Here is a 288,358-nt window from a genome sequence, read left to right on the forward strand (position 1 = left end):
ATGCTCATTTCTATGCTGTTCGATCACGAGGCGTGAAGCTAATTTCTGGATTTCAACATGAAATCCATCAGATCCCTACATCAATTTTTGCTTCAGGTGATCGAACAGCATCGAAATGAGCATCCCATCAAATCATAGTGCGTATTAAACTGAAATATAATCAATGCAATCCTCCGACATATCAACTCGACATCAGTTGATTCAGTCTGTAACGTAACTTCTATTGATAAAAGTCAAGGCAAAGAGATACAGTATGTTTTATTTCATCGTTACTATTATGCGTAGGACAATGTGTAAATATTTTGAAATAATTCATCGGAACATTCCAACTCGACAACATTTCAGTTCGAATTTCTACATATTAAAGTCCCCCCTCACCCCTCACTACGCCCTATTGCTCAACTACCTCATGAAATTGGGCTAAGGCTTTTGAATAATTCATCCAAACATACCAATGTGGTAAATCAAAAATATATAATGTTATTTTGGAATTCTTTATGAAATTCCATTGGTACACCCGCAGTGTTGGCAATAAAAATGATTTTTGGCATTTAATTCGATGTATTAAACTTTGAACAGCTATAACTTGGCTTAGAGACATTCTAACACTATACATCCTTCGGCAAAGTTGTTCAGCATATCCTGGACTACACTATTTATCTATTTGTTGGCATACTACTGGAAGAATTGTAGTCTGTAGAATTAAAAATGCAAAAATGTAGGTTTTCCCATACCACAGATAACAGACGTTTGGGCTAGAACAAAATTTCTTCAAAAACCTGTGTAAACTTTCAAATTGATAAACGTTGGAAATCCGTGTTTCACTATTGCCATCTGCGCAACTGTTTGCTACACGTGTTTGACAGCTGCACTCTAACTGCATTGTATCGATCACTGCGCCATCTGCAAACGTTTGCCAAACGTGTTTCAGACGTCTAATTTATTCGGAATTTCAGTAGCGGGTATTTACACACGATTCAAATCGAGCCTAAACATCTGTTATCTGTGCCCATTTTGCACAGTTGTTTGGGACCCCAAAAGGTACCAAAAAAGTACTGTGCTCGGTTGATGTGGCTATGATTACGTTTTTCCATATAACAATGCCCCACCCTACTAACTATACTGCACATAAAGGGAACGCGACCAATAGTGTAAAATTTTGCGTGTGAATTATCTTACATTGGTCACAGATCGTGCTATAAGTAACTTACGTATGTGTTGTTGACCATACCGACATAAGAAAAAAAATTCCTGTCAAATAATACCAAGACTTGAACTGACAATCATTGACTCACCAAAGACACCCTCTTACTGACTGAGCTAAAGCGACACACACCAAGGTGACTGCAAAGTTGCATATATAAGTTTCGCTTGAGCGTGAACGATCCAACCGCATTGAGCTGCGGCTCGTGCATGTATGTGTATAACGCAGTTATTTTTTCTCTCTGCTCAACGCCGTTTCATATAAAATCGTGTAAAAATTGGATATTCTGGTTGAAAGTTGAATGAATAGCGCGCAAGTCTCGAGCAGAATTTTCCATGGGAACATACAGATTTGCATGATTTTCAGGATTCATTTTATGTGCATGATATAGAGCGTAAATTTATACGTGAAACATAATTACACGCAGGCATGGGAAAATTCACTCATTCGTTTGATTGCATCTGATAGCCATTCATCCTTGGTTCAGCCGCACACAATCGTCATAGTGAGCATGGAGCAACGAACCATGAGAGAATGCGATGAATCCTCTCTCAACCACCATGTTTGTGCACTCCGAACGGTCAGCGAACGCACTATGTAAGTGAGTGGTTAAAAAAATACTTGAAACGAACCGAACGTCAGCAAACAGGCAGGACTTCAATTCTGGATGAATCAAAATTCGCTCACTCATCGAATGCATTTGTTGACTCATTGAGAGGGTTCCTTGTATGTAATTCCAATAATAAGTATGAGGCGCTGTATATATCGTTTACGCAGAGCTGTAGGAATCAGATTTTTCTTAAAACTTCTTGTTCGGCTCGGAAGCCTTTTGGTGATTATAAGCCGGGAAATTACATGAAAATATAGCACAGTTTGAATACTGTGTCTGTGACATATGACGTCTATAATAATCATTGCTTCATAGGCAAGGACTGGACGTCGCTTTTGGGAATGATTTGAGATAGTATCGTCGCATTCGGAAAGCGATAGAAATTGTTAAATTTAAAATTAATTCTTTTAAAAGGCTAACGCGATGTTTATATAAACAAATTCATTATACCGCTACGGAGCTTAATTTCCTCACCCTTCGTAGTAGCAATAGCACAGCTGTTTATTATAGTAAATTAAGAGTAAAAACGAAATTAAAGTTGGTTTTGCTATTGTTAAGATTATATTGATTTGTAGACAGAGCTGCGCTAAATAAATTTAAGTGTTGGATACGTTGTACATAAAAACGTATTGACTCCAAAAATACGTCTGTTGAACTTTTTTTTCATAACTAGTTCGTCGGGATAATGACGGATATCAATATTTTTGTAATTATCTTTGTTTTTGGAACGAGTTTGACGAGTGGGTTTTGAAATACCGTCATCGGTGATTACTTTACGCCAAAAATAGAACGTTTTGTACATTACACTCAAGAACTACGATCACGCAACTTCAAATTTGAAACTGTTCGATGTTTTACATATGGCACAAGTACCTCCAAAGTCATTGAAAAGAACTTTTGGAAAATCAAGATTGAACGTGAAATCTAAAGAGCTAAAATTGGCGTAAAGTCACCCCCACAAGGGGGCTACTTTACGTCAAATTTTTTTTCGCAAAATCATGGTAACTCCTTGATTTATTGTTATTGATTATGCTCGTTATTTATGTGTGAAAGCAAATGAATGTAGTGCTCGTAAAAATAAAAGGGTGTGTTCAAAAACTGCGTACCACGCATCCAATAACCTTGTTTTGGAGAGTCGATAAGTCCTACAATGAAAAAAGCAAGCCGAGAAAAAAGCTCTACATGATATACTTGATATTGATGATATTTAGCCTTAAGAATTAGACCACCTTGTTTTAGTATTTTTCTAAAAGTAGTTTTAATTGTGTTACGGAGTGCAAAGGCTTTTCCAACAGAAACGTTTTAATGGTCAGGTCAGTTCATCCATCTTTTATGACATATCCATTTATAATATGACGAATTTCGCACCAACTCGAACAAATGTTGGCAGCACCCTCTCAGATTTTAATGAAACTTTCTGTACATGAGAAATTTGTCACAAAAAGCCACTTTGCATACTTTTTTTCCAAAAATAATCTAGACAAGCTTTTGAGAGGGTCAAACTTTTTTAACCAATTTTTTTCAAATGGCTATTGTCTAAAAATGATAAATCCTACAAAAAAATGTTGTAGGAGTTATTTTCGCAAAATTAGTCATTAATTGGGCATTTAGTAGTCATTAGTTGGGCATTAGTATTTGAAACAAACTTTTCCTTGTCCAACCTGATTTTTTTAGTGTATTTTTGTCGAAAACTAAAGCAATGAAAGTCATAATCATCTCAGAATCTAATAAAACTCAGTTTGTCAATAGATATTGTCCAATTTAGCAATTAGGCGTGTTTATACGCGATTAAAGAGTTTTTAAACTATATGGGGTTACCTCGATCGGTAGTTACCGAAGAAGCTGGTTTCATTCCAGTAAAGCACATTCAGGATTTAAGCTGGCTTGAGGTTTCTGTCAGAATTTCGAATCAAATAAAACAACCGATCGCGGCTCATCGCTTCATTTAAAACTGATTGTGGCTGGTTTGACTAGGATTTAATAGTATTTACAGGTATGTTCCGTTGGGATCATTTTAGATGTTTTGATGCATTTTTTTTTTCAAATTTACCCTTTGGTCGTTATAACACCTCGTACACTATTTTTGAACTTTATAACCTTGAATGTCATGTACGTCATGATATCCAAAGCCATTGTTTAATATTGTGGTTGTAGTTGAAAACTGGAAAATCCAACCAGACACAATCGTATTTTCTTTTGTTTTTAGCAATAGAACACACTACTCCCGACGTCGTGAATTAGCATTGAACAAAAGAGAAAAAAATTGTCGCTGATAGGATTTTCCAGTTTTCAACTGTAACGATAATATTTTAACTGCACAAAAGATAGACAGCTTAATGAATAGGGGAATTGGGGGCAAGTCCGATACCGTGGGTAAGCCCGACACCCCATAACTTTTCCCAGATATCAAATTTTAAATCATACAATAATAACAGGATATCATTAGTACGATTATTTTGAGTATTTCGAGACACATATATGCCATATAGATTCATCCAACGTCACAAAATAAACAAAATATGCGAAAGCAAAGTTGATGCGCACTTGGATGTTATTTTTAGTTGAAACATTTCAAGGTTTTAACAGCACAAAAGTTTTGAGAATTACCAGTATTTTGCCGCACATTCTAATCTATTCTGCCGGATTGTTGATCAACAGAGTTCCGAAAAATCATAACACGAACCGGATAGCTCACTACAAAAGGGTATGTTACTTCTAAGTGAATGAATCTTAGTAACAGGGGATATATTCTTCTTGCAGAACGGATCTTACTTCTTAGAATGGCTTCACAAGCGGTAATAAAGCTAGAAAAGATTAATGGAGAAAACCAAGTGTTGAACATTATTTATTCACACCACACATTCGTATGCTTTTCCTCTTGCTACGCGATGATATTCCAGAAAGCATGCATTTGCATCACACATACTCATATACACATAATTACACTTTATCACACATACACAACACATTTTTAATGAAAAATTGGACAAAAAGAAAGCTAACAAGGGTGTCGCTCTTGCCACTTCGGGGTGTCGGTCTTACCCGCAGCGTTTTTAAAATGTTATTTTTCTCCCTTTGGCAACCAATAATTTTTAATGAATCCAATTTTTTGAAACACTGAAAAAAATATATCTTGTTAAGAACCATCTAAACAAGCATTATGCACAGAATATACAATTTTTGGAGAATCGTGGTATTTTAGAAAAATGATTGCACTTAGGGTGTCGAACTTGCCCCCGGTTCCCCTACTGAAATAGTAAAAAGTACTTCAACATGATACAGACGAAATAAAGTCAGTAACTTGTAGGTCACGCTAGCCGTTAAACGATAAGCTTGCGTATGTAAAAATTAAAAATCCTGCATCTTGAGCTATTTTACCTTTGCACTTCTACCCATATATTACCTCTACAAAGGATAGAAAACCGATTGAACGATTCAATGATTGGATATGATGATTGAATCAAGATTAGGCTCATCGAGTGGCTCGCAAACCAAAACAATAATATTCCAATCTGATTGATTCACTCACGTCCAAACATCATTCTTAGAAAATATTGAGAGAATGAGAGGCTCTCCGACTTAGAACGAACGGGAGTCAATTGAGTGCCGCACAGCTGCTATCGTTAATGAGCTTTGCAACAAGCTCAGTGTATACTTCCTGGCGTTTACTTCGTGAGACAAACACAACGGTTGGTAGCATGAGATGTATCAGAAGATGAATACAGATGAATGAATTTCGAATGTATTTTTCCCATACCTGATTACACGAATAGTTTTTCTCCGATATTATGAAATATACTTAAGTTAATTTTCATATTTTTTTGCTGTGTGTAGAAATTTGATACATAGCACATATTACATCATTTTTCTGTTTACTTCTCGTTTATTTTGCTGTATATTTTATGCATTGGACGTTTTCGGTCTTGAATGCCTAAAAATCACAGATGAATAAACAAGACTGTAATGAAAAGAATGCAAACTTTACATTTTACTAATCTAGTGTTCTGTATCTATTTTTGCAGGCATGTTCGACGTTTTTGACAATGAAATGTCTCCTGTCTGTCGAGCTTATTTGTAAAGGGTATTTTTCGGCTTATCAGTTGTTAAGAAGACAGCGAAAACAACAATTCTTACTTCCAACGTTTCGATGGATTTATTCCACCAGTATCAAGGATTCTAAAAAGAGTTACTGGAGTGTACATATAAACAATTTGTAAGAAAGTATTGATTTCAAACTCACAAAAATATTGTAGCTTTCTTGTTATGTTAAAATTTGTTGAAAAAGTGGAAGTCATATGTTGAAGTTGTTACAATTATTTAAACTATTGCACAATGTTTCTCACTGTCGTCGTTCGCATATTTTTGCACTACACTGTATTAGTCGACATAAAAATGACATTTACTGTGAGCCGTGTTTACCAATACTGCCATTAAGCTGTGAAGCAATGTTTGTAAACACGGCTTACAGTAAAAGTCAATTTATGTCGACTTGCTGGACAAAGGTTAATCTGATGAAATTTTTCTGCGTTGAAATTACCTCTCGTTTTTGTGTAAATACTTGGGAAAAAGCGCTAACCCAGTCAAAAAAATGCGGACGAACATGGTCAGGCGATTTGAACAGTTTGACGTTTGACTCAACTCGCCTGTGCTAATTGCCCCCAGGAACAAATGCGATTTGCGAATGCGATTTAAAGGCAATTTCAACACTTAGGCTGTGAATCATTTGGTAAAATTTTTAACTTTTAGTTAAAATCTAACACTTCGTAAGTTATTTGCAAAATAACCCTACTCTGGAGCATGGTTAAAATTGACAGAGCGATAGTTAAATTTGACAGCTCGATGGTTAAAATTTTGCCCATGATACAAGAAAAAAAGGGGGAAATATTGGGCTCTATTCTGCGCGGCGTGTGACGTGAGACGACTAATCTCACCTCACTTTACGTGACTTTTCTCACCCGATTCTGAGAGTCGACTCGGGTGAGGTGAGATTCTCCATTGCGGTTAAATGGGCGTCTCACGTCACCCGAAGTGACTCTTCAGAATTGGGTGAGAAAAGTCACTTAGAGTGAGGTGAGATTAGTCGTCTCACGTCACACGCCGCGCAGAATAGGGCCGATTTTCTGTGCCTAATTGAGGTTGTCAATATTTTTCAATACAAAATTAAGGGATAAAGATGGAAACGATAACGTGTTGTGTTAAGATTTGTTTGGGTTATTTCATGATGTGGGTGTTTACTTTTCGAGGCTATGATTGTCATACTTAATGTAATAAGAAAAAAACTAATTTTAAAATATCGACAAATGTTCACACCTCTACCAACTTGTGGCCATCGCAGCTGTCAATTCTAAATAACTATCCATATGTCAACTTTTGAAATGGTTCGCTCTCTCGGTTAAATTTTTCGATTCAAGAGAAAATAACTTTCGAGCTGACAAATTTTAACTAAAGGTTTAAAAAATCGCCAAATGGTTCACAGTCTTAGACAAATTTTCTAGCGGCTGAAATGGACTTTGTTATTTTTGCGTTTTCAAGCATGGCGGTTCATGTTTGGCCTAAGCTTAAAATTGTTTTTTTTTAAACAATTCGCGTGTTCTCGCTTGTATTTTGTTTGTCTAGTGCACTTCATTTAGCCAACGAATGTGGTAAATTGTGGAACCGTGTGTAAGTATAGTGGAACAAGATCTCTGACCTAATGTCTTAATAAAAGATTGTGGTAAGTTTTGGTGTGCAATACCAATTTCACCATTGATTTTTCCTACAATTTGGTGGTGATTACCTAGTGTACTGATAAGTTTACGTGAGTAGATAATGAATCCGAAAATAAGTATTATTTGTAATTTTCATATTAGGCAATTAACGGCGATTAATTGGCGCGTTCCCTGGGCAATTTAGGGGCGGGTAGAGCGGCAAAAAAATGACGGCGGCGAATCGCCCAAATGTTGCATTTGAAGTTGCCCCCTAATTGCCAGCAATTTGCTGGCAAATTGAAGGGCAATTAGCGCATCCGAGTTGGCAAATAGCCCCCGTTAGCCAGCAATTTGCTCTTTTTGACTGGGAAGGCTTGTCTGTTAACTCTGCTGTTCAATGTTTGCTATAATTGTGTGTGGTGGTGGTGTTTGTGGTGTCAGTTTTATAGTTGCTGATTTTAATGTATGAAAAATTCCTGCGTATATAGAGCTAAACCCTTCGACGTCTGTGCGTTTGTTAATAGTTTTTTGCTGATTCTTTATGTGACACATTTAGAATATGGGAAGAGCTGTTCAGTTGTAGTGATACTATATTTTTTTAGAAATGTTCAATTGATTCTGAAAAATATTGCCATTATCTAATATGAAAATTATCAGATAACTAAGCAAAACAATTTTTTTCTTTTTGAGAGCACGCTAATGCATATAATTTTTCGACGTCAGAATATAACGATTGAAACACGAAAGGCGGCTGATCTCGGGAGATATTTCTAGCTTGACATGATGTACTGGTTATTTAGCCCTTGATTTGTGAAAAAACAGAAATTTTAATGAGTTGCTAATAATTTGGTAACATTTTTCAAATTTTGCATCATTTTGGGTGTACTCAATATTAGGTAAATTCAACTTAAATTTGAGTATAAAAACCTATCAATAAGTTGTAATTTTTGCCATGGTTAAATGGAAACTAGCTTCAACACGGTTTATCTAATTTTACCTTCTCCCACGATGCCCCGAGATTGAGTCAAAAGAACTCCATTTTAGGTAGTTTTTCGTTTGCGTGTAATGTTCCCACCTTGTACTATTGCACCGTGGGTAACTACTGATGAAGATCTGTCATTTGCACATCACAAAATTTGTAGTGTACTAGTGATCTTTTGTGTCACCGCGGCGCTAGTGTGATACCTATTGTGAAACAGAGGAGTGGACTATATTGTTAATTTAAAATATTTGGTATGACGGACACAGCAGGGTTAGGGATAGATGGACATATTTTCTACACAAATACAAAGCGGAATGTCGTTAAATTCCATACCCTTGGGCTACATTGTGCTTTACCGATAGAAAACAAAATTTATTGGTCAAAATCGTATCACTCTGCCTTTGTCCTATGTTCATCTTTACCAATACTGCATGTTAATTTTACCCATGCCAGATGTCCGTCTTTCCCATCCCAGTTTTTAAATGACGATTTCGTGTCTTTTTGCACAACCATTTTAAACATCTTTCGGTTTGAAATTTTATTACTACTATAATGATGGAATATGGAAATCGCGGTTTGCGTTCAATTTACGAGCCATCCATCAATAGACGAATCGAATTTGTCTTAAGGTGTCCATCTTAGGCACAGTTCCCCTACGAACAGAACCGAGATTGACACATACATGTACAGCTACCGAAGCACCGTTTAGTATCTTTGCGGTAATATGGGTTTAATACCGCAATACGCAATTGCATGGTCTATTACCAAAATGATAATAGAATCTTACCCAAAAGCAATAGAAATCCTTCGGTCGGATTTTGGGTGTAACGTTGTTAAGAAATTGACTTCGAAAAGAATATCAAAAATGAATAAAATTAATTAGCATTACAATTTATTGTTCTAAAAAAAATAACAGATTAGAAACCAATTTACAACACTTATTTTTTAAATTTTCTGCCGCCTTGGTACATGCCAAATTCTCTCATAACAAATACCACTGCCGTTTGATACAATCGTCGTGAGATATATCTGAAATCAGACAAAAAACGACCGAACCGGATGGCTTCCATCGGTCGGAATTTCATAAATAGCCCCTGTGATTGTCATCCTCAGACACAGGGTCGAATAACTATCGGAATCCTTAGGACAAGAATAGGAGCTATTTTGCTCTTTTTCTACCGAATGCTTTCGAGTCCGCATTGCCACTTCCCGTATCCCGTCCTGATTGGGGCATTCTCCTTAAGTGCCTTCTACAGAGCGAACAGTTGTGGCCTCAGTGATGAGTGTCTGACGAAAGTGGATCTGGATAGCCCCAACCGTCGTCCCCTGTTGAAACGGTTCGCTCTGGTCCGGGGTCCGGTTGGTTGGCTTCCTTTCCGTTGGCTTCAAGCGAGTTCGATTGATTTGAAAGAGCAGCTCCTCACAGTGCTATAAGTAACATTTCAGTCTGGTGGCAGATCGACTTGAAGAAGCGGCATGCGGTGGTTTTTTTAATGTTGCGATAGATTCGAGAACGAATATAAATGCTGGACGATAGTGATATTGCTGTTTTGGGATGCGAAATGGCTAACTGGCAACCTGGTGATGCGGAAAAAATGGTCGTGCTTTTTTTGAGAATGGTATAATATTAAATCGTATTTCCGGTTGCTTCGGACTAAGAAATGGTAATGTCAAAAGTGTTCAATGCATGTCTTTCAACAAACGTTTATAATAGGGCTCGCGTTAGACAATTTCAAAAACGTTTTATTGGGCTTCTCAGTGAGAAGGCACATGGATTTTTGGCTCAAATATTTACCCACCTTTCTGAACAAAACCTCAGACCGGTATATCGCGGTAATGTCATTTATGTCGTTTTTGCTTGAGGCAGAAACTAACTCAGTTTCGGACCTAACTGCTGTCAAACCATTTGTTTGAAGCAGGCCCCTGCTAGGTAGCCATTTTGTCCAAGCCAACATCTGCTTTTGTTAAAATCAAAACAACCCAATGCTTTTGCACGGGCGACATGGGCCTAGAAGCGGCTAGGCCCACATATGTTGGCTACTGTCAGTCTGTATATCTCCATAGCGGATGACAGGAGTGATACTCCCCTGGTTTGAAGCCAGTTTCGAGCCTAGGTTATGCGCCACTGAACTAAAAACGGAGTTGGGTTCCAACCTGAAATATATTTCGGGTTCGCTCACACCAGCACTGTTTTGCGAGAACCAAACTCAGTTTCATTAAAAACGTTTGCTTGTTGTTGTTGTTGGAGTTTATGTGGTTTTGGCTTGAGGGGCTTTATGCCTCATATTCGCCAGCGACAAACGTTTGCTTGAAGCAACTAACCTAGGTTAGTGTCTAGGTTCTCAATCGAAAACGACATAAGAGTCGTCAATCGCAATATTATTAAGGAAGTATTGTTATCCAATCAATTAAAGTTACTAAATATTTTAAAGATGAAATTTAGAGAGTCAAACCAAATTCGTTAAAATATCATCGTTGTAAGAAAAGCGAAGGAGAAAATGGGATGGTTTGATGTGAGAAGGTCGAAATTCAGAATGAGGTTATATGCAAACATTTAAAATAAACTGCATTATTAGTCTAACTCATCAAAACAAAGCAACTGATCGGCCGATTAATACCAGCAAACCAGAAAGACAGGAACATGTATACAAAACTTCAACAATGTCTTTTTTGGGGTTTCATTAGCAATCGAAAACATTGCAATGTGGTCTTGCTGCTGCAAAATTTTTCCAAACAATTCATTCATTTTATGTTTCGACTGAGAGAGAAACTCAGTAGACCAAAAGTCGCTGCGGACTTTTTTTCGGCAAAAAGTAAAAGGAAAAACAGCAAACAAGCTACGTGAGGCTCGAATATTTGCAGTGTTGCTCGTAACCTGTCGCTTGGTTGCTAGTTGAATTGTTTTCACTGAATTAAGATGGCGTCTCATTGTTATTCTAGTCTTCTTTCATTGAGCAAATTCCGTTAATCCGGAAACACACAGATCGCAACCAATAAAAGTAAACAACTTTGATTTTCTACCCGCTTCCTGCCTTTTTATCCGAGAATAATTATTTTTATCACAAACATCCTGTCGCAGAATCAAACTGCACAAAAAAAACAAATTCGCTCAGAACAGAAAATCGCCCTCGTTGATACCTTCCTGGAAATTGACTGATTTGTGATTTTCCGGTCCGAGTAAACAAAAAAAAAAGAACCGGCTGAACGTTCCGGCGCCAGCATCCATCGCTTTTATCCGTAGAAGCGATACGTATCAAAGGACAATTTGCTGATTCCGTGAACCGAATCAACGAACAAAACCCATTATTTCCGCCTTTTTGCTAAAATTTCATTACAGTCTAGCCCCATTCGGACAAGGAGCCACTTTTCCGATCCACGTTGGAAGCATGAATCATTTATTGTTTTCCGTTAACTTTCCATGGAAACATCTAATTCCTTTTGTCTGTCATGCATGATTGACCCACAGCAGAAATGTACATGTATATTTATCCTTCGTGCGCAAACAAACTCCTTTCACTTTTGTACCGGAAATTATCCAGGGCAACACGCTAGACCGAAACCGGTGCTAATGGATCACTGGTTGCCATTTAAAATTAATTTTAACGGGGCGTTACATTTTTTCCCGCTTTCGCTGCATCGCGTGGTAACCAGATTCTTCTGAATATTAAGTTACCGTCTCTCCGCGACCATCCTGTACACAAGACACAACTTTTTTTTACGCCTTGCCCATTTTCAACATAATCCCGACATTTCTTGCATAATTTAATATCTTTATAACTTAATTCTTTTTCATCCTCTCGGATCTTTTTTTTCTCCCGGTTGTATATTTTGGCTGGCCCGAGCACTTTGTGCAGAACTTCGTTGCGTGGTGAGCTATGGGGGCAGCGGATGCGGAACTTGTCTCCCTGATGCAGCAGAATCTTTTGTCCCATTAGCCATACTAGACGGCCACAATAGAGATAACGACGCGCCAGCCACCGGCCAGCCAGGAGTCTGGGAGCGAAGGGATGAACGGACGACGGTCTCTAAGCCCCAATTAAGTATAGACCACTCGGTCCCCAACCACCGCCGGGTTCGCGGCGCGGGGTTGGGGCAGGGGTGCTTTACCGGTAGCAACAGTTTAGTCGTTGCTCGGTTGCGGTGTTCTATCTTCCATTGCTTCTTGAGGGAAGCGAATTAATGGTGAGTGAGGTTTCTTTGTGACGTGACATCCGCTGGAGACGGGTAGTAAGTAGCAAGTTCGGGTTCCAGTCATGCAGGAAAAGAGAATAGTTTTTCATTCATGCGGGATCGTTTTCTTGGGAAAGACTTCCATTAGCAATGATGATGTCGGGATATTTACTTCTGAGAGATTTGGTGTTATTTATTTTAGAACTACTTGAAAAGTTAAAGATCATGTGTTGTTTATAACATACCAAGAGGACAACAACTTAAAAACTTGTTTTAATCGATCTAACGGTGCAATTTTGCTTTTCCTTTTTCCAAACTATGATTCCATGGCTGGCATTGTGGTAATCTATCAGAAACACACAATAAAAAATTTCAAAACTATATCTTACGTTGTTACTTGTTATAATTTTCTGTTTTTCAACTACTAACGAGATCAAATTTATAACATAATCTGTTACAAAAATTGTATTCTGTTATAAAGGGTGCCCAAATCAAATTGCATCACGGAAAAAAACGCTGTAGAAAATAACTTATTGGGTTTTTCTATTGAAATTTGCATTTTGGAGTGTATTGTTTACATTGCATTTTTATCTCTGTCAGTTTTTCGAAAATTGGAAAAAATGACGTCAACCGAAAAGCAACGTCGCGAAGTTATTTTCCGCAAGCACCTGGAAAATCCTCAACTCTCTCATCGAAACAGGGGAAAACAACTCGGAATGGTCGTGTGATTAAATGTCACTACCAAACTCTGAGCATCGAACGGAAGGTGGAATGCGGTCAGAACGGATGTTTTATTAGTGATCAGGATCACAAGCGTGTAGTGAAAGCGTTTAAGCGAAATCACAACGCACGTATCATGGATGTGGCCAACAAGTTGAATCTATCCAAGTCTTTCGTTCAGAGAGCCAAGGACCGGGAGGGACTGCATACGTACAAAGTGCAGAAGGCTTCATATCGTGACGAACGGCAAAATACGGTGGGAAAGTCACGGGCCCAGAAACTGTACACCCAGAAGCCGACAAAGCCTCAATGTATCATCATGGATGATGAGACTTACGTTACGGCAGACTTCCGACCGCTTCCGAGGTTTTTTATTCTTCACCGCCCAGCACCAGTTAGATGTTCCGGAGGAAGTAAGGAAGCAGAAACTTTCAAAGTTTGGTAAGAATTACACGATTGGCAAGTGATCCGCTCATGTGGCAAACTGAGTGCACCGTTCGTGACTACCGGGACTGTAAACGGGGTTATATTTTATTGACGAAAAGCGGTCCGTAATTGGGACCCAATAAAATGGAGCAAAGAAAGAAACTAACATATATGGAGCAGGCACAGCGTATCCGTACGGCAGAGGTGGTTTGGTGAAGTCACCACCACCAGTAGCAGCTGAAGTCATTCAGCTAGAGCAGGAGGAGGGGCAGCAGCAGCAGCAGCAGGAACAACAGCCAGAGTAGAGTGGGAGGAGTTACGCCCCACAGACGCTAAAGATTGTGGCAGCAAAGTGCTTGGTGGAGGAGCTCCACAAGTTTGTGCGTGTCCATAAGGACAATTAGGAAAAGGTCATCGCTTCTGTCTGCCGTGAAGGAGGCTGATGCAGCTGAGCGAGCATTGGTGTCGGCTAAGGCTACTATCTTCTTCGGCCCTCCTAAACAGGGTAAGGAGAAGCAGATTCTAGTGGAGAACATGCCAGTTCCCATGACTCCAAAGAGGGTAAGATCCTCGCCAGGACACGAAGGATCAGGCGAGCCAAAGAGGCAGACGCTCGAGGACGCTGTTGTTGCCGAATAAAAAGGACACCATCCAAAAGGGAGAAAGTTTGAGAACCGGTGTAAGTCGGAAGAATAAATACGGGAAAGGAGGAGTGTGAAGCGACAAGACGAGGAAAGGAAAACTCTTGGCATGTCAGATGGCGCCAAAGGGAGAAACCGTGCTCGTCAAACCCAATGACGCGACAACGTATGCAGTGCTGCTCAAGAAGGTCAGGAGGACCCGAAGTTGAAGGATTTGGGGGGAAACGTGGTAAGAGTCATGCGTACCCAGTATCCTGGCACTGAAGAAGAATTTCACGACTAGCAGCTCGAACTTACAGGAGACTATCACTAAATCAATTAGTGGAAGCACAAGTTAAAGCCTTAAACCCCGAGATGGTGATGGTGTGCAAAGACCTTGATGAAATCACGACGGAAGGCGAGCTGAGAGATGCATTGCAACAGCAGTGTAACCTGGGCGAGGTGCACATGACGATCCGGTTAAAAAAGGGATACGGAGGAACTCAGACAGCGACAGTTGGATGGTCGAGATGCCCATTGAGAGCCTCCCCAATAGTAAATAAACAGGCGGAGATATGCTTCAAGTGTTTGGGCTTTGGACATTTAGCAGAGACGCGGCTGAATCTGGGATGTACTGAAAATGCGGGAAAACGGGCAATCTTGCAAGAGACTGCACTCAAAGGCCGAAGTGCTTGCTTTGCACTTCAACGAACGGAAACGGCCATCAAATGGGTGGCTTAAAATACCCTGCCTACAAGAAGCCAACTGCAGGCCACCGGTTGTTAAGATAACACAGATAAATCTGAATCATTGTGAAACCGCACAGCAACTGTTCAGGAAGTCTACGACAGAAACTATGTGCGATGTTGGTTTGATCGCAGAGCCGTATCAAGTCCCCCTGATAACGGTAACTGGGTGAAGGATAGATCGGGAACGACTGCGATACAAGTTATAAGCAGATTCCGCATTCAAGAAGTGGTAGAAACCTCATACGAAGGCTTCGTGATCGCCAAAATCAACGGTTACTTCGTGTGCAACTGGTACGCCCCTTTAAGGTGGACAGTAGAACAGTTCAGCCTATTGCTGGAACAGTTAGTCAAAAGTCGGTAGTCATTGGAGGTAACTTCAACGTCTGGGCTGTGGAATAAGGCAGTAGAGTAACCAACATAAGAGGGTTATCCTGCAGGAAGCTCTAACGAAGTTAGACGTACGATTGTGCAATGAAGGTTCCGTTAGCACATTTAGGAGAAACGGGAGGGAGTCTATCATAGACGTCGCCTGCTGGAGTCCTTCACTGACGGCGAACATGGACTGGAGAATATGCGAAACGTATACGTATAGCGACCACTAGGCGATACGCTACCGTATCGGTCAACGGAACCCAGCTGCAGTACGGAGAAGGATGACTGGTGAGCGAAAGTGGAAGACGAACGTCTTCAACAAAGACCTCTTCGTTGAGGCACTTCGACCGAGCGGCGGGACCGAGAACGTGGATGCGGCTGACCTATCAAGAAGGATTGCGGCGGCTTGTGACGCTACAATGCCGCGAAAACTGGAACCACGCAGCAAACGGCGTCCAGCTTATTGGTGGAAGGAGTCGCTTAGTACGCTACGCGCTGCCTGTCTCGGAGCCAGAATGCAGGCTCAGAGAGAAATATCGGAGCCAGATAGAGAAGAACGCAAGGCAGCGTTTCGGGAAACTAGGGTTGCTTTAAAACGGGAAATCAGATTTAGCAAGTCGGATTGCCACAACGAACTGTACCGAGAAGTAGAAGCCAATCCCTGGGGTGACGCCGTGATAAAAATGAAGGATTCGACGTTGCTAGCCGAAATGCTCCCGGGTAAGCTGAATAAAATCGTCGAAGGGTCTTTTCCCGAAGCGCAATCCAACTGTCTGTCACACGACACCGTACGGCGAAGATGAAGTGACTAACGACGAGCTCACAGAAGCATCCAAGCGCCTGAAATCAAAGAAAGCCCCCGGTCCTGATGTAATACCAAACGTGGTGCTGAAAGCTGCAATCCTGGCATAACTGGACGTGTTCAGGATGGTGCTACAGAAGTGTCTAAATGAAGGCAACTTCCTCAAAATGTGAAAGGCCCAGAAGCTGGTGTTGCTACCAAAGCCAGAAAAAGCACCAGGCGATCAGGCCTCGCCAGCAGGCCAATATTTCTGCTGGATACTCCTGGAAAGATATTCTTAACAAGCTGATGAAATGAACGGAGAGCGAGCGCGGATTGACTAAAATTCAGTTCCCATTTCGCGAAGGAGCATCGACAGTGCATGCAATTCGGACAGTGCTCGTGAGTGCTGAGAAGGCATCTAAACAGAAGCGAAGAGAAGATCGTCACTGCGCTGTAGTCACGATAGATGTGAAGAATGCATTTAACAGTGCCAGCTGGAAAGCAATCGCTGCAGCGCTGCACAGAATAAGGGGTCCCGACTATCTATGCCAGATCCTGAAGAGCTACTTCCAGAGCAGAGTGCTGCTGGACAAGACGAGCGACGGGCAGAAGTGAATGTGAGTCACAGTAGGCGTTTCTCAGGGCTCCATTTGCGGTCCAACTCGTTGGGATGGGATGTACGATGGGGTCTTAACACTGCGGCTACCCAGGAAAGTGAAAATCGTGGATTTCGCGTAGAACGTATCACTAACGGTTATGGGTGAGACACTTAAAGAAGTGGAGGGGTGCTGGCGACGGAGACAATAGACGCGATCGAGAGCTAGATGAAAGGGGTAAAGTTGCAAATAGCAGAACACAAGACAGAGGCGTTGTTGATCAGCAACTGCAAAGCGGTTCAGCGGATGCAGATCGACGTCGGAGGGCACGTGATTGCATCGAAGCGTGCACTGAAGCAATTGGGAGTGATAATTGACGACCGGTTATGCTTCAGCAACCACGTCGACAACGCCAGCGAAAATTCGGCGACGGCAACAAACGCAATAGCGAGAATCATGCAAAACGTCGGCGGCCCAAGAAGCCGAACGAGACACTTGACATCTACTGTTTCATCATCACTACTCCGATATGGGGTTCCTGCCTGGGGTGCTGCGCTAAAAACCAAGCGGAACCGTGAAAAGCTGAGCAGGACATTCCAGCGGATGGCCGTGCGAGTCGCGAGAGCTTACAGAACAATATCGTCAGAGGCAGTATGCGTTATCGCCGGGATGATTCCCATCTGCATCACTCTGGCTGAGGACGTTGAATGCTACCAGCGGAGAAATGCACGTAGTGCAAGGAGACTGGTCCGAGCGAACTAGTTGGCTAAATGGCATCAGGAGTTGAACAACGCTAAAAAAGGAAGGGAGACCCACCGACTCATCCCAAATGTGTCGGCATGGAGAAGTGAATTTCTATTTAACGCAGTTTTTGTCCGGGCACGGTTGCTTCCGGAAGTATCGGTCTGGACACGCTTCGTCACCCCCTTGCCCGGAGTGTGCGAACATGCAAGAGACGCCGGAACACGTGGTCTTCGAATGCCCTAGATTCGAAGAAGTTCGTAGTGGTATGCCTAGTGTGACAGTTGACAATATCATCGAAGAGATGTGCCACGACGAGCATGCCTTGAACGCTGTCGACTGAGTGGTCACGAGTATACCCTCCGAGCTGCAGAGGAAGTTGTGAAGAAACCAACAAAGTAGCGCCATTGGGTAGAAAGTCGCTGAGAAGCCACAAATCGGGTTTCGAGAGAAACCGCCAGGGACCAGTTGAGTAATACACGACATAGCACCGAGTTTAGGTTGCCGGGGCACCGGTGAACCAGGTGTCAAGCTTCACTGGAATCGTCGGACTGACCTCGACACCCTTCCGGGTAACTCGTGAGTAGGCTAGATCCACCGCCGGGGATTAGGCCAAGTAGGCCGCACCGAACAGCTAGCAGTGGGTCGTTGGGGCGCCAGTGAACCGGAAGCTACGCTCCACCAGGAATCGCTGGATGGACCTCAGCACCTACTGGCTGGCTTGTTGAGTAGGCCAGGTCCACCGCCGAGGACTAGATCGAGTAGATCAGGACGAAGCGGGTAGCTGAATGGCATACGGAAACGAACATCGGTATAGGGAGAAATCTACCGCTCGGTTCCAGAAGAACTTCTATCGTCGGAAAATTTTCCGTCGGAGTAGGCTAGGTCCATCGTTGGGACTAGACCGAGTAGTTTGCGAACAAGTAAGGGCGGGAGCTGAATGGCTTACCGTGGAAGTGGAGCGAAATGGAACGAGAGGGATAACCAAAGGGCTGAAGGTAGTTACGGTGCTAAATGGCATCGGCTAGGGAGCCAAAGGGCTCAAGAAGTTGTAGTGCTAAAACTAAAGAAGAATCGAAATCGAGAGACCTTTCTTCGCCGGGGAATGCTCCGTAGGCGTAAGTTAGATTCACCGCGTCCGACTGCCATGGTCTGTATAGATTGTGTTATGTCAAGGAATGCTGCTGTAACCCTACTGAAGAAACTAACTACTAAGTAGTTGAAATAGAGTGGGTGCTATGCACATATAAAACTCTTCCCCGAAGTAATGCCGTAAGGTAGTGCCGGTAAATTTTGTCCAAGAGCAGTGGTTTTAGCGGGTCGGGTGATGGCAAGCCTAAACTCGTTCTCTGAGACGTTAGGGGTGTTGTGCATGTTTTCCTGTCCCAGGGCTTTTTTGAACGTTTTTTAAAGCCTCAGCCTTCTGGGCCTTGGTTAAAAAATCGAGTCTTGGGATGATTTCATAGCCTTTCTATAGAAGAAAGGCAAAAAAATTTAATACATAGAATCTTACAGTCGTGACCCAAAAGTCTATAGACTTGACCAATACTTTAAATATAATTCAAATTCCTCGGACTATAGAAAAAGCACTTTCCACCATGTGGAAATGGAATTTCAAATAATTAGCCACATTTTGCATTCTATTAGAAATGTTTGCGATAATCATGGTCTGAATATTTTTTTCCGTTTATTCGCAGATATTTTCCCCATAAAACAAAGAGCGCTATGATTACATAACAGGCACATTGTATCAAAATGTAGCCGGTAAATCTAAAACCCTTCTCATTCAACCGGTTATCGACGCCAAATCAAGTGGAAAATTTCTCGAAAGCACCGCTACATCATTATCATCGTTCGACTGAATAATTTTAGACGAACGGCTAATTAAAAACTTCCACTGATGAGCGTAAACTTAAAGCACGAACATTGGCTTCAGCGAATGAGCGAGGGGAAGGTGTAACATCCGAAAAGGCGATTTTTCCACTCGAACGGTGCAGTCACCCTCGTCGAAATCGGAACGAGACCGTTCGTTGCTACTACTACTAATAGCTGCTCTGGTGCTGCTGCTGCTGCCGGGTGCTCGTTTTCGCGAGTTTGGGCACGATAATTGAAAAACGTGAAATGAATGGATATTTACTTAGAACGGTGCGCATCGAAAATCATCAACTCAGCTGGGGGGCCCTTGAAGCCTTTGTTGCCGGACTATACTGCATCGCACTGGTGATGAAATGGTCAGGCACAGAAAGACGATTAATTTTGAGCAACAGTTCCGTTGAGTAGAGCTGAAGAGATCCTCTCGGGTTTCCGACTCGGGCTCGGAGGCGACTGGCGGATATTCCGGTATGAATGGCGGTACGGGCGAAGTATGGCTGTGGCATACCAGAACACATTATTCTTTCACCACGTGCTCCAATAACAAGTGTACCTACTGGTTCTCTTGGTAGCCAGCGGGAACCGACCATTAAACCGTACCGACCGAGCCGGGCAAGCATGCAACAAGGGAATGAAAGACATAGGGAAAAGCTCATTTTTCTTTGCCTGGTGCGACATGTTGTTGGCCTGGAGAGTGGTATTCCGAAGGGCTCCTGGTATGGCGAACGGTGTATCAATATTGAATGAGGTTGTGATTTAGTTAAAATTCAAGTTATTTTTTTAATTGGTAAAAAACACAGGAAATTTGATCTGTTGTATTGACTCAGATTGAGTTTGAAGCGGGATTAAAATGATTGGTAAACTTCAGTATCATTTAATCCAATTGCTTATGTCATTTTCAAGTCTGCGTTATGATTGACAATGCTCGGAAATATTCAAAAATAATAAATTAAAGTAAATGGAATATGTATGGAACATTGCATGAAAATGCTTAACCTCACTTTATTGACGATTCAAAGAGCTTGTTTACATGGGCTAATAAATTCTTTGGTTCATCCACAGTACAAGAAACTGGATTTGAGTCGCTTTTAAATTTTAACACTTTGTAAACAAGCTCGCCGAACTGTCATTTTAACCTTTGATTGCATCATCATGCAATATTCTATATGACAAGGAATTGTTCTATGTCAAAATAGCAGATTATTCTTCTGTTTTCGCTGTATTTCTCTCTGGCCTACCAGTAGGGAGCCATGGCCAGCCCGACGAGTGCGGGTGGAGCGCAACGTCCGGTTTTCTGGCGTCCCCACGACCTGGTGCTCTGTAGCGGTGTACTCGACTAATCCCCAGTGATAGATCTAACCTACCCCGGCGAATCGTTTCCCGACGGTGATTGGTCTCCTGAAACCGTTGCTTGTTGTTCATCACGCCATTTCCGCTGTAAGTCGTGATCTGCGTCACCACTCTGTTGACCGCGTTCCAAGTAATTACTTCGCTTATCGTCGCTTTTTATCCGGTTTGATATCCGGCCCTCCCGTTTCAAGCATATCCCTGCGAATCGCTTCGAACCTCGGACATTCAAAGACCACGTGTTTCGGTGTCTCCTCGATGTTCTCACACGTTGCGTGCCCGAACCGATGAAGATACTTTCGGATGCAACCGTGGCTCGACAGAAACTGTGTTAGGAGGGAGTTCACCACTAGGTGCTGTCTATTGAACCACGTCAACAGGTTTAGATCTTTTTCCATGTTATCCCATTCCAGCTGCCACTTCGTCATTCAATCGACTCTCACTAGCTTTCTCACGTTTCTGGTGTTTCTCCGAATGTAGCACACAATATGCTCCGCCAGGGAGATGCAGATGGGGATCACACCGGCGATGGCGCATACTGCCTCCGACGATATTGTTCTGAACACGCTCGCGACTCTTACGATCGTCAGCCGACCTTTCGCAGGTGTAGTCAATGTGGTTGTTGAAGCTCAACCGGTCGTCGATTAGTTTTCCGAGTTTTCTGAGTATATCTAGCAGACATATAGGCCTATACGAGACAGGATCTCCGGTGACTTTCCTAGCTTTAGCAGCATTGACAGCTTCTGTATTTTCCACATTTCGGAGAAGTTACCATCATCTAAACATTTCTGATCATGTCCGGATACACCCTCTGTGATCTATCACACTATACGGAGATCCACTTACCGTAGATGTGGACCATTCCCTGCTTCTTGCAAATGGCACGGCGGGAGAGATCTTGTTTCTTAGGTACTTGCGAAAAATTGGTTTATGTTTATGGTGAAAATCCCCGTCGAAAAGTGCCGACCCGCGGTTCGGGTACTCACGTGTGTGGTGTCGGTTCGCCGAAGTGGGACAGCTAACCGTGAAGGAGCGTTCTCGCGTCCTCCCCGACTAAAACCCAAGAAACCGAACACCGACCTTTCTCACTGTGGAGGATCAGTCAAACAAGCTGACCTCTCCTCCACAGTTAATTGACAAAGAGAACGAAGCAAGACGGACAAAGGTTCCCCCTGGTGACTTCCGGGATCGCTTGCGATAAGTGGTGATACATCTCACTGTCGCCAGGAAGGTCCCAACAAAGGAGCATTGCTCGCCGCCCTAACTAAAAGCCAAACACCGCCGCCGGAGAGGCGTTGTCTTCGATGAACTAGAACTTTTTGCACGTAGTCTTTTTTTACAATGGAGAAAACATTTACGTACTAGCCCAGTACACGTGCTATTAGTAGATGCCAAGCTACTACACGGTATGTACTGGGTGCGTGTCGGGCTCGAATGGTGACGCTGCCATTAATACCGACTAAACTCCATTGGGCTCCACCATCGTTTTCTCAGGGACTACCTCTCGGTATTACTTCTGGGGGGATGGCTGTACTCGATGTACTCATTAACTCTCACTCACGCGTTCATACGTCCTGTATGAGGCTTACTTGGGTGCTCTCTCTATCGCACCTTGATTCACTCTCTAACACTCCACATGAGGCTGACTTTTGTGCTCACCTTTTTCGTTCCTTGCGAGGCTGACTTGTGTGCTCATCTTTTTCATTCCTTGCTAGGCTTACTTTTGTGCTAGCCTCTAACATACCGTGTGAGCCTGACTTGGATGCTCACCCTTTCACACCTCTGCCACGCCACGAGGCATCGATAGCTAAGTCCCAACATACTACGCTACGACCCTCCCATCTTGGCATGAGGCAGTCCACATATACGCCTATACATTCGCTCTTCTGCCTTGCTTCGGGGTGGCTGGGTTTACCCCTTACGCGGTTGCCAGTCGCTGCGCCAAAACTGCCTCAGCATGAACAGACCATTCACTCACTTTTCTGCGCTCGGGCTTTTTCGCTCCAACTAACCAATCACTAGTTAGTCGTGCCGGTCGTCTGTTGCTCGGTGCGCCAAATTACCTGCAACCTACAGGCAATCTGGGTGGTTGCAGTCGAGACTGTGTTCCACTTATCCACCGCTTGACACATCCGCTGAATAAGGGTATCACGGGTTGTGTCCCAGCCACATACGTCAAGCATTGCTCTTCTTTCGACGTCGAAACGGGGACATACGAACAGTATGTGCTCGGCAGTTTCGTCTACACCTGGACAGTCAGGGCAGGCTGGGACCTCCGCGTGCCCGAACCTGTGCAGGTACTGTCGGAAACAGCCATGGCCTGACAGGAATTGTGTCAGATGGAAGTGAACTTCCCCATGGGGTCTTCCCACCCAGCTTGAAATGTTAGATATCAGCCGGTGGGTCCACCTACATTTCGAGGAGTCATCCCACTCACGCTGCCATCTGGCGACTGAGGTCACCCTGGTGCGCTCGCGGGCTCCTCTATTTCCACGTAGCTCGAAGCACTCTTCATCTTCCCGAATGACCAGCCCGACTGGCATCATGCTCGCTATCACGCAGGATGCGTCGTGTGATACCGTGCGGTAGGCAGATATCACTCTGAGGCACATTACGCGGTAGGTGCTCTCCAGTTTCTGTAGGTAACTGGTTACCCTCAGTGCTCTTGACCATGACGGGCCGCCGTACCTCAGGATAGATACGGCAACGCCTGCCAGTAACTTACGTCTACTGGCGCACACCTTTGAGCTGTTGGACATCATCCTCGATAGTGCCGCAACAGCAGTCGACGCTCTCTTGCATGTATAGTAGACGTGGCTGCCGAAGGTCAGCTTGTCGTCTATAATGACTCCGAGGAACTTCAGACACCGCTGTGAGGTGATCACGACTTCTCCCACACGGATAACTGCATGTTGTGCCGACTTTCGGTTGTTGACGATAACTACCTCCGTCTTATGCTGAGCGAGCTCCAGGCCTCTCGCGCTCATCCATTCCTCCACCGTGTTGATCGCGTGTTCTGCAGTTAGTTCTACTTCAGAGATTGACTCCCGTAGACCTCCAAAGATTACGACGATCTTGACCCCAGGAGGGAACTTCAGTCTCAGAACCCCGTCATACATGAGGTTCCATAGCACCGGGCCTAGGATCAAGCCCTGCGGGACTCCGGCGGTAATCGGTAACCTTTTCTGACCGGCATCGGTCTCGTATAGCAGTACGCGGTTCTGGAAGTAGCATTCCAGGATCCGGTACAGACCCCGGGCCTCGGCAACAACACCAATTTCTGCCTTTTCCATCTATCGGGAAAATGGCACTCGTCAAGGCATCTCTGCATAGCTAGCCTGAACGTGTTCGGGTTCGCTATGATCGATGCCTTGAGAGCGCTGTTTGGAACTCCATCCGGCCCTGGAGCTTTGTTCATTGCTAGGGAATTAGCCACTGCGAGTAGTTCTTCATTCGTCACCGGAGCCACCATTTCGGCCGTGCCCGCACTGTCTCGTAGTGCAGGTGGCCAGGGGCTTGTGGCTCGAGACGGGAAGAGTACTTCGATTATCGTCGCCAACCGGTCCGGAGACCGTTCTGGGGGTTAAGAGCCCCCTTTGGTCTTGGCCATCACGATTCTGTACGTGTCACCCCACGGATTCGCGTTGGCACTCACACACGGGTTGTCGAAACACGCTCTCTTGCTGCTTTTAATGGCCTTGTTTAGGGCCAATTTCGCAGCTCGAAACACTTCACGGCGATTCTCTCTTGCATCCTCGGTGCGGGCTCTTTGCATCCTACGTCTAGCTCTGAGGCAGGCTGATCGTAGAGCTGCAATTTCGGCACTCCACCAGTATACCGGGCATCTGCCGTTTCTTGGCAGAGTTTTTCTCGGCATAGTGGCGTCGCACGCGCGTGATAGAACAGCTACCAGCGCATCCCCGCTTAGACTGTCGGTGTTGGCCTCCAGTCCCAGGGCCGCGGTGAAAGATTCGCTGTCGAAGTGATTGGACTTCCACCCGCGTACCTGACAGGGATCCCCCCCCCTCACCATAGTTGATCCTAAAGCAAATTGCTAAATGATCGCTATGGGTGTAGCCTTCGTCTACCCTCCATTCCATGCCTGGAACCAGACTCGGGCTGGCAAATGTTACGTCAATCCTGCCTCCACCCCGTTTCTACGGAATGTGCTAGCGAAGCTATTATTAGCTAGCACAGTATCGAGTTTCGCAAGCGCCTCCATCAGCGCTTGGCCCCTGCTATTTGTACAGCGGCTGCCCCACTCCACTGCCCAAGCGTTAAAGTCTCCCGCTATAACTACCGGTTTCCGGCCCACTAACACGTAGTCTAGCAGAGCGTGTATGGTATGCTCGGTTCCGCAGTCGTCGACAACGATGACTAGAACAATAGCAAGTAGAGTCGCCTTCCATAATTAAATATCAAAGCGAAGTTGACTGATCCGACACGGTGCTTGGCATTGATCCAAATGGGTGTTCGCTGATAAAAGGGATGTAGACTTCTTATCTGCGTAGTCGGTCGTCTTCAAATCTGATCTAGCTTGTGATTGAACACACAGCATACAAATCAGAAAGATGTCCTAAATGTCTGAAATTGTCTGCATCCATATTCGGAACACCGCAGCCTATGGAACGAGCCTCGACGAAAAGTTCCTAGTCGAAGTCTTTCGCGTTCCACTTCCTCTCACCAGATGAAGTCCGCCATGTTGCCGTATTCCTCACTAACTTTGTAGCTCATGTTTCTCGCTAGCGACAAATCGCAGAACGTTACGTCGACAATTGATTCCCGGCCGTATGTGCGGATTGTGTGAACGATACCTTATTTCCAGCGTTTCCAGAGCTTCCAGCAGACTGAAACCTTTTGCGTTGATTAATTTGCCCCCCGCCCCTCACCATCCATATATTGCAATTTCATCCGATGAAAAAACTGACCCTCGTTCAATCAGCTTTTCGATTAGTACCGCCTGCATCAAGTTGTTCTAGTTCAGTGTTGATGTTGTAGAGCCTGCATTTCTTGGCTTATGCGAAGGAGCTGTATTATGCCGTTTTGAGTTCGCTCCATGCCATTGCTTGTACTTGGTACAGCGACAAAGGTGGTGTAAGGAAATAATTACTTACATTACCACACAGAGTCACTAGTGACCAGAGTTTTAAATATGAACCCAAGTAATGACGCCCGTTATATAGTACTGCGGAAGGCCCCGAGCGTTCCGACGCAGTCGTGCTACCAGCCAGCGACCAGCCCAGTCGTCCCGGTTGTGCGTTCGGTACTTCTTCCGAACTCCCTTCTCAGGCGAGTGTTTTGCTTTACAAGATAATACGCTCCCTGAAAACCTCATGGTTCATACCATACCGTCGCGTACACCTGATTTCTCGTCCGTCTATTACCGGAACGTTCGTGGAAGGAGAACAAAAACTCAGGCCATACTGCTTGCCGTCACTTGCTGCGACTACGACATTATCGGTTTCACCGAAACCTGGCTACATGATGATGTATTAAACGCCGAGCTAACGACGATCTACGCAGTCATCTAGATGCTATCGCAACTCATCTTCCAGTCATCTACAGCGCGGAACTGGTGTTCTTATAGCGATAATGAAACATCTAACTGGGACTGAACTAAAACGCGTGAATGTGAATGTTTGGAGCGAATTGTCGTACGAGTTTCACTGCCAAGCAGATCGCTATATATTTGTTGTTTTTATCTGAGGCCGAACAGCGATCCTGACTTGTGCAACGCTCACTCCTCTGCTGTCCAAAGTATTCTGAAGAAAGCTTAAAGGCGCGACAATGTGTTTGTTGCAAGTGATTACAATCTTCCTCATCTCTGAAGGATTTTCGATGATGATTATAAGTGCTACCTTCCTGAAAATGCAATATCGGATCGCAGCAACGTTGGTCGGTGGTGGCTTGTATCAAATCTGCTCGCTTAGTAACGTGAATGGACGGACCCTCGATCTAGCTTTCGGTAACTCAACAATCAGTATTTGTGGAAAAATTATTTGAAAACGAAATCGACTCCCCGACGATGCTGTCTCTGCTTGACTTTCGGGCATCGCGACTTCAGCTTTGATTTCACCGAAAGACATTTAGGCTCAACGAACCGATGAGATCCATGAACCATCGCATAAGTTTGCGCAGAAAGTTTCATAGTCCTCAATTTTATAATTCGACCATTATACATTAAGACATTCGATACGAATATTTTTTGTCAGATGTATTATCTAACTAAATAAAAATGAAAAAATAAAGTAAAACGAGAAGTTGCTATATATTTCCAATAGAACACACTTTGCATGTAATCTTACAACCACTCAGTTTTGTTCCAATTAATTCTACCATTGAGCCTACGACCCGCCTGAACCGAGCGCCCATTCCACCGCGTATATCAAGTTGCACTTCTCTGCGGGTGAATAGTTTGCCATTCAAAGTTGTTGTTGCTGCTGCTTCTATGTAGGTACTCTTCCGCAAAGGCAGGAACGCGCAAATAAAATAGCGGCGGCGGCGTTACTCGCGTCGTCGCCGGTCGGTCGGGCGGCGAGCCCGAAGAACAATTGAGTGGAAAATAGCTGTAATGGAAAAATTGCTCACACACATCACGCTTTCCGCCGTGTTAAGGCTCTTGCAAACCCCTTCCTCTAATCGGACCTGTTACCATAGAGAAAATATCTCATGGCAATGTGGCCAAGTTCCCGCTCTGGTCCCGGTGGCTATCCCCATAATGGAGTGAGGATGATGGAGGGGAGGTGGGGGACACAATTTGCCTCCGGGATGTCCCATCACGTTGATGTTCCTTGGCCAATGAACAATGTTCTCGCTCTGTTCGTGGTTCATTTGTGAAATGTGAGATTTGCTGCCAGGGGGCCAATAGCGGCAATGATGGGCCTTATAAATCAGCTGGGTATCAATTTTCCGGCCAATGAACCATATTTAGATCCGATTTGCTACAATCTGGGAATTTATTGGTTGGTTGGTTGGGTTGGAGAGCGAAGCCAATAGAGATGACGGAATGAGGTAGGCCGCTTACATTTGCTCAAGCTTTTTGGGTTGTTTTTAAATTGAAAGATGAACTTGAATTAAATTTTGTTTGACTATCTGTTTGGAATTGACAAAATAATAAACATATAAAATTACTTTTGTCTTATTCATTTTATATTTTCTATAAAAAAAACTGTATAAATTTTGCTCAAACTTTTACGATTTTTCTTCCGAGGCCCATACAATGTTTGTGTGTGCTTTTTCTTTTTACTTTTTTATAGAAAACTTTAAAAATTTTCAAAAGCCTGGCCTGCAGTGTATTGGCACTCTGTGGGACTCACGACTCACGTTCGTGCCTAACCACTAAAAGCACTCCTTAACCTTTTTGCCTTTCTCATATAAAGAAAGGCTATGCAATCACTGTAAAAATCGACTTTTTAACCGAGGCCCGGAGGGCCGAGTGTCATACACCATTCGATTCAGTTCGTCGAGATCGGCAAATGTCTGTGTGTGTGTATGTATGTGTGTGTGTATGTGTGTGTGTATGTGTGTGTGTCATTTAAACTCACACAACTTTCTCAGAGATGGCTGAACCGATTTTCGCAAACTTAGTTTCATCTGAAAGGTATAACGCTCCCATAAGCTGCTATTGAATTTTTAGTTGATCCGACTTCCGGTTCCGGAGTTACGGGTTGAAGAGTGCGGTCACACAGCAAATTCCCATATAAACTGGTACCACCATGATGTTCAAATGATGTAAAACATATTAAAATTGATGTAACATTACTCTAGTTTGCGGGTCTGCATCACTAATGATCAATCAAAGCAGCTTTGACCACATTGGCCACCTATGACGGTTTATGATGCCCCCGGGGAACCCGCCAAGTTCCTAAACTAATATCACACCCATTCCACAACGAATTCTCTACCGATTTTTACAAACTTGATTTCAAATGAAAGATACAGTAATGCCATTGACTGCTGCAGAATTTATTTCGGTTCTGACTCTTGCTTCCGGAGTTACAGGGGTGTTAGTAAGGATACACTGGAATTTCCCATATAAATCGGTACAATCGTAATACCTCAGAGGCTAAAAACTATTGAAATGGTCACCAAATTACTTCTAATCGCAGATCTAGATCACTGATTGCCAATCAAACATTCTTTGAATATATTGTCCACTATCGACGATTCCGGAAGTCCGGAATTCCGGGCATATTCTACAATTAAAGTCACATCGGTTCTTCGGTGATGACTGATCCGATTTTCTCAAACCAAGTCTCAAATGGGAGGCAAAATATGCAGTTGAGTATTGCGTCGCCGCCCCTCCCCCCCGCCTTGCCCGGGCACCTCCCTCCTTCATCACTCCCCTCCCCTTAGACCACCCTCACGCCCGCATTTCTTTCATCCACCCCGTATACCGAAATAAGATGAAGGATTTCTGACGCATCCTCCACTCCCACTCTACTAACCCCCCATTCCCTACATGTTCAAACCCATTCCACCAATCTTTCCAAATTATAATCCCATGAAGATAACATTGAACTCATGCTTATTAAGCCAATTAAATATTATTCTTTTGCCTTTCTTATATAGAAAGGTTATGCAATTGCTCCAAAAACCGACTTTCTAACCGAGGCCCGGAGGGCCGAGTCTCATATAACATTCGACTCAATTCGCCGAGATCGCAAAATATCTGTGTGTATGTATGTATGTATGTATGTATGTATGTATGTATGTATGTATGTATGTATGTATGTATGTATGTATGTGTGTGTATGTGCGGATTTGTTAACAAAATGTACATATCGGTTTCTCGGAGATGACTGAACCGATTTTTACAAACTTAATTTTAAATGAAAGGTCCATCAGCTGCTGTTGAATTTTGTGTGGATCCGAGTTCTGGTTCCTGAATTACAGGGTGATACGTACGATCACGCAGCAAATCCCGATTCTAACGAATTCTGCGATGAATATAAAAAGGTGAAATTTTTTCCAAAATGTACACAACTGTTGAATTTGTAGATCTAGGTCCCCAACAGTCATTCAAAGGCTCTTTGGTCACACTGGCCACCATCGACGGATCCTGAAGTATCCAAATTCAAAATAACGGTTATATTGGTTTCTCGAAAATGGCTAGACCGATTTGATCAACTTAGTCTCAAATGAAAGGTGTTGCGTCCCCGGAAACTGATATTAAATTCCATCTCCATCCGACTTCCGGCTCCGGAGTTACGGGTTGTGGAGTGCGATCACATAGAAAACTCCGATCCAAACCGATACCGCGATGAATGCGAAAAGGTGCTCCTATATATACTTACCAAGTGTAATAAGAATGAAAGACATTTCCATAATGTTATATTGTACGAACCAGCTATTATATCATAGTTTGGAGAAATGAGAAAGGCACAATTGCACCTCTAGGTGGATTAAAACAGGTTTTTTGCCTTTCATCCGCACGGAACTATATCAAGGTATTACTTCTTGGGGGGTTCGTTGTGCTTTCGTCGCACCTCTTACTTCTGCTCTATCTTGGAGCCTTACTCGGTTCATGAAATAGCTCGACCTTTGGGCTTTGATTTAACTCTCGACTCTTCTTTTGCTTTTTGTCCCATCTGTTCCCTCGCCATTTAGCTATCGTCCTCGTGATCCGTTTCGATGCTGATTCCATGAGCCATTTAGCTCTTGTTTCCGTGAGTCATTCAGCTCCCGGCCTTATCACGATCCATTCGGATAGTCCTCGACGGTGAACTCACCCTACCTTATCGAGATCGAATCGGACATCATCCTACTCCGACTGAGAATTCCCCGGTAACGGAATTTCTCTCGGTACCGCTGTTTGTTTCGTGAGCCAATTAGCTCTCATTTTCGTTCACGATTCTTTCGGATAGTTAACGGCGGCGAATGTGCCCTACCGTTAATCCCCCGGCGGTAGATTCCTTCCGATACCAATGTTCGTTTCCGTGAGCCATTTAGCTCCCCGCTTCGTCCCGATCACCTCGATTTAGTCCCCAGCGGTGGACCTAGCCTACTAAACGGGTCAGCCAGTAGTTGGTGAGGTTCATCCCGCGATTCCGGGTGGAGCGTAGCTTCCGGTTCATAGGCGCCCCAACGACCACTGCTAGCTATTCAACACGGTCTACCCGATTTGTGGTTCCACGGCAGCGTTCCAGCCAATGCACAGTGGTCCAGATCGCTAATTTAGGAGGAATTTTTACTTTCTGACAAACCTGTATAATTTAGCCGTATCATGTCTTAGGATGAATTTGTGTACTTTAGAAGATGCTTCTTTTTATTGGAATAGTTATTAGGGTGGTTCTAATTTATCTAAAATACGAAAATAAACTTTTTACTGATGAAAGATAGAGCTCCACAGTCTTCCACAAAGTTGTAAAGTAACTTATTTTGAATAAATTTGTTGAACATATTAAAGCTCTATCTCTTTTAGTTTTTGTTATACAAGGAATTTAAAAAAAAAAGATTAGGGTGTTCCTGAAAAAAACGTTTTTTTAGTATAACTTTCGTATCTTTTACTTTTTGTTAACACAACCTTTGAACAGCTTATTGAAAACTTCAAGCCGAGTATTTTTCCCAAGAATTTTCCTAAAAGCGAATTTTTTTTTTGAATCGATTTGAAGTTTATATTTTACTCAAATTTCCAACGCGACTGAGAACTAAGAAATCAACGCTTTTTCTTGAAAAGGGCGATACTACCAGTGATACCATTCAAAGAAAATCAACAGTGAATATTTCCAGACTTGGTTTTATTTCCTATTTAAGAACTATTGTGTTTTTTATATCCTAGATTGCATGATTCAGTGATCGAAACCCAAAACTTCATAAAGTATTTGAAATTATTAAATTAAAATTTGTTTTTGCTATTGAAATTGACAAAATGATAGTATCGCCCCTTTGGCGATTGTTTACTTTTTCGGTCCCATCTATCAGCATTGAAGTATCGCCCTTACGTTTTTTTACAATAACTACCGTTTTACACCACCGATTTCGTCCGGGTTTTTTCAATAGAGATCATTGTTACTATTTACAGCTGGTATCTGTCTGATAATCCTAAAAAATACGAAAATAACAGTTTCGCCTCTAAACTGCTAGCAAAAAAAGTATCGCCCTGTTTGTTTGCATGGAGCGTGGAGGGCGAAACTTTAAATAAACAAACAAAAATACAGTTTCGCCCGTTGTATTTTTTGCTGTAGTTTAAGAAAGCAATATCGTAGAATCAAAATTTTTAGGTTAATTTGTTGCGTTTCAAAGCCCTCATTCGCATGTAAGAAAAAAGCCCTATGTTTACATTTGTAAGTATCGCCCTTTTCACAAAAAAAAAGCGTTGAAATGAAATCGCAGCTCCTGATATCACGCTATCTCTGAAGTACACGCGTGCATAGTTTCAAATTTTACTTCTACATCGACTTTTTCTAAAGGTGATTTCCCAGTAGTATTCTTGATTTGAATTATTATCGCTAATCCTAATGCCAAAGAATAAATAAAAACCTCACGAAAACGAACCGTTTGGGAAAATCATCATCATTACTGGAACTTTCATTTTCACGAAACTTTTCGATAACCTTCCGTCACTTGCGTTAATGCACTGGGTGCACAGTGCTCTAAAACTCTAGCGAAATCGTCTTAGGGCACCAGCGGGTCTGTAAAGAATACTAAAAATTAATTTCTATTCCATAATTTTCAGTTCAGCAGTTCGAGAGTTCGTGCTCACCGCAAACCATGAAAAATAGACTACGTTGTGAAGCGATGATCACTATTTATCAAAAAATCACGGTTAAATAAAAAATAAAACTATAAAAAAATTTCAAATAGTTTATAATTTTCACAAACCTATTAGGAAAAATTGTGTAATAAGCTTTCGTAATATTGTGTAGGAAAAAAAGCTGAAAATTTGAAAAGAAATCTGAGGATTATGATTGATTACAGAACTCTGGAATTTTCTATTGGCATGTTTTCAGGCATGAATTTGATATTGATGCTATTTAATAATAGTCTTGATTTCACAGTTGTCTAATTTAGACAACTGTGAAATCAAGACCAATAGATCAGTTACATATCAGGACCCCATTCCGACAATTTATCAAAAGTCCTCATGATGTTTACAACAACAGGTTATCAATCTACGGATCAGATAATGTTATTGTAATATTGAATTAAATCAGTTTGCATCAATAAATTTTCAACTCCAATCCAATTTTTTTTTGTGTGGTGGGGGGGGGGGGGGGGCTGTATGGTGTTAAAACCTTCTCTTGGCTATGCCGTTGCTTGGAGTTATTTATTTCGCTTTTCATTTTCCAAAAGGTTTCAGATCAATCCGATGGTCGTAAGTTAGAAAAATTGCAGTCAGAAGGTTCGCACAAATGAACATTTTTGCACTGATAAGTTATCAAGTTCCTTCCAGACAACTTGGAAGTGTTCGGTGATTATTTCTAGCGGTTGTAGATAGAACAATGAAATACAAAATTCGATTTATCGAAATAATGTTTGGCTTATTTCAATGGATTATTACTATATTGAACAATAAATAGGCGACGAAGAGTAATCCACAAACAACAAGCCATAACTTTTAAAGTATTCAAAATAGATATTTGAAGTCTTCAGTAAAGTTATTCGCAAAAGTAAGAGCTACAAATTTGCTGAAGGCATCATTTCGTTATAATCACTTCCAAGAAAATTTGTGAAAATATCTCACTCATAGGGGGATTAATCAGCAAAAGCTCAATACCAAAAGAAAGAGCATATTACCTCTATTAAATTCTCCGAAGATACTATTGACCTAAAATAAGCCGTTTTGACGTTAATAATAGATTACATATTTTTGGTCATATTTCTGGCAATGGGAAATGATAGAAATCTTTCGTCCGCATTTAATATTAAATATCTCTTTTGATAATAGTCCGATTTCAACAATCTATAGCTTGTTCGAAAGGTATTCGTTTAAGCTGTCTAAAAACATATAAATTGTTATTCTATATTGTCAATTCCGGTAGATAATTTAAAAAAACTGCCAAAAACGCCATTTTACGCATTCAAACATTCATATCTTAAAAACTAAACATCAGAATCAAAAACAAATTAATAGCGTTCATACTGTTTTTTAGTTCTTTCATTTAAAATTGGTTTGGATAAGATCGGTTCAGCCATTGCTGAGAAACACGAATGAGAATTTGTCCGTTACATACACACACACACAGACACACACACACACAGACATTGTCCCAAATCGTCGAGCTGAGTCGATTGGTATATAAGACTCGACCCTCCGGGCCTCGGAAAAAATCTTGAAAGTTTGAGCGAATTCTATACATTTCTTTTATAAGAAATGTAAAAAGCCACTTTCAAATATCATTCTCTCATCGCAGCAAGCTTTGCATAAGTGAAACGACTGTCAAAAAAGGTTTCTGATTTTATTCGTTTTAAATAAAACTAGTAAATATGGATATTAGTCGAAGAGAGTTGGCGAATTTGCTTATTGCTGGTAAAAAGACAGATGAACTGCTTAAGTTCATTACAAGTAGTAATCCAAATGTAAAATTGAGACTTGTTAGTGCTCGGAAGAAAATAAAAATCTTCATTTTGGAATTTAGAAGGTTGTGGATTCGGAGTAAGCGCACGCAAATTCGGTTTGAGCTGGAAAATTTTGTGTGGCTTGAAGGAAAGCTAAGATTCGAAGTCGAAGGTAAAGGTAAAGGCCGAAAGAGGGAACCATTTTCCGAAATATGTCGCAGAGCCAAAATAAAAAGATTAGGAAAGTTGCGCGATAAGTATTCCACGGAAGAACTTGGTTTAGCGTCAGCCGTCAACGCTAATTCTACTGGTTTCCGTTTAGTTGGCAGACAAATCGAACGATTGTCGAAAAGTCCCGTCAGATCTACCGTAGAGAATTTAGGATCTATGGCTGTCCCGATTGCAGAAGCGTTTACTGCGGAGGAGGCACTTAGATTTATTTGTGAAAATGATTTTTCTAAGGCGCAGTACCAAAACATACGCAGCTCAGTTATGCAGAAGGGTTTGGACATTTATCCCGCGTATAATAAAATAGTAGAAGAAAAGAAACTATGCTATCCGATCGGTATGTACTATTCTCAAAGATTCGTCCCTGAATCAACAATTTTTTTCAGGAATTTCTGTTCAGCCTTCTTGTGCGTATGTTCCCCTTCAAGCTCTTGTTAACCATACCGTGGAACGACTCATCTCGTTTCTGAATATTGGAGTTCTACCACTGCATCCTGAGGATAATACGTTTGTTATCTTTAAGTGGGGCTGCGATGGAAGCAGTAACCATTCCCGGTAGGCAACATTATTTTTCTTCTAAACTTTGACTGACAGTCTCTTTTCCACTTGAACATAGATACAAGCAAATGTGCGTTGACGAAGATGAAAATGGAGAACTATTCGAGTATAACGATTCGCATATATTTGCTCTATCTATAGTACCTTTACGTGTAGTTAGTCGCCGGAAAGATGAGTCAAGAGATTGCATTCTTTGGAATAATGATTTTCCATCTTCAGTATCCCTGTGCCGACCAGTAAAATTAATTTTCAAGAAGGAAAATCCTGAACTAACAAAGGATGAAGTTGCCGCGATGAACAAGCAAATCGATGAATTAGTCCCGACTATAGTAAATGTTAATATGCGCAAGATTCCGATTAGTTCAAGCTTCATATTTTCCATGGTTGATACGAAGGTAGTGAATGACGTAACAGGCACACCGTCTCAAGCGTGTTATATATGCAAACGCTCCGGAAAGCGATTGAATGATCCTTTACTGGAAGCCAGCGATCCACCGGATAGTTTATATGTTTTTTCACCTTTACATGCATTAATACGAGCAATGGAGTTACTATTTAATATTGCTTACCGTTTAGCTCTAGCAAAACCGCGTTGGCGCGTAGGCAAAAATACCAGCGAGCTTAAGGAACGACAAATAAAAATTCGACAAGCGTTACGTGACCGTTTAGGTCTATGGTTGGTACGCTCTCTCACCAACCGTGCATAAACTCCTGGTCCATGGAGGAAGCATTATTCAACATAACATGCTGCCAGTAGGTATGTGCAGTGAAGAAGTTCAAGAAACCAGGAATAAAAGTATTCGCAGATTCCGAGAATTCCACGCACGCAAATTCGATCGACTCGTCAATCTTGATGACGTTTTCAAGAGACTTCTTGTTTCATCAGATCCTATAATTTCTCTTAAATGTAAACGTCGAATTCAACGAGCACCGCTGGATATATCTGAAAATGCAATGCATCTACTTTTGAATTAATTGGCATTGAATAAATTCTCCTTATATAAATCATAAATTGTTGTCATAGCCAAATTATTTTTAATGAACACATTCTGTATTGTTGATATGTAAGCAAAACAGAAAAGGAAATACAAAGGCTTTAGGCAATTTCTTTTATGTCGCTATGCGATAAAATTTAAAACTTTGGTTAGTAAATTTAAAATTACATGCTTAAAAAAAATAATATTTTCCAATTTTTGCTCAAATATACTTAAAAGTATGTTCTTTTCTATGGTTCAATCCGAACTTACTTTTATTTGCCCCAATCAGAGATAATGACATTTGAAAAAGGGCTATTTATGAGCGAAAAGTTTCCATAACTTTTGAAAGTATAAAGTTACTCTTTCAGAGTTATGAAAAAACGTGGATAGAAGTTTTCTAAAAGCTGTTCAAAGGTTGTTTTAACAAAATATAAAATTTCTTTCGAACATTAACAAGTCTCAATTTTACATTTGGATTACTACTTGTAATGAACTTAAGCAGTTCATCTGTCTTTTTACCAGCAATAAGCAAATTCGCCAACTCTCTTCGACTAATATCCATATTTACTAGTTTTATTTAAAACGAATAAAATCAGAAACCTTTTTTGACAGTCGTTTCACTTATGCAAAGCTTGCTGCGATGAGAGAATGATATTTGAAAGTGGCTTTTTTCATAATACAACGATATGTGTGTAAATGCTTTAATGCGTTGAACCTGCAAAACTACAAACTTTAAATCTAAATTGCAAATTTTAAAAAAATATCGTATTCGCCAATTTTTGCTCAAATATACTAATAAGTATGGTCTTTCATGTGGTGGAAACAGAATTCAATTTTAGGTGCCCGCATCAGCGATATTGAGCCTTGAAATTGGCTATATTTTTTAACGAAAAGTGTCCATAACTTTTTAAAGAAAAAAGTTAGACCTTCGGTGTCTTGGAGAAAAATACTCGGCTTGAAGTTTTCAATAAGCTGTTCAAAGGTTGTGTTAACAAAAAGTAAAAGATACGAAAGTTATACTAAAAAACCGTTTTTTTCAGGAACACCCTAATCTTTTTTTTTAAATTTCTTGTATAACAAAAACTAAAAGAGATAGAGCTTTAATATGTTCAACAAATTTATTCAAAATAAGTTACTTTACAACTTTGTGGAAGACTGTGGAGCTCTATCTTTCATCAGTAAAAAGTTTATTTTCGTATTTTAGATAAATTAGAACCACCCTAATAACTATTCCAATAAAAAGAAGCATCTTCTAAAGTACACAAATTCATCCTAAGACATGATACGGCTAAATTATACAGGTTTGTCAGAAAGTAAAAATTCCTCCTAAATTAGCGATCTGGACCACTGTGCAATGGCGCTACTTTGTTGGTTTCTTCTCCACTTCCTCCGTAGCTCCGAGAGTACATTCATAGCCACTCTGTTGACAGTGTCCCAGATATACTCGTCATGGCACATCTCTCGACGATAATGTCCACTATCACACCAGACATACCTATTCGGACTTCTTCGAACGTAGGGCGTTCGAAAACCACGTCTTCCGATGTCTCTTGCACACACATACACACATACACACACCGGGCAAAGCAAAGTGTGCCCAAACCGATGCATGTACTTCTGGAAGCACCCGTCCCGGACAAAAACTGGAAATAAAAGTTCACCTCTGCACCCAAGCCGACACATTTGGGATTAGTCGGTGGGTCCATGTTCTTTTCTCCGCATTGTCCCACTCTTGCTGCCACATAGCTACCAAGTCCGCTCGGACCAGTCTCCTTCCATCGATCTCGATTCTCCTGGGCAGTTGCAGTGTTAACACTCCATTGTACATTATATTCCAGAGCTTTGGGTCGAGCATGGAGCCTTCAAGTACCCCCGTCGTGCCCGTAATCGACCACTGTCCCATGTTCATATCGTAGACCAGTACTCGGTTCTGAAAGTGACTTTTCAGAACCTCACACAAATTGTCCGGGTTACGCATTCTGTGCAGCGCAATCGCTGTAGCCACTCAGCTAGCGCTGTTGAACGCGTTCTTCACGTCAATCGTAACCACGATGTAGTACCGATTACCCCTTCTCCTTTGCTTTGATGCTTTTCCACGACTCTCGAGATCCCTTTCCGGAATCCGAACTACCTCTGCGATAGTCGGTTCTCACTTTCAGCGTAGTCCATCATTCTGTTGAGGATGACCCTTTTCAGAAGTTTTCCAAGAGTATCCATCAGGCACATAGACCGAAACGATGCTGGATCTCTTGGTGGCATCCCTGGTTTTAGCAGTAACAGCAGCTTCTGGATCTTCCATCTGTCCAGGAAGTAGCCTTCGTTCAGGCATTTCTGTTGAACTATCCTGAACATGTTCGGAAGTGCCAGGATCGCGGCCTTCAGTGCCACGTTGGGGATACCGTCCGCACCGGAAGTTTTCTTCGATTTCAACCCTTTCGCCACTATAAGGAGTTCATCACTGGAGACTCGATTGTCATTGTTTGTAGGGTCTTGCTTCTGGAAAATACCCTCTACAATAATATTCAATTTGCCAGCACACATTTCAGTTGGCGTCGTTGCCCCAAGGGTTAGCGTCTACTTCTCTGCACAGCATCTTGTGGCAGGTGGACTTACTAAGCACTATCTAGCATTTAAAAGCGGCCCCAGCTGCTCGGAATGTCAGCTTGCATTATTCTCTGGCCGTCTCCGGTCTTGCACACTGAACGTATCTTCTAGACTTTAGGCATGCATCATGGAGGATGCTGAACGTTTCGTTCCACCAATACGCCGGACGCGGGTTGTTCCTCGACTCCAGTTTCCTCGACATTGTTGCATCACACGCCCTCGCTAATGTTTCCGACAGCTCATCAGCATTCGAAATTGGAGCGAAGCTATCAGCATGAAGTTCATCAACTAAAAAGATACTTGTCGAAATCCTTTATTTCCCACTTCCGCTTACCAGTCCTCACTCTCCGCCTTACAGTGTAATTCCGCCGACCAATGGCTTGGTGGATAGCCTGGTGGGCGCTATGTGTGTACTGCTCACTAACTCGCCAATTCATGTTATCCATCAGCGACACACTGCAGAATGTTATGTGGGAGATGAATTCCCGCCCGTCTTTACGAAATGTGCTAATGGAAACTTCATTACGAAACCTTACATCTACAGCTTCGCTAGGGCTTCCAACCTCTTGCGTTCGTTAGCATGCTACTTAGTCCGTGGAGTACTAAAACCTCCTCCTATAACAACCGGCGTTCGTTCGACTGACGAGTCAGTTATTGCGCCAAGTATCCGATTGTATTGCTCTGGTGTCCACCGTGGGGGAGCACAACAGCTACATACGAATATACCGTTGATCCTGGCGATCACGAAACCTTGCTCTAACTACGTTCTCTCCCAGCTCCTTCACCTAGGAATCGTCTCTCACCCTTTTGAGGATGGCAGTATACGTCACGCCGCAGTTTGCTGTAACGACTAAAGCGTCTCCCGTATACCTCTCCTGACGCATTCTTTCTTCCATTCATCCTTTTCATTCTGTCTTTGCTCCATTTGTCGACTTTTTCGCTAGGTCTTTTTTGATTCTTCCTCTTCTCCTGATGTTTCCCTTACTCGTTTCACGGAACGGGAATACCGGTCACCCTTCGACATATCATAGGATTCTGATTTCGTTACTTCCGTGGTCTTTTCAGCGTTTTCAGATCAGTCCAGTAATGCCATCTATTCGCATTAGGTTGCTGCTACGGCGAAATTGATGCTAATCACCAGATCCCTGATCTGGCCATGCACATTGCCCTTGCCATTCACGAATTCGCAGAGCTCTTCTGTTTTTTACCTTATCTTCGTCACTTTAGGCAACCCATACAGCTGGTCTTCTTGGGTAATGCTTAATTTTGGTGTCCGCACCTGAAACTCTAGCTTTTCTTGGTGCCACATTGGTTTGTCGCCGCCCCTACTCTGTATGGACTCTCTGGGCTGCTCTCGCTGCTCCAGATGCTGCGGCTGCTGTTGCTGTTGCACTTGGTCGTTTTGCTGAGTCGGCAATCTCGCTAACTCACCACACTTGCTCCGTTTTTTGGGTTCCAACTCCAACCCGCTATCTGCATCCGCAATAAGTACTCACTTCTATATGATCCCATGGTTACTATTGTCAGCAGTGAGGTTGCATGCAAGGGTTGATGCGATCTTTCATGGGGCACCGCGTTCTGAGCTGGATCGGCGCTAGTCAAAAACGTTGAACTGATCCAACTTCCACCGGCTAAGGTGCTGGGTTTCGAACGTACTTGGAGACCTACCAAAGTTTTATTGCGAATGGGAGGCCACCAGTGCCGTTAGTTCACTCGCCGCTCCAGGGAAGCGTCACCCATCCTTACCGGGGTAGTGGAATGGCATGGCTGTCTGCGGTCGGTCCATGGTTCAATTACGATGACAGTCTTAATCGCATCCGTGGCAAGAATCTCCAACTCGCAGCGAGTTCAGTGGGAAGGGTCCTCAAGCTTCTAAACTCTTGTCCTGAACTTCTGTCCCTACTGTCACCCGAGTCTCCTATACCATTCGACTCAGCTGAGTGAGGCCGGCCTGTTTGTATGTGTGTATGTGGCAAATAATGTCACCTCTGCTTATCAGAGGATGACTGGATCGATTTCCAGGGATTTGTTGCATTCAAACGTGCACCTTCCTTGAAAGTGTGATCGAAGTGCACGTTTACGTCGGATAGCCTATTTATTGTAAACCTAGGAATGAAAGCACCGATAACTTCCAAGCGATCCGACACACACCCACTTGTGTGATAGTGCAATTTACTGTGAAATGCGCAATATTATGAAAGCTCTTGATTGAAAAGGCTCGAAAGGACAGACAAACAGAATCCCACTGCGATGGTTAGCATCATTCAAGATGTAATACCAAGAATAAAAAAAAGTAGAATACGAGTTTTATGTTCATTTTTCAATATTTTTGGTTTTGGAAAAATATGGACATCACCACAAAACAAACGTTAGGGGGCAAGATAGGTTAGTTAATTGTGGACACTATAGGTCACTACTATAATGTAAATTTGTATTATTTTGTAAATAAAATGGTGCGTATTTTTTTGCGAAAAACACCAAGAGGACATATACAACGCAATCGCAGTTGTTCAAGATGGCGCCAGTATTCGATCAACCTCTAAACAATTCAAGGTTCCATTCGAAACATTACGTTCTCGTGTGAAATGAAAGTGCTCGTCATTAATAAAAGCGCGCCAGATATTTCGCGTGAGTTAACAATACAATAATTTAAGATGTTGTTAAAGTATATAAGCGAACAAAACGTGATCGAAAAGGAGAAGAAAAAGGAATAAAAAGAATTCTCCGAAGCACAAACGTGGTCGTTCACAACTAAGCAACTATGTGAGCCGGAATGCACAACTTCCATTCCACACTCTGGCGACGACGAGGGTAACTAAAAAATCATTTACAAGTACAAAACCAGACGCAGCTGCTGTAACAACACGTTTTATAGCATTTTCTTCAGCGGCTTCATTATTTTTGACATCATTCGCCACTTCCACACTGTCTTACCTAAATGGCGTCAATAGATTCGATTTATTATTTAAGTAGAACTGCTGATTTTGTAGGCGTGTACATTGTTTTATTTAACTTTGAATATAATGGCCCATCATACCCCCTGTTGGACGAGGATCGGAAAGGTGGGGTTTTCTAATGGCATATAAACAGCGGACGGTAACTTCTAGAACAGACTCTGGAACTTCTGTATCAAAATAACAGTCAGATTATCATAAAATTAAATTCACATAGCATGGACTACTGGAGGATGGAGGACAATCTTCTGCGGCACAGCTTCAAACTGCTTTCACGGAATTAATTAAGCTTATATGCACGTCAGGACTCAGTTATATTTTACAATCGAAAGTCTACGGTCTACAAGTCTACAAGGACTGTCAGCAAATATATCACACGATTATGTGGACACCTTGCGTACTACATCTTGCATACAATTAACTGCTCGAATAGCCTTTTTGCGGTAAAGATTTATCATCAACTGAGATTTATACCAAACACGAGGTGCGTTTCCAAAACTGTTCTACGCCACCGGCATTTGACACAACTGGAATGTGAACCCGAACACCCCCAAATTTTAAAAGCATCGAAAAATTATCTTCGCTTTATTGGATTAAGCTTTAAAAATATTTAGCCAGACATAAAAACGTTATGGCCAAAATGTTTTTCCTTTATTTTCCATATACAAAAAAAAACACGGTTCTAGTTGAATGAGAAGGGCACTATTGTACCATTAAATGGCTCAAAACAGGTTTCACTCATGCAATCCAAATTAAATAGTCTGAACACAAAATATAAAGCCATTTTAACCATGTACCATCGACCTGTTTTATAATTTATTGAATTGCAAAATCAGCACCACTACGAACGCAGATCCCGTAAGCTTTGAATTGAAATTCAATGAACTAATTTCTCCTAACCCAATCGACTATTCATCGAATCAGCAGCCAACTTTAATCGAATTTCAGTTTTAAAAACCAAACTGTGTATAAACCCGATCCCACCATCAGCAACCCTTCCGGCTGGCCATTCGAACGGCGATGACCGCTTCAACTAACAAAACACAATCGAACAGCAGCAGGTTCAATGTGGAGGGCGGTTTACTTCTGGTTAGGAAAAATTAATAGCATCGCAAAATATTGCACTTTTGCCTGCTACCTACCTACTACACCTTCCCCCTATTCGGAGCTAACCTAATCGAATCGTCACGGCAATGGGAATGCGGTTTTGTTAGCTGGTTCGATCCAGGTTTCCGCCCCAGAGTGTGGTTCGTTTTATGGCAGCCAAACCTGTTTATTTGTATTTTTTCTCCAATTTCTGATTTTTTTTTCGCCCTGTAAATTCGAACAGTAGTTGTGTGCATGTGTGGCAATATCGATAACATGTTTTTGTTCCTTTGCGGTTTTTAAAATGGAAACTATATTTTCGGTGTGGTGTTGATCGTATAGGTATTAGGTACAACATTTTCTAACATAAATAAATGCACATATGTTTTTCTAGAGACCCCAGCGAAAAGTATTCGCACGTTCACGCTCTGAAACGATACGATTGTCGCATATATCTCTCATACCGGAAAATGTATTGCTGCTGTACGACATTGTTAAATAAAACACTCTTTCCAATAAGCATTTCACTGGAGGGCAGAACAGCATGGGACACCCTTTCGGCAGTTCACCGTTTCAGGAGTAGGTCTCTGCCATTTCTATTTAGTAGATTGACAAACAGTGTTGGGTTTCTTGAATAGGTTTTTCCCGAGTGTATTGTTGTACTCCACTCTGTCCTATTTTTTCACCGAGAAAATCCGCTAGAAGTCATGCATATTACAGTGTTCGTAAATGTACTTCTCCCGCACGCCTCCGACCCGAAAACAAACCAAAGAAAGGAAAAGAAAACCACTGAAAGCTTCGTCTGTTTCTGTTGGCGCGACACAGAGCTGTCGAGAAAAGAAAACAAAAACAATCGAGCGGAAAATAACCATACCGGCTGGAGCCGGTTCGAGGAAATTGAAAAAGCGGCAAATGTTCGGTTCGCAAGCATATTTCTAAGGATGTGATGTGTTCTCAATTGTAAGAAGCCGCCGAGCTGTGGAGCAGCCGCCGACATTGCTTTGAATATGTACACAGTTTGTTGTTGTGTTTGTATTATTTGGCCTTCCGCAAACAAAACCGCATCCGTAGCTTATTTTGATTATGTGACAGTGCTATATTTCGGAATGGGACCCAATCATCAATCGACCTAACTTTAGAAATAGGTTACTTACTCTCCAAGATCGTGAAAAAATAACTCACTTATAATAAATCTCGCAATCAACCTCGTTCTTCCAATCGAATCAGTAGTCGAGGACTACTTTGATATCGATTCCTACCCACCCATCGATTACGAAAGCTCAGTGCGTACCGGCAGCCATTCCTGGCAACACATAATTGAAACTCTTGGGAGTAATCCTTTTGCGGCATCGAAAAAACCACTCCAATATGCTTTTCGACCTGCCTCCCAGCATCTACATGCCACCTTCGAATGGTGTAGTAGACCGGGGTGCAACGGAGAACACACCCTATGTGAACAGCGATGTAAGTAATGAGTTTCCCAAGAAGATACAAATTATTCCCTGTGGCAAACCAGACACGGGTTGGTGGGCCGGCGAGCGCCTAGGAAAGGAACGTTGAGCATTCACAGCCTTCGGAAGGTTTCCGGTAAGTACCGAGGGAACCAAACAGCACCGTCTCCATCCATCAGTGTCAATGGGGGTACACGCTAATCTGCCGGCATTCATCCTGGGAGTAAATATTTACCTATGAGTGAACCAGTTACTGTATTATTCACATGTGAATAAATCATCTGAGAGCTGATTCTTCATTCAATAAACTGGGTTTTTAAAAGAATATGTGAGTAGAATGAAATAAGCGAGTCAAAACTGTTTTTTACACCGAATTGATGCTTTCAGTAGGTACAAAAGAACGAATACTCTTCGTTAGGTTTCAACTTTGGTTGACTTTTAATTGTCTGGGTTATCTGGTATTAGCTGCGGAACAGAAAAATGGTATTGGTTCGATACGATCCAAAATTCTTATTTATTGCTTATGAAGGAAGAAGTTAAGATCTGTGACATTCTCACTTCACCGCCTCTATGTAGCTGAATGAAGAATTTATTTTTAGCATACAATAAAATGCTATGAATTCTGGATCAATCATGTTTTTACCTTACGAAAACAGGACCATGAACAAAAATCATGCGATTTATAATTATGTTTAATTTTTCTTCAGTAACGGCAGCATAACGCTTTCGTTGGAGGAGATTAGATAGACCAAATAGATTTTTTTGTAAATGAACTATTTCACTACTTGAGCATTATTCATAAACCAAAGGTAAACTTGCTATTTAATTCATATATTGGTTTACATTTATTAATTCGCGAAATCGAATTAGTCCGGGTACATGATGTCTACTCAATCTATAGATAAAAAATACCCAAAGTTTTCTAGGTTTTTCATCCAAAATTTTTTTTTGTTCATTTTTCAGGATTTCTGCATATATATGCCTGCTCACTAAGTTGAGATTAACGGCGTCGTTACCGTGCTTCCTCCCTGAGCGAAAATCGAAAATCGGGCGACCTTTGATTAGACTTCTTTGCACTTAATTACGTTTTCTACAAAAAAAATTGTCCTGCTGTTCAGCTGCCTTGTACCACGCGTCAAACGACTCGATAAATGTCAACGCGCATTTCGTTCTAGACAAGGTGCAAGATAATGAAGAAATCATATGAGCCAAGGTATCAAATTAAAAAATTAATTGGTGCCAAACTCCCGCACGGCAAGCGTACTACAATGCTTCAAGTTGGATCGGCTATGCTCACTTCGAAGTTAACATACATCAATGACCTAGTGAGCAGAGGAGGCCAAACATCGTTGCAGGTACTAGCGCCATCTTACAACAAAATGGTTCGCTTCGCCTCTGGCGCCTTCGATAGCAACCCAGTTCAATCAATCATGGTCGAAAGCGGGTACCGTAACAACCATGAGCTCCCACTGATTCAGCGAGTGTCGGAGTGTTCGCAAAAACTTACCGGAGCAGAGCTTCCTCCCAATAAAAGTTACCAGTAAAGATTTGTAAAGAAATTGTTTGGTATATAAACAAAACTGTAAGAGTTGGGAGCCATCCAAGAAAGTTCGACTAATTGTCGGCAGGGATGTTATGCACCTCAGAGCAAATAAAGAGAAGAATAACAAACGCTCTTTGCACTTTTCATGCGAACCGCCGCTCTTCTCTTTTGCATTAAACCTCTTCACTCCGATGCGTGTTGCTCCCACACGTGTATTCTACTCCATGGCTGCACACCACAAAGAGTAGAAATAAATAGGCTCTTTAGTGTGTGTCTTGGTCCCACGCGCACGTAAGTAGAGTAAAACATTTTTAAAACGTTCTTCCGATCAAACTATCTGAATTGTAGTTTGATTCGCTTTCCTACCTGCTTTCCAGTTAGGGGAGGCACAAAAAAGTGGCTCTTCAAGGTGACTCTTTGAACGAAATTGTGCAGCTCTTAGTGCACAGATCTTACTCTTTTTCATTTTCATGTTTCTCTTTGTGCGGTCGTTCTGCACATCGCAGTGTTTTTGTGCTGCTCTATTTTTAATCGGTGTGTTTCGCTCTTTGTGGCTCATTGTGTGAGCAAATAACAAGCCTGATTGTCGGAGAACTAGTGTCGCGACGATTCCGACAATACACGATATTTCACATTAATGGACCCATATGCAATTCAGTCGACTCCATGACAGTGATCTACTGAGAACAGATTTTGATGGAAACACTTCGTGCTGTCGAAAACATTAGTGAGGGCGTGCGACATAACAATAGCGAGGACCTACCGGCATCCAGCGTATTGGTAGAATGAAAAGCTCAGCATATTCCGTGCTGCTTGTCTAAAATCCAGAAGACACGTTCGGAGAGCAATATGTGAGGCAGTCAGAGAAGAGAGTAAGGTGACATTCCGGGTGGCTAGGGTCTCCTTTAAAAGCGAGATAGTGTTTAGTAAGTTAGCCTGCCATAAGGAGCTGTGCAGAGAAGTAGGCACTAACCAAGATCAAGGGTCCAACGACGCCAGCTGAAACTTGCGCTGACAAACTGAAGATTATCGTGAAGGGTCTTTTCCCGAAGCACGGCCCAACCGTCTGGCCGCCTATACCGTACGTTGATGCAGACGGCAGACACGCTGGCGACAATCATACTGGTGACGATCGAGTCTCCAATGGTGAGCTTCTTATAGTGGCAAAAAAGGCTGAAAGCGAAGAAGAATCCCGTTCCGGACGGTATTCCCAATGTGGCACTGAAGACCGCGATCCTGGTGTTTCCGGACATGTTCAGGATAGTTTTACAGAAATGCTTGGACGAAGGCTACAGCTCGGATGGATGGAAGATCCTGAAGCTGTTGTTACTGCCAAAACCAGGGAAGCCACCAGGAGTTCCAGCATTGTATCGATCTATACGCTTGCTGGATACTGGAAAAAGTCATCCTCAACAGGCTGACGAACTACGCTGAAAGTGAGAACGACTATCGCACTCTTATCGCTAGCACGGAGAAAGCATTAAAGTAAAGGAGAAGGGGTAATCGCTACTGCACCGTCGTAACGATCGAGCTTAAGAACGCCTTCAACAGCGCCATCTGCGTGGGTATTGCCTTAGCGCACTGGAAGTTCCCAAGAGAGTCGAGATCGTCAGCTTTGCACATAACGTTATCCTGACTATAACCGACCAGGCCCTTGAGGAGGTGGAGATGTTGACGACAGAGACAATATGCATCGTGGAAACCTGGATGGCTGATATCAAGCTGCTGCTTGCTCACAACAAGACGAAGGTAGTGCTGGTCATGATCAGCGTAGGCGGATACGCAATTCCATCGATGCGTGCGCTGAAACACCTGGGTGTGATAGATGACGATCGGTTAAATTACAACAGCCATGTCGACTATGTATGCGAGAAGGCAGCGAAGAGAACTAACGTGTTGAAAAGGATCATACCGATCACAGTAGGAGCAGAATGCAGTACCGGCCTGGGCTGCTGCATTGAACTCAAAGCGGAACCGGACGAAGTTGACAAGCACATTTCGCCTATTGACTGATCATGTAGCGAGCGCGTGTAGAACGATATCGTCAGAGGTGGTGTGCGTCATTGCCAGGATGATTCCCATCTGCATCGTTCTGGCTGAGGAGTGGAATTCTGTCAGTGGAAGAATACACGAAATTCAAGGAGACTCGTCAGAGTGGACTCGTTGGCCATGTGACAGCAAGAGTGGGACAATGCAGAGAAAAGAAGGGGGACCCATCGACTCATCCCAAGTGTGTCGATGCGGGTGCATAGGAAGCATACCGAGGTGAACTTCCATTTGACGCGGTTTTTATCGGGGTCGGATGCTTCTGAAAGTACCTGCATCTGCTTGGACATGCTTTGTCACCCCTCTGCCCATGTGTGTGAACGTGCAAAAGACACCAGAGCACGTGGTCTTGGAATGCCTTTGATTCGAAGAACTTCGAAGGGGTTGCCCGGAGTGACAGTCGATAATATTATCGAAGAGATGTGCCCCGACATATCAGGGATGTTGTCAATAAAGTGGTTACGAGAATACTCTTCGAACTGCACAGAAAGTGGCGAGAGGACCAACAGCAGCACCGCCGACTAGAAGGCTACCGTGAAACAACTAATCGGGTTCGGAAAAAAATCCGCCACCGGGGAACTCTCCGCTAGAGTAGACTAATTCCGGGGACCAGTTAAGTACGCGATGCAGCAGTGGGTTCGGGTGATCGGAGCACCAGTGAACCTACGCCAGGTTTCACCAAAATCGCCGGACTGACCTCGGTAGCCTACCAGGTAGCTTGTGAGTAGGTTAGATCCACCGTCGGGGACTAGATCGAGTAGACTGCGTCGAACAGCAAGAAATGAGTCGTTGGGGAAAGCTACCCTCCACCCAGAGTCATTGGACAAACCTCGGTATCTAGTACCTGGCCCTTTCGAGTCGGCTAGGTCCAACACTGGGGACTAGATCGAGTAGATCGGGATGAAGCAGGGAGCAAAATGGCTCACAAAAACAAGTATCGGGATCGGGATAAATCTACCACCGAGAAAGACACAATCGGGTGAATTCTAATTTGGCTGAAGGCTAATTGGCCCAAGAAACAGAAATCGGTAGCGAGAGAAATTCCTCCGTCGGGGAACTCTCAGCGGAGTAGGGTGAATTCACCGCCAGGGACTATCGGAGTAGATCAGAATAGATAGAGTCGAAAAGTAAGAGAAGACCTAAACGGCTCGAGTTATTTCATGGATCAAGTGAGGCTCCGAGTTAGAAGCGGAAAACTTGCGAGCAAAAGAAAAAGGTTCGATGAAAGCACAAGGAGACTCCCACTCCCATGAAGTAATACTTTGATGTAGTTCCACGGGGAAGAAGGGCAAAAAAGAGTAAGAAGTGTTTTTAGTGCCCAAGTAACCAATAAGCATTATAACGTAGCCTAATATCTGCTTTAGATCCACATATAAAACTGTCCTAAAAAGCCGTGAAGCCCTAAATACTTATTTAATGCTGATATTATGCCAGAAAAGGCGAAATATAGTGCTATTACTGTGCGGAGATTGGCAGCTCGTTTCTGCAGTACTAATGCTTCAGTTGGTTGTCATTGTCCGCCATGGTTTTAAAACCATTTCTTATGTTTCCTTTCGGTATGATGAGCAAAAAGTAAAAATTTTAAAATAAAATATTCTGTTTAAAACCGTAATTGACTCTGTTCTAATGCATTGTAATGAATATCCTTAATGGGTTTTCGTTCTCACATGATATGAATGTTTACGAAAATTACCTTTAGTAAGTCTCGAACTGAGGTAACTTGCCTCGTCCTTCACGGTAAGTGCGCTGCGTTTGCTTCCTGGACTATATTGCATATGTTCGATTGAAATGAAATATGCCGAATATAATCTTCAAGAAGAGTTGCATAACAAATAAACCCACAGCATTACAATAGCATTATATCAGCTTTTTATATGCTCTATAATGGCATTAAATGCACTTGTAAAGCTTACATGCTTTAAAGATCCTTGAAGCATGTACGCGTTATATCAGCTTTATATACGCATATAGAGCAAGCTATAATGCTATATGTCGGCTGCGCAGTTATGCATTATTGATGCTAATAAAGAGCTTTATTGCGTTGTTAATGCTGTAATGGAGTTTCAATGCAACATTAGTGCAAATGTATAGCCAATATAGTGCAATGGCTTAATGCTTATGGTTACTTGGGTGGTTAGGCACGAAAGTTATTCGTGAATCCCACACTCCGTGCCATTAAAGTGACTTTATTGATTCCGAACAAAAGACTGAACTGGCTATACTAACGATCTCAACACGTTATCTGCTGGGCGTAGAAGAAAGCCAATCGAAACATCCATAAATCCAATAGATAGAATCAGTAGCACAGCGCAGGATTGCGATTGGTTTGGATTCCAGAACATAGCGGCATAACAGGATACAACAAGGCAGATCGACATGCGAACAAGGCCAGAACACAGCCGGTCATATATATGCCAACCGTAGTAGAAGTTTTTTTAATTGTTGAAATCGCAATCAACTATCAGCTCGTTTACGTCAGCCATGGCGAAAGGAGTGAAGTAACTGCGTTCGACGGTTTGTAATTACCGCCACTACACCCCGGAACGAAGAAGTACGTCAACGTGCCGAATTTCATGTCAACTGGATACAGCCGAGCACCCATCTATAAGATCCTGACGCTGCTGGAGAAAGGTGAGAGCATCGAGCGTAACCGGAAAATGTAGCAAGCGCTGTAGCGGAAGACATAAAGCGAGGTGGCGAAATCTTTCCGCGGCAGCATTATCGGTCTAACTTTTTGGAACGGGATGTACGATGGGGTCTTGATACTGCGGCTGCCCAGGAAATCGTTAGTTTCGCGAACGACGTGTCACTACCAATGATGGGTGAGGCATTAGATGAAGTGAAGGAGTCGGTGACGGAGACAATAGACGCGATCGAGAACTGGATAAACAGGGTCAAGCTGCAGATTGCTCACCAAAAAACGGAGGTGTTGTTGGTCAGCAACTGCAAAGCGGTTCAGAGTATGACAATCGACGTCGGAAGGCACGTGATTGCATCGAAGTGTGCACTGAAGCAATTGAGAGTGAAAGTCGGCGATGGCAACGAAAGCAATAGCGAGGATCATGCCAGACGTCAGCGCCCCAAGAAGCAGCACGAGACGTCTACTATCTACTGTTTTGTCATCGATACTGCGATATGGGGTTCCTGCCTGAGGTGCAGTGCTGAAATCCAAGCGGTACCGCAAAAAACTGAGCAGGACATTCCAGCTGACGGCCATACAAATCGCGAGCGCATACAGAACAATATCGTCGTAGGCTGTATACGTTATCGCCTGGATGATCGCCATTTACATCACCCGTCCGAGAATATCGAGTGCTACAATCGAAAGAACACCAGAAACGTAAGTGAGATGGTGAGAATCGATTCGATGACGACGTGGCGGCAGGAATGTGACAACACAGAGAAAGGAAGGCAGACCTACCGGTTACTTCCAAACCTGTTGACGTGGGTCAATAGAAAGCACGGAGAGGTGAACTTCCACCTGACACCTCTCCTGATGAGCCACGGCTGCTTCTGGAAGTATCTTCATCAGTTCGACTACGCAACGTCATTGTGCCAGGAGTGTGAGATTGTCTAGGAGACACCGGAGCATGTGATCTTCAAATGTCCGAGGTTCAAAGCAGCGTGCAGGGAGTTGTTCGAAACGGGAGGACCGTACATCAACCGGGTTAATGTCGCGTACAGACTGACAAGCGATGTAAATACATAGAACGCGATCAACAGAGTGGTGATGCTGATCATGATCGCCTTGCACCGGCGTGATGAACAGCTAGCAACGGTTTCGGGAGAGCAATCACTGTCGGGAAACTTCGCAGGATTAGTATAGATTCACCGCCGAGGATTAGTTGAGTAGGCTGCGACAGACCACTGAGTATGGGTCGTCGGAACGCTACGCTCCATCCGAAATCGCCGCTCGGCACCTGTGTTTGGTGAACTTATCTAGCCGTGGAAGTCTCCATCCAAGTAGGCCAGGTCCATCGTTGGAGACTAGACTGCCCAAACCCGTTTTCTGAGTTGGTTTTGTAATTTTTTTGTCCTGCTCGGGATGCTTTCGAACATTTTTTCCGCTCTTAAAAAAAACATATGTATTTAAACATATACCAAAAATAAACCCCCCCCCCCCCTTCAAAAAATTTTCTTGCTACGCCCCTGCTATTCAGTAATCTCTAGTTAATTGAATGAGGTTAAAACGTAAATCAGAAAATGTGAAAAATATTAGTCGAAATAAAAAATTTAAAATGGGTAATAAAAACAGGTGATAAAAGACGCGGACGAAAAAAGCTGACCACCGCACGAATCCAAGAATTTCCTGAACTAGACAGGTAGTGGCAAATCTATAGTAAAACTTTATTGAATAAATTGCCTACAATGCTTAGTCGACGATCTGACAAGGTCTGTTGGAACAAATGAGTGTTTCTGAAATAATAAGGCATATTCAAAGTAAGCTGACGATTGGTCACTTTTGGCAACCGCTTCCAATTCGTATTACTCACATATAAAGTGCAAATATTATGTACGAAGGTCATTCCTAACAATTTCTTGTGAAAAAAGGGTAATTCTAACGTTATTTTGAAAATATTCAGGTAAAACGTAAAATGGCCAAATGTTGGATTTATTCCAGGTTCCTAGCTCCAAATATTATTAATAACAATATAGTACACTCTTGCAAATCTCATACGAATCATAGAAGACACAAAACGTACGCCCTCTCGTGACGGAAAAGCATTCTTATCAATCATTTTTAGCTTTCCTGCGTTTAGCGTGTACTGTGAAATTAACTGTCAAAATGAAATCGATTGCAGGGATGCCAGGTGCACAGATTTTGTTTTCCACAGATTTTTAATGTGCTGCACAAGTTTTTAAAACTGCACAGAATTCCACAGTTTTCTGTTATTATAGCGCACTTCCCACCAACCTGGACTCTGCACTTCCAAAGTGCGACAAGTCAAACTGCTTCTGAAAACTGCGAGCTGTCAAAAACCATAGACTTATCCAGCTGCGTGCCGTTTTGACGTTTGAATTGGGAGGAAAACAAATCGTTTACACGGCAAATGGGAAGAAAACAAGAGTGATTTTCTCAATATCTCCGCAATAATCGTGGTCATGCTTGACGGTTCTATTTGAATTGACGGTTGCAGCATATTTCTTTCAAATACATGGAACCAAATGATCTGTCGGACTTTCATTTACTTCTATCTCATATGCAACGTTAAATTCGTCTTCGAAACAGATGCTATTCTCATCTTTCATAAGATGAACATCATTGGTTGCACATTCGGGTGCAGAAAGTGTTTCTGACTGGGAAAAAGAGATGAGTGAATATGGAGATATAACCCAAGATTCAAATTTTTTATGCAAATTCGTGAAATCAATATGAATTAACGCTTATGATTTATTTTGTGGATTAAGAAAATCTGAATCCCGGAAATGTAGGGAGCCAGGCTTTGCAATTCTCACTCACTCACGCGAGAAGAAGCTTATCTGATGTCAAACCTTTCCGAGATAAGATGAATCGCAAAATTCTTCGTGTCCGCAAATAGCGTTAGAATAATTTTCCGGATAAAATTTATTTGATTTTTTCCTTCTCACCGGAGAAGGTGATAATATTTTAATTTCGTGAAAATCAAAAAAGCATCAAAATATACCACTTAATTTCCAAGAAAAGCGGTAAAGAAGTACGATTGGCGATTCTACGTTGAAACCGCTCGCAGATAGCGCTGGAAGGAAAGTGTTGCTGATTTTATTTTGTTCTGTCATAGTGCATATATTTTCTGTAAACATTGGTAAAAAATGACTTTTAAACACCAAACTACCGATCAATTTGTTGATAATTGTTTATGAAAATGGAGGAAAATCATCATTTTATCAGATGATGAGTAAACATCTTGCGAAAAGAGTGTAAAACATAGTGGTTTCTAATATTATTCGCAGAGCTATATGCGCGCTGTTTCGAAATGTAATTTGTTGAGCACCGTAGCCGCCGCAACAGCATTTCCCGTTCGTCCTAAGTTAAGCTAAACCTTCATGAGATGGTGTAAATTCATGAAACTCTCCAGATCACGCGAGGAAAGAATATATCCGGCTAATAGGAAAGTGTCAGCTTTGTATCATGCACAGCCGATCCTTCTCTCCGATAGTCTTCACTGAATCTCCTACGTAGTTCAAAATATAAAGGAGTTTGACATTGGTGCTGATTGGGTCTCGGTTTCGAGTTGGAACTTTATTTATGGAACGATCGTTTATCGAACGATTTTTTATAACCACAATAATACCCCGATTACATTTCGAAGAAATGTATGAGTCAAATAGTTGCAAATGGCTGTACTTTCAGAATAATTGCAAATAAAACTAAATTTCTTACTCGTTTCATTCATATTTTGGCAGTGGTTAGCTTTTTCCGAGAAGATCATGAAGATTTTGTTGTAAGCTACGACTCACTTACGGGTGAAAAAAAAGCAAATTGTATCACTTTGCCAGTTCATGAGCTGAATCATAGGTGTCGCATGACTAATTTTGGTTTTGCCGCAAATCGCCAATAGACTTATATTTTCGTGTTTTGTAATAGCGACAGCAAGATAGTGAGCGCAAAAAGGATACCGAGATAAACTCATTCGCTCATTCTCCGGCGGTTTTATTTATCCGGAGAAATAACGTGTTGTATTTATCCGGAGAAGTTGTGTGAGTGCCAATAACTTTTCGTGTGAAAATGTGAGTTTTTATTTGTCGCAGTAGCAAATTATCCAGGCGCATTTACTTATACGAGTGATAAATGCAATGTTAATTCAGTTGGATTCTCTATGATAAATGGTTTTCTACTTTAAATTACCTATATACAGCATTTATTCGAAAGAATGACAAAGATGACGGGGCATTTCTGGAGCTGGAACAACTAGATACCGCACATTTCGGTCTATCCATCACTTTTCTTAAACTTCGTACAAAAATGAATTTAACCAACTTTCAATATTTTGCATTTATGACACGTTATACAAAAAATTGCGGATGTAGCACCAGTAATCATACCAACCAGTAAAGACAATTTGAACGACTACACTAAAATTCAGACCTTACTACAAATCGTGTACACTTTGCGTAATCTTTTGAAAGAGCTTGTTTCAATATTGTAGAGAAGAGTTATTTTTAACGTTGTCGATACAATGACCGGTTTGGCAGCACTTCTTGACAGTTGGTTTGGCTTGTACGAAAAGTCTCTGGGTGAAATGTGTGTATTTTGCATTAATAGGTTTGTTACAGTACACGGAAGTCACTCCGGAGTAAACAGGAGCAAAAAATACTTGCTCCTTTTTACACCGGTTTGCTACCAGAAGAAAAAAGAAAAAAGAGAGTATAGGAACGATTTTCTTCGAAGTACTTCCAGTTTCTCCTGGTACTGGAACAAAGCTATTATTTTCTTTATTTCCTAAGAGAAGAGAAGACAATTGAAGAATCAAAGCAAAACTAAAACGTGTTGTGAGACACCTGTCTGTCAGGCCTGCAATTACAAAAAGGATGATGGGTTAATTTTTATAAAGGAAGTGAATTTCTAAACGATATTCTTATAGGTAAATAAAAATTATTTTGATATGGAATATAAAAGTGATGGTAAGAAATTACCATTATTTTATTGCGCAATTTGGTAAAGGTATAGTTCATTAAGTTTTGAAGTATTGCAAAACCTACTCTGAATTATAAAAGGTTATGTTATTTTTGTCATATTGCGACCATGAACGTCCTGCATTACGTCAGAGAATCCATCCGTCCAATAAAGGAAGGATATGCGGTTTTCGCATCTCTTTTCTTACTTGCAATAATATCCGCCGAAGTAAAATGAGCTAAACATATAATTTCGGCGCTTACTGGAGAAGTGCAAGAGCTGCTTTCATTTATGAAACACTGGATAAGGAATTTTCAAAAAGATGGTAAAATTTCCGGATGCACCAAAATAGCTCAGGCACGCGTGAACAACACATTTTTTCTTTTCTGAAAAATAACCAATGTCAGCGGTTATTAAAACAAAAAATCTTTAAGTAACGTCAGATTTTTTGATAGATTTCTATAACTTACCTAACGTTTTTCTTGCCGTTTTGGATTCCGTGTTGAAGATATTAGAGGTTTCGTAAATACCAAAAAAATTCACCGTAGTTTGACGGATGTCAAATTTCCCATCATCATTTTTACATACTTGCCATCTGTGAGTCAATCACGCTTTGATTCGCCGATCGCGTAGCCAATTTGATCTAGTCCTAACCTCAATTTTGAACCAGCTTCTGATTGGTCGTTTTGACAATCATGAGCGTTTATTATATTTACCAACGGGATGGAAAACAGTGGTGCTGAATCTATTCTGGATACTTTTCATACACATCAACATTTCATGCAAATTGAATAAAAGTCCTGAATGACGATATGGTTACGTCTACTCTTAAGAGAGACACGAATAAAAATTAAATTAATTTTTTAAAGGCAGCTTATGCATTGTAAATTGTTGGTTGAGGTGCGATTTTCGAGGTACAATTATTTTCAGCAATTGCGAAAAGCATACAAAAGGAATATGGCAATGATGAACGCTTGTTGTCTTTAGATTTACTGCCGGGCCTAGTTGGGAAAATTAAGAAGAGCAAGAAGCCTGTTGTCGTCTCTTCTCTTATGGCGATTTCGCTTGAACCTGAAACTGAGTCAGGTTCTAACCCCAACTGCTGTCAGTTCATACATTTTGACAGCAGTTGGGGCTAGGAACTGACTCAGTTTCGCTTCAAACGAAAACCACATTAGTTTATTTCTACAAAACAATCTGGAGAATGACGTCATGTGTTTTTTCCTAAGACTTTTCTACACGGTAAAATAAAACAACCTCCAGAATAAGTTATGTTAACTTACTTTTGAGTTGTGCGTCGCATTCGCACTTATTAGTGTTGTCAAAAATAAGACGAGAGATTCGACTCAGTCGAGGTCTTCCGTGGAGGAAGGTACTTTTGAGTTGTTTGGGGTATACTCTAAACTTTTTTTTGCGTGTATTGTTAATTTAAAATATTTGCTAGCTCCGAATGCTATAATATCCGGTTTGAAAATTCCTATGATATCCGGTTCTTTTACAATAAACTGCATTAACATCTGGCAGAAAGAAAAAAGTTATGGTCAATTGATCGTCGATTTTGGTGAATCGGAGAGGGCTTGGTAGTTTGAAGGTTGATCAATAATCTGTCATTGTCAAAAGTAGGGACTTCTCAGTTCCAGGAACATTCGCGACGACAGCTTTGCAGCTCTTGCCAAATATGTAATATCCGCCAGAAATTACTTTTGATCAAATATTCCCAGCTGGGAACCACTATGTGCCAGCCGTTTAAATTATTTACAGCTAATGAATCTTCGAAGAATTCCACTCAAACATAAAAGTAGTCCGCGTAAGATATTTTATGTTTTATTTCGCAATAGACTTTCTTTAATATACAACACTTGTATCTCTGTTTCATTCAGTAGCATAATTCACATCACATTCGCCTTAGATATTTTATTTTTAATTATTCATTACAATTATCTGTATGCCTGTATATTCAGCTTAACCGGATTTTAGAGAAACATTGTAACTAATTTATTGGATAACATGTTTCTGTTCTGCTCTCTGTACAACCGTCCTGCTCAGTCCAATTTCGTTATAAATATTAGTTGTTTCAATACTTTTGTTGTTAGATGGTATGCCTTTCGCTAGCCGAGTGGTATTGTTCTAAATTTCTTCTAACTGCTAGTTGTTTTAATTTTTTGAATTTTTATAGCTACTATTAGACAGGGAAGCAAGTTTTTTCAGTACAAAAAATAGCTAACTTTCGATTCAATGTTCGCCTATTTTACCCCGTCTAAGCTGATTCTCATTTGTACAAAATTATATGTTTATTTTGGTTAAAAAATGCGCGTCTCCATAAATTTCATGGCAGTACACACCCCTATATTCATTTCCCATTTTCATTTTCGATCACGTATCGTCCATTCTTTTTCCCCATTTGGGCCATCGATTGGCATATTTTCGTCTATGAACACCACTATCACGACCATAAACACACAAACGCTGCTCGTATTTCTTCCATCAGTGTGCATATTTCTTTCCATATCTATTAGGGATAGCGAGGAGTAGGATTGCGGGGGGAGAAGCATTGAAAGCACTTGAACTGAACCTGAAACTGTACAACATTGATCCCCCGTAGCCTCCAAACCCTCAGATTTCGTCGTTCTGTGTTTTTCTTCAGCCGTTGAATCCCCTAGAATCATATAACACTACCTCTACCGAGGACTTGAGTCCAGGATTCCCACACCGTGTCACCAAGCAGCAGCAGCCGAGTTCGAAACCAACTCGCAGCATCAGTTGGTTCCGGGTGTTTCAAATTGTGAAGATGGTTGCAGTGATAAGGGAAACTAGCACGACTACGACGACGACGACCACCAAATTGGGGCCGCCTTGGCCGGTGTCTAGAAGTTTGCTGGACGTGCCAGTAAGCCACCAGCAGCTCGCCAGTTGTAGCATCCATTTCGCTACCGGGATCCGTGGCCAGAGCGAGTAGTGGCGGTGGGACGATGCGGCGGATGATACTGAGGGAGAAAAAAAAATCAGAAAAAAAGGAAAATTGGTTACCTTTAATACGTTTCGTTGCACTGCTGCTGAAGCTAGAATTTATTTTGATAGGAAAAAAGCGGATTATTGGATGCTGGAAACGGCGCTCCAGTGGCAATGTGAGAAATAGTTCTGGAACAGAATTTTCGCTCATGCTGGACACCCTGTAGGACACGTGTACAGATGTAATACATAGAATTGATGATCAACACAGCAGGGTCGAGTGGTTCCTAAGCAATTCTGACTCGGTATTGGAAGTGGTGCAACATAATGGCTAGTGAGGATTCGTTCTAAAATCGTTTTTCAATTTCCCATTAGGGACATTTTTAAATTGGGCGGTACAATTGCTTTACTCTAACCAATGCTGAGATCTGAAATATAATGGTTTCAAATCGCGCCGTAAGCGTATGAATAGGAATTATGTTCAGAACAAAGTTTTGAAAATACATCCATCACATATAGCTTCAAGAAAGCTCCAATCGGCGTAACGTTACTAGCTACCTTGAGGGTAAATCATATATCTGGATCCATCATAAGTTGAAATAGCTGTTTTTAAACCATTAAAACAAGTCTTGGAGAAACACTTTTCTAGGACCGCCCACCCCATACACACACACTAAGGTTGGCGAAAGGAAAATGTATCATAGCCACTAATCATCAGAGCTTACGACATCATTAATTTTAATGACTATCGTAAAACAATTTTGTTTACGAATTTTATTACTTCCGCAAAACCATCATCATGGGCATTAGCGAAGCTAGGCGGCAGAGTATTGAAAGTCATTTGTAATCTTTTATGTTTTTTTTTGCATGAATTAAACTGAGAGATGTGTCAAAAAAGGTGTAGTAAAGTTGTTATTATAAGCATTCGCGTTTGATTGGTCAAGATAAATGAGGGTAGATTCGTTTTCGAGCTCTCCATCGAGACAGAGGTTGTTTTTTCTAGTCCGTAGTGCTGTGTGAGGCGATAAAGAATAGAGTTAATCCGCATTCAAGGTTATTTTGCCAGTTCGGTTCGGTCCTCAGTCTTTTGTTCGCGTGTGAGGATTAAACAATAGCCAGCTGTATAAGCTGGATCGGTTCGTCGTTGGACACCAGTTTAAAGCTAAGTGGTTTTTGTCTTTTGTAACACATTTATTGCTTTCTTCCGTCTGCGCGGACGTTGACCCCGTGCGTTGACGTTTTCTATGGTTCCCTCTCCGGATGGTCAAATGGAAGTTGAATCGGGTTCAACTTCTAAGGCTCCCCCCCCGGCCCAAATGCTATCCAGAACTCTCAACTGGTCCATTTGTGGTCTTCTTTCGGCCCAAGACTAAATCACTGAATCTTCTTCAGATTTCTAGAGACCTGACGGAACGGTTCTCGGCTGTGACAGAAATTTCAAAGGTCCGCTCGGACAAGATAAGGGTGTTGCTAGCCAACTGAAAGCAGGAAAACGATATTGCTTGCTGTGAGCACTTTACGCGGGATTATAACGTGTATATTCCAGCTGTAAAAGTACAATCCGAAGGCGTCGTAACCGATGAGAGTTTGACGTGCGAGGATCTGCTGAAGTACGGGGTTGGCCGTTTCAGAGACCGCTTACTTCAGCCAGTGAAAATACTTGAGTGCAAACGTTTTCACTCAGTAGTAGTTGCGGGGGATGGTTCAAAAACGTACCCCCAATCAAACTCTTATCGGGTGACCTACGCTGGTACCGCTTTGCCAAATTTCGTCCTCTTGCACAAGGTTCGTCTGCATGTGCGTCTGTTTGTGCCGCGGGTCATGAATTGCACAAAGTGTAAACAACTGGGTCACACAGCCACCCATTGTAGCAATAAGGGCCGCTGTGGAAAATGCGGGGAGAATCATATAGATGATTCGTGCAGTAAGCAAGCCGAAAAGTGTCCTTACTGTGCGGAGAGTCTGCATGATATCTCGGCATGTCCCGCGTACAAACTACGCGGGGATAAACTGAAACGTTCTCTTGCGGGACGATCCAAACATTCTTTCGCAGAAATGTTAAAGAATGCTACGCCACCATCCTCAGCAAATATCTATACTCACTTGCCTCCTGACGAGGGCGAGGCTGGTAACCCACAAGAGGGAACATCTACTAGGGTGCCTAGAATTTATAGGAAGAGGAGGAACATTTCCTCTCGTAAAGTTCCTTGTAAAGGCCAGAAGGTGTCCCTTGACGGGGCTCCGAAAGTGACATCTATTGGAAGTGTTGCAACCAAACCGAAGCAATTAGCTCCTGGTCTCGGAGGATTAAGCTCAGAGAAGGAGCTCCCAGCACTTCCAGGAACATCAAAAATCCCAAGTGTTGCTTTGTTTCAGTTCGAGAGTAATCACAGCACTGGAATTATAAAACTCTCGGACATAGTGGACTGGATAATAAAAACTTTCAATATTACTGATCCTATTAAAAGTCTTATGTTAGCTTTTCTCCTTACAGTGAGAACAATTTTGAAGCAGTTGACTACTAAATGGTCCCTCCTCTCAGCGATTGTATCCTTCGATGGCTAACTCATCCAACGAGGTCACGGATTTGATCACTGTTCTACAGTGGAATTGCAGAAGTATCATCCCGAAAATCGATTCCCTCAAAATTTTAATAAATAATTTGAGTTGCGATGCATTTGCATTATGTGAAACTTGGTTACTTTCGACATAGATCTCAACTTCCACGACTTTAATATTATTCGCCTGGATCGAGACACCCCCTATGGAGGAGTGCTTTTGGGGATCAAAAAGTGCTATTCCTTCTACAGAATTAACCTTCCCTCGATAACAGGTATTGAAGTTGTCGCTTGTCAAGTAACAATCAAAGGCAAAAGCCTTTGCGTAGCTTCCATATATATTCCCCCCAACACTGCGGTTGGGCACCGACGACTACAAGACATCTTAGAATCCCTGCCAGCACCGCGACTAGTTTTACTCTCACGGTACAGCATAGGGTTGCCTCTATGATGATAACCGGTCTTCCTTAATTCAGGATCTTTGCAATAACTTCAATTTGACAATTTTAAACACGGGTGAAATGACAAAGATTCCTGCTCCTCCAGCGCGCCTTAGACTTGTCCCTTTGCTCAACATCGCTGCGGTTAAATTGCACGTGGAAGGTAATTTCTGATCCCCACGGCAGCGACCATCTGCCGATTGTAGTCTCAATCAATAACGGTTCAAAGCCATTGAAATCAATCAATATTTCGTATGACCTCACACGAAATATCGATTGGAAGAGCTATGCTGCCGCGATATCCGACAACATCGAATCTACCCAAAAACTTCCTCCGGAGGAAGAGTACAGCTTTTTGGTTGGCTTGATTCTCGACAGCGCGAATCAAGCTCAGACTAAGCCAGTACCCGGCGCGACCATACAAAAACGCTCTCCTAATCCGTGGTGGGAGAAAGAGTGCTCAGACGTGTACGCGGAGAAGGCCGCCGCGTATAAGACCTTCCGGGACGACGGGTTACTCGCTAGCTATCGACAACATGCGACGTTAGAAGCGCGAATGAAGAGTTTGATGAAAGCCAAGAAACGTAGTTACTAGCGCCGGTTCGTTGACGGACTAACGAGAGAAACATCGAAGAGCACTCTTTGGGGCACGGCCCGGCGTTTGCGAAACCGAAACAGTACTAACGAGAGTGCAGAATATTCAAACCGTTGGATATTCGATTTCGCCAAGAAGGTTTGTCCGGATTCCGCCCCGGCACAGAAGATTTACCGCGCCGCGTCTCCTCACGATAGCGCGAACGAAACACCTTTTTCGATGGTGGAGTTCTCACTTGCTCTCTTGTCGTGTAACAATAAAGCTCCGGGGCCAAACAGAATCAAATTCAACTTGTTGAAGAATCTGCCTGACTCTGCTAAGAGACGCTTGTTGAACTTATTTAATAAGTTTCTCGAGGCTAACATTGTCTCACTCGATTGGAGACAAGTGAAGGTCATCGCCATCCAAAAGCCAGGAAAACCAGCCTCCGACCACAATTCGTACCGTCCGATCGCAATGCTATCCTGTATCTGGAAGTTGTTCGAGAAAATGATCCTATCCCGCCTCGACAATTGGGTCGAAGCAAATGGCTTACTGTCAGATACACAATTTGGCTTTCGCAAAGGCAAAGGGACGAACGATTGTCTTGCGTTGCTCTCAACTGAAATTCAAATGGCCTATGCTAGCAAAGAGCAGATGGCATCAGTGTTCCTAGATATTAAGGGGGCTTTTGATTCAGTTTCGATCAACATTCTGCACCAGCATGGTCTTTCAGCGACTTTAAACAACTTTTTACTAAACTTGTTGTCGGAAAAGCACATGCATTTTTCGCATGGTGACTTATCGACATCACGATTTAGCTACATGGGCCTTCCCCGGGGCTCATGTCTAAGCCCCCTGTTATACAATTTCTACGTCAACGACATTGATGAATGTCTTGACAATTCCTGCACGTCAAGGCAACTTGCAGACGATGGCGTGGTGTCTGTTACGGGACCCAAAGCTGTCGATCTACAAGGACCATTACAGAATACCTTGGAAAATTTGTCTGCTTGGGCTATTAAGCTGGGTATCGAATTCTCCACGGAGAAAACTGAGATAGTTGTATTTTCAAGGAAGCGTGAACCAGCACAACTACAGCTTATATTAATGGGTCAAACCATCGCTCAGGTCTTCACAGTAAAATATCTAGGGGTCTGGTTCGACTCGAAAGGTACTTGGGGATGCCATATTCGGTATCTGAAACAGAAATGCCAGCAAAGGATCAACTTTCTTCGTACAATAACCGGAACATGGTAGGGTGCCCACCCAGGAGACCTAATTAGGTTGTATCAAACAACGATACTGTCGGTAATGGAATACGGATGCTTCTGCTTTCGCTCCGCCGCGAACATACATTTCATCAAACTCGAAAGAATTCAGTATCGTTGTTTGCGTATCGCCTTAGGGTGCATGCAGTCGACCCATACGATGAGTCTCGAAGTGCTGTCGGGCGTTCTCCTGTTGAAAAATCGATTTTGGGAACTCTCATATCGATTGCTCGTTCGATGCGATATCTTGAACCCGGTCGTGATTGAAAATTTCGAAAGGCTTGTTGAGCTCAATTCTCAGACCCGTTTCATGTCCCTGTACTTTGACTACATGGCGCAGAATATTAACCCTTCTTCTTACAATCCCAACCGTGTGCATTTCATAAATACTTCTGAATCTACTGTTTTCTTCGACACATCCATGAAAGACGAGATTAGTGGAATTCCAGACCGCATACGCCCACAAGTGGTTCAAAACATTTTTATAATAAATTCCGAGAAGTCGACTGTTCTAACATGTTTTATACTGACGGAAGGGTCCACTGGCTTCGGTATTTTCAATCAAAAGTTCACCGCCTCCTACAAACTCAGTGACCCCGCTTCAGTTTACGCCGCAGAACTAGCTGCCATTCAGTATACCCTTGGAGTCATTGAAACATTACCCGCAGGCCATTACTTCATCGTTTCGGATAGCCTCAGTTCCATTGACGCTATTCGCTCGATGCAACATGGAAAGCATTCCACGTATTTTTTGGGGAAAATACGGGAGCTACTGAGTGCTTTATCTGACAATTCTTTCCAGATTACCTTGGTATGGGTCCCTTCTCATTGCTCCATTCCGGGCAATGAGAAGGCAGACTCCTTAACTAAGGTGGGTTCCTTAGAAGGAGACGTTTACGAAAGACAAATTTGCTTCAGCGAATTTTTCAGTATTACTCATCAGAGAACCCTCGAAAGTTGGCAAACTTCGTGGAGCAGTGGGGAGCTGGGAAGGTGGCTACATTCGATAATCCCTAAGGTATCGACGAAACCTTGGTTCAAGGGGATGGATGTGGGTCGTGACTTCATTTGTGTGATGTCCCGACTCATGGCAAACCATTACACGCTGGATGCACATCTCCGCCGTATTGGGCTCGTGGATAGTGGTATCTGCGCTTGTGACGACGGCTATGACGACATCGAGCACATTGTCTGGGCGTGCACCGAGTACAGTTCCGCCAGGTCTCGGCTAATGGATACCCTGCGGGCCCGAGGAAGACCAACTAACGTTCCGGTTCGAGATGTGCTGGCAAGCCGCGATATCCTCTATATGTCCCTTATATATATATATATATATATATATATATATATATATATATATATATATATATATATATATATATATATATATATATATATATATATATATATATATATATATATATATATATATATATATATATATATATATATATATATATATATATATATATATATATATATATATATATATATATATATATATATACACACTCAAGTTTTTTTTTACGCGGTTTTTTTTTTGCGCGGTATTTTTTTACGCGGTTTTTTTTACGCGGATTTTGAAATTTACGCGGTTTTCATTTACGCGGATTTTGAAATTTACGCGGTTTTCATTTACGCGGATTTTGAAATTTACGCGGTTTTCATTTACGCGGTTTTTGAAATTTACGCGGTTTTCATTTACGCGGATTTTGAAATTTACGCGGTATCTATCAATGAGGTTCCCTTTATCGCGGATTCTTAAATTTAAGTGGTCTTCATTTACGCGGATTTTGAAATTTACGCGGTTTTCATTTACGCGAATTTTGAAATTTACGCGGTTTTCATTTACGCGGATTTTGAAATTTACGCGGTTTTCATTTACGCGGATTTTGAAATTTACGCGGTTTTCATTTACGCGGATTTTGAAATTTACGCGGTTTTCATTTACGCGGTTTTCATTTACGCGGCTCGTATCCCCCGCGTAAAAAAAACCTGAGTGTATATATATATATATATATATATATATATATATATATATATATATATATATATATATATATATATATATATATATATATATATATATATATATATATATATATATATATATATATATATATATATATATATATATATATATATATATATATATATATATATATATATATATATATATATATATATATATATATATATATATATATATATATATATATATATATATATATATATTATACACCTTTGTGAAAACCATCAATATACAAGTCTAACTGCCCCTTTTTATTTTCCTTATCATTCTCAGAACCCTCTTCCACCTGTATCAAAGCATCTGTATCGAATGAGCCAACAAACACGGGACCTACGACACGAACATAACACGCTTGTAGCCGATCCACATCTGAGCCGTACTACGAAATCGTCTGGAAAAACCCCTGCCATCTTGAGGAGGACCACCCGGCGTCCCAGTATATGATTCCCCTGATGAAGGCCACCCGAGTTTGTAATCCATCCGTTGATCTCACGATGCCTGAAACTGAAATAATTTTCGCTCCCTGCCATCTTTGTCTACCCTCCCTTCCCTCACTCTTATACCCAGAAGTAACACCCCTACCCCCCCCCCCCCCAATATCTTCACGAAGCATTTAGCTCTTCTTGTCTCTTCTAGTTTTAACTATTATATTATATAATCTCGTTGAAAATGCCCAACTCTACTACCCACAAAAATAACTATAATTACGAATCTTTACAAAATTCAATCATGCCCTCTAGTTATTCCTACTTTTAAGATAGTCGTAAAAAATTGTCCCCCTTAGTTAAACATTATTTGCTCCAATAATCTCACTGATAAAAATGTCAAACCATATTGCCACAAAAACTAAATGACCCCCCTAATCTTACGAAAATAATATTATCCCCTTGTGTAGATATATAATATTGCTATAAAATCGCATTAGTATTATTTTAAAAAAATCAATATGTAATCCTCTAGTTTTAAGCAATTTAAAATGTAAAACAAAACAAAATTGGCACCTTTAAGCTAACGCAACGTGCCTTATCAAATAAACGATTTGAATAAAAAAAATTCATTAGAGTTTGAACGTCCGATTTTCTCGCTATAGTTGAGTTTCCAGCACTTCTTGAGTCAACGGCTACGGACGGTTCTGATTTTAGGAAAACTTCCTTCTAGGACGATAGCATCCTTGTAGGCATATGTTCGGTTATTGAAGGTTCCACAACCTTTGACTGCGACGTAGCGCTAGTTGAATTTGAGGTATCCATCAGTCTGTTCATGTTGCTTTCACATACATTCGTAGGACTTAATTTAACATCGATTACAGATTTTCGAATTGCAGTGGGAGTCAGAGAAGCTGTTAATCGTGAATCCGCGGACATTTTTGACATTGTATAGTCAGTTGTTTGTTGTTGTGTTGCCTCCTGGTTCAACACGAGTACAGAACTCTGCAGGGTGTTTGATTTTTCTACAAGATGTTTGCGTGTAGCTGTAGGAGTAGAAAGCTGTTTAGTCTAAGGAGTAGTTAACAGTGACTCCGTAGATAATTTCGATACTGCAGTCGAAGGTTTTCCTTGCTGTATTGTTTCCTGGTTCAACACGAGCACAGAACTTTTCAGAATGTCTTATTTTTGCACAATATTTTCTCGTGTAGCTGTAGGAGTAGAAGATTGTTCCTGTTTAGTCTGAGGAGTAGTTAACTGTAAATTCGTAGATAAATTTGACGCTGTAACCAAAGGTTTTCGTTGTTGTATTGACTCCTGATTCAACACGAGTGTAGAACTCAGCAGGGCGGTTGTCTCTTATTCAATATCTTTACGTATAGCTGTACGAGTTTAAGACTGTTCCTGTTTATTAGCGTTAAGATCTTTTGAAAATTCGATCGAAGATGTATGTACACGGAAAAATAAAACAACCCGCAGAATAAGTTCTTTTAACTTAAATTTAGGTAGTTTTGAGTCTTGCGTCGCTTTCGCACTTATTAGTGTTGTCAAAAACAAAGAGAGAGATTCGACTTAGTCGAGGCCTTCCATGGAATAAGGTACTTTTGAGTTGTTTGAGGTATGCTCAAAATTAGGTAGATTCAACTTAAATTTAGGAATATTTAACTCGAGGTTGAGTATAAAAAATATGTCAATGAGTTGTGATTTTTGCCGTGGTTACAGGGAAACTAACTTTAACACGGTTTACCTAATTTTACCTTATTCCACGATACCCCGAGATTGAGTCAAAAGATCTCAACTTTTGGTAGTTTTTCATATCCGTGCATGTTTTTATATGGAGTTTTCCACGTGGTATCATTCGGTTTAACTACATCAACACATCGTCGCTGTTGTGCTATCTTATGACAAACGCCATTTTGGGGTAAACTGAGTTAGATATGCCACATTACTTGTTTGAAAAATCTCTACAAAGTTGCGTTTTCAGAATTTAGAAATTCTACTTGGTTACTTAGATATAGCTAGAAACATGATGAAAAATTGGGAGTTTTTTGCTTCAAATCACTATATCTAGGGATTGGCTCAAGTTATATTGAAGTTTCAGACGGTTTTATGTGTGAAAATGTCTGAGGAACACAATGGCATAAACATTTTCGAAGGAAAATTATACGAGTTGTGAGAAAAACACAGTTTTAGTTTTGAACTGGAAATAAAAGATATTTGGCAACACTGTAATCAAGAATAACCATTTTTTCTAGATTCCCTGACTCATTTCCTTTAAAATGCATTTCACCGAATGTTTATAGACCATATGAACCCAAAGATATGAATAAAAGTTAAAAAGTGATGATTTTTTTCTATGGAAAATTTTCCATGCACGATTATGACACGTCATACAAATTTTGTCATCAATACACGCCTATGACACGTGTGAGTGCGATTTTTGTTTACATTCATAGTAAAAACTCTCAACATAGTCAACCGATCTTCGTAATATTTGAGAGATTAATGCAGAATAGATAGAAGCATCAATTGTCTTCTTTGGATTGTTTATACCATTTACAAGTTTCAAGATATTCAATCTCAAACTTTAAAAATCGTTTTTCTCGAAATGTGCTAAATGGCGCTTGTCATAAGATAGCACAACAGCGACGACATGTCGCCTCAGAAGACACTCTCAAACCTGAAGCAATATCACAAGTAGTTGTACTATTTCCACCGATCAGACCCACTTTCGTTACTAGTGATGATACATTTTTAGGGTGGTAGTACATCAACACAGTTGCGGAATTAGGCTACCTTTTTCAGAAAATAGAAATACTCCTAAGCTTTTCCCTAAAATTCAAATGGCAGTGTACACTAGACTGCCCAGAAAAATAATGAATTTTTGAAAACTTAATCGGCCCACCCCTGAGTCGATTACTAGTCCCACCAGGAGTACTTGCACCAAATTTGAAGCAAATCGGACAAGTCTAGCTACCTGACCAACGTGCCTGAAGTTTGTATGGGATTTTTCGACGTTCTACATGGAGAAACCTCACTAAATCGCATTTTTGCCGCTAGATGGCACTGTATGCATCGTATTACCACTGTGAGTGAAAATAAGAAAGATAATTTAATTATCTACAACTTTGTTGAAGACTGCTAGTCAATCCGGCTTTGTTAAAAGAAGTTATTAAACTTTTAACGTAGTGATGTCTTAGTCAGTTTTCTATGGGGCCTAGCAGTGCATGGTTGTGTATCAGTACTCGATTTCCACGAACTAAACATTTTTGTGAAATAACCGTTAGATTTAGCTCAATAGTATGTTCAGAAGAGTTGTAGTAAATAATACGAGTCATGTTTTGGTTAGATAGTTTTAGTTCCACATTGTACCGCGTGAAGGGCGCCAGTACTAACTTTTCATAGAAGAGAGATAGAATATCGAAATGTTCGGAAGAATTATTGAAAAATGCCTGCTCTACAACTTCGTAGAAGACACCTAATATCTATCTCTTTCCGTTGAAAAGTTAGTGTTGGCGCCCTCTATGTGGTACAATGATGAACTAAAATTTTCTAAATTTAATTTTAATAACTTCTTTTAACAAAGCCGGATTGACTAGTAGTCTTCGACAAAGTTGTAGACAATTAAATTATCTTTCTTATTTTCACTTACAGTGATAATACGATACATACAGCGCCACCTAGCGGCAAAAAGGCGAGTTAGTAGGGTTTCTCCAAGTAAATTGTCGAAAAATATCATACAAACTTCAGACACGTTGGTCCGGTAGCTGGACTTGTCTGATTCGCTTCAAATTTGGAACAAGTACCCCTTGTGGGACTAGGAATCGACACAGGGGTGGGCCGATAGGGGTCATTTTATTCTGCCACTCTAGTGTACACTCTCCAACCAACTAAAATTTTAGCGAAAATCGACTTTTTAACTTCAAAGTGCAGCGAAAAATTTAAATGAATTATGTGGACGCATACAGTGAAAAATTGCAAAACGATTGGTCTAGTATATTTTGTATTATGATATACAACGCATAACAAGTTTTTTTTCAGGGGCCTCCAGAGATGCAATTTCAATCGCCCCATTTTGCAGTATTTTGCAATGTAGAAAATTTTGGTCAATTGTTGCGTGATTCTATGAAAATCAGCCAGGTTTTCGCTGAAGATCTGCGTACAGCAATACATACAAAAAATGCAAACTCAATAATTCTCGAACCAACCGTTTTTTCTATGCGAGCAACCATTCATAGTGATCGAGTGGACAGTATTAACAACGCAAGCATATGCTCACTCGCCTGGTGAAAGGTACGGACTAATCATGGCGCAGATAATTACTACTTTAACAAAGTCAATTTTGCTCGTTAAAATAATTGTGCATTCTAGGAATTTTGCTACGGAATTGCAGTGGTAATTTCCAAAAGGAATGCGTGAAAATCTAACTATTGCATTCAGTACAACAACAGCAATTCAAGTTTAAAAGGTTTCACCTGTTACTGATATCAAAAAAATATCGATAGATTACATAATGAAATTTGAGAGTAATTTCATGCATATGTATCCTAGTGGACCAGGTAGGGATTTATCGATTTGCTTTTAAGCCATTTTTATTAACAATCCAATAAGAAATTGGAATATGGAAAAAAACTTCTTCATCGCAATTTGAAAAAAAAATTGACATTCTTAGACGTGCTTCCGCTGTGTATCTTGCATTTACAATTTAAAAAAATGGCCTGACGTCTTTTATCAAAACAGATATATTTATTAATTGTATCACACTTGTTTCAGAACTTGAAAAGAATATTTGACAGGTTTCACCATACTCTCGAAAAAAAGTCCTAAAATTGTTCTTTTTTATAACTCGCATGGCGGATGGCTACATTGGCTTCAAATAAAACGTAAAGAATGTGTTATAGAATACCACGATGAAATTTCGTCAGCTGGGGACTATTTGAACAGATGAACCCACTTACCTTCATCTTTGTCACTCATGAAGGAAAAGTGCACTCCGTTATCACTATTGGATAACACCCGCACCTGCGGGTAGTTTTCATCAGCCACCTGCTGGGCGCTTCGTTCGTACAGATCGAATATCCTGGCAGTGCATTTTACCTGCAATGGAAGAGAAAATCAGAACAGAACATCAGTGAAATTGAATTGCGACATTATCGCCATCATCATCAGCATCATCATCGCCGTCATTATACTCATGAAGGTAAGCTTTGATCGGTGCACAAAAGGACCCAGTTGGTGCCTTAATGGATATCAGAAGAGATATAGAGGCTCTCAACAGAGTGCTACATTGATCTCAACATCATCATCGTGGCCGGTTACATTGATCTCTCTACCAGGTTAATCCTGCATAATGAAGTATATTCATTAGTGGAAACCGACGCCCTGTTAAAAGTTAATGGGTGACCGTAAGTACAGGTCGGTTCATTCAAAGCCAGCCCGTCCGTAGTATCCTTGTGCATCATATCGCCGGATGGATCGCTGTATAGCTTGGTATATCCTCCTACAACATCGCCTCACAAGATCAAGCGAAAGCCACAAAAGCTGGTACTCTTTGCCGTGGTAGTCACAACCATTACCTACCATTGCGGAATCGGACCTATCCTTTTCGATAAATAGAAATACTCCTAAGCTCTTGCATAAAATTCAAATTGCAGTATACACATTCCAATCAACCGAAATGAGCTTCGTTCATCCGCAAAACAGATTATCACGGATATAACAGAGGATTTTTTCCACCCACAGAACACGCGCATTCATTGGAAAAAAGAGTTTCGAACAGGAAAAAAAATGCCGCACGCAAAAATTGCACAACCTTCAGTTTCATGATGTGCATTGGTGCGAGTGGGGTTTTGTAGTACTCATACCGACCGGTTCCCCAATGTGCCTTTGAAAGGTATAAACATACTAGAGCGTATACGCGAGGATATGGGTTAAACGCAAAACTGAAGGGTCCGTATTGGGCGAAAACGATCGAGTTTTTTTATTTAATTAAAAATACGTGCAAACGTGGGCAGCGCCAAATTTCTACTGTACTAGAAAATACGAACAGTGTTTTGAACGTAATGGCAGTGATCCGAATCTTACGTACAGGCAGCGGTATCAGAGCAACAATGCGAAGGAGGCTCGAATTGATAGCAGAATAGAGAAAACGCTGCAAAACGAGATTATTTCCTCGAAAACCCATTTTTGAAGCTTTTGGAATGATTGAAGGTATTTAAACAATTCCAGCTGCACTTTGAACATGGGTCAAAAACGAATAAGCCAAAATTTAAATAAAGCGAGGACCACATATCAAGAATCCTGGCAACTATGTTCAGAATCTGGAGACAGCAACAACAACACCATTTTCGGGTAAAGATTGTATTTGCTATAGAATTGAGCATTGCAAGATAACGTCATATGAATAACAATGCTTGAAAAAATGACAGTTCAGCGAGCTTGCTTACATGGTGTCAGAATTCGAACCAAGTTTCTTGTATTGGGTGGAATCAAAAATTTTCTATGTCCACGTAAACAAGTTCTCTGAACTGTCAGAAAAGTGAGGTTATATATTTTCATGCAATGTTTTATATTACATGAAAATGTATAACCTCACTTTGGTGACAGTTCAGAGAGCTTGTTTACATGGACACCATGTAAACAAGCTCGCTGAACTGTCATTTTTTCGAGCATTTTACTCATATAACGTTATCTTGCAATGTCCCACAGTAATATACACAAACATGTAGGTTTACATTGAGCTTCCTACCATTTTCCAATGGAGGCACTGAAATCTCTGTCGCATCCCATTTGTACGAGTAAAGGAAAGAGATACCAGTCTTCTTCATATGTAGTCTTCGAATAAAACCATATTTTTCATTTCTTATATTTATATTCTTTTTTAGTTTATCTATGACAAAAATTTAATAGATATGAAATAACTTGTTTCAAACAAGAATAAGTAACGCTGACTGCACTGTAAAAAGCAACAACCCTGTCAAAAAAATGCGGACGAACATGGTCAGGCGATTTAAAAAGTTTGACGTTTTACTCAACTCGCCTGTGCTAATTGCCCCTAGGAACAAATGCAATTTGCGAATGCGATTTAAAGGTAATTTCAATACATAGACAAATTTTCTAGCGGCTGAAATGGACTTGGTTGTTTTTTGCGTTTTTCAAACATGGCGGTTCATGTTTGGCTTAAGTTTAAAATTGTTTTTTTTTTAAACAATTGGCACTTTCCCGCTTGTATTTTGTTTGTTAAGTGCACTTAATTTAGCCAAAGAATGTGGAATCGTGTGTAAGTATAGTGGAACAAGATCTCTGAGTCTAAATGAAAGTCAGATTGTGGTAAGTTTTGGTGTGCAATACGAATTTCACCATCGATTCTTCTTATAGTCTGGTGGTGATTACCTAGTGTACCGATAAATTTATGTGAGTAGATAGTGAATCCGAAAATAATTATTATTTTTAATTTTCATATCAGGCAATTAAGGGCGATTAAATGGCGCGTTCCCTGGGCGATTTAGGGGTGATTCAAGGGCGGGTAGAGCGGCAAAAAAATGACGGCGGCAAATCGCCCAAATGTTGCATATAAAATAGCCCCCTAATTGCCAGCAAATTGCTGACAAATTATAGAGCAATTAGCGCATCCGAGTTGGCAAATAGCCCCCCGCTAGCCAGCAACTTGCCCTTTTTGACTGGGAAAGAGCACCATGTTTCGACTTTAAAGGTGGCCTTAACACGTTTGACATGTCCTTCAACCATGAATAGTTACTGGCATCACTGAAGTTCCCAAAAGCTTTGTATGGGCTTCCCTCTTTACTTCTCATCACAATTGACTTATCCAGTTACGTTGGTATTGTGCCGTTTTGACGTTTGAATTGGGAGGAAAACAAATCGTTTACACGTCGGATTGAGTGAAAAAAAAAGATTCTGGGGTTAAGGAAAGGGCGGTAGTATAAAAATGCCGGATCTTAGTGTGTGTGTGTGTATATTAAACCTCAGATATCTCAATACTCTTATGCTTGGCTACAGTTGTTGACAGTCCGCCTGGCTACATTTTTTGACACTTCGCTAGTCCGTTTATAAAGTGTCTATACCGTGAGTATATTGCTACAAGTTACTACCAGTTACTTTTTACCCCAATGCACCCCGACTTTCATTCGAAATTTATTTGAAATTCAATCCAAATGAAACCATGTCGGCTTCCATTCGTGTTCCTGTTTCCTGGCATCATTCAGCAAGCGCGGGTACGTGGCTCGGGTGGTAAGTGAGAATTGCTGAACTCCAATTCCTCCAACCCGTCATCAAACTCCCGCAAAGTACCGGTTCCGCGCCAATACGATGAAGTTTCGAGAGCGGCACTGGAAAAACCGATTCCCAGCATTGTATAAAATAATAACAGCGAACACAAAAAGAAACAAAAGTTCAATACATATCAAAGTAAATTTTCACCAAATTGCAATATTTGCAGCAGAGCTCCGTACCACATATTGAAGTGGGATAGGGATAAACGAGAGACCCTTATTCACGATAACAAAACAAACAAGCTAGATATGTTGCAGTCGTTAGAGAGCTGGAAAATAAATTTCATTCGATTGGATGCCGATCCACAAGAGCATGATTGAGTAGGAGGGAGGCGAGCGTTTTCGCGGAAAGAGGAGTTTTTTTACGAGTGCTACGAATATTGCGCGAATAATATAACTGCCATCACTGGATGTGTGTTTCGTGAAATGGGGGAAGGGTAACATGGATGGCGGTGTGTGCTGTACCGCAAACAAAAAAGATCTTTAGTTTTATGAGCTTCGAATTGTGTTCGCAAATTGCTGACGTGTTTGTGTTAAATTTCGATTGACCGTGGGGGAAGAGAGGGGGATTGTACAAATAAACCGCTCTCATCGTACACAGGTGTTCGCTGAAAGTAGGAACAAATTTGCATGTATAGTATTTTTTTGTGTTTGAATAGTGAATTGGGCAGCAGATTTCGATATAGCTCTATTATCATGGTTTTGAAGTGAACAGTCCCAAAAATAATTAATTTTGAACAGAAATTCTGCTCAATTATACCTAGCTTCAGCCCAGCCCTAGCCCTACAGGTCTATAGCTATTTTTTGTTCAGACTGTTAAAAGAGACTAACGCCGACTTGGACCTTCGTAGTGTTGAATTCATATTTTTCTTTCCACAGTAGTGTCTATCCCGAGATAAACTATCATTTCGTTGATTTGTTCCTATACGTCAAACACACAGGAGAGCGAACGAAACAAAAATGAACGCCAAACCGTTTTTTTCGCTTGCACTAATGCAAAGTGAACATGCGCGAAATTCGGCGCACGGCAGGAATGTCACGATGTGGATTTAGAAAAGATTCGCAATACACCAAGCAACTAAACCTTAATTACTTATATCTCCATATTCTCATCCTCCAGCGAACATTGTTTTGGTATTACTTCGTGAGGAATTGTGCTCTTGTACCTCTTCTTTCTTTGAGTAAATTGTTTTTTGGCGTTCGTTGAACCATTCTGCTCCTAGCTCGGTCCGTTTCTTCGACCCATTTAGCTCTTGTTTTGTCCTTATCTACTCAAGTATTCCTCGGTAGTGAATTTACCCTACTTCGATGGAGAGGACCCCGGTTGTAGACTTTCTCCAGACACAGAATTCGAGATTTCCCTCCGATGGCGTCTTGATTCTCATCCTCTACTGTTGATAGCACGCTGTTTGACCCGTGCAACTTCTGGCTGTCACTAATGTTGGAAGCTGTCGTTAGCCGATCAGGAGATGCCGACCAAAAACTTTCGCAAGGTTTTTTCACCGACTCACTCGTTCCTATGCTTCTGCTAGGTGGCGTTACTGACTTTCGGTTCATTTCGTCACTTTCACTGATGTTCCGACAGCTCTTCTGACGGTCTTCCAGGTGCCAGACAAGGTTTACATTCTGCGGTGTTTTCTCGTTATTTATTCACTCCGGATAAAAAAGTAATACCGCGTGTCCGAACCGATAAAGGTTTATTAGACACACGTGATCAAACGGGAACTGCGTCGTGTATAAGATCCTTTCTTCGTGTTTCTTATTTACCCAGATCTAAAGAATTGATATGAGTCGGGTAGTCCACCTTGCTTATTCCGCTGTATCTCAATCTCTCTGCCATTTGGCTATTCAGGCCATTCGCTATCCTCCAAACATGACTACCGTACATCAGTATCGATGACGTTACGATGACTAGAAAATGCCCGGGGTGTGCTGTTGAAGCTATCGCCGACTTCTTGCAGTCATAATCAACATGGATGTTAAAGTCTAGCCGGTCATTAGCTGTTTCAGTGTCCGCTTTGAGTCTATGATGTGTTCCCCGACAGTGATTTCTGCGCGCTTCGCAGTTGCGGTCTAGTTCATCCCTTGCATCCAATTTTCGATTAGGTCAATTCCCTCCATCGCCAACATTTTCATCTCCTCCGGCGTCTGTCGTAGTACCGTTATTAAGATGATGAGTTATTTGAAAACGGCTGTCTAAGTCTTTTAGAGCAAAACAATGGTTGTTTACTGCCCGACGTTTCGGCCTTGTGGTGTTGGCCTTTTTCAAGGGAAATATAGGTCTATCGATTTTTGTTAGAATGTCGGAAAAAACGATGGACCTATATTTCCCTTGAAAAAGGCCAACACCACAAGGCCGAAACGTTCGGCAGTAAACAGCCATCGTTTTGCTCTAAAAGACTGAGAGCCCTGGTTATTTCGTAGATAGGAACTCGGTTCTGGAAGTAGCTCCAGAGAATTCTGCACAGTTAGTTAGGGACCCTGATTATGTGCAGTGATTCAGCGCTGGCTTCCCACCTCACGCTACTGGACGCGTTGTTGACGTCTATCATTGTCGCGGAACACAATCGATTTCTTCTTATTTTCTGTTGGAGCGCCGTATCAGTTTTCTTAAATAGGGTAAGACTAGCGTCTACCGTAGATTTGTCTTTTGGAATTCCGGACTGGTTCTTCGACAATCCGTGGTTGCTCTCCATAAATGTTGCCGGCCTGTTCAGGATAGTCCCCTCTAAGAATTACCCGATTTGGTCTATACGATGGATCCTCGGGAGGTTTGCGGGTATGCCTGAATCGTTGCTCTCAATGCGACGTTAAGGATACCATATGATCTGGGCGCTTTCTTCATATTTAGAGTATTTGGCAGTTACGAGTTCCTCGTTGAAGCCTTACATCATTTCGACATTGTCCCATTCTGCTTCGTCATGCGCCATCCTACGCTGACCTTCGGTTTGCCAAGCAAAGAGACTAACCCTAGCCCTAGCCTTATAGTCCTAGCCCTATAGCCCTAGCCCTAGCCCTATAGCCCTAGCCCTAGCCCTATAGCCCTAGCCCTATAGCCCTAGCCCTATAGCCCTAGCCCTATAGCCCTAGCCCTATAGCCCTAGCCCTATAGCCCTAGCCCTATAGCCCTAGCCCTATAGCCCTAGCCCTATAGCCCTAGCCCTATAGCCCTAGCCCTATAGCCCTAGCCCTATAGCCCTAGCCCTATAGCCCTAGCCCTATAGCCCTAGCCCTATAGCCCTAGCCCTATAGCCCTAGCCCTATAGCCCTAGCCCTATAGCCCTAGCCCTATAGCCCTAGCCCTATAGCCCTAGCCCTATAGCCCTAGCCCTATAGCCCTAGCCCTATAGCCCTAGCCCTATAGCCCTAGCCCTATAGCCCTAGCCCTATAGCCCTAGCCCTATAGCCCTAGCCCTATAGCCCTAGCCCTATAGCCCTAGCCCTATAGCCCTAGCCCTATAGCCCTAGCCCTATAGCCCTAGCCCTATAGCCCTAGCCCTATAGCCCTAGCCCTATAGCCCTAGCCCTATAGCCCTAGCCCTATAGCCCTAGCCCTATAGCCCTAGCCCTATAGCCCTAGCCCTATAGCCCTAGCCCTATAGCCCTAGCCCTATAGCCCTAGCCTGAAAGTTACGGTGAAGAACACCGCACGGCTAGCTCACCTTTAGGATGTCCCAGGGTCGGCAACCGCTCTCGGGAGGACTCATAATACCTTAGCCAATCGACGTTAATTTAATACAAAGTGGAGCGAAACAATAAAAGACCATCCAATGGAAATAGACTCTCTATGAAAAACCTGTTTTAATCCACCTAGAGGTGCAATTGTGCCTTTCTCATTTCTACAAACTATGATTTAATAGCTGGTTCGTACAATATAACATTATGGAAATGTCTTTCATTCTTATTTCACTTGGTAAGTATATATAAGAGCACCTTTTTGCATTCATCGCGGTATCGGTTTGAATCGGAGTTTTCTATGTGATCGCACTCCACAACCCGTAACTCCGGAGCCGGAAGTCGGATGGAGATGGAATTTAATATCAGTTTCCGGGGATGCAACACTTTTCATTTGAGACTAAGTTGATCAAATCGGTTCTGCCATTTTCGAGAAACCAATATAACCGTTATTCTGAATTTGGATGCTTCCGGATCCGTCGATGGTGTGTGGCCAGTGGCCAGTGTGGCCAAAGAGACTTTGAATGACTGTTGGTGACCTAGATCTACAAATTCAACACTTGTGTTTACATTTTGGAAAAAATTTCACCTTTTTACATTCATCGCAGAATCAGGATTTGCTGCGTGATCGTACGTATCACCCTGTAATTCAGGAACCAGAACTCGGATCCACACAAAATTCAACAGCAGCTGATGGACCTTTCATTTAAAATCAAGTTTGTCAAAATCGGTTCAGAAAATTCCGAGAAACTGATGTGGACAAATCAACAAATTTTGTTTTGTAACCATACTCTTCAACTCGTAATCCGGAACAAGATGTCGGTTGAAAATGAAATTCAGTAGCAACCTATGGGAATATTATACCTTTCATTTGAATCTTAGTTTGTCAAAATCGGTTCAGCCATCTCCGAGAAACCGATGTGGACATTTTGTTAACAAATCCGCACATACATACACACATACATACACACAGATATTTTGCGATCTCGACGAACTGAGTCGAATGTTATATGAGACTCGGCCCTCCGGGCCTCGGTTAGACAGTCGGTTTTTGGAGCAATTACATAACCTTTCTATATGAGAATGACAAAAGAATAATATTTAATTAGCTTAATCAGCATGAGTTCAATGTTATCTTCATGTGATTACATTTTGAAATGTTGGTGGAATGGGTTTGAAAGTGGAGGGAATGGGGGGTTAGTAGAATGGGAGTGGAGGATGCGTCAGAAATCGTTCATCGTATTTCGGTATACGGGGTGGATGAAGGAAATGCGGGCGTGAGGGTGGTCCAAGGGGAGGGGAGTGATGAAGGAGGGAGGTGTAAGGGCAAGGCGGGGGGAGGGGTGGCGACGCAATACTCAACTGCATATTTTGCCTTCCATTTGAGATTTGGTTTGAGAAAATCGGTTCAGTCATCACCGAAGAACCGATGTGACTTTAATTGTGGAATATGCCCGGAATTCCGGACTTCCGGAATCGTCGATAGTGGACAATATATTCAAAGAATGTTTGATTGGCAATCAGTGATCTAGATCTGCGATTAGAAGTAATTTGGTGACCATTTCAATAGTTTTTAGCCTCTGAGGTATTGCGATTGTACCGATTTATATGGGAAATTTCAGTGTATCCTTACTAACACCCCTGTAACTCCGGAAGCAAGGGTCAGAACCGAATGAAATTCAGCAGCAGTCAACGGTATTACTGTATCTTTCATTTAAAATCAAGTTTGTAAAAATCGGTAGAGAATTCGTTGGGGAATGAATGTGATATTAGCTTAGGAACTTGGCGGGTTCCCCGGGGGCGTCATGAACAGTCATAGGTGGCCAATGTGGTCAAAGCTGCTTTAATTGATCATTAGTGATCCAGACCCGCAAACTAGAGTAATGTTACATCAATTTTAATATGTTTTACATCATTTTAACATCATGGTGGTACCAGTTTATATGGGAATTTGCTGTGTGACCGCACTCTTCAACCCGTAACTCCGGAACCGGAAGTCGGATCAACTAAAAATTCAATAGCAGCTTATGGGAGCGTTATACCTTTCAGATGAAACTAAGTTTACGAAAATCAATTCAGCCATCTCTGAGAAAATTGTGTGAGTTTAAATGACACACACACATACACACACATACACACACACATACATACATACACACACAGACATTTGCCGATCTCGACGAACTGAATCGAATGGTGTATGACACTCGGCCCTCCGGGCCTCGGTTAAAAAGTCGATTTTTACAGTGATTGCATAGCCTTTCTTTATATGAGAAAGGCAAAAACGACTACATACGAATTTTACATTTATTGAATGGCCATACATGCGGTTCGTTTCGGCGCCGATCGACGTTCGTTGGGGCCCTGGACGATCTCCGACGATGGATGGAGAGAGAGAGAGAAAAAAAGGTTGGAGTTGACGTACCTTGGCACTCTTCACGGACGACAGCGGCGAAAGCCTTTTAGCTCTGCTATATTCCGGGCGGCTGGCGGCGGTTAATACGATGACGCAGGCGAGTTCGTGGTCGAAAAGATGTGGACCGCCTTCTAAGCGGCGTCGGTAGGCACCAAGTGGATATTACCGTTGTTGGTCGCAATTTTGGACGGTTTTTCTCGACGATTCTGGGGGCCGTCTATTTCTTGGCATCCGTCCCGGTACAGGTAGCGGTGTTTATTTAGGACCGTTAACGGGTGCGGTGCGAGATCACCGAAATTGATCACGAAGCACTGCTCGACGGTTTTTTGACTACTGGCACACGCTGAGGGTAATACTCTTTTTCTTCGCCTTGCTGATAGCTTGATCGCCTAAACCAGACTGATCCCGATCGTTATCAGTGCTTTCCCAGGGACTTCTTTCGCTCTCTATCTCTCTCTCTGCTGATCTTCCTCTCTCTCTCTCTCTCTCTCTCTCTCTCTCTCTCTCTCTCTCTCTCTCTCTCTCTCTCTCTCTCTCTCTCTCTCTTCCGGATACAGTGGTTCTGCTGGTAATTTTTTATCCTCCTTACCCAGCTCAAATAGAAACGAGAAATTAACAAAATGTGGTACTAGAATTAAGATTAGTTATTCTTTTATCGGTTACGTATATTAGGGTGGCTCCCTATGGCCTTTGCATTAATTTTCTATAGTTATGTACAGATTGCCAATGTTCAGGGAATACGGTTGCTTGGCGGGTGTATTTTACTGATCCTGAAAGGAGCATGTACTAAGCCCCAACGTCTGGTCTGCACGTTCCGGGGTGGGCGCAAAAGACCTCTTTTTCCCGTCCTTCAATCTGCATACTCCGCATCTCCATGAACAGTGACAAGTTGGACATATTTTTAAGCTCTTAGTGTAAGTTAGGGTATATATTTTTAGGTTAATTAGGGTTAGTGTACACTTATTCTAGGTTAAACAAAAAGTACATAGGAAGTTTCCAAAAATTTATAAACTAACGACAATGCAAAGAGAGTCTAATAGCCGTAAGCACAAAGCCGTACTAACTGTTTTTAAACCGGACTAACTTTTAAACCGGCCTAAAATATTTGGTAAGCTTTAATCAAACGATGCTGTCATTTATATGACTGCGTTCTGATCTGCGTTACACGTCAATGTTAAAAAACAACAAATTCAAGTTAAAGAAAATGAGTAAATTCATTCCGATATTTTCTTGCAGTAAAATAGCTTTTCTTCGTCAATTATCTCGTTTCATAGGGTGTGAGAACAATTTTGTCAACTTGTTGCCGATATGTTTCTGAACATAGAACTTTAACGTGCTGGATAGTTGAAAGTTGGCCGATGTGCAGTACTTTGTAGTGACATAATATGCACAAAAGAAAATAAATTGATATACATATGCATGTTTTTATTCAGTTTGAATAGGCGCTCGTCGAGTTAGAGGTGGCTAAACCATCGGTTGTAATTGGTGCCATGATAGTTATTTCTCGACAAAAATACGATTACTGGTTAAAACCTAACTGTCAAAATTCTCTTTGAAAGGAAATTCCGGACAAACCGTCGCTGGATAAACACAGTTCATAGCAGTTAATGGAAGAGAAAATTTTTCTTTTTTGTTTAGTGCCAGCATCTGTGATTGGCGAGTAACGGTTTGTCCGGAATTCCCTTTCAAAGAGAATTTTGACAGTTGGCTTTAAGTCGGAATTATATGTTGGTCGAGATTTCATACTTTGATTAAAAAATTGGTTGGTTAATATTTCAATTTGAATTTAAAATGAACTGTGAGTGTCATTCTAATTGAACATGATACCTATCGACGTGGGGGAGAACATTTATTTTCGTTTCAAGTGAATTTTCACAAGTTTGGAATAAAGATCAATTATCAATGAAGGTCTGCGAATTAAAATTATACACGTTTTTCAACGAGGTTTAAATAAAAAGTAAACACAGATCAAACAGAAAATTAAACTTTGACAGAATGATCATATATATTCACGAGCGTTATATTTAATTTTTTTTTTTTGCACTGTGGCAGGCAGAATATAGAGATATTTCTATAATGCATCAATGCAAATTGGAACGATTTATGCCAAAAATCGAAATAAATATATTGAACACCGTTGTGTTCACAATAAATTTCAAAACATTTTGCATTCAGAAGTTTTATGTGATTTTATTCTTATTGGAACATTGCGCATATTTAAAATCAATTATTTACTCTTAGCTTAGGGTATTTGTGGAGCTAATTTTTAAGCTGTTAAAATTCTGATTCAATTTGCTAACGACCGGTGTAAGTAAATTCATAAAATATTACATTTTACGATCTATATCCAATTCTCATTTGTTTGGATCTATCCCCTAAAAACAATAATTTTCTACCGTTATTTATTTTCTTTGATGTGTGATACAATAGATATATGGGCAGTCATTCGTGAAAATATCTTATCGATTTATATTAACGAATTAAATGGTCCCGCTTATTCTCTTAGCGATAAACAAAAAGAAAAGAATCAAAACAATTCTTATTGTAGTTCTGTTTCTAATTCACAAAAACAACTTTGATTTGAATTGATTGAATAGATCTCAATTTATCCAAACGTGCTCTACTGTAACCCTTTGATGTGCAATTCGAATTAAGCGTGTAGAGAGAAGGAAAGAACGAGGAAATAAAAAAATGCGGGTAGATAAACACGGTAAAAAAAAACTTAACCCATTTTATGAGCTGTCAAAAAATGGGTATTTTATTGCTTATAACAATTGGTGCTTTTTATTCATTTCACAACTACTCGATGAGATAATGTCAATGGATATACTGATCTTAATAATGAGTGAAAAGTCATTAAGAATAATTTTAAGCGAGTTAACCTGCAAACTAAGGTTCGTAGCGGAAGCTGCAAATTACCGGCCTGCATCTGAGTACGTGGCGGAAACGGAACATTTCGGCAATGCTCATAAAGAACGGCTGTTTAAACTACTGAGGATGTTGCAAATATGCGTTCGGCATTTTTAGAGCAGCCAAAAGATCCAGCCATTAAAAATATATCCAGTTGGCGGTTTTATTTTGTTAAGTAGTTAAGGAGACAATAATGTGAAATGAATGTTATTTTATGTTTTTTTAATTCAGAAATAATTCTATTGACAGTATTTTTCAATCTGGCGCGATTTTCATGAATGGATATTTTTCACGCGTTTTGTTGTAACAGTTCTACGAAAAAAAGGATAAAACATACCCAGGTTGACGTATAAGAGCTGTATTCATTTATGGATACGAACTCTTTACCCACTTAATGGGTTATTCCACTTTTATTGGAAATGCGTAGTTTTCTATGCATTAATTGTTATTTTATTTTATTAGTGTAGTTCGACAGTGCTTTTCTTTCCTACCTGATAAACTGGCTTATTTATTGCCATCTTTATTTATTTATTTTTGTCTTCTTCCGGTAATGTGATGCTGCCATTTGCATTGCTGCGTTCTGATCAACAATACACGGCTATGTTAAAAACTGTACAATAAAGTTAATTTAAAATTCACTGTTTATGCCATTTAATAGTCTGATTATTTCGAGAAATTTTTTTGTTGCTCAATAAAATGGTGAATCGACATCTTGTTGAATGGGATTTATAACATAAGTATTGTATCAAATAAAATAATTTTTTCGAGCAATTTCACCACAAGATCGCGGCTCTGCAGCATTTTCACCTCATGCGCGTTTTTTTGGAAGGGGTCCACGGTCGGAAATTTATCTCCCGTGATTTTTGACCTAGCGCCAAAAACTAAAGTTTTTCTGATTCCTTATGTCAATAGCGATGTCGTAGGATTTTTTCGATATTTTGATTTTAAGCGAAATGGCGCAGTTTTGAGTGAAAAAACGTAGAGAATATCATAAAAATCTTCACAAAATCATTAATCAATAAAAAGGTAACCAATAAAAAATTTAATCCTGCGTACGTGACTAGAAAAATCAATTTTGAATATACTGTGAAAATTTCAGTGACCAAAAATCATTTGCTCGAGTTACATTTCCGGCCAGTGCACAGTGGTAGGAAACGCCAAAAACGTGAACTTAATTCACTAGAGGCCAAACCATCGAATATATTCACAGGGTGTCTTTGGAGGAATTGTTTATATGAATATTCCCCACAATCTGATAATGCATGGCTTACTTTGATCGAACTAAAAAAAATAACTTTTTATACTGACGAGATAGAAAGTTGGTGTCTTCGACAAAATTTTTTTTGTTGATTTTTGTATGGAAAATGTCAAAAAACATGATAAGCCTACCCTATTCATAGGGTTCAAGAGTGCCACGCGCCAAACTTTCTTAGATTTATTGTGCATACTTTAGACAGTGAAAAAAGTGCCTGTTCGTGCATTTTGGTTTGCACCTTTCTTTCTTATACGTAGTTGAAGTTGGTGTAAAAAAAATGTGAAAATCTTCAATAACTTTGAAACAAATGAGTATTTTTACATACAGTCTTCGACAATATTATGTACTTTTGATACCTACATATTTGTCTTGAATATAGTTTTCACGAAAAGTCACAATGATAAAAGTTATATTAAAAAAAACTAGATTCAAGGGGGTTGTCATAGAAAATGCCTTATAAATCGAGAACCTTTAGTCCTACAAGCTCAAGTTCTTCAACAAAATTCTTCACTATGAGCACTCTTAAAACTTTGTCGAAGACACCAACTTTCTATCTCATCAGTATAAAAAGTTATTTTTTTTGGTTCGATCATAGTAAGCCATGCTTAATTTCAATTGTTATCAGATTGTGGGGAATATTCAAATGCACAATTCCTCCAAAGACACCCTGTGAATATATTCGATGATTTGGCCTCTAGTGAATTAAGTTCACGTTTTTGGCGTTTCCGACCACTGTGCAGTGGTTTCGAGAAAAACGCGGTTAAAGTTTGAAGTACACATGGGTTATATACATAAGAAGCGTTGCGGCAAAATTGAAAATTATATTTTTGAATTGTTTTTGTTCTCCATGTTTTGGGATATCATTTTTTACATCCTAAAGCACATTTTAGATTAATAAATAAAAGATCGATTGCTTTAAAATTCTACAGTGAAGTAACCGCTTAAACAATTTATTATTTAAGATCCATAATTGACTATTTTGCTAATAATGGTGCATACTATCGAGAACGTTATAGAGTTGTATTGTTAGGCGCCAGCCACTCCAAGGGTTTCAAGAGCTTCTCTAACATTACACTTAGTAGTTTGTCAGTTCAGCCAAATCTGACTGTTCCAAATTAAATCAAATGCTTATAGAAAAAGAGTGGAAGCTTACATCTTTTGAAAAGTTTGTATCAGTTACTGTTTTGCAACACATGAAAAATGCCATAAAAATTATTTATTTGCTTCAGATAATTATGTCCTCCATGGAATGGAAATCTCAAATTTTAGCCTGGTGGGGCTTATTATACCATCCTACCCAACTAGTCTACTAACCATGCATATAGAATTTGGCAGACCTACTTTGCTGAAAATGAAGTAATTCAAATTATCAGCACTTCCTATAGTCTGCCATCTGTCTGATAATAAATTGACAATTATAAATTTACAGATTGAACCTGATACTGGATGCAGACAAAATTTCTTGGACCAATCGTTCTGAATTTTGCACAATTCTTCTTTTTCACATCATTGCCCAGGCAACTACAAGAGCTTTTTGCAAACTGCTAAATATTATTATTTTACAATAACATGTTAATCGTTGTTTTAGCAATAATCGGACGTTGGTTTCAAAGTACTACGAAAAAATCGAAAATCGACCAAAAAATATAAGCTCCCTTAATTACTTGTGAAATGCTGTGAAAAACAACTGTGCAAATGTCTCAACGTTTGTCCAGTAGAGTTTGAGTTATGGTGTATACCGCAAAACAAGATTTCGATGTGGCGCCTGACTGAAAAGACGAAGAATCTTTGCATCGAAAAAAAAATTAAAGTATCCAATTTGCCGATAATACCTTACACAACCCCACTTAAGTTCCGACACGATTTAAGCGATTTTTCCGTATTCAACTTTTTGCGTCATTTTGCCAAGTCATCTGTCTAGTCTCAGCTTTCACAGCTCTTTCATACCCTGTGCATATCTGTTCTATCATAAATAATTAAACGAAAATTTGTACTACAGCGGAAATGCAAATGGTTCAAGATATGCTAGAAAATTATAAATTACGAAACAATACAAGCAAGCTCCGATAACATTTAAATAACGATCAAAATGAGAATATTTGTAACAGTTTGTTTGCCGTCATATGTAAAAGTGTTACTTAGGCTATATGGCATGGCTTCATTTACAATTTTTTATTCAATCTTAGTTTTGAACTCTTTCAAAAGCAGTAAAAATATAAATAAACTTCCACTTGCTTATGGTGTTCTTTGTGAGAAGATACAACTAGAAAAGGGAATAAATTGTGATTATATATTCTTTTCCTCATGTAAAAATAACTAAAAAATTGTGAGCAAATTAAACTTCACTCATTTTGATAGCCATAGGTAAACTAACGAACGAAAACAATTTTCATCTCTGAATCCAATTATAAAATTTCGTTCGACAGTTTGTTTCAATATGATTCGACTTCTGCTAACCTGCAATATAACTCTTCGATGTAGCGTTTTGAAATTAGCGTGTAGCACCTTCTAGATATAGGACGATAAAGAATATTTAAAAAATGCATTTAAAATTCGATTACACCTGTTTTTCGTACGGGATAAAACTTGCTTACTTGCCCTCATATGGTTTGTGTGTTGCATGGGCCATAATGTTGCACATAAAGTTCGAAAAGTTGATTCAAATTATTGAGATGTATGCAAGAGGAACATGGCGGCCTTTTACACTGTTTTCATTTGGCTTCAGGATGCAGCCATTTCTGCAATGACAGGTACTAACGTCTTAGGCCGGACTAAACTCAGGCCTAAAATCAAAGATAGTACCGTGTGGCGGTACCAACTAGATTCAAGCTTACCGCTATAACAGTAGCAAAACAAAATTATCGTATGGACTAGAAACACTTAGGTACTAGTATACTAAATTGGATGGACAAATATTGTTACGAAAAAAGTTGTTCGGTAACAAGCCCTATAGCCCTAGCCCTATAGCCCTAGCCCTAGCCCTATAGCCCTAGCCCTATAGCCCTAGCCCGACATTGGTTAGAACGCCTCAGTGGAACCACAAATAGGGTTTCGGGAGGAATTCCGCCGACGGGAAACTCACCGACGGTGTAGACTGGATCCACCGGCGGGGACCAATTGAGTAGTATGCGATGTAGCATCGGGCTCGGGTCGTCGGGGCGCCAATGAACCGGACGTCAGGCTTCACCGGAATCGCCGGACCGACCTCGACACTCTACCGGGTAGCTCGTGAGTAAGCTAGATCCACCGTCGGGGATTAGACCGAGTAGACCGCGTCGAATAGCCAGAAGTGGGTCGTTGGGCGCCAGTGAACCGGAAGTTACGCTCCACCCGGAATCGCTGGATGGACCTCAGCACCTGCTGGCTGGCCGTTGTGTAGGCTAGCTCCACCGCCGGGGATTAGACCGAGTAGACGAAACGGGGAGCTTAATGGCTCACAGAAACGTTCATCGGTATCGGGAGTGGTCTACCGCCGGGGAATTTACGATAGGGTAGATTCGGCGCCGGGACCTACCCGACAGAACCGTGATGAAAAGGGGAGCTAATTGGCTCACGAAACAAACACCGGTAACGAAAGAAATTTCGTTGTCGGGGAACTATCAATCGGAGTAGGATAAGCGGTAAAGCTGGGAGCTGAATGGGTCAAGAAAGCGGATATTGGTGTCGGGGGAAATTCCTCCGTCGGGGAACTATCGGTCGGAATAGGGTGAGTTTACCGTTGAGCACTACCCAAGCGGATCGTGATAAGGCCGGGAGCTGAATGACTCACGGAAACATGAGCTGAATGGCTCAGGGAATCAGCACCTAAACGGCTCACCACAGGGACGAGAACTTAACGGCGACGTAATGGATGGAGGCAAGAAGCAGGAGAGGAATCGAGAGTTAAATCAAAGCTCATAGGTCGTGCCACTCCATGAACCAAGCGAGGCTCCCAGATAGAGCAGCAGAAAGAGGTGCGACGAAAGCGCAACGAACGAACCACACATTTTGGAAAAAAGTTCACCCTTTTACATTCATCGCAGAATTCGTTAGAATCGGGATTTGCTGCGTAATCGTACGTATCACCCTGTAATTCAGGTACCAGAACTCGGATCCACACAAAATTCAACAGCAGCTGATGAACCTTTCATTTAAAATCAAGTTTGTCAAAATCGGTTCAGAAAATTCCGAGAAACCGATGTGGACAAATCAACAAATTTTGTTTTGTAACTATACTCTTCAACTCGTAATCCGGAACTAGATGTCGGTTGAAAATGAAATTCAATAGCAACCTATGGGAATATTATACCTTTCATTTGAATCTTAGTTTATAAAAATCGGTTCAGCCATCTCCGAGAAACCGATGTGGACATTTTGTTAACAAATCCGCACATACACACACATACATACATACATACATACATACACACATACATACACACATACATACACACAGATATTTTGCGATCTCGACGAACTGAGTTATATGAGACTCGGCCCTCCGGGCCTCGGTTAGAAAGTCGGTTTTTGGAGCAATTGCATAACCTTTCTATATGAGAAAGGCAAAAGAATAATATTTAATTAGCTTAATCAGCATGAGTTCAATGTTATCTTGATGTGATTATGTTTTGAAATGTTGGTGAAAGGGGTTTGAAAGTGGAGGAAATGGGGGGTTAGTAGAGTGGGAGTGGAGGATGCGTCAGAAATCCTTCATCGTATTTCGGTATACGATGTGGATGAAGGAAATGCGGGCGTGAGGGTGGTCCAAGGGGAGGGGAGTGATGAAGGAGGGAGGTGTAAGGGCAAGGCGGGAGGAGGGACGGCGACGCAATACTCAACTGCATATTTTGTCTTCCATTTGAGACTTGGTTTGAGAAAATCGGTTCAGTCATCACCGAAGAACCGATGTGACTTTAATTGTGGAATATGCCCGGAATTCCGGACTTCCGGAATCGTTGATAGTGGACAATATATTCAATAAATGTTTGATTGGCAATCAGTGATCTAGATCTGCGATTAGAAGTAATTTGGTGACCATTTCAATAGTTTTTAGCCTCTGAGGTATTACGATTGTACCGATTTATATAGGAAATTCCAGTGTATCCTTACTAATACCCATGCAACTCCGGAAGCAAGAGTCAGAACCGAGTGCTTCTGCCCGAACCACGGAAAACCACCAAGAGCGGCATGCACTCTCGTGAAGTTCTCAGAAAAAGTAATTATCAACTGGGTAAGAAAAGGCACGGTGCGTGAAAAGAACCTGTCGGCAGTTCGGACCAAAATGCGGTCCGTGGAAAATTAGAAGCAATCGGTACTATTTGTTGTTTATATTATAGGATTATATAATGAATATTGACAAACAATCTATCTTGACTTTGGGTGTACTTTTATTTGTCCAACATATCAATGTACCGGCAAGTGGGAAAGCTGTCAATTCCGTAGTCTTCCAATGAATCAATATAAATATTTATTGCGAGGTAATAATTGACAATTCGAAAAAACTTACGTGGGCGTTTGACGAATATGTGCGAAATTTATAGCTTCGAAATAATGATTCAACTAATCCAACGTTCAATCAAAATAAAGCGATTCGATACATTGAAACATGTAGATGCGAATGTCATACAAAGCTTCACTTTTATCGATCGGAATATTGCACGAATGAAATGAATAAACATGGCAATGCTTTTACTGTCAACAAATGACAGCTTAACGGCCCCCACACTGCTGAATATAGACCTGTACTCGATAGCACAGTGGAAAAACACCAAACCGCCTAGCTCTACCACTAAGCAGTTAAACGTGGCCTATCACATATTGAAATAAAACACGAATAATATTTTCTTTCCATTTGACGGCCCTGTTCCGGATCATGCACGAATTGTGATAACTCCTCTTCGAAAGCTCACCTCCAACAATTGTTGGTCTAATTCAAATTGGGAACCAAGCGTAGAGAATTACATAAAAATAACATTTTATTTGCTTTACTAAACATATGCGTCAATAAAATTACTTGATTGTGCGATTAAAGTTTAATGGAAAATTTTGTGACCTATCTTTTCATGATCAAAGCGAAAAAGGAATCGAAACTTTACCCAACCATACACACAATCCACATTATAGCACATAATATAATGCGGATAAATAAAATTTATGATTCAAACAGAATAATGTGAAAACGTTCCGCGTGTGTATGTGTATGTGTGCAGCGCGCTCACTCAAATATCTTGAGCTCCTTGATTGAAAAATTGTTTTCGGTTTTTTTGCTGTTGTCTGCCGAAGGCACTTTCTTTACCCACACGAGTAAAGAAAACCTCTTTCCGGTGAAGATTGAACAGCAACCCAAACGATGAAAGTTGAAAATCATAATGCTAGTGCACGGAGAGAGAAATTGTCAAATTTTCAACGACATTTACATTACCTACTTAGGACAATTTTCACCAATCAATATGAACCTGTTTTGATTGGTGAAAATTTTGATAAAATGAGTTTGTTGAAAATAAACAGATGACACTGCCGGTCCTATCTACATTTAAAAATACCCACCCAGGTACTATTAAAAATAGTGTGCACCCAGGTGAGCTGCACGCACAACCACGCTAAAATCGCTCCCTGAATGCTTGTTCATTTTCTCTGTCCATACCAATCTCTTCATGCTGCCAGTGTTGCGATACGAATGGCCTCTAAGGTTAGAAGATCTAAAATCGGAAAAAAATGATTGAGAAAACAAAAACTAATATTGACATTTTTCCATCGAACGGCTTTCCGTGCAATAAAGTGATTTCTAAGGCGTTGGTGTGCCATCTACGCTCGAGGACTTGTTGCAAAAATTTAGCGAACGATAAATTTATTTACTTGGTAACCTTTTCCTGTTTTGTGCCCCTTTGTTTCGAATGGTAGCAATGTCTTGCCGATACATGAGCGAACTTGAACTACCATTTACCATATATTAAATATCAAACAACTATTGAAACATGCAAAAATTTCCATGCGAGATTTTTTTTTATTGGACCTAATTTTGCCCATTAGGACACAATATCTGACATTAAAATACTAAAAACTTCTACTCAGGTAGGGCTTGTGTTCTGGCATCACTGCATCGATCCTACCTATACTGAGAACCTTGGGCCGAATAACAGCAGCGTGACACTGGGACAAGAAGCGGGAGCTGACCAGGTGACACAGCAAGTCGATAGAAGCAACGTGTAACAGAAAATTGCGGTTAACATCATTTGTGAGCAGATTAAATTTGTAATATTTCATTATTATAGTTAAATATTTCTTTAAACACCTTTAATTTATAGGTGTCGATTTATAGATATTGGTTATTTACATTATTTGAAGGTAATTGAACTAAGGAGAAGACTAAATGTAAGCAAATTTACGCTATTCTGAAATTAACCTAACCTAACTATAAAATTGAATTATAGCTTTGAGCTACCGAGAAACTAATCGTCACTACGAAGAACTCTTCATCCCTTCGAACAATCTCAAAGATTTACTCCAATATGGAAGATTTGGAAGCGTGTATGCGGCCGACCAAATACAGCCGATGTTGGAATGGTAGCATGCGATACCTGCAGCACACGGTATCATTACTCATGCGCCGGTGTAACACCTGGAATGGAGAAACGTCCCTGGATGTGCTCAAAATGCCCTCCAAAATCTCCACCACAGCCTCCGACCACGGGAGCAACGAAAAATAGGACGACGAAGAAGTCTTCAAAACTGGAAGACAATGTTGACAGTCGGAGTATTCGGAGTGGCTTACAGCTAGCAATACCCGGAGGAGTGGCTGGAGCGGTCTCGGAAGGAGCGACTTCTATAGCGAGTAAATTCACACCGAAGAAGAATCCTGATACAGCAAGATTATCTAACATCGACATAAAATCGTTCGCATCTAGTACACGTATTCGAGCGCAGCAAGCGCTGCAGCGATTAGAAGAAGGAATGGGATGGGTCGATAATCAGCGCGAGAAAATCGAGCGTCACATTAATAAAACCGTCGTGTCGGATAATGATTCGTATGATTCCGAGGAAGAGGAGAGATCCACTTACTCGCGAACTCCAAACAAACAATGCTTTGTGTGCAGCGGGACCGAACAGAAATCAAATAGCTGCGAGGCAAATTTGGCCTAAAGGTTTACCCACGTTCTCAGGAGAAGCGGAGGAGTGGCCGATATTTTTAAGCGGCTATGAAACTGCCAACGAAGTATGTGGTTTCACAAATGTAGAAAATTTGATTCGATTGCGTGAGTGCCTCCGTGGTCCTGCCCGTGAAGCAGTAGTCTCTAAATTGATGTTTTCTCGCTCTGTACCATCTATTATTAACACCCTACAACGGCTATACGGGCGACCAGAATTGCTCGTGAAAACATTACTGGCTAAAGTACGGCGAGTAGAAGCCCCAAAACCTGAGCGTCTCGAGACATTGAGTAGTTTTGGGATGACAGTACAACAACTGTGTGATAACCTTGAAGCGACGAAGTTGCAGGAACATCTATCAAATCCGACAGTACTCGAGGAACTGGTGGACAAGCTTCCGGCTGGATTGGGAACGTTTCAAACGCGCAGTCAGAAAGCCCTCATTAAAGGACTTCGGTGAATTTATGGATATGCTAGTTACAGACGCAAGCGAAGTGACTACGCTGATACAGCCAAAATGCGATTTTCCGAAGCCAGATAAAATGAAAGATAAAGGTCACTTTCATATGCGCAACAACGTCGACGAAGCAACGAACAGCGAGACGGAGAGGTACCCCTGTCCAATATGCGGGCAAAAGGATCACCGGGTTAGAAACTGCGAACAGTTTAGGCAATTGAACTTGGCAGAACGGCTGAGAACAGCTGAACAGTTCAAATTATGTGAAGTTTGTTTTTACAACCACGGTACGTGGCCGTGTAAGTCAAGATACCGATGCAACGTCGGTGACTGCCGTGCACGTCATCACCCGTTGCTCCACCGAGCAGAATATGCTAAACAAGCGAACACACGCAGTACCTTGTCTGAGTGCCACACTCATGGGCAAAACGATAAAGCAGTATTGTTTCGAGTGGTGCCAATAACATTATATAGTGGCAATCGTAGTTTTGGACACATTCGGATTCCTTGAGGCTCGTCTTTGATTATGGCAGAATCGAGTATATTCCAAAGTCTTGGCATTCCTGGGAAACCTGATCCTCTACAGTTAGTGTGGACATCAAACGTTGTTCAAAATGAAAAGTCATCGAAGCGAGCTGACGTAGTAATTGCTGGTACTGGCACGAGCTCAATCTACCTACGCAAAGTCTACCCATCCAATATTAAACTCAACGTTTTTCCCATCTCAGGAATATCGCCGTGGCTGGGTACACTGATGCAGTACCAAGAGTGCTTATCGGTTTGGACAATTTGGAACTGTTCGCTCCACTCGAAAGCCGTACTGGTAAATCGGGAGACTCAGTTGCTGTACGATCGCTGTTAGGTTGGACCGTGTATGGACCAAACGGGACACGGCACTCAAAGCAACAATATGCTAACATGCACGTTTGCAAATGCGAATCCGACGAAAACTTAAATGAAATGATTCTACGGCGGTTTGTTTTGGAGGATATTGGGGTATCTCTGGTCCCATTGCTAGAACCAGCGGAAGCAAAGAGAGCGCGAGACATATTAATGAGGACAACGATTAGACTAAATGGAACATTCGAAACCGGGCTCCTTTGGAAAACCGATGATAACCGGTTTCCTGATAGTAGACCTATGGCAATGCGAAGATTAAGAGGCTTGGAGGTTAAACTGTCGAAAGACCCCGAATTGTGCGATAACGTACACAGACAGATACGGGAATATGTTCAAAAATGCTACGCACACCCGGCAACTACCGATGACCTTGCTAACGCAGATCCGGACCGAATATGGTATTTACCACTCAACGTGGTTGTTCACCCAAAAAATCCAGACAAAAAACGGTTGGTCTGGGAACTCCCAACTCTTAAAGGATCTACTCACATCATTGCCAGAGGTAATCTGCAAGTTCCGCGAAAAGCGCATCGAATTTGTGGGTGATATAAGGGAAATGTTTCACCAAATCCAGATTAAACTCGAAGATAGACACTCCTAACGATTTCTCTTCCGATTCGACCCTAGTCATCCCCCTGATGTATATTTAATGGACGTTGCGACCTTTGGTGCTGCATGTTCTCCTTGTTCCGTTCAATATGTGATGCACCAAAATGCTGACGAATATGCACACATGTTTCCTGATGCCGCGGCTGCTATTTAATCTAAAATTTACCTGGATGACTATTATGATAGTGCTGACACCCAAACAGAAGCAGCTGAACGAGCGATCCAAATCAGAACTATCCACGCACGAGCTGGGGTGGCATTGCGCATCTCGAAACGAAAGGTTTTATGTATGCAAGCTTGTATGAAAAAGTCGATTCGAAATGGTTCCATAATGTTGCCCCTGGTTTCAAGATGCGGTACTGGGTCATCAATAGCAGTGAAGTGTTAATGAAACTCGGAGAAGTTGATGAACAAAAACCACTTCCATTAAGCAGTGAACCTGAAGAAGGTTGGGAACGAGTCCTAGGGATAATGTGGGACCCAATAGACCTTTCTCGTCAGACCTAACCCCTATTTTTTATATTTTGTATCGAAAGATTTCATATTTTTAAGACTACTCACGAGAAAATTAGAGCTTTATAACCTTTCCTGATTTTTTAATATTTTTTTTTGAAAATTGCAAAGTGCAAGAATGTTGAGTAATATTTTCACCAAATCAAGAATGGTGGGGCTCTAAATATCCATTTCGGCAGCACTGTTTTGCTAATTTTTCATTGCGTAGTCGACAACACTGCAAATGAAGTGGTTAATATCGATACAATGTTCATTATTATGTACTCAAAATTAAATGAACTCTCACCCTGTCCAATTCGACAAATCTAAAGAAAATAGAAAAACCCAAACAACAGGAACCACGAAAAATTGGCCAATGGTAATATTGGCCAGCTCGTTCGCCGCGCAGAGGACAAAGTATGACGAAATGCATAAACCAGCTCAAAAGATACGACAATGAACAACAAAGAACAATGCTAACAAACGAATACTGTGCGGAAAATTGGCTGTTTCTGACAGGCGATAGGCGATCGAAATTTTCGGTAGACAAGCGTCTTTCTTACAATCACCAACAGCTACGTCTTGAAGCAACAAAATGCTTGGTCTGCAGAGACAACGCCGATATCTACCAATGCCATATCATTGACGAAAGCCTCGACGGTCACTTCGCAGTCTGAGTTCAAAGATAGCAAAAATCGAATATAAACTCGCTGGATGACGACTTAGGGCCGATTTCTTCACCCTCGCTTAGCGCTTAACCCATGTTTAAATGTGCTGGTGAACCTGGTTTAAAGTTAAGCGAGGGTGAAGAAATCAGCCCTCAGTGACCTACGACAAGCTGTACCATGACTGTTCGCCTCTGTTGGTCTGTTGAAGCAACTGCAATGTGGAATATGAAAATCCCTTTCAGCAGCAAATAGAATTGAAGATAATCGGGAAGAAATTCCGAGGAACGTAACATGTCTACCTCCCTGAGCACATCTAGCTGAAACGTTTGAAGCACCGTACCTATTTGAAACAGCCATCAGCACACAAATCAAAAGTAAAATGCCAGTAGGTCGACACAAAAACTGTAATCGACAAAGCTCTACGCGGTCTGATCAATGCAAAATCTTTTCAACTCCACCTCCTACGAAACGATCAACACCTCCAGCAAGAATCCATACTGAACGACGGAAAGAGAATTTTCCCTGATGGAGCTCCCTGATCGAATTCCACCACCAGCCATAGTATTACGGATAGAGATATGAAACAGTACACGCTGCGTTACATAGCGGTACATTCCGAGCTCATGCTCGGCCGGAATGACATTTGCTATGCTCTTTGTTTCCTTGGCTGATCAGCTGGTCACAGATTTTCTGAAGAACAGCTGATTATCCAAGCAAATAAAGAGCGCACCAAACGTCATTCCGGTTAAGCTGGGCCTCGGAAAGTACCACATTTGAAAAGAAACACTCCAACAAGGATAATACGAACTCTGGCGAAAATATAGCCATCATTAAAAACACCCCACGCTATAGCCACTGGTAATATTAAGTACCTACACATAAAGAAGGCCTGCGGACGAAACATACTCTCAGTTTCAGCAAGCTGAGCATGCCGACAAGACAATCCTCTAAAATAAAATAAAATAGCAATAAGTTGCGACAAAGTCGAAAAATAGCATCATCTCAATAAAAAACTAAAAAATCTTCCATTACGGCGGAACTCATGTTTCACAATATTCCAATGGTTCAAATTACATTTGATTAGTTCTGCTCTCAATTCAATTTAGCTGGTCATTATTTTCCACACATGCAATATCATGACTAATTTATTAAAAATTAGAAAGGATATTGTTTATTTTACCGCAAAGATTTGACGTGAAGGTGTATATTTATCTTACTGATAAAAAGTGTGCAAACTTTTTAAAGACAAATTGTTTTTTTTCGGACGATTGTGGTTTGCATACTTCAAAAAGTATTTTTTTTCGATTTGGTATGATTTTAAATAAAAACATAATTTTCAATTCCAATTACAAATAAAAGTGCTTTTTGGAGTCACATAGTAGATTACATTTTCAAGACTACTTTTTTGTGTGTTGATTTATCTATCATCCCCTTACTATGTCATCTTTAATCACTTTGCTACCAGTGCTCGTAGCCCTCCGCCGAAAATAATGGCCAGCACAATCGATTTGATATAGATCATTAAGATTTCAACGTTGATGCAGTTTTAAGTCTGTAATTAACTTGGTGATTACGAGTAGCTTTTGTCAAAATACTACATGTTTTAAATTTGTTGGATAATTATATTGGGATAAATTCAAAAAAAAAAAAAACAACGAGAATGGCAAAATTCGCAGTGAATCTAAATTTTTGAATTCCCAAAATATAAGTGCATTTGACTAGCTACGTTGTGCAGTGGAAATAAACTAAAATAGTGAACTGGGAATAAATCTGCTGTAGATGTTCAAATCAGTGGACAAAGTGAAGCAGAAAGCAGATGAGTATTTTTCCTAAGATACTTCTGTATTATTTTTTGTGTAATTCAGGGCAATTTCATCTTCTCAGTAACCGACTGGCAGACAGTCAAATTTTGCCAGTTATTTTCGCGTATGTTCCGCTTCATAAATGACTGCCTTGTGATAAATGGAAGAAGACGCTCTAGTTTTTTTAGTTCAACCCCCCATATAATTAGGTTTTGTTGTAAGATTTAACCTATTCTCTGGGTGTTATGGCTTCACCAGATAAGACTCGGGCAATTGTACCGTAATAGCATATTTGAACATATTTGAACTGGTTCTTGTATTTAAAAAAACGAGGCATAGATTAAGCTGTTTTTCAATGCATGAAACATCACAAGTCGTTCTTTAGTATCGGTTTGGCCTATTGTGAAATATACGGTACAGTTATTTGTCAACGCTCAACGAACGCGGAAAGTTTCTGTTTTCATGATCCTGTACTGCCTATTAGGACATAGAAGTCCTGTATGGGTTTTTGTCGATGGTGTGTTGTCTGTTGGTTTGTATTTTTATGTTATGTGTTTTTTTTTGTTTATATTACTACTAATTAACCGATTTCGCCAATTTTCTCTATTGTTTCAGAGAGCGAGTAAGGGCGCTATAACCCTGGCTCATTAGCCAGGGCAGGATTAAATACTTCTGTCCCATCCCATCCCATTCCAGGAACCTAGGACCAAAGGAGTGACATTAACCCTCTTAGCAAAGTCACTCCCAACGATTTGTCAAACCCCCATCAAATTGAAACGGTTGTGTACGGTTGTTCACGTTTCTTCCTTATTCAAGGTTCAAAATGATCCGTTGATTAAATTATTCATTGAATGAATAATTTGATTGCCGTATAATTTTGAATCATCTTTATTTTGTACGCTGCACAGTTGGCCTGGCCGCTTTAATGCTTGAGTCATATTCAATATGTGCCACAAACATTAATAATGACAAGAAAAATTGTGGACGAACGTCTGCAATTTTCCAGGATCCCTACATGTATTGGCTGTGTATGTGTAGACTAGACTAGACTAGAATACTACATGTTTTAAATTTATTGAAATCTAGTTGCGGATGATCCTCTAAACTTTCCGTCGCTTATTATGCAATTTCTCTGATCGTAGAAATATGAGTGTTGTGACAGTTTATCCTGCTTATGATTTTCATTGGTTGTCCGCCCAATCCATTATCGTTTTCAACTGCAGCACCGGTGACGACCGAAGCAGATTCAACATCACATTAATCTTTCTTCCTGATTTTTTTTTTTGAAGAACCGCTCCTCATAAAGGAAACGTTTTGATTGCACTTTGACGGGAGAATACATAACTCGTATTACTGCAAGCGGATCAACTGTTCGAGCGAATATGTATCCTACAGAAAATAATCGAAGTAATGCTGTAGTCTGAGAAAATTAATTGACAGATGTTGCTTACCCAGGAATTCCGTTAGACGTAAATAACCATTGTAATAAAGCTAAACGTCTGATTATTTGTTAAAATCTGCGGAAAAATCTGTGGTAGAATTTTCAAAACATATCTGAACCTGTCTGTATAACCGGAAAAAAACAAATAGTTCTGGAGAAAGTTTCGAATAGGACGTAAGTAATATTTAGATTCTCTTTGTGGTCTTTCTCTTCTGTTCATTATTCGGTCGTTTCGCCATCTAGTACGCAACTCTTTGCATAATATTCTAGTACAAACCACCGATATTCGATATGATATTGAAAATTAGAGCAAAGTGTTATAGTGACGTTGCAATAATCGAAAGATAAAGCACATATCGATATTAAATTGGCAAAAGGGCGAATAAGATTTGTAAACAAACTTTTATTTTGATGGTTTCTCTTAATTTACTATATTTTTAAAGCAGAAAACAATTGAAATTACTTCTACGAAGGGTAAAAATTTACATTAACGCATATTTTTCATGAAATTCCACTATGCAGCAGACTAATAAGCGAAACAAGTTTGTTTACAAAAAACACTTTCGCCCTTTTGACGAATTAATATTGATATAACAAACGTCTAGGCTCGATTCGAAACATGTGTAACTACCCGCTACTGAAATTCCGAGTAAATCAGACGTCTGAAACACGTTTGGCAAACGTTTGTAGGTGGCGCAGTGATCTGCTGGATAAAGTAAACAAAAAGAGGATTTCAATGTTACTTACGTCCTATTATAAATTTTCTACAGGGTTCATCCTATTCAAAAAAAACCAGAGCTGCCAGATCGATTTGTACAAGAGCTTGCGGCAGAAATGCAAAAAGTCTGTTAATATCTCAAATGTCTGCAGCATGTTTGTTGCTGAAATATAGTGCAATGATATGTTAAATAATCGAAAATATACGAAATTGGTAGAAATTTGATTTGACGGATGCTTTGTTTTGCGAAATATCTGCATTCTGCAAAAATCTGCAAATAAAATTAATAATCTGCAGATTTACTGATATATCTGCCGAACTGACATCCTTGTTGCATTTCCCCACGCAAAATTCATCCAAATGGTTAAAAAACATGGGAAACGAGGTAAGATAGGTCCTGAGAAGGTGGAGTTAAACGAACAGCTCACACTATTTTTAATTTTTTCAATAGTTAGAGGCACCAAATCGTCACGGTATTATGCAGTAACGACTCAGATATAAGCAAAGAAGCGTTATAGCACAAAAAAATTGACAAGAAAGGGGTATTGGTGATAGGTTCAGAGCCACGAAGTTTCAAAATCAGTTACCTATTTCTGCTTGCATTTACCGAAACCGACATTCAGATTCAACGCCTCCCTCATTCATTCACTTTCCAACTGACTGAAATTTAATGCAAACTCGAATGCTTGAGTGCAGAGGAAATATAAAATCATTCACCAACCAAAGCATTCATTTGTTATTATGTCGACAGTTTGAAGGCAAAAGTTGGCATCTTTTACATTTTCGAGCATAAGTGAACTGCATAATCTATATCTGATGCACTTTTGCTCAATAATCCCTCTCAGAGCCAGCATAAAAACAAAATTCACTTTGCTTCTGAAACCGAACACGTCCGAACCTGAATGCGCTGCGTCGGGAGAGCGAATGATGAGGGAAACGATCCAAACATTTCATTCATCGCAGCGGGCATGAATTGAATTTCGTTTTCTTTCAAGTTCACGCAGAAATGTCAATTTTTTAGGCTCTGGATAGGTTCACGTTTTCCACTAACTTTCATCTCGACATGATTCCGTATATTGAAGGAAATCGCAGACCTTCTAAACGGATGGCGCTCAAGTGCATAATGAGTTTATTCGACCCATTGGGATTGTTGGCACCATTCCTAATTCACGGGAGAATGTTAATTCAGGATCTGTGGAGATCCGGGATACAATGGGACGAGGAAGAGCGGGATCCAGAATATGAGAAGTGGATGCGTTGGACGAAACTCCTCCCTGAGATTAGCAAACTATAAGTGCCTCGATACTATTTTGGAAGCGCTCATGTCAACCAATGTAAATCCTACATATACTCACCGACGCCAGTGAAACTGGGTACGGATGCATACTTTAGAATTGTAAATGGTGATGAGGTGGTGTGTAGTCTGGTAATGACAAAAGGTAAAGTTGCACCGCTTAAGCATCAGTCTATTCCCCGACTCGAATTACAAGCTGCTGTGTTGGGCGCTAGGATAAAAAAATATATATGCGATAATCGCGCACTAGAAATCCGCGAAACCTATCTTTGGACTGACTCGACCATGGTACTTTCGTGGATTAGGTCAGATCATCAGAAGTACAAGCAGTATGTCGCTCATCGTATTGGAGAAATCCTTTCGCTAAAAAAAAACCAAAGATTGGCGGTGGGTACCCTTAAGGATAATGTGGCTACAGCCTAACTAAATGGGGACGAGATACTGAGCCAAATTCAGAAAGAAGGTGGTTTAAAGGTGTGTCATTCCTGCACCTTACGAATGAGAACTGGTCTCGGCGAACCGTCGTCACTGAAGACACGACTGAAGAACTACGCGCAACTTTTCTGTTTCATCATATTGCTCTGCCAATGTGCCTAATAGACGTAATCAGACTATCAAAATGGAACGTTCTGGTGCGTACGATGGCATTGGTTAGAAGGTTTATCACTAACTGTCGACGACGAATGACAGAACTACCAATAGAAGCTGTGAAAGCCTCGAATCTACAAGGTCAAAATTTGCAACATCTAAAGCAATCAGTGAGGGTCGACATACGTCAATACGAATATATTAAAGCGGAACAGTATTTATGGAGGATTGTACAAGGAGACTATTATCTGGATGAAGTTAAGGTATTGATAAATAACCGGGACCACCCAATTGAAAATTGGAGCAAACTGGACTCCTCTAGTGAGCTTAACAAATTAACTTCGCTTGCTGACGAGTATGGTGTCCTAAGAATGGAACGTAGAACTGCGAACGCGGCCTACGCAATATTGCATAAAGACCACGCAATCACTCATAGACTCCTTGAACATAATCATCATCAGCTCGGCCATCTAAGTAAGGAAACGGTAGTAAACGAGGTACGCCAGCGGTTCGAAATTAATCATTTGAGATCGGCCGTAGAAAAGGTGTTCAGAAACTGCCAGAGGTGTAAGGTGAAAAGTGCAAACCTAGTTTTTCGAGGATGGCCCCACTTCCAGAACAGCGATTAACACCCTACGTTAAACCATTTAGTTACGTCGGAATAGACTACCTGGGGCAACTGGAGGTGACGACTGGAAGGCGAAAAGAGAAGAGATATATTACTGTATTTACTTGTTTGGTCGTTAGAGCTATCCACCTCGAAATTGCATATGACCTATCTACAGAGTCATGTACACAAGCTATTCGACGATTTGTTTGTACCTATAGAAATCTTCTCCGCTAATGGCATTAATTTTGTTGGGGAAAGTAGACAACTAAAGGAGGAGATTAACAAAATCAACATTGAATGTTCCGCGACTTTCACCGATGCGAGAACGAAATGGTCCTTCAACCCTCACTCAGCACCTCACATGGGCGGTGTATGGGAGCGCATGGTGAGAAGTGTTAAAACAGCTATGAGAGCATTAGATGATGGGCGAAAACTAAGTGATGAAATATTACTCACAACTCTAGCAGAGTCAGAAAGTTTCATAAACTCGCGTCCACAAGGTCCAGGTGTCGGAGAGGCACTCACACCCAACCATTTTATCCTTGGAAGTTCTGCTGGAATCCATGATCCTCTAAGGGTGCCGGTACTACTAGCCGAAGCACTAAGAAGTAGTTATCATAGATCGCAATACCTCGCAGATGCGATATGGAGTCGCTGGCTGAAAGAATATTTTCCCACCATGAACAAACGGTCCAAGTGGTTCAACGATATTCGGCCGGTGCAAGTTGGTGATCTCGTCTACATAGTGGAAGGTCAAAGGAGATCATGGCTTCCAGGAAGGGTCGAAGAAGTCATCAGAGGAATGGACGGCAGAGTGCGACAGGCTGTTGTGGAGACCGTAGTTGGAAAACTGAAAAGGCCGATTGTAAAACTTGCAGTGATGGAAGTAGGTGAATCCAGCGATCACCCACAGGAGGTTCCCATGAATTCACGGGGCGGGGGGTGTTCTGGCATCACTGCACCGATCCTACCGTATACTGAGAACCTTGGGCCGAATGACAGCAGTGTGACACTGGGAAAAGAGGCGGGAGCTGACCAGGTGACACAGCAAGTCGATAAAAGCAACGTGTAACAGAAAATTGCGGTTAACATCATTTGTGAGCAGATTAAATTTGTAACCACATTTTCACCACAAAAAATACAATTGGAAGTACCTATAAAATTGTTTCTCAATATATATTTTTTTAGAATTCCTACATGTTTTTGCCTTTCTCATATAAAGAAAGGCTATACAATCATTGAAAAATCGACTTTTTAACCGAGGTTCAGAGGGCCGAGTTTCATATACCATTCTATTCAGTTCGTCGAGATCGGAAAATGTCTGTGTGTGTATGTATGTGTGTGTCATTTAAACTCAGGTTAAATGACACAGGTTAAGTTAACGTTATCGAGAATATTGCTCAACTAACGAATTTTAATAAGAATGTGAAGCAAACTTTTTTTTACCAACTAAATTCTAAATTATGAACACTTCTTTATGAACTAGTTCAATTTACGAACCCCCGGTTTGGTTCGTCAGTGTATCAGGACAGTATGCTTAATATAATAGGACTGGAAATAGACCGTATCTCCATTTCCACATTCTTGTGATGTTCCACCACATCGCGAAAACTTGAACCTCTCGTTACAATGTGATTGTAGACAATTGTAACAGTTGTATATTCGTAATTGTAAATATCAAATTTTAATTGTAAATCTCAATCGATTGTTTGCCATTTATCTGTCAGTTGCAACCCGTCGAGGTAACAATTTAGCACTGGGTGGAAATATACCTAATTTTGTGCATACACTCCGTAGAGTGTATTTGTTTAAGCAACATTATGCTCACCGCTGTTCTCTACCTTTCACATTTAGTTGTAAATGTTGGTTAATTTTCGCTTCGAACGATCTTGTTTGTGCAGATATGTATGATAAATTTTGTTTTATGTTTGTGAATAAGTAGCAAAGTGTTAGATAGCCCCCAATTCCTCCCTGCTTTCGAAAAGTACGCTGAATTCGCGGAACAGTGAATGACAACGACGGCACTGGTGGAAGACAGGCCGTTTTTGTACTTGGAGTGCGAGAGGCGGTTATAGAAAAAAAGAATATTTTCGAACCACGATGAAGTGACGACGTCGTGTTTATTGTTTGGACGTCTTGCTGGACCAATGTATCCCGCGTGAGAGTGCCAAGCAGCATTCCAGCCCAAGTACTAGCCCGTGGTTTGGGAACAAATATTTAGGGTCGCCGGAACAGGGAGCATCCACCTACTTTCCCGGCTGAATATAAAGGACCCAGAGGACGCCCTCGCTTTGAAGGATTAAACGAAGGAGCCTGGCTCTCCTCCAAATGTCAAGAAGAGCGAAGCAGGGCGGTCAAAGGTGCCCCTTGGTAAGTACATTGCGGTGACTTCTGGGATCTCTCACAAGAAGTGATTAAATCCGGCGATAATTCGCCATCGTCGCTAGAGAGGTTCCCACAAAGAAGCAAAGCTTAGCTAATAGTCAAAGACCGCTGCTGAAGCAGTTCCAAAACTGCCCAAGAGAACGCGGCCATTTTCTCCAGCATCAGCAGATCAATAGCAGGAGGAAATAAAACCAGTTAAAATTTATATTTATTTGTTTTTCTATTTTCGTTGTTTGTGTACGGGAATCCGAAGGTCTGGTAGAAGCACCTAGGCCGTCCTGACAAATTGGGTTTGTCCGGAAAACTAGAACTCCTACTTATCAAGTGTCATATTAATCGAGCACAAGACCTATAAAAAGGTTTCAAAAGTAGAAAAATCTCTTCGAATCCAATTGATCCCATTTTTATTTTTTTCATATAATTTTTAAATAAAATAAAAATTTTGATTGCAAAAATCGTAATTTTGGGGTCAAATCGAATTGTAAGATCTGTGAATAATGTATAAATCCGAATACATAGTTTTGAAAATCATGTCAAAATGAAGTCCTTGGAAAAAACGTATGTAAGTTGGTTCCCCTGCCTACTAGGGCTTAACAAATAGAGCACACTATGACCAATAGAAACAAAAGTTAAGCTAACCACCTAACCTAACAAAATAACTAATAAGACTACCTTTTAAGATGTACTACAAGCACAGACACTAGTAGAAAGTGAAGACAGATATTTGCGGTAAATCAGTGCTGTTTGGCTGGATTTTCCAACTTCCAATGACTTTTTTCATGATTTGTTCGAGAAAAAATACATTTTTATTTAATTTACACTGTCAGATACTTTATGTAAGTGAATATTTCTTTTTTCTTTACATTTGTTTGTGAGAGTTAATGATAGGGATCAAGAGTAGCCAGTGTTACAGGGATCAACACTACCTGTTGTATGGAAAAGTTGTATAATATAATACAACTTTTCCAAAACATATGTAATACGTTTGATTTGTTTTTTAAACGTCATAAATGACCAAATATGTAATTTTCTTTTTATATTGTGATAACTTTTTGTGTTTAGATTATGCGATATAGCAGGGGAATCACATATCCCCAAGGATCAAGTGTCCTCACTCTCCCCTATAGCAAATGAGATGGTAGAGATGCCGCGTATTTATTCCATAGATACCAGCGTCTTTAGGTGTACTTATTTAAACGAAGAGCACAGTAAGTGTCTTTCCGGCCCCCGTTCGCTCGGAAAAGTAACATTTTTTGTTCATAGGTTGATACATCAATCACTTTCACTTCAACTGTACATTTGAAGGAGGTTCTCTTTGAAGTTATTAAGCTAGTTTAGTTATTATAGTTTTATTCCGCGTGAGCTTTGATGAACTAGTCCTCCAAATCATAGGACACCGGAAGAGAATGACCCTTAGGGTTAAATCCTCCATAATACACAACAACTAACATCTAATATCGTAGGACATTATCAAATCAGTAAAAGCTATTGACCGCTTACCTACACGCATCACATACAAATCCATGTGTAAAAGGCGTCAACCTGTAGCTCAATTTTCGTCCAGTTGGCTGAAAAATAATACTGCAAAATTCGATTCATCTTGGCACATGTCAGATTGAAACTGATGCTTAAAAATAGGACAATGCCGTAAACCAAACACCGATATCGGGCGGGGCTAACTTTCAGTCATTTCCGCTATCACTTTTTCACGTTCATTTCGCCGCCCCAGATTTCGATTTTTTCGGCCATACCTTCCTTCCCTTTTCAAATGTAAAAGCACACAATGGCTACCCGCACCCGACAGGTTCAACAGTCAGCAAGCGCGAATTCAAATTTCCACTGCCATCCCGTCTGTTGCACTGAACCTGGCGGTGACAGGCGACATTTCCATACAAAGCGCATTGATAAAACAGTGCGCATCCGTGGTTTCCCGTGGGAAATTGAAATTTTAGATTTACAAAACCCTTGTCCGCGTCCAACGTAAATCGAAGAAACGTAGTGAAATCGAATGGGGAATCCATCACGTTGAAATCTAGCACCGTTGCGATGTTGCGTCTGTTTGCAAACAGTTGGCAAACACGACGAAAACCTGTTAAGGACTTTACCGGGCATTGCCAGAAACGAGCAGAGTGTCTCCGCCGGAAAAATAATGAATTGGAAACAAATTTATGCCGCTTTTCAAAACACACAAAGGATGAATGGCTTTGGGTAAGAGTTTCCAAAGTTGACGCGGATGACAGATTCCGGAGCTATCGATTTTCATACAATGTTCAATGAATTGATGAGCGAGACTCTGATAAGATCAATATCGCTCGTTATGATGAATCTTCACGGATCACAGCTGTATATTCTAGTTTCATAATAAGGCGTGATGATAGCTGTCTCTGAACCTATGCAAACATGAATTTACTACTCACCCGTATTTTTCCTTCTACAAAATGCTCATGTCCCAGCAGTAGCTTGAGCCGGGAGACGGACCGTTCATATCGGCTGTTTGCCGTTCCTTTTCGGCCACTCTTCGAATTCGTTGTCGTGTAGCCAGTCGCGGGTGGTCCCACCGTAGCTAGATCTGCGGATTGCACCGATGGTCCGGTCGTTGCTAACGACAGAGCAGATGAGATGATAGCTGCCGCCACCGGAGCTACCAGTGTGTGGTGCGGGAGCGAATTTCCATTCCGCACCAACCGGTCATCGTCTTCGGTAGCGGTGGCCGATTTTTGATGTAGGGAAGACTTGGTTGGTTTTCTACCGCTAGGACTGGTGCCGTTGACGTCTGGATTACTACTGTCATCGGCTACATGGCCGCTTCGAGTCACCGGCACGGTGAGTACCTCCAGCCTGGACGGTGGCTGTATCTTACCCAGCGGCCGATCGTTGATAAACCATTCAAGCCGGGCAGCTGGCAGTGACTCATTTGATATGCAAACAACCTCGAGAAACTCGTCGGCACCGTAGTATGGCTTCATGTCCGCTATCACCGGGTCGCTTTTGGGTAAATCTGCGAATAGGAAAAAAAATATTCGGTGAACACGGTATTCATTTAAACCGTGAAAAGCGACCCGTCATAACCTACCTACTACATTTAAATCTCTAGTGACTATCTGCGTATGGAAAGATGGTGCCGCTTCCGTTATCTCGCAGCTGTACTTCCCGCTCGTGTGCGGTTCCACGTTTGCCAGAATCACGTGGCTCGCATTGGAATGATTAACCTGGCAGGAGAACAAACAGCAGTAAGAAATTAAGAGGACTTCCAGAAATTAAAATATACACAACTTACATCAACACTTATTCCAGCCTTTGGAAAAATCTTAATCGACGGAATTTCCTTCGATGTGTAGCGAAAAAATTCGTGCTTCCCTTTGTACCACTTGACCGAGTAGAGATCCTCGTCCGGCAGGTCACACTCGCAAATGAGTACGGCCGAGCCACCTAGTGTCACCGCTGGTGGAACTCGGATGTGAACACTTTCCAATCCATGGACGTGGTAGGATACTGAAAATTAACGAGGAAAAATAAACTTAGAAACTTCATTATGATAATTGTTTGCAACAAAGGCGATTATAATCTAATAAGCTTATAATCTTCTTTTCGTGGAACGAATTTCGTAGCAACAATATGGTTTCCGCTGATAAACACGAAAAGGTAGACTAATCTCTATTTGAATACACCTTCCATTCCGTGCACACGATAACAAAAGATAAATTGATGCCACTACACTATATAAGAAAAGCCCCCATCAGGTATCCTCCAGATGGTTTTTCTTTTCTCCGGTTGTTTCGGGAGTGAATGACGAGAATTTAGGAAATATAATGATACCGCAAAAAGTGGCTGCTTTACGTCCGGACGAGGCAAGAGCTTAAGTGGATTCCAACGAAGTGTAAGTCTTCATCGAAGGTCCATAGCAGAGGGTGAATCATCGCTTGTAATGTTAGGGGGAAGAGATGAAAACCATTTGAGTGGATCTAATCTTTCCATCAAAATAACATAAAACAGCAACGGATTGGTACTACCACAGGCAACCAGACGCAACGCTAATAGTAAAACCTCAATTTTCTATCAGCACAGCTCGACGCGGAGAATTTTGCTTCGGAGAGGATCAACAATTTATTGCAAAATTTAATTAGTTCTTATGGCTTGAGCTGACTGATTATAAATTATGTTGTTTTCTGTCAAATCATTGCATGAATTCAAGTATCATATTATCATGTAAGCATAAGGTAAATACTCTTGTTCCGCCCTTTTTCTCCACGGAACTACATCGAAGCATAACTTCGTGAGAGGGGCTCTTTTTGTTCTCGTCGCATCATTTTGTTTAGCTTACGAGTTTTCCACAGCTATCTGGGAGCCTCACTTGATCCATGAAATGGCTCGACTTTTGAGTCTTTTGTCTCTCGACTCTTCTTTTTCTCTTCGTCATTCTCTTCATCTATTCTGCCGTTTACATCCTCTGTGTACATGAGCCATTTGGCCTTGAGCTCCACCCGGATATTCACCAGCAGTAAATACACCCAAAACAAAAATCTCTTGCAATAGTTGCAAGCGACAATCACTTGCAAATAATGTTAGCATCGATTGCAATTTTGCAGTGAAAGCCGCTTGCAATCGCTGCAAGCGTATAAAATCATTTCATCTCTCGCTATACGTACATACGTTTCTTCAACACACTGTCAAAGGATTACCACCACATTCACGTGCCTATGCTGGTTGTTATAGCAACGCACGGGGAGTTTTTATTTTCCGTCTACTTTTTATTCATTCCTCTCCAACATCATCAAACGCAATATTGTGGCTTATTTATTACACACGAGCCATCATCACATTGCAGATGTGCTTATACTACGAGTTTTAACGCTCTCTCAAAATGTGGAAAGATAGAACGGTGTCTATAGTCAGTGCTACGATGCGCAAGGACGTGAGCTCAAGTCTGGGTGCATCTTTTACTTTTTTTCATTAATCGTGAAGTGTGGTGTTTATATACGACTTTTATCCAATCATAATTATCTAATAGCATGGTTGGATGAATTAAGTGTTGATTAGTGACCTCCCCGTGCGGGGCTCATTTTCCAGTGCCAGTTTTTTTCTAACGCATGCGTCACCAATACATATACATCGCTAATACATAAACAAAATTCGTTTTATTCTGTTTCTTGCATTACATGCAAGGAAGCTTCTTGCAATTTTTGTACATTACCAGAATGCTTGCAATTTTCGCTCGTATTTATTGCATTAATGTAAGCGATTCTTATACACAGAAAAAAATATTTTGTAATTTTAAGTTTATTTTCATGCACATATTTGGAGCATGAATATAAATGTAAAATTAAGTCTCACCACAAATACACACGACTTGTCGTGCTTTCTTCAACGAATTTCATTATAATTTTACACGTGGATTGAAAATTACAGTTTCATTAAACGGAAAACCAATGCACTTCAATGTATTTTTATTGGATTATTGCTGTAAAATGAATGCCATGTAATATTACACGAATTGAAATGTAAAATTGTATGCTTTTTGACGCTTCAATTGAGTGCATTGATTTTAATGTAATTTTCAATCAATTGTTTGATTGAAGCTTTGTATGTTTACATTCGTATTGATTTACATGTCGTTTAAATTTCATCATTTTTTGGTGTGTAGGGTCTGTTTTGGGTGTAATCACAAACCGTTTTGCTCCAGTTTCCGATATCCATTTGTAAGCAATATATCTCCAGATTTTGTGAGCCATTTAGTTCACAGCTATATCAAGATCTACTCGGATAGTCCCCGGCAGTGCGGTAAAATATCAATTTCAAACGAAAATATTCGTTTCAAGTGAAACTGCGAGTCTTTCACTGTAAGCATTCACCACTATATCAATTGAGTTCTGCTGCCGTCTTCGTTTGAGTCACTCAGAGTTCACTGTCAATTGAATAACAGGCTCTGGTCATTTGACGTTTTTGTCTGTTTAGATTCTATTGAAAGCCAACCTCACATTAGCACGGTCTCAGCTAATGGAAGTGAACCATTCCAATGAACCACTCACAAATGAATATGAATGAACACTCAGGGGGAGTGGGCGTAGCGTATTGGTAAATCGATTGCCTTGTACGCAGCGCACCTGGGTTCGAGTCCCGACCCCGCACATAGGGTTAGAAATTTTTCCTAAGAGATTTTTCTAACCCGAAGAGGCGAATGACCTTAGGGTTAAAACCTCTATAATTGAAAGAAAAATGAACACTCACTGACATGAAAATAACTCCGACCAAGATAACAAATACATATAAGGTAAAGGCTATGATAAGGCGAGGCAACTCAAGACGGATACAGGTAGGAACATTTTTTCTCTGTATGAGTGAGGTTGTAATTGTTTTCGATGGAGCTAATAAATCAGGAGGATATGAAAAAGAAAAGAATAAACAGTGTAGTAGTGGGTTTTCTGTGAATATATGTTTTGTTTTGATTTAGTAATAATTATTTTTTATTAGCAGTTGCAAGATAAAAAGTGTCCCTAAGTAATCGAATCGGAAGATCCGAGGTGAAACCCGGTCTTTTACCTATTTTATTCGTGCGCCAAAGAATCGGGATGCTCGTCCGGATGTTTATGTTTACTACCAGAGGCCCGGCGGCCATGCTTAATTTTACAAGTATAAAACAAATACATTTAATAATGACAAATGTTCCGAACCTTTTTTTCTCTTCATCTTGGAGCAGTTGTCTCTGTATTTTTAGTTTTCTTAAATTAAAGATATCGTTCAGTACAACGGGAGTCAGTAATATTTAACTCCCAGAATTATTACGATAATGGCCCCACCTCATTTCCACACAAAGGCGTAAGCTGAACGACTCATTTAGAAGGTAATATTCATATAGGTAATTAAAAGCCACCTAGGGATGGGCGTAGCGTAGTTGGTAAATCGATTGTCTTGTACGCAGCGCACTTCGGTTCGAGTCTCGACCCCGCACATAGGGTTAGAAATTTTTCATAAGAGATTTTTCTAACCCGAAGAGGCGAATGACCTTAAGGTTAAAACCTCTATAATTGAAAAAAAGCCTCCTTGCAGACCGATGTTCGGAAACTGGTCCCACTATAGAGTCTACATATTTTTGATAAAAAATGGTATGGTACCGAAAATACCGGTACTGGCTTTTTCAGTATCGGTATTACGGTACCAATCCTAAATATATGTCTATATCGCTTTTGCAAGGCTGGTCAGTAGATGAAAGAAACTGATGATTGAGGACATTTTGCAATTAATCCAATATGGTGACTATTGATTAGGGATCATCCATAAATGACGTAGCATTTTTTAGTGATTTTTAACACCCCCCTCCCCCATCGTAGCATTTCGTCACAAACCCCTAAATACCCCCTGGCAATTACGTTGCTTGACGGTAAACCTCCCCCCCTCCTTGACCCCGTAAAAAATTTAAAAGAATAAAAAACGATGTTAGTTAGATGAAACGGGTAAAGCTACGTAGCATGACATAACCCCCTACTCCCTGTCGTCACACATTATCACAAAATACAAAACTCCCCCATCCCCCATATAATGCTACGTCATTTATGGATGATCCCTTACCTTAAATCAATAAACCCACCTTCGATATAACCAGTTTATAGCATTTTTATCGAGCAAAATCTTTTCGAATTCTTACTGAAAGAGAACATCGATAATTCTCGTGTCTGTAGACTGTGCTCGTAATGTGTTCCTATAGAACCAGTGTGGAAGTGTTTTACCCCTTTACCATGTCATAGGAATTGTGTACAGGAAAATATTGGTATAGGTGCAAAGAAAATGGCTAAATTACATATTTGATTTGGTCGACAATGACTGGGCAGTGCGTAAGCCTCTTGTACCTGAAGGCATAAAATAGACCCCACTTGCGGTCCTTAGCTTCCTGCCCAGTAACTCCTAGCCCTGGCCTCCTCGTGGCGTCGACTGGGATACGAGTAACCTTAGTGAAGATCGGGTAACCAACCCCGGTGGGAACTTTGGTCGTATGCTGGCAGGGAAGGGGGGGGTTACCCTTCTTCGGAAGGTGTAAATCTGTTCTGGTGTCCAGGTGGGACCTTAAGCAGTCCTGGCACGACGGCCCACCGGCGAGACAGGTGGTTGGCGTAGGCCCTATAAGCCGACCCAGAACAATCGGCAACGACCCAGGCGACGAATAAAGGATAACGATTGGAAACTCGGAACATGGAACTGCAGATCGCTCGGCTTCGCAGGATGTGACAGGATAATCTACGACGAGCTACACCCCCGCAACTTCGATATCGTGGCGCTGCAAGAACTTTGCTGGACGGGACAGAAGGTGTGGAAAAGCGGGCATCGAGCGGCTACCTTCTACCAGAGCTGTGGTACAACCAACGAGCTGGGAACCGGCTTCATAGTGCTGGGCAAGATGCGCCAACGTGTGATCGGGTGGCAGCCGATCAACGCAAGGATGTGCAAGTTGAGGATCAAAGGCCGTTTCTTCAACTACAGCATCATCAACGTGCACTGCCCACACGAAGGGGGACCCGACGACGAGAAAGAAGCGTTCTACATGCAGCTGGAGCAGACATACGACGGTTGCCCTCTGCGAGACGTGAAAATTGTCATCGGCGACATGAACGCACAGGTAGGAAGGGAGGCAATGTACAGACCGGTGATCGGGCCTAACAGCCTGCATCCCGTATCAAATGACAACGGCCAACGATGTGTGAACTTCGCAGCCTCCCGCGGAATGGTAATCCGAAGCACCTTCTTCCCTCGCAAAGATATCCACAAAGTCACCTGGAGATCACCGGACCAAGTAACAAAAAATCAAATCGACCACGTTCTAATCGACGGTAGATTCTTCTCGGACATCACAAACGTCCGCACTTATCGCAGTGCGAATATAGATTCGGACCACCACCTGGTTGCGGTATGCTTACGCTCAAAACTTTCGACAGTGCATAGCTCTCGTCGAAGCCGAACGCCGCGGCTAAACATTGAGCGGCTACAAGATGGCAGAGTGGCTCAAGAATGCGCGCAGCAGCTGGAAGTGGCACTACCAACGGAAGAGCAGCTAGGCGCAGTTGCCCTTGAAGATGGCTGGAGAGATATCCGATCCGCTATAGGTAGCACCGCAGCCACTGCACTAGGTACGGTGGGCCCGGACCGAAGAAGCGACTGGTACGACGGCGAATGCAAGCAGTTAGTCGAAGAGAAGAATGCAGCATGGGCGAGAATGCTGCAACACCGCACGAGGGCGAACGAGGCGCGATATAAACAGGCACGGAACAGGCAGAACTCGGTTTTCCGGACCAAAAAGCGCCAGCAGGAAGACCGAGATCGCGAAGCGATGGAGCAGCTGTTCCGCGCTAAAGACACACGGAAATGTTACGAGAAGTTGAACCGCTCGCGCAGGGGCCACGTACCACAGGCCGACATGTGCAGAGATACAAACGGGAATCTTCTCACGGACCAGGTGAGGTGTGAGGTGATCCAGAAGTGGCGGCAGCACTACGAAGAACACCTGAACGGCGATGCAGCAGACGACGAGGATGGCACGGTAACGCACCTGGGAGCACGCGCGGAAGACATTACACTACCGGCTCCGGATCTCCAAGAAATCCAGGAGGAGATCAGCCGGCTCAAAAATAATAAAGCCGCTGGGGTTGACCAAATACCAAGCGAGCTACTAAAACACGGTGGCGAGCCACTGGCTAAAGCGCTGCACTGGGTGATTACCAAGATTTGGGAGGAGGAGATTTTACCGGAGGAGTGGATGGAAGGTGCCGTGTGTCCAATCTACAAAAAGGGCGACAAGCTGGATTGCTGTAATTACCGAGCAATCACCCTGCTGAACGCCGCCTACAAGGTACTCTCCCAAATACTATGCCGTCGACTATCACAAATTGCAAGAGAGTTCGTGGGGCAGTACCAGGCGGGTTTCATGAGCGAACGACCTACCACGGACCAGGTGTTCGCTCTTCGTCAAGTACTGCAGAAATGCCGCGAGTACAATGTACCCACACATCATTTGTTCATCGACTTCAAAGCCGCATACGACACTATCGATCGAGATCAGCTATGGCAGATTATGCACGAGTACGGATTCCCGGACAAACTGACGCGATTAGTGAAGGCGACGATGGATCGGGTGATGTGCGTAGTACGTGTCTGAGGGACGCTCTCGAGTCCCTTCGAATCACGCAGAGGGTTACGGCAAGGTGATGGTCTCTCGTGTCTGTTATTCAACATCGCGCTGGAAGGTGTAATAAGAAGAGCAGGGATCGACACGAGTGGTACGATTTTCACAAAGTCCGTTCAGCTACTTGGCTTCGCCGATGACGTTGATATTATTGCACGAAACTTTGAGAAGATGGAGGAAGCCTACATCAGCTGTTGGGGGAGCCGCCCATCTGTCATACCGCGAAAATCGGACGACTACGGTGGGCCGGGCACGTAGCCAGAATGTCGGACAATAGCCCGGTGAAAACGGTTCTCAATTGCAATCCGACCGGTACAAGAAGTGGAAGACGATTTGCGGACCCTTCGCAGACTGCGTGGCTGGCGACGCGCGGCCATGGACCGAGTGGAATGGAGGAATCTTTTGTATACGGCACAGGCCACTTCGGCCTTAATCTGTTAATAAATAAACAAAAAAAATATTTGATTTTAACAATGAATTTGACAGCTTCGTACAATTATGATAGCATACTGCAGCTATCATATTTCTTTTACAAAATTTCTTAAATTCGCAGATTTCAGACGAAAAATAATGAATCTAGCAATAATAGCTTATTGGAACTGGTTGCAATGAAAAACGTTATTTGGTAGTACGTTCATCTCTATTATATTTTTGTTGCAAATTTGATTCTGATGAATAGGCTGTTATGCTGGCCAAATTTGCTAGAAACATGTAGTATGTGATAAAAATGGTGGATTGATAAGTACCAGATAAATGTTGGCGAAATGTGTGTTAATATTATGTGCATTATAGCAACATATCTAAATATGACAAAGAAATTGGCTGCGCTGCCAACCTCCCTAGCTGCATACAGTCATTTGTCATCTGGCACAAGAAACGCTAGATAACCAAAAATATGAAGCTAGTCATCTCTTCTTGTCTTAGGTTTAATACCCTAATAGAAGAGAAGACAATCGCGTAGCTAATTTGATCCAGTCCTAACCTCAATATTGAACCAGCTTCTGATTGGTCGCTTAGCCAGTCAAGAGCGTTCATAATATTTATAAACGGGATAAAAAACAGTGCTGCTGAATCTATTCTGGCTAGTTTTCATAAACATCAACATTCAAATATATTGAATAAAAGTCCAGACTGACGATATAGCTACGTGTATCGTTAATTTAATTTTCAAATGCTGTTAATATTATGAATTCTTGGTACAGGTGCGATCTTTGAGGTACAGTTATTTTCAGCAATGGTGCAAAGCATGCAAAAAAAATCTGACAACGATGAACGCTTATTGTCTTTAGATTTTCGGCAGGGCTTAGTACAGAAAATTAAGAAGCGCAAGAAGCCTGTTGTCGTCTCTTCTCTTAGGGTTTACCCGGATCTAATTTGACTGGTGCTTACTGGGTAAATTGAAAGCAGATCTATTCATTTGAGAGGATCAAACGAAGGAGGTTGAATATGAATTGCGACCTAGGAGCAGATCACTTGTGAGGCATTTTGAAAAATCAGCGAAATTAAATTTCTTTCCATCAAAATAGAAATTCAAAATGTATTTTGCGTTGCGTGCAATGTATTTTGCGTTGCGTGTAAGACGTCAAAACCCTACAAAAAACTAGCTCTATATTCAACACAACGTCGAATAAAGTGGATCAGCGTAGGACGATTGTTAAACTTTTGTGCGAGGGAGTGCAAAGTTGATAAAAAAATGGAAATTAAATGCATTTTTCTAATTTGATGCAAATTTGTTATACATTCTTAGAGTGATCTGCCCCTAAATTGCGACTCATTTGAAAGCAACGGTGAGTGAAGTGCCATGAACCGAGCTTCAGATCAACAGCAACTGATGCGTTAAATGAATATGAATGCTACCGTAAACGACTGATTGACTGCGTTCATTCAGTTTCGATTGAATGAAATGAAATTTTACTGCCTTGGTCCCCGGCAATTAACTCACTCTACTCCGACTGAGAGTGCCCCGGTGGAGGAATTTCTCCCGAAACTGATACCCGTTTCCTTGAGCCATTTAGTCCCCAGCTTTTTCGGATGCTTCCCGGCAGTGAAAATACTCTACTTTGAACGGGGTTCCCCGGCGACGGAATTTCATTGGGCAACTATGTCCGTTCCGTGAGCCACCTAACTCTCAGCTTTGTCGCGAAATACTCTGATAATCCCCGCACAGTTGGACAAAATGCTACTTTCGACGTTCAAAACCTTTAGCATCCTGGTTATATATCCAGGAGGATATAGTAAAGTGCCTACAGTAAAGAATCTTGGATGAAAATGAGCATTATTTTTAAAACTTTGGTTTTGATCTAAAATGGTAGGAATTGCTCTAGATCATTTATATCTTTTGACAGAGGCGACCTATCAAAAAAATTTCTTCGGTGAAGTTGTTTGTTTTGATATTTTTAACATACGTACCAAAGGCAATTCTACTATATAATCTATGTAGCTGGCGCAATATGACATTTAAACACAATACTCGAGATAATGTATATTAACATTTTAAATGAAAAAATCCCTGGAATTTCTTTTTTATTTCTAAATCTTCAAAAATATATACTATGTCGGCATGAAGTACTAAGTCACTTTACGCTTGTTCGGACATGCCGCAGACTCAGGTAATTCGCATTTCAAATGTCAAAGTATCCTGACTTCTACGGTAGAAGACAAAGGGTTAAGTTACCGAGAAACTCTAAGCTTACTCATATAACCCTATTCAACGCTTCTCTAAACTTCCTTCCTTCAACTTCTTGCTCTTCCTTGAGTACTATAGTTCTTCATATTAAACAATATACTTCACACTCTCTTGTCCCTTGCTAATTAAATTCCGGTACAACAGTTAGAAATTGACGACTATCCACGCTTATAAAAAAGGGAAAAAAATCATTTTCTCGAGTTTGTTTTTAATGGCTACATGACACTACATAGGTCATAGAGTATATGAGTCTTTTGTACACGTGTAAAAAATATCAAACAAATTGCTTTACTGAAGAAAGTTTTTCGACAGAACATCTCTGTCAAAAGATATAACTGATCTAGATCAGTTCCTATTTATCTGGATCAAAACCAAAAAATAAAAAATAATGCTCATTTCCATTCAAAAATAAAAAATAATGCTCATTTCTATTCAAAATAATGCTCATTTCCATTCTGCTGAAGACACTAATTCTCCGAGATACATACATAGTATGTTTGAGGTTTTGAGCATCAAAAGTAGCATTCTGACCCACTGTGATCAGGCGGTGAATCTGTCCGACCGGAAATTCCCCGGCGGTGGATTCCTCCCAATACCGATGCTCGTTTTCGGAAGCCATTTAGCTCCTCGCTTCATCGTGGGCCAGCCGGTAGGTGCCGAGATCTGCCCAGCGATTCCCGGTGGAACGTGGCTTCCGGCTCCGTGGTGTCCCTACCACCCGCCGCTGACTGTTCGACGTGATCTACTCGCTCTGGTCCCAGGCGATGGATCTAGCTCACTTCACGGCGACACGTAAGGTGCACTTATTCAAACAGTTAGCTCTGGTCATTAGTTCGTTGATTTTTTGTCTTATTTCTCTGCAATACCACTAGGATCAGCGCAACTACTCCACTGACGGTATTCCACATCCTTTGTTCTTTACACATCTCTTGCACGAAGCTCACTGCGCTTAGAGACGGTATATCTCTGCGCCGCTTTGGACCGGCAACTTTATTTGTCGGGACCTTGTTGCTACTCCAACGTATACGTCTTTGCACTACGTTGTCAGTTGTTGTCCTGGTTATTCCACGGGCAAACCGGTACAATGCCGAGGCTGGTCAGGTGGTTCCAGGTCGAGCATAGTGTCCGGTACGCTGGGGTGCCAACAATCCCAAACCACTACACACGCCACTCACCTATTCCTCGGCGATGGACGTAGTTTACACCGACGGAGAGTTCCCCGGCGGTGGAAGTTCTCCCCAAAATTGCTTCTTCTGCGGCTTTCACGGGCCAACCAGTAGAGTGCCGACGTCGGCCCGGCGAGTCCGGTCGCAAATTTGCTCCGAGGACCCGATGCAACTTTACATCAACCATCCAGGTTTCATGCCTTTCATCTCTTCCGTTCACATCTCCACTTTATTCAGAGTTTCGCTGGTCATCAGTAAAGCCGACGATCTGAACTTCCCTGAGCAGTTCCAGTGTTAACACTTAATTATACATCATATTCCACGGCTTTGGGTCGGGTATGGAGGGACTCCCACTGTAATTCCAATCAATATCTGCTTCAAAAGTTGGTATAGTTTGCTCTGAGCTCAAACGAAGAAAATTTAACATACTTAAGATTGCGACATTCTCAAGCCACCTGGATATTACGCATTTTGGTGGACATGCTGCTTAGTGATGTGACAATTGCCTTGACAAATCAAGGGAATCAGGAAGCAGGAGCAGCGATGACAACACAACAAGCACCCGGTTTAGCTCAGTAGTTCCAGCACACAGGTGGAACTGAAGCGACTCCAAAGGTGGACAATCGTTCTGGAAGGAAAGACAACCTCAGCCTAGGGACGACTATTCCAGTAGGTAGTTCACCGTTAAGGCAAGGTCGGGATAGAAGGATGTCGTAACTAGACATAACAGGCACACGTTCGCATCGTTTTAGTGCTGCACAAAATGCGGTTTCCGGACTATCTGTGCAAGGTTCGGAAAAGTTACTTCCAGAACCGAGTACTGGTCTAACAAACGAAGGTGGGGTAGAGGTCGATTAGAGTCACGAAGGTAGTATAACAGGGCTCCGAACCCAACGCTCTCGAATGTAATGTGCAACGGAGTATTGGAGAGTGCCCAGGGGAGTTGAGCTCGCCGGCTTTGCAAATAATTTTGTCCTGATGATAACCGGCTCACCACAAGACCAAAGTAATGCTGGTCAGCAACCGTAAAAAAATTCAGCGTGTCGTGATCAGCGTCGGGGTGCAATCTATCCCATCGATGCATGCGCTGAAGCGCCTGGTTGTGATGGTCGACGATTGGTTAAATTACAACACCCATGTCGACTATGTATGTGAGAAGGCTGTAAGGGCAACTAACGTATTGGCAAGGATCATGCCAAGTAAGGGAGGAGCAAGAGGCAGCACGAGACGTCTTCTGGCATGTGATTCATCCTCAATACTAAGTATGACCGACCTGGGCCGCTGCGCTGAACTCGAAGCGGAACCGGACGAAGTTGACAAGCACGTTTCGTCTAATGGCTGTTCGTGTCGCGAATGCGTACAGAACGATATCGTCGGAGGCGTTATGCGTAATTTCCGGAATGATTCCCATCTGCATCACTCTGGCTGAGGGCGTGGAATGCTACCAGCGGAGAAATGCACGTAATGCAAGGAGATTGGTCCGAGCGGAATCGTTGGCTAAGTCGCAGCAAAAGTGGGACAACGCTGAGAAAGGAAGGTGAGCCCACCGACTCATCCCAAATGTGTCTTGGCTTGGGTAGATAGGAAGCATAGCTTGGGTACAAAGGAAGCATGGAGAGGTGAACTTCCATTTGACACAGTTTTCGTCCAGGCACGGATGCTTCCGGAAGTAGCTGCATCGGTTTGGTCACGCTTCGTCACCTCTTTACCCGGAGTTTGTGAACGTGCAAGAGACACCGGAACATGTGGTTCGAAGAAGTCCGAAGGGGCGTGACAGTGGACAATATCGTCGAAGAGTTGTTCCACGACGAGCATATCTTGGACGCTGTCAACAGAGTGGTTACGAGCATAACTCTCCAAGCTGCAGATAAGGTGGCGAATGGATCAACAAAGTAAAGCCATTGGCTAGAACGCCGCCATGGAACCACAAATCGGGTTTCGGGAGAAATTCTGCCACCGGGGAACTCTTCGATGGTGTAGACTGGGTCCACCGCCGGAGACCCACTTGAGTAGTACGCGACGTAGCACCGGGTTCGGGTCGTCGGGGCGCCAACGAAAGAAATTCCGTTGCCGGGAAACTCACAGTCGGAACAGGATAATATCTGAGTTGATCTCGATAAAGCTGGGAGTTAAATGGCTCAAAGAAGCGGTTATCGGTGCCGAGAGAAATTCTACCGTCGGGGAACTATCGGTTGGAATAGGGTAAGTTCACCGTCGAGGACTATCCAAGTAGATCGTGATAAGGCTGCGAACTGAATGACTCACGGAAACATGAGCTAAATGGCTCAAGGAATCCGCACCTAAACGGCTAACGGGGACGAGTGCTAAACGGTGACGTAATCGATGGAGATAAGAATCAAGAAAAGAGTCGAGAGTTAAACCAAAGTTTAAAGGTCGCGCCATTCCATGAACCAATGAGACTCCGAGATAGAGCAGAAGAAAGAGGTGCGACGAAGCCCCCCACGATGAAATACCTTGACTTAGTTCCGTGGGGAAGAAAGGCGTGAAAGAGTAAGGAGTGTTTTTAGTGGCTAGCTACGAACGTGAGTCGTGAGTCCCGTACAATGCCAATACACTACAGGCCAGGAGGCTTTTGAAGATTTTTAACCCTTACTATAAAAAGGGACACGAGAACAACTCGCGTCGATCGGGGTATACTTCATCGCCCTTCGTCATTCCGCATAAACAGAACAGGAACTTCGGCGATAAGTCGATACTCTCCGATTGGGATGAATCAGGCTCACATCACTGGACAAAATTTGAGAGATTGCGAGGTCATTAACGCAATCCAACTCATCAGTTCAGTGAACAGCCGCGAGTTCGATGTCCAGACGTTCGTGAGGAATACAATCCACTGCGAGACGCTTTGCTGCAGTATTTACTACTTCGGGATTCAAGACCATCACAGGACCGGCTGATGGTAGAAGAATGTTGAAAGCGGTACAGAACTGGCCATTCAAGTTCCGGGGGGGAAACGATACCTTCTTGTTTGTCACGCCACCAATGAGTAAGGAGAAGTTATTTATCGTTAAGAAGAACATGAACGCCGACTACTCATCGATCGTCACAGCAGCAAGACAGCATACCATACAGGAAATGGTAGAAATCTTTACCAGCTACGATGAAACAGGCAGGCAGCGTAGGATTCCCATTTCGCATAGTGCGTTGTTAGAGCCGAATTTTGCTACACCCACAACACCAAGACCGGCACTGTCAACAGAGCTTCAACCACGATTCGGTATGGTGCAAGCAGTAGAGATGGAAAAGGCAGGCATACGGGTTGCCGCACAAGACGGATGGACACGAAGAACGCCACGGCTGGGAATCTACAGTAAAGAGTGGTGAGTCCCTAGGGTGGAGCTAGGACTTCTAAATACTTTAATTATTAACCATGGACAGGATAATCGCCCACATGCCATCATCAGTAGGTGATGATCAAGAGGAAACAGATATTCTAGACAGCGGGGCAAACTGCTACTAGGGGGCAGAAACGTAGATATCGTCGAACAGTTAAGCCTGCGAGAAGAGACAGTAGAAGGAGGAATCAAAACGGCGGATGAAACCCAGCACAGAATCACCCATTTCGCGCGAGTACCGATAGTATTCAATGGCCGAAACGAGACCATCCAACTGCTACTAATTCCAACAATTCCAAACTGTGTGATTTGGGATATGAATATCTGGAATAAGTTTGGCGTCAAAACGACTTGCTGTACCTTGAAAAAGGAGCTAGATGTGACCGAGCTGAAGGAAGACGAGCCAATGAAGATCCTGAGCGAAGAGCAACAGCTTCGGAAGACAATCGCAAAATTTCCGGCGGCTTAAGGAAGGCATGGCAGAACAACATTGTACGAGCACAGAGTAGACGTGGTAGATGCGCTGCCCCGCAAACAGCGACACTATCCGATGTCTCCATATGTACTGGAAGAAGTAAACCGCGAGATGATCCGGATGCTGGCTCTGGACGTCATTGCAGAAGCTTGATTCTCTCCGTGGAACAATCCACTGGTGGCAGGTAAAAACAAAACGGGGAAGTACATACAATCAACACACAGGCTTCAACATTTTCAGTAACACCACAAATTACACCTCGAATGTTTCTAACTCAACATCCAGCACAACCAACGAAAAAGCACATAGGCCGAGCGAAAAATCACTCGACCATAAGTATCAATTAGGTTTTACACCAACCAACATAACCCTACAAAATGAGCCGGATGAACTTCGTTTGACAACTCTCGGTGGTTTGTTTACATGAATGTTACGTGAGTTCGAATGTAACAGATGAGCATCCGTTGCACTCGCACTCACGCAAGTGACAAAGTAAACAAACCACCGAGAATTGTCAAACATGAACTTCATTCATCATGAGTTCATTCGTGTCGTCATCTTGTAGAACTCAATATACCAGCAGTGATGGAAGCATGACCTGGCTATTCAGAGGGTAAGACGCTGGTCTCACAAGTCATCATGTATTGCTGACAGTTAACAAAATTTAATGATGACAATAAATATGGTATGGTGGTCTTCTCGAATTCCTAAAAAGTAAGCCATGAAACGGTTGCTATGGAAGACCTTTTCCCACTAAAATCAGTTCTGAAGTGAGCAAGCTAATACTGATTTCGGTTTTAGATCAGAGTCGCCCTAGGTTCGCTCTAATATTTACAAAATCCATACAAAAGTGACAGCTCAGAGCGAACCTAGAGCGAACCTAGAGCGACTCGGCTCAAAAAACGAAATCAGCATAAGAGTGTGAACCCTTCACAGTCTAGCTGTATCAAAACTCAAAACCAGGATTCCATGTACAAAATTTTGTCCCTTTCAAAGCTACTTAGAAACTTGTCGCAAGCGTTTAAGGAAAGCTTTTTTTATGAAGCTGACGGGATGCAAAAATGCAAGTTTGGCGATCTTACACGCCTCCCTCTAGAGACCAGCGTTGTCTTTTTCCCATCAAATTTATCTCCAAGCCTGAAGTTTTGTGCTTTTACATCTACGCGAGCCACTGCTTAAAAACAAAGTTGCGTCACGAAGAAAAGAGCTGAGGTGGAAACTATGCTGGAAAAGTTTTCCCGTTAATCTTAGCTAAAATCGCCAAACTTTTCGTTTCTGCTAACACATTCTGCCCATTTCGTGATTGAGTGAGTTGAAAGTCTAGTACATTCACTATATAGTGTTGCACGCGGAAGCGCAACGAGGAATTGAAGTCCACTTCGGCTTTGTTAGAAGAGCTGCAGCAAAAGGATAGGAAATTTCACTCGAGTGAACTAGTTTTATCCATGGGAAATCCAATCACAGTGGGTGTCATGTAAAACATCGCACTATCACCTTTTTCTCTTGATCGCTTCCCGCTCAAGGATAATCCATTCGTTACCATCCAACTTGTAGCTAGCAAATGTGCCTCCGATAACTAAAGCAATAAAAAAGATGTTTCGTCCTTCGGCAGAGGCGGCGCCAACCGTAGTTGACCACAGAACTGGACCATGCTGCGGGTTTTTTTCGCTTGGTTGTCCTCCTGTTACTGTTATTAAGCCAGGCAGTAGCTAGCACTACGAAGAATGAAAAAATGAAAGCTTTTCAATGACGTTCCTTAACGCGCCACCCGGTGCACTCGATGGAGACGACTACATCCGTCCTTTTGATGAGGGGAGGGAAGCTGAGTTGATACTAATTGGAGTACACGCCTTTCCATGAGAGTTAAATTGTGTAATAGTTAGAGAAAATCACCACACTTACTCGAACGATGGCTGGCCAGAGAGAACACAAGTTGGATTTTTTTTATTCAGAAACGGCTGTGTGAACATTCAAATGAAAATATGATACAAATCAAAGTCGCACTCAAGCTCAAGCGAATGAATAAATAAAGTGAATAAAGTGATACTCCGCTTCGACAGTTTTCATACATCCTATTGTAGATCCTCTATATCGTCCATTAGTACCGTCTGTTGAGTTAAAACTGGTGGCTATTTCTGTATGGTTTTAGTAAAGATTCGCTCCTGTGACTTTTTACATTTCAAGTCACCCGATCGAATGCGCCTCTTTGCGCAAAAGTTCCCCTAGTGCCCCCCTCAACACTGTGTTTCCAATTTTTCTTATTGAAATCTTTAATTGTATTCAAGCTTGCACGCAGGATCCGTACGGTGATTGCTGGATGTATGCTAAAGGCCATTATAAAAAAGAATCTCTTTATAACTTGACAGTCCGTAATCTAGATCAACCATCATCTATTTCATGTCAAAAATTTGACTTTGAACGGATTTACTATGCTACTATGCTAGTCTAAAGTTTAATCCACAGAGCATTTGCACCGTCTACCCCGGATTTCCACCGCAAAACTAAACTCAAATGCGACTCCGAACATTTTAAACTCATTACCCCCACTCGCATCTACTCCCGCTGGAACTTCTCACGTGTCTGATAACGTTCTATTTGCATTCGACTTTCCGACAGCGCCAAACGCGAGCAAACTTTTCCCTCTGGCAGGAAGTTAACATAATGAAAATTCTTGCGCGGAAAAACAGTCGTAATTATCGGAAGAAAGTGACTGCCGCTCGCCGGCTTGCCTGCGCCCTTTCCCTCCTCCAGTACCTTATAAATTGTCATTCCAGAATTCTAATTTGTAATTTAAATTAGTAACAATTATAGAAATTTGCCGCTCGTCATTCCATTTGGACTGTCGAAGAAAAGTTCGTCTACGCGACGGAAAGGCAATTGGCTGGCAAGTCGCCTCCACAACCCGTTTTTCAGGCGAAAATAACTGGTTCGCGCTCCAATCATACGTGCCGGTCGGTACGAGTGTAAGTGGTATAATTTTCATCCGGCAGTAAATTACGATACGGTTTCGGCATTCTTTACCGATTGCGGTATGTGAGAACTGTCGTTAAGAAAATGAGCCGGAATTGATGCTGCCAGGAAGCTTGGTACGCGAACTCGACACGAGTTGCTACTCGATTCTCCGTACTTGTTCAAGATCATAAGGTACACATAATTGAGTGTGCCGGAACCGGATAGGGAATGTCTTGGCGGTTCCTGCAGCCGACTAATTGGAATCTGTCGGATTGTATCTGGGGAAGTTATTTGGTAGGTACAATTATGTACATGTGATAAATGGTGTCATACCCAGGCTGCTCTCTACTTTTGTTACTAGCGATTACAGTGAACGATAACTAACAGTCGCACGATCTAGTGTGCATTATCGTGAGAACTAAACTGCCGTTCCACGCATAATTGTCCCATGTATATAGGAATATATACTTATAACGGCAGAAAAGACTGTGCCGAAAAAAGGATATCCAAATATGTTCCATTCCAATCTAATAAAAATGAAATTTGATTCTAATTATTTTTCTCAATTTTTTTATCGAACACATTTCATCATCTTCCGGACAAATAAATCATGACTTTGTTTTGGACGCTTTGGCCTAAAATTTCTTTGAGCTTCTGCATCATCCAAACGGCTTTTCCAGTCTTTCTGAAGACCCTTTTCACGATCGCCCTTACGTAACGTTGTGTGGATCGCAGCTGAGAGCAATTTGGTCCGATTGGTGTCTTTCTCAACGATGTCTACATCCGTTTCCGTGAGTCAAATGAGAGTTGTTTTGGTGTAGTGCATCGACGCTAAATCTGGCGAAACCAGCGGAGGGGTACTATTCTTATCATATAAGGGGCTTCTACAGACACTCGGATCGATAAATTGCCGCATTTATAGTTTCGGTAAAGTAAAAATTGGTAGTCTTCAAACCGCAGAAACATATTGCTTGCCATATCACCAATTATCGAAAAAAAATTCTCCACTTGAGTCGCCCTGTCCCCATCGCTTGAATCCTCCCCTATAACAGCAGTATAATATTGTGGACCTGTAAAAGTTTCTGAGTTCTCTTTCACATAAGTCTTGTCGTTTTTATTTTCGATTTTAAGCGGTTTTCGTTTGTATTGTCATTAGATGCTGATATTTCATGCTATTTTTAGGCATATTCCGACAACAAATTTAGATAGATTCCTCTTTCGATGTAATAAGCATTTTATGTAAGACTTTATGCACAAATTTAAGATAACCATTTTTATCGTTATCGTCCCTATTGAACACCCCTAGTTCTCCATACAAACTTTGGTTTTAAATTGCGAAGAACTGTTCCATTTTTTTCAAAAATTTCTTCACCCCCTAATGGGACCCCAAACTTTCGGCATTTGTTTTTTAGTTCTACTCCCCGATCTTGTATTGAACAGTGTTATCGACTCACCCATTACTGAGACTTAATAACTTTACCCTATATGTTAAGTAAAGTTGTCGTACTTTTCAGTGCCCAGCTTTTGGTATAAAGAGTAGCAAGGATGGCTCCAATTTTAGCAATGTCTCACACTTTTTAACGGCTCTACATAGAGCTTGACTACCTTCAACGAAGTTGTAGAACAATACATTTTAGATAAATTTGCTGAAGCCGTGAAAACATTATCATTCATACATTCAATTCCATAAGAAATTCAAAAGTAAGCTTTAGTGTTCTTAAAAAAGGATTTATTCCCATAACTTTTGTACCTTTTGCATTGCACTAAAGTTACATTTTGAAAACATCAAGATTGTAGGGCGCATAATTTGGTCCAAGACACTAACTACTAAACTATTTTCATGAAAATATAACTTTCTCAAATATCAATCATTTCGATTAGGGTGCTTAACATAAAATAGCTTTGCCACCATATGAAATACTATACTTTTAGTATGCATCGTCAAAAAATAACAATTTATTAAAAAAGAGTATTTTTGTAAAAAGCTGTAGCTTTGTAACGAAAGAAGCTAGAGTTTCGGTAGTTCGAGACAAATTGTTTTCCTTCAAAATATCTGCAAATATTTCCAAAGCCATCTTAACTAAAAATGCAAACTGCAAAAGTTATGCAAATAAAACCATTTTAAGTGCCAATTTTGGGCAATATATTTTAACAAGGAAAGTGTTTTCATTAAAACCTTTTTCAAATATGACTTTCTTCAATTTTTTTAATTACTACGAAACTCTGTCTCGAACCATTCAAAAGTAAAATTTTAGATTTAAAATCACCCTGGCTACTGTTTAAATAATTGGAAAGGTCTTGTATAGTGCAAACTTGTTTCGTGAAAACAACACATCTTTCATTTTGTCCTTGAAACGATCCATCATAAAAGTTACCTAAACATATTACTAAGGGACAATTTATGAAAATCCAAATATTCAATATAATGTGCTTTTCGAGAGTTGTCCTACTGGAGCTGTAAAGCCCGGTTCTCGGAAGGGCTCCCCGTCAGGATCACACACTACAATTGTAGAAGAGACGGGAAATGTCACTCACTAAAACACTGCTTAACCACTTCATGCCCATGTTGTTTGTGGACAACATCGTTTTTAAACAGCTATAACTTTTGATTGAGGCAAGATTTGCTCTCAAAAACAAGTAAGGCTAATAAATGTGACTATTACCATTAATTTAAGTATTAAAGGGTACAAGGATCAGCTCTAGAACTGAAGTTATTGCAATTAGTCCGATTGGATTCTTATGGAGCAGTGCTGCCAGGGACAGTTTACCTTGACGACGGAAAATGAATCTTTCAATATCTTCGTTGTGTTGCAATATTATTGAAAATTGATAAAACCTCTCAATTTAGACTGTCTTTGGCTACGTTTTCCAAGCAATTAGACAATTGTAAATATTCTAGAAGAATTGTATTGAGCATTGGAAGGTAAAAATTGAGCAACTTCTAGCACTGCGAGGGAAGCACCTATCTTTATGAAAAAAGGCTTTTCGTGTTTCTTAACCTCACCGTTTTCAAGGAAAAATAGTTTTGAAACCTTACATGCACTAGAAAAAAGTTGGACATGAAAGGGTTAAGGCCAATTGCAGCGAACCGTGACTCTGTACGTGATATTCATGTACGGTTCAGATATATGTGGGCATAAAGACTTAACGATCGCATATATCATCGTGAAGGGCCCGAGTGTTTGTACGTTATCGTGTATAAATTATATTTTATAACCGTGTGCCTTTCGCATTTTCGCGTGTGATTGCGAACGGACCGTTAATCTGATACTCAATTTTCGATGTACAGTTCAGATGATAGAAGAGAGTAAGATCTTCATGAAAGGTGTTGTCCAGTGGATATGAGCTATATTTTTAACTGGTCCAACTGAATGTATGTGCCTAGCTTGCTAGGACGGAGGGTAATGATTTCCGGGCGTGACCGATTCATGATCGCGCGAACACAGACGACATCGTAAGTAATAAAACATTCGCCTTATTACCGGAGTGTTTGGTGCGTGGTTGATCACTACAAATGTGCGTGGTTGATCACGAAAGGCTTAAGCGTTCGTATGTTAACGTATTTGTCGCGTGGATGTGACTTCGCGACTATAAATTCGAATTTGTAACCGTGTGGCCACTCACGCGCGTACGTTCTTGGATGGTCATTCTGATACTTATACTTCGGTGTACGGTTCACATTCTGACAGGGAATGAGTTACCCCATAACACTCTAGTGTTCCCGGTCATGTCGTCATGGAACATGTTGTCTAGTGAATATGAGCATCATTTTTTGATTAGTCCAATTGAAAGCATCAGTCTAGGCTGCTAAGAACGAGACTAGAGACTTCCGGGCGTGACGGGTTCATGATCGCGCAAGCGGTGGGTTAATGCTTGAGACCGCGTTTGTAAGTTTACAGGTGCTGCTTCGCGTTTGTGACCAGGTTTATGTTATTACGAAGGCCACGACGGTTTGTGCGTATATGAGCGAATATGGAATTAATTGTGTTAGTGAGCGTTAGTACGAATCTAATTTTGGGATATAGTAATAAAAGTAATTGTAGCATGTGTAAGTACTGATTAACGCACTCGACCCAACTAGCTCAATGAATATTCTCTCAGGGTCGGCAACCGCCTGGGGAGCACTCGATCAACCCGAACTTATCCTGTTTCGAAGCGAATTTAGCGAGAGATGTCTTCGAATGGAGTACTGACTCTGTATGAAAAGAGAAAGAATTCACTTGATTACAAATTTATTTGTATCGGAGAGGAGAATAGCATGCTTGGGAACTCACGAGAAGCGATGAATTACCGGCCGGCAGGCGGCGTTGGTCGGCTAGTTCGCCGATAGTTGTATCCCACGTTCCGAAGGTCTACTTTTCCCAGAACGAACGATGTGCGTCGATCTCGGCGGTTGGCGACGAAGGGTTTTGCGCTGAATTATGTGGAAGGTGGCGGCGGGGAAATCGGGGTTCTTGGAGCCGCTTCCATGTGCCAGACTGTTCCACCAAAACGTACCCGTTCCGGGAGATTTCGTCCAGCTGATGGCGTCGTCCTACTTAGGATAATATCAGGGTCGTCTTCTGGTTTGGCACACACTTCACCCTACGAATACTACACCGAAGGATTTTTCTTCGTTCCCGTAGGAATTTTGCACACCTTTACTAGACGGGTTTTGGTTGCTTATTTTTTGGCTAATCAAAGTAGCAAACTGTCTATTGGGGTAACAAACTGGCTAAATCGTGTTGTTCCTTCTCTGGTCTGCCATCGACTGACTTTTCCTTATCCTCCTTCTTATCCATCTCCTCTCCCTTTCCTGTCCTCACCTCTCTAATTCTCTCTCCCTCTCCTGGTCTCGACCATCGCAGGATGCAGTAGTGGTGAGCAGTAAAAATAACCCATGAAGGTGGTAAAATTTTAGCTGTTCAAACTTTTGGGTTTTTTAAGGGGTTTAGTTATTAATGCGGTCTTTTTCCGTCTTTTGTTTCGTTGCGGTTTTTCCGTTACAAAATTAGTTTAATTAATTAATTAATTTATTTATTTATTTATTTATTTATTTATTTATTTATTTATTTATCTATTTATTTATTTATTTATTTATTTATTTATTTATTTATTTATTTATTTATTTATTTATTTATTTATTTATTTATTTATTTATTTATTTATTTATTTATTTATTTATTTATTTATTTGTTTATTTATTTATTTATTTATTTATTTTACCGTTTAAGAAGCATGGCTGCCTTGGACCCAGATAATTCATTCCGGTTCCATAAGAGAACCTACGCTAAGCCCCAACACCTGGTATGGATGTTCCGGGGTGGACGCAGAAAGTCTCTTTTGGATTTCGGTAACGTTCACATGAATATATGTTTTCCGAAAGTGTACGTTGTCTAATTAAATGGTAGTAGTTTTATTGAAGTTAGTATACTTAGGCTAGGCTAAACAAAAAATACAAAAATTATATCACAAAAGTAAACTAAACTGATGACAATTAACGAAAAAGAGCCAGAAAAACAAAAAATAAACTAATAATTCAATTTTTTTGGTCTTTTGGCTTAAGTGCCAATACCTTATTTAGGACTGGTGGTATCCAACGGGGAAAAACGATCGGAAATGGTGAGTGAAGCTAAGCAATCATGTGAAAAAAATTCACCACCCAGAGGCGAGACTCGAACCCGCAACCTTTGAGACTCCGGCCCAATGCACTAACCCTTATGCTATCCCTGGGTATGGTGACATCCCAGAAAGAACATATGATTATACCACTGGCGACGGTGATCGATTCCTCGCTTTGCAGGCAGGGTACGATCACCGTCGCCAGTGGGATAATCATATGTTCTTTCTGGGATGTCACCATACCCAGGGATAGCATAAGGGTTAGTGCATTGGGCCGGAGTCTCAAAGGTTGCGGGTTCGAGTCTCGCCTCTGGGTGGTGATTTTTTTTCACATGATTGCTTAGCTTCACTCACCATTTCCGATCGTTTTTCCCCGTTGGATACCACCAGTCCTAAATAAGGTATTGGCACTTAAGCCAAAAGACCAAAAAAATTGAATTATTAGTTTAATTCGAACGGGCGGGTTCGCTCCCGTCATACCTCTGTTCACTGGGCAAGGGACCAGAAATCGACAGTCTTCATTAGCTCTGTCACCCACCGAAGTACGATGGGTAATGAACTAAAAATTAGACATCAGACGATTATAAAAACCCGGGCCTTGGTATCCAGCGGGGAAATTAAATAGATCAAATGTGTTGGGGTGATCAGCTGCCGTTATGTGTGATTCCTCGCTTTGCAGGCAGGGTACGATCACCGTCGCCAGTGGAATAATCATATGTTCTTTCTGGGATGTCACCATACCCAGGGATAGCATAAGGGTTAGTGCATTGGGCCGGAGTCTCAAAGGTTGCGGGTTCGAGTCTCGCCTCTGGGTGGTGAATTTTTTTCACATGATTGCTTAGCTTCACTCACCATTTCCGATCGTTTTTCCCCGTTGGATACCACCAGTCACAAAAAATAAAACTTTCAGTTAATGCACTTACACGCTAAATCTTAAGTACTAAACACAAACTCATACATAGACGTCTCTCAATCGTTTCCGAACCAAAGCGACGGTAACACATGCCGAATAAAGGAAAAAAACCTGTTTTAATCCACCTAGTGGTGCAATTGTGCCTTTCTCATTTGTCCAAACTACGACTCCATGGCTGGTTATGTTCAATACAACGGTGGAAATGTATATTACATATTCAGTACGATTTGCACATACATACAATGGACCGACAGCCACGATCTTGAGATGTTATGTGTCTACACTGAAACATCGCTTAAAACCAGCGGCGGATCAAGGAAGAGGATCCAGGGGGACCGGACCCTGCCGAAAATTTTTAACTTGTTAAGAAATTTTAAACTAGTTTAAATTTTAAAGTAGCATCCCCTCACTGGATACTCCTACCAACGCCTGAAAAAGTCAAAAAAAATCGCGCCGGCCGGGATTAGGTTGACGAGTGATTGCATAACCTTTCTATATGAGAAAGGCAAAAAGGTGCCAAAGTCCAAAAAAGTCAATTTTCGCCAAAAAATAGACTTAATATATTTTTGGAAGTTTTTTGCACAGATTTCGCAAAAATATAAGCCCTTTGAATGTAGATAAGTTCTTTTGATTACAAAAGACTTAGACTTCTTCCTGAAAAATGTCCTGTTAAATGCAAAGAACTTAGAAGAATTTTATTAGTTTTTTTTTGCGGTTTTTACAAAAAATATGAATGCAAAAGGCGCAGATTTTTGGAAAGATGAAAGAGACTGGTCTGGAAGACTCCTTGTGGCCCGAACCTCAACAATATGAGTAGTTTCGGAATGGACATGACGAGTAGGTGCCAGAAATTGATTTTGACGCCATTTTGAAATCCAAAATGACGACTTCCGATTTAGCGAAATTCTCTATAACCCAATCAATGTGGGTTGTTGAGGCTGGATCGTGATTTTCGGCGGTTCAAACTGTTAGGACTCGCACACGGGTGACTCGTGGAGGCACAATAAAAAGCGGGATGCGGATGGATTAGGGCTCACAAGGAATAACTACGCACTACTAGCAATGAGAACTGACATACAAGTTAAGTTTTCAACTTGTGTAAGAAATAAAACTGTCGCTTTGAAATGACAACAGCAAGTAGTAACTTGCCGCTGGCCGGCGCTACGATAGGCTAGCAATAGCTATACGGGACTTGTGTGCAAATTTGGATACAATGGTGAATCACGCATGCGAACCTGTATGCGATGGTGGTTTTTATCGCATTTTCATTTAAATGTTTACACAGGTTTTTCGGGAAAGTTTGATCTAGCTTATATGTGTGTTCTCTATGCTACTAGCACAGATAAAAACTTTTATTCACGGTCTGTTCCTCTGGACAGTTGAATTGAGAAAGAGAGTTTTTATCGCTACTTTGTTTCAATTCAATTTCTTACACCCTAGTTTTGTGGCAGGTCAACTGACAGCACTGACTGCATTCGGTGTAACTATTTCTATCGACAGTGTTGAGAACTGACAGGGGAAATTTTTGGAAGTTTAAGTTGTAGTACAAATAGTTTTAATTAAATGAGAAACCCATCCTACTCGGTCGCAAGTAATCATATTCAACTCTCTTTCCGAGTAAGTTGTCACACTGAGATAGCAACATATACTGTCAGTCATACTGTGTGAGTGCCTTTGCTGAAAAATGCTCTGTCTTTTTGCTTTTTTTCTCACTTGGTTTCGGATCAGCTTGACTGAAGCCTCTCGATGACAGTTAGTTTCAACTTTTCAGACTTATTGTCATTAAATCTGGCAAGGGAAGTTTTAATTTCGGCACGATACAAGTCTTGTATTCAATACTACAGTTCAAACACATTACCAATCAAAAAAATTGTTTTGGTTGCTAACCGAAGATTATTTGAGAAAAATTGTTTTTGAACTTCCGTCCCCGTGACAAGAGTTGTAATAGAATTACGCACATTCATGAAATCATTCGATGTATGATAATGGAACATGCTCAAGCCACGTAAAATACTCATGTAATAGAATATTTAATAATATAATATACGAGTTGTAGTCTATGGGAGTCCCTAAAACAATAAAACTGACTTTTGTTTATTCGCAACCTAACCAATTCCCAATCGTAGTAGACAGAGTTGAAATTCAAGGAAATCAAAACAAATAAGTTTTTAAGTTTTCAGTCATGTTCGGTTAGTTACAAAATGTACTCTATCTGTTGATAAATATTTTTATAGCAAACCACGTCAAAAAGCATAGAAGTACCTTTCAAGTTTAAATATCAGTATATTATTGAGTTCGATTAAATTTAAGGCAAGTGCGAAAAGTTAATAAATACTGGCTAGTGATTGAATCATATGGTGATAATTCAGTAAATAAAAACCACGCTTGTTGAATTTGCGAGGTTAACAAAACAGCGCTGAGTAAACAAGTTGCATTGTGGTTTCACTTGATTGCTGTCTGCGCTGGGTGCCGTCATGTTGTTTTCTCACTCTCCCCTTGCGCCACTGCTGTTGGCACTCACTCTACTCAGTTTTGGTTGCTCAATTCCTCTGCTTGAAAAAGACGATCATTTTGATTTGTGACCGAAGTTTTATGTACATTTTAATGAAAAAGTGATAGTCATGATTTCGTGCAACTATGATTGTCTGTTCCTCGAAGTTTCCATTCATTATCCGAAAACATCATATGCAAAACAACTTATGTTCGACTCTCCCCAGAAAGTCAAGGGAATGACGTCAAACTAATTGTTTACAGATCTTATCAAGACACGTACACACAAAGTTAGCACACAGACAAACAGACGTAACACGAGAAGAATTTTCATCGCCCACAGAAAAAACGGTCGATTTAAATTATGTAAAATGCGCCATCTCACCGAGCGTGGCGCTTGTGAAGCGATTTTGACACATGGCCTAATGTATCACTTCGTTACCACAAGCACCCGAAAACTAAGATGAAGGGAAAGAAAGGTGGGAACATTCGTGACTTTTGAGTGTATTAGTTTTATAGTCAAATTGAACAAGGCTTCCACGACCCATAAAACAAGTAAACATAAAGATCGGAACGAGCATCCTGATTCTTTGGCGCACGATGAAAGGAGAGAAAAGGCTGAACTTCACCATGAATCTTCCGATTCGAACACTTAGGGACACTATTTAATCTCGAAACTAGCGATAAAAATAACTATGACTGAACCGAATCAAAACCTTTGCCCACTACGTTATTTGTTTATGTTTTTCTTCTTCATATCCGTTTGTTTTATCGGTTTTATCGAAGAAATATGGCGACAGTACGTATAGTTGGAACAATGTGACATCCTGTACCATCTTGCCCGAAAACATAACCGCCATTTTCATTTTATGCAAACCAAAACAAACAAAATGGTCCAGAAATGTGAAATGCGTTCCTGTCGAAGTGTTCAAAGTAAGAATTGTTCAAAATTATTTCGTAGTTTCCTGCACGATGCTGATCGGTGAGCAGATACATTTTAGGATCTTGCCAATTTAACTGGTTCGGTGTAACAAATCTAACCGGATGTATGCAATGGATTCGAATTTGTTGGTCCCCGGAGACTGACGGAGAAATTCAACTTTGGCGGGATGCAGGACTTACGAAAATTGAAGATACGCTTAGACCATATTCAATCTAGATATATTTATTTAATTTATTTAATTTAATGATCCGTCGCAACCCAACAGAAGGTAAACTATCAAGTCGTTGGATTATTATGATTGACAATCACTACATATTTAGATTGCGTCAGGATACAGTTCCGTAGAAGACCAACACATCGAACATACTTTGCACTCAAGACAGAAGCAAAGATTTCGTTGAAAGGGAAAGTAGTGCCATGTACTCGTATGCAGAATCATCGTGGCGAACCATCCGTTTAGAATTTTATAAAATTAAATTCTCCCATAGCCTACATGATGAGTTTTCCCTTACGGAAAACGTTAAAAATGAAATCGTTGATGCGAATTGATCCTGATATTGACAAGGAAATTTTAGGGGTTGTGTCTCCGTGATCTTGATCCGATGATGACCTCTATAGAGCCGACTCTTTAAAAATAGACTAAATAAAATTAAGAGTACCTAATGTCTCCGGGATTCCAAAAGAGCGACGACAAAGAAGAGTAAATAGAGACAAAAATTAATCATACGACCAATCGACGACACAAATTGATTTCTTCACACGAAAAGAAAAACAACAGGGTTGTTAATGCGATACATTTTTCACGATAATTTATCGGCGTTACTCGTTAACGATAATGTATCGTCATCGGAAACTCCGTTAACGATAATGTATCGTCGCCTTCATCGTCATCGTCGATAATTGTATCGTCGCTTTCATCGTCATCGTCGGTTCATCGGTTATCGCGATACATGTTGCGTTACTTTCCCGTTTATTGGAGTTGAAGTTAATGCGGTTAACTTCCAATTGTTTAGAAATAAATACATATTGAAGGACATGTTGTTGGCAGTTGAAAATCAATAGTTTTGGACATTTTCTATGCACAGCGGGGTCTGACGATGCGTCAAAATGAAATTATTTCAACTTTTCGGGAAAATGTATTATGTTGAAGGGAAAGTTGTTGGCAATTGAAAATTAATAATTTTGGACATTTCAATACGCAGAAGGGTCCGACGATGTGTTAAAATTGATTTTTTTCAACTTTTCGAGTAAGTTGGTGCACAGAAGAGTCCCAGGTGCACAGTGTTTCCAAGCGGCAAAAAGGTGATCAATATTGTTTTGACCATGAAGAAAACAAATTTTGAGCTATTGTGCAATTAGTAATTTTTAGCACGCAAAAACATATATTGAAAAAACTACTAAACCACTATTATTAGGCCATTCACAAATTATACCACACATTCAAGTCGTGTGGTGATTAACAGATTTTATTATAATTTTAATTTAATCCAGAAGATTTCGGATTTTGAAAAGGAGAATATACATACATATTTCCAATGTTTGATTTCCTTTTCTAGTTAGGAAGCTTTTAGCCCCCTCCTCCGTTTCTTCTCTCCACTATATAACAAGGTGCTTCATGCTTCTTTCTTTTACCCTTAAATATGTAGTGTAATTTATGTACGGCCTCATAATAGTTTTAAACGTTTTTTGAATACAGTGAAGACCCGTTTTTGTCAGCCCCTTGGCGAATTATAGGCTGATAAAACGATGACATTGACAAAATCGGCACATGTTTTTTCTGGTTCTGAAGAGACGAAGTCGAAACGCAAACATCTGGACTAACATATATTTTTTCTTTCTTTATAATAAACCGGAGCGGTTAAAATATTCTTCTTTAGTTCCTCGACAAAGCCTCATAACCCGTTCTGATCATTTAGTAAAAAATTCATACAGTACAGTATTATTATTTTTGTATATTTTGCATCTCTAAGATAAGAAAAATATGCTAAAGAAGGAATTTACTCGAATTTGACTTGAACGTAAGCTAGAGCCCACCAAACGATTTTGATAGTGTTTGTTTTACAGATTCGTATTGGTATTCGTCTGCGGAAATTGGCGGCTTCCGTACCAAAATATCGCTTTTTGGGCACTAAAACATTCGATAACTTCTAAGTTGTAAGAGATACAAATAAACTTACATTACAAAAATTCTGTATTTTCTTATGCTGAACAACATCTTGGAACATTTAGAAATTCTACAAAATCACCAGGAAAAGTATTTTGAAAAAGCAATTTTCAGGGGTATATCAAAAAAAATGTCCACAAATGTAAATTAAAATCGACAAATAGACACATAGTCTCTTCAGCGAAGTTAATACTTAAGATATTCTCAACAACTTTGCCAAAGAATTTTTTTTTATTTTCATAAACATAAGCAAAAACTTTCTTCTCAGCTTTAGAGGGATTAATCACCCAACTAATACTTTCTAAATGCAAAAAATATAATTAAACTTTGCTGAAGACACTATAACTAAAAATGTTTTTCGTGGTTCAAAGAATTTCTTTCGCCTTTTTGCCAATTTGGATCCTTGAGTGAATTGAAAATGTCCAAAACTATCGATTTTCAACTGCCAACAACCTGCCCTTCAATATAAAAAGTTCGCGAAAAATTGAAAAAAATTCTATTTTGATGCACCGACGGTACATTGAAGATGCCCAAAACTATTGATTTTCACTTACCAATAACTTCTTCAATATAACAAACTTTCCTCAAAAGTTGAAAAAACTCCATTTTGACACATCGTCGAACCCCTGTGTATTGAAAATGTCCAAAACTATTGATTGTCAACTGCCAATAACTTTCTCTTCAATATAAAACTCTCCCGAAAAGTTGCCAAAAAATTCCATTTTGACACATCGTCGGACCCCCCCCCCCCCCCCGCACAGAAAATGTCCAAAACTATTGATTTTCAACTGCCAACAACATGTCCTTCAATAGTTATTTATTTCTAAACAATTGAAAGTTAACCGCACCAACTTCAACCCCAATAAACGGGAAAGTAACGCAAAATGTATCGCGATAACCGATGAACCGACGATGACGATGAAAACGACGATACAATTATCGACGATGACGCTGAAGGCGACGATACATTATCGTTAACGGAGTTTCCGATGACGTTGACGGGTAGTTAACGTTATCGGCGATGACGATTAATTATCGATTAACAACCCTGAAAAACAATGTTGGCGTTGCTTAATTTCCCGTAACAAAAAATGGTTCTGTTGGGTTTTAAAAATGCAGTCGTAGCTCTGCAGTCTGCATTCTTTAAATTTGTCAATTGCAATAATTATGCCATGGAAAATTGAAGTACGTAACAGGCGATTTTTTTATTTCGCTCTTCAAATTTAGCAACTGCAGCAATGCCCCTACCTTTCATCTACTATCTTGCAGTTGACAAGCGGTGTGGACATTGTTGCCAGTACTTCGGTTGAAAAAAAATGTCCCCTGGTTGCCAGAATCATATCATCATTTTTTTTAAATTTTCTTCGAGCTGTTACGTCTGTTTGTCTGTGCTTAGCAGTTTGGAATGTTCTTGCATTCGACATGTGAAAACCATGATGTTATGAATTACAGTGCGATGTCGATAATGTCGCTCATTAGTTCTTATAGGTTAAGGTCATATTGTTTACAGCTGAAACCCAAAAAACTACTCGTACTCAAAGCGCGAAATGTTACGAAACATCTGCAATGCCCTGGAAACTGTGCCAGAGGAAGTAAAAGTTCCTCCACCCCTGGAAATAAACTGCACCGTTAGCTCTCTGTAGGAAAATATCAAAACTAGGTAACGCAAGATTCGATTGCTTTGGACTTCAATCAGGGATACCAGGTATATTTGAATTTTGGACATCAATCAGGGATACCAGAACATTTGAAGAGTCTTCACACTTCATAAAAAATATCTTCATTTGTCATCAACGGCCAGGATTCTGAATCGGTTATTGATTTTGAGCCAGAATTCGGCCAGAAATCAGTCAGGCATCCGAAAAAACTTGCCTTCAAAATGAAACACTTCTTCACAACATTTCAAATGTCTTCAAAATGAAGATAAATCGTCAGTCTCCCGTCAAAATTATTTTCATGCAGTGTTTTGGTAAAAAGTTAAAATTCCTGCTAAATTTGTATTGTGGACCAAACTTCAGTGTGTGATGGCACATTTTGATCATATTTGAAACCAATATTTATTTTTATTTATTTTTTCGTCAAGCATATGTAGACTACATGGAATGGCATTACAATATTTGCTTATATACTATACATTATTTCTACGATTAAGTTCAAGAAAGAGAGAGAGAGAGAGAGAGAGAGAGAGAGAGAGAGAGAGAGATGAGAGAGGGATGAGAAATAATGTCGTTGATAAAGCAAATCATGGCAAATTCGCGGCGTTTTTTGAGTGTTTGTATGTTAATGAGCATACAACGTGCTTTATACGATGGAAGAGGAAATGTCGTTCAGTTTAGTTTACGAAGTGCGTATAAAAGAAATTGTTTTTGGACTGATTCGATGCGTTCTTCGTACATGACAGTGTATGTGTTCCATACTACGCTGCAATATTCCAAAATTGGCCTGACATATGTATTGTATAATGATTTAATTGTGTAGGGGTCTTCAAAATTATAGCTGAAGCGTATAATAAAGCCCAGCATACTATTTGCTTTATTTATTATTGTATTGTAATGTTCCACAAATGTAGCTTGGAGTCTAAGATTACGTCTAAGTCACGAACAATTTTGCATTTTTCTACTACTTTGTTTCCTAAATGTATTTGGAATTGGAATATTTGAAGTTTTTCTGCTGAATGTTATTGTGTGTCTACACCATGTGTGGAATAGTTTCAATGCACTTCATTTTTGGAAGCGGTTACAAAATTATGCCTTGATAAAAACCTTTTAAATAAAAAGTGCGCAGGAAAACATAATTTCATTGGCTTTACAGTGTTTCAAATAAAGTTAACCCTTAAGGTGTCTGTCTTACCCCCAATTCCCCCAATCATAATCAGCCCTGTCAATTTTCGATTACTGTCCTTCTACCCAATTAGCATTGTATAATATGCTCTGCTCCCACAATTCATCTCATTAGTTGCTCCGCGCAATATCACCGCAGATTGAACAGATCCAATTATCATAACAAAACATTCTATAGGCCAGGTCGCTTCGCTCGCTCGGGAAGGCAAATTCTCGGTCTCACATCCGCCTTAGGTGGTATAATGCCAGAAATTAATTTTCGATATCTGCTTCTGGCAGTAGCAGTAGCCAACAACAAGCGTTCCCTGTTTGTTCACAGCAATTGCTAGATTAAACCATATTGAATTGAGGACAAAGTGCTGCCACTGGCGAACAGAGTTGGGCGGCTTGAAATTGTTAATAGCACCCGCTGTATACTGACAGAGGCAGCTCTGCTGAATATAGCTGAATTAAAACCGGACAAGACCTTATTGGATTCGATTTTGGTGTTTTCAATATTTTACTCTTCCCCAGCATGGTACTGTGCGGAATCCTACTCTGATGACGATCCTGCAGCGACACAACACTATGGGGCTTCAATTTGTTACCAAACATAATTGCATTTATTATGCAACAGGATAATCGAATCATTTTATAGTTTGTACCGGCGCCGCTTCTGTCATTGAAAACCAATTGATGTTTTTCTTTCGAAAAGATTAATGCAAGATAGCATAGCCTGGAACGTTGGCGTATACTCAGCACTCACGACGGACTGTCTGCTTTCCGGCAGATAGTCCTCAGCACCACAAACAAGCGATAAATGAGATCCGCGACCTCGAAAGCATCTCGAAAACAAGTCCATTTATCACATTAATGGCTGCGCTAAAGTGAGAAAGAGCACGACTCCTCGAATGTTGATTGTTGTTACTGGAATTTCCCAACATTAGCAGCCATTTACATTCCGCAAAATCGTGGTCGTTTTCGAAATATGCCGTAGAGCGTGTGTGACAAAGTGCACGTCATGAATCCCACGTGATTAACACCTGCGAGCACAAAGGTCATTTCACGCGTACGTGTCAGTTCCGGTGTTATTGATCCTGCTAGTGCCCACCATTCCGATTTACGCGATAGTAGAATAAGAGCATTCCAAACCAGAAACACGCAAAGGAACATTGTGTTCACCCGCAGCATCGGTGGCATCTATCACTTCTAATTTCTCCCGAAAGTTATTACAAGAGATTGCGGTACACATCGCAGGTAGAGCGTGGCCGCGGGGGAGGAAGTTGAATTATGTTGCGATTATGAGCCAAACGAAAGCCATTTATTGAGTGGGGCTCGAAACAGGGGGAGTAGAAATTGCGTTCCGGATCAGCGCGCCGTGGCAACTGCTGCACATCAATTTTACGGGTCCTTGCTATTAATAACTCTGTGTAAGGTGGAATTTACGACGTGGGCTAGAACCAATATAGGAGTGACCGTTTGATTAATACGACAGATGAGGATGAGGGTGAAGAATTCTTGGAATTTGGGAAAAAAAATCGAGGGCGTGTTCGTTCGCAAACGTATTATGTATCTATTCTGTATAGATTTGTTTCTATGTGAGATATGACATTAGACGTATTGATTGAACCGGTAGGCCACCTGACAGGACAGCGCTACCGGATAGTGCAGCATAAGCTGAAGGGGAAGACCGACAGCAAGATGGCCCCATCGTTCTGCGCCGTGAGCTGGGACGTTGGAGCAACCAGTCAAATGGTGAAGAAGTGCCTGAACACAATGGACATTGGTATGCGGAAGTGCCAATCGAGGCCGACCGTGTCTGAGTAGCAGGCAATCAGGCAGAAGGAGCGAGTGGCTGAAGGTGATGGTGTAAAACTTCTTTTCGGCGAAGCCCGTCGTCGTGGTTATAATGGTCAAAACGGAGGAGCAGCTGATCACCAAGGACACGAAAGAGCTGAAGAACATGCCGACATCCATATTTTCATCAACCATGGTATGGCCGCCCGGCAGCGTGTTGAAGCATATTTATAAAAGGCTTAATAAAGGTAGGATTTAAGGAAAATTTGCTCCACTAAATCATTTTTTTTTTCAAATTAGTTTCGGAACTTTTGTTTCGATTGCATCTCATCAGAATCCGATACTAACTTGGATCCAGAACTAAGCTAGCACAGGATTGACGCTACCTCCAAAAACTGAGTCGGACGATAAGTCCGATGCCCGAGTGACAAAAAAAACCGCCCACGATTTTGAAATTGGTTCAGGGCGCACTAGAATGTGATCCGGCAGAGGTAGTTTCGACCGGTTAATCCACCAAAGGAAAACGACCAGGACCCCGAGATACTACGTTTGAAGATTCACCTGACGCCAACACAAAATTGCCAAACAATAACAACATGAGGTAACAAATGGAACGAGCAGAACTAACCAACGCACTGGAGCAAAGGCAGAAGAGGAAAAAGCACCAACCCCAGTACAAGAATCGTGACTCAGCGAGATCCCAGACTACGTGACGAACGCAAGCAGCAAAAAAACTGAAGCCAAGCAAACGATGGGGAAAAAATGGAATCCCGTTAAAAAACACCACAAATCCAACTCCACCAAAACACAAAGAATAACCCGAGCTCCCTCAACAAGAGCCGTTAATTAGTCGGAACATGGAACATTACGGACACCGAAGCACTACAAAACCCCGTACACCAAGTGTCCCTCGAGATTTCGAAATAATTGAACCAACAACAGGATGTTAATTGGGATGACAGCATACAACATAAAATTTGACTGTAATATCAAATGAAGCCGGGAAGTTCCGGACACGTCCGATGCACCCCAGCGACCATCGACGCAGGACCATTGAAAATTCCACAGGGAAGTATCAATAATACCCCAACTAGCATTCTGCTTAACGATATTCACAAATACCCACCATAGACCAATCAGACCGGAAACCAGAAAATCCACCAACCCAGTGACCCCAAACGACGGGAGTTACGACCACTTTCAGCACCTCTCTTGGCACTCGGTATTATTTAAACCATTCAACAAGGGTACCAAACCAACCAAACCAGATCTCAGTACATCTGTCACCATTACCGACCATGACGCCTACTTCACCGTGCCGACCCTGGCCGGGGACGTTCTGCCATGTAGCGCTGCACCCCCAACGGCTGCTGGTGCGGGAGGCTCGGGCACCACCCGGGTAATACACTTAACCCCAATCGAAATCCATCTGTCCGCAAACTTTCGCTCACAGGTACAGTCAGCGGAACGGTTTATGGCGTGGAAGCACCCAGCAAACATACCACCACCACAGCAGCAGAAAACTAATCATTACCAAGACGAGAATAACGGTTCCCCATCGAAAACCATACCAGCTCGAATAACAATCTGACCGGTGACAACAGCTTCCCCGTGCCGGCCCTGACTGGAGACGTTTCACCTTGTAGCGATGACCCCCCGACATCTACTGGTGCAGGAGACCCCCCGAATAAGCTCATCCGGATTCATCTGCTACTCGTATAACTTCCACAGACATTAACAACAATGCCGTCGGAGGCTATGGGTACCTACACTCCACTGCTTCGACAATAGAACCAACAACATTGGCCATCTAGTGGAACATAAAAGGGCCTGCGAGGATGCCTGGGTGATCTGCAAAAGATCATTGCTCAGACACAGCGCATCAGCTTGACCGTAGCGCTGCAAGAGATGCACATCCGGGATCAAACTAACCCAGCATCATGGTTCGGACATCGGTATTCGTAGGCCGCCGCCACTGGGGATAACATCTACCAGACGGTGGGTCCAGGTCAATGTACCATCCCGACCAATATCTTTGGATACCGAACAAATAGCCGTCGCCCACCTTTATATCCCTTTATATTCCCAGCATTACTTGGAATGTTGGCAACAAACTTCAGCAGCTCATTGAGCAAGTTGAGACGCCATTCATCATCATAGGATATGTGAACGGGTACCACACCATATGGGGCTCGCTTACATGCAATAAGAGAGGAAACGACATCGCCGAAGTAGTCGCAAACAATGACGCCGTGATTCTCACCGTTCGACTTTTCTCCGCGGACAGACGGAGGCCGCCATCGACATCTTTATCTGCTCGGGGGCGCAAGCAGGATCTTGGGAGTAGACTGTCATTGCCGAACCATGCAACAGTTACTACTGCCCAATCAAGAGGTTGTGTACAATCAGCCACGTCCTTCGACAACCAGCCAAAGACGGTGGTTTCATGATCGAACAGACTGAACCCACTACGAGGAGACCGTCGACGATCTAATAGATCGGGGCGAGTCATAGACCCCGGACGAGCTAACGGAATCTTGAATCGGACTGGGGATTCCTGCATTCCTAGAACAAGTGGGAACCCTCTACGACAGGCGGTACACTGGATGTGCCGAGATAGCCATTAAGGCTCGTCGAACTGCGTTACGGGCACTAAGGAAGACTTTTAGGAAGATTCTTGTAAGGTATATCCCCAAACTCCTCGACATCAAAGCTTTGACGGAGAGTTAATGCCCTGAGCGGAAAGCGGCGAAACAGTGGCTACGCCATTACCGTTAACGGGTGCACGACGATCGATCCCACGATTATCGGTAACGAGCTATGCAGGAACTTCGCTTCTCTGTCTGCGAACGCCGCGCTCTCACCTGCGTTCCTGCGAACCTAGCAAAGGGTTGAGAGTAATCCCGTTTTCTTCGAATTCGATTAAGAGCAAGTGTACAACAGGTCTTTCACCGGATGTGAACTTCGTGCGGCATTGGAATCGGTACACGACAAGTCTGCCAGACTGGACGACGTTGGCTATCCCCTACTGTAACATTCCCCGCCGGTATCCAAGCGGATATTGGACAGCATTAATCGCATTTGGAGTGGTGAACCGATGCCCGTCTCATAGCAGGAAGCTCTGGTAATTTTTCCCCAAAACAATGCTAGAAGAACAGAACGCCGTATGATTTCAATCCAATCAGCCTGCTCCCCTGCTTCGCTAAGACGATGAAGTAAAGGGTCAACAGGCGGCTGATGGACCTTCTGGAGGAGCGATGGACTGCCTACACGCCGAATCGCTATACTCGACATGGTGAATGCTTATAATACCGTGTGGTGTCACGGAGTACTGCAACAACTGGCCAACTGGAGTATCGTCGTAAACACGGGCCGTTTCTCGAGCGACTACCTGTCTAACCGGACCTTTCGGGAGGGAATCGGCGGTTGCCCAATCCCACGCCTTTTTGAAGGACAACGGAGTCCCCCAGGGATCAGTCCTCGCCGTTACACTGCTCCTGGTGTCCATGAACTTTTTATTTGCCAGTCTGCCGGCGGGAATCTACGCCTTTGTGTACGTCAATGATATTATGCTGGTCGCGACGGGAAGGACTACCGAATAAAACCCTCGTAAACCTCAAGCCGCCGCAAGTGCGGTGAGCCGATGGGTGGCATCAGTCGGCTTTAACATATCAACTACTAAAAGTGTGAAACCAAATTGCAACAAGGAGGCAGATCCTGCTTGACGGGGTGATTTTTCCCTACCACAAAAAAAACCGAAGATTCAGGAGACAACCTTAAACCGTCATGTTACCTTCCTGCCACATTTTCGATGGATCAAAGCCGAGTGCCGGATCCGGTTGCACCTAATTATAGCAACCAGTTCCCGTCACAAGCGCTGCAATCGTCGCACCGCACTGAATATTAGCAAGGCGCTTATCCACAGCCAGATATTTTACGGGCTGGTGCTGACGTCCTTTTGATATGGAAGGTTTATCTATATTTTAAGACCCCCATATCACGGGTCAATCCGCGTTGGATCTGGCCTGCTTCCCAGTAAACCTGCTGAAGCGACTTGCGTAGAGGCCGTAATCCTACCCTTTCGTTGGACGGTTGCACTCACCATCGCCAAAAGAGTACTGGGATTTTTAGAGCGAACAGCTGGAAAGGACTGCTTCCTTTACGGACGCGGCCACAATCTGGACACAACCTTGTCTATAGAGCTGAGGGCCGGGGTCAAATATAACCGACTGATAGCTACCAAGTACAAGAATCACGTGCGGATATTAACTTATTACTCCAAGATCGATGATGAGGTCGGAATAGGAGCGAGCGGAATAGGAGAAGGACTCTCCTTCAGCCTACCGGCGCCATGCTCGGAAAGGCTAATCGCTCAGCGACCAGGGGTAGACACGCTAGCCGAGTCTCACCCGACTTGTCTCGACCGCAGATATTTTGGGACAGCTGAAGTCAGGGATTACCGAAGCCTACGTACGTCACTGGCACGGCAGCACCAGGGAACAACGAATACTGTCGCAGCTCAGATTTGGGCACAAAGAGGTCTCTCATGCTCACGCCATGCGTTACATGTGTAACCCTAACCACTGTGGAGCATTTCCTAGTGAACTGTCCAGAGTTCGGTGACCTCCGGCAGCACCATAAAATACCGCTCTCCTAATGGAGAGAGATCCTCGCCAATGACCCCGTCCGAGCAGAAGTTTTATTGGCCTTTTCTGAAGGATGCGGGATTAGTCGACAAGCTGTAATAGATTCGACTACACCGTTTCTGCAGGAATAGTTATACCTGCACAACAAAACATTAATAACATTACATTGCGATGTAAATTACTGGAATTTGAAAGGGAAAGGACCAGATAGGTTAAGGGGGCGTCTTAGTTATTTTGTTTTACGATTTTGAAGGCAATGCGACAATGGATCTTTTGTATAATGTTAAGATTTATTTATATATTCATGGTGCGAAAAAAAATATTTTCAGTCACGCAGAACCACACATACGAGCGTTCCAAGAGTAGACGTCCAACCATTTCCACGTCGAGGAGCGCCGCGGCGAATACGATAACTCTTGATAAAATTGTCTGATTCTGGAAATTCAATAAAATTTGTGAAGCTTAGGGCAATTTGCAAACGTCAAAATGTTCGATGCGCCTGACAATTTTCGTGAATGGATGGCGTTGCTTATGGGGTTTTCGATTGATTGGCACAGGTATAGTGGAGTGCACTGGTTTTGCACTTTCTAGCAGAAGTGTCAATGGAACATACCCAGTTTTCTGCACTTCTGCTAGAAAGTGCAAAAACGGTGCAGTTTCAGTGCACTCCACTACACCGGTGTCAATCAATCGAAAACCTCATTAGTATCAAGATTTTACCAACTCTGTAAACCGAATGTTGGGAAATTGGTTGAATAAGAATTACATGTGACCAGAGAAAAGACCATTCACGAACTGAAACAAGAACCATATGCACAACCAATTCGCAGATGTAACATTCCTGATCGAATCAAATTGGCCATCTTATTAATTAGGATTTCCCATCCTACCATAACCAACTGCTTGTCCAGTGTTAACAGTGATTTCCTCCCTTTTTCTTCACGTTGATAAGCATTCGTGGCAAGCCTGGGACAGGGCCGGACGCACACGAACGGAAAGTTTTGTCTTTTGATGGCGGATAAAGTCATTAGATCGATGTGTGGCTGCTGTCTGAGTGCCGACACGGGTGACAGACCGGAAAATTAATTAACAGCGTTTGGAGTTTGCTAAGACTAATGCTGGATCGGTTCGAGGTCACCGTCGTCGTCGTTTTAGCCGACACTACTAATGATGTATTGCCGTATGTAGGTGAACAGGTATCACGTTACACTGCATGTTACATTAAACAACTGATGAGCAAAGTTACGAAAATTCTTCCTTTTGACAGGCTCAACAAGTTCACAGCTCATTGGGTTAGAAAATTGACACGCGTCGATTAGATGCTTCAGCCACATCGACTGACTGTGCCATGATTACAGCCGTCGTTGCTTACTTTCAGCGGCTCCGAACTTTGTTTCCGAAAGTGATTTCTCATAGGGTGATGAGCCTATTTGCGCCATGTTTCTATTATCACCCTACCCATTTGAAGCCGTTGGTTAGAGCAGTGTCTGCCATCTTTGTTCAACGCATTGAGTCAAATGGTAGCGCAACAATAGGGGCACTCGATTCGAGTTTTCATTGTGCTCAAACACGAGAATTTTACTGTGTTCAACGCATTTGTGTTATTATATTGGTTCTTAACAACGAAGCAAAGCGGTTGATGTCAATTTTTACGCATTCTATTGATTGTAAGGCAAGAAATTATCGAATTAGTGAGGCACCTTGCTTAGTATGGTGAAAATAGGCTCATCACCCTATGTGGTTTATGTCAAACATAGGCCTAAGTGAACGCTGGCTCTGCTGGGTGGATTTTCGTGCATAGTTGTTGGTAGTATGCGAGTACGGTAAATAATCCAATGAAGACATTTATCTTTCCCTCGAGCTCGTTTAGCGCAACTAGTGTCGTGTAGACATATGAGCGAAGCCATCACGATAATTATCGCGTTCAATTTCTGTGAAATTGACGAGTTTACCAAGTTTAATCCAACTTAATTGATTATGACAGTTTATAGATATTAGATATAATTTGCTCAACATCTTCCATGGATAGGTTCTGGTTACGATAGGTAAGTTGATCGCGTATGTACTCGGTGACGAAGCTTTTGTAGAACGTCTCTGAAAAAAAACATGATTTGCGGTGTAACCTGCCATTCAAAAACTACTTAACCGATTTCTTTCAAACTTTGCATACACATTCTATGTAAAAAAATACCTAACCTCTACATTAAGTTTTCGAGATAAATTTTCAATTAAGGGAGTTTTTTACTCATTTTAAATAAAAATTTCTATTTTAAAGGTAAAAATCCGCCTTTTTATGAGTGAAGTGAAAAAAATATCTCAAAAACTCAACGTAGGGGTTAGGTATTTTTTACATAGAATGGGTGTGCAAATTTTGAAAGAAATCGGGTAAGCAGTTTTCCCAATCGTACGTCGGCCAACCGTTACCGTCTGTGATGCCAACTGTGCAAAGGTTTTCGAGAATGCAGATGGTGCCACCAGGGATCCAATTGGGACCTTAGGAACAACCACAGTTAGCGGAGTTCCAGGCTAGCGCGGAGCAACCTCCGTTGCATGACGAGTAGGCATATTGGGGACCGACACCACGACAATTGACAGTAAGACACGTTATGAACAAGGAGTTGCCAATCTTTTCTGGTAATCCGGAGGACTGGCCACTATTCAATAGCTCGTACGTTAACTCTACTCAGACGTGCGGTTTTTCTAACGTGTAAAATCAACGGTGTTTGAAGAGGCACGCACTTGAGTCGGTGCGGAGTCGCCTGTTGCTACCGGTGAGCGTCCTGAATGTTTTAGCTACACTAGAGACACTATATGGCTCACCAGAATTGTTGATCCATACGTTGTTGCAGAGGATCCGAGGGGTGCCTGCGCCAAAACAGGAAAGACTCGATACGCTAATCGTTTTCGGTATAGCGGTACAGAATTTCTGTGATCATCTGGAAGCCGGGAGGCATTAAGCGCATCTCAACAATCCGATGCTACCGTTCAAGTTGGTAGAGAAGCACATATGGAACTGGACTGGTCTATATACAAGCAGCGCTGCAGGGAAATGAACCTCCGTTCTTTCTCGCAGTATATGCAGACGCTGGTCCCGAGCAACAACGGTTGTTAACTAGCAGTTTCAGCAACATAATTCGTTACATAAAGGTATATGGCAACGATTATTGAGCTGGTTTAGTAACCAAAAAAGCGCACGTGTGCAAGCTAATGCTTATGCAACTAATCGCTGTCGTTGCTTGTTACAAGTGCTGCTTGGGGTGCGAGCGGCATCCGACGTGACCGTGAATTACTATCCTAGATCGCAACCTGTACAGTAGCAGTGAATAGAGAAGAAGAAAATCGGAGACTTCTGCGGAGCTCACTCAATGGAGGAATCTTCTCCGATGGCGACGAAGAAAGAAACAGCTGGCGTTACGACGCGTCATCAAGCCCAGCGTGATCATTTGCAAAAACCCGGAGGATCGAGTTTTTGCAAAGACTGCTCAGAGTTCGACAAGAAAACGGTCGATGAACGCTGGGAGACAATACAGAAACTCGGCTTGTGTCGGCTCTGTCTTGGAGCACACGGAAGGCGCCCCTGTAAGATTCGCAAGCAATGCAATATCGACTGATGTCAACGGCGACACCACCATTTGCTGCACTCCAAACGGGACACTAATGAGGCCTAGCAGGCCAGGGAAAACGGAAAGTCGCAAGCAAGTGACTTTAGGAAGTTTAGGAATGACATCAATTCGGCGAAGAGCGGATCCAAGCAAGAATCGAGTGAAGCTAAGCCAAGTAGTTCCAAAGCTGTCACCAACCATCATTCCGCTGGGAAGACTACGCTTTTTTGCATTATTCCAGTGACTTTGCATGGGAACAAACGACCTGTGTCCATGTACGCCTTCTTGGACGACGACTGAGAAAGAACACTGATTGACGAAGAGTTGGTAAAGGTACTTGAGGTTGTAGAAGATCCGTAACCACTGTGCCTGCAGTGGACGGCGAACGTGAAGAAGTCAGAAACTAATTCTCAACGGGTCGCATTGGAAATACCAGAACGGTCAAGGCCATCCAGTCATTCTTTGTCGGACGTGGGCACCGTAAGCAAGCTCGCAGAAATCTTCCCGTACCTGAAGGGCTACCGGTCGATGATTACGATCAATCAAAAACGATAACGCTCACGTTTTGTCGACATTCAAGCTACGAAATGGCCGACCGGGAGTGCCGATAGCAGCAAAATCAAGTTTGGGATGGACGGTTTATGGATCCAACAAGGACAAGTCGGTGGATATAGTTCATAGTTTCCACATATACGAGTGCCAGAAGGCCGAGCAGACACTGCATGAGGTCATAAAGCAGTTTTTCTCAGTCGAGAGTCTGGGTACAATGGAAGTCGCCTGTCCTGAGTACGCAGAAGTTCAACGATCGAATCGGATCCTGATGGAAACCACTAAGCGGGTCGGACAGCGATTCGAAACGGGGCTTCTATGGAAGTACGATTACTTCGAGTTCCCAGACAGCTACCAGATGGCTGTTCGGCGACTGCAGTGCTTGGAGAGGCGAATGCAGACGGATTTGTTCATTGGCGAAAGTATAAGGAAACAGCTTTCTGAGTATCAGGCGAAACAAGAACAAACAAAGCGACCAAGAAGGGGCTCGATGATGCGGATCCACGACGTACGTGGTACTTGCCTTTAGGAGTGGTTATCAATCCCAGGATCCGGACTAAGTGGCGACTTTGTCAGCAATGCGGGACAAGCAGCCGGGACAGCAGGCGCGGCTGGAGAAAACCAGCAAAATATACAAACTGTTTCCGTACTTGGACGAAGCAGGTGTAATTCGTTCTGTGGCAGGATATCTTCTGTGACCGTAGCCGCGTTTGACACTAAGTTTCCAATAATATTGCCGAAGGCCCATCCAGTGACTAGGCTGCTGGTTGAATGGTACCACCAACGATTTCTTCACGCCAATGACGAGACTGTCGTGAACGAAGTAAGTCAGCGAATTGCTTCACTGGTTGCGGCCAGCTTGCAGGCGTACGTAAATCCATTTTCCTATGTAGGCGTCGACTATTTCGGGACGATCGACGTGCAGGTGAACCGAAGTATTGCAAAACGATGGGTAGCTCTGTTCACGCAATGTCGTATATACAGGTCTGGCGACAATGGCACTTTGGTATTCACACACGAGTGGTGTGAATGATTACAATACAAATCGACTTGCTTTCGTCATAGCGGTCGTTCCGCTCACATTGAATCGTCTGACCGCTATGACGTCGACCCGTTGGGCTTCTGGATTGTTTGTTGGTTGCCAACACTAGCAAACCATGTGTTCTGCCACACCTATATACACCTCATTGCTGTTCACGTACATGACCAAACGAGCGATCAGGTGCTTGCCATCTTGCCGAAACGTTCACAAACGCGAATACGAAATGGGATACGCATGGGAGCGTCTAGTGCGGTCGGGGAAAACCGCTCTTGCTGCAATGGAGTCTTCTCGAACGCCATACGAAGAAACGTTGGCAACGTTGCTAGTGGAAGCTGAGAGTGTAGTCAATTCGAGACCGCTAACATATATTCCTCTGGAGAAGGCGTAACAGGATGTTCTAACACAGCCATTTTCTTCTACTGAGCTTGAGCTGTGTAACACAGACTCCGAGGATGCTTACGGCTCCAAGACAAGCCTGCAGGAACGACTAGAATCGACGCCGTACAATGGTAGATCAGTTTTGGCGCCGGGCACGAGGACGAGGGGACGAAACCAATCGAGTTAGGAGATTCGGTGATCATCGTGGAGGAGAAGATACGCAACGGGTGAACTCGAGGACGTGTAGCCAAGGTCGTCGTAGGCCGTGTCTGACGAGTTCGTGATGCCGTAGTGCAGACCTTCGACGGGTTGGTTCATCGGTCGGTAGCAAAGCTGGCGCGGATTGATATAGCCGAGAGTAAAGCTGAACATGAGATACCTGACCATCCCTACAGGTCGGGGACTGTTGCGGTATGTTCCGCTGATCCAGCTCTATGCTCGACCACCTCTCAGTGAATGACAACTTCGATGTGAGGACCGTTCGAAATGGTAGGATAGAAAAAGGGAAGAAGGACCGTTTGAGATGGTTGGATAGATGCAGATAGAAAATGTTAGATGATAGATGTCAATAGAGGGAAAAAAGGAAAAATTAGAAAAGGTGAGGATATAAAGTTATAGTGAATTTTTCGTTGAAGGAAAAAATATATTAGAAACTAATAGTGGAGTTGTAAGTAGCTCATTAAATGGAAATGGAATAATTGATCACTAAACCTAATAACCAGTCCAGGTGATAGGAGCCGAAGAATGATGGTGTCCCCCGTTGAGAAAAAGAATTCGTCCGATTGAGGTTAGGTTCTAAACGGACCGTCTCTCTATAGCTACTAAGTTTAGGGAATTATAGAGATTGTTGAAATGACCGATGTAAGTGCACGTAGATATATAATTAAGATTTAAACTACTAAAATTTAACAGCTTTAGCTGATTCACAGTTGAACATGACAACCAAGGTGTTGCTGAAAAATTGGACTAATGCAACCCAACAGATGTTCTACTAAAAGCATCTTCACCGAGTTCCTTGTCAATCTTTTTGCGTGGAAAAATTACAGTATGTTATTGAAATGATACACTATAATGTACAAAAGTTTTGATTAATTCGCTTCACGCACAGTTCTAAAAAATCGCAATAACTGTTCTTTTTCACGCTGGAAACCTTACCCCCCAACCCCTTAAATAATAATGTTTCATATTTTTTGTTGGGAAATATCTATGAAGCAGATCCAGATGCTAGCTACTGCGAATTTAAATCACAAAATCCACGTAATATTTTAATATTAGTTTAATAGTATTTCATAGGAGGCCCATTTTGACGTGGGAATTCACCAAATATTGCATTTTGTTATATGCTGTGTTGGTATTAGTGTGAATTCGTAACAATTTGTAATGTCACTGATCTTTCCTTAGTAACAATTAAGGTTTTATCACCCTTAAAACCCATACAAGGAGAAACCGGAAGCACTCTTGAGTAAACAGGAATAAAATTGCTACTGTGGTTCTTTATCTTTTCTTTTAGAAAACTGGAGTAATCCGGAGAAAGTTTCTTCTATTGTTGTTTTCTTCCATGCAACTGGGAACAAGAGAAGTAAACTGTAACAAACCCAATGAAATAGTGTGACATCCTGACTGACGAGATCAATAAGGGCACAGCAACCCTATGTATTGCATTACAGTATACGGTCGGTTAAATGAAATCAAGACGTAACTCTTACTATGTGGAAACCCATAATTTTCTTATTCCACATCCCATCCCCGCATCCCAGGTTCGCAAACCGAGGCACATCTTACAAGTTTTCCTTTAGATAATTGCCACAGTCATCCAAAACTGTAATCTTCCGTTCGGTAAGTTTAGCCGGTAAAGTTAATCCGCCCCATTGAAAGGGCATCCGCATCGTTGACCATCTTCCCGCGCTACCGACACCCTTGTAGTGGAGACCCTTGACAACAGTGGAACGAATAGATGGACGAGTGTACACATATGCTATTGCTGGTGCCGGAATTAGTTCACCATTCCGTGGAAAGCTTGGGACCAGTTCGGAGCAGATGCTAACGCAGGAAGTTTGAGAATTTATTGGTGCCATGTGTGCATGTTTATAGAATGACAAAACTTTCTGCGTCGTCGTCGTCGTCGGCAGCACTCAAAACTTGGGGACACCACAATGGTTTGCTGACTGTGGAATGCCCCCCTAGGCCAAGATTGCTTTCCTGCCGGGAGTATTTCGTTTTGACCTGAGCAGAGGACCATCAAGGATAAGTTTAGCCGAAGGAATCTCGAATCCGATGTCGGTAGAAGATGTTTTGAATATTTAAAATAAGATTCCTCTGAAAGTAGGGATCAGAAATGGGTTGGGTGGGCCCGGAATTGCGCAATTCGTTGGAAGAAAAAAACACAAATTCTTGCTTTGGGCGGGTAACGCTGGAGATAAAAGAGATTACATATAGTGAACAGAGCACTGGACAGTAAAACTACATCATTTTTACATATGGTAGCTCCATTGAACTGACATTCATGGCCCATAGTTAGTAATGGATGTAATGGAGCGAGATGAATATTTCGATTTAAAAATGCTTAAGAACAGTAACGTCTCCCTCTGCAGACAATAACAGAAGAAATACCGAAAATAGATGAAAAAATGTTTTTGTTTTCTTCTTTTCATAACCTAGTAGCAACGATCAAAACGCATAGTGAGAGCCATAAGAATTTTAGAATGCCGAGATAAGTAACAATAATGCGGTTTTATAGGATTGTTACGAAATCATATGACATTTATGAGTAGAGTAGAGTGGGGTCAAGTAGGTCAGTTTTAAGCTAGCTTGTGCAATGGTACTTTTGCACTGATTTTGACAAATAAGCACTCGTTGGAAAGGTTATCCATCGGAAATAATGATTTTACGCTAGGCTAAATATTTTTCAAGCTAAATCCAACAAAGCGAAAATAAATTTTTCGATGTTTTTAAAATCTGGAGGTACGATATTAGGAGTTGAATAAAACAATGTACACGCCTCGAAAATCATCGGTTCTATTTGTGGACTTTACTGGAGGAATACTGGAGATTTTTGAAAAAATTAATAACACAAACAATCCATTGACGTGATTCAGGTAAGAAATTGAGGAATTGGCAAATTATATGAAAAATCATGATATCGCGGAAGGAAATGTTGAAAAAACAATTTTTTCAACAGCTGCGTCTGATATGTACTTGCCAATAACTACTTCGGTATCCTCGTCGTTGCCAGAGTGTGGAATTGAAATTGTGCATTCCGGCTCACGTGGTTGCTTAGATGTGGGAGGATCACGTTTGCGCTCCGGAGATTTTTTTATTTCTTTTCCTTCTCTTTTTCTATCATGTTTTTTCAATTATCCACTTCAACAACCCCTTAAATTATTATATTGTTAACTCACGCGAAATATCTTACGCGCTTTCATTGACGACAAGCACTTTCTTTATACACGAGCATGCAATGTTTCGAACGAAACCTTGAATTGTTTAGAGACTATTCGAATGCTGGCACCATCTTGAACAGATGCAATCGCGTTCTTTGTGTCCTCTTCACTTCGTTGTGGCGTTTTTCGCACGAAATTACGTACAATTGTACTGTCAAAACAATTCAAATTTACATTATAGTAGTGATCTGTAGCGTCCCTAAAGGGCTGACCTATCGTGCCTCTAAGCGTAAGTTTCATGTTGAGGTCCGTATTTTTTCAAAAACAAAAATATCGAAAAATCAACACAAAACTCGTGTTCAACATTAATTTTGACATAAGAAAAAACTCACTCGACTTTTTTATATTGATTATATGTAGTTTATCAGTGAATTTCGTTTATGCTAGATTGGGCGGCGAATCCAAATTTTAATAGTTGGAGCAACATCAGATGTTGCTTTAAGCTGTTGTTCCTTTCGACTGTTTTCACGACACCACCCGCGTTACGGCTCGGTTGGACTGGTGCTGCAGGAAGGGCTATCAATGTTATCTGACGTATTCTTGATGGTCACATCATTAGTGTTTCAGAATTGGCAGACAGCCTCGATTGATTATTAGCATTGAATGATCCCTTCTGATGTGCTATTTAATTTCTTTTTCTTATCAGATAGTATGGTATACCTGTCAGTAGAGCCCATTCGACAACTCCAATGACGTCCTCCGAGCGACTTCAAACCTCTACAAATCCGCCAGTGTGTGATATCAGGCAATTTTAAGCCGTAAGACACAACCAGTTTATAAATCAAAGAAACCGGAGATATAAAGGGCGAACACGAAATTATTGCGACACATTGAACAGGGCATAACTCAATCAAATTTTGCACACTTTCTCATTGATGTGTATTGTTTACATGCTGTCAAACTCGAAGTCGTGTTTTTCGATTCAACGAAAATGGAGGTGAACCAACGCGAGTCGAGAGAACAAATTCTTTCCAAACGCCTGGAATTTCCTGATCTGTCGCACCGGCAGTTGGGAAAAATGTTTAACATTCACCATTCAACCGTCTCCAGAGTGTTGAAGCGGTTCCAGGAGTGGTTGACGTTGGACTACGGCAAAGGAGCTGGAAGAAAACCGGGACCGGAGAACAAAAAGACGGAGGGAAAGGTGAAGCGGATGATTAACACAAATCCCAACGTCTCAAGCCGTGATTTGGCTAAAAAGATCGGCATTTCGCAGAGCTACGTCCAGAATGCAAAGAAGAGAGCTGGACTACATACAAACAAGGTACAGAACTTCCCAAACCGCGATGAGCGGCCACAATCGTCGGCTAAAACTCGGGCACGGAAGCTCTACGAGAAGATGCTGACAAAATATGGCTGCTGTGTGATGGACGACGAAACGTATATAAAAGCCGATTTTAAGCAAATTCCGGGGTTGGAGTTTTTCGCCGGTAAGTGCAAGTTCGATGTGGACGACAAATTTAAGAAGAAGAAAATGTCGAAGTTCGCCTCCAAATATCTCATTTGGCAGGCCATCTGCGCTATTTTGGCCAGATTTGGCATCATGCCACTATTCTAAAAGTGTCCTGGAGTGGTATGAGGCCAATTCTGTCCATTTTGTTCCAAAGGACATGAATCCGCCAAACTGTCCGGAGCTGCGCCCGGTAGAGCACTACTGGACAATGATGAAGCGGGAACTTCGGAAGAGTAAGAAAACAGTCAAAGACGAGAAGGACATGTTAAGAAAATGGAAAAAAAACTGAAAAACTGGTACCGGGTGACACTGTAAAGACGTATCTATCTTATCGTATCTAGATAGATACGTCTACCTTTATCAGGACACATGATAGTGAACTCGGGTGATTCGTAGTTATTCTGCCTAAGCTCGACCCTCATTATCAGAAGGCAAAAATTAAGCCCGCATGATATTAACCACTGTACTACGTCAACATTCAAAAACCCACACAAAAAATCAAACGGATACACGCTGAATAAAATCATCCACACATTCAAGCACGTTAGCATACAGACGCTTGTATCCTTGGCGATAAGAAAATTCTTGCTACGCAGGCAAACATGCAATCGGTATCTTCCACGCACACGTACGCCCGGGATTTCGCATACAGTAAGACTCGGTTTTAAGGCACGTTCCGTTTTTGGCATGCTCCCTTTTTGGCACATTCCGATTTTGGCAACAAATGGGTTTAGTTTATGGTAACATAATAAGTCTTTTAAAAATGAACATTAGATTTTTTTAATCAATTGATATCATATTTGACTTTATTTTCAAACCTGGGAGTCATATTAACCCTCAAAGGCGCAAATTATTTTTTTTCAAATTTTGTGAAAATTGTCTCAGAGTTACAATACATTACTATGATAATTTTGAGATGGTTTTCGCAATGTTGTTTTAAAACAGCGTTAAGTATATAAGGGTTAATTATATTTTACAATATACGTGTTGTATTCAATGATTACAATATGTATAAAAATGTATTACTTATGTATAATATAACTGGAAACAGTGTAACTAGTGTCTGACGGAATCAATTTTTATAGTAAGACCCAGAGTCTGTGTACTTCAATAGCCAAATACAGAGGAATGCGCATGCATTCATAATAAGTCTAGTTATGGAGCGAATTTTCAATAGAACCTTACTAACATTGCGAGCCTCTTCTTCTTTCGATTGTTACAAAAGTTGGCACTAACTTTTCAGTACACATCGAAAGCTGACCATAGTGCGTCCCAAATCCGTATTTAGGAATATAAAACTGATGACCCTCAAATAGTTTGTTTTAGTTTTATGATGTCTTTGGAAAATTTGTTAGTGCTTTTGGCGATTTTTTCAAATGAGGAGTTAGGCTGGTCCTTGTTGTTAGGGTGTTCAAAGTAACGACTGATTAGATGTGTGAAGTTTACCTGCGCAATGCCCTATAATATAATAACACAAATAAATTGAAGCAAGTTTGCTGAATAAACAAGGCTATCTATAATGGTTAATTTGTTGATTATTTTTTTTCAATTGAGGTAGGGTGGCTCTTAAAAAATCGGGTTGCTTATATTATATTTGATGTGTTAATTTCTCGCAAATGTATTATTCCAGAGATTTTTGAAACTTTCGTTAGAGCACATTTTTTTCCGCAGCACTGATGTTTCAGTCCCTTTTGTTTGGACAGTAGTGATTTTTACAATAAAAATGGTTTTCTCCAAACCTAAATATCTTCAAGCATTGCAATTCGATTTTCAATCTATCAGTTCCATTTTTAAATGATATGTTACACATCCGTAACGAGGAGCATTGCACTCTAGAAGCGCACGAAGATTGTGAGAATCAAAGTAGAAACTTTGATTATAGAGTTTTTAACCTTAGGGTCATTCGCCTCTTTTCGGGTTAGAGAAATCTCTTTTGGAAAAAAATCGGGGTTGGGAATCGAACTAAGGTGAAATGCGTACAATGCAATCGATTTACCGTCTACGCTATCCCCGTCCCTTCGAGAATTCTATAGTAAGACGACTGAATTTGATAAAAGCATGAATAATGTCTTTCATCTACTTATGATAAAAAATCCTTGAAACATTTTTGAAATCGTAAATTGAAAATCCAAACTTTAAAAATAAGTTTACATTTTTGGCGCGGTTCCGGTTTTGGCAAGTGAACAAAAATTGTTGCCAGAAACGGAATCCTACTGTATTGAATAAAACCCTCAAGACTTGCTCATGCTTACGCATAGCGATTTTGTTCTAATTACAATGAAAGTCAACAATCAACATAAAACAACCGAATAAAAATGGAAACAACCTCGCGACCAATCAATCATTTAAATATCGCCGACTACAAGGTTTCCCGGGTGTTAAAGCTTCACACGTTGGCGGAAAATCGTGTCGAACTACATTTACCCGTTCATCACCCGGGACGATGGGGGTACATTGGTCCATTAATCAACATTATCGGAGTGCCACAATCTAAGCTACAATTAGTAGAACACAAAGTAGTTCCACTCATTTTCTACAATAAATCCTGGAGAGTAATGGAAAAATAGTTCCCCTAATGAATGAATTCCTCATAATTTCTTACTCGAGTGCAGGCTGGCTTATCGCAGCGGCGCTCAGTCGGAATGAACCGAAGCGAGGAAACGTATAATCTCACTCTTTCGATTCACATTCCCTGGACCACCGCCACACTTTCTGTTTCTAGATATAGGTATATTTTTTTGTTTCAGACTGGATGGTCATAACTGCTAGCCACCCATAGAGAACAAAACGCTTTCGTTTTTCCACCCCCTGTAAGTACTTCTCCCTGAGCGAATCGAGTTGTTAGAATGACGTCGAGGCACAGTCACTATTGATTATTATATCTAACTTATGGTTATGGAAGCTTAGCTCCGTGCCAGGAATGCATTATTTATTGCTGGCCAGGCACTATTGTTTCCGTTGAGTAGCTGGAGCACTGGATAGTTGCACTGTGTTTAACAATAAAAAGTATACCTAATGCCGTTTTATAGTACTTGGATAGAAACTAGAAAGAATATGTGCTCTAAACTAACAAAATCATCAACATTGATAAAACTAAATGTGACAATTGACGAAGCTGTCAGTAGGAAGCAGGACAATGAGACGAATTTCGCGCCAACTCGTATTCAGAGTTTGCAGCACCCTCTCAGATTCTAATGAAACTTTCTGTACATGAAGATTTTGTCACAAAAAGCCACTTTGCATATTTTATTTTTCCGAAAATGATCTAGACTGTCTTTTGAAAAGGGCCATACTTTTTTTCTCATTTTTTTCCAAATGGCTATAGTCTAAAAATGACAAATCCTACAAAAAAATGTTGTAGGAGTGGTTTTCACAAAATTAGTCAAATTTTCGAATAAAAATATTCAAGAAATTCTTCATTGACTCCTACACTGAAAAAAATCACTTTTAAAAATTTAAAGTCGATTTACAAAAAAAAACCATTTTTGATTTAGATGAAATTTTATTACAAGATAGATAATTATGATCCCTACCCACTGTCAGAAATTCAAGTTGGGCACTTTTGGGGAAAAAAAGTTATTTGAAAAAAACTTTTTCTTGTCCAAACTGATTTTTTTTTCTTCAGTGTATTTTTATCGAAAAGTAAACCAATGAAAGTTATAATCATCTCAGAATCCAATAAAACTCAATTTGTGAGAAGGTATTGTCTAATTTAGCAACTAAGCATATTATTATTAAGGGGTTAACTACTTTTTCATTTTTCATGAAATCGATTTTTTTTTATTACTTTATCTGAAAGTACAACTCCTTGCGAATGGCTTCGTCTACCAAGAGCAGTGGTAATTTGAAATTTTAAACTCGATTTTCTCGAAATGTCGTTTTACTAAAAATGGTTTTTCCGTGATCACGATTACCGAAAAACTACTCAATCAATTTTCTTAATTTTTTTTCGTAATTAATTCCTTTTTTATTCATAAATTTTTGTTTCATGGATAAGAATTTTTTAATACAATTTTTAGAGCTTAAAACAGCGATTTTTTACTGAAAACGTTCTCGAATGCAGGAAAAAATTATTATTTATTCAATTAGTCGTTAAGGTACGAGGAATACTCATATACTAATAAATTTTTTTGAGTTTTGGGTTTTTAGATGATCTATTGGTCTCCAATCGTGATCACGGCAAACCTCTTAAATAAAAAAGGGTTTCGGGGAAAAGCCATGGCTCCGCCAATTATCAATTTATTTTTATAAACTTATGCTTGTTTATTTTACTGAAAAGTGTACTACCAAATTGTTATAAGTTTGATGTAATGAAATCATTCTTTTATTTCTTTACTCAAATTATCAAACTTTCTTGACATTTTTATCACTAAAAGGTATGTAACCCCTTTATCAAGAATCCCATTTAAAAGAGTTTATGTCGTTAAACAAATATTCCATTAGTCCTTTATAATTTTCTTGTTTAGTGCTGAGGAAGAATTAGAGAAATAAATGACCACCACAACATTATGTATTGAATTTTACATAACTATTTATTTATTTTTATATTTTACATTTGTCTTAAAACTATCTTCATGCATGCTATTTTGTATTATTTCTATACAAGGAAAATATTTTTGGTCATCTTCTGAATTAGAATATCTTTTCGTCTCTACTTTGCCCCCAGAAATAGGCACAAAACTGGAGAATTTTTGAGTTCCAGGTATTGTTTTGGCGTTATTATACAGCTCTTAGAGTTCCTCTGACATTTTGTTGTGCTGCTCAGTGAATATGTAGCGGAAAATTAATTGTATGATATTTTTGTCAGTTTGTTCAACTATCCAGTTATATAACTTTTGGCGATTTGTTATGGTATTTCAATAGTCGCGATCAAGACTAGCATCACAGGGTCCTTTTCCATGGGATGCTGCAACAAAATGCCATTCTGCGCTTAAGGTTGGAGAGAGAATCGGCAAAAATCAAAAACGAAAAAAGCAGTACTGTAACAACATTTTACATAAGCTGATTGATTTTATGAAGATCTAACACTCGGTGTGGAAAAAAACTGCTTTTTTCGTTTTCGATTTTGGCCCATTCTCTCTCCAACCTTAACTCATACTTTGACTGGAATCTACACAAGCTTGCAAAGTTTTTCTTATTTTTGTATTGTGCTGCTGCTCCATCAGACATAAAATAAATTTTAGAAAAGTTTATCAATTGTTTCATAAAATTTATCAGTTTTGAGAGCAATAAATGAACTGCAGTCTTCAAGTCTTCCAATCTTCTTGTCTTCCAGTCTTTCAGTCTTCATCCAAGTTTGTTATGAATATATACCAAATTCGTTACTGATACTTTTTGCATGTATCAGACAACTAGCAGCAGGGAAAATGGATTCTGAGATGATCATGACTTTCATTGGTTTAGTTTTCGATAAAAATACACTAAAGAAAAAAATTCAGTTTGAACAAGGTAAAGTTTTTTTCAAATAACTTTTTTCCTCAAAAGTGCCCAACATGAATTTTTGACGGTAGGTAGGGAACATAATTATCTATCTTGGAACAAAATTTCATCCAAATTAAAAATGGGTTTTTTTTTGTAAATCAACTTTAAATTTTTAAAATCGATTTTTTTCAGTGTAGGAGTCAATGAAGAATTTTTTCAATATTTTTTTTCGAAAATTTGACTAATTTTGTGAAAACCACTCCTACAACTTTTTTTTGTAGGATTTGTCATTTTTAGACCATAGCCATTCGCAAAAAAATGATAAGAAAAGTTTGGCCCTTTTCAAAAGACAGTCTAGATCATTTGTGGAAAAACAAAATATGCAAAGTGGCTTTTTGTGACAAAGTCTTCATGTACAGAAAGTTTCATTAAAATCTGAATCAAAATGTTCAAATTGGCGCGAAATTCGTCATATAAGCGGGTGTTCCGGAACAAGCTTAGTATGCACCTATTGTGATTGAGGTCGCGAAAGGTTCTTCTTTTTCCGAACCTAGGATTTCCGAGCGCAATTTCTTCACGAAAAATTGAAAGACTAGTTTCATTGTGTTTGTTGTTAGATGTCGCAGGGTATCGGGCAACAAAGAAACCCCTTCCGACAAGATAGGGGTTGGTGCTGTCTGCAGAGCCATAGCGTGGTCTTCTGGCGCCCTTGGCGGAGTTTTGGTTTGGCGTCCCTTTGGTATTAACCGGATCTCGTTTTTAATTCATAATTTTGTGTATACGCTGCCGCGGTGAATTTGTAAGTTAAGGGTTTGTAAGACAATCTAAGCGATAAGAATTATATATTAAAATGCCCCATAAGAGGACGTTCTCTTTTTTTGGGCGAAAATAAGGCAAAGTTTGCTAATTTTTTCTAGAATAAGGTATGAGGTATGAGAACTTCCGGTTGTGATGGATCAGTAAATAGGTTTAAAGAATGAAAATTAGACTGCCCAGAAAAATAATGAATTTTTGAAAACTCAATCGACTAAAGGGTGGGCCGATAGGGGTCATTTTTTTCAGGTCACTCTAACGGAATGTGAATCCACAAAAGTTATGTAACATTCCACTGAAATAAAGAAAATTAAATTCAAATTTCCACTCTAGCGCTACGCGACCTTCCGTTTGTGTTCCAGACGTTACCCACCTTCTTCTTGCTCATGCTAGGAAAACAAAGATGCTTTTACGATCTATTGCTGACAAAATTTTTACGCAATCTTCGTGTCAGGCTAAGGAAATCTGTGGCAATGTCTTACATCGAGTGAAGATAGGTGACCACATTTTCGCTTTACTATCCCCTGACTGTCTTTTTGTTTATTATATCTTCAGCAATTTTTATCTCTTCTATAGTATCCATACCTTAGTATCCTATCCTCACATAGGAAGTCCTTCATTGAGAACTACCGCGTCTACATGCCCTCACACAAAGTTCAGATTGACGGTGTGGTCATCGGTTCGAGATTGTTGTGCGTGGATCTACTAGCTGGCGGTTTAAAGAACCCCTTGCTACAGTAAGCGAAGATCTTGAATGGCAAACATGCTGGACGGAACAAACATGCGACGGCGGACCTTTTGCGAAACCGCTGCCTGTTCGGCTATTTATCCCGTGCGTGATGAATTGCAGCATTGCGCTAAATATGAACAACTGATTGTAACAATGAGGCTCGATGTGACAATTGCGCAGAGGATCATGAGGACGATTCATGTATTGGGAAGACTGGAAAGTGTGCATATTGTCCACATGATCAATTATCATGTTCGGTGTACATACAGCACCCGAGAAATCTACCTTAAAAGATGCTCTAAGCATTTTCACTAACAACAGCTACGCCACTCACCACAACAAATCTTTACAATATCCTGGATCACGAATACTTTTCTCTTGAGAGGCCGCCAAAAAAACCATTCAAGAAAGCTCCGAAACAAAGTCGAAGCAAAGTGCTGCTGGTCTTAGAAATTTGAGACCAAACACGGAATTTTCAACGCTTTCAGGGACACTAATAATTTGATTTGCCATTTCAACCAGATATTTAACGTAGTGCGGGACAAGTTGGACCTAGGTGTGGTTTCTGGTATTGCGAAACTCTTCCCGCACCGAGGAGATCTCAATTCCCGCGGTACGGCATGGGGTCGCCTTCTCGATAATAGTTGATGTAGCTTATTCCTGCTCTTTGCTACAGCGTTACTGCTTATGACCACATATCTGGCCAACTTGTGTTTCTATGAAACTGAGAAGACGAGCGATATTCATTTTAGAACAACATCGTTTATTGTGCATAAATCTGAATGGAACTGACAGGGCGACAGCATGAATATTTCCTTGTGACGACCTCGGCACCTACCAGTTAGCTCGTTGTAGAGGCTAGGTCTACCGCCGAGGACTGTATCGAGTAGATCGCAACGAAGCGGAGCGGAAATTCAGCCGCCGCAGAACTCTCAGTCGAAGTTGGGTACTTTCATCGTCAGGGCGCTAGATGACTCAAGGAAACGCGTATCAGTGCTAAACAGATGACAGAAACCAGAACTAAATGCCTTGCGGTAACTTACCGCTGGATAATATCCGAGTGGAGTTCGAGGCTAATCGGGTCAAGTACGCAGAGGATGTACAGATCGGAATAGATTGAGAGAATGACGGATAGCAAGCGGAATGTCGGGAACTAAATTAATGCCATTTCATGGATGATCGCCAAAATCAACAGCGTCCTTATGTGCAGCTGATACGCACTTACAAGGTGGATAGTGGAGCTGCATACTGCGGGAGCAGTTAACCGACCAATTGATCGGCTGAAAGGCTGGAGTGGGGCAGTAGAGTAACCAACACAAGAGAATGCGTACATGGACTGGAGGAGTATACCCATAGTGACCACCAGGCGATTCGCTAACGCATCGGCCAAGGAACGTTGCTGCAGCAAAGAGAAAGACGACTGGCGAGCGAATGTGGAAAATTTTCTCGTTGAGGTACGTTGATGAGGGTGATCTAAAAAGAAGAACTATGACGGCAGGTGCCACAATGTCGCGAAAACTGAACCCACGCAGTAGACGGCGACCAGTCTCCGGTTCGGATAGAATACCAAACTTAGGCTGAAAGCTGAAATCCTATTATATCCGAACATATTCAGGGTGCTGCAGAAGTGTTCAGATGAAAAAGTACAGATTGGAAAGTACTGAAGCTGGTTATGCTGCTAAAACCAGGGAAGTCACTGGGCGATCCTACCTCCTGTAAGCCTATATGTCTGCCGTTTGTACTCAGGAAACTTGGAAAACTAATCAATGACCGGTTGAGCTTCAACAACCACGTAGGCTAAACTCCGCTAGCGAATGACGGATCTCAATAGTAGCATGTCTGTAATAACATACGTACCTGGAACTATTGAGAACCAGAGCTACAGGCCCAAAGCCCTGGTAAAAGAGGATGGTTGTGATGATCTGGGCCGCGGTCACCACGTAAAGCAAAATAGGTCATAACCCCAATTCCAAGGCGTGAAGCGACCCGTGCCGAGGGATGAGTGATCGAGGGGGTGAAAAAGATGCTCGATCGTTAACGGAGCCTGTGGGGTACCTGGGCAACCCCCACAGTAAGCGTCCCTTACCACGTTACTGCGGAGCTCTGGCGTGGCGGACCTTTCTTTCTCGCACTACTCGTGGGATTAATGAGTGAAGTGAAAGAAAATAAAAATAAACAAACGGAGGTGCCGAACCCCTTTGCTAGAGATGGTTTGACGAGGTCTTCCCCTAGCGGGGAGAGTAGTGGAGCGACGAGTGCTGTATCCGACAACACCAGTGACCCCCCAGCAGGGGTAGAAAATAGCCCTACCAACGCGCTGGACGGGCCACTATCCGCGATGCGTAAAGTGGTGGAGCAGCTCGATGTAATAATCGAGTTCACTAGCGCGAAGCAAAATATCAGCAAGGAGCTGAAACAGAGCCTGCTGGTGCTCCGGCTTACGCCAAGAGGGTGGAATGTCGGGAGAAGTCCGACAGAGGAACCCAGACAGCGGCCTCCAAGAGGGAGGGAAGAGAGAAGGCCGACATAGGCACCCAGACAGGGGCCTTCCCCTTCCCCTTCTATGGAGCAGCCATGTCGCTCGAAGCGGCGGCTGAGTTTCCCTCGAAGGACAAGGGCAAGCGCAAGACGGCGTCGAACACGAAGCGCTCTAGGAAATCACCAGGCGAGGGTGCAAAAAACAACACCACCGTCAAGGGCAAACGCCGTTTGGTCGAGGTAAACCGGGGCGAGAATGACCTCGCCGGGCAGAGAGAAGGTACCAGCAACTCGGTGCAACCGGGGCAGGGGGGCGTAAACCCCTGGACGCTGGTCACCAAGAAGAAGCCGACACCGGATGCACCGCGGCCCGCGAAGAAGGCCAAGGACAGAGGCGAGGCCTTGTTGTTAAAAACGGACGAAAGCCTCTCGGCCCTCGGGCAAGACGTGCGCAGCGTGAGACGCACCAACACAGGCGAAATGCTTTTGGTGCTGAAGCGAGGCGCACAATCCAGTGCAGTGTATAAGGCCTTGGTCCAAGAGGTCCTTGGTGAAGGTGCCCAGGTTAGGTCGTTAGGGGCGGAAATGACTCTCCAGTGTAAGCATCTGGACGAGTTCACGACCGCAGACGATGTCGTCGCAGCCTTCAAGGAGCAATGCGACGTAACAATCGAGCTGGCCGCTGTACGCTTGAGAGGGGGACCCTCCGGCACCCAAGTAGCCTACCTCTGGCTACTGAAAGCAGATGCCGAAAAGGTTACCGAGAAAGGTAAACTGAAGATCGGCTGGTCGGTATGCCCAATTAGCATACCCCAGCCGCCTTCAGTGGATAGGTGCTATCGGTGCCTTGAGTCCGGCCATAAATCTTACGAATGTAAGGGCACAGACAGGAGCAAACTATGTCGTCGCTGCGGTGAGGAGAGGCATAAGGAGCGGGGCTGCACTAAGGCGCATAAATGCCTTATCTGCACCGCTAAGAAGCAAGCCCGTAATCATGCTATGGGCGGATCTTCGTGTCCCGTCGGTGAGGCAAATAATAACGTGAACGTTACACAGCTAAATCTTAACCATTGTGCAGCAGCCCAACAGCTGCTGTGGCAGTCGGTCGCGGAGTCGAAGACAGATGTCGCCCTCCTATCAGACCCGTACAACATCCCTGCCGGCAACGGCAATTGGGTGTCGGACGGGCCTGGGATGATGGCAATCTGTACAACGGGACGGTTCCCGGTTCAAGAGGTAATACACTCCTCCGCTGAGGGTGTTGCGATTGCCAAGATCAATGGTGTGTTCTATTGTAGCTGCTACGCTCCACCAAGGTGGCCCATAGAACAGTTCAACCAGATGATCGACAGGCTCTCATCAGACCTATTGGGCCGGAAACCGGTAATCATAGCGGGAGACTTTAACGCTTGGGCAGTGGAGTGGGGCAGCCGCTGTACAAATAGCAGGGGCCAAGTGCCAATGCAGGCGCTTGCGAAACTCGATACTGTGCTAGCTAACAATGGCTCCGCGCACATTCCGTAGAAACGGGGTGGAGGCATGGACGTAACATTTGCCAGCCCGAGTCTGGTTCCAGGCATGGAATGGAGGGTAGACGAAGGCTACACCCATAGCGATCATCTAGCAATCCGCTTTAGGATCAACTATGGCGTGCAGCATCCGAGGGCGGGATGCAATGGCGTAAATCATGCCGAACGTTGGCGGTCTGGAAAGTAGCACAAGACGTCCGCTACCTAGTATTTTGTCATCGAAAATGTGATATGAAGTTCCGGCTTGTGGTACAGCGCTGAGGAACCAAGAGGAACCGTAAAAATCTATACAGGACGTTCCATCATCCAGATGAACGCACGATTTGCGAACGCATACAGAACAAACCGTCGGATGCAGTATGCGTTATCGCTGGGATGGTCCCCATCTTCCTCACCTTATCGGAAAATATCGAGTGTCGGAGAAACAAAGTGAGAAAGATAGTGGAAATCGATTCAATGGCGAGGTGGCAGCAGGAATGGAACAGTACAGAAAAAGAACGCATACCAAACATGGCGACTGGGATCAATAGAAATCATAAAGAGGTGAACTTCCACTCGACACAGCGCCTGTCGGGCCACGGTTGCTTCAGGAAGCATCTTCATCGGCTCGGTCACGCAACGTTACCGATGTGTTCGGAATGTGAGAACGTCTAATGGCATTTTCGTTTTTGACAGTGGACTACACCGGTGTAGTCGGTGCTACAGTCATTCAAACTTGGGTGTAATCAGTCTATCTCTTTTTTGCACTACACCGTTGTAGCACCAGGAACAAACAAAAACGCTATAAGAGACACCGGAGTATGTAGTCTTTGAATGTCCGAGGTTCGAAGCGTCACTCAGAGATATACTCGAAACGGGATGACGGACATCAATCCGGATAATACGGAAAAACAAGCGACGTGAACACGTGAAACGCGGTCAATAGAGTGGTGGTGCAGATCCCGGACGCCACGCTCCACCTGAAATCGCCGGACCGATCACGGCACCCTACCGGTTGACCCGAGAGAAATATAACGAAAAACAAGAAGAATCGAATCGAGAGAACTTCATTCGCCGGGGACGTCTCCGTCTGCGTAAGCTAGATTCACCGCCGGGGACTAGACTGAGTAGAACGTGACGGCACATCACCAGTCGCGGGTCGTCAGGGCACCACTGCCTGATTTCGGACTGATTCAGTAACCGTGAGAACCGTCAAGAACACACCGATTTGTTTAGTTTGAGACAAATTGCTCTTCTAGAAAATAGGACAACAATTTTGAGTAGTGCAATTAATTTCCCACTAACCTGGTTATCGCCTAGACAGGACACGGTTTCCTACCGTGTACCTTGTCACAAAATCTTTTATTCCGAGGAGCTGATTCAGTCTTGGCATGACAAAATTCTTCAGCAAAAACAAAGAGTTATGACCTAACTAATTAATAGCATGGATCGATCTACTTGTCAACGTCTCTCACTAACTAACGGACTGTTTACCCAATACCATTCCCGGTTTGAAGCTTCAGATAATTTAGCAATATGCACACAGAAACTGGCGACCGTTTTCACGAAATGTCATTACCATAAAGTCGTTTTCACGATTAGCCATCAATTGGCAGTGCTCTGCCATTGACACGCCACCGCTGTGGAACAAAGAACCAAACCCACCGCACCAAAGTGAACGACGAGGATAATTCAATTGAACCGACACGAAAATTGGCCGCAGCTTCGGGTTCTATGTACATATTCGCTGAAAAGCGTACGATGAGCGCACGTTCAAAATGAGAAATTATGCCGCCCCTACCTACGGCAAGTCTCCTGTCAGATGAGTTAATTGATATTCAAGAGAGGCGGCTGTCGAATTCAAGTGTACGGCAGAGTGCGGCAGAAATTTATCGAGTGGGATAAATTGGCTTTGTAATTTGTCGAAAAGTCTTCCTCCAACCTTTTGAAATAATTGCGTTTTCGCTAAGGAAACCGACAGGCAAACACATCAAATTTTAAATTATCGACGTTTGATGTATTTTCATCTCCCCACCTTATGTTGTCAAGTTCAGAAAACATAAAACGCAACTTTTAATATCAAACCTGGGAATTTGAAGTCGACAAGCGAGCCGGGAGCAAACGATAGGAGCTAATCATCGTTTGATGTTTTTTTAACATCGCCCACACATCAATGACGTACCAGAAACGTGAACCCGCTCATCATCAGATTGTGGTAATAACGAAATAAACGATTAGTCCCACTGCTGCCAGCGATCCCAACACAGGTCGTGCAGTTTCACAGCTCAGTTCTGCAATATAAATTACAACCCCAAAACTATAAACTAAATTACGCCGCACCGCCCCTGACTCGGTGTGTGGAAACAAGATTCTGTATATTACATTATGGCACGGATCCCCTTTGAACCCAACAAACACCCGTATCAGCAGTAAGATCCCCAGTGCAACAGCGGCAAACTTTGTGGCTACTTTGTATACTGAGGTTGTCGTACGCGTCTCAGGGGTGTGAGCTACGATGAGAAAAATCAATATTTGGACAGAAAGAAAAACCATATGTCATAATTAGAGTTAAATTGTGTTATTTATTACTAGCATATTCAAAGGCAATGCCTACGACTAAGTATACTCTTCTGGAAGGATAGGGGAAATGTTAGTCCGACACACTTTGTAAACTAGCTCCATCTCCAAGTGAAACGTGAGAAAGAAATTATATTATTAATCCTTTCCCCGTGTGTAATGCCATACAGTATCACCAGACATGACGCGTGCAGTTGTATGGTCATAGCTTACTTGAACATTTTCGAACTGATTCTTGTATTTAATTAACAAAGCATAGACTAAACTATTAAGTGTAAAACATCATATCTCGATCAACTATCATGTCGAAATCATAAAAATACTGAGAATTCTATTGCTTTTTTCGTTTGTGGTGAATTGGTGAATAAAGACATTTTACCGATTGACGGCGTTAGTGACTTTTGTGCACGTATTTAAATGGGCGACAAAGCGGTTACGAAAACATGCACTCAACTCTCTCCCAAATCCTGCCCCCCTTAATCCCCCTTAAGACTAACAACCCGATCGGGATGGTAATTTATACGAAGCTTAACGAACTTTCCAGCCGACAACAGAAAAAACCCTCCAGCATTTATCAACTCACCTTTCAACACAACAAGTTGAAATACGTATATCCAAATATTGGCCTTGATTAGCATTTTCAGGCCGTTTGCGAATCCGGCTATTTAAACGGCGACGGCGGCGGCGGCAACGTCAGCGGCCGCGGACTCCGAAATCCGGGTTTGTTCTTTTCCTGCCAAAAATTCTCGCCTTCTATCCGGTTTCACTCGTCACTCGCTATCACAGGTACAGACACACCGGCACGATGAGCACAAACGCGGTCCACCGTAACCGACGACCGCGGAAAACATCCTGTTCACTGATGGTGGTTCCACTTTCATTTCCGAACCGAAAATGTGCTGCTGCTGCTTTTGTTGTTACGGTGTGTGGCAGTTTTCGGGGTCGATTGCCCGTCGCTTTTCTCACATTTTGCGGGTAGGTTTGTTTTTTTTTTCGCCGGCTGGTTCCGGTAATTTTCACAAACTGAACCACTTGGCGGAAGTAGTGCGGTTCTGGAAATAAACGTGAAATGTAAATTTTGAGGTTAGCTGAGATTGTTGAATGTTTTGCTTGGGAACAATCACAAGGGTATAAACACATACTGAAATAACCATGATGAAGTAATAAATTGAATGATTTTATAGTGTCGGCAATTTGTCCCTATGCGGAGCTCTTAAATATTATCCTGAGCGGCCATGCCATGCGGTAATTTCCGCACAGCGTAACATTCAGTAAAATTTTTCATCTGATTGCTCAGCTAAGTGGCTTTGATTTACTGATTTTCAGCGATATATTTTCAGAGTTTCAGCAAAATAAACTTCACTTCTACTGAGATCTTGGTAAAAGCTTTGCTAGCTGAGCGCTCGGTTGTGTAAAGCTCGGTAAAAAGTTGGATTCGGTAAAACAAAATTAAATGTGTACCCTGTGGATTTCTTTAAAGGCTGAACGTCAAATACTTTTACGGAGGCATGTCAACGGATTTTGAGGAAATCATCGAAATCGATGAAACAATTAGCAAGTAAATTAAAAAAAAATTCATAAATGTGGCAAAAATTCCGGAAAATCTCAAAAGATTTTAGAAAATTAGGAGAAAAAATAGATTTTAGAAATTTTTAGCAAATTTTGAAATATTCGGGATGATTCGTGATGATTTTCAGAATAGTTGATTGCTGCTTAAGAGTAACTTCTGGAAAATGTATTCAGAAAATTTACAGTGTTGGTCCAAATAACGGAAGCAGTCTTATGTTTGAGTGTAGAATTTTTTTACTTGATGTGACTCCATCTGATTGAACCAGCATTTGAGTTTAGAAAATGCATAGAAATATAAACAAATCAGTCCGGTCAAAGCTAAACGCGAGCAAAGTGAACGACAACTATCAGACTTTTGATCTATGGTGCAATGTCTCAAGAACAAAAGAACCATTGTCTTTATCAACGACTCTTTATTCTTGCGGCTAAGAACGAAGTTGACGACAAAGAGCTACTCCGCTACCTAATACTACGATTGTAGACTTCAAATATTTTGCTATATGACCGAGTTTTCGTTAGATGGAATAATGAAATATCCAAAACTATTAAGTTAGGCTTAACCTTTGAGCTTTGATTTAACTCTCAACTCTTCTCTTGCTTCTTGCCTCCATCTATTACGTTGCCATGAGCCGTTTCGATGCTGATTCCAGAACCGCTTAGCTCCTGTTTCCGTGAGTTATTCAGCTCCTGGCCTTATCACGATCTACTCCGATAGTCCCCGACGGTGAACTCCCCCTACTCCGACTGATAGTTTCCCAACGGAGCAATTTCTACCGAAACCGATACCCGCTTTTTTGAGCCATTTAGCTCACAGCTTTATCGAGATCTACTCGGATATTATCCGGCAGTGAACTACCCTACTACGACTGAGAATTCCCCGGCAGCGGAATTTCGCACGGTACTGGTGTTGTTTGCGTGAGACAATCAGCTCCTCGTGATTTAGTCGGATAGTCATTTCTAATATTTATTTACCTCCCGCTTCGTCCCGATATACACGAACTAGTCCCCGGCGGTAGACCTATCCGGCTGAACGGGTCAGCCAGTAGGTGCTTAGGTCTATCCAGCGATTCCAGGTGGAGCGCAGCTTCCGGTTCACTGGCAGCCCAACGACCCACTGCTAGTTATTCGACGCGATCTACTCGGTCCAATCTCCGGCGATGGATCAAGCCTACTCATGAGCTACCTGGTTGAGTGTCGAGGTCGGTCCGGCAATTTCGGTGAAACCTGACGTCCGGTTCACTGGTTCCCCGACGACCCGAACACAGTGCTACGTCGCGTACTACTCTACTCATTCCCGGCAGTGGACCTAGTCTACACGGGCGAAGAGTTCCCCGGCGGCGGAATTTCTACCGAAACCCGATTTGTGGTTTCACAGCGGCTTGCTAGCCAATGGCATTACTTTGTTGGTCCCTTCGCCACGTTCTCCGCAGCTCGAAGAGCATACTCATAATCACTCTGTTGACAGCGTCCCAGATATGCTCGTCGTGGCACATCTCTTCGACGATATTGTCAACCGCCACACAACGCATACTTCTTTGAACTTCTTCTACCCTAGGGCATTCGAAGACCACGTGTTCCGGTGTCTCTTGCACGTTCACACACTCCGGACGAAGGGGTGACAAAGCGTGTCTAAACCGATGCAGGTACTTCCGGAAGCATCCGTGCCCGGACAAAAACTGGAAAAAAATCTCCACCTCCACCTTGTCTCGCCGGTTATCGTCAGGACAACGTCATCTACAAAGCCGATGACTCTCCTCAACTCCTCTGGGTAATTCCAGTCTTAACACTTCGTTATACATTATATTCCAGAGGCGAACACTTCTCCATATTTGTTTCATAGACTTAGTTCTGGTAGTAACTTTTTAGATCCTTGCACAGATAGTCCGGAACCCGTATTTTGTGCAGCGCTACGACGATCGCCCCAGCTGGTACTGTTGAACGCGTTCTTCACGTCACTCACGCAATAACGATTAACCCTTCTCCTTTGTGTCGATGCTTTCTCCACGAATAACTTCCACCGTCTAAACCCATTTCCGGAATCCGAACTGCCTCTGCGGCAGTCCGTTCTCACTTTTAACGTAGTTCGTCAACCTGTGATCATTTCCAGAAGTACACCAAGGGTATCCAACACGAATATAGGCCGATACGCTGGATCTCCTGGTGGCTTTCCTGGTTTCGACAGCAATACCAGCTTCTGGATCCGTCATCTATGCGAGAAGTAGCCTTCATCCAAGCATTTCTGTAGAACTATCCTGAACATATCCGTAAACGCCAGGATCGCAATCTTCAGTGCCACGTTGGGGATACAGTCTGGACCGAGATCTATCTTCGCTTTCTGCCCTGTTGCTGCTATAAGGACCTCGTTGTTGAAGACTCGGTTGATACCAGCATTTCCACCATCTGCATCATCGTACGGTGTAAACGGTTATGCGGCTGGGTCGTGCTTCTTGAAAAGACCTCCGTTTGCGTCGTTGGGTCTTTTCATGAAGCACGTCGTTGGGCCCAAGCGGCCTCTTCTCTGCACAGTTCCTTGTAGCAGGTGGACTTGCTTAGAACTATCTCGCGTTTAGAGGAGGTCATGGCAGCCTGCAAAGTTACCTTACACTCGTCTCTGACTGCCTCAGATCTTGCTCGCTGAACTCGCCTTTCATTCCACCAGTACGCCGGACGCGGTATTTCCTCGACACAATTTTCCTCGGCATTGATACATCACATGCCCTCACTACTGTTTCCGACAGCTCATCGGTACTCGGAATTGGAGCGATGCAGTCGGCACAAAATGCTTCCTCAAAAAGGTCTTTTATTTGCCACTTCCACTCGCCAGTTCTCACTCTCCGCGTTACAATACAATTCCGCCGACCAATAGTGTAGTGGATCACTTGGTGGTCGGTATGTGTGTACTGCTCACTAACTCGCCAATTCACGGTATCCATCAGCGAAGGACTTCAGTCAGTTGGAAAGTTGTGGGGTTTTTTTTATCGAAAAAACCCCTGGGCAGTAGATTGCACTGGTGTTGCATTTTGTAGTAGAAGAGCACGCCACTAGACGTGTTTCATTCCTACTTCTGCTAGAAATTGCAAAACCAGTGCAATCCACCGCCCCGGTGGCTTTCAACGAAAAACGACATTAATGAATGAGGGAGTCGGTGAATTTGAATGTTGGTTTCGGTAAATGCAAACAGAAATAGGTAACTGATTTTGAAATTTCGCAGCACTGCAACGGTTGATCCGATTTTGGCTTTCGCCGTAAGCTTCCAGTAAAGTTCAGCCGGAAATGAGCCGGAATTCCGGCTGGTTCCATTTAGTATAGCGGCTCCAGTGACACAACCGATTCTAGTTATAATCGGTTATGTCACTGGACCTGGAATACTAAGTGGAATTCAGGCTGAACTTTACTGGGTATCGTCCCGTTCCTGCTCTCCGTATCACGCTATTGGGATTCAGCACATACTGGGACGCATCGCAGTGGGAATTGGCACTATGGAAGCCCTCGATCTTCAGCTGACGATCAACAATCATCTCGGTCCTGTGTGTGTGGGATGGATGAAAGCGTTTTCCAACCAGCCATAGATGACAGGTATACATCTGAAGTCACTTGCCTTTTGCTCCGACATCTTGTGACCAGATGTTAACCATTTCTCTCGCAGGTGACGATCGTCATATTCTGGGGCGCGACGCAATTGATTCGGGTGTCTCGAATCAATTGAAACGAAAGTCATCCGCTTCGGTACTGTTTGTGAAGTTGATGACGCGCCCAACACGGCAACATGGCTTCGCTTGCTGCTGCACCTGATCCGTCCTCCAACAACATCGAAGTTTACTACTAGAATGTTGGTGGCTTAAATTCATCAACGGACAGCTATTTGCTCGCGACCACGAGCTGCTGTTATGACGTCATCGCCTTGACCGAGACGTGGCTCGACAACCGTACTCTATCTCGCCAGGCTTTTGCTTCAACTTTCGATGTCTACCGCTGTGACCGCGATGTCCTCAACAGCCGCAAGACATCAGGTGGTGGTGTGCTTATCGCCGTTCGCCATGGTATAATATCCCGAGTGATCAACGATGACCAGTGGGCCAGCTCTGGGCAAACAGTGGCGGATCCAGGGAAAGGGTCCGGAACCCCCCCCCACCCCCCCCCCCCACCGAAATGTTCTAATTTCTTGAGAAAATTTAAAATATTTTTTTACTTTCCATTCGTATTAAATTCAAAATCATTTCAAACCAGATTCGACTAACAAAACTAATTTTAATTGAATGAGGATATTACATATTACGTATTGTACACTGAACTTTTCAAAGTCGAAATTTTCGACCCCCTCCGAAATTTTTTTCTGGATCCGCTCCTGGTCACAAACTCTATCGTCTACGATTTAAAAAAACGCTGAGAACGATAGCACGCTGTTGTATATAAACTGGAATGTAAATATTAATAATGACGACGCGAAGGAAGCAGCGATGACGTTTTCTAATATTCTTAACTACCTCAGCGACCATCATGTGCCAAAACGAACAATTAGTACCAATCAACATCCTTCCTAACAATCAGCCGTACTTTAACGATTAAATACTGCAAATCGAGCTGCATTTAAAAAATTCTTGTAACATCAGATACTTGCTTACGAAACCACTACTTTCAATTCAACTCAACCACGAATGCAAACAGCAAATTAGACGCGCCTTTTAGACACCAGCGAAACGTCGAGCGTCAAGTGAAATCTAAGCCCAACTCGTTCTGGAAGTATGTGAATGGACAGCGAAAAAAATCCGGATTTTACCATCTTGTATGTAATTTAATAGAGTTTTTGAATGACATATAAGAGTTTAGGACATTGCCAACTGTTCTCCGACAAATCAAGCTTTTTTTTCCGACGAGAGCCTTCCACCACAACAAGTCACTGCCGCCGCCAATCTAACTCCTTCTCTAGGAAGAACCATCAACCGACTTTAGGTCGATAATGCAACAAATCCCAAGCTGAAAGCATCAAGCTCCCCGGACCCAGATGACGTTCTCTCGATTTTTGCCAAAAAATGCGGGCTTTATGAACCACTTCGGCGAGTTTTCGTGCTATCACTCACTACTGGAACATTTCCTTCCTGCTAGAAAGCAACACACATGTTTCCAGTTCACAAAAAAGGAAACAAATCGAACATTGGTAATTATCGAGGAATCTCGTGTTTAAGTGCCGTATCAAAACTATTCGAGCTGGTTGTTGTAGACCCGCGACCAACACGGTTTTATACCTAACCGATCGACAACGACCAACTTGCTCTCGTTCACATCATATGCACTCGATGGATTCGCTCACTGATTGTAAACCAGTGCTATTTACTTAGATCTCTCTGTGGCCTTCGACAAAATCAACCATGATATCGCATGAGCGAAGCTGAACAAACTCGGTATTCATGGACAACTTCTGCGCTGCTTTCATGCCTACCTCGATGGAAGGCTCCAAATCCAAATCCGCGTTAAGGACTGTCTATCTACACCATTCTTAGCTACAACCTGCATCCCACAAGGAAGCCATATCGGTCGAGTAATATTTCTCCTCTACTTTAATGACGTCAATATCAAATTACAAGACCCCACCTTTCTTTCACCGACATGAACCGAAACCGATGCCGAGTTTCTTCAAACAATATCTCTTGGCACTCAAGATCGAACTGATCGTTCCGTCGACTCCTTCGCACGTATCCTAGGACGTTTTCCACGGCGATATTTATGGCTGTCTTTGTTCTGCTCTAGCAGTTCAAAGGCAGCAATACGCTTCAGCGAGATTCCCCTCCCCTAGCGGCGCTGGTTGTCTCGACGTCGGTCTTCCTCAGTCGATCCAGGTATTATCGTGGCGGTCGCCTGTATCTTATGTTTTTCACTACGGATAGTTTTAGACGCAGCCTAAACATCATAAGTGGTCCGAGTCTAAGTTAGCGCACCGAAACCTCTAATAATGCCCGAAAGCGCAGTCAATGAATCAGAACATGGTCGATTTATGTTTCTGTTTGATGAGTGATCCCCAGGTGTGCAGGAGTTGATATAGGAAGAAAGTACTCTTTATGGCCACGTTCTCCATTCTACATTAGAACGGCAAAACACACATACATGCATTGTCCAAATTCATCAAACCAAGTGAATTGGAATATTTGACTTGGCTCTTTGGGCCTCGATAAGAATCATAATACTTATTTTTTTCAAAGAAAGATGTAAAGCTATTAATTGTTATTAAAACCATAACCTCAAATTAGCACCGGGGCCTGCCTCCAGCATTCACCGCATTTACAAACCATGTATAAGCCATCTTATTTCCAAATACTTAATACCGCACAGTCCTTACGAGCAGCTGGCCAAAATGGGCGTTAGTAAAACAAATCCACGGAACAGTGCGGGCGGCCATTCCTTGTTCCGAGCGCCAAACAAATTCGACAATGACTGCGAGTTGGCATACCGCAAAATACGGTGTCTTTGATTCATGCAATATACTTTTATAAAGCCAATTGTGGTCTTGATATATTCGCTCGAATGACAACGAAACCTGTTGGAAATGGCGCAAGCGAATTTTCCTTCAGGATACGTACACATATGCGGCGCGGCAGGTCGAAGCTGTTCCGTTTTACGGTAAACGATAAACGTGGAATATAAACGAGCTCGCGTGTCGCCATAAAACCATTTTCTCGAAAACACAAGCACAAAAGCGAAGATTTACGAGACCAGAGGAAAAAGTCATCCAGGGGGGAGGGGGTTGCCAGCGGGTCGGGGTTTGGCGGCGGGAGACAGCCGAAATAGTGGATCGATTTATCGATTACACAGGACGGTAAACTTGATACTTTCCCATGCTCATCAGGAACAGCTGTAACTCGTGTGTGTAATGGTTTGCCAATGCAATTGTGGAGGGATAGTTGTGGACTCTAGCACGCCATAAATCTATCACGTCTACATAACCAGCAGTTTCTACGGGGCAGTTGTGGGAAGTTGTGCATCCAAGCGAAAATAGAGGAGCGCTAGCGGACTCCATTCTCGTGATGGTCAGAAACCAGGGGTTTTAAAGTATTATATTAGTTGATGGGAACGGAAAAGTTGATTCGAAAAAAGCTCTCCTTAAATTAGCCGTCGACGTGAAGAGTTGCTGCTGTCGAATAGTCCGATAAAATGTCTGTTAAAATGAGTACTTTGCAACTGATATCTATTTAATTGGAAAAAATATCCTTGCACAAGTGAGCATTTTAAAAATTTGATTGCATTCAATGAATGCAGCCCGCTGGCGGCAGGTTAATTTTTTAATTTTCCAATTTGCGACAGAGTAAATATTGAGTATCGAATGACATTAATGAAATGGAATGGAATTTCAAATGGCGGTTTTTGGGAAAGGGTTTTTTTTTGGGATGGCGAAGATGACTATCGATCTATATAAAAATAGCAGTTTTTGGTAAAAGTTAATAGCAGTATTGATGTAGGTCATATGCAGTGAAAGTACTCCGTAGTACAGAAAGCGTAAGGATTTCAAATTTAACGAAAAGGTAAAGTTACAGATACAGTCCCTGAAGTAACGCAAAGAACAATTTTAGCGGTTGCCCTAAATTTATGCAGAAGAAGATTATTCGCGCACGAATTCTTCCAGCTTCAAACTCTGGCGAAAGAGCCCCACAATGACTTTACGCTGCACCAAAATCGATGACGCGAAGATCCCGGAGGATGGCAGATTGGACGAAAATACCGAAACGAAAGTTTCGAAAGGTCAATCGTGCCCGAATGACTTTCGAAAATAAAGCACTGATCGCTTCCTGCATTCAATCCAAGCGACTTGTAATATTTGTCATGTTAGCTAGCAGCCTGACACGTCCATGATTTTTTCAGCAATGTTCTGCGTAGATTCTCGAATCAGAACTAATGACTTACAACTTTTCACGTGACAAACCAACCATCCCTCTTCCTGTGACCACCAAGCACCCAGAGATCCATTTCAGTATGAAGTGTACACCCGAAACTCATTCATCTGCTAATAAGTCACACTAATTCGTGCCGGTCCACCGAGTTAAATTTGCTGAGCTGGGAAAACTTTTCCTTCCCATCTTGTGGATGGCTCATTCCAGCCACTGCTGGTTGGCCTGGTGCGTGTACTACATAATTATTGTTAACAGCAACCGTCTGGTTTCGGGTAGCGTTACCACGCCACGCACCGTTGGAGGCGTGTTTCGGTGTGGGTCGGACGACAAACACATGGGGGGGGGTGTGAATTGTGTACTATCTCGCTCGATAAGGGCAGGCAAGAACAACAATAAAAGCGTTCCATCCTGGTTAGAAGCTAAACTGCTCTGTGTTCTCTCTATCTCTCGGCATGGTTACGCAGTATGATTTAGCTTGAGCGGGAAAGTACAAATTCGTTCTTCACCGACTGCTGGTGGGAAGGAACCACTCGGTACGAACCGTTTCGTACGGGAGCAAATATTTTCTTGACACGAGAGATGGTGGTTGTGCAGAAAATGTCTTTTGGGGTTGATTTTCGGTTTTCGATAGCAGTGTAGTTCGGTAAAGGGAAATTTATTGATGCATGGGATTTGGGTTGGTGCCTGCAGTAGAAGTTTTGTAGATTTATGACCTGTCGATTATGGACACAAGCAAAATGAGCGGGAACACTTTGAAAGGGTACGGAACCTTTGTTTGGTTTTAGTACTATAGATAATTCTGCTAATTTCCTGACGTAACCTTTTAAGCAGGCCTAGCGATTATGCATTTTCGAAACTTTCGAAGATTGGCCGGATTCTTTAAAATCCCGTTGCCATCTTTACTTTGGAAACATTTAAGGGGAATTAATATACTTCAGTCTACTACTACAAACAACGGTCACGATACCTCCAGTACTTTTGCTTTTATCTGGTGCTACACCGGTGTAGTCAAAAATGCCATCTACATTCTACTAATACACGAGCTAACGCGGAGTGAACCACAAAGACCAGTTTCTTCGCTCTAATGCGTTTATTTTATAAATCTATAATATAACTTTTATTCTTGCTAGGTTTAAGTTTTACCACAAAGATCATTTAGAAATGGGCTACCTTTTAATATGCCAATTTTTACCCTATTTCCTTCCATAGAACCGGTGTCCCGGGGTGTGTAAACCTGATAACGGGCAAAATGAATCGATGAATCTTCATTCTCCCAACTACACTCAAGTTTTTTTTTACGCGGTTTTTTTTGCGCGGTATTTTTTTACGCGGTTTTTTTTACGCGGATTTTGAAATTTACGCGGTTTTCATTTACGCGGATTTTGAAATTTACGCGGTTTTCATTTACGCGGATTTTGAAATTTACGCGGTTTTCATTTACGCGGTTTTTGAAATTTACGCGGTTTTCATTTACGCGGATTTTGGAATTTACGCGGTATCCATCAATGAGGTTCCCTTTATCGCGGATTCTTAAATTTAAGTGGTCTTCATTTACGCGGATTTTGAAATTTACGCGGTTTTCATTTACGCGGATTTTGAAATTTACGCGGTTTTCATTTACGCGGATTTTGAAATTTACGCGGTTTTCATTTACGCGGATTTTGAAATTTACGCGGTTTTCATTTACGCGGTTTTCATTTACGCGGTTTTCATTTACGCGGTTTTTGAAATTTACGCGGTTTTCATTTACGCGGATTTTGGAATTTACGCGGTATCCATCAATGAGGTTCCCTTTATCGCGGATTCTTAAATTTAAGTGGTCTTCATTTACGCGGATTTTGAAATTTACGCGGTTTTCATTTACGCGGATTTTGAAATTTACGCGGTTTTCATTTACGCGGATTTTGAAATTTACGCGGTTTTCATTTACGCGGATTTTGAAATTTACGCGGTTTTCATTTACGCGGATTTTGAAATTTACGCGGTTTTCATTTACGCGGATTTTGAAATTTACGCGGTTTTCATTTACGCGGATTTTGAAATTTACGCGGTTTTCATTTACGCGGATTTTGAAATTTACGCGGTTTTCATTTACGCGGTTTTCATTTACGCGGTTTTCATTTACGCGGCTCGTATCCCCCGCGTAAAAAAAAACCTGAGTGTACATTGAAATTTCATGGATTGAAATCTGAAAAGATACCCGAGTTCACTGTCGAATAGACAATGGTGAAACTATTTGGGCGAGCATAGCGTTTTTGTTAGGTTGATTCCTTTTTTGTCAGTCCTCTTCGATCCCCAATTCCACCAGGTTAGCATCTATAATCAAAACTAAAAAAATTATTCTCTTAACACAAGGATATATCCGTATATTTAGAAAAGTGAAACAACAACAATTTTGATATAATTAGAAGGGCCTGTGACGGATGTACTGTTCAGTTAAAATTCGATATTAACTATTTCTCTGATAAAAAATCTTGCGTCCCCATAGAAATGCATATTATGAAGACGCAAAACAAAAATACTCCGTGTTTTCAAACAAACCGAAGCATTACTCTTGATTCAAGTTTTTTTTCTATAAAGAAATTTATCAAAACTTTATTCAACCACTAAGCTATTTTCAAAGATCATCGCGTAGTACCACCTGCGTTGCGTACCACTATGCGATCAGCATCGATACTCCTTTTCACGAAAAAAAAAATTCGTTCATAAATTCACGAAGAAAAGGTCACGATTTCGTTAACTGAACGATTTACGAAAACCGTAACCAAGTTCCTGAAATTATGAATAATAAACCTCGTATTCATGAAATTATTTGTGTTTTCAAAGAACTAGTTCGCGCCGAATATATACATGGCGTTACATTGAAATGTTTGGTTGGGTTAAAGTTGTTGTTCCCTGGACATGTTTAGTTTTTGTTGTGATTCTTGTTCATGACTTGGGAATACACAGCCGACAGTCAAACGTTGTTCGCGATTTCAAGAGCTTATTCGCGAGTCATGTGAATTCACATGACGTTACCGTGCTATTTTATTCATGAGTTTTCTATCGGATTTCTCTGTCAGACTAGCTGGATTAAAGTTCATGATTTCAGGATCATAGTCACGATTTTAAATATTTTTGGTACAAGTTTTTTGTTTTGTGTTCATGATTTCAGGATCTTTGTCACGATTTTCGTAATTTCTATTCATGTTATCATGATATTTTATTTTGGAGCTTACTTTCAAAGAATAATGTGACTAATGTTCATGATATCAGCAGTTTTGTCATGGTATTCTTAAATTCTCTTCGCCTTATCGTGATCTATTATTTTTTGGTTACTGTCGTTTTTTACATTTCTTACTAAAGAAATGTATAGGATTCGCTCAAACTTTGAAAACTTTTTCCGAGGCCCGGAGGGCCGAGTCTCATATACCAATCGACTCAGCTCGACGAATTGAGAAAATGTCTGTATGTGTGTGTGTGTATACAAAATGTCATGTAATTATCTCAGCAATGGCTGTAGCAAAATGTCATGTAATTATCTCAGCAATGGCTGAACCGATTTTAATGATACTAGTTTCAAATGAAAGGCCTAACGTTGCCATTTGACACTATTATTTTTGATTTTCGATACGTTGTTTACTTTCTGAGATATGGGCGATTTTGTCAAAACACAGCAGGTTTTTTGCAAATAACTTTCAAAAAATACAATATTGTCCCACAAACCGCACATGAATAAAAAGCTTGTAAAAATACCTTTCTAACAAGCTGTAGATTGTCTAAATCCGTGCACGAGCGGCGGAGATATTGAACATTTTGTATTTTTAGTCCGCGCTTACCAACTAAAAATGAGATTGTTTCATACAGAGTATTGCTTTACTGGTGTTTTAGGGGCAAAACTAAACCGATTTTGAATATCGAGGTATGAAAACACATCTACGTGATTCAAGGAATTCGATGTTGAGAACATGTTGTGAATTACCCCTATAATAAATGAACTATTTCTCAAAAATCAATATATAAGTTCACTTCAAAGACAAAATAATGTGTTGATAAAGAAACAGTGATTTTTAGTATTTATTCCTTGGATTAGGCATTGCGTTCAATCATGAGGTAAATGTTGGATGGTATATCAATACACAGATCAACAAGTAATTCACCTAGTAGTGAGATAAAAGATTTCTCATATAATTATACTCGTGGCGTCACCGAAAGCAACTGTATGTTTGAAGCTCAAAAATCTAGCGAAAATTTAGCTCTTTTGTAAGATTTAGGTTATACTGGTTGTGGCGCAAAAATTACTGCTTACATTATTTATGACAAGAATGTAAGAAATCAATATATCATAATAATATACCTATAAAAATAATGTCACTGCATTAACCATCATTTGCCATTCCTCACACGCCCCCCCCATCTCTCTCTCTCTCTCTCTCTCTCTCTCTCTCTGACTCTCTTCTATCGCATCTATCTAGCTATTTCTGTATCCATTTCTAAGTTGTGTGATAAGATCTTCTGCCAATCTGAAATATTTATTAATTGTAATTGCGAAGGTTTGAGAAAACAAAACTATTTTTTGTCTGCTGCTACATCAACTCAACTTTAATTCAATTGTATTCAAAGCCTGTATCTACACTATAATTAAGGAAATTCATGGCTATATCAGAAAAATATTTGGCTTAACTGGGTAATATGAAAGTTTGACGATGGAAATTTTCAAAAGAGACATTCCACGTGCTATTTAAGCTATTCGTATCTCTATTGAATTTTGAATGAAATATATGCTCAAAGACTGAAAGCTGAAGCCAGCAGGATTGGAATTGCCATCAACGTTTCGAAGACAAAATACATGAGAGGAAGAGGTTCTAGAGACGACAATGTGAACCTCCCACCCGAGTTCGGATTGACGGTGAGGAAACCGAGATGGTCGACGAATTCATGTATTTGGGTTCACTGGTAACCACCGACAATGATAAGAGCAGAGAAATTCAGAGACGGATCTTAGCGGGAAATCGTGCCTACTTTGGACTCCAGAGGACGCTCCGGTCGAACAAAATTCGCCGCCGCATGATCTTCAAGACGCTGATTAGATCGGTGGTCCTCTACAACCACGAGACCTGGACTATGCTCGTGGAGGACCAACGCGCCCTTGGAGTTTTCGAACGAAAGGTGTTGCGTGCCATCCATGGTGGCGTGCAGATGGAAGACGGAACGTTGCGCAGGCGAATGAACCATGAGTTGTATCAGCTGCACATTCGTTGTATTGGTACGAACATTCATGAAAAATAACGGATTAAAGACCAAAAATATCCACAAATTAGATCCAGGAAAAGAAGTCTTCCAAAGTACCCACTCTCGATGGGAGATGCAACTACAAGGTGTCTTCTAACTTATCGTCGTCCATATCTGGATATACTGAGTAGTTTGAACCATTTCTTTTTCACAGTATTGGTCTGTGTAGGACTTATTTATCCATATTTCCTGCACGAGAATTCCGAACGAAACAATATGAAAGCTATAAGGATGAATGGAAAGAGATTGCATTGCAATCAACTGAATGCACGGCTTTTATGCTATCGACATAGCCTAGACATTTCACACTATTTACTTCAATGTAAATAAAAACTTTGAAATATCAACCTGTCTCATTCACGAATCGCATTCTCCCTGTCGTTCTCTGTTTAAGGGGCCTGAAAGCACATGTGACCTTGCCTCATTTTACTATATTCAATTTCGCGGTAAAATACTAGACCAGTAAATTCTATATTGAACATAAATCTTTTTTTCGGGAATATGTGACCAAAAAGTAAACTTCGAATTCGTCAAGTAAAGAAGCATGAAAATAAAAAGAATAAAGCCAAAAAAAGAAAGTCCATTGCATATTTATTAGCCTTTTCTCAGAAGATGGGATTTTCAAAAACATTTTAAAACTTTCTGATGCAATGGTTCTCAAATTCGTACAATCCGGTTTATTCATTTTCTTTATTCAAAAATGTTTTTGGCTTCAAATATATGACCATTTCATTTAAATTAATTATTTTATTCCGCATCTTTTTATTCGTTTTGTTCATCTGCGTTCATTTTACTTATTTTATTCGTTTCATTCTTTGGATTCACTCTGATCAGTTTATTCTTTTTGTGCATTTTACTCATATCATTCATTGTTTTCATTGTATGCATTTCATTTATTTTTTAATTTATTCATTTTGTTCATCCATTCTTTTTATTCGTTTGATCCATTTCATTAATTTGATTCCTTTTATTCACTGGATGAATTAAATCAATTTGATTCATTTAATTAATTTGATTCATTTAATTAATTTGATTCATGTGATTCCTGTGATTCATGTGATTCATTTGATTCATACGATTCATTTGATTCATTTGATTCATTTGATTCATTTGATTCATTTGATTCATTTGATTTATTTGATTTATTTGATTCTTTTGATTCATTTTATTCATATATTTAATTTTATGCATTTCATGTTCAGTCATTCGTTTTATTTCATTCAATTTGTTAGTATGAGTCAGTTTATTCTATTAATCTTATAACTATTTCTAAATATAATCTTAATTTTTATGTAATAACCTAATCTAATTTGATTCGTGTATATTATAATTTTGATTTCTATTAATTTTTCTACTCATTTTATGAATTTAAAACCTATTGTTTCATTTTTTGCTTTACTTTTTTATTTCGGTCGTTTTGTTGATTTCTACAATTTATTCGTGCAAGACTAGAAACTGATTTCATCCCACCTCTAGTTGGGTGCCTATTTCTCGTGAGTTCTGCAAAGTAATCCAATAGTGAAATGTGTAAGAAATGTCTCATCTCACTGCTAGGTGGATTAATTCGGTTTTTTACTCAGAATATGGTTCTCAGTGCAGTTTTCGTTTTCTGTCCGGATATCACAATAATATTCGAGGTCCTAATAGTTTTTTATATCTACTGCTCGTACCCATTACTGACGGCTAGCAGCGGGGTATTTCATGAAAAAGTGCATGGAACAAAAATGATTCCACAACTAATACTCCAAATTTTGTGAAAGAGTTCATGTAAAAATTTCATTACCATGTTGCATGAAATTGGAAATGGTTTTGGATATCTTCTAAATATCACAAGTATGCAAAATAGATCGTAAATATTGTACAGTAATGTTTCGATTACATCACTATGCGTTTATATCAACACTCGTTTATATCACCTTCGATTATATCACGGTTTGACTTCGAATATATCACGCTTCTTGAAAAACAAACAAGGCACACTACGTTTTGATTCAAATAAGCCACATGTTGTGTTAAAAGTGCCAGGATTTTTTTTTCAAATTTATTTGCTTATTTACATGTAATTTCGTTAAGGGTTTATTTATGACGAGGTCGGTAAAAAGTCAAACTTTTTTATTCTTTAATCTTAAAGTTTTGATTCTTATGAAAGTTGATTTTACTTTTTATTGCTTTTTGTTTATATAAATACATGGGTTAATGCTTGAATGTAATTTTAAGTTTTGTTTTGAATATGTTATGCTTTGAATATATCACGGTAAAATACAGGCCGACCGTGATATAATCGAAATATTACTGTACTACAAATCATGAACCAGTTCACAAAAACATGAATAATATTTTATGGTTTCGTGAACTGTTTCAGTAAAACGAATGGTAAGGTGTGACTATTATACTAGGTATCATAAACCAGTTCACGAAGACATGAACAATATTTCATGATTTCGTGAACTATTTCACGAGCACGGGTTTTGAATCGTACCTAATATATTAGAGATCATGAATTAGTTCACGAGGATTGAATGGATTCATGAATAAAGTTCACGAGAAAATAACCAGAATATTTTGATTTTGTCAACTAATGTTCTTATATCTATGAAAAACATCAAAAGTCAACCTTTGTTTTTATTCATAATGTTCATAAAGTTGTGAACTAGTTCGCGTACTGAGCATCGAGTTGGAAATAACTTGGCGGAATCCGTGACTGAAGTTCACAAAACTAAAACAAATTTTTCCTCTAATTAAAGCGTTATGTGGGCGTTACTGAGGGGAAATTGAACATGAACATTGAATTATAAAAGCCATGAATTTTATTCATGGCCCTGTTTTCATAACGTAAAAACATGATTGTTCCAGAATTCATGGAACTTTATTCACGATTTTAGGAACAATTTTTTCCGTGTTCATACTGGCGGTGTAGCTTGATATAGTGGTATTGCCAATCGTTGCGGAGTCCTCTGCACGGTCGATGATGGTCCAGGTTGCATTAGCGGAGTACATGCTGCTTCTGGAGACGGAGAAAAATCAGTCGGCGGACGGGTTCTGGGTACGGCTATCCTCATATTCCCTGAACAGTATACCTTGCGGCCATGTGTCGGGGTTAAGAGTGGCATCACGGTACTTTGGGTGATCTCCAACTTTGAAAGATATATAGTTCAACATACTGGCGTCTATGCCTTTTTTAACAAGCGGAATAACATCCTTGCTAACGCTGGGATGAAAGCGGAAAAGATACAACCAGAGCAACGGCGCGGGAGGTGGAACCGCGACAATGTTGCTATTATCAACAAGCTTTCGACTTCCAACACGAATATTGCTAGGATCAGTGCCACCCTCGCGACGACATTTGTGAGGTGGTCGAGAGGTACCGGTATTTGGCCTGACAGAACCTGAACCTGAACGGGTAGCTGTTGAAACCTTTCTAGCAAAACGCGAAATTTGCTGGTTATTTTTTGGATAACTCGGCCATTACTTCAGCACAGACGTCATCCTTTTTCCCAGCGATAACACATCCAAGCGAAGAAACGGTGTCGCGAAAGCGAGCCAACTTCATCAGCTCGAAACATTCATTTCACGCTCAAAAAAAATTGGGCTTTCCGCAAGTTTTTTTTAAGAACGGCTTGTTAAGTGGTTTCCCGCATTGTATATGCACCATATTTTTGCAAAAGTCAATGCATTGAAGAAAGTCGCCATCCGATTTGACAGTTTTCGCGCAGTGATCGCATGCACTTGACATAATGCGTACCGATCTGACAATGCAAACGATGATATATAGATGGCGCAGCGTTTGGTGATTAAGCACTATTTAGACTCTCGGTGAAAATGAACGTGAACATGTGTTGAATATATTCCATTGTTCACGGTGGACGACGTCGTAAACAGTTTCATCAGCGAACAACGATTTCACGCTCAACTGGCAGTTTACAGTTTGTCATAATGCAATTTGGTATTCGAAGGTGAATGTTCACCGTGTACAGCGATGACACTTATATTCACATCTCCGTCCATCGCACAGAGGAGTAACTGGGGTCGAATCCTGGGCAAAACTATTTATTGCGGTTATTGCTGTTATTATGCCTTAATATGAACTACAAATAGAAAATAACTGGTTTTTGGGACTATTTGGCATCTATCCACTTAGCAGTGCAGGGGTCAATTTTCTAGATCCTCCCGAATACTAGTATTTTCGAGGTGATCTTTGTGAATACACTAGTTTTTTCCGCTGCATGAACAGTTGGTCAGTGGAAAAGGAGCCGGAATCTAGTTTTGTAATGTTGTTTCAGCAACTTTGCCGGATCTTGCCGTATAATGTAACTTTTGGATCTTTCAAATTTGGAATAACTTGTTTAAAAATGGTGTTTTTAAAGCTGATCCAACAAACAGCAACACTACTATTTTCGGTTATTTTAAGCGGAGGTTATACAAATAGCTGTGTTCTAATACGTTTGTTATAATATTGTCTTATTTAATACAGTCATCATCATTTGAAAACGATTTTGCTGGATATATAATAAAAAATGATTAAAAACCCTTAAAATATCACCATTTTGCATCCATGCAAAAATTCTTTAGCAATTTTTGGCATGCTCTTTATTTTGCCACCATATGCAATATGCTTTTAAGTCTCTAAAAAAATATAACTAAATAAAAAATCGAAAAAAAAATTTTTTTGGTTATTGACCAAGAATTTGTTCTAGTTACTCCTCTGTGCATCGGCCCGTTTACACTCCCGGTGAACAAGGGAAATATCCACTGCGAACATATTTCACCGTGGAATATTTAAAATGATCGGGGAATACGAATTATATTGCATTGGTTCAATTATATCGAATAATTGTGCATGGATTCGCTAAGTATATTATCGTTTAGTTCCATTTTCATCAATTTCTATGCACTAATAAGTAAGATATTGGAAAAAACAATTTGCCGCGCATCAAGTTCACGTTCATTTTCACCAAAGGGTTTAAATAGGCCTTTAAGTCACAGTTCACTCGATTGCGTTCTTAGCTGTTTTTTTAACAACACCAAAACAGACTCGTCCAAAATTACAAATCTTGAGCTTTTTTCAAAAAGACATCTACAATGAGTGACTCTCAGTTATTAAAACTGGAGCGATTGATACAACTAATCGGTATGAATACACTGAACCAAAAAAAACCCTAGATGAATCAATACTCGATAGCCGCCTGTGTCATTTGGAACTATAGACTTCATCTAGATCACAAAGTATAGGTCATTTCGTATTTATATTGGATATTTAGTGATAACTGAAAAATAAATTCAATTGTATGGCACTCAGCAGAAATACATCACAGCTAGGTTTTATCAACATATTGCGTCTAATTTACATTGGCGTGTCCTATGCGGCCGACTAGCCATTTTTGGGTTCATAAAGAATATTTTAATCTAAACATATCAAGTTATGGACACAACCGAAACAAAAATAATATTTTGGCAACATCGGTCGGGAGGGTTATGTTATTTTAAACAGGGATTAACAAAATATAAGAAGAGGTGAAAAAGAAGCCAACTAGCGGATCTACACGGATACGAAAAACTACCAAAAGTTGAGCTCTTTTGACTCAATCTCGTGGTATCGTGGAATAAGGTAAAATTAGGTAAACCGTGTTGAAGGTAGTTTCCCTTTAACCACGGCAAAAACCACAACTCATTGACAGGTTTTCTATGCTCAACCTTGCCTAAATTTAAGTTGAATTTACCTAATTTTGAGTATACCTTAAACAACTCAAAAGTACCTTATTCCATGGAAGGCCTCGACTGAGTCGAATTTCTCTCTTTGTTTTTGACAACACTAATAAGTGCGAATGCGACGCAAAACTCAAAACTACCTAAATTTAAGTTAAAAGAACTTATTCTGCGGGGTGTTTTATTTTTCCGTGTAGATTAACCTCGCGTGAGCAATGCTGACATTTAACTGTGCTTTACGTTATTCAAATTTTCAGTCATCCTATCAAAATGAATATGAAAGGCTGCTCCATACTATGAACATCTTGCGGCAATATACGTGAAACACGAGCGTCTTTATGACGACACATAGATTTCTGCACTATAAAATATCCTCTTCCTAGTACAACACATCCCAGTCACCAAATTTTCTGGCAGATACCGTTCTGCTAGATTTTTGTCAGTTTTGGTTTAGCAGCTAGATTTCTGCGCGCATCCTGTCGGGTTAGCTGAACTAGGGTTAGGCGAACTCGGTTTCGCTCACGTTTTCTGGCAAATACTAACAGGAACCGAGCAAAACCCTGGCATCACTCGGAAAAAAAAACCGTGCAAAGATTCTGGCAATTCCTACCTGGTAGAATTTTGCACGAATCGAGCAAAACATCTGACAAAGTTGTGGCAGGAAGCGTACAGAAATCCTGGACGTACATTCCTGGCTGGATTCTGCTTAAAAAGAAAGCAGCATCGGTTAGTTTAACCGCTACTGTCAGAAACGGTTGTTGCATTTGAGCGAATTCTCTGCCAGAATTCTCGTACAAATCGCGCAAAATGCTTGCAGAAACTCTGCCAGAATCAATTTCGCTTTGCTCAACTTTTGCTAACTTTCTCCTTGTCACGGTGACTGGGATCCAGAATGAGATTCGGACTGTGGGCTGATTTATGCTGGAATACCAGCTCGAATGCAACAACCCATTCTGAAAGAATCGGATTTCGAATCGGTTGTTACAATTGCGCTGAAATTCTGAGAGACTTCCGACTGCGATGAATCCAGTAGCGAAGTCTGCTGTCAAAACGACTGAGACAGAGAGTCGGGAGAGAAAGAGTTTCAACTTTTCGCTAGGTGGAAACTATTGGATCGGATGTATGGGCACAAACAGTTTTTTTTGATTTTATTTAAAAAAAATGTTCATAAATATCTAAATAAACTTCTTCAAACTGTTCCCGTATTTTTTCTGCGTAAAATGTGTATTTATTTTAACAACTACAATATAATAGTTTCTCAAAACCCCCAAACTTTAATGTACTTACCATACATTTTAATTCACGCTAGTTGTTATAAAATCTTTTATTTTTTATTATTTTCTCCATAATGCAATTATATTTTGAACTTTTTTATTTGCAATTATATTTTAAACGCGTAGCCTCCGCCGAAGATAAAATATTTTCATGAAGGTATTTCCTAATTATAAGCGTTCAAAACCTAACTTTTTCGTTAAACTTACACATCATTTTTGTTGAATTTGAATATCGAATAAAAAACGTAGTCCTACGTTAAAAAATACTACAGGTTTTAAACAATATGAGTGTACTCCTAAAGACACCAGCTTTCGATGCATATCATAAAATTAAAGTTCGCTACAGTTCGGCTAGGGTCAAATTCTAATTATAACTTTATCCATTCTTATACACTGAACATACCACTCAAGCTGCTAACCGTAGACATGATCAGTTTAATGATCTGATACGTTTGTGATTTCTTGGTACACATGGGTGTATTGTGATGTGGGGTATCTACAGAAGTATCAAGAGCTCTATCAACTATCAACTAATTTTGATTTTCCGATAAACCTCCAAAACATGAATATGTGTCGAAAACTTTTTTTTATTAGTTGTAGAATCAACTACAGGTTTTGATTAATTGTGAATTGATCAAAATGTTGGTCACACCCAATTCTGTTCATGATAGAGTAGCTTTCACTGAGCACAAAAGAAAACGAATTTCTTTTGAGGCTTTGTAATTTATTATGTTCTGTAATTAGTTGCTCTTTTACTGTGATTCTTTCCAATTACCAATTTCACATCATACTCCTCATACCATCCCGAGTTCCCCCGCTCAACCGATCCGCAGCGAAAGGTAAACCGCTCCGCTTCAAACAATGCCCTAAATTGTTCCGGAAAGTTAACAAAGCTGTTGAACCAGTCAAGTGCCTGCTCCGAAGTTTAAAATCCTGCTACTGTTATTATGGGAATAAAGCCCCTTCGGCAAGTGCCAGGATGGGCTCCGTGTAGTAACTTTATCCTTTGTTACACAGCATCATTCAGCTGTCACAGGGCAACATTCATCGCCAGGCTCCATAAATTCTCTTCCTGTGCAATGCTCCAATTATTCCTAACTATCTGTTCCATTGTGCGAGCAACGCTTGAAAAACCAGCACTAATCACCCCATCTAGAGAGACACTTTGTTCTGTATACGGCCCCTGGTTCCCACACGGATCACCGTCGCTTCACGCTGGATGGACAGCTGGGCCTACATACTAGCGTGAACGAAAAAAAAAGAGGGTCCTTTATTGGATCCCAGCCGCACTAGCGTCGAACGTTCGCGCCGCTTTGGGTGATGCGAGCAAATAAAACACTCGCTCTAATCACTTTTCCAAACATATTTTATTCATTTGTCACAATGCCGCGTATGGTGGCATGGACGCAGTAAGCGGACCGGAGTCGGGATTCGTTCGGATTGTGTGCGCTCTGAATGACGACTTTCCCTGATGTGCAGGCAGACAAAACCCAGTTAGAACTGTTGAGCCTCGATGGTTCAACACCTACTGTTCACTCGGTACAGAATCGTATATTGGATAGAACGACCGTATTGTTCGGGAAAGTGCTTCCTCCCCCTGGCGGAAGTACAACGCTTTGTTACAGGATAGAGATCATTTGGCAGGATTCGGTCGCGGTGAAGCTAGAGGGTCAATTTTGTTGAGAAAATGTTAAGGTTCAAGTTCAGGAAAGTTTATGGTGATGCCCAGGCCAGTCTGATCTTGCACTACAAATAGGTTCGAGTAAAGTCGCAAATTACTATGAAGCTTTACCAAACTTAGGACTGTGAGTTAGACTTGAGTCTTGGACTACTGGTAATTTGAAATCTTACGTCCTTGTTATAATGACAAATCGAAAATTATAGCCAGAACACAGTATTTGTTCATGCAGAAGTTTCATCAAAGTTCTGAGTTGACAGTTTTCTACGAGCTTACTACGTTGCAGATACATATTCCTTGCTAAACTATATATTCATGATTTGACTTTTTTTTTAGTTTTTCCGTTTAGCGAGATAAAATGCTTAACCAAAGCCTTAGTACTACATTCCAATACGGAGCTTGACTCTTATTATACATAACAATACTGGGGCTAGTACTACGATCTGTTGGACCACTAAAAATTCTTTCTAGCTGGGTCTCGAACATACGACAAGTAACTCATGAGATCAGCCTGTTACCCTCTCAAACCAAACCAGGTCCATATATAATATCTACAATCGATTATTTCAGTACATAATAAAACCTAGAACAACTTCAGACATAATTCACGAAAAAGCTACTATGCTCAATATGCGTATATTCTCCAAAATCAAACATCACCGAGTTTTTAAATTTTAATCCAATTGAGAATAGAAACCACACTTCACAAGGAAAACTTTCCTACGTTTGGACCCACTGTATTGAACGTCAATAACATATTCACCAACACACAGTATCGTTGGTGGTGCAGTTTAATCTAACTCTACTTACTGCTTCTGTTGCTGTCACTGCAACATTATACTTGATGCTGGAAAACGGCCTATATTTCCCTAACAAACCGCCCAATCGTCCGTCAGCGAATGGGACGAGTGGAAATCAAACATTCGAACAGATTAAAGCTGCAACCGAGAAATACATAGCTCGTAAAGTGGTGCAACTGACCCCACTAAACGTCCCCTCCAGAGGCGACGCGTGGTTTCACCGTTAACCTGTTCAATGTACCACAAAGGCCCTCAAAACATCACAATCATCTCTAATTCGACTCCATGAGACGTTTTTAGATCAGCTGAATATTTCTTGTTTATCTCTTCTGGCGTTACTCGGGTGGGTTCGACGTCCGACAAAATCGTCGATTCCATCCAACATCTAAAGAATAGGACCAATGAAAGATGTTCGTCGACGGGTTTTCTGTTCGCAAGAGCTGAGCAAAACAAATTTGTTGTCTGAGTACACTGAGACTTTCGAACGCTTATCACGAATCTGTTTCACAATTCAAACGAATTGTTCCATAAAATACACGAATGTCTTTATAATATTTACGAGCATCCTTCGCAATATGAACAATTTTTTCTGAAGAATCCCCAACATAAATATGAACCAAAAATTCATATCGCGAATTTATTCGTATATCTGCTAAAAATAGATTAGATGCTTTAATTTCGTGAAGTAACTGAAAACATGGCGACTTGATGAACAAAAATTTTCGTAATTTTAAATATTTTATGTACATTGCACGAAATTCATGGTATAAAACGAAACTACGATGAATTTCGTGAGTAGTTATAAATCATGGTATGATATGAATTAACTTGAAATGTAGAATATTGTGTTCTACACACAAAGAAATATTTGTCCTTCTGTATAATAAAGATTGAAATATTTGTCAACCGGTTTAAAGTCTTCCCTCAACTATTTCAAATGGGATATAAATTTGAATGTTCCTCGTGCAATTCATTGAATCTAGAAAAAAGAAATATGTTTCTCGTGAAATATCGAAGGCATAAGATATTTAACATCAACCCGTTCATTATTCCAATAGAACACGAGATCATTCGAACAATCCCTGGTTTGAGTTTATGTCCATTTTCCACTCTCAGTAGACAAGTTTTCAACAATCAATTTATTTGAGCAAAAGTTATTATTGTTGAACCAACGAAACACATACGCGCCTAAAACCAATATGCCCCAAGTGCAGCAACATTTGTTAGGGCTACCAAGAAAGCGTTCGACCGACTGTTATGAACATACGGCGCTACGCGCTCAAAAATTATAAATCGCTCTCGCTTGCACACAACTCTAACGCCCATATGGACGCTATAGCAATGCACGCTGGTTCAATATTTGACTTGAACCGGTGAACAAGGAAATAGAAAAAGCCGTCGCCCATGGCATTCTCGCTGCTGTTCCGGCCGTCGCTCATGCAGCTGCTCTATCCAGAGCATGTGGTGAGAGTATGAGATGCGTGCATGGCTGAGATTGAACCGTTCATGGACAGAAAGAAATTTTTTGAAATGTACTTGCTTGGTATGCTAGGTTGGTTTTGTCGTTTGGATCAAATTGTCGAACTTCAAGGTTGGAAGATTATTACTTTCATTTAAATTAATTTTAGTGCTGCTGCTATTAATTTTGACTGAAATGGATTTCTGTCAGTTTTTGTTTATCTGTTCAATGAACAGGTTGAACGTACCGACGCGTCGCCTCTGGTCCCCTCATCTCTGAAATCGATCAAAGCACCTAAATAAATTGAATGTTTTATTACAATTAAGGGGTTTAACCTCTCCAAATTTTCCCATTATTCAAACAAATACTTTGCTTGCATTTTGAAATCACTTGAAGTTGAAAATTTGAGGAAAACGAGAAAAACTATTTTGTGTATATCAGTGTAATTTAGTCAAAAATGATCATGCTTTTTAAAATTTTTGGAAAAAATAAAAAAAAATATTTTTAAGTTGCTAATTTGTAATACTCCTCTGTAGATGTGAAATTATGTTGTGAAGGATACGAAAATAAAAGTTATTAGCAATAAAATCTTGACTCATATAATGGCCATGTTGGACATTTTTGTGGGTTAACCGAAAAATCCGTGGCTTCCGTGAGCTGGGTATATGTATTTTTGGCTTTCTCATAACAAAAATAATCTACGATAGCTTTTTAAGCAAAAGAAGAATTTTGGCAGCAGAGAGTTAATGTGGTGCAGGGTCAAAAAACCGAAAAAGATATATTGCAAATATATTTCAAGCAGAGCTCTGAAATTTTGATATTCCCGAGTGATCTTGAAAGAAGAACAAAAACCAATTCACGCCCGCCGCGTTGAAGGGATCCTTCATTCGTTCGGTGCAGTGAATTCATTCAGTTATTTTCGGTTCAAATTAAACTTCAGTTGCAAACTGAATTTTCCAAAAACCGAATGCCATTAGGAAGAAAGGTATACTAGGTCGAATGAGTCTTTTTGTAGTAGGCCAATTGAGCAGTAAGGCTGAATGAAGACTTAAAACATTATTAGCTAGCTTGTTTCCGAGAGCAAAAGTAATATTTTGCCTTCATATAAGGCTTCTGATATAGCAAACCGTAACAGTTAGTGACATTATATTTAATGAGTGGCTTGTGGTTATTGAGAGTCTGAACAAATTAATTGCCTATTTTGCTGTTTTACTAAATTTTTCAATCTTGAAATGTCTGCTAAATCTCTGCTAATGCTGGTTTATAGCAATTTGTATCCTGAATGTTTCTATATGGTCTCCGTAGTAAATTGAAAATGCGGTTGAAATTTTTTCGTTTGGAACGTATTTTGTAGTATCGCGAAAAACCAATTTTCGTATTTAAAAAAATGTATCTCCACTTCTGCACAAATATATACAGTTCTACCTTTCCGATTTTGACAAACTGCATTTCAAATTTCTGATAATTAGAATATCCACCGATTGTTCATATTGTTTTTTTGTCACAATTACAGTTTGATCCCCATTTTGACATTTATTTGAAAAGAAACATCATTCTTGCAAAATTTTGGATTTTTTTTGTTGTACTGGGAATTACTTGAAGAAAAACGATTTTTTTATTAGTAGTAGTGGTAGTAGTAGTAGTAGTAGTAGTAGTAGTAGTAGTAGTAGTAGTAGTAGTAGTAGTAGTAGTAGTAGTAGTAGTAGTAGTAGTAGTAGTAGAGCTGTCTAACTCATGAACTTACTTCTAGAATTCTGCAGCTTTTCCGAAGACATTCACGTTGCATTGGCATAAATTTTTCAGAAATTGACCGTATTGATCACATAATGTCCATCCGGAAAATCTGGAACATTCGCTGAACTGAATTCATAAAGCTGGTCTTGGAACCATAGATTTTTAATGTTTCTTGAATTCTCATTTGAACGAGTTCGTACTTATGACCGACACATTTTTTTTGTTCTTTTTTTCGGGAGTTGTCCTACTGGAGCTGTAGAGCTAGGTTCTCGGAAGGGCTCCCCGTCAGAATCACATACTACAATTTGCGGATGAGACAGGCAATGTCGCCCACTACAACACTGCTTTCGGCCAATTGTAGCGGGCCGTGATTCTGAATGTGATATTCATTGTACGGATCAGGTATGTGCGGGCTAGGGACTTGTATCATGGCGAAGGGCTCGAGCATTTGTACGTTAACGTGTTTGATCGCGTGTGCGTTTGTATGTCGCGTGTGTTAACGTGTATGTAACTTCGCGTGTATAAATTCTATTTTATAACCGTGTGCCCTTCGCATATTCGCGTGTGTCCTTGGATAATCGCGCGCGGACCGTGAATCTAATACATAATTTTTGGTGTACTGCTCAGATAGATGCTAAAAGACAGTGAGATCTTCCATATCACTAGAGATCCCGATGATGTCGCCATGGTACGTGTTGTCTAGTGGCTATGAGCTTTATTTCTTGATTGGTCCTACTGAATGTATGGACCTAAGTTATTAGGACAGAGAGTAATAGTTTCCGGACGTGACCGATTCATGAGCGCGCGAAAACGGACGTTTGTAGGTTCGCGTTTGGGACAGCGTTTGAAACTTCGTAAGTGCTAAAACGTTCTCCTTATTACCGGGGTGTTATTAAACTTGCGCATCGCGAACGTAAGTGTGCGTTGTTAATCGCGAAGGGCTTAAGCGTTCGTATAGTAACGCGTTTGTCACGTGTGCTCGCGTTCATGTGACTTCGTGTGTACAAAAATGGATTTTGTAACCGTGGGGCCATTCCTATATACGAATGCGTTCTTGGATGGTCATATACTGACCTTTATTCTGATAATTAGCTTTCGGTGTACAATTCACAATCTGACGGCGAGTAATATGTGTTAATACCACTAGAGTCCCCGGTCATGTCGCCATGTAACGTGGTGTCTAGTGGATATGAGAGCTATCTTTTTTAATTGGTCCAATTGAAGGCATAGATACCTAGTCTGCTGATATCAAGGATAGAAACATCCAGAAGTAACCGATTCGTGATCGTGTGAGTGCATGAGTTTTTAGGTTCACGCTTGAGACCACGTTTGAAAATTTATAGGATCTGAGACATTCACTTTATCACCGGGATGTGATCATGTTTACGAGATCGCGGGTGTATGTGCCGTGGATGGACGCGAAGGGCTCAAGCATTGGTATATGAACGTGATTGTCACGTGTATGTGGCTTCGTGTGTATAATTTCGTTTTAATAATGATGTAGCGTGTATTCTTGTTTGATCGCGCATGATCCGTGAATCTGATATTTAATTTTTAGTGTATGGTACAGATGGTAGAATAGAGTCCGTTTCCCATATCACTAGAGTTCCAGGCCATGTCACCATGGTGTTGTTTAGTGAATATGAGCGTCACTTTTTTGATTGGTTCAACTGAAGATATTAGTCCAGACTGCTAGGACCGAGGTAAGACTTCCGGACGTGACCGTTTCATGATCGCGCGAGTGGTGGGTAAATGTTTGAGACCGCGTTTGGAAGTTTAAAGACGCTACGTTTCCTTAACTACCAGAGTTTTTTCATGTAGGCGAAATCGCGGGCGTAAGTATGTATGGATTATTGCAATTGCATGGTCGCATTTGTGACCAGGTTTGTGTTATCGCGAAGGCCACGAGCGTTTTATGTATATGAGTATAGATAGCGTATAGAAGAGATATACCAATAAAAGGAATCATAACATACCGAATATAGAAAAAAAAAGATGCAAAGAACCTGATTAGAAGTGTATAAATTGACCGATGCTATTTTGGTATACATCAGTAATAGAAAAGCAAACTAATAGATGTGCAAAAGTACAGACTAATGAAGTAGGATAGAAAAACACATGTAACATGCAATCAAACTCGTCTAAATGCAACAAATGTTGTATATTTACCATTAACGACAATTGCATGCTGTTAGACTTTCATCATGCTATGCTGGCCGGGAATGGATGACTCACGTGCGTCGGTAAATTCATTGTACCCTAATTTATCCAATCCGACTTTCCCGAATCAATAGAACCAAATGCACAAATTGATCACCAGAAGTATTAGCCACTATTCTATTATATACGCCAGTTCTGCATCCATTCCCTGACCCAACTGTTACAAATACTCAGACGAACACATACACAGATAGACATACGACTAGCACATAACAATTATACACTAGTACGAAAAACTACGATTATTACAAAGCGACAACCAATAGGTTTCTACTTATGTATTCATTAAATTAATTAAACTATTAAATTGATTTAATTAGCATATGCACGATGACGAATTAGACCGACAAATGGACACACAATGACTCCCACTGTGAGCCCCGTTCACGAATACCACCATCAAATTGTGGAAAAATATTTGCAAACACGGCACACAGCAAAAATGAATGCAAGACGACCCGCCAGTCGGCCACATCACCGCGCACAGACCAGTGGTTGAGCGTTTGTATGGGCTTGTGCAGAGTATGAAGAAACATAGAACATAAAAAAGGCGTATAAGCCCTCTCGGTCTCCTCGATACACCACTATCGAGGCGTAATGCTATAACCATCTTAAAGCAGTTGTTTTTTAGCGCTGATGTACGCAATATACCTGATGGTGTTTACAGTACCGTCAAACCCCTCAAGCTTGGAGAGGCACCTACACATTTTTTTGGTTGAATACATAATGGCCTTCCGGAAGATCTGGAACATTAGTTGAACTGGCCAATTCATGAACCTTGTCCTAGAGTTCTAAAATTTTTTGGAATATCATTCGCATAAATTCGGGAATAAAATTAGCATAAATTCGTACTTGTGACAGGGATATAGACCCTATTCGTATCGTTCCGGAAGATCCGGAACTGGCTCTGGAAGTCTATGGTTTTTTCGAAAGTTTTTTGTAATTATTATTGCAAAGAAATTATATGTGTGACCGGAACAAAGACCCTATTTGTGAACTGGTTAATTCTACGCCGGATCATCCGAAAGGTCAAAGGGTCTCTGTCCCAGTCTCAAGCACAAATTTTTGCGAATGATATACCCTTATATGTTTTCGAAAATATCTCAGAGCTCTAGAACAAGGTTCATTAATTGACCAGCAGCGCGGATGTTCCAGATCTTTGGGAAAGAAATTTTGTAGCCAATTTTCCAGTTAGAACTACGAATTTATGTCAATGCAACAAATATTTTCGAAAAAACTTCAGAGCTCTAGAACTAGATTCATGAATTGACCAATTATACGGATGATCCGGATCTTCCGGATGATTTTCACGTAGAATCCAGGGTCAATAGTTTAGTCACAGTGTTAACATCATTTTAGATGAGATTGTAGCTGGCCGTGCTACGTCGTTATAAGATTAATTCAAATCGGATTTCCTTCGGAAAAGGCGTGGGTTTGCCGATGAGAACGAAAGGATCCTATTGAATTAATGGTGATATTACGGCCTTTCGAATAGATACAACACACCTGCTTCGGCTTTTCGGATTTAACACTTACTCCGGATTTCAGACAACACAACTAGCACGTTCCACTGTTACAATTTGACTGTGTATTATATTCAAAAAATAAAATTTATATACAAATTTTCTTAATAACTAATAAGGTTTGTTCATGTAACAGAGAGACAAAATCCCTAGCTTTCTAGATCTATGTATGACGCGGCAATTACAAAGTTTATTTAGGAGACCTGTGCTATTTATTTCCTTATCTTTCTGCCGTCTAGACGGCACCTCAAAATTGCCTAAAGCAAAAAATGCAAACAATGCCTTTCGTCCTATCAATGCCGCTCATGTTCCAGGAATAGGAATAGAGAAAACTAAAAAATGCTTTTATGACTTTCATCCCTGATTCTACTGGCGCGGTAAGTAATCTTATCTCCATAGGGTTCTATTTGAAATTTAAATATGCTTGCTATTGTGGAGGTCTATCAGGAATCAGCTGATCAGGGATCGGCTGTGGTCTACTAGGAGGTTGATAACTCTATTATCTTTCTCCGGACAAAACCAGCCTAGAGGTCGCGTAGCATCCGGCGGGTTGAAGTATGTCAGTTATGGAAATAACTGTCAAATTCATTCCCAAAGGTGGCCGCGTCACTTATGAGGAGGCAAAGCTTTAGACCGATCAGTCTGACCTCCTTCCTTCTCAAATCAGTGGAACGTTTAATCGACCACTACATTCGGGATGGTAGCTTGGGCGAGCACCCGCTGCATGCAATGCATCATGCATATCAGCGGGGGAAGTCTACTACCACCCTGTTACACAATGTTGTCTACAACATTGAAAAAGCTTTTTCACAAAAGCAATCAAGTTTAGGAGTTTTTCTCGATATTGAAGGTGCTTTTGACAACGTGTCTTTCGAATCCATTTTGGAAGCAGCACGAGATCATGGAGTACCTTCATATATCACGAACTGGATACACGCAATGCTTAGCAACCGACATCTGTGCTCATCGTTAAGACAAGTAGAGATGAGGAAACTGAGTGTCTGCGGGTGTCCTCAAGGGTGTGTGCTGTCACCACTTCTATGGAACCTTGTCGCCGATAGCTTGTTGAGAAAACTAAATGAGCTTGGGTTTCCGACGTATGGTTTCGCCGATGATTATCATATAATGATCACCGGTATATACATTAACACACTTTTTTGATTTGATGCAACAAGCCTTATGTGTTGTTGAGCGGTGGTGTCCAACGGATAGTCCAACATGAAGGACTATCAGTTAATCCAAATAAAACCTCAATGGTGCTTTTCACGCAACGAAGGATTACAACCGGAGCTCGCCCATTGCAGTTTTTTGACTCTGAAATTATTGTCGAAGATCAAGTTAAGTACGTTGGGGTAATTCTCGACTCAAAACTTAATTGGACAGCTCACATCGATTTCAGGATCAAGAAAGCTTGCATGGCCTTTGGCCAATGTAGACGGGCGTTCGGCAAATCTTGGGGACTCAAATCCAAGTACATTCAGTGGATCTACACAACAATTGTTAGACCAATACTGGCATACGGGTGGCCTTGTTTGGTGGCAGAAGGGAGAAGTCATGACAATCCAATCAAAGTTAAACCATCTTCAGAGGATGGTCTTGATGGCGATGACTGGTGCGTTCTCGACAACACCTACTGCTGCTCTCGAGGCACTCTTGAACATAAAACCACTACATGTGTTTCTGAAACAAGAAGCACTTTCTTGTGCATACCGTCTTAAGGTTACTGGGCTCTGGAACAGTAACCCAATAGATCGTGTAACTAGCCACACAAGACTGTGGCCCCAAATGGTTACTTGGGATGAATATACACTTGCTCCCAGTGACCTTACACTCACATGTAGTTTTCCTTCTAAAACTTTCAATGTGAGAATTCCTCTTCGTGAGGAATGGCTGTCTGGCTGGATGGAGCGACAACTTGAAGAATACGTAGTTTGTTATACGGACGGTTCTTTGTTGGAGGGCCGAGACGGTGCTGGTGTCTATTGTCATGAGATGAGATTAAACCAATCTCATTCGCTTGGTAGATACTGTACCGTATTCCAAGCAGAAATCTTTGCGATTCTGTGTGGCGTACAATCCGCACTTCAACAGGGAATTTGCGTTAAAAGAATCTATTTTTGCTCTGACAGTCAGGCTGCCCTGAAAGCACTTAGTTCGGCAGATTCGAGATCGAAATTAGTAATCGCATGTCGAACTCAAATCGAAGAACTTAGCATTTCAAATGCTATCTACCTTCTATGGGTACCCGGTAATTCCGATATTACTGGAAATGAATGGGCGGACGAATTGGCTAGAGCTGGCGCTGCGACTGATTTCGTTGGTCCAGAACCAGTTCTACCACTGTCAATAAGTTGGATAAAGCACAAGATTCGCTCTTGGGCTGCATTCGAACATGCCAACCATTGGCGTAGCTTGCAAACTTGCGTTCAAACAAAAGCTTTTCTGCCGGATGTGAGTCCGAAAATGTCAAGAAATTTGTTGCATTTTTCCAAGCACAACTGCAGTATTCTGGTCAGGGCACTGACTGGACATTGCAAACTCAATTATCACATGGCTACTATTCAGCGCGCTGAGTATTATTCATGTGATCTTTGTGAATTCGATTACGGAACATCATATCATTTGATATGCAATTGCCCTGTATTAATGCAATTGCGCATCCGGATTTTTGGTTCTCCATACATAGATGACCCTATGTACAGAGAGCTGAAATTTAAGGATATGCTTTTGTTCTTAACCCAGTGTGGTAAAGAGCTATAGTTTTTTAGCCGTATTTGAATGACAATATCTCTTCGGGGGTGTTGTCGTTCTGTTATCTCAATATCCCCTCGGGGGTGTTGATATATCCGCACACTGTTTGAGTAGAGGTTCTAAATCCCTCCGGGGGTTGGAAGTTTTATTCCTGCTGTTGTAGCACCTGCAGATCGTTCACTCCGGGGGTGCAGAATGCTCTGTTTTAATTGTTCTGTGTCGTTGTTTTCCTTACCCCTAACCTTACCACTTCCCCAATCCTTCCCATCAGGAAAATGATGAAAAGACGATTCTTGGCAAGGCACAAATCTCCGATCAACATGGGGAACGTGCCATTTGAGCCAGACGCTACTGATTCCTGACTGATTCCTGAAACAAATCGTAACGATCGCGTTCGTTACAGAGATTTTATATTAACTTTTAAGCTTACTACCAATTTTTGGGATCAGTTTCATTCATCATTGACCATATTGTCACTTGTTCAACATTATGAGATATACAATTATTCCACTGGAATCGACATCCGGAACGTCCAAGGTCGGTCGTATCATTATTCTTATTGGTCGTTTAAATTTGGTATATATATTCTTATTTTTGTTTTGTTTGTGTTTATTATTAGTATTTTCTCACTAATCCTGTGATTTATGATGACTGTTCTGCATACATCTATGTACGCCAAACATGACTCCATTCGGCACCGATTCCAACTGGCCAAGCTGGTCGAAAACGGTAATATTTACCAGAAACTGAAAATTAAAACTCTAACACACAATTTGGGTACAGGTTCATACAGATTTGACTCAAAATGTGTCTTAAAATTGAGTTCGAAATCGGAGTCAATATGACCCACTAACACCTTATTCGTAACATTTTTGTACTGCCCTTCCGGAATGTCCAACAATTTTAAACTCGATTGAAAATCTCTCTCTATGAAAGAGGAAAACTCAGGAAATTCCAAACTTCTAGGTTTAAAACTTAAGAAGTTATTGCATTCCTAAAGTTCATTTTGGTTCATATTGACCCCAACAAGTTAAAAGAGCCATACATTCCTCGCGCGTACTTGCTGTAACACACGCAGATTTCAATCCATCGGTAACAATTTTCAAAAAAACTGACAGCGATAATAATACAGTAGAAACAACAATACACTCTATTTACTTCAACCCAATTCAAAAGAAAATACCTAATGGGTTATTTTCTACACTGAGAAACAAAAATATGCATAGTTAGCATATGCATATAAGATTTTTCGAGTAAATACACGTTAAGCTTCACAAATCTTATTGAATTTCCTGTATCAGACAATTTTATCAAGAGTTATCGTGTTCGCCGCAGCGCTTCTCGACGTGGAAATGGTTGGACGTCTACTCTTGGAACGCTCGTATGTGTGGCCCTGCGTTACTAAAAATGTTTTTTTTTCGTGCACAATGAATGTATAAATAATTTTTTACTTAACACAAAAGATCCATTCTTGCTTTCAAAATCGTAAAACAAAATAACTTTTGGTTTGAGCACTTTAAGAAATTTCAAATGAGCATCGTTCTGTAAAACTGTAACTGGTTGCTTACCATAATATTTTTTTTATTTTTGAATATTGAGTTTCAAACCAAACTTTACTCTGATTTGCATTAAATTAAGGCACCGATCTTCATTGAATTAATATAATTTTTTCAAGAAATGACAAAACATCAAATACGAGTTTTTTTGACAATTTCGTTAAATTACGATGTAATATATATTTTATTCGAATTGATGGTTGCACTGTGTTTGATTTGTATTACTTTATTTTTTGTTTTCATGTGTAACACAGCTGAAATCTGTGTTTGTACATGGTGAATCTTCAAAAAAACCACATAAAACATTTCTACGAGATAGGAAAATGGAGGTTATTTTTGAAAATAACACTATTAAACGACGAATATAAAGAGATGTTTTCACTTCATAATTTAAGTATAATAATATGGCTAGGAACTGTAAGTGTCTACAGTTGAAGAGTGAAAAATCTGTGAAACGTTCATTCTCTGTTCGCCGTCGGATCAGTTGTTGGTTTAACAGAACGTTGCTATTTGGTTTTGCATAGAGCCGTACCAGTTGCTTATTTATCCGGCAGCACCACAGTGGAGAAAAATATATGTGGGATGTGCAAACATGACATCTGCGTCCTTGAACCTATGTGCTCTGGTTTTTGTGGAACTTTTTTTCACATTAGTCAGCAACGCTGTAGAGTTACGGCTCATCCTCTGCTAGATATACGATTATCAGGGAGGCATATATGTAGTTGCCCCCATATAGGACAGAACTGAAAGACCGTTCAATTCGGTTGAATATTGCCGACAACCACAAATACCAACCACCGCTAGCTTATTTGCCTGGACATGTTCAGCAAGTTGTCACTTAGTTGAGCAGGACAATATTGCTGATAAATCTCAACCGACAGAAATTATCTCTGGATCACCAGTTTGGACCAGCGCACAGTGATTCGAATCTAAAACTTTGTAGGTCAAAAATATTCGTGACTAAATTACTGGCCATTGATGGCTTGGAAACTTTTAATCTACGTTAAATGAGGCATCATTTGAGATAAGTGTTATTAGGGTGCCCTAATCATTTGCACTTTCTTTCTATCTATTTATTGCTATACTAATTTCGAAACTAATTGGGAAAGACCTATACAGCATTTAACGAAATTACTTAGCTGTAGACTTCAAATTTCCAGCCGTCCAGCTTTTCATTCAACAGCCATTTTATTCTTATCCTTCTCAAAAACAGTTTTGTTGTAAACTTTTTGCGCTATCTAGTTTCAAAAGCACAGAATACATTTGCTCCCATAGTTTATTTCTTTTTTCACTAATTCGTACTTTGCCTTGAAATCCATGATTAGTTGTGTTCCCGAAATTATCCAGAATTTGTCGCAGAATAAGTGGTCCGTCGTTGATCGCTCTTCTCGGAAACCGCTTTGGTATTCTTCGACAAAGGATTCAGCATTCGTATTTTTATATGAAAAAAGGCTAATCAATTCTGGGCCGGGCAAGCAACGGTCGCATGCTTCTACCCCAGTCCCTCACTGTCGCGTAGGGAGGTGAATTGGGTTCATTTGCTGAAACCTCCCTAGCGACGGAACGAATAAACGCTGAGTCCACTTACTCTCCATGTCCAGCGAGACTCTGCAATTATCTACCTCACGCGGAGCCTGTGTCCAACCAGACTCGCTCTTCTGTGACTGTGAGCTATGAAGCAGAGCAAGCCTCGTTCGTCTGATCCTTCACAGCGAGAGTGGATCGGTGTCTACAGGATCTTTTATATTTAGCCAGGTAAGCGTATGACTAGTTGGCAACACGCCTTTCTTTTCCGTCGACACAACTCCTGAATAACTGTACCCTAAAGACACCCGGACAGAATTGGTCCACTGAAACGCCAAAGCAAGATGCAGAAAAGAACACAATGTCGCCATTGTACCGTGGATCGAAACTTGCTAACGCGATTGCCGCTAAATAAGAATTGTGGTCTAGTAAAACCCTAACAATCAGTCACTAATATACACAAACTAATAGCATTCCCTGCTCTTACATAGAGTCACTGTTAAAATTCGGCTCCTGACTGGTTGTTCTCGCCGGTCACTCTTCAGCACTCTACGTCGAATCTGCCATTCCGCTGAATGACTCGTGTGTTAACCACTGTATGGCTATTGTACTGACTGTCTCGTGAATCTGCTACCACGCTGTATTCAGCATGTCTGTAGAAGGTCATTCTTGGATTCGTTCAGAGATCTTCTGGTTTTGGCATTTTCCTCGGCAACTGCCGGTTTTGATAGTCCTGTACGAATTCATGCAAATATCAATCCTACGACAGCGGCGGGTTTGATCAAGCTTCGGCGGTACTCGTTGGTGGTCGCAAAAAATAGGGCAAAAAAGTTCATTTCATACGATTTGTACATTTGCGTCCTCATTGATGAATTCCATGACGCACTGCGTAATTATCGTCAAGGTTTGTGAACCAAAACGCCTGGCACTATGCAAAAAATAGTTGTTTTTTCGTGCAGAAGGGCACAATACCTAACGCAAAATTAGTTTTAGCGCTTTGGATTCTCCTCATCAGTAACTAGCACCATCTCGGTGCCAATAAGATGATAAATCTAATGATAAATAGAGCCAGGAATTTTGGTTCGCAAACCAAAAAACTGTTTCGGATTCCGTATTCACATCAGAAAACCAGAGCTTCTGTGCTTGTCTTCCGATACATCACTCGGAAAGGGGGTGGGCGTAGCGTAGTTGGTAAATCGATTGCCTGGGTTCGAGTCCCGACCCCGGACATAGGGTTAGAAATTTTTCATAAGAGATTTTTCTAACCCGAAGAGGTGGATGACCTTAAGGTTAAAACCTCTATAATTGAAATTAAAAAAACATCACTCGGAACATGCCAGTTGCTTAGTTCATGTAAGACGTAAAATGTGACGAATGAATTTCTATTTAAAGTCACGTAAATAAAACATGTAAGACGTATGACATTTTGAATTTAGTATTGAGCGTCTAACTGGTGCTAATTTTGGTACTAGTTTAAATTTATCATCTAATTTGCACCAAGATGGTGCTAGTTACTGATGAAGAGAATCCGAAACGCTAAAAACTAGTTTTAAGTTAACTATTTTCTTTGCATAACTTATCAATTGTTTCTGTTGAATTTGGATTAAATTTATCGAAATTTTACTGCACAGCCTGAAACACCTGACCACCACCCATATTATGAATCGCACCAGTTAAAATCGAGAGTACCAACTGACAGTTACCCAACCGACCGGTACCGAATATCTTATTGTAAAATATGTATTCCAACACATGTCACATCACATTTATCTTGCTGTCGCGCTTGATCCATGAGCCACCCACAAGCTTTTAGAATCCTTTATGCGAAAAAATATAACCACTTTTGGGCATGACCTCACAGGCAGCGCAACAATATGACAAACAAAAATGAATTTGACTGGCGGTCGTCTCGCTGATGGTTGTCTGGTCCGTGATGGATGGTCAAATTTTGTCATTTTCAACAGCCTCCATTAATTATCTTAGTACTAGACAAGCCGAATACTGTGAATGGGTGTGTGCGCTTATGTATACATTCATACCATGCTCAAAACAGTTTTGGCAACGCGTGTGACGCGTTGTTGATTGAAAGCGACGCGTTGCGGCGGTGCGTCAACTGTTGCCTGGTTCGTGCTTATTTACTCAGATTAAAACTGATGACCGTATAGTTCCTTGATTATTCAATTATTCTAATTCTATAGAATTTCTTCTATCAGAGATTGCACCGTCCCTCATTCTTCTATATGTACACTTTTTTCTGCTAACGAGAACAAAGAAAATAACGTTTCTAACTGATCTAAATTGGCTCTAATTGAGTTGACCATCAAGGACAGATTCTGCTTACGGTTCCACTCGACAACGCGATGATACACAAATTATGAACCTCATATATGGTGATTAATTTGGTTTCTAAGACAAGACAATGGTGAAAAATCGCTTGGCTTGGACAATCAGACTGTTGATTAAATTAATTTGATTAATTCAACAATAAAGTAGTTCTCCGATGAAACAGAACAAATGAACGGGTGATGACCTGAATAAAGTGTTGTCACCGAACATAAACAAAACTAGAGCAAAAGACCTATCCAAGCCGTCCCCTGGCTTGTTGCTAGAATAAACAGCTTTGCAGATATCAAAGACATGCGTTTGCTTTTGTATGCTGTCTTCCAGCAGCTTCCCAAGAGCTAAACAAACATCATTCCACATAATTTCTATCCTCATTACATCGCTATTTATACGACACACGTTTGCTCAGCTTGAAATATTCGTATAATATCAACAAAAAGTAACCTCCATTTTTCTGGTTCATTCCACAAATCCTTGTTCCAAAAGGCGGCGAACGACAAAAAAATGTTAGCATGCGAATGACAAAAAACGGTATACGAAACAGTCACAATGTCAACAATTAATTCGTGCCTAAATATGATCCCCGCCGCCCACATACGCATTATGAAAGGAAAGCAAATATATGTCATGTAATCTAGATTTGCGACGATTTGCCTAATAACCAGGGTGGCCAGATTGTGTTTCTGTAATATCGGTGGACTCGGTGAAAGTTTGTCGGTAGGTATCGGTAGGTCATAGGTATTTTTTTTCTTTTTATTTTGAGAGTGGCCCAATTGAAGCCTGCTTCTGCGAAGGGCTCTCTGTCAGAATTTCTCACTAAAATTGCAAAAGACGGGGAATGTCACCTATCAAAACACTGATTAAGAGCAATTGCATCATTGCATGATTAAGATCAATAGGGCGGAATTAAGATCAATAGGGCGGGATTTTGATCGTGATTTTATGATCGCGTGGTATCGAGCGTTTATATGTACGCGAACATGAGCGTTTATAAACTAACATGATCGAAAACGATCACGAAATCTCCACGGTCTTTTTTGCGAGATCCTGTATATATGCGTAGGTGATCATGAAGGGTTCGAGCGTTTGTATGATGACGTGTTTTATCGTGTGGGATTTTATATGCCACGTGTGCTAGTGTGTATGTTACGTCGCGTGTATAAATTTGATTGTATAATCAATGACCATTTGCATACATATTTGCACGTGATCTTGAATGTTCGCGCGGATTTCGATTTTTAGTGTCCGGTTCAGAAGCAAGAACAGATTGAGTTCCTCACTAGAATTCCCGGTAATGTTGCCCTGAAACTTATGGTCTAGTATATATGAGCGTCATTCGACTTCCAAGTGTGAAAAATCGCTTGAAATCGCATGTTTGTATAATCGCACATGAGACAGCGTTTATGAATTCGTAGGTGTTAAAGCGTTCACTTAACAGAAAAACTTGTTTTGCTCTAGATAGGGACTATTCTAGCAGTGCTAGAAGCTTCTTAATTTTTACCTTCCGGTGTTCAATATAGTTTACCTAGAATATTTAAATTATGCCAATTGCCTGCACAAGGTAATCAAAAACAGTCGAAATTGATATCTTTTATCAGTTTTCAGTAATATTTCAAGGCAACGAAAATGTATAAAAAATTAATGTGAACTCAAACTGTCTCTGGCAACACTGCTCAACAGAAATCCAATTACACTAATAGCAATAACACAGGAGCATTTTTATATTTTCTAGATCGTAATTTTGCATGGATGGTTGCAAGAACATATTTGCGTATGTGACCAGGATTGTATTATCGCCAAGGAATCTAGCGTTCGTATGTTATCGTGCGGACGTGCGTGTCGTATGTATATAACCTCGCATGTATAAATTCGTTTCGTATAACTGTGTAACCTTCTGCATATTCGAGTGGACTTTCAAATATTCGCGTTAACCGCGATTTTGAGTGTGCGTTTTAGATTTAGAAGGAGGTTAGTTCTTCCTAACACTAGAGTATCCGTCCATGATGCTCTGAGACTTCTAGTGTATAAGAGTTCCTTTTTTTGACACGCAGTGTTAACATAATTACTTGATCACCGGAGCCTTTTTATGTATGTGAGATCGATGACGTAGATCTACGCGGATGATCGCGAATGCATGTTCGCCTGCATGATCAGATTGATATTATCGTGAAGAGCACAAGTGTCCAAACCTATGTTCACGTGTTTGACCACGTGGGCATTTTTATGTCGTTTAAGCTGGCGTGTGTATAACTCCACGTGTTTGAATTCGTTTATATAATCGTGTTGCCGTTTGAATATTCGTGTGAGATTTTGAATATTCGCCGTCGTTCTGACGTTTAATTTAAAGTGTACGGTTCAGATGAAGGATGAAAGTGAACTCCCGCCATCTCACTATATACTACAAACTATGGCGCCCTGAAACTTGTTGTCTAGTGTATAGAAGTTCCGTATTTTAGAGTGAACGAGTACGATTCATATTCGCGTGAGCGCGGAGTTTTGTGTATTTCAATATTAATTCGTCAAAAGGGCGAAAGTGTTTTTTGTAAACAAACTTGTTTCGCTCATTAGTCTGCTGCACAGTTGAATTTCATGAAAAATATGCGTTAATGTAAATTTTTACCCTTCGTAGAAGTAATTTCAATTGTTTTCTGCTTTGAAATTATAGTAAATTAAGAGAAACCATCAAAATAAAAGTTTGTTTACAAATCTTATTCGCCCTTTTGCAAATTTAATATAGATTTGATTAGGGCATGCTCAGGAACGTTTTATTTTATATAGGAGTTTCAAAGTAGAACTGGAACTAAAACATTGACATCCCCAGCAGAGCGTTTTGTTTTAATATTTCGAACAGTTTTGTTTCAAAATTTAAAACTGTTATACGACGCCGTTCTATTTGTTGCTGATTTTAAAACACGTTTAGAACTGTGTTTTAAATACATGCAAAGCTTCCAGCACAGACACTTAGAACCGATAGACTGGGGAAAAATAAATTTGAATGCAGTAACGCTGAAGGCATGGCGAGACATGAATTTTAAACTGACTAGATCACTCGCTAAAACTGCTACTGGGGACAGAATGTTCCAGTTTTAAAATTTTCAGTTTTATATTATAGAGCTGTCAAAATTATAAATCTAAAACTGAAACACTCCTGAACATGCTCTTATGTTGGATTTTTATGTTTGGAATCCATCTCGTCAGAAACCAGCACCAACTTGGGACCAAATTAGACGATATCACTAAACTTGTACGCAAATCAGCACTAAATCCAACAGTCACACACACGACACACATGACTTACTTAATTTTTATTGTAGTAACATTAAAAAAATGTTCGTTCGTCACGCGATGAACACCCAAAGTAACTGGCTAGGCTCGAGTGATGACTCAAGAAGCAAAGACAGAAGCTCTGGTCATACATGTCATGTGACTCTTGTGTTTAGTGCCCAACTAGTGCTAATGTGGGTACTAGATTAGATACATAGTCCAAGTTGGTGCTAGTTACTGAGGAGATAAATTCGAAAGCTAAAAATCCGTATCAACACAGACTGCTCTTCTCTGCTGACTCAGCTAAATTTGTACGCTCCTGAGAGACCAGCTCGTCATCGCAAACTCCTGCTCCAGGAACCACAGAATCAATGGGAGCTGCAATGAATTTGCAGATCCAATTGATTATAATGTATCGTCCAACGTGTTTCGTCAACAGCATGTCGACATTTTTCATGTAATTCGATATAATTGTTTTTTTTTCATTACGACAATCTCGGCCTTATTCAGCGCGGCGAATGACGTAAGACGACTAAACCCACCTCACTCTACTTGACTTTTCTCGCCCAATTCTGGGACTCCACTCAGGTGAGGTGAGATTCCACATTGCCTTTAAACGGACGTCTTACCTCACTCGAAGTGACTCTTCAGAATTGGGTAAAAAAGTCACGTATTAGTCGTCTCACGTCACACGCCGCGCAAAATAATGCCGGCTGTTTCAGATCAATATATGCGCAAACAAATGAACTAATAAAACGTAATCAACGAAACAAATAAACAAATAAACAAATAAAAAAAACAAATAAACAAATAAGCAAATGAATAAATAAGCAAATAAACAAATAAACAAATAAACAAATAAACAAATAAACAAATAAACAAATAAACAAATAAACAAATAAACAAATAAAAAAATAAACAAATAAACAAATAAACAAATAAATAAATAAACAAATAACCAAATAAACAAATAAACAAATTAAAAAAAAAACAAATAAACAAATAAGCAAATAAACAAATAAACAAATAAACAAATAAACAAATAAACAAGTAAACAAATAAACAAATAAACAAATAAACAAATAAACAAATAAACAAATAAACAAATAAACAAATAAACAAATAAACAAATAAACAAATAAACAAATAAACAAATAAACAAATAAACAAATAAACAAATAAACAAATAAACAAATAAACAAATAAACAAATAAAAAATAAACAAATAACAATTCACTAAGCTCTTATACTCCTGTGAATTATCAAAATTCCTAATGTTTATTTAATAACGACAAATACAACTTTTTATTATGAAGGTTCAGAATTTCGATGAAATCAACTGGCAGCTCTGGTGTGCAGTTATACTGTAGCAACACGGGCAAACATTTTTCTACCTAACGGGCATCTCAGTGTGGGTATGGGTTTGTTTTCGCTGCTGAGTAGAGCAAATACGAAAAAGAAAAGGCTTTAAGCGGTTTTCCGTCCCAAACTTTGCTTCATGTGTTTCATCTCGGCGAACCCCGTTTTATTTCTTTTTTTCGTGATACAAATAAGCCACTTTTGGCGAGCGTTAATACAGCAAGAATTCTGTATAAATCACCCAAAATAAATGGAGAACATTGTAAACCTAAATAAAGACAGTTGGAGTTGGGCACACATTCTTAATGTAAGAATTATCACGCTTCACGTTACTGCTCGGTACCGGTGAAATCGTTAAACCTAGGAAAATGGAGTGGATCGAAATTGTAGAAATGGTGCTGGTCTGATTAATAATTGAAACACTTGCCAACAAATATATTTTATTCGACAACAGGTTATGCGTCATTTCGTTAGTTACGTGCAAAGATCGGAACAATGAACAGCCGCAGAAATTTGAAAATTCTTGTGCGTGAGCTAGAGATTTCGAAAAAAGCTCATATTTGGTATGAAAAAAAATTAAGAACACATTCTCCCTGTACAAACTCGTGATGAGGCTGGCGTCGTATGTGTGCCTAGTTAGTGGCTCAGGTCCGGATCAAACGCCATTAGAGCCTCTCTCAACAATAAGAATGAACGCTCGATTGTGAGGTTTCTCTATAAACATCCTCTAACCCAACCTAGAGGTTTGGGTAGTTTATTAGATCAGAATGACACTACGTGTAAAAGATAGCTTCACACAGCTACTAGTGGATTCAACAAACCCCTGCTGTATGCGAGTTAGTTCATCGACCAATACATTTCGTGGATTTGAAGCAAGCACATACCCCCGTGGCAAAACGTCCATCGAGGTGCGCTTCTAAATATTCCAAAAAACAATAATATTATCCTAGGAAAGCCAACAAAAACTACAGAACATACTTTCTGCATCATTTTCCAACCTCGAAACCCAGCTCGGTTGCCATGAATATGCATTTCTATGCGAAACAAATCCACAACTATGGTAATTAACCAATACCGAAACGGGTCGGATTCTGCATTCGAGTCAACGTCCAACCCACCGCCCGATTTGCTCTCAATTTGACTGGCAAATGAGCAGCAAACTGCCAATTGAGCAACTGGAGGATAAAACTTTCTCCTATACAACGTGAACCCACTCCCGAGCCCGTCCGCCGTAAATATATTAGCTGATAAAATTATCAGCCTGTCAATATAAATTGTTTCCTCTTCCGTTTGCCTGCGGCTATGTACATGCCGGAATCCGAATTCGAAAACATGCTCCAATTGCTAGCATGGCGAAAGGAATAACTATTGCTTCTGATTGGAGAACATATACAGTAGACAAATAAACTGTAAGGAATTGAATTCGGTGTTATTGCGATATCTGGTCTGAATAAATCCACCGGTAAGTGATTATTTACAGCTGAAAGTGATGCTGTGTTCCCGACGTAGAAAGTTTCGAGCAGTCATGCACGATGCCAAAGGGGGAATGATAGTTACATATTAAATTGTCTCTTCAGGGAAGAAACGTATAGTTTAACCCTGCGTTTACCTACTTAGTCGGGGGAATAGGGTAAAATGCTGATATTATTTAGGTCATCTATCGCAGTGAACAATCACTACATCGCGACGACGCACTTTTTAGCTTTGATTATTAACGTGAATAGCACATTTTACCCCATACAATCCTTACAAAGACATTATAAATTGGCTTCCTCTCCAAGTGCAGGATGAATGAGGTATAGTTTTCGGTTCGCTTTTTAAGTGAAACTTCTCGGTAGCTGAAGCTGAACTCTTGCTCGTAAGTACAATAACTTTTCCCCCTAATGGGGATATGATAGTGGCAATTTATTACCGCTGGAGATTCACAAGTGGTTTCAGTTTTTTTATGTGACAAAGATTGCAAGACATTAGTGGTAATCGAGCATTCGTTATTCTATTGAAGTTATGATGTTACATCACAGAGAACAGACATCCATGATCGAACAAAAATATTTAAAAAACGTGTGTAAACATTTGAATTAATATACTAAAAACACTAGCGCCGCCACACCAACCTATCCCAACTATCCGTCAAATCGATTCCGGAACCGGTTCGAAATCCTGGATGGATTCTGCATGAAATCTAGCTCAAAGAAAACAACCGATTCCGACTCTATCGGTTGACGCATTTGAGCTGGAATTCATGCTGGAAGTCCGAATCGTTTCCGGACTAGTTTGACTGGGTAGAGGAATAACCGCTGTCAATTCTGTCGCACTCAGCCACAAAAAATCATGACGACAGTAGCGCACCTGGTTTAGATATCCAAACTACCTTCGAAACCGTTAGAGATTTTACACAAGTTGAACGCTGAAGATGGACGTCTGTTCTCTGTGGTTACATTGTTGGCTTACTTCCATTGCCAATATAAATGTGTCTGTAGATAAAGGCAGAAGCCTTACATAGAGAGATCTGATGTCTGAATACAGCACGAATGTTTTGAACCGTACCCTTGTTATTTGACATAATTTAACCCTTTCATGCCCAACTTTTTTCTAGTGCATGTAGGGTTTCAAAACTATTTTTCCTTGAAAACGGTGGGGTCAAGAAACTCGAAATACCTTTTTGCAGAAAGGTAGGTGCCTTCCTTGCAGTGCTAGAAGCTGCTCAATTTTTACCTTCCAATGCTCAGTACAATTTTCCTAGAGTATTTACAATAGTCCAACTGCGTGAAAAATGTAGCCAAAAATGGTCTAAATTGATAAGTTTTATCAGTTTTCACTAATATTGCAACATAACGAAGTTATATGAAAAATTCTTTTTCCATCGTCAACGTAAACGGTCGCTGGCAGCACTGCTCCATTGGAGTTCAATCAGACTAATTGCAATAACTTCAGTTCTAGAGCTGATCCTTATAACTGTTAATACTCAAATGAAAGCCAATAGTCACATTTCTTAGCCTTACTTGTTTTTGTGAGCGAATCTTGCCTCAATCAAAAGTTATAGGTGTTTAAAAACGTTGTTGTCCACAAACAACATGGGCATGAATGGGTTAAATATAGAGACAATAACCGCAGGTCGTATGTCTTGGTGGGAAGATTTTTTCTTAGCCCAGTTGTATGTTTTAAATTAAAATAATTTGCAAAAAAAGGCGATCTTTCTCCTTGGCAATAGAATTGTTTTGTTGTAATGTCACGTGTGACTTCATAACAGTCTACTTTCTTGCACTAAACAAAACATTGTAGCATTTGGTGGGTTGAATTATCTCAGTCAAGAATCGATCCACTGGGTTCCTGCTCCTATGTCGTAAGAGGCGGCTGTAAACTGTAACGTCCCAAAGTGAAGGTGTTTGTCTCGAAGATCATGGGTCTTACCTTAGATGTGTCATGCGAATCTCTGACACAGTGGACCATGACCATATTTCTAATATTATTTTCTAGTTGCTGTACAATGTAACTCTCTGCTCCCACAGCATTACGCATGAGTTGGCCAACTGGCTCGTACTCCACGAGCTCGAACCGTCGTTATTTGACCATGAATGTAACATATTTACGGATTTAAACATCTAGCTAGATATCATCACGTATCGAAATCTCTAATCTATGAGCTGGGACTTCTACAAAGAGGGCTTGACGACTAGGTGTCATGGGCATATTTCAACGACTGAATCTCCAAGTAGCTTGGATGAGATCGGGGATAAATCAAACTCAGTCATAGGAACAGTATACCAGTTTCTGCTTTGAGCAATGCGTGCTTCTAGAGGAGGAATGTCGAAAAAGCTAGACTCGAAAAGTTATGTAGAAGAGCTTGGAATGGCAGCCGCAGGGACTAGATCAGAAGCATTTAAGTTTGCTAGCAATGCCCTTCGATCCTCTGTGCGAAGTGGTTGGAAAAGCCTCTGAACAAGTGTCTCAAATCTTAACGAGACTCCCTGAGTTCTTTTTAGATAGTCATTGTGCTTGGACATTTGCTTGTAGATTTGTCTCTAACGAATCGACCAAATAACGCTTAAAAGTTTTGCTCGCTTTAAGTAAGCATGGAATGTTTAATTGATCACTACTTTCGGGATGTTAGCTTGGGTGTGCTGCATACAATGCATTTATATATCAGCGTGGGAAGTCGCCCATCATCCAGTAACACCATGTTGTCTATAATATTTAAAAAGGTTTGTTTAAGGTGAAGCGATGCCAAAATCACAACAAAGGTTCGGTTATGTTCGGCTATGTTCGGGATACGTGCAGTATCTGTGTGCGGTTAGAAAGTACTATACCGATATGAGATGGCACGCACACAAGCGTATCGTTCAGCAATCAGCTGACTGATTTTTGCACCACGTGTTTCATTTGTTTTGAAAAATAAAAAGGTACAAATTTCCCAAACGAATCAAAATTCCGTGAAGAGAATCTATTCATCAGCTTGTGCTAACATGCCTGCATGCAGTGATACAATTTCTAAGCAATCTGATATAAGACATTCAAGTTACAAAAGATTTTGTCTTGCGCGCCAATGCAATGTTTTGATTTTCTCGATGAAATAAAAGGGGGGGGGGGTTTAAGGGTTTTTGCTTTTCTCAAGGGAAAGGTATTGTAATTGCTCTGAAAACCGAGGCGGACGGAGGTCCGGAGGACCGAGTGACATATAGGGGAACTGGGGGTAAGCCCGACACCCTGGGTAAGCCCGACACCCCACGACTTTTCCCAGATATCAAATTTCAAATCATACAATAATGACAGGATATTATTGGTACGATTATTTTAGGCATTTCGATACACATCGATGCCGTATGGATTCATTAAAAGTCAACAAAATAAACAAAACAAACGAAAGCAAAGTTGATGCGCGTTTGGATGTTATTTTTAGTTGATACATTTTAAGATTTCAATAACACAAAAGCTTTGAAAATGACCATTTTTTGTGTCACACATTCTATTCTACTCTCCATATCGTTATTTGTGTGAATTGAAGATAAGTTTGAGTATTTCAATACTGTTAATTGAGCATTTAACAAAAATGAGCAAATTTCATTGACCGCCGGATTATTGATCAACAGTGTTCCGAAAAATCACAACACGAACCGGATAGCTTACTACGAAGCGTGCGTCACTTTTAAGTGAATGAGTCCTAGTAATAGCGTATATAATCTGCTTGCAGAACAGCTCTTCCTACTTAGAATGGTTATACAAGTGGCAATTAAGCTCGAAAGAATTACTTGAGAAAACCCGTACCATAATATAAACCATGCGTTAAACATTATTTATTCATAACACCACGCATTCGAATTCTCTTCCTCTTGCTACGCGATGACACTACAGAAAGCTTGCGTTTGCATCACACATACTCATATACACATAATTACACTTTATCACACATACTATTGTGTATTTTTAATTATTTTAATATTTTTAATGGAAAAAATTGGACAAAAAGAAAGTTGAAAAGGGGGTCGCTCTTGCCCCTTTGGAGTGTCGGTCTTACCCGCAGCGTTTTTGAAATGTCATTTTTCTCCATTTTTGGCAACCAATATTTTTTAATGAATTGAATTTTTTGAAACGATGAAAAAATTATATTTTGTTAAGAACCACCTAAACAAGGATTATGCACAGCATATAAAATTTTAGGAGCTTTGTGGAATTTTAGAAAAAAAATTGCGCTTAAGGTGTCGGACTTGCCCCGCGGTCCCCTACCACTCGATTCAGCTCGACAAGTTCGGCAAATGTCTGTGTGGGTATGTATGTGTGTATGTGCGTCTGTGTGTATGTACGCGAACACAATCTCACTCACTTTTCTCAGAGATGGCATAACCGATTTTCGCAAACTTAGTCCCGAATGAAAGGTGCAACGTTCTCATAAGCTGCTGTTGAATTTCTTATGGATCGGACTTCCGGTTCCGGAATTACGGGGTGATGAGTACGATCACGCAGAATCGATGTCGATTTTAATAAATTCTGCAATGAATGTATAATGGTGAATTTTTTTCCAAAATGTGACCACAACTGCTTCGATTTGTAGTACTAGGTCACTAACAGCCATTCAAAGTCTCTTTGGTCACATTGGCCACTATCATCGGTTCCGGAAGCCCCGGCGGAAGTATCTAAATTCAGAATAACAGTCAAATCGGTTTCTCGGAGATGGCTAGACCGAATCAACCAAACTGAGTCTCAAATGAAAGATGTTGCGTCTTCGTAAATGGCTATTAAATTTTATCCCGAACCGACTTCCGGTTCCGGAGTTATGGGTTGTGGCATGCGATCACATAGCAAATTGTGATTCAAACCGAAACTCCGATGAAAGCAAAGAAGGTAAAAATTTCGCTAAAATGTCTCTCAAACAACTTCAATTTGCTGTTCTAGGTCACCGACGGCCAACCAAACTTTCGTTGACTACATTGACCACCATAGACGGTTCCGGAAGTGCCCGGGAAAAGTGGCCATCTTTCAAAACTAGCAAATTCATATCAGTTTCTCGGAAATGGTTGGGCCGATTTTCACAAACATAGTCCCAAATGAAAGCTATATATCGATTCCTTCGATTTCCAGCCTTGGTCAACGACGGGATAAGCTGCTGTTATACTACCAAAATGTTGGTGGTATCAACTCAATCGTCGAGCAATACCGCCTTGCAATATCCGATAAGAATTTTGACATCATTGTCTTCGTCGAAACGTGGTTGAACGATGACACGCTTTCCAGTCTGGTGTTCGGTACTGGATACGAAGTGTTTCGTTGCGACCGGAGCCCTAGCAATAGGCGAAAATCCACCGGAGACGGCGTATTAGTAGCGGTTAATACCAGTTTGAAGGCAAAAACTGTCGAGAATATTTCTTGGGCTTGCCTAGAGCAGATTTGGACGATTATCGAGCTTGGCGACCGTAAGTTATACTTGTGTGCGTTGTATGTTCCACCCGACCACTTTTTACTATCCTTGAAGATGCGAATGCAGTTGATGAGATCATAGTACTAGGAGATTTTAAACTTCCTAGCATTTCATGGAAGTCTTCCCGCAACGGATTCCTTTATCCGGATTCGGACCATTCCGTACTCCACCCAGCTGCAGTGAGGCTGCTTGACAGCTATAACTCAGCCACGTTACTACAAATCAATTCTATTGCCAATGAAAATAGCCGCCATCTCGATCTTTGTTTTGCCAGCGATCAGGTTTCCGCCACATCAATGGTGATAGCGCCCTCTCCTCTAGTAAAACCAGTGGAGCATCATCCTCCATTGATCGCTACGATTGATAACACTGTGGTGCATGATTTCGATATTGCCCCACTTTCTGTCACCTACGATTTCCGTAAAGCCGACCATCGCTGTATCGCAAATCAACCTCGCTGCTAGCAGAGCTCCACTTGTGGGTCAAACTCTGAGTGCTATCGATGTCAACGAAACGATGATTACCAGAGCTTCCTCTCGACTCCAGCCATCCTTCAATCCGGGACCCGACGGGTTCCCCTCCGCTTTTCTGATAAGGCACATTGAAATTTTGGTTAATCCGCTTCTTCACATCTTTCGAACATCTATTGACAGAGGTATTTTTCCATCTTGCTGGAAATCAGCGAACATGTTCCCAGTATATAAAAGGGAAATAAGCGAGACGTCAATAACTACCGTGGAATAACTTCATTGAGTGCTGTCTTGAAGTTGTTAGAGCTTGTGATTATGGAACCTCTTCAGGCTCACTGTAAGCAGTACCTAAGTGACGATCAACACGGCTTCACGTCTGGACAATCAACTGCGTCTAACCTATTATGTTTAACATTCTTCATAACAGAGAGTATGGAACATCGCGCTCAAACCGACGTTGTTTACACCGACTTATCTGCCGATTTTGACAAGATAAACCACGATATCGCAATAGCATAGTATTTTGCAATGGTTTCGATCCTACCTCACTGACCGAGAGATAGCGGTTGTCATAGGAGAATGCCAGGCCCCTACATTCTCTTCTACATATGGAATACCTCAAGGAAGCCACTTGGGACCGTTGATGTTTCTGATATACTTCAATGATTGTACATCTAATTTTGAAGACTCCACGATTATCCTTCGCAGATGACCTCAAGATTTTTCGTCTAATTCGTTCAATTGAAGATTGCAGAGTTCTCCAACAGCAGCTTCAAGTCCTTGCTGATTGGTGCAATACGAACCGCATGTATGTAAACCCGAAGAAGTGCTCGGTAATATCTTTTTCACGGAAGAAAGATTCGATTTATTTTAACTATCGTCTACTAGAGACAGAAATCGAACGTGTCAGTCACGTGAAGGATCTGGGAGTGATTCTGGATTCTCAACTTACGTTTAAACAACACGTATCCTATGCAGTTGGTAAAGCGTCTCGAGCACTGCCTTGTTTCTACAATAAGCCGCTGTAGGCCCAATTGTTTGCAACGGCAGCAGTTCATGCATAACGGAACAAAACGGTGAACAAGTAGACTAGCCCCGTCCAAAAGATTAAAGTTTGGAAGAGCAGATTCGACGAAAGATTCGAAATGAGGCTGATGAAAAATAAGTTGTTTTCATATACTCCTTGATTTTTCCTGAACGCAATTGCTTGCGAACCAGAATTTTCACTGGCCGCAGCAAAGGGTTCTTGAAGTAGCGAACCCCATACGTCGCAATTAAGGCCCCTGGTGGAGACTACACCATCGATCTCCACTTCCCGGGCGGGTACATAGACAAGATACTTCTTCGTACACGGCCAAGTGGTATTTAGTTAAATCTCGACGTATCTTTGCCCTCATTCAAGTTTGTTATGAATATATACCAAATTCGTTACTGATACTTATTGCATGCATCAGGCAACTAGCAGTTGGGAAATTGGATTCTGGGATGATTATGACTTTTATTGGTTTAATTTTCGATAAAAATACACTGAAAAAAATCAGTTTGGATAAGGAAAGTTTTTTTTTTTTTCAAATAACTGTAGTTAAAATGACCATGTAGCCAAATCAAGTCAATGTTTGTTAAATTTAGAACAAACTTCATATGAACTAGACCTGTGCGCCGCTGCGCCACGCCGCCGGTAATTTTTAACGTACGCCGACGCCGAACGGTAGACCGGCGGCACGCCGCCGATGCATTTTTCCCGCGCCGAAAATTCGCGAACTCTAAAATTGTTGACTCATAATTTTATCCACAAATCTAGGAACATAGTCTATGGACCGAACATACGACGTTAACTGATTCATGATTTATCACATCTTGGTCATTATTTGGTATTAGTGGTCGTCAATTGGATTACAAAATTAAAATAATCTTGATATTTTCTCGAAAACCATTACACGACACTCGTTATATAATTCAAAGATCCATTCTTGCTTCGTCAACTGGTTATGATTGTGAGCATATAAGTTTCAATTAACTATTCGTGTGCGTGGTCCACAAATAAAAAAAACTTCCACTTTCAAGATATATGTGCCTGAAATTTACGATTATGTGCCTGATCATTGATTTTTAACCGATTCTTAATTCCTAATATGCTACACACGATTCACCAGTCGAGCTCGTGAAACTGTTCATGATGTAATTCATGAAGTAATTAATTTTCCACATAATCTTATTATACTTACGTAAACAATTACAAGGAACTCAGACGATTATTCATGGATTATTCGCTCTGCTTATTGGTTTTGAAATTTCTATGTGAGCTAATATGTACAACTGCTAGCAATCAGTCTCATAGGCACGAGCATTAGATACAAAGACATTACTAGGACCTGTAACCCTGTTATTCCTTTGCTAAAATTCAGAGAAATGTTCGGAATTAAATGAAACTGCGCTGAGCAAAATACATTACCTAGCCACAATTCATGTCCGTGAAATAATTTTGAAAACTATAAGACGCATGACTCTGTGTAAAAAATCCAACGGTAAGCTCAAGACTAAAATATCACGATAACACGACGAGAATTTACGAAAATCGTTGCACGTCGTTAAATTCTTGACTGTTTTAGTCAATAAAATTAATACAAATCAATGTTTCATCGAGTTATGAATTAAAATCATAAAAATATTAAACATATTCAGACACAACCACCTACTAAACATTTTAGTATAATGTCATCTTTTGACATTAAAAATGTCTTACTCCACTATCTGGGGCTAGGTGTCATTCTAAAATCTAAACTATCTCCCATGTAACGAAACTATGTAAGGTTTGCACGCTTATAACTCCGATATTACTAGATGGATTTTAATCATTCATACACCAACCGATTCAGAAACACCTAACTTAAATATTGATAATAATTTAATATCTCCCCAATAAAAGTAGACTTTTGGAAATTGGTAAAATTAAAAAGTTCACGAAAAACGGGAAAATTACCATTCGTGAGGCAGATTTCTCAGACACAGCTGTCAAGAGAGGGCAGCTTAGTTGCTCAATGAAACACGAAAAGTCATAAATAGAAGCGACGCATGTCCGTTTAAATCAGTTGTTGCTCTTGTCTCATACGAACAACGTCGTCTCCGGGCGATGCAATAAGCGCTATCGATTTTCGGCAACGTTGGCATTTGCACACACTCGCACCTAAGTGACTAAACCATATACGGTTAGTTTATAAATAGAGGTGACGCGTACCCGTTTGAATCAGTTTTTGTTCTTATGTCGAATGGGTAAGATCATGGCTGCAGCGTCTGGGCACTACAATAAGCGGTAGACGCTATGCATTTTCGGCAGCGGTGGCCGTGTGCGGATTTTTCGGGTACCAGCGCGGTGTCACAGAATGATTTGCAAAGTGGGTGGGAGGGGTGGTTTGGATTTAATTATATACGGTGTGTGCTGCTTATGAGTGTTGCGTTTGAAAAAAATATATTTATTTTTATGCATGCGTGTGCGTTGTAACTTGTTAATCCATGTTTACGGCGCTTTGTAGCTGCGAAGGGTAAAGAGCCTATTGGTTTTCATGTTTCATATTTCGGTTATATGTTTTTTATCAGTAAGGCATCTGACAACGTGCTTCTGTAGTTATTGCACTGTTCAGCAGCGTAGTATTTTATATAGGAGAGTACACTCAGGTTTTTTACGCGGATTTTGAAATTTACGCGGCTTTCATTAACGCGTTTTTTAAATTTACGCGGTTTTCATTTACACGGCCTGTATCCCCTGCGTGAAAAATCTGAGTGTAATTGCAGCGGAAACAATCACATTCCCAGCAGAACTTTTTGTTTTATAATTTCAAACACTTTTGTTTCGTACTGCACACAACGGAAAATTTTAAAACAGAACGTACCGTCCCAGCAGCATTTGAAGCGGGTGTTCTTTTTCGATTCAAATTCAAGCCATGTCTTAAGCGTTACTGGACTTAAAATTGTTTTCCCAGTTTATCCAGTCAGAATATCTGTCCTACCCTATGTATTTAAAACACAGTTCTAATTGCGTTTTAAAGTATACAACAAATAGAACGGTTGAGTATACTAATTTAAATTTTAAAATAAATCTGTTTTAAATTATGAAACAAACCGCTGTACTGAAGATATAATTATGTCAGTCCTATTACCACATAAAACACCTATATAACATAAAACGCTGCAGAATTGGTTCAATAATACAATGTTTGCACTACAGAGTTATAACACGTTTTAATAATTAGCAACAAGAAAAATGTCACCAAGATAGCATAAAAACCCGTTTTAACTGGTAGTGCGAACGTTGTATAACAATGTAATTTATCAAATAATTTCATTTGTTCAACCACTAATCGATCAAGAAATACTTAACCTTAAGATTGTTTACTTAAGTTCATTAGTACATTATTGAAAATTTAAATGGAAAATGAAATTTCATATTTCATGGAGAATCTGTATATTTCCGTTGGAGGGCGTGGGCTTCCTGATCACAGCTCTCAATATGGAACTTTTCTTTTGAATATATTTTCTGGACAGACCAGCCTATTTTTACTAGATGGATCAGCCAAATAATGCCAATCACCTAGTGAGATACTTGATTAATTAATAGATTACCGTTAAAAGACCTTCAATAAATTATGTTTTGATGGGGAGGGTATATAGCAAATTGTAACATATGAAAACAGGCGAGTGAACAAGAACGTGAGTCGATATGTGTGATAGATAAAATTCATTTGCACGCTCTTGAAAAATGCTACATTTTTAATGTCACCGTGGTCGTGTCCTGTACACAACCCTTTAATTTTTTTTTTGCGTGAACTAGTTTTATGAAAACACAAAAATTATTTTCAATACGAGGTTTATTTATATTTGATTGAATCGTGACCTATTTTAAATTTTTTTTCTCGAAGAGTAGTTGAGAAAAGTGATCTTTCGCGACGCTGGTGCACAGATGTGGCGATGCAAAGGGTAAGATTTCCAGCCTCATAAATTATTCATCGTGTGATCTAGCCCCACTCAAGAAAGATTTTCAGTGCCAGTTGCACCAGCCCGGTATCACAGACCACGAAACGAAACACGAGATGAATTTTCATCACTCGTAGAAAAAACGGTTGATTTCGATTACAAATCGGTGGCGTTAGTGAAGAGATTTTGACACAGAGCTAAATGCGTTATTTAATTTCCGCACCCACCCGAAAACGTTACGGTCTTTTTAATCTCATGCAAACCAAAACAAACAATATGGGCCGGAAATGTGAAATTCATTCTTGTCGAAGTGTCCAAAGTGGGAGTTGTTCACAACCATTTTTTAAGTTACAACACGATGCCGATCGGTGAGTAAGCACATAACAGGATGTAATTTAATTGATTCGGTGTATCGAATGTATGCAATGGATTAGAATTTGTTGGTCTCCGGAAGTGCTGGAGAAATCAGCGGGGTGCAGGTGCTACGAAAACTAGAGATACGCTCAGACCATTTTCAGTCAGACTTGTTTAGTGATCAGTTTCAACCTAACAGGAGCTAACACTTCAAGTCGTGGAATGATTATGATTGATAGTAACTGTATATTTAGGTTTCGTCAGGGTGTAGACCTGTATGATTCCAGCACATCGAGCATACTTTGCACTCAAGATAGAAGCAGATCGCACGTTGTAAGAAAATGTAGTGCCAGGGAATCGTATTCCTTATCATCGTGGCGATTTTGTACTTACAAGAAGTAAAAGTAAACACCAGCCTGGAAAATGAAGTAATGTGTCTACCTTGAAAGGTAGACATATCCTTACACGATCATTAAAAGTAACATTTCTGCGCAGTAATGCCAATAGTAACGCCTCGTGTTAGGGTACCTGATATCTGCGGGATTCTAAAAGAGCTACGGTAAACAACCCAGGGACAACTTGACAGATAGTGCTTGTTTCATATATGCACCACCGATTTGATGGTGGCGCTAGTATGCCTTCTCTGTATGAGTACCACGAACAACGAAACGAAAAAGTTTCAAGAGAAAAGCGTGTTTCGTTACGTGTGTTATGAACGCCGTCAATGCGATAGAACAACATTTAGAAAAAACTTATTCCAAAATATGAATAAAGAAAACCGTCAGCAAATCGTTAAATCATTGGTGCTTTTTATCTCGAGAAATGTAAATGAAAAACATTTTGGCCAATGAAAGTATATCACCACCAAGCTTAACAATTCGTTTTGAATAGAATTTGTGTTTTTATCAGAATTCTAGCAGCAAAAAGAAATGGTAGAAATGCTTAAATTTATTATTTTCCACAGATATGGAAAATAATAAATGGGATGCGCCTTTTTCAAATTTTGCTCCATTCGAGCCGCCATAACATCACCAAATCACCCCAAAATTTGCTTATGAATTCAATATATGGGAGCTGTCAATTGTCCCCGGGCTTACGGTAAAGATGACTAAATAGAAACAAAAAACAATGAAACGACAACAACAATTAATTTCCTCAAACAAAACCAAAACTGTTTTACCGTTGCTTAATTTCCCAGATATAGAACAATAAATAATTATTATGGGTCATTGAAATACAGTCGTTACTCTACATTCTTCAAATTTGTCCATTGCAATCATTATTTCATGCGAAGTCGTAGTATGCGACATCGACAATTTTTCTATTTCGTTCTTCAAATTTTACAACTGTAAAAATAGTTCCACCTTTCATTTATTATCTTGCATTTGGCAAGCAGGGTGGGTACTATTGGAGCTTCAGTTGAAAAAAATTGATATGGTTGCGAGAATTACATTTTGTGCAATGTGTTCAATAGATGTCGCTAGTGCATCGTGGGCGATGATTTTTTTAGATTTTCTTTAAGCTGTAACGTTTGTTTGTATGTGATGTGAAGTCTGTTATAATAGAAACCGAAATTTTGGGAAAGGAATTGTACTGCCAAGAATTTCTTTTAGTTACATAAGCGTCAATATTCGTCACGCCGGCGCGCCGCCGCCGATAGAGTCCAACGGCGTGACGCTGCCAACGCCGCCGCCGCCGGCCAAAAATGTCGCTTACGCCGCCGTCGATTAAAAATGCATCGGCGCACACCTCTAATATGAACCTGACCTGTCAAGTATTCAAAAGATATCGCAACCATTAATTTTGATAAAAAACTGTCGAATATGAAATAAATATGATAAAAACCAAAATCGGCATTCATGACTGTCGCGGATGTTAAATTTGGCATGCAGAATGTAAGGTCTTTTGAGGCGAAATTTGAATTTTATTCTGAAAATGGTGTTACATCATAGTAAATGGACCTATTGCAGATATATCACCGCAATAAGTAGGGATCATGACAAAATGGCTCAATCGGAACGGCTGTTTGAAAATGAAATGCTTTGGGGGGTAAAATGAACAGTTTGTAGTGGGGGCATTATGAACCATCTTACCACTCCAAATACCAAGCCTCAAAATTAGTCGCAACTAACCTCAAATTGCTATATCTTCACTGTTCTCCAACAAATCCTAAAAGTGTAATCACCCATGGATAACTCCAAGTTTGTAGTAGTTTTTCAAAGTCACAGGTTTGTAAATTGGTTAATATTAGGGGAGCTGTGGGTAAAATGAACAGGTAGCCAAATCAAGTCAATGTTTGTTAAATTTAGAACAAACTTTACAGAATCATGTCCTGCCAAGTATTCAAAGTATATTGAAACAATTTCTTTTGATAAAAAGCTGTCGAATGTGAAATAAATATAAAAACCAAAATCAGCATTCATGTATGTCGCTGATGTTAAATTCGGCATGTAAACCATAAGGTCTTCCGAGGTGAAATTTTAAATTTATTCTGAAAATGGTGTTACATTATAGTAATTGAGCCTCTTGCAGATATTTCACTGCAATAAGTGGGGATCAATACAAAATGGCTCAATCGGAAAGGCTGTTTGAAAATAAAATGTCTTAGGGGGTAAAATGAACAGGTTTTAGTGGGGACAATATGACAACCATCTTGCCACTCCAAGTACCAAGCCTCAAAATTAGTCGGAACGCTAACTTCAAGTTACTATATCTTTTCTGTTCTCCAACAGATCCTAAAAGTTCAAACACCCATAGATAACCCCAAGATTGTAAATATGTTTCGATGCCACAGAATTGTAAATTGATTAATATTACGTTATGCAAATTAAATTTTTCCATGGCATGTTTTTCTTCGCCTGCAAAATGCCCTGTGTGTATGCAAAGCTCATGATCCGCTGGGACATCAGCATTGCTCGTAAAATGCTGGACATTTTACCCACACGCTATAAACATGCCTTATTTTTAGACATGTTTTGAAATCAATGTGTTTATGTCGAAGTATTTTCACCAAATATGTACAAAACATGTGTAACGAGAAATATAAGGTGATTGGAGTATCTTAATCACTAATTAGTTAGAAATAATGACTTTGCTTAACGTGTTCATTTTGCCACCATACCACCTGCAGTAGTCCAGTAGCTTGGATACTACTGCACGTGGTATGCGCATTCTGCTCTTTGTCTTGTGGAATTCGACGAAAAATCTTTTTGATGCCCCATTTCTAGTTTCTTGTTTGCGACTACAGATCTGCATCATATTGATGTCACGCTTGTTACGGAAATAAACTAGTCCTTTGTAATTTTTCCGTTGTTGGTGTTTTGGTTCAAGATAGCAGACCTAGAACCATGTTTCTCCAAGAAATGGAAACAATTGACTCGATATTGTTGGACGACTCATTGTGTTAAAGTTGTCTAATATCAGCAAAATAGTTGTGTTTTTATGAAGGTCAAAAGAACAAAAATATCCATACGATATGGTTAGCTGAAAACTCTTCCCCGTCGCGAAAATCGGTCACGAGGGTTAAATCAACCCCCGAAAGACATATTAATTGATAATGTAACTAATATCTCCGCTCCCACCTCGAGCTGTGAAATAAGGGAATTCTCAGTCTATTAGACATAATCCTCCAGCTCCATCGCTTGTCAAGAAGCGTCTAAATAATCTTTCGCCTCCTGCGTCGGTTCGTCAACTCGGCTCGAAGCAATGTTTCATAATTTCAACTACGTGGTGACCATGAACCCCTCCCACTGAAACATTAGTCACGTCTGCAACGCGAGATGTTCTACTCAACAATACAAACCAAGGCAAGCTTAATATGTCCGACAATTTCCACAATATAATACTGCATAAATGTTTCCTGCGCTCTTGTTTCACAACCTTCCAACAGATGGAAAACAATTTCGTCCCAAGAAAATGGAAAACTTAAAGCCATGTTCACGACTTGCTACTGCTTGCTGTGCACCTGATCATCGCATGGTAGCCTGCGGCTTTGACAAGTAATATATGTACGCGAAAACTTTGCTTTCCCATTTCCCATTCTCGAATAACTCACCGCAATTTTACGTGATCTCAAAGTTTCTCTTTCGCGTCATGTTCAACCAGCACTTACTGTAGTAATTCAGCTTCAGCGGAACAGCTTGCTCGGATTCGTCGTCCACTTCCGTCTCGTTGGTCGTTCTCTTTCCCCTAATCGCTCACGAAGCCGTAGTATTTTTTCCCCAATCCAGTACCTCCCCCATCAATCTTCACAAATAAAAAGAATATGAAAAAAACTTTCTCATCACGTCTCCGCTGATCCTCAGCAAACAATCACAAATCCTAAATTAGCAACGCTCAAGTAAACTTTTCAATTTGAACTTCACGCCTTGGCTCTTTAAGATTTCCTTCCTTGCTCTGCCGAAACTGAGCACTTTTTCACCTTTCTTTTCTACTCCTGTACGGAAAACAAATCTCTTCATCAACTAGAACTGTATCTGATAACGGTCACGCACTTATTAGCTTTTTCGCCGACCCCCTTAACTAGTGACTATTTTTGACCTTTATCTATTCTCAGAAACTCCCCCCAACAGGACCTTCGGCACACTCACTTCCTGTTCGACCGGCCCGTATTTACACAACTTCTAGGAACTTGAAAAGGTCACATTTACTCATCAACTTCCGCTTCGCACACAAAACTCGACTTCCCGAGAATGGTTATGTCACCCTCTTGTTCCTGAGAGCGAACACCGCCACGCAACCCTTTCCGTATAATCAGAACGCTGAAGCACACTGCATATTCTATTTACGTTTGTATCCCACTTTAGCGGAATTCAACCGCCGCCGAACGAAGGACAACAAGAAAGCTGGAGCCTTATTTCGCTGCTTCCAGTACATTTCCCCACACAAGTATCACTCAATCCAATGCAGAACGCCTGTGGACAGTTGCTTCATGGCAATTCTCACCAACGCCACCTTTTGGAGCCGGGGACGTCACTCCACGCAAAAGAATAGTAAAAACCCGATTCAATCAAATCAAAAATTCACCCATCGGCAGCAACGACACGACACACTCGACCGTAGTTGGAACGTTTCGACAAGTGACTGAAGAGTACCCACGGAAAGCACGACCGTTTACCGAGTTTCATTTAGCTTGGGATTCCGGCGAAACTTGCATGCAAGTCACGTGACGCGTGCGCAGTACCCCATCCCGTAGCCTGTGGCGGGAAACTGAAAGCTAGTACTACCTTCAACCGTCACTAGCGAAACACTTGCCGAAAATACGATTTTCGATGCAAACACAGGAAGCCCTGCTATTGACAAAGAAAATAAATTGCAAATTATATTGCCGCTGATTCAACAATGGAACGAGGAAAGATGCTGGGGGAAGGGTGAGGAGAGCGGGGCTTTATCGCAAAACAGCGCCCGAAGAAAATCCCTCAAATATTTTGTGTTCCACTTTCTCGTTCGCTCGCTCTTCGGGATGGGGATGGGCCCCCGCGGTAGGTCGACTGCCGCCTGGTGAAGTGAATGCAAAGCGAAATCACAGCTCCAGGATTCAGCTCGACGCGAACTTTGACACCCAATTAAGTTCCCCGGAGCTCGGCTTACGAAAGATTCCACTGCGACGTGGCAACCGTGAGCATATCGATGGAAGTAAATTGAGCGACTTTACAAGCTGATGGAAAGGATTACGGGAAAGGATCAGCAAACTGTTGCAGAGGAAACTGTGTTGGTATAATTTTTTCTTCGCGCGCCGGAGTTCAATACCGATTTTTCCGAGCGCTCCATTCAATAAATTCCAACATAATTTTCAATATTTGATGTTCAGATTTGCGATAAACCAACAATTGATTTTTCACTACGATGAGGAAAATATTGTGGAGATTTCCTGAGAAACAGTTTTCGGAACGAATCAGTCAGCATTTTGCATGCGTCACTAACTTTGTTTCTTCAGACGAACCGCTTCATAGTGAAGCAATACATGTCCAATAGACTGGCACAAATGTTTACCTTTTTTCAAAACTCTACTACCGTACAACGGGATGACTTTGATCATCGGGGTACCTTTGATAACTCGAAACTGTTTTCGTAGATTAGGGTAAAGTGGGCCAAATCCGACCGTTGGGTAAACCCGACCCCCCTCTGTTATCGATAATCGGAAGCATTACGCGAATTATAACCAATGTTATCGTATAGAGCGTCGAAAATAATCGTAATGGTGGCATGACAGTATAAGTGTGTTTTTACAACTTTCGATTTGATTTTTGTGCATCATTGGCTACAGGATATTTCTGATTGTAAAAGTGATTGCATAAAAAATTGTAGGTGGATTTGAATTCTTTGATTAAAGTCTTACAAAGTGCATAGATGAATTTAGTCCAACTTTTTTGATAAGTTTTTTTTTATTGCGTCGTAATGAAAAATGACGCGGTGGGGCAAATCCGACCTCTAAATAGTGGGGTAAACCCGACCGCTTTTTTGATAAGAAAATCTTTGTGCTTTTATTACTTTTTATTTATGCTGAAACTTTTCAGCAAAACTGGATTCCCGAGCAAACGGAAAGCCCGTAATAGCACCATGGTCATGGTCCAATTTCACCCCTATTGCATGGTACTTTGATAGTGTTGGAAATGGGGTCAACCCATGAAAACAACATCGCCATGGTCCAGTAGATTCCATATAAAAACCTTATTTCGGTGTATTTATGGATGATGGTCATGAAAATTGGCACGGACCATATTTATGGTCTTTTCAAGGAGTTGTATGGTGTCTGAACCCATGAGAATTTACTCGGGTTTGCTAAGAGTTCAGCTTTTTTTGCAGCAAATTTTGTTTCGCTGATTTTTAGTGAAGCCTATTATTTTGACAAAAATCAGCATATCTATAGAATTGGGTCATAAAATGCGGAAAAAAATCTTTTTTTTATTACGATAAAGCTGATTTTCGTAATTGCAACAATGTTTTTTTTCCAACTCAGGAAACGTGAAAATAATATTAAAATTTAAAATAAAGAAATATGTTGACAGTCTGGATTTGACACTATCAGAAGCATTTGAATTTCACGACAAATGATGCCCTGTTTTCCTATGTATGGTTGCCAAGTTTACATAAGATTTATTTTAAAAAACAAAAAAATCGTTTTTTCGTATTTCAAAGAAATTATTTTTTATTTTAAATAATATTATATTATGTATATTGGACCTAAAATTTATCGAATGGAACGGAAAACTATATATAGCTTAATGATCCAATTTAATTGCTGAACAATCAGTGAAAATATGGCAATTTTGCTCAGTTCCAGTAAATTAACATTCGGAATACCAAGGGGGTCAAAAAAATGGGATGCTTATTTTGACCAGTCATATCTCAGCTGCTACCTAACCGATTTTGAATCTGTCTTCACCACTGGAAAGATATACCTTTAATAAAACCTTTTAATGTTCAAACCTTTAATAAAAATAGAATAATAGGGTTGTTTACCGTAATTTATAGTGAAAAGAGTCAAAGTCAGCGAAGAAAAAAATGGGAACGCTGCTTTGACTGGCATATCTTAGCTGTTTTTTCATCGATTTCAATTTCTTCTTCAGCATTGGATAGGAATATCTTTCACAAAAACGGCGATTAAAAAATAATGGAAAAAAAATTGTATATCGTAAGTAATTGTAAAAACAGTAACTGAAAGTCAATGCAGACAAAATGAGCTTTTCAGTTTAAACAATCTTATCTCAGCCGTTTGTCAACCAATTTCAGTTTTTCTTACACCTATGATATTCTTTGAGCTTCTAGATTTGTAATGTATGCAATAGATAGTAGATTTTTAACAGTTAGTATACTGTTTTGAACTTTTAGGCGGTTTGATTTTCACAATGCACGTGGCACACGCTTAGGTAAATTTTTTGTGCCTTGTTTAGTTTTACCGTTTGAACTGTAGCACGTTTACTGAATAATTCTGCGCATTACATATGAATATTATTATACCAAAATGTTTGTACAAACGTGGAGAAACGTAATATTGTATGTAAGTTACAAAATAATAGTGTGTAAGGAAAAATTCAGTAAATACGAAGAAGTTCAGAAGTTTTAAAATCTTCGTCATATGGCTTTGAATTTAAAGCGATGACCTATAGTTTGTATACACAAATCGATTGTAATTGATGGCAGATACAATTTCTGAACGAACAAATTTCTATATTTTCTCGAAAAATAGACAAAAGTCTACAGAAATTTCATTTAATTGGCAAATAACTTGGAATTTAAAGCGATGACTTATACTTTTTTATACACCAATCGATTGTAATTGGATTTCGGTTACAATTTCTGAACGATAATTTTTTATATTTTCTCAAAAAATAGACAAAAGTACGTAAAAGTACAGAAATTTAATTTGGTTGGTAAATAACTTCGAATTCAAAGCGTTGACCTATACCTTTTCATGTACCAATCGATTGTAATTGATTTCAGCAAACAATTTCTTAAAGAACAAATTCTTATAATTTCAAAGAAAATAGACAAAAATACGTAGAAGTACGCATTTTTTAGTTTGCAAATAACTTCGAATTCAAAGCGATTACCTATACTTCTTCATATACCGATCGATTGTAATTGATTTCGGCTATAATGTCCGAAAGAACAGATTTTTATATTTCCTCAAAAATAGACATCTCTACGTAGAACTACTAACAGACTAACAGACATAACACTCAAAAACAAAGCGTCGCCCGCTTTAACGGTCATTTAAAATATATTTGTAGTTGGGACTGTGGCCACATTTGAAATTATGGCGCCACTGACATATGAACAAGCATATGGGGGATAGACCACTAGTGAAAAATTGTTCCTAAACCTGAGGGATAACCCACCAGCAAATGACTGTTTGGGACTGTGAATAAAAGGTGGAGCTAGTGTTATGTCTGTTAGCCTGTGGTAGAAGTACGGAATTTTTTTTTTAATTTGACAAATAACTTGGAATTAAAAGTCACTCTTTTTATATATCAAGTGATTGTATTTGATTTCGGTTACGATTTCTGAAAGAATAACTTTTTATATTTTCTGAAAAAGAGACAAGAATACTTAGAAGCAAGTAAATTTCATTTAGTTGCCAAATAACTTCGAGTTTAAATTCATTATATACCAATCCATTGCCCGAAATCAATTACAATCGATTGTAGTATAAAGAAGTATAGGTCATCGCTTTGGAATCGATGATATTTGCAAACTATATGTAATTTCTGTAGTTCTGCGTATTTTTCTCTATTTTTGTGAGAAAATATAAAAATTGTAAGTTTAGTTATTGTAGTATGAATCAATTACAATCGATTGGTACATGTAAATGTATAGGTCATCGCTTGGAATTCGAAGTTATTTGCCAACTGAATTGAATTTCTGTAATTCTACGTATTTTTGTTATTTTTTGAGAAGATATAAAAATTTGTTCTTTAAGAAATTGTAACCGAAATCAATTACAATCGACTGCTACATAAAAAGGTTTAGGTCATCCATTTGAATTCAACGATATTTACCAACTAAATGAAATTTCTGTACTTCTACGTATTTTTGTCTATTTTTTGAGAAAATATGAAAATTAATCTTTCAGAAATTGTAGCCGAAATCCAATTACAATCGATTGGTGTATAAAGAAGTATAAGTCATCGCTTTGAATTTCAAGTTATTTGCCAATTAAATGAAATTTCTGTACCTCTACGTACTTTTGTTTGTTTTTTGAATACATAATAATTTGAATATAAGATTTTGTTCTTTCAGAAATTGATTGGTGTATAAAAAACTATAAGTCATCGCTTTAAATTTAAAGTTATATGACAAATATTTTAAAAATTCTGAACTTCTTCGAATTTACTTTACTTTTCCTACTACACACCATTATTTTGTAACTTACATACAATATTGAGTTTCTCCACGCTTGCGCGAATATTTTGATATAATAGTGTCCATATGTAATATGAAGACATATTGAGTAAACATGTTACATTTCAAACCGTAAAACTAAACAAGGCGGAAAAATTGCAATCAACATTGTGCCGCGTGCATTATGAAAAGGCATAGTATTTTTTGAAAATCTACTATCTATTGCAAAAATTACAAAAAATCTAGAAGCTTCAACAATTTCATTGGTGTAAGAAAAATTGACAAACGGCTGAGATACGATGATTTGAACTGAAAAGCTAATTTTGTCTGTGCTGAGTTTTAATTACTGTTTTTACACTTACTTCGGATATACAAAAATTTTCCATTACTTTTTGATCAACGTTTTTGTAAAAGATATATCTATCCAATGGTGAAGAAAAATTTGAAATCGGTGAACAGCTAAGATATGGTCAGTCAAACTAGCGTTCCCATTTTTTCCTTCGCTGACTTTGTTTTACACTTTTCATTATAACTTACGGTAGACCACCCTATTATTCTATTTTTTCAAGCGTTCCCATTGTTTTGGACCCCCTTGGTAGTCCGCGTAACTATTTACCCCCTTGGTATTCCTAGTGTTAATTAGTGGGAGGAGGAGGATGCGTCGGGAACTACCTAACTTATTTTTGAATACGCAGTGGATTAAAGTGCTGCAGGTGTGAGGTTTGTCTGATAGAGGAGTGATGAGAGAGTGTTGGGGGGTGATCGAAAGGCGGTGTAAAGGATGGATAGGGGATGCAACACCCAACTGCATATTATACCTTCCATTTAAGACTAGGTTAGTAAAAATTGGTTGTCATCGCCCAAGTGGCTTTATTTTTAGAATATGCCCGGAGCCCGGGGCTTCCGGTATAATCAATAGTGGACAACTCAGTCCAAGAATCTTTGATTCGCCATCAGTGATCTAGGCCTACGAATCAAAGTAATTTGATGATAATTTCAATAGACTTTTAACCTACGTTTGTACCGGTTTATGTGTGTTACTATGTGACCCGTATAAACAAACCTATAACCCAGGAACCAGAAGTTAGAACTGAATGAAATTCAATAGCAGGCAATGGGAGTATTCAGTGGAGGATCCAGGGGGAGAGTCCTGGGGGTCCAGACTCCCTCTCGAAATGTTTTAACTCATTGAGAAATTTTAAAGTAGTTTCCATTTTAATTCACTCTAAGCTCATAATCATTAAAAGCCAGATTCGACCACCAAAATTGAAATTCATTAAATAAGGTTGTTACATATTACATATTGTACAATGAGCATTTCAATATCGAAATTTCGGACCCCCTTTGATTTTTTTTCTGGATCTGCCCCTGGGATTATTACATCTTTCATTTGAAATCAAGTTTGTAAAAATCAGTTAAGAGTTTGCTGGAAAATAGGTGCGACATAAGCTTACGAACTTGACTACTTCCACGGGGGCATAAATAACCGTCATAGGTCAATGTTGTCAAAGTTACTTTGATTCGTCATTAGTGATCTAGACCCGCAAATCCAAGTAATGTTGAACTTATTTGAATATGTATTACATGATTCGGACATCATAGTGTTACCAGTTATTATGGGAATTTGCTGTGTGACCGGACACTTAAACCCGTAACTTCGGAACCGGAAGTCGAATCAACTAAAAATTCAAGATCAGTTTATGGGAGCGTTATACCGTTCATTTGAAACTAAGCTTTTGCAAATCAGTACTTCCATCTCTGAGAAAATTGAGTGACATCATTTGACACACACATACTCGCACACAAACATACATACACACCAAAATTTGGTTGTCGGTTTCAGCAAAATTTTGCTGAATTTTCATCAGATGAAAGTTTCAGCAAAACAAGTTGCCAAGATCGGCAATTAGAATTGATCCAACTTGACAGATTTGCTTTGCTGACAACAAAGGTGCAAATTTTCATTTTCAAATGCCAACTTTCAACTCAATCAAATTTCAAAGCCTCTCTTAATCATTCACTTTCAAGTTGGCGGGATTTCCCGTACGTCTTCATTTCAAATTGATGCTTTTTCATTCATCAACCAAAGTTGTCATCTGCTCTGTAGAGGCCAGTTTAGGTTAAATGTTGACATAATTTGCGTTTACAAGCCTACATGAACAGTAAGAAGCATGTTCAGAGTAGTTTTGCTTGAAAAACCTAATCAATATCCCAGTACAGAGATATTCACAGGGTAAATGAAATCGAAAATGAATGGAAAGTGATTGAGTAGCTCGGCCGTTTGAATGAATGATGTAAACGAATAACTGCGAATTGAACATAGTAGGGCATGATTTGAGATTTGTTCTTCCTTCAAGTTCAAAACAACCTGGTGAAAATTTGCAGCTCTGGCTGACAATTCAATTAAAATTGTCAAAGTGACAGCGTATATACCAGATTTACAGTAACCCAGCCCGGAATACTGAGAATTCGACAATTGCGCTGTCAATCTGACAATTTCAATTGCTTGTTTTCAGCAAAGTCAATCGGTCAAATCGATATAATTCAAATTGCTGAACTTTCGGCATATTGAATTACAGTCGTGATTCGCTGGTTGGACATTTTTTAACTGGACCGCTTTTTAGTTGGACCTCCGCTAGTTGGACCATTGTCCAACTAAAAAGCATCTGAACGCCAAAATCTCACGTCAAATTTACTTTGATAACTAATCTGACAATATTTTGAGATGTGAATAGATACAGTTACACTGCCAACATCTTCTTTGGAGAGTTTTTGACATTTGTCAGTCGGTCCAACTAGCGAATCAAATTCGTTAGTTGGACAACCAGCGAATCACGACTGTACTGAAATCATCAGCTGATGAAAATTCAGCAAAATTTTACTGGCATTCGGCGAAAAAAATTTGGTGTGTACACAAATCTAGCCAAACATGTCAAATGGTCCTAAGTGCAAATGACAGTTTCTCTTTGTTCACTTTCTCTTTCGCTAATAACTCGGCAGTTTATACGTTTGTTACTCAACTCTTAGCAGAATAAGCTAGTCGAAATCAGAGTTTTTCGATACATCCTGAAATAATATTAAAAAGTTTTAAGATGACGCCATAATAATCGAAAGAGAAAGTAAACAAAGAAAGGCTCTCATTTGCACTTAGGACCATTTGACATGTTTGTCGAGCAATGCAATGAGATCCATTATCGATGAGCACTTCAACATAAACAATATTGTTCAAAAAATGTGTGCGGATGAAGACAAATGGGAAGCGGTGAACAGAACAGTCGTTGCTCTCGAGCCCTGTTTTTCTCGAACTTACTCTCCGCCAGAGTGGATTGCATTACAATTCAATAACGCTTGAATCTTCAAGCCAGCATTCGAACACGGCTTACTAACTTCTTCTGCGACTACCTTTTAGAAGAACCAACTACGGTCGCCACAACGCTGTTACCGGACATCAGCGAATTTTCAATAGAGTTGCCACAGGATTCGACTTCCACTGGGCTAGAATCATAATTAAAATTTTTTGTCTATCCTTAAGTGCAACTAGGCTAAGAACCACGATTGTGGCCAAGGGGTCTGTTGGTGTTAGTAGAACAAATATATTGTTGCTTTGTTTCCATCACCGCTAGCAAATTTGGTGTGGACGGTCATCGATTTTTTTCGGTGAAAATTAAAACAAACTGCATTTTACCGGACGTTTCGCCCTACTAACATGTTCAGTCATCCTCAGCGGCTTACTATAATATAATATTTGTTAAAATCTAACACTAAACACAAATTTAAACAACATCACTTACATGCTAACAACGTCTACACAATGAACAATCACATTATCAACTGCTGTCTTGTCTTGTACACTCAATCTCCGTTGGTACTTTCTTCGGACGCACGGTGCTCTTCAGCTTCTCTATTAAGCCGTTGTATGCAGACCTAAACTTAATAGAATTCCGTTGTAGATTGAACGTGTTCGACTCTCCTTTTATTTTTATTTGGAACATTTCCACTATCAACCGGGTATCGGTCCTAGGCACCTCGTCCAATATTTTAGCATTTTTAAAGTCAAAAAGGTGGCCTTCATTGATTGTATGTTGTGCTAGCCCCGTACTTCCTACGCTTTCATTTTTTATATCTTTCTTATGTTGTTCCAAACGCTTTTTTAAAAATTGACTTGTTTGTCCAATGTATGTCTTATCTGTACAGACACCGCATGGTATTTCGTAAACAACATTAGTTCGACGGTCTTTTTCTATTCTGTCCTTAAGCTTACTGTGTACTGTGTCTTTAATTTTGTCAATGGTTTTAAAAGCTAGTTTTATATTATGCTGTAACATAAAACTAGCTTTTAAAACCATGATTGGAATCGCAGAACTGGCCTCGTCGCCTAACCGACCAGCATCGAGGCAACGGTTTCGAGATAACTTTCGACGTCGGGAAATTTCTTCGTTGGAGTAGTCTAGCCCAACCGCTGGGGACTAGTTCCAGTAAATCGTGAAGTAGCACCGCTAATTGATCGTCGGGGCACCCGTGAACTGAAAGTCACCCTTCACCCAGAATCGGAATCTGCCCGGGTAGCATCTGTTTCGGAAGATCTTCCACTGCCGGAGAACTATTCGTCGGAGGAGGAAAGATCCACATTCAGTGACTATTCTGAGCTGCCCGTAGCGAATCGCCGGCTTAAAATTTTCGGGGCACCAGTGAACCGAACACAATGCTCCACCCGGAATCGCTGGGCAGATCTCTCCATTCTCCTGGACTGTATCGCGTCCGTCAACGGTTGCGGGAGACATTCTTTTGTCGGGAAACTCCCCGCGGACGCAGGCTAGCTCCACGGTCGGAGACTACGCCAAGTAACACCGAATGCGACAAACCACCCGCATAGAGTCGTCCGGGCACCATTAAACCGGAAGCCACCCTCCTGGATCGACCACGGCATCCAACTGGTCAACGCAGAAAAGAGCACAAGTAGAATATCATGCCGTGCAGGTCTGATATGGTGGTTATGAGACCCGCGTACTAGCACTAGACCTGGAATTAAGTGAAGTGCGTGAGCAAAACCTTCACCCGCTGTAGTCATTTCAAATGGAATCCGGAGGATCAGGTGAATGTCGGACTCCTTAGTAGAGGTTAAAGGAGTAGAATTCAGAGTTATATTTTATGAGTCCCCCAGTCTGGCACAAGATGGACGAAATCGGTAGTATGGTCCAACTACTGAACGTGTGCTGGGTCGGCATAAAATCAATACCACCAAGTAAAAAACACAGTAGAGTAGTACACGATGTAGCACCGGGATCGCCGGACTGACTTCGACACCCTACCGGGTAGCTCGTGAGTAGACTAGATTCACCACCGCGGATTGGAGCGTGTAGACCGCGTCAACCAGCTAGCAGTAGGTCGCTGGGACGCCAGTAAACCGGAAGCCATGCTCCACCCGGAATCTCTGGACAGACCTCAGCACCTACTGGCTGGCCCGTTGAGTATGCTAGGTCCACCGCCGGGGACTAGATCGAGTAGATCAGGACGAAGCGGGAAGCTAAATGGCTCACGGAAACGAACATCGATATCGGGAGAAATTTACTGCCGTGGTGACTACACAGTAGAGTAGATTCGCTACCGTGGATTATCCGACTAAATCATGACAAAAATGAGAGCTACTTGGCTCACAAAATGAACACCGGTATTGAGAAAAATTCCACTGCGGAGGAACTCTTGACCGGAGTAGCGTAGTTCACCGCCGGATAGTATCCGCGAAGATCTCGATAAAACTAGGAGCTAAATGGCTCAAGAAAGCGGGTTGAAATTCCATCGTCGGGGAGCTACCCGTCGGAGTAGGGTGAGTTCACCGTCGGGCACTATCCGAGTAGATAAGGCGATAAGGCCGAAAACTGAATGACTCACGGAAACAGGAGCTAAATGGCTCCCGGCAGCGTTGTCGCAATTAAATCTGCTCCGGGATCTTTTCTATCTGAACTTTTAAAAATCTGTACCTTTCCAAATAAATCTGTAGCACATCATTTTGGTCAAACATGGGGACAGGCATAGTGTAGTTGGTAAATTGATTGCCTTGTACGCAGCTCACCTGGGTTCGATTCCCAACCCCGCACATAGGGTTAGAGATTGTTCTAACCCGAAGATGTAAAAGGTTAAAACCTCTACAATCGAAATAAAAATAAAAAAAATTGTCAAGTAAATATTGTCAATATCTCATATTCTGGGTTCCAACCCAAGAGGTATAAAGTAGTACAACAATAGACTCTATTGTTATAATAAACAAATTTCCCCTATGCAGCATCGCTAATGAAGGAACAAATACGCACATTTAGATAAAATATATTCCCATTATATTGCCAATAGTCATTCCTACGTTCAATGGAATTTCCTATCTACATCAGACTGACTTGCGATTAAAGGCAGTATGGCACGTGCAAACCTGTTTGTATCTTCACTAAAAATTTCGTATTCGAATCGTTATTACCCAGGCTAAGTCGTGCCTTTATTGGTACCTGTTCTGCAAAACAAACATTACTTACCACAATCCGATAAAGATCTTCATTAGCAGCGATATGTGCCATATACTCCCAATATGCTTCGCCCATGCAAGCAGTATGCTGGTCTCCTATAGCAAGTCATGGCATACGATGCGATTGATAGAGTGGAAAAGTTTCTTTGGAACAACTCTCCGCTGGGGTGGGATCGGCAGGAGGTGAGCCGCTTCTTTTGCAAAAAGTTGCACATTTATTGAGCGAGCTCCCTTCCCCCAGGTTCGGGTTCAGTTGGATGGTTGTGCTTTATCGTTTCTTGATTTACTGCTTCCGTTCTGTTGCTAATACCATCATTGTTCAATTTTCAGCTCACCGGGTATCTGCCCCGCGATGGCTCGTAAAGCGCCGACGAGGGGGTTTGAAAGCGTGCCTTTTTGCACTTCCAGTAGTAGAGTATTTTTAGAGTTGTCTAGAAAACAACACCGGAAGTATAAAAAACAAATAAACCCTTCTCATACATACTAACTCCTAGTACTCTCAGTGTTTATAAAACACTTATTTGTAATTAAAAGTTCGATAAAAAATATTGACAATTAAAATATTGGATTAAACATTTACGTTGTATGTTCTATCAAACAACAAATAAACTTTATTGAAACTGACAACAAATGATAATTTTTCGACATCCCAACCAAACCGCGCACGAAACAATGCGGCAACTTGCTGCCATTCCACGACTGCTCTTTTCAATGTCCCTGCAATTCATATGGTTCAAGAAAATAGACAAGATCGGTAGCACCGCGAACGCGACTGCCAGCGGATGGAGCCAATAAGTGTTCGTCGGTGAGGTTCGAAAATGTTTGCGAAGGTGTGTGTATGTATGCTTGTACTGTTTGCCAACTATACAGGGAGAAGGGTAAAGTTTATCATATCAGTTGTTGTTAATCTTTCGCTATTATCTAGTGTCTTGTTTATTCTTCTATTGAAAGTATAAATATGGTATTTATTCTGGGAATGAGCACCCAGAACTTGTATCGAAGGAGAAGTTAGGATTTATTAGAAAACGCCATGGAGAAGTTCAATAAATAAACCTCGATTCAATGTGCTGATTTGCTTGATTAATAAAGAATGGTTTGAAGAACTAGTTTATTATATAAAGTCTATCGTCGAAATGACTGAAGTATTGGTTTTGAAATGGTATAGAACTGAAATACGGTAAAAGGTTTTCGAGAAGGGAGCGACACTCTTCTTCTTCTTCTAATTCTAGTTATTATCCGTCGGCCTATTTCTGCTACGAGGCCAAACACCGACGCTAGAAAGGTGACCTCCCACTATCTGGACTAGATATAGACCCATCAACACATAGGCCGGGACCGACGGCTTTACTTCCCTACCGAAGGAAGGCATGACCACAGATTTTAATCAACTCAGAAAAATCTCAACGACCTCGGCTGGGATTGAACCCAGACCGACTGGGGTGAGTGGCAGTCACGCTTACTACTCAACCACCGGCGCCGTCGTGGAACGACACTCATAAATTTTTCGAACAAATGAAAAATAAAAAGCTAACGACGCTGAATCCCTTTGTATAAAGACACGACACGTCTATCGTTTGTTTGCCATTTATCTGTCAGTGTCATTCCAATCGAGCACGATACCTGTCAATGACACTGGTTCCGGAAGGATTCGAAGCGATTTGCTTTTGACAGGTCTCGTGCTCGAGTGGACCGCCAGAGAAATAAGAAGAAAAAGGTAGAGATGGCGAGTCTTTATCCAGAGGAATTCAGCGTCTTTAGAAAAAAAAAAACAAAAACAATCATTGTTGCCAGAACTACTGAAGGAATCGAGCGTAGTACTGAAAAGAATTAAACAAAATTCTGAAGCGACGTTCCTCTCGATTATATTGTCGTCAACATACGCGTGGGTTTTAACTTCTTAATTCACAACTTCTTGGTCATTTTCTGTTAAGGGCTCAATTGCAGCACACGCAACAAACACAGATCTTCAATAACAATGCGAATGCATTCTGCATCATTCTAATCCATGGTACATATCCGAACAGAAATTTCCCCTCAAATCGCAGTAAACCAGAATCGTAAAAATCCGAAACAGCCGGAAAAAGAATCAAATAATCCCAGGACCTAAAATTACCCCGGAGAGCTGACAAATAATGAACGATAATGGATAAAATATTCATTCCTTGGGGAGGGTTCAGCACTATACCCGAGACTATACCAGTCTTTGACAGAGGGACGAGGGTTCAGGGGAGTCCTTGCTTCGGGATGATTTTTGGGGCTCGTGGCCCGTTGGCACGTGCAGCTGATTATTATTTGCTACCAGCAGCATATTTCAGTTTTCACTTCTCGCTTCCAGGTGGACGATGGAACACCGGGGCGGACGGCACGGAATTGTACGAATTTTCGCAATATTGACAACGATTGCTTATTAAATATTAAAAAACGGCCTTTTTAGCAGCAATGGCTTCGCAAGGTGAGTAATTGTGTTTCATGTTTCCCGCGTTGTTGGCCTCGTTTGGCCAGCAAAGGGTCTTATTGCGAATCTCGATGATGAAGGGCGATAGCGAACAGTATGAATAATTCATACGTGGACCGCATTTTATTTGTAATAATTCCACCGGTGAGTTTTCATTTCGCGGCGATGATTTCAATTTGTATAGCCTATGAAAATGATGATAATACGGGTGGTTAAATGTCTACCAAAAATAAATCATTACTACTAGTAACATCGCCGAAATTAAAATGTGGTGGATCATGATGTCATGTACATAACTGATGTAAAATACACACCAATGTTTTACAATTCTTATAAAAGAAATTTATAGGATTCGCTCAAATGCTGACAACAATTTCCGAGGCCTGGTGCCGAGTTCGTATACAAATCGACTCTGTTCGATGAATTCGGGTAATGTATGTATACGTGTTCGTGTGTATGTATGCACCCTGATATCATGTAATTATCTCTGCAATGACTGAACCAATCTTAACGCAACTAGTTTCAAATGAATTCCGCTATATGACAATTTTTCGCAAATAATTTGTTTTGGGTTAGTTTCTGAGATATGAGTGACATCTTTAAACCTTATAACAATACAGTCGTGATTCGCTGGTTGATCACTTTTTATTCTGGTTGCAGCAGAAAACTGGAAAATCCATCCAGCGACAATCGTATTTTCTCTGGTTCTAAACAATTAAATTGCATCAGAAGTAGTGCGCTATACAGCGGACTACTTCCGACATCATGAATTATCACTAAACAAGAGCAAAACCTATTGTCGCTGGTTGGATTTTACAGGTTTCAACAGTAACGATAAAAACTTGACCGCTTTTTAGTTGGACCTCCGCTAGTTGTACCATTATCCAACTAAAAAGCATCAGAATGTCAAAATCTCGTGTCAAATTCACTTTGACAATTAAACTAACAATAATTAGAGATGTGTGCAGCTAGATTTTCGGTCCAACTAGCGAATCGCGACTGTATAGCAAAGAATTTGATTCCTATGTGTTTTAATGGGTATAAACTAAAAGAATGCTTACGCCCAATTTGCATTACAGTCGTGATTTCGCCCTTCATCAGCAATCGCCATTTGCGAAAGGGCTAAACCGTGAACATGATTTTCAGAAGGGCACGGTAAATCGCGGTAAATGGGATAAACTGACTGTCTTGCTAGGTAGGGCTGGTTAAATGGGCGAGCTTGACAGGATATATCTTATAAGGCTTAGTAAACGGGCGAGAAGAGACGTCCATCTTCAGCATTCAACTTGTGTAAAATCTCTAACGGTTTCGAAGGTAGTTGGGATATCCAAACCAGGTGCGCTACTGTCGTCATGTGTTTTTGTGGCTGAGTTCGACAGAATTGACAGCGGTTATTCCTCTACCCAGTCAAACTAGTCCGGAACCGGTTCGGACTTCCAGCATGAATTCCAGCTCAAATGCATCAACCGATAGAGTCGGAATAGGTTGTTTTCTTTGAGCAAAATTCCATACTGAATCCATTCAGGATTTTGAACCGGTTCCGGAATGGATTTTACGGATAGTTGGGATAGGTTGGTGTGGCGGCGCCAGTCTGCGATGCCACATGTTTTTTTGAAATGTCTGTAGAAGAATAACTAAAATGTCTGTAAAAGTCTGTAAATGGTTGTGTAAATTCTAGTTACACTAAAATTTTACTTTAAAAATAGGGTGAAAGTAGAATTCTATTGTGAAGGAATCACTCGTATTCGAAAACAGTTATTCTAGTGCAATTTTACTAAACACTATTACCCTTTTAAAAGTCTGTAGATCTCTGGCTACGTCTGTAGGAGACATCAAAAGTCTGTAAAATACAGACATGTCTGTAAATCTGGCATCGCTGGCGCCAGTGTTTATCGTATATAAATTCAAATGTTTACACACGTTTTTTAAATATTTTTGTTCGATCATGGATGTCTGTTCTCTGTGGTATCGTGGAATAAGGTAAAATTAGATAAACCGTGTTGAAGGTCCACGGCAAAAATCACCACTCATTGATAGTTTTTTTTATACACTGAACCAAGAAATCAGATAAAAATTATTAAAAACATCATATAGCTCCACGTTGATGGCGATCCAATTAATATTAAGTGTATGAGTATTGAAAGTCACAGGATTGGCACATATAGCTTATTATTTCACATCAATAACATTCAGATAACGATTCGATGCATTGTATGTGAATGAAATATATCTGCATTCTCAGATGAATGCTATGTGATTTGCACACGTGAAAAAATCAGTAACAGTAAAGTTGTTTTCAAGCTGGGGAATGTGGTCGAGCACTGGCCGAATTAGGTTTCGAAAATCGTATTCTATCCATTATTTTGAACATAATTCGAAGCGGAATTACATTGAATGGCCACCTTTGAGTACGTTGATGCCTGGAGAAAATTCAGAAATTTATATTTTACAGCCGTTTGTAAACTTGTCTTAAAACTCTTGAGTCCAACGAAGAATTTTGTCGTTCTAGGATGTTTTCTTTTATGCTAAAAGGTATCAAGCACCCAGACGTCATCGAGTTACGGATATTTAATCGGGCGACGAGGGCACTTGCATGAGTATAACTGAATAACAATTTTTTCATGACTTGTAGCATCTAAAGCTTTAAGCAGGGAAATTAAATTGTGTGGATACATTGCAGTAATGGCATTGAATTTATGGAACAATGTTTCTATTGGTTAATCATAACTACGTGGTCCATAAAACATAAAAATAAATTCAGCTAAAAATTATTTAAAAAATCACACGAGTTTTACTAACGTAATAAATGACTCTCATTGGCATTTCACGTAAAATCTAGTAACAAAACGCATAACTCTCATTGCTATTTCGTATAAAATGTATGTGATTGTTCCAATGATTTTAATCAATAGCATCTTTCAAATGTTTATGGAATTTGCACATGGAAAATAACTATGTATGGTTTCAGATAGATTTTAAATGATTTCTGCGTTCAGTGTACTCAACCTTGAGTTAAATATACTTAAATTTAAGTTGAATCTACCTAATTTTGAGTATACCTCAAACAACTCAAAAGTACCTTATTCCACGGAAGACCTCGACTGAGTCGAATCTCTCGCTTTGTTTTTGATAACACTAATAAGTGCGAAAGCGATGCCAAACTCAAAAGTACCTAAATTTAAGTTAAAAGAACTTATTCTGTGGTTGCTTTATCTTTCCGTGTAAACGGTGCTGATGGACTCGGTTGTGTTTTCGAATCCGAGACCAGGGATGCCAAGTATTTTTCCAAGAAGTCTGTTTTAATTTTCGAAACAGTCTGGAATTGTCTGGATGGTTGATGGTTGGATGGTTGGATCTATGAACTGTATTTGTTGCAATTTACTAATGAAACATATTTGTAAGTTAACAATATATCTCAGCTTTCTGAAAATTCAGAAAGTGCGCCGCCAATCTGACCAAATTGAATGCTTAATTTTCAGCATAAAGCATACGGATTAAAAATTGAGTCTCTGAGCTTTCAGTATCTTGGATTGCTAAACTTCCGGCTGATGAAAACTCAACAAAATTTATTCACATTTGTTTTAAAAATCGTAGATCAAAAGGCTGTTTAAAAATCAACGATGCATTCCTGTAACTCATTTTATTTTTCAAATTGTCTGGATAAACCAGGACAAATTTTCTGAAATCTGGATCAGACAAACATAAATCTGTATGTCTGGACGACGCTTGAAAATGTGGAAGCATCCAGATAAATCTGGAATTTTTTCGGTACTTACGGTTCTCCTTTCAATCTATATTACAAAATAATATTTACTCTATCGATTTGGCAGATATCCAACTGCATTTTTATTGCATTTTCTAGAGGGCGAAGGGCAGTGACAATGCAATGGAAGAAAACTTTCCGATCGTTGAGAGGACGCGATGTTGCTCCCGACTCACGGTGCATATCCAATGAAAGTGCGAAGCAAAAAGAACCAGAAACATACTATGGATATTATTCTAATTCCATATCAACTTTTGAATAGGGCTAATAAGATTTGTAAACAAACTTTTTTTAGCTGATTTCTCTTGATTTGTTATAATTTCAACACAGAAAACATTTGAAATTAATTCTACCAAGGGTAAAGATGTTGATTCATATGTATCTTTCATGAAATTCAAGTCCGCAGCGGAATAATGAGCGAAATAAGTTTGTTTACAAAAATCTCATTAGCCCTTTTGAAGAATTAATATTGAATTGTAGATTGCAGAGTTGAAATACAGTGCTTGCGACTTTTATGAAAATCGTAATTTTCCAAAACACTAGTTGATGCCGATATCGAAAACTCAGCGCGATACAGCCGAAACAGAAATGTTCACTCGAAGTGACCCATCAACCTCATACACCCCGATTCGGAGCCAAGTCACGAAACATGTGTCCAAAACCAATACCACTGGCCTAGAAACAACGCAACGCAAAAACCCGGCAGGCCAAACTGACGGGGCCTGGTTTTCTCTCGGCAACACCATCATCCACGCCCTATACCCAGCAGAAGCAGCCCGTCAGTAAAGTGCAGTGCAACAATGCTATGCTGTTCTTCAAATGACAGAGGGAATGCAATTTTCGAACAAAACAAAAAACAGGAATGCCGACTTCGATGGTGCATAGATCGGCATCTACTCTCGTTCGTCCTCTTCCGTAGCGCGAACCGTCGAGGAACACAACGTGTCAAAGGAAATGTGAGCTACATTCTCCAACAATAGTAGGGAATGATGGGGGTAAAATATACAGTGCAGTGCATTGGGGCAAAATGCACCTCCTGCTTTCCCTAAAAGTGGCGGGAAAATGCCGAGATAACAGTCCGTCAAATGCAGCGCGGATTTTTAGCATTTATTCTGGTCGCATTTCGATCAGTTCAATTTTGTATCGAAACTAGGTTTGGCACTGCTGCTATCTATGTTTGTACTAGATCTATCTTCCGAGAGAAATTTTTCATGATTTTGATGAAAAATATTTTCAACGATTCAGAAGAAAATGTTAAATGGAAATCATTAACTAAATTCTCGCGAATGACTCTCAAAAGTTAAAATATTTCTTTGGAGAGCGCATTTTCCTCCGTCTTCCTCTATATTTTTCCTCGACCCACGTTCAAGTTTCGAGCCCAGGACCATCGTCTGAATCTGAACCAAATTCTACCCGAGCGCCGAAATGGAATAAAAAATTGCGAGGAAAATTGAGACAATGGATGTGACAAACGAAAACTATGTTTCTCGAAAGTTACAGTTTTTATTTGTTTATTGTATGCTCTCGTTCTTCCACCGTAAATATCGTTCGTTCACTTGTGGAGTGTGGATGTGATCCGCCGGGCTTGCTAACGAGTACAAACAAACAAACGTGAAACAAACAGCAGCCAGAAGAACCGGCGATCTGACCGAGATGTGACCACTTTACTTAATCACAAACGAAATGTTTTACTTTGTAGCTAGTATTTGGGTCCCATTGTTTCAAGCGTAACGTTTCAGAAGGAAGTCAGCTCTTGGGAATAAGTTGCTGCTCTGGCTTCTCTCGACCAAAGCATATTTTCACTGTACTAAGAAAGTTTACATACGGGAAAGTAGGCGAGTGTTGTGGAACAGGTTTTGTTTTTCTGGTCCAAAACTACATAGAATCTTCCAATATTCATTGTTGAATACCGTTGAAGGGAACGTCACTCCAGAATAATTCTTGAGCGTTTTTTCAAAACGTCATATCTGCAATGAGTTACTCTCTTTGTTTAATTTCTCTTCTGTTAATAATTCGGTCCCTTTAACATTTATCCCTCAACTCTTTGCATAATATGCTAGTTAAAACCACCGTCTTTCGATCTGTACTGTAAAATAAGTGAAAAGTGTTATAGTGACGCCGTAAAAATCGAAAGAGAAAGTATAAACAGAGAGTAACTCATTGCAGATATGACGTTTTGAAAAAACGCTCAAGAATTGTCATATTCCGTTCAGTTTTGCATAAATTTGTTTTTTGAAAACAAATCGAGCATTGCTAAAAAAACTGCAATAAATTACAACAAATCTATCAAATTTTAGAAATTTTGGTCACCAGTTGAAGCGAGAAAATGTTTCGCAAGGAAGGCGACACAAATCTCAATCCATTTTCCTGTAATTCCGACCAATTTGAGGCTGGATGTTGTTGGCTCGAATCAAAACTTGTTCAAAGTTCATTTCATATCGTCAAACTAGTGAAATCGTTAGAATTCAAAGGGGTGCTGGAGCGTTACCAGAAAATTTTTATTTCCAAGATTAAGCTCAGCCGGAATGCTGTCTGGTTCTAAGTCGTATTCCGGCTCCAGTGATACAACCGGTTCTAGTTAGAATCGGTTGTGTTACTGGTGCCGGAAAGCGAATTAGAACCTGCTAGAATTCCGGCTCATTTACTGGGTTCCGGTAACCATCCGAAACCCTTCAGGAACCTCTGTTTAAGGGGTGCCATTCCGATGCGACTTAGCCGCATAACCGAGCCCTAGGAACCGAAGCTGCGCAAAACCGCTGAGGATCCGCCGGGCGAGGTGGCCAGCGACCCGCCGTCGGAAGCAAACGAACCTGTGATCCACTCGTTTGCCTGGCTTACTCAAACATAGGGGCTATTCCTAGTTTAAGTCCAACTGAGCGGTAGCGAAGTCGGACAATAAGCGCAAAAGCGATGTGGCGTAGCCACATTTGGTGCTGCAAATAAAATAGAATTGGCAACGCTAGCAAAATGTAAACACAAATTAACACTCCGGATGAACCTATCGTCAATTAACACTTCGACGAGTTTTTGTTCGAGCCAATAAAATGGGCCCGCTTAACTAGGAAGTTTAGTAAAATTTAAGCTGGAATTTAAAATTTTCTGGCAATGCGCTAGCACCCCGTTGAATTCTACATTGATAAAAAATCACACTATAAAACCAAAGGAAATTTAACATCATTTTCAAGTGCACTTGCCTGTTGAAAAGCAAATCAAATGATTTCCCTTCGAATTTCACATGAAAATCTATTAAAACGCAGTTCATGTGCTATTTCAAATTATTTTCATGCTACTTTCACATGAATACGATATGTTTTACCACAGATAACAGACGTTTAGGCTAGAACAAAATTTCTTCAAAAACCTGTGTAAACTTTCAAATTGATAAACGTTGGAAATCCGTGTTTCACCATTGCCATCTGCGCAACTGTTTGCTACACATGTTTGACAGCTACACTCTACACTGAACAAAAATTGTTGCAAAATAGCGAATGATTTGTAATACGAACTATCTGAAAACTCGATGTTGATGATTTCGAATGGCAATCATCCGAAAAAAGAATGAGTTCAAAATCGAATGACTTCATGTCTGTATTGCAATGAGCTGGTTTATGATATTCACATGATGAGCACAACACCAAATCAATCACTTGCACTCGAATAAAGTAAGCGATGGCATATATGATTATCATCACAATTTACACTGTTCCATCATTCGTGTTTCATCTGTTTTCAGTGTTAGGACTGAATCAAATGACAATCGTTTGAAGCGCTTCATGCGATCATGAGAGAAGCTTTACTATATTTTGTTTTCTTTTCTATGGTAACAGTGCAGTCGCAAAAACCGCATGCGTTTGCGAAAAAGTTTTGCAAATATCGTTGCTTGTTCCACTGTAGCGTTCCCAAAAAAAATCTAAACCGGTGCTATGGAAGGATACAAGCGTCTTGATTCAAAGATCCAGTTGGGCATGTACGATATCATCAGCAGCTTCCTTGGAACTACAAAAGAGCAAACAGCTGACCGAAGCTCAAATGTAACAAGGTAAACGAAATACTGTCTAAGTAGTCAAATGTACAAGAGATAAAACTTCGGCAACAGTTTGAGTACGACCAGTTTTACGATCAGATGAATTATTTTAGAATAGGTGGAAGGGCACCGAACACTAACTATCTGTTAATTGGACATTAGTCGGAATTATTGCTCGGTCGAACTAATGACGCTATTACCGATCATAAAGGCTCTGAATCGTAAGAGGATCGCGGTCCTGCTAGTTAGAAATTTAGTTAACCTTCTGCCTGTCGCGCTAGTGCACGCAGCTCTGAAAATCTAGCGATATCGTCTTAGTGCACCAGCGGCTGCTCGTTCAGTGGGCCATAAGCGCGACTTCCGGAGGGTTAAAAGGTATGCCAAATCTGGAAATTTTTCACGGGCATGCTCGACTGTCTTCCGCTTACGGCTCTGGATAATGGCCAATCCTGTGTGCATATTGGTCTGATTTCCTTATTGGATACACTAGATCACGAAAGAGAATTAAATAAATTTCAGGATGTTGTGACACATGCGAACGATGTCCCGAGCAAACGAAAAGTCAATAATACCCCAAGCTCATGGTGTTTGAAATGAGTTGAACCGGTTGAACCCATAAAAACATCATCACCATAGTCCGGTATTCTGGTATTAATTACTGTGCAATATGACACGAACTATATTTATAGTCTTTCTGAAGGGCTGTGTGGAGTTTGAACCCATGAGGGATTGCCATGATCTGCACTGCATACAAAAAATAATATTGTACCTTCAAAAGTTTTTAACTTTTCTTTTGAAAGGATACACAAAATCATTAATGTGATTCGAAAAAGAAAAATATCTTTAACATGAAAAGCTTCCATTTGTTTCAGTATCAATTGCATTTACAATTACAATACGAACTTTGAAAATCAAAGCAACGAACAATTAAATCCGCAACACTGGAAGTGTAATGTAAACACTATTTTCGTTCGTTGGTGCGTCGGGTAACTTCAGCAAAATATTGTTTATATTAGGTTTGTTCCAGTACCTGGAGAAACTGGAAGTACTCCAGAGAAAATCGTTCCTGTAATAAAATTAATTAAACTCAGCATTTCTATGCATTTTGTGTTAGTTATGAGGCATATCAGATGATGGAAAGTGAAATTGGTTGAGGTTTGTATTTTCCGTATTTGCAGGTCGTCGAAGTCTCTCAGATTGCTACCCACAAGCTCCATGTTGCGATTCAAAATCGGAATCACAATCCTGAACTAAGCACCGTAGGCTGATTTGTTGGAAGCCGGATTTTTTTTAGTATTTGTGACGGTATCTTTCGTGTGCATGAAATGAAGAAAACCCAAGAAAATGGAGCAATTCTCTTCCGGTATCAAAGTTGGCTTTAAAAAAGAGATATTTGCTCATGCCATCGTCGATGTTCTGATCGGTAACAAGTTTCTAGACCATGCCATTGATGCGCTGGGTAACGCTGTTACGGAAAGAGCAAAATCGCCACCGCTCAGATTCTGCGAGTCGGTATCCATACAGGCTGGGTGTGTAGTATTAAAAATAGCTTTATTCATTAACTAATTTTAATAACACTTCACAGAAAACTCGCATTGAAGATATATACTATCATAGGCGTTTCAATGACCGTCAATCTCGTCGAATATGTACTATCATAAATCGCCATCGCTCAAGTGTTCGATTGTGGCCAAAGAGATGCTTGGCCGATGCCTTTCAAGAATTACACTGTCATTATTCCGGTTATCTGGTGCAACTTTGCGAGACCTTGGTAGAACGTACTTTAAAGGCGAAAGAAGGCGACAACGGAAAAAGAAAACTACGAGTACGACGAAATAAAAGCATCTCTGAAATGATAACTGAATCCGGTGGAGATCACATTAATCGGAGAGGTTTATTTGAAGAAAACGCTTCCTCGACGGAAAATATTTCCTGCTGTCAGAAATCAAATGCACTTGCCTTTTTTCTAATCGCAGCATAGAGTTATTGTTATTGGAATTTAAATTGAAAGAACTGTACAAAGCTGCAGTAAAATCTGATAAAATACCATAAACCGACATCGATGCGACCTTGATAATTAGGAAGAAATTGATGGGTAAAACAGCAAAGGACAAAATCTTCAATACGTCTTCAATATCGTTAAACTTTTAGAAAAATGTAATGCTAACGAAATATTGATAATCTTATCGCTTGTTAGTCCAATTGTGTGGCACAAGCAATTTTCCTCAGGCGAAAAAAATTCCCAGCTTTCCAACTATATGTGATTCAAAATCATCTATAGTGAGAATATTTTCTAGCTAACGCTCACCACCGGATTCTTTGTTTGTGAGCCTAACTACTAAAATGACCACAACCCGGTAATGCAGTTTAATTGTACATTTCGATCAGCCTTAAACAACTCCGCTACAAGTTCTGGTGGTGGAAGTACTAATGTGCCTAGCATATGTGAGAGCGAGATGATAAATTTTCAGTGTTAGCAGCGACATGCGACCTGTACCCAGTTAAACCCATTCCGGTAACGGTTCGGAATTCTGAATGGAGTCAGTATGGATTATGCAACAACCGATTCCGACTCAATCGGTTTCAGAATCTGGTAGCAGTGACATGCGTCCTCTAGTAGTTATAAGCTCTTTTCTCTACAAATGTGTTTAAATGTGTATACCATGTATCTTTTTATTAATAATTTTATCACTTGTATACGTTTCTCCTTAAAGTACGATTTACACGATTCGTCAGTTTCCATCAACGGAACACAACATCAAAGTCACGTCACCGTTTCGCCAGGATAAGTTGAATGCATGTCTTATGCGCACATTCACACGTTCCGTACGTTAAAACGTTTCGTGCCGTTGTGTCATTGTGTGTGAACGTTTCCATTGAGTATTGCATGAAACTTTAACCTTATTTTTTGATAGTTTAGAGAGCTTTTTTACGTCAACATGGGGATTTTTGATTATAGCACACTTCAAAAACTTGAAACTTTTACTTTCCAACACCTAGTAAACAAGCTCGTTTATGATGTCATCATGAGCTCGCGTGTTTTTGTAAACGGCCTATAAGCATACTATCAAAATTTACTTTAAGAGACAATTGCGAATAAACCGTAGCTCATCGAGAACGGATGTCCACAATTTATGAAAGAGAAAAGTTTTCTCTTTCGTCTACTGCTGTTACTAATTGTCGTGTCCGGACGAACTAAAACCACGACTTCTTCGTCCAAAATCTATCACACAACTGACGAACGTTTTCCTTCTCGTTCAGTTTTAGCTGTCGCTTCTGTACACTCTCTTTCTATCTATCTCTCTCTCTCTTCTTGTTTGCATCCCTTCAATTTATTTTAATATTTCTCTCCCTCTCTATTTCAATCCCTACATCCTTCTCTACCTCTACTCTAACTTTGAGTATTTTATACCTACATAGTTATTAACCATAATCGCAAGCTCAATTTAGTCTAATATATTAGTCCAACCTCATAGGCTCAGGTAAAACAACCAGCACGCTCGTACCTAAACACGTGCCAATGCTACTAGTCACAAGTTTGCTGAAGCGAATTCCGAACAGACTTCAATCAAGTTCTGTGCACGAATAATTTGCTCTCTCGCACGCAACTCAAGCTTCGATTGATGCACACCTGGAAGTTCTGTGAACACATACGTTTCAAGAACACTGCATAACATGATATACAAGGGCATTAATTTCATATAATCAACTGTTTTGAAGGATGACTCACACGTGTTAATTCTTGAAACTGATTTTCATGTTATTTGGTATTAAATAATATCTTATCTGTTCATTTTGTTTTTTTTAAGCATCTGATGGAACGTCATTTTAAAATATTGTGTTTATTCTCTTCGGTTTTGCATGAAATCTTTTTTTTGGGACATTCCAACCATTTTCTATCAAATTGTTATTCCTAATGACTAGAGCAGATTGCAATAAATTTATCCCATTTCAATCCAATTTTGCTCGAATCCGACCAATTCGATGTAACGGACAACTATGTTTATTCTATGTTCGAATCATTCGAAAATTCTTCCAATAAAATTTGTTTTTTTTGTTGTTTTGAGTTGATCCTGTTTTTATGCTGCTGGCATTTTTTGTTTTAATTTCATCGAGTACTGAAATTGTCAAAATTTGGTGTTCGGGCAATTCAATTTTATGACATCTATTCCACGCTATTTCAAATTCAATGCTTGTTGGAAATACAAATATACTTTGGAATTACGGCTATAGATTGTTTTGACTCGTTGTTTTTTGGCATCATCGGCAAATATCAACCTGTGACGAAACCAGCCCTCTGCTAGGCGGCAAATTTTTTTGAAGCTGACATGAACAGTACAATATAGTTTGAAAGTGGCATTCAAAATAATTATTAACGACATATATGCAAGGATGGAAAATGCCTACCTTTTCTACGGCTGTAATATTTCTCCTTTCTCATACGACGCTGCTGTGGTTCGCTAGTGCAGGACGCCCAGCGCTGTACGGCAGCCTGGGTGTAAAGCAGTGACAAAACATACTACTCTAGTACAGCAACCAGACGCGAGCGGTACAGCTTCTCTTTCCTTATTTTACATTTTTTAATATTTTCAATCTATTTAATATTTTTAATCACAAACGATGACAATGAATGCGGTTCATTTACGCCACGACCGGCATGAATGCTTTCGTGTGCGGGCTTCTCCCTTTGACTATGTAGAGAAAAGTGTACAAAGCGAGAGGGCAAACTTTACTACGCCACACTCTCACCGAGCAGTCGTAGTACAGCAGCAAAACAAAAATGTATTTTGCTGCTGTACGGAAAAATGTACTCGGTTTGGCTACCGTTCTGGCAAGAGCAGTAGTGATGCGTCGCTGTAGCGGGATGTGCGGCTTGTGCAAATGTAAATATACCGGAAAAAATGTAGTTTACTAGTAGCGTTCGCATCCCTGCATATGTGTAATGCCTTTTCTTACATCGCTTTTCCCCATAAAATCCGAACGTTTTACCACCTGAGAACCAGAACACATCAAAATAAAGTTTGTTTGAACTCGACAAGTTTCAAGCCGAGTTAACACCATTGTCTCGTATCAATGTGGACGTTGCTTAAAACGCGTTCGTTTTCAGGTTTAGCACTAGCCGAGCCAAGATGCCAGCCAAGGCTTCACCTATTTTTCAAAGCAACGTCAAAATATTCACCCTCTAGAGTTAAGTCTATCATATGTTGACGACTGTCAAAGTCTGTGCATACCATATCGATATCACCGGGCCGGACGAAACCCAAATACTTCAATTATGACATTTACTGTGCACACCACCACGTCTGTCAAAAGGACGAACCCATGCTAATCGATCAAAATTGTCGTGATGTAGATAACAGCGAATTCAATCTCGCAGCCCTCTTAACTTTCTTGCTCCGAAAACACAACTCCACGTATATAAAAGAAACCGTGCCGTAGCCCAAGTACCCGGGCAGAACGAGAAGGCGATCGCTAATTCGTATTATCTTACTTGCACGTGTTTGCCAAAAAATACCTACCCATTCTTTCACGATATTATTCAGCACGTTTAGTGATAAAATCTACTCGTGAACATATCCAGCATTACTTGAGTTTTATCTAAATAACAACTTACATTTCAAATTTTCAAGAACAATAAAACATGCTTGTTACGCCTGTTAAGCTCTTAGTGCGTCATTTGCATTTTTTGTAATATTATCAACCAAAACCTCGTACGCATAGTAAGGCATTTGCTTAGAGTATCAAATCACTTAGATATATCCTATAGAAAAATATACTTATATACCTTTTGAATGCATATATTATACTGCATGAAAATCCAAACAAAGATACCATTCTACAAGTTTACCCTACCAAAACCTACCTATAAAATCTGTACTTTTCAGCCATAATATGTAATACGTAACGTAACAATACAAAATCATTATCATCTTTATTATTAAATTTGGCCATTTTGGCAACACTTCTTTTAAAATGAAAGGCGATAGCGGGTTTTCTCGCTTCCTCCATACACCACCACTGCACTAGGCACTCATGTGATATGGAGGCAACGCGGTTTCCTTCCATATCGTAATCGTCGCTCGCAAAATACGACACCGTTTGTTTGAGTCCCTTCCTCAACGAATAGTCGACAGAATACTTACTTCTTTCGCCCACTACGAACTTTAAATAACCGAACTCGTGACAGCATATGCATACTGCACATAAAGGAGGCAAAGAGAATTCAATCTCTGAGGCTTCATCGAGCAGCGTACAGCGAGATGGTGTCGTAGCAGTCCAAACAAACGCCCCTGATAGCGGAATCTGGTTTATCCACTCACCATGTGTGGAAATGGTCATGCTGAGTATAGGTACTCTTGTGTTACGGAGAAAATTTCTTCTCCACAACTCGTGTCTGGCAGACCCATACCAACGGTCCTGGTTGAAAAGGAGACAAAGCATGTATGAATGAGAACCGATCTAGTAACCCAAACAGTAACGAGTTCTTACTTTCTCGCTCTATCTGTATACATGTGTAAAACATCGAAGCTATGGCAACCACTAGGCACTCTTTTTCTTTATGCTTCGAAAATACGACACCGCGTATACAAATGCGAACAGATGTCGAAAAGCAAGCACTCCTGCGGAACGCAAAGATTACGAATTCTTTTTCCTTTCTTTCGCACACCAAATGTAAAAAATTCAACGAAACCATGCCAACCATCAGCGAAGAGCAAGAAAACATCGCCTACAAATTGCAGACCGTACTGCAATTTCGCACTTTGCATTATTGTTTAATATTTCATGCATGACCCTCTCTGGGGCAGTACATACGGAAAAATATTCTGGATACCTTCTCGGAGGAAATCCTTTTTACAAGTACCCTCTCGGGGGAATCAATCATATAAACACCCTCACGGGGGCAATACCTTATTCACCCTCTCGGGGGCAATACTACATTTACCCTCTCGGAGGTCATACTTCAATTACCTTCTCAGAGGAATAACAATCTACAAACCCTCTCGGGGGTAACACTCGCAATTCCCTCTCAGGGGTTTATACTTCAGGTGCCCTCTCGAGTGAAATATTATTTGATATACTTACTTATTTACCGACCTGCGCCATTGTCGTGTCCGGACGAACTAAAACCACGACTTCTTCGTCCAAAATCTATCACACAACTGACGAACGTTTTCCTTCTCGTTCAGTTTTAGCTGTCGCTTCTGTACACTCTCTTTCTATCTATCTCTCTCTCTCTTCTTGTTTGCATCCCTTCAATTTATTTTAATATTTCTCTCCCTCTCTATTTCAATCCCTACACTAATGATCGGCAAGTAATGGTTTGTGTGGAATTTCCCCTCAGAGTGAGATTTGACAGCATGCTTATTAGCCCTTTTAAAAAAAAGTTCTATAGGTAATTAATTTATACCTTTCGTTGACGTGCAGTACGAAGAAAGACTGACAAATCGTGTAAATGGCACTTAACTCTTTATATAATGCACTACATAACCAACATATTGTATTTCACCGTGCATTCAAAAATATTGACATCCATAAAAAAATCATAAAAAGTCACTCCTATAGGCAGTTAGGTTATATTAAAAATTTAGGGTAGAATTTGTGTGATATTAAAGGTTTAGATATAGATAGGACTAAGTACATAGATCGTGGTAATAATATTTCAATGTGCCGCATGACAGGCTAAATTAAACATAGATTTAAATTCCGTGAATAAAATAAAAGCGAACTGTTTTATATATGAACTAAATATAGATAACACATTCCTTGATTTGAACTGACGGTCCACTCAAAAACCAATAAAATATCATCTTGTTCTTCGAGCATCTTTCATTCAATTTTGTGATGACTCGCATACTAAGAAATAATGGAAGTAATTTGATTCCCCTATTTGATATATACAGTAAATAAGAGAATATCTGTTAAAATTCGACATCTTAGATGTTGAAAAATTAATTATCGCATTTCAATCCTGTACAGTAGCTATTTTGAAATTCAAAACTTTTGCATATAACTTCTGTATGACTATTATTTGATACTTGCATACATGAACGAAATGTAGTTTGCAACCAAAATCAAATGGCAGCCATCCAAAACACAACTGTCAAATGTTAAAGGGCTGGGTCATAAACAATATCATATGAATTTGCTCTTCGTTTTTGGTACAGTGTAACTGCATTGTATCGATCACTGCGACATCTACAAACGTTTGCCAAACGTGTTTCAGAGGGCCCATATTATTGGCTCGAATCAAAACTCGTCGAAATGTCAATTGACGATAGGTTCATCCGGAGTGTTCATTTGTGTTTACATTTTGCTAGCGTTGCCAATTTTATTTTGTGTCCAGCTTTTGCGCGTGCTGTCCGACTTCGCTACCGCTCAGTCGGACTTAAACTAGGGATAGCCCCTATGTTTGAGTAAGCCGGGCAAACGAGTGGATCACAGGTTCGCTTGCTTCCGACGGAGGGTCGGTGGCCACCTCGCCCGGCGGATCCTCAGCGGCTTTGAGCCGCTTCGGTTCCTAGGCCTCGGTTATACGGCTAAGCCGCATCGAAATGATACCCCGTAAACATTCTAACTAGAATCGGTTGTGTCACCGGAGTTGGAAAACGAATTAGAACCAGCCAGCATTCTGGCTGAGTTAAACTGGGAAGTTTAGTAAAATTTAATCTGGAAATAAATTTTTTTGGCAACGCTCCAGCACTCCATTGATTTCACCACCTGGGCGCCAGGTTGACGATATGAAATGAACTTTGTTTACTTTCGACAAGTTTTGATTCGAGCCAACAACATCCAGCCTGTTTCAGACGTCTTATTTATTCGGAATTTCAGTAGCGGGTATTTACACACGATTCAAATCGAGCCTAAACGTCTGTTATCTGTGGTTTTACCATTGAATTTTGGTTGCCATGCTGTTGAGTCGCATACTATGAACTTTCCAGATGACATTCATGTGAACTTTCCAAATGACATTCATGTGAAAAGTGCAAATCCATATGTAAAACAATTGATTTCGGCGATTCTTCTACCCATTAAATCTATAGGTAAAACTAATTAATATTCACGTGTAATTCATTTGGAAATCTTATTCAATGGTATTTCTTATGATGTTAATGTGATTTTCACATAATGTTTGCAAGAATTCCACTTGAAAATCACATTGTCCACACTATTAGATATTGAAATGGCAAACGTATCATTTTCATGTGTTTTACAATTCTCGACAAACATATGATTACGGCCTAAAAGCCAACTGTCAAAATCCACTTTTAATGGAAATTCCGGACAAACCGTTACTGGCTGAACACAGTTCACAACAGTTAATGGAAGAGAAAACTTTTCTCTTTCGTTTACTACCAACATCTGTGATTGGCATGTAACGGTTTGTCCGGAATTTCCATTCAAAGTGGATTTTGACAGTTGGCTTTTAGGCCGTAATCATATGTTTGTCGACAATTGAATAAATTCAAGTGTTTTGCATATGATGTTAACGTGTCTAGTTTTTTTCAGTGTAACGATTTCACCACCTGGGCGCCAGGTTGACGATATCAAATGAAATTTGTTTACTTTCGACAAGTTTTGATTCAAGCCAACAACAGCCAGCCAGGCTCCTGCTAGGCAGCCATTTTGGGCTGGATGTTGTTGGCTCGAATCAAAACTTGTCGAAAGTAAACAAAGTTCATTTCATATCGTCAACCTGGCGCCCAGGTGGTGAAATCAACGGGGTGCTGGAGCGTTGCCAAAAAAATTTTATTTCCAGATTAAATTTTACAAACTTCCCAGTTTAACTCAGCCGGAATGCTGGCTGGATCTAATTCGTATTCCGGCTCCGGTGACACAACCGATTCAAGTTAGAATGTTTAAGGGGTACTATTTCGATGCGGCTTAGCCGCATAACCGAGGCCCGGGCGAGGTGGCCACCGACCCGCCGTCGGAAGCAAGCGAACCTGTGATCCACTCGTTTGCCCGGCTTACTCAAACATAGGGGCTATCCCTAGTTTAAGTCCGACTGAGCGGTAGCGAAGTCGGACAGCATGCGCAAAAGCGATGTGGCGTAGCCACATTGGGTGCTGGACACAAAATAAAATTGGCAACGCTAGCAAAAGGTAAACACAAATGAACACTCCGGATGAACCTATCGTCAATTGACATTTCGACGAGTTTTGATTCGAGCCAATAATATGGGCCCGCCATTTTGCCCTAGCCAACATCTACCTTTGTTAAAATCAAAACAACCCAATGCTATTGCACGGGCAACATGGGCCTAGAAGCGGCTAGGCCCATATATGTTGGCTACTGTAAAAGTCTATATATCTCCATAGCGGATGACAGGAGTGACACCTCCCTGCATCCAGCCCTATCCCAGTGAGCAAATTTTCTGGCAGAGACCGCTCTGCTAGATTTCTGTAAGTCTTGCTTTGGCAGCCCTGTCAGATTTCTGCGCGTATCCTGTCAGGTTAGTTGAGCTAAGGCGAACTCGGTTTCGCTCGCGTTTTCTAGCAAATTTTGACAGGAACCGAGCACAACCCTGGCATAACTCGGACATAAACTGTGCAAAGGTCCTGGCAATTCCTGCCTGGTAGAATTTAGCACGAATCGAGCAAATCATCTGACAAAGATGTGGCAGGAAGCGTGCAGAGATCTTGGCCGTACATTTCTGGCTGGATAAAAGTGAGCAGCATCGGTTGGTTTAACCCGGTCTGTCAGAAACGGTTGTTGCATTTGAGCGAATTCGTTGCCAAAATTCTCGCACAAATCGCGCAAAATGCTCGTAGAAATTCTGCCAGCACCAGTTTCGCTTTGCTCAACTTTTGCTAACTTTCTGCTTGCCACGCTGACCGGGATGAGGTCCCCATTATTGGCTCAAATCGACATAGATTTTTCATTAGGGCTTAAATCGCAAATGTAAACAAACTGCGTTTTCGCTATTACGACATTATGCAACAAAAATACTACAAGATTGAGGTGAAAATTAGTTAAAATGGTTTTTAGTTCGATGTATAATTAAAGAAAACAAAACGGCGAAACATGCATTTTCTTCGAGATTTCGACTTAGGCCCTTCTTCTCATATGGAATATAAAGGCCAAACTTACATTTTTAGACAGAAGCGGGCGTACGGTTATTATTCACAAATAAAAGAATAAACGGCGGTTCTGTTATATAAATGATAAGCAATATCTACTATGATCATGTCTACTCGATAGTTGTTGCACATAAACATTCGAATATTTCGATATTTTCATGAAATTTGAAGAAAAGATTCACGCGCCCTTTCTTTTACATTGGGTTTCTATGCGCCCATTTGCTGAGCCCTATTAAAAAGTATACTGTCAAGCTCGCCCATTTACCCAGCCCTACCCAGCAAGACAGAGTCAGTTTAGCCCATTTACCGCGCCCTTCTGAAAATTATGTACACGGTTTAGCCCTTCCGCAAATGGTGGTTGCTGAAGGGCGAAATCACGACTGGGATGCAAATTGGGCGTAAGCATTTTTTTAGTTTCTACCCACTAAAAGCACATAGGAATTAAATTCTTTGTTATATTGTCATAAGGTTTAACGAAAAATGCTTCCGGAAAAACACGGTCATAAAGTAATTTATACCTACAATAAAAACTACATTTAGAAAACCTTCGCCGAATATTGAAACTGATTTTTCTCCATTTGAGTACATTGCGACTTAGGCCCTAATGAAAGATCTGTGTCGAAATCAAAAATCGTCGAAATGTCAATTAACGATAGGTTTTGCGTAAAGACGCTGAATTACTGAATAAAGACTCGCCATCTTATCCCAACTAAATAAAATGGTTTGGCAACATTATTTTCTTCAAACTAGCACCACTGTCACAGCGAAGGCATCAGTTGACTCGTCAACTACAGTTACCGCAGAGTTGCAACGTCGACATTTTTTTCATCATGCTGTAAAGTTTTGTACCAATAAAACTACCGACAGTTTTAAAAATATTGTTTTTTTTCGCTTCCTGGTAAAATACGACCTTCGTGTGGAATGGGTCTGGTTCTGTGATTTACCAGAAAATTACAACATTATGGATAGCTGCAATGGTTGAAGCATTTTTAGAAGGCACCGTAAAGATAAAAGATATGTTTTACCTTGCCTTAGAGATTCTATTCAGAAATTTATTCAAAATATTTTAACTCACTATCACAATACTTTCCAAAATTCATTCATCAGATTGCAACATCTGACAAGTCTTCTGCTCGATTGGAATGACATTGACAGGTCTCGTGCTCGATATCGATTGGAATGACACTGACAGATAAATGGTAAACAACCGATTGACGTGTCGAGTCTTTATCCAGAGGGATTCAGCGTCGTTAGTTTTGCGTTTATGCGGCTAAGCATCGTTCCTGTACACCTTAAACAGATGTTCCTGAAGGGTATCGGATGATTACCGGAACCCAATAACGTTCAACTGGAAATGAGCCGGAATTCTGGCTGGACCTAATTCGTACTCCGGCTCCAGTGACACAACCGATTCTAGCTAGAATCGGTCATGTCACTGAAACCGGAATACGAATTAGAACCAACCAGCATTCCAGGTGAGCTTAACGGCAACGCTTCAGCTCCCCGTTGAACTCTAACGATTTCGCCACTGGCTATGACGGAGTTGCTGTAAAAGAATTACTGCTTTGACGATTGGTAGGACTTTAACTCAACAGATGGTACAGATGGACGGTAAAGTGATGTCTCCAATGGAATGTATGGAAAATATCGAAGCTGGGCATCTTTCTCCTCATCTTTGCTTTGTGTCAGATTGGCGCTAAATGCAAAATATAAACACGGTCTCCTGCAAGTACAGAAGTTCTGTTTCATTACTGTAAATTAGTGCCAGATAGTGACGAGACGTAGTCAAATTCGCCAAGTTACTAAAATTAGGTGTGGGGCTCTGCATGGACAAAATGGTTAATCAAAGTGTATCATACATAAGTAATTTTGGCGGTTAATATATCTCATTGGAAGGTTGAAAGTTTAATGCATAAAACGAACCAAATTTAAACTTTTCCTCTTTAACAAATACTCAAAACTATCCAGCTTGACAGCAACGCCCAGTTGAAGATGTCGGGCGTACATTGAATAAACATCCAACGCATTGGACTAACGTAGGGTGACTTAATCTCACTGGGCGGTTGACGTAAACGATTATTGTCAAAAAAGGGCCATTAAACGTATTACGAACTGAACAATTTAAACCGCCATTATGGAACGTAAAAAGCTGGATATCCACGCTCCCTACTAACAAAATTGGCCTCACTTATATTTCATCGAGGAAGAAAAATTTTCTACTAGACAGGAATATAGTGACAAATTTTGAGAATGGTGTGATTGGCCGGATAGTACTCAATTCCTTTCGCATGAACCGTGTCAGCACAAGGCGTTTGTATAATTTAATAATGCGTTTCCCAAATAGCAAATATTTTATCACGAATGAGTGCTACCCACTATAACATTGTTTACCACAAAAAGTTAATAAAGCAATCCACAAAAATTGATTGTGGTCAATCTGACTCAAGGCAGTGCATTTGAATGATTCGGACCAACATCCTTGATATAAACAAATATAAATAACCTTTACAACTGCAAAACCTTTGCCTTCAGCACAGATAAGGTTGTTTGCATTCATTTAGAGATGATCTAGAATGGCTAACAGAAAATCTAATTAACAGTTCCTGTTCCCATCGTCCATTCGAGGAAAGTTATATGCATCATCTTTCGGATCAGATCACTTCCGTTCTTTTCCTCTCAGGCTGGCTACACACATTTGATAAAGTTTTCACTCCGATCTTGATGGACGGACAAGGAGTAAACTTCACCTAAGCCTCGCCTCAAAGTAAGAAGAACTAACTGAAGACAGAGACACCTTTCAGTTTAACTGCACCTACCGGAAGGCACAGGCAGTTGTTGGTGTTGACCAAACAGATACCTACCTACCCGATGCACCGAACGGTAGTAGCAGCTTAGAAACGTTGGTTTCTGAAGGCCGCAGGGATCTACACTACGCTACGAAGAGCACAAATCCTTTTCGCTTACGCATATCCAAACATTTCCAACTGCTGGCTGAGCGGAAGCACTGCCGGCTGCTGCCAGAAGATGAAAAGTTCAGGATTTAATTATTCAAACTGACATCAGGCCTTCTTCGGACGTCTTCCCGGGATGGGTTTCTCCTGTAGGCAATAAGATGGACTTCTTCAGTATACAGCATAAATAGAAGCTGGAAATCGGATGCGGTCGTATCCGTTCTGCCGATCCGAGGTTGAGAATTATGTTTACGTTTGTCGGGGTAGCGGGTTAGAAAAAGTAAACAAGATTATTCATAAGAAATGAAATAGGATTAGAATATATTTTACTAGCTGTCAATATTAATGGACAACTAGAACAAACCATGATTGATTGTACAATGTAAGGAGGCTCTTTTGGACAAATCGCGCACCTCAGTCCTGAATCGTGACTTTCACTACTGCGAAGTGCTATGATACATTTTTTTTCATATAACTCCAAGCTCTCAATAAATACAAGCGAAATTAGAAAAACTAATTTATCTGCACTAAAAAAATCAATTTAGTTTACATTCGTCTTTTGCCTTCCTCGTTTCCAATTTCATACATTTCGATTGAAAAGCGCATCGTCCCAAACGACTTTCCCAATGGATAGCTGATAAACGATGGTGTTTAAAAAGCAGGTTGTCACACTCTGGCTCATATCAACGGAAGTGAGATTCACCGTCACCGGGTGCACGGCAATTCGATTGAGCTTTTTTTCTTCTTCGCGTAGCACCCATTTATACCCTGTCATCGGACACTTGCAATTTCAGCCCGTTCGCTATGCTATTTCTATCAGCTGTAATTCTGCAGCAGCAGCAGTAGCCAGGGCCATCTATCGTCACCGTATCGATGAAGGGAGCGGGAAAATTCGATTCTGATTTGCATTTCTACTGAAAAATTCGCAATCAAATCGTCCTGCGTCCTTCGGGTTGTTGTTGTTGGACTCGTTACGTAAATCAGCAGGAGCAACGCAAGATAAGACAACATTATCCGTTTTTTGTAATTTTAAAGAAACATTTTTTTATTTTTCATTCCCAATAGCTGTAACCTTTGTGTGGCTGCACCCACTGGCGCGTCGATCGATTTTGAGTCGAATGACTTCGTGAATTGCAATTGGGGGTAAGGTGATGGTTTCCAGAATTTGTCGCGCTAATGGCTCTCGATTGAAATTCATATCTGAGTATGGCAACGTGGTGCCGGAATACATTTTTAGATTGACATTTTCAAGTCGATTTTTATTTTCTAAATTTCCTCAAATTTGAGGAAGATGTGTTTTCGAAAAGCATATGTATGTCTTAATCAATTTACCACAACGACGATTTGTATCTCTTTTTATGTAGGTAGCGTCAAACTGGTGCTGTCTCCGTACTGACACTAAGTTAGTGTCGAATACTGAAGAGAAAAAATTCGAAAGGCAAATTCCATACCTAATACTTTAATATTTCTATAGTCGATAGTGAAAATAACTGTTGTTAAATGTCTCTGTCATAGCATCTCAACCCCATCATGTTAAGAATCATCTCTGAAATCGCAACGGACTGTTACAACAAGGCAAAACTTTGCCTACCTTCCATCTCCCCTGAAGCCATTCCATTTCTCCAAGCGTAGAATGTTCTTCAAATTTCCAATACTTTGTGACACGAATTTGAAATCATTTTAATTCGCGATTGGCAGAGTGAATGCTAACCGTTTCAAACTCGCTGAATTGACATTCGATTTTCCCCCAGAGCAATTTCATCTGATACGCGCGATAAAAAAAACTTTGCCAGGAAAAGAAAAAGTACATGGTACAGCTACTACTCGCATTCTGTACGGGAGGGCGGAAGTAGCAGACAGCTCCGCTCCAAACGACAAAGAGTGTGACACGAAGCGGGCCCATCAGCATCTCTAGCAACAGTGTGTTGGTATAGCGGGGGAGTGCGCTGTTAGCAGTCCGTAAAAGTAATTTTCCGACACTCCATTGAAGCTCTTGTGGTATATGTATACTTTTTTTCCGGGGCCAAACCTCAAGGTTCCGTTTCGGGCCAGCCGGTGTGGAAGTTTCATTTTCATGGGAAATTCGAGATAAGACAGCGCAGCGTACCAACTGTCATCGTTGTAGTCGTTCTTTGATCGGCGTTCGGTGTCGGTTGTTTTAATGAAGTTATTTCCTTTCAAGCGGGGTTTTTTGAGCTTTCGGAAATGATCAAATGATGGCAAAAGGGTCACCTGATGCTGGGAATCGGGGGCGATGGAGTAGATTTTCTACATTGGATTTAAATGGGGACAGTTTGTGTCTGTACATATAAAACTGGGTACTGTAGAATTTCGTGTTTATCTAAAGTTGGTGAGTTTTAGGGTATAGTCCGAAAGAGCAGGTTTCAAAGTTTTCTGTATTGAATGTTTTGAAAAGCTAACTAAAAAAAGTCAAAAATAATTTAAATTAATGCCCATTCCCAATCAATTTAATCTTATTACATGCTGTTGTCAAGCTAACGCGCTACATCTTTGCCTAACATCCTTACAAACCAAATTTTCGAAAAAAAAAAGCGTTTTAAAAATTTTAGGGCAATCAGCAATGGTTCATCGTATTTAAACCGTCTAAACACGTAGAACTCTTTTTATCTCTACTACTACTATTTTATCTACCAATTTACAATTCATGTAGTAATTTAAAAAAGAACTGAAAAATCGATTTGAAAGCGCGGAAAACACTTCCAAACGTTTGCCTTTGCTAGCCCTTATTGTTTCATTTATACAGAATGCGAAAAAAAGGAACTTTAGATTGTATTGATGCATTTTTGCATGAAGCAACCAGCATTCGGCAGCTGAAATAGCAGTTTTTTTTGGTTTCTGCCGCCACGTTCAATACCTACGTACCTATATGGCAGAATTCACATGTATTTCCACTATGCTCTTGTATTGCGAGGAAATTTACAGCTCGTTGAATACGAGTTGTGTTGTTTATGGTCTACAGCCCTAAGCATGTCTAGTCAGAATGTTTTTCAATTATATAGTTTTGTAGCGAAAGGTTCGAATGCGAATCGAGAGACAAGGTTTTTTTAGACCAAATCGTAACAAATTGATTTGGTCTAAAAAATCTTGTCTCTCGATTCGCATTCAAACTTTTGAACACTTTTCTACCACTATTGAAACTGTGTTCACATTAGCTCTAGGAGGGTAATCGGGAGGAGCTAGGAAATATTGTATACTGAATATAAACAATCATACATGTGAAGTTTCAGAATTAATTTAAAACTATATTGGCTCGTTTGGGACATTTAGGTTCCGGAGAAACACACTAGACGACTCCTAACTTCACGAGAGTTTATTTAAGTGTATTTTGGACTAGCTTCAGCCTAGTGCAGTTGCCAAATGCCATGGTTCTAAAGAGACGAAGTTGAAGCACAATCCCCTAGTCTTATGACTTAATACTGTAACCAGTAGCAACATATTAGTTTTGAGCATGCAGGCGGGGTATGCAATGAAACAGCAGAAATACATCAAAAAGTCTGTGTCCAACAGCCAAAGCCAGAGATGCACTTATCCAAGACTCATTAACTCATTCGACGCGACAGATAAATGAAAAAAAGGATGTTTTTTTCATCAGCTTAATCTAAGGTACGCTGTACGAATACGTTCAAGCGAATTATTAAGATACAATCGTACACGTAATGTCTGGTTTCTCTCTCTCTCTCTCTCTCTCTCTCTCTCTCTCTCTCTCTGTTTATTTAACACGGCTCAACGTTTAGCATAACTGAATCGGACATCTTTTATTCTTTTACAATAGGGTGATGAGCCTATTTTCACCATACTAAGCAAGGTGCCTCACTAATTCGGTAATTTCTTGCCTTACAATCAATGGAATGCGTAAAAATTGACATCAACCGCTTTGCTTCGTTGTTAAGAACCAATATAATAACACAAATGTGTTGAAAACAGTAAAATTCTCGTGTTTGAGCACAATGAAAACTCGAATCGAGTGCCCCTATTGTTGAGCTACCATTTGACTCAATGCGTTGAACAAAGATGACAGACACTGCTCTAACCAACGGCTTCAAATGGGTATGGTGATAATAGAAACATGGCGCAAATAGGCTCATCACCCTATGTACAAATAAAGAATATATCAATATTTACTTTTTATTTGTAGCATTTTGTTAACGCAGCTTTCTGCTGCGTGTTGAGATTCTTTTCCTTGGCGGTGAAGCATTAACTGCGTTGTACGCCGCATCTTGGGAGTCATTTGGTCCACCTTCTTCCACGTTATCAAACTCGTCCATGGCCTCATATGTGCTACTTTCATGCTGTTTACGGTTTATGCCATACTCGTATAGGTCGATGTTGTGAGCCCGTCTTCTTCGGCATTCGCTTCATTGTTGTTGGTTCAGAGACATTAGACGAGATCGTTGTTGAATGGATATATGTTAATGCTTGATCCGCAGATGGTGGTTTTGGAGCTGTTTGTGGTTTAGTGGCTTTAGTTGGATTGGTTGAATTTTCCTTAACAGTTTCTGCGTCTTCATGCAAAGCTGGCACGTAGGAATTTGTCCTGGGTGCGTGACCAGTGTTGTCTGACTAATGGAAACATCATCGTGTGATAACGAACACCGTTAGGAATGCCAGGGACAGTGGCGTAGGGTTTCGGGGTTTAAACCTCAAACCAAAATTAATTGATTTGAAAAAAAATATTGGTGATGACCAGTTAAAATTAAAAAAAATATTTAATATTTAATATTTAAATAATATTTTAGAAGTTTATTGTCTGATCATTACATTGAGAACTTAATGAAAACACCATAAGGACTTTTGGTGAATTGTGGTAATCGGATCATGTAACTGATATCTCAGTGAAAATCTTATAGTTGACAAATCATGTCAATATTAAATGAAATACCTGCATGAAAACATCCACATAGAAACTGATGAAAAATGACGTTTTCCGTTGGCCTCTAGTAGGTCAGGATCAGTTTTTATGCGCATTTGATTATCTTTTGTACTATCAAACATTTAAATTTCCACTAAGTATGATTGGAAATGAAAAAAAAATTAAAAATATTGTCAAGTTAGTGAACAGACCTCGCTCTTATTATCACACATTGGGACTCGAAAGTATCTCTAATACTCATCACACATCACTCGATCTATTGCCGTTTGTCCGGAAATCCGTATTTGGTCATTGTACGACAACTTGCTCGCTTGCTCACGGTGATTGGCGGCGGCAAAGAATTTGGGAGAACACTTTCAGCAATGTGATTGCTCAGTAACTAGTTGCAGCAATTCCTCTCGTCGTCTACTGCTATTTCGATGTTCTTCATAATACACTTATCGATCAGCTCACACTCGGTCGTGAGAGGGTCTCCATTAGTATCTCTCCATATGTCGTCCTGTGGGACATAGCTTTTACTCAAGCGATTTACCTACTCGTAGAATTTTCGTAACTCTGTAAGATACTCCAACGCTTCAGTATCCCGATCTTCCTGTAGGCACTTCTTAATCTATATTCACACTGCGGAAGGTGCGAACATTTGTAAGGGAGAAGAAAGTTCCTTTCATTAGAACGTGGTCGATTTGGTTCTCAGTTTGTTCAGTCAGGTGATCTCAAGAGTGGCGTTCGCTGATGAGAAGTTTCACATTCTGCTGCGGGCTCCAAATGTGCGTAAAATGGATCTTCTCGGGTCTCACTTTGAGAGGGCAGTGCACGTTGACGATGCTGTAGTTATAGAAATGGCCTTTGATCCACACACATCCTTTCGCAGATCGTCTGCTACTTGATTACGCGTTGGCGCATCTTGCTCAGTACTGAGCAAGCTGATTCCCAACTCGTTTGTTGTGCCATCACTCTAGTAGAATGTAACCGCTCGATGCCCGCTTTTCCACACATTCTGTCCCGCCGAGCAGAGTTTCTACAATGCTACGGCTGTGAAATTGTGAGTTTTCAGCTCATCGTATAGGATTCGTTCGAACCCAGGGAAGCAAACTGACTTGCAGTTCGATGTGCCAAACTTCCAATCGTAGTCCTTTTTTCGTTACGTGGGTTTTAGTCGATTGTTCCGAGCTGCCTGATTCTTCGTAACGTGATGTTTTCTGGGTGGCTTGTTGGGTTTGACACAACCTGTCTCGTTGAAGGACAGCCGTGCGTACCACCTCACGTATTCAGTTCTGTCTACGGTAGGGTTAAAGCGCCCATGCCCACTCGCTGTTTCTCATTTCGCTTCTACTGTAGAAGATGGTAGTACCCAGTCGATGCCGATCTACGGATTACATATCATCAATAGACGCACAGGGAAGCATGAGATAGGAGCTTATGAACACTGGAAAGTATTCACTATTTGACGACCAACCTTCGAAGTGAAGGTTTTGAAATTATGTGATGTTGACCGTAACAAAAGTTGTCGAACATGTTTTCCGCTTTAAAAGTGTATATTCTTTGTTTTTAGAACATTTTATAAAAGAAAGTTATCTATGAAGATATGAAAGGTATTCCCCCGGAAGGAATTAGAATTTATATGTTAACAGTGAGCGGATATATTTCGTTTCGCGAAACAAACACTTCTGCTTGATTGATGGTCTGGAGCATAATCAGCAAGCTATGTATAATATGGTGAAATTGTAGGGTGTAAACTTGGCCATCTTAAGCTACAAGCTTCACAACAATATCTACGGGTCTGACAGGAACAAATATTCACCCAACAACAATCACGCCCAGTATCTCCATGCCAACAACCGGCACCACCAGCAAAGAAGCGTACGTAGAAGAGGACGGCTGCGTTTGTCCGTGCGCTCGCATTTCTGTTTGACGCTCTATTGCTTTCTTCGAAAATACAATACTTTAAATTAGCTTCTCAATACTTGGTAGTGTATTCCGTCGATTCAAACAAAAAAACTCGTTTTTTAAACTTGTACACAAAGTAGACAGCTCCCTTAAGAACGTTTGTTTTAACAAATGTCAACTATCAAATAAAGTTTCCATTTTGACGTTTTCATCATATAACTATTTAATAATGATTAATGATTACAAGGAAATTACTATTGCTATTTTTATTGCTCTTCTATGAATACCGGACGTGTTCGCCCATCTTCCGGGTAAAATCGCGGGCCCCCAAATACGACCCGGGCCCCAGGGCAATTGCCCTGGCTACCTCCCCCTCTCATCGGGCATTGATAACTGCTGAATTGTTTTTGTTTCTGAACATTCAATATTTTATCCAATTTACATTATATTAAAGCATTTTTGAAAAATAAACGCCACTGGTATTGTCCGTTTACCTCTGATGGAAATAAAACAGTTTTCCCTCAATATTTTCTTATTATTTTTGCAGTCCAAGATTAGTAAAAGTCCCTCTTACTAAAAAATCACTATAAGCAATTCCAACTATCTATAAAAATAGAACCTTACATGAGAAAAAATAAAATCGCAAAGAATATCTGTTGTACAAGATTCGGCAAGGAAAAATTAACATAGACACGATAAATTCGCCGTTTGATGGAAAATTGAACGATCGCTTTATTAACATATAAGCAATGCTCTTCATAGTCGGCTATCCGGAGCTCAAGTTGCTTATTTGACCAATCGTACTAATACAACAAATGATAAATTTCTCAAATTCTCAGCAGCTGGCTGCCCAGAACAATTTTTACGTGATAACGCTATTGGCTCACTTATTAACAAATCTCCCCTTCCCGTGATAGAAATGTCCCCTTCCGTATCGGATTAACTACTTTCCCCAGAAAATCTCCATTCGGTCGTGGTCGGCGTCAGTATTGACCAGCATGCAGGGATCAGTATAGATTGCACAATGTGGATCTCCGTGCTTGAAATATGTTGTTCCAATGAACATTTTGCAATCTCAATTGGTTCTGGTCAATAACGGATTATCAATCAAGGGCGATCTCTTATGTTTATGATAATTGTAAAGTATCCACTGAATAGGTTTTAAATTTATTTTTATTTTGAAGCTGCTTATTTGACTTTTAAATATTTTGGCGAGCAACTGCCATGTAAGCCTTTTCATAAAAGTATTAGTCCGATATCAATATTTTTTTAGTTATTCAGTAAACACACCGCTGTTTTATGATGACGGTTTGTGTCTTTCCATATAAAGAAAGGCTATTCAATCACTCCAAAAATCGACTTTCCAATCGAGGCCTGGAGGGACGAGTATTATATACCATTCGATTCAGTTCATCGAGATCGCAAAATGTCTGTGTGTGTTAAATAATGCCACTGTCATATCGCACTTTCGGTTCCGGAGTTCTGAGTTGAAGATCACACAGCAAATTCCCATATACACTGGTAACCCTATGATTTCCGAATGATGTAATACATATTCAAATGGGTTCAAAACTACTTGGATTAGCGGGTCTAGATCACTAATGACCAATCAAAGCAGCTTTGACCACGTTTGCCACATATGACAGATCTTGATTCCCCCGAGGAACTCTCTGAGTTCCCGAGCTAATTTTACACCTATTTCCCAGCAGGCTTTTAACCAATTTTTACGGATTTGATTTTAAATGGAAGATATAATACTCTCATTGACTGCTGTTGAATTTCAATCAGTTCTGACTTTTGGTTCCTGAGTTACAGGGCGTAATACCACATAGATTAAAAATCTATTGAAATTGACTAAGCTAATTAAATATTATATTTTTGTTTGCTTCAAGTGTGTCAGCGTCGACATGTTGCTTATCAGGTTCGTGACAGTCGTGCACTTTTATATGCTAACCAAGAGTAATAACAATGAAATAGACAGTTCCACAATGTTATATTGAACGTAACCAGGTATTAAATCATTGTATGGATAAATGAGAAAGGTGCAATTGCACCACTTGGTGGATAAAAACAGGTTTTTTTTTTATTTTGCAAATGGTGAAAATTAGATGATTTTTACTTTGATACTTTGCAATTTATTCCTAAAAAAACAGCCATTTTTAGCCTTAAAAATATTTTCCAAAGTATCAATTAGTTTCCAGTTAATATTTGGTCGGCGGTGTCGTCATCAAAACTATTCAAAGTACATATGGCAATTTTAAGCCCCTCCCTCAACAAAATAGTATATCAAACAACATGAAAAGCTCTAAATAGCCTTACGTAATTAGTGTACGGCCCCTACGGACCTATTTTTAAGGGTAATTCAGTAAAATAGACATTAAAAAAATCGTCGTGACGATACAGAAAGTGTTAGTATATTCATTCAGTTTTTATATATTAATGCCACAATTGAAAAATATTTCTTTCCATGGCAAAATACTGAAAAGTGACAATTAATCTCCGGGGGCTTCTCGTCGAAAACTTGTTGTGCGGCGTTCACCATAACTCAAAATCTACTGGACCAATCATTTTGAAATTCGGTTCTTCTTCATATCATTCCCCAGGTAATTACAGAAGCTTTTATTTTTGGCTGAATTTTTGAATTTTTGGTAGCAATAGTACTGCTAAACCGAAGCTTGTCAGGAATACGCCGATTCGCAATCGGAAGAATCCGACAGATCTAGCGTAAATTTCCACTTGGTCACACCATGCGTCGAAACAACGGCGAGAATGCTAAAGAAATGGCACAAGCGACAGAAGATGAGCAGATGCCTTGGCAAGCAGAGATGCTCCAGAAAAAGATGGGTAGGTAAATTCAGAGCCATGACCGAAGTGAAGTAGAATACACATAGGCTGATAATTCGAATGCTGCAATTCTTACTATCTTCTGCATGGTTGCATTAAAATCAGCTATCAGGTATTTCTGGTGGAAATCCTGACATAATTTTATATAAACTTTGAAAGGAGCATTTCATTTGTTGAGCAGCGAAATTCGCAAACAAAATAAGTAAAATGAACATTGAGTCATTCAGCCGAACATAAAATAAGTCGGTCTTAATGTGGGTGTACAAATCCCGTCACACACGCACATGTTATACACTTAATCAGGTTCTACGGATCGTTATTAAACTGTGTTTATAGCAGCATATACATACGATAATATGGAAAACGTTTTCCCAGTTTGCCCCAAGTACGAAACCATCAGCAGAAACTTTTATCAGTATCCAATAAACATAATCTCCTTCACACAACACCACAGACAGTACTAATCGAATCGTCTATCGCATCGCGCCCGCATTGCCACTTGCCAGAAGAAAACTAACCAAAGTGCACACTCCAGTATATACTAGACTTCCCATGAACATCAATAAGTTTAGACCTGTGTACAAAATTTCATGCGCGCGTTCAACCTCAAACATGCTTCGTCTCGATGTATACTGAGAAATAAAAATATGCGTAGTTAGCATACTTTCTATTCCCGTCTCCTTTATTCTACTGTGATTTTTATTCATTTTTATTTTATATAGCATATACTTTTATTAAGAATTCAATGAGTGGATAGATCGAATATGTCCAATGTATAAAATTTACAGCAGAAGCAAGAGGCATAAATAAAGTTCTGCGTGTACAGGTTCGCCTCGAACATCGAACCCAAGTGAACTTGTAAAAACTCTAGTTCAAACATTCGTGTACGTACACCGGGTGCGTACACGAGAAAGATTCGCACAAGACAAAAAGAGTCAACACTAGTGATGAGGAGAGTGAGAAAGGGAAAACTGGTGCCACGAACCTTTGTGTAGGCACATCGTGTGTACATTGGGTTCGATTGTACAGGCGAACATTTGCACGTGTATTGGTACGAAATAGCGTGTTCGAGTTCGTACACAAAATGTGGGATTAATATGAGCACAGAATCACAGCGAACATTGTGTATGATGTTCATTTGGGAAGACTGGTATATATACTCACCGCAGTGCACTGCGGAGCGCGCGCCGTGGTGAATTTATCTGAGTACGCCACATATAATTGAAAGAGGAAGAAAGCGGGGTCTCTTACATGCTCGCACCCAATCACTCCATCGCAACGCGCACTTCAAATTCGCTAATTAAGCTCCGAAGAAAGAGCTTTCTGATTTTTCTGTGATGTGTGATCATTGTATGCATGAAACTGACACACATGTGCATAATTGAAATGTACCTGGCGGCAGTCACGGAATATATCGCTTCGAGCTGACACGAAAGGTAGCAACTATTACGAGATCAGAAAACAAAATGACAATTTTTCTTATGTTCCACTTTTATATGTTTGTCGCAGTACATTGACAAAAGTGCAATCCTACACTCAAAAAAGTAAACGTTATGTCTATTGATTTTACACATAGATTTTTGCAATTAGCGGAGGCATATAGACACTATTAGCTGACACATATACCCAATGTATGAAAAATTAATCTTACATTCACATTTCATAACTATAACGCACATGAAACCCGATTCTATAACAATATTTACGCATATATAACTTCTGCGTGTGCATACATATTGTATACAGTTAACACATATAAGGTATCTGTGCGCGTGCTAACATATTAACATTTCTTCTTCATATATGGATTTTAAGTGGTTTGAGGCAAATAGAATTAACGTTTGGATTTTTATCGAGCGTTACTACGCTGTTTGATCGAATTGTACGGACCAATCAGCGCAGATAATTACTACTTTCACATAATACATTATTTTCGTTATTTATACTACTCGTACAGTTAAAGGAATCAAATATAACATACGTGCACTTATTTCCGATCAGATAGTGTAAAAATATAGCGATCTCGATCAGGGCCCCATATTGAAACGTTAGAAGTATTCTACTTCAATAGAAGGAGCTGATCGAGTGGATGAAGACGAATCGGAAGCTATTTGAGAAACAGATCGCGACACTGGAAAAAGAAATGACGGAGGTGTCAAAAATGCTATCGAAAAATATTGCTGACGATTAGGGAGCGAAATTTCTAACAAAATCAAACATAGGGTGACCATACGTCCTGGTTTCCCAGGACATGTTCTGGTTTTGCATTGTCTGTCCTGGTGTCCTGGGAAGTCGAGGAAAATGCTTGATTTGTCCTGGTTTTTCTCCTGTAAGCCTAATATATTTCGTGAGAATGCGAGTGACCTATTCCTTCATATCTGAACTTTCAATTCAAAGCAAAACGCGTGACCAAATCTCAAATCACGCTGTGCACGTATGAAGGACAGACTCCTGCGTGTCCTACGTTGTTATACAAGAAGACACACTACGAGAAACCATGTACACAAACCTCTAACGAAGCAATATCAACTGCAAGCATACCCATCACACAGCCCTTCACCAACATCAACTAAATCACAAACCACCGGAGTTGCAGCTCTGGCACCAACGAATACTGGAACAACAGAACGTACGCACAGCGTGAACGATCATTGTGGAGTGCCTACCACTTCCCAAACAACTGCCAGCACCACCGATATTAAAGTAAATAACAAATAACACGGATACGCGATCGTGACCCGTAGGCCCCACAAGCAACTCAAACCAGGTAATCTTGAAAGCCCATACAACATTAACAGGGAGAATAGCATGAACGAAAACGAGGGAAACGAACCAAACATTTCTTTCATCGCGACGTGCATGAATTGAATTTTGTTTTCTTTCAAATTCACGCAGGGATGTCAATTTTTTCAAGCTCGGGCTCAAACTGATATTATTTACACCAAGCTATCCGCCAGTTTTCATATAATCGATTAAACGGAGATATTTGTGGTAACAACGGTAGGTTTTGCTGCTCTCAAGTCGAGAGATAATGGTTGTCAATGGAGATTGCCAGGCATAGCGCAGGGACTTGGGATCACTGATGTTTCTGATTTTCGTCCATGTCGTGTTTTAGTACTGAAAACTCCTCGCCGGTACTGCACAGACCATCTCAGCATTAAACGTTTGCTTATGGTAGTGTAGCAAGAACTGCCACTGTGGAATTCCGATGAAAGATTTTCTGGCAGAGCTCTTCCTCCCAGACTCCCATAACTTTTTTACTGTGCAAGCTCTGCCTGCCAGACCCCAGAACTTTTTAACTGCCGAAAACATGCGGAAAAGGCAATGTCGATTGAGAGGTAACGGGGGGGATCAGTACCCTTTCGACTGTCCTGGGTTTTTACTCGTCTGATATGGTCACCCTATCAAACAAAATGTGTGGATGTTGACCCAGAAGAACGTCCAAAGGGTGACCGAAGTCGATGAAGGCAGTGGAGAATAAGACAATGACGATGAAGTAGTAGAAATTGCCATGTCGAAGCAGAGCTTCGATTCGTGTATTCGTGTAAGTCCAACGGGCGTATCCCACAGATGAACAAGCAAAATTACAAAGGCTTCCAAATTTTCGGGTAATCCAGCGCAGTTCCACTATTTAACACAGGGCTACAAAGCTTCCAATGACACCAACCGAGTTGAAATGTTTTGTTGCGTTCGGGCTGGAATCACAATACCATTCGGCCAACATTCCGTATCACATTCTGTGAGGCTTTTTTACAGTGCGGACATCTATATGTCGTCATTACGAAAACTCTAACTTCCCGTATATTTCCTCAAGATGTTCAAATTATGGAAAGGCATCGTGTCAGCAATAGAATACGTGGAAAATATCGAATCTTTCATCTTATTAATAGCTTTTGTATTAGTATTCTCTGGTATTAGTCTATCAAATCGAACTAGCGGTTCATGAATTCCTAATTAGTTCCAATTCCAAAAACAGATTTAAATCTGATAAATCCACTCTCCGCTCCATTAATGCATAATGTACTTAAAACTAAATGAGCAAACACTCACATCTGCAGGGTTCATCAGTCGATTCCGTATGTAATATACCCATAAAACTGCTCGTTGACTTCCCACACCGTCTTTTGCCTTGGTAAACACGTTTATGGAATTTGATTTCCACATCACATCCGCTCCATCGCCTGAACCCAATGTGCAGAGTAAAGAGGTGAAAATTGAATAAAATTATATCGGTGCTTCGGTGCGAACAGCCAGGCAAGCAGTCATGCACTACAGAGTCTTCAAGGGCTACCTACGTCAGACAGCAAATTGAATACCTACTGCCTGGGGCCATCGTTCTGCCGTTCTTCTAGTTGAGCATCTCTTCCATCAGGGACAGCAAATCGACAGAGCGGCGGCATACACCCGGTCCCATACAGAGGGCAAAGCAAAGCCCAACAATTTCTTCCTGAATAGTTTACCTCAATCAGTGAGGTAAAAGACGGAAAAACGACTCTAGTCATGCCATAGATGTCCTGGAGGATGGAATGTGCAATGCGAGTATGCGAAAAAAGCAGCATCTAGTATTGCTTCAAAAAGTTTTTCTTCTAGCATTCAAGCGAAAAGTGCATTTCGCTAGCTTTTGCCTTTAGGGGAGATTGTGGTGAGGTAGATTACTGGCAGTGCTAAGAGAAAATGGCATGGTAAGCGTTGGACATCTTTTAATCAATACGAAATATATGGACAAATTGCAGTCAATGACAAATGAGCAATTCCAGTTGATAGTCTCGTGAGTCAGCAATGGTTATTTTTCAATTGTTTAAATTCAAAGTACTCTAGCAAACAAATTTAAGATTTAATAAATCAACTGAATAATTATTAAAATATCTCAACTTTCTAAATGTAACAATTTCTATGTCCAACTTTTAAAACTTCATAATGATTTTAATTTATTTTCTACCAACACGTAAAGACGTGCTTGTTTGACACTATCGGTCTTATTTGACGATGGTTTTTGCAACATCGGTTACCATCTTTGACAGTTAACCCGTTAGCCTATCAACATGATAGGGGTCAAAGTGATTAAATAGAAGGCGCAGCTCTATTAATTCATTTTCATAATATAATGTTTAACTATTTTACGTACACAGAAAGGTCAACTGCATCGGAACACCCTAAAAATGAATCAATTTGATGAGACAAAATGATAGATATAAGGCTTACCATAACCATTGAAAAGTTGAAACCTATACAAAAGCTATTATACTTTACATCAGAATATTCATAATTCAGTTAATGGCAGTTGACAACATCTTCAAAATTGTTTAATATATTTAATACGATATTCTTCTCATTAATACATGAATTAACGACTTCTCATAATACAGATTCACCAGAAAAACACCCGCTGATTTTCACACGCACGCACGAACAACACGCCAGCGTTGTTGTATAGTACGTTCCCTGCTTTCACAGTGAATTACTATGCAAGCTCGTTCCGGTTTCAATCCACGTGATAACCTCACCTCACGCTGTTATTCTATTTTCTGGTGGCAGCAGGAGTGAACTTTCCCACCCGGTGCCGGAAGTAATTGGAAAATTCAAATTTATGTTTGCTCGCCACAAACATTTGCCGCCGGAAGCTAACTATTTATAAGCTGAACACAACTCATACCCGGGTGCTGGTGTGAAGTGAGGTAGAATATTTGGTTATTTGGGTGCTGTGGATTTTTTTTACTATCCTACGGAGTACGGAGAAAACTTTCCCCATATATAGAGATAGAAAAAAAAAGTCTTCTTGATGCTAAGTTATTCCACGCGCGAACAGGTGTTTCGAGAGAAAAGAAATCTCCCGCATCAGATCCAACCCCTGCTTTTATATTTTTAGCTGAAGCTCTATAAAACGTCAATCATATCCACATTTTTTTAACTTCGCCTGCAAGATTACTGAATCTAAATATAAAATAAGAAAAATCTGAAATATTTCAATGAATTAAAAGGTTTTGGACAAAAAATTATTGTAAGTCAATTGGGTCATCAAGCCATATACTGTTTTTGATTTTTTCTGATACAGCTGACGTTAAAGATACGTAATCGATTTTTTTTTAACGATTTTGTATGCAAAATAACAAAATAAAATTCTCTTAAAAAATTAATTTTCACGAGCACACTTTCCATTGAACTACCTTGATCCCAAAGGATTTTTGCTGAGATAACTGTCAAAAATCCTAACCCATGTGACTAAATTCAGTGTCAAGGAAGACCGATAGTGTCAAACGAGGACGTGTTTATATTTTTTTAGAAAAACAATTAAAAATATTCTGAAGTTTTAAAGGTTTGTTCAACATTTATATTTATATTTAGAAAGATGAGCGCTATCGATCTATGAAATAAAAGAAGAATTTTATTCTTCATTTAATCACCCAATTTCTTCAAACAAAACTTTTTGTGGCGCATTTAAGCTTGCAAATTTAAATATGTACCTATATATCTAAGATTCTTGTTAGACATCAAGAATGACACGGACGTTGCTGACTTGTTCCTGTTTCAGAACGAAAAGACAAATACTTTTCACGCAAAGCTCTACTTAGAAGCGAACTGAAATATCAATTCTGCACATCCTCTTCCATCCGACACTCTGAGAAATGATGTAACAAAGCCGACAGGTTCATCTTCGAAATATTTCGAGCATCAAGCTTGTGCCGTCGAACGGCACTGCATTCTACCAGCATCAACAAACCGCACACATACCACATCATAGCCGTGTAACAACACGCGAAAGACAAAAAACATGTCACGGATTTTGACAGCTGAATATCTCTCGTACTATGCCATCTTTGAGCAAAGGCAAGGTGTTGCACATAAACGACCTTCTTTCAACAATTGGGTCATTAAGCTATATATAGTTTTCCGTTCCATTCGATAAATTTTAGGTCCAATATACATAATATAACATTATTTAAAAAAAAAATTCGTTGTAATACGTAAAAACGATTTTTTTGTTTTTTTTAAATAAATCTTATGTAAAGTTGGCAACCATACATAGGAAAACTGCGGTTGTTTACATCTCCTATCAGGACAACACCCAAAATGAAAAAAAAACTATATGCAACGGATGGTGTTTATGTCAAATAACAATAACCCTCCGGGAAAACCGAGAAAACATGCCCTAATTTTTTCTGACAGGGCATAATTTGTCGTGAAATTCGTTATGTCAAATCCTTCCTATAGTGTCAAATCCAGACTGTCAACATATTTCTTTATTTTAAATTTTAATATTATTTTCACGTTTCCTGAATTGGAAAAAAACATTGTTGCAATCATGAAAATCAGCTTTATCGATGTAAGTAATAAAAAACGATTTTTTTTCTCATTTAATGACCCAATTCTCAGAATATATTTTCATACCATCCGACGATTTAATTTTCCCTTTTCTCGAATAATCCACTACCAAGAACCGTAACTCTAGTCTAGAGGTTAGCTTTTCACTTTAATGCGGACATGACGATTAGGGCAATTTTCTTCGGTATTATCCCACTGTTGACGGCTATCCTCATCATCTCAACCAACGCACCGCTCGGGCTGTTGGGAATGTTAAATAGTCCCTGTCGCCCTCTCTGAAGATACTGAACCGAGGCAACAGTGGGGTTCACAAAGAAAAAAAAATCGTCAAGAGTGAAGTCTCGAATGGTGTTGCTTTTCTGCATTCGCCGAGGCATTCGCTTCGGGTTGGGATTGGGGCTGCACTCTATCGAGTTGGTGGACACAGGGAGAAATCGTGCCAACTTTTTAATTACCCTGTAAACCTGGGATAAACCGAGCGATACGATACTTGGAAGCTAACGGAAGAACGAGCAAAATCATGCTGGGAATAGGTTTATGTATATTGGAATACATATTGTTATTATAGAAAACGGCAATCTTTATTAAAACATTTTGACAAGACAATGTTTGTTTTCAGTCCATTTGTTTAACAAGACATATTACGTTAGCTTGACGATGCTAATTTTCTTTGTGTTACATTTTAATTTCTTGAAACAAGAAGTTTAGTAATTAGTCCAGGTGTTTGCGATTTAACTTCGTCTCTTCAGAAACATGGCACTTGACCAACACATCGGGCTGACGCTTGGCCCGAAATTGGAAACACTACCAGAGTGACCAGATAGAATTTCTTAATAGCGGTAAACTCACTAAAAGTTTATCGGTAAGCCATGTTTTTATCCCAAAACGTAGTGTTAGCATAGAATTGTAAAATACTGAAAACACAGATTTCAGACCGAATTCAACTCAAAAATGAATATTTGTGTAACCAAAATAAATCAAAAACGGGAGTTTTCGGTAGGAATAAGAAATAATCGATAGTTTTCCCTTGGTCGTCCGTGAGTCGGTAGGAAAGCCCAAAATCGTTAGAACTACCGATAAATCGGTGGGTCTGGTCACCCTGAACAGTACCTGTGAGTGCTCGGTCAAAAAAAATGCGGACGAACAATGAACACACTGGACGATTACTACCCGAATAGAAATGTACAGTAACAAAACCATGATTTTCACTGTGACAGTACAGTAATTTTACAATAATTTACTGTAAGTTTTAGTGTTATGCTACAATACAAAAACAATAAACTTTAACGTTTTTACAGTAAGTTTCAATGTAAAATAGACTTTTACAGTGAAAAAGGGGGGTGGTTATGTATCTTAACATTAAAAAAATCAATTTTTCACCATACATTTTTTTCTCGAAAACAGTAAAATATAATGTGAATGCACTGTATCAGTTTTTTGCTAAACAGTGAAATTTATTGTTACATGAAATTTTATTGTAAATCCACTGTGAGAACTTGGCATCGAACAATGTTGAAACAGTAATAACTATATTTTTTGTTTTATAATTGTTTGTAGGGTAAATGCTATTGTAAAATTCTATCCGGGTACCCAGTAAAGTTCAGCCGGAACTGAACTGGAATTCTGGCTGGTTCCAGTTCGTATTCCGGCTCCAGTGACACAACCGATTCTAACTAGAATCGGTTGTGTCACTGGAGCCGGAATACGAACTGGAACCAGCCGAAATTCCAGTTCATTTCCGGCTGAGCTTAACTGGGTATCTTCCCATAGAAAATTTGATAGTTCATAAATTTCCCAGTCGACCGATGAAATCGGGTGCTTCGAGGTCGACAGATTAATTAACCGACTAAGTTGGGTTTCGTCACCATATTGATCGCCAGATTTAATCTGTGTGAATCTGGTTCCAGTTTTGTACTACCAACTAATCGACCGATTTAATTGGTTGAAATAGACCGATTTCAACATATTTCGTCGATCATATTTAATCGGTTGTCGCGTCGGCAGACGTCCATATTAAACCCCCATAAGAGTCGGTGCAACAATCGACCGATTAATTGGTGGCATAGTCGGTCGATTGTGCCGGCGCAAGTCGATTTAGTCGGTGGCAAAATCGGGAGAATTTTCTATGGGGTTACGATGTGCACGCTGAGGAAGGCGACTGATAAATCGACATAAAATGAAGTTTCACTGTAAAGTTCAGCCGGAAATGAACTGGATTTCTGACTGGTTCCAGTTCGCATACGGACTCCAGTGACACAACCGATTCTAACTAGAATCGGTTGTGTCACTGGAGCCGGAATGCGAACTGGAACCAGTCAGAAATCCGGTTCGTTTCCGGCTGAGCTTAACTGGGTTACAGGGAGCCGTGTTTACCAACATTACCATCAAGCTGTGAAGAAATGTTTACAAACACGACTCACAGTAAAAGTCAATTTTTTGTCGACTTCGTCAGCGTGCACAGCCTAATGATGTACCATGCGCAGGATTGCATTTATGTTGTTAAATCTTTGTTTTAATGCTGGAAGGGTTGGCCAAATTTCATTCCTTATACGTTACTCTGGCAGAGGGCAGATCTGCCATGATCTGGTCGTATATATTTGGATTATTCAGAAAGCATTGCGTACAGTAGTGGATTGTTCTTCATGCGAGGTCCTGTATTCGGGTGAGCCAAAACACAGTTAAACCCATTCCAGAACCGGTTCGGAATTCTGAATGGAGTCATTATGGATTCCAAACTCCAAATCAAATGCAACAACCGATTCCGACTCAATCGGTTTCGGAATCGGTTGTTGCATTTGAGCTGGAATCAATACTGACATATTATTACATTCTCTATGATATGACATATATAAAAAAGAATGTACATTTTGGTAAAAATTTTCAGATAATAGTATTTTCCTGGACCGCTTGCTAAAATTCACACGAATATTCAGTTTGATTATACACTAATAAATGCAAAATCAATAGAACTTTCTTCGATTTTGACATGATTGAATGTTATATTAGCACGAGAAATTGATACTAGTCTGTAAACAAGTAATAGAAACTTTACTCACAGTGTTCTCAACAAATAATAATTTGTTAACAAAGTTATTGGAGCCAAAAATTAATTAACAGTTGTCTCGATTTAATCCAAAAAAATATTGTAACTTCTATTCTTGTGGTATTGCTTGTGACCAGGGATACCAAGCATATTTTTCAAAGGTCTTCACATTTCATGAAGAAATGTCTTCATCTGTCTTCACCGACCAGGATTCTGAATCGATTTTGAGCCAGAATTCTGCCAGAAATCGGTCAGACAACCGAAACAAATTTGTCTTCAAAATGAAAAACCCGTCTTCACAGCCTTTCAAATGTCTGCAAAATGAAGACATGTCTGCACATCTGGCATCGCTGCTTGTGGCACTAAAAACTGGATTCTAAGCGCACTGTGCACTTATCATTCTTCTTTTAAATTCTTCTCATAGACTAGTTAGTTCGACTGGTCTGTCTATGAAAGTACCATCTCTATCATCTCTATCACGCAAAACACATTTGTTTTGACAGCTCACAGTTTTGAGATCACTCGCACTTTGAAAGTGCGGAGTCCAAGTTGGTGGGAAATGCGCAATAATGATCATTTTTCTGTATTGCGCACTTCCCACCAACCTGGACTCAGCACTTTCAAAGTGCGAGTGATCAAACTGCTACTGAAAACTGCGAGCTGTCAAAATAC

The 288,358-nt window shown here is 40.6% G+C and overlaps 1 protein-coding gene and 1 long non-coding RNA gene across 5 annotated transcripts; one reads left to right on the forward strand and one right to left on the reverse strand.

The window, feature by feature from the left end:
- Positions 1-57,229: 57,229 nt before the first annotated feature.
- LOC131679575 (uncharacterized) lies at positions 57,230-232,141 on the reverse strand. 2 transcript variants are annotated; one of them, XM_058960315.1, is made up of 7 exons: positions 231,185-232,141; positions 171,050-171,518; positions 107,580-107,794; positions 107,376-107,511; positions 106,720-107,300; positions 70,629-70,767; positions 57,230-58,405 (listed from the first exon to the last, which is right to left on the reverse strand). In XM_058960315.1, exons 2-7 carry the CDS (start codon positions 171,102-171,104, stop codon positions 58,197-58,199), a joined length of 1,335 nt encoding a protein of 444 aa, XP_058816298.1. In that variant the 5' UTR covers positions 171,105-171,518; positions 231,185-232,141; the 3' UTR covers positions 57,230-58,196. The 2 variants fall into 2 exon arrangements, with proteins under 2 accessions (XP_058816298.1, XP_058816306.1); XM_058960323.1 differs by having other exon boundaries at positions 231,128-232,141.
- Positions 232,142-253,373: 21,232 nt separating this feature from the next.
- LOC131676394 (uncharacterized) lies at positions 253,374-255,687 on the forward strand. 3 transcript variants are annotated; one of them, XR_009303170.1, is made up of 3 exons: positions 253,374-253,684; positions 254,848-255,198; positions 255,255-255,687. It is a non-coding gene; the product is annotated as an uncharacterized LOC131676394 (long non-coding RNA). The 3 variants fall into 3 exon arrangements; XR_009303172.1 differs by lacking the exon at positions 253,374-253,684 and adding an exon at positions 254,624-254,685; XR_009303171.1 differs by lacking the exon at positions 253,374-253,684 and adding an exon at positions 254,630-254,778.
- Positions 255,688-288,358: the final 32,671 nt, after the last annotated feature.

This window comes from Topomyia yanbarensis, chromosome 1 (assembly GCF_030247195.1).
Source record: "Topomyia yanbarensis strain Yona2022 chromosome 1, ASM3024719v1, whole genome shotgun sequence".
NCBI lineage: Eukaryota > Metazoa > Arthropoda > Insecta > Diptera > Culicidae > Topomyia > Topomyia yanbarensis.

Excerpts from the sequence above, each read along its gene's own strand:
- LOC131679575 (XM_058960315.1), bottom strand. The coding sequence starts at position 171,104 with ATGCTAATCAAGGCCAATATTTGGATATACGTATTTCAACTTGTTGTG. Across the intron at positions 107,795-171,049 it reads TCAACTTGTTGTGTTGAAAG|TATCCTACCACGTCCATGGA; the intron begins GTGAGTTGATAA and ends GTTAATTTTCAG. Across the intron at positions 107,512-107,579 it reads AGGCTGGAATAAGTGTTGAT|GTTAATCATTCCAATGCGAG; the intron begins GTAAGTTGTGTA and ends TTCTCCTGCCAG.